We start from the raw sequence: 288,358 nt of genomic DNA, 5'->3' as shown, positions 1-288,358 counted from the left end.
AGTATCTTTAAAATTCCTACCAGCTAGTCAGTTTAAAATGACAGACTCCTCAATGAACACTGAGCAGAGAGAAAGGCACAGCCCCTACAGAGACTCCACAGAGAAGAGACCACATTTTTAATTCACTAAATGCACAGGAGACTCTGAGCGAGACTCAGGAGCAAAGGGAGCCAATGCATTCACCCAAATTAGCCAGATAGATGGGTTAGAGTCAACAGGCCATGATACAATATTGTGTAAACCAACTTAGCTATGGAATTGGACAGTATGATGTTTTGATTTTAGGAAAATTGGGGAAAATGGGATTTTGTTGGTTTGAAACAAGATTCTTTAGATTAATATTCCAAAGCCAATTCTGGAATAGACAGAGAGACCCAGTCAGGAGCAAGGGCAGCCAAGGTGACAGTCTTAGGGAGGCTCTGACCTGGACCCACATGTAATTAGGTGCCACGTTAGCACACCCTGCCCATAGCTTGTTGGGAGGGGCCGACCTCTCCCTCTCTGTCATAGTTAACGCTCATTCATTACACACACACACATATATATATTGATGTTTTACAGATAGGAAGAAAGGGACAGAAAGTCAGAAACATCGATGAGAGAGAAACAGTGACCAGCTGCCTTCTGCCCACCCCACACTGGGGATGTGCCCACAACCAAGGTACATGCCCTTGACCAGAATTGAACCTGGGACCTTTCAGTCCACAGGTTGGCGCTCTATCCACTGAGCCAAACTGGTTCTGGCGTCATTCATTACTTTGCCACAAGGGTCTTCAACCAAAAATCTTGCTGTCTCTTTTCCTTTTCAATAATCTGATTTGCCAAAAAGTAATAATTAATTTGTTGGTGTACTGGACAGTCCTACCTAAAGGAAAAATTGAGAAAAGATTTTGGATATATCAAGTTTTACTAGAGATATAGGATTTGTTTTAAAATTGTCAGACCCTGTTCAATTTGTATGTTAAATACACAACAGAGGACTGCACCTCCAAGTTTCACACCCAGAGTACACTGCAATGATTATTATGTTTTCAGGGCAACTAAAATTCAGGTTTATAGCTACAGATAATTAAGTAAACATGTGATGTCACTGACGATTTCATCAGCTCCTGTTCGTGGTGCTGTAACAATTTACCTTTCATCAGCACATACTGTCTTTATCACAAGGTCTTCTGAAAAGTGGGGCAGCTATTTGAGTCATACAAGATAAATATATCCTGAAATGACTATTGTTTTGAGTCCCTGAATCATTTCAAAGGACATTTCCAGTGCAAATAGATGATGTAACTCAGCGTGACCTCAGTAATACACCTGCAAGTCCTGTGATTTCCCAGGATCATATTAAGTCTGCAAATAGACTGTCACTCACAAACAGTATTGTAAATGAGATCCATACAGTTCATGTCTTGGGCAAAGAACACTCACCTGTGTTTCGAGCCACAACAATGTTCACTTTCTTAAGAGAACGTAATTTATTTTATTTCACAAAAGCTTTTATTACCACAACTTTCCACATATAAAATGCACTAGTAAAAGTTTTGGTATACCAGCAGTCTGCATTACACAAAACTGATAAAAAAATAGATTAAAAATTAAACATTTATAACCCATGGAACTGCTGAACAGACTTTGCTGTAAAGAACATCTGTAACCATAAAACTCAATCTTGAAATCTGAATTTGCCTGTTGTGCTTACTTAATTACTGTGCAGGGTAACTTGTTGGATTCTGCTAGGGCAATGACTGAGTAGTAGGAAATATTATTCCATCAGGGATTTTCTGTGCAAATTCTAGAGGGGAAAATTATCTTTCCAAGACCCAAGTGTAACTCCCATTACTATATTAATGTTAATCAGCTTAACAATAACCCACAACCTTCGGACCAACTTCCCATTACTATTAAATGGGGTCATATACATGAAGCACTGGAGATTGGACCCCAGAGTAGATGAAACAAAGCAATAGTACTAACCTCCTATGTCCATATCCATAGTATTCTTCAAATTCTAATTTCTTAACCTATGAAAAAAGAATAAAACTTGCTTTTACTCACTTAAATAAATAATTGAATTTTAAAGCACTTTTATTAATAGGAATGTAGACTTATATAACTTGATGGTAAGTTAGGATGGATTCCTTTCTCCCCAGGAACTATCTGGTCCATCCTGATTGCACATGTCTAGTCATTAGAAACTGTATTTTGGTCATTTTTATGTCCTCCATGGAGCCAGCACAGATTTTTAATATCTGCTTCCTAAGTGAGCTGAAAAATTACACAGGCAATCAAGCTTTTTGACTATAGTTCTATAGTATATTACTATAGCTATGATTTCAAATCCAAGTGGCAAATTCAACCTACATAAGATTTGAAACTACCAAATTTACCAAGTTTTTAATTTAGGAGCAATGTAAGTATCCACATATGAGTTTCCAGATGGCTGTGGTTTAGTGGATCTCTGGTCTCAGTAGGAAAAATAAACTGTGATCATCTTATCAAAAAAATAAGGAACAATGAACCAGAAAAGCAGGTTTCACTTTCAATCCTGGCACCAAGTATCTGTGTTATCTCGAGTTCTCTAGGTTGTAATTCATTATTAGTCGTCTTAGGATAAAAATATTTATCTCTGAAATAAGATAATAGGTGTAAAACTGTTTTTTAAAAATTCAATATCGGCCACATGTGTTTGTAACATCTTTGCTATTTGCATAAAGAAGTATTTTCATGTTGTTGAATTATTCATGAATTATAGTAAATGCATCTGACATAATAAATTGTTAGAAATGACAGTTAAATCGCTCTCCTAGATTTGTTTTCAGAAACAAACACAACTTTGCAAATATTAATACACTCAATAATAAGCTGCCATGTCAGAATAGGAATACAGGAACAGTAAAATGGATTAATCTCTAGTACAAAGATAATGAAGATCATCATGATATGACACATGTTTTAAGTTATTGGAACCACACATAGAGATGTATAAAGCACATTATTAATGCCTTTATATATATTCCCTCACTTCATCATGCAAACGACACTTATTTGTGCAAGGTATTATTTAGAGTTACATTGCTTTGTTTCCTTCTCAGTAATTGAAAAGTGACAATCTAATAGTGGTATTTGTAAAGTAATTCTTGATGAACCAGAGAATGTGGCATTGGTATGACTGGCTTATTTACCCATTATGTTCCATAACTAAGAAGTGCCTTTGAGAAAAGTTCCAGATGTGCTGTAGGCTGGGATAATTTAGATTTTGAGACTCATCCATACATTTGTATTTGAATCTCAGCTTGGGAAGTAATGTTGGGAGGTAGAGTTTCCTCTACCCTCCTCTAGGTATATAAAATACACCAACAACAAGCAGATTAACAGAAAAAATATAAAAACTACACATTTTTGCCGAAACCGGTTTGGCTCAGTGGATAGAATGTCAGTCTGGTCTGTGGACTGAAAGGTCCCAGATTCATTTCTAGTCAAGGGCATGTACATTGGTTGTGGGTACATCCCCAGTAGGGGGCATGCAAGAGGCAGCTGATCAATGACTCTCTCATTGATGTTTCTAACTCTCTATCTCTCTCCCTTCCTCTCTGTAAAAAAATCAATAAAATATATATTAAAAAAACACAACTACCCATTTTTAATATTACATGCTCTAGGACAGGGGTGGGAAAGTCGGGCCCGTGGGCTGTATAAGGTCAGCATGATTGGTCTGGCCCTGCCAAGGCATTAGGGGAGTTAATTACAGGTTTGACCAAATATGGCAGGCTAAATTTTAAGTTGATAATTTTGTATGGCTCATGAATGATGTTATAACTATCCAAAGTCCCCCATGCCTACTCTAGGCCATCACAGGAAAAAAAGTGAACACCCCAAAGTGCAGTGAGATTTGAGACTTTATATATTGTTTTAATGTGGAATGGGGGTGTGGGCATCTGAGAGAGAGTAAATAACTTTTAGGAAAGATAACTGGGCCCTTACAAGAACAGATAGTATGGTGCTAGTTGGTGCATGGTGGTGATTTCTAATCCCCTCTCTGGTGGTAAGAGTCAACCTTCCTGGGAGGTGAGACACCCTGGAGAGGACCTATGTCATCTGAGGTCCTTTTGAAGGATCCTAGTTTAGGCAGATGAGGGGAGCTCAGAGAAAGCCTCTCCCTGCATCTGCTGCCCTTCAAGTGCCTTCAGCTCAATACACCAAAGCAGCATATTTTGGAGATGTGTGTCCTAAACGTCTTCATTTACTTATCTTCTCAGTTCCCTCATCTCACCAATGACTATGGATTAAATGATCTGAAGTTCCTTTCCAGCTCTAAAATAAGTATTTATTATTTTTAAGTATAGATGGTATATAATACTATATTAGTCTTAGGTATACAATATAGTGATTTGATATTTTTATATCTTACAAGGTAAGCACCACACTAATCTTACTAATCATCTATCTCTATACTAACATATCAAAATATTACTACTATATTTCCTTTCTTGAGAGGGAGAAGAATGACAAATATCTGAAGGGCACCATTCAACCAAATACTAAGTTCAAAGCCTTTTAACTTGTCATAGATACAAACTGAACATAAGAAAACAACAACAACAGACACTAAAAACAAAACCTAATAGCAGTCACCGAAGATAAAAATTGTTTCCAGTGTCTTATTTTTTTAGAAGCAATATAAGTCAAAATAAAAGGAGTAACACAATTATCTTCCATATTTTTTTTCTATGAAATAGAGGGCAAATGTAAATAAAAGTTTTCTCAGTGTTTTAAGAGTAAATGGGAAAATATCTTTATAAAAAGAATATTCCCTCTTAGGTAGAAATCTTTTTATGTCAGTGTTGTCCCCAGCTGGTTCAATTTTTACTTCCCAGCTGGTCATTTATTAGGGGTTGGTAACAGGAATGCTGAAAAACCCATAAGGGCCATAATGCTGGTTGGATCTTTGAAATAACACAGCCTTTAATCATGACTTGTGGAGAGAGGGAGAGGAACACTTTGCTGGTATTTCAAACAGAAAGGTGATATGGAAATCTCTGGAGGACAAACAAGCATTTGGGGCATCTTAGCTAAGCATTTCGCCAGTGACCTTTAGCCAGTACAGCTATGTCCCCCAAAATAAGAGGCTCGCTGCCAGTGATGAATGGAGAGTGGTTCTACCCACATATGTCTGTCCCACAGCAATTATTCTGTGATGTTGTAGTTCACAAAGGTTAAGGTTATTAAGATAACAGTACTTTGTTACTCCGTATGGATTTTCCCAATTGCAAAACACCTTATGATTTATTATGCAGCCTGTGATTAGCTGAGGCTAGACCAATCGATATCCTATTAATTACTAGCCGCTGTTTTACACCCACTCTAAAACATCTGAATTCAGAACGTTGTGAAGTTATCTCAGCCAGCAGCCAAAATGATACACATTTTTCATAAACACAAAAGGCTCATTTCATCTAAAGAGGAAGCCATTATGCCAGGGAAAATGGAATGCCATTTCTATGGGAGCAGACAGATGACTCTGTGTTAAAGAGAAAGTCATCTAATTTGTGGATCATATCCTGTTCTTGAGTAGCTTTGCTTAGGATCTGTCTGTGAGACTAGCATTCTCCACCAGTAGATAATATTTAATAAAAATGAGCATGGCCCACTTTCCCCAAAGATGTCATTATTTAATCGAACACCAATATCTACCAACTGATAAAACCAAAATTCTAACACAGTGAGACTTGTGGTAACCAATATTAATATACCCCACAGAATTGGGTACACACGTTCAGGTGGTTGTTCCAATCATTTTCTTACTGGATAAAAGCAATTTGAGTCTTAGGACATTTTAAAGCAAATTGCTTTCAAAGATAATTTTCCCCCTAATGATGTTAATAAGATTGACGGGGATAAAGGCTTTGGTTGCTGCTAACTAATATTCCTCTTGTATTCCTTCAAGCTGAGTGTCCAGCCAGACAAGTGAGAGACAGTGTGTCTGGGAACATTTGCACAGGGCAGTTGGAGGTGGGACTTGAATCTCCCCAGGTTTGAGTGCTCTTCTCCAGGAAGGATGCACACAGTTTCTCAGTTGTATTCTCCTTATTCTCTAAACTATGAGACCACAGCAATGGACAGAGGCAAAGGAAGCAGGCATACCATGCTCCGGCTCCTATAACCTGCTGGAGAGAACCTGGGTTGACTGCAGAGCTGGGCCCCCTCATCTTAGTGCATTTCCTCTGACCCAAGTCATATCATTGGCCTACGACCCAGCTGCTGCAGTCAAGACTTTGGCTTCTCCCCTTAAGTCAATGGAGCCTGATGTGACACCCGTATTTTGGTAAATGATTATTGTGTTTTGGGCAACAGAGAATAGGAAGAATCCCCATGTTCCCGCAATAATTTTAGGGGTGAATCTCCCTGAGAAGGGGTAGCTCGTCATTGAACTTATGGGCCATAACAATAAAACAATTTTGTACCTTTGGTGTGTATTTACTGAGAGGTTTAAAAACATAACTGAACAATACTGGTAAGTCCTACCACCCAATGATGTAGGCATACATTCTAGTCTCTCCATTCCCTCTCTGACAGGCCCTGTCTGCCCTAGGCCTTACCTCTGGACACCAGCCCCACAACTAGAAACTGGGGCTTCCACCCAAGGCCCATCCTGGCCCATATTCTTCCAGAACATGCCCTGATGGGACCTGCACTCCATGTACCCTACGTGAAGATTGTCCTGAGGAGGGAGAGGTAAAACCATACACAAATTACCTCAAGGCCTTTGTTTTAGGCTTTAAAAAAATTAAGATAATGTCCCTCCTTAAAAAGATTACCTATCAACTTATCTCCCTGCCTTACAAACAAGGCAGAAGGAGGTCTTACTAGATTTTGGTCAGTACCCAGTGGACTTCCCCAGACTCCCCCTAGAAGAGTGAAAGAGGCAGCAGAAACCTTTATTCCCATCCTGGAAGTCCTACCGTCGCCCTCAGAAGGCCCACCATACTTAGGGACTCTAAAGCACAAGTGCTGTAGGCTTCTTAGGGAATAGAACACCAACTAAACTAGAACCTGTTCAAACAGTACAGGTAATGGACTGCCTCCAGAGAGATGATCCGGGAGCCAACTCCAAGGCAGGCTGACCCACAGTGCATGATAGCACCACAGCTCCCACGCCTCCATCTCTCTGCTCCACCAGGCTGACTTCCATCATAGGTTCTCTCTTTCAGGCCCCAAGACACCCTCATGTCATGCCAGTAGCAGCTTCAAGAGTCAAGAAATAGGAATGTCAAATAATTTATTAAGATTTAGTAACCACAGGTTTTTGGGCAAGAGGCTCTCTGCTTTTCAGATTTAATCACTATGCTATAAAATAGTTATTTTTCAGTTTGAATTTTCTTAGGAAAACAAAAAATTCAAACCTTTGAATTATATTTGTCTAACAGATTGGGTTGTGGTTGTGGGTGCCAAACAGAATCATCATTTTCTGTGAGAATGTGTTTTTTTAGAGAATATTCTAGGCACTGCCATTCTCCGACTCCTCATCCTCAGAACCTTGATATCCTTGTTTAAATAAAGCCCTATCTAGGGTGCCAATTTTGAGCTTAAAAAAGATTAGGGTAAATGAATCTTTCTTCTAAAAAGTTATGTAGTCTTATGGTGAGCTTGGTAATGGTTACTCTCCCCGGGAAACACCTGCAGTTCTGCTGGGAGACAAGTGCCAGACAAAGTGCAGACTCTTTCTAGGAAAGTCCCTAAAAACCCAGAAGTGTCACTGGCCACTCCCCATGAAGAATCGTGTCTGCTGTGGAACTCGGGTTAGGTCAGACTCAGGTTGCAAATTCTCCCAGAGATCCAGGGTGGGTTCTCGGTTAGCTGACTCCCAAGGTTTAGGCGACACTGTGGGAAAATCTGGCCCATCCATCAATGGGACTTGAATGGATACTTGTCAGGCCGAAAGGATCTCCTGTCAACCAGCTGTTGGGGTGGGGAGACTTGAGAGCAGCTTTGTCAACCATTTAGCTCTCATATATTTCTGGTGGGATATAAAATGGTGCAGGTGCTTTGAAAAGCAGTTTTGCATGCACACACTCTTTACATGCTGTTACACATGACTGGTGAATGCATAAAAACATTTGCAAATCCATCCCTATAATAAAATACTACTAGAAAAGAGCAAAATAGCAAAATAGCGATACCATCACAACATGGATGGATGTCAAAAGTATTTCACAAAGTTTAAAAGTCAAACAAAGCCTTGTCCTGGTGGCTCAGTTGATTGAAACATCCCATACACCAAAAAGCTTGTGGGCTTGATTCTCAGGGCACATACCTAGGTTGTGGGTTCCAGCCCTAGTCAGGGTGTGTATAGGAGGCAATCTATTGATGTTTCTCTCTCTTCTCTTCTTCTCTCTCTCTAAAAAAAATTAAAAAAATTTAATAACATCTTTGGTTGAGAATTTAAAAAAAAAGTCAAACCAAAAACTACATTATTTCATTCATATAATAAAATTTTATAAAGAGCAAGTGAGGAATGGGAACTGCTAGCAGCTAGAGTGACAGAATGCAGATCAGTACTGGTCTGGGATGGGATCAGGAAGAAAATTGACAGTAAAGTAAAATAGGAAACATTTCAGTGTCAGAACTGTTCTATGTCTTGACTGTGATAGTAGTTTTCCACGCATATACTATTACCAAAATATACTCAAGTATACACTTAAAATTCTAATTGATATCAAATCATTCAAAGATGTAATATCACAATTCAAAAACTATGCATAATAGTGAGACTGTCTTTGAATACTAGTGGTTTCCTGAACAATAGTCTCTATCTCTAGGGCAGCCTAAGACTCAATAATATCAGTAACATTATATTTTGGTTTAGAGAAGCACAGACTTTGGACAACAGCTCTAAATACACCAAATCTTGAATCACAAAATGCTGAGAAAGAATATTCCCTATTTACCATTGTCCTTTTGGGACGATTTACTCCAAAGAATTAGTCTGAATATTTTGAAACTATTTTTTGAAACTATTTTTAGGACTCTGAATACATTCTCCTAATCTGTCTCAATAATAGAAAGCCTATGTCTTGGAAATTGAGTTTCATTTTTGCAAATAGTTAATAGCTATTTGAAGCAAAGTCTTTTGAAATAAGTGGGCAACTGAGTATTTTAAAAGGTGGCCCTAATTTGGATGCTCAGGCTCCAACAGGCTTGTCCATCAGGAGCCTGGGACTTTTGTGTTCTTCCCCATATCCATGAGCTCCAGAATCAGGTCTCTTCAGATGCATGCAATAAGAATGGCATGCTGTACCTTAGTCAAGGTTTGTTTTGGCTTTATTCCTGGTGCATGTTTTTCCAGGATGTGCAAATAAGGGGCTGGTAGGGCAATGGTGAGCCACTAGTTGTGGTAAGGAAACATCATTTAAAGCTTTTCAGCCTTTAGAAGATGATGCCACTGATAAGCAGTGGGAATTTTAGGGTGAGAATCAGTTCCTGAAGATTGATCTTGAGCTTGACTGCAGTCACTTTCAGTTTCAATGGAAGAGTCAGGATGGTGTTCAGAAAGTGGACATAATCTGGAGTGAATTCAGTTCTGAAAATAAACACGTGCCACATAGAGCTGAAGTAGAATAGATATTCAAGGGGAAAGGCTGTATTAGAAAAAGAGGGTGCACAGCCGATTCTAGAGAGACCACACATCAATCAGCAGCCTCCAGCCCTAATCTGGAAGTTAGAATTTGAAATAAAAACACTTTGATTTTATTTACATATTTTAAAGGTTAAAACCGAGAAAGGATGATGCTTGTCTATTGCCCAAGTGAAAGTGCAGTAAGAAACAGAGATTATCTTCATAAGATAATCATAGCACACCCTCTGCTAAAATGTAGGTCAGATACAGCAGGTGCAATGTTGTTTATAAGTAGAAATGCTTAGCAGAGTTCTTACCATGGAGAAGCCAGCCTGTGATCAGATACTGGCCCACACTTGGACCTAGTTGGTTATGAAGTCACAGGAATACTATCAGCCAAACCCAGACTATGGGAAATTTTATAGCACAAATGAACTCGTTTCTTCAATGACCCAGCAAATAAATTCCATGAATAAAAGGTGAAGTAAGGAATGGGCACTGCTAGCAGCTAAAAGAGATGAAGAAAATCTACCAATGAAATGCAACACATGGTCCTTTGGATCATAATATAAACAAACCAATGGTAAAAAGATGTTTATTGTGTGACAATCAGTGAAAATTGAACACAGACTGGACATTAGATGTTACTAAGGAATTATTGCTGATTTTATTGGGAGTGATAATGGAATATAGTTAAGTGCAAAAATGTTTTTGGTACATAATAAAACATTTATGGTTGAAGTGATGCATTGAGATTGGCTTTGAGATTTTATAGTTAAAAAGTGGTAGGGATTGATGAAACTGGAAAGGAAACATTGAAAACTATCATAGACAGATTATGAGAGCATGGAAATCTACTATATTATTTTCCATCAAATATGTTTGTTTAAAGTTTTCTTTAAAATAGCAAGTAAGTTGAAACAGGTTTGCCTCAGTGGATAGTGTCAGCCTGTGGACTGAAAGGTCCTAGGTTCAATTCCGGTCAAGGGCATGTACCTTGTTTGTGGGCACATCCCCAGTAGGCGATGTGCAAGAGGCAGCTGATTGATGATTCTCTCTCATCAATGTTTCTAACTCTCTATTCCTATCTCTTCCTCTCTGTGAAAAAAAATCAATAAAATATATTTTAAAAAATAGCAAGTAAGTCAAATGATGTCTGTTTGGTAATCTTGGTTATATTGGCTTGGCTGAGATGTGGTAGAGGGAAGGAATAAAGGAAGAAGAGGAAGTTTGGGAAGGGGGTTAAGGGCACAATGCTGGTGTCAGATGGACAGGAGTTCAAATCCTGCTCTTCCAGGACAACTGTTGGATCTGGGTCACATTTCCTAATATCTCTGAGCTCCCCCCAGTGCCCAGAATACATAGGCACTCAGAATTTATTAAATGAATGCATGAATGAATAGTTGAAGCAAGAGATAAAGTTTTTAGCACAAATATTGACAACAGTAACCTTCATAAATATTTTATTTAAGCAATTAACAACAAAAGGTGTAGAGCTAAGCCATGACTGGTGTTGCTAAGTGGTTAGAGCATTTGCCTGAGCACCAAAGGGTTGAGAGTTCAATTTCTGGTCAAGGGAAGGTACCTGGGATGCAAGTTCAACCCCCAGCCCAAGTCTATCCCCAGCCTTGTGGATTCCAGGCTCTGGTCAGGGTGTGCATGTAGGAGGATATTCTCTCTCTCTCTCTCTCTCTCTCTCTCTCTCTCTCTCTCTCTCTCTCTCTCTCTCTCTCTTTTTCTTCTCCTTTCTCTCCCTCTCTCTCTCTCTCACTTTCACTCTATCTGAAAATATCAATGGTCAGACTACAGTGGGAATGCTGGGAGCGTTGGTGAGGGAGGTAAGAGATCAACCAAAGGACTTGTATGCATGCATATAAGCATAACCAATGGAGGCAAGACACTGAGGAGGGGGTGGTAAAGGCATGTGCCAGTGGGTAGGGGAGGCATGGGGAAGGTCAATGGGGGAAAAAAGAAGACATATGTACTACTATTTGTAATACTTTAAACAATAAAATTAAATTACGAAAAAGAGAAAAATCAATAGAAAAAATATCCTCAGGTGAGGATTTAAAAAAAGGTGTGGAGCTGGGCTGGCCCCCTGCACATCCTCCTCCAACCCTCAGAGGAAAACATTTACACGCACAGAGACTGGGGTGAGGGACAGGAATGGTTTATGCCATATTCAATGTTAGTCTGGTGGGGGGTGCATCATTGCCCCAAGATTGCCCCCACAGAGGGAGGCCCAGGCCACCCTCTGCAGGGCTATCAATGGAGAAGGGGGTCCATGATCCATATCCCCAAAGAGGGAGGTCCAGGCTACCTGGCCTGCCACCCTGCAGTGTGTGGGCAGGGCCTCCCTCTGCACAGCGATCCATTGCCAGGGCTCCCAGACTGAGACTGCAAAAGGGCACAGGCCAGGCTGAGGGCCACCCCTCCCCGCCAGTGCATAAATTTTCCTGCACTGGGCCTTTAGTAGTTAATAGTGCAGTATTGCTTATTTGAAACTTGCTAAGAGTATAGATCTTAAAAGCTCTCATCACAACAAAAAATACACTGTAACTACCTGTGGTATCTACTTTGGTAACTGTTCTTTAAAAATGTTGGGGAAGGAAGAGAGAGAAGGCAGGGAGGGAGGGAAGGAATAAGGGAAGAAGAGAAAGTTTGGGAAGGAGGAGAAAGAAGAAAATCAAAGCCAAGCCATTACCAGCTCCATATTGGGTCATCCTCTGGGAGCAGAGAGCATCTCCCCTGTGAATGCATTATGCGGAAGACACTATTCTCTCCAGTTTGTTATCAGACCATTCTGCAAAGCAGTCTTTAAAGCATTCAAAGGGAACAACTGGGTTCAATGATTCTTCCACTCTATATACAACAACAATGGAAACTGATGTCTACAAAGACGGAGATGGTAAACACTAAATATTGCTCATTAATCTAGAGATGTAGTGGGATACACACATAACAAACAATGAGGAGAAAGGCTGTTGGGTGGGTCTCATTCATTCTGCTCAATAATATATGAACAACAGGCAGGTGATTAAAGGAGAAGGTGGCTCATTTAAGGCAGACAAAAGGGATTGTTTACTCACCACATAATTATCTTGTAAAAGTCTTCACTAGGGGGGTATTATTGTGATAAATAGTTTCAACTGAGGATTAGGAATTTATAATAAGAATGTGTAGTCACAATGCTTAAACCACATTTAAGACACCTGTATAGCTGTATGCAGCATGGAGGGTGCTAAGTGAAACTGAGAATAGTGGAGAAACTTCCAGAAAATTAAAGGCTGCGACCCCCAGTTTCCCGAACACTCTTGGGTTAGACTCTGAATGAGAAAAATGTATTTTGCTTGTGGTGTTTTATTGTTTCTATGCTGGATTATTTTTTATTATTTTTTATTTTTCATTATGGGAAACACAGGATGCCATTCAACGTAGTTTCTCCCTAAGATTTTTGGCTAAATTAATTTATTGGTGGGAGAATCAGCATAGTACAGTAGGCATTAAAAGTAGTCAAACAGCCGAAACCAGTTTGGCTCAGTGGATAGAGCATCAGCCTGCGAACTGAAGGGTCCCGGGTTCGATTCAGGTCAAGGGCATGTACCTTGGTTCCAGGCACATCCCCAGTAGTGCAAGAGGCAGCTGATCGATGACTCTCATCGATGTTTCTAACTTTCTATCTCTCTCCCTTCCTCTCTGTAAAAAATCAATGAAATATATATATTTTTAAAAAGTAGTCAGACAGAGTTGTATTGGTCACAAAATTAGATTGCTGCATCTCCTAAGTACTTAGGTGGTGATAAATGTTCCAGATTGATTGCGAACATTGACAAAATGACTCTGATTGCTACTAAATGACTGTTTATCTTCTCATGTGGATGCAGCCAGTAGAATGGTATGCTTTCCTCTAAGACATCTGGATTTCAATTCTATTGGGGATATGATGAACCATGAGCCTGTGCTGGCTGACAGTTGGAATAAACATTTCTCCCTGTTTGGCTATAACTGATGCCAAAACAGTGACAACTTTAGTGAAACCAGGTGCTTGACATGAAAAACACAGCAGCCACAAGCACAATCCCAAATATTTGTTTTTGTAGAATTGAAGTCTGTTAGAACTGAAGTCAATTGAGTTTAAGCCCTTTGTATATGTAACTTCACTAAGCCTGGTGTTCCTGAACCTTAGTGTAAGTAGTACCGTAGTTTATTTGCCTTATATCAGGCAATAAAGTACCTCATTCTAAATGTTTTCATGTACTTGTGAATGGGAAATTTAATGTACATATACACATGTATTATGAGGTATGAATTTGCATGGTTAATCTAAATTTGCTTTTGATATTAATTAAATGAAAACATCATTTTAATTAGAAGGTTATAACACCTTTCTATTGCTACTTGCATTTGTTGTTTTCCACTGTTAAGTGGAATATAAACTAAGCCTAAATAGTCTCAGAAATAAATTGATTTTTAAAAAAGTAGCCCATTTTAATTTTGCTCTATTATCTTTAGGAATCAGCTTGGTTTTGTAAATGGATGGTTCATTATGAATACAAAGATTCTTTTTGTTTTTTAAGGAAAATGTTGAACAAGGATTGCATTTTCATGTAATGGTTCAATGAGTATTTGCTGTGTAGAAGCATTTCATTCTGCCAGTTTACCATTTCATCAAGAAACCACTGATACCACAAAGGAAACACACACACATATACACACACACACACACACACACACACACACACTCACACTTGTCACAATGTAGAAGGCCCCTGCATTCTACACAGCATTGCTTTTAGATCAATAGAGGTTTACTCTCAAAAGAAACCCTTATCTCCCATAGTCTACCCCCTCACTTAGTGTTGCTCCCTCTTTATCAAGTCCCTGGCACTGATTTCCAGGAGTTGTTGCTCATGCTTCTCTCCTTATTCTCAGGCTCAGGCTTATCCTACTTGGCCAATTAATGTTGACTCAATTTCCAAACTCAAATTTTCTCCAGTTTTGCTTCTAAAGAAATATGAATCCTACTCATGTTGGCAATCCACTTCTCTGGCATTGATTCCAACTATACTCTGTTTTGGCCTGTTCCAGCCAAGGCCAGGGGTGAATGTTCAAAGGGATTCTGGCCTGATTTGAGAAAATAAATTCTATATCTTATGGAAGAAAAAATTCATTATTAGCTGAAATAATCAGAGGGGTTCAAAGAGACCATAGACACTGTCTTGGGTATTTAAAATTAGTAGAATTGGACACTCAAAGCTGATGACAATTTTGGTGAAGGAAACAGTATGAGAATTAAAGTACCAATGTGATGTGTTCAAAGGCTGGCAAACAGACCAGATTTCTGGTCTATTAGTTAGCTCCTGCTGTGTAACAAATTTCTCCTAAATTTGGCAGGTTGAAACCATGCATACTGATTATTTCCTGGTTTCTGTGGTCCAGAGATTTCTGTGTGGCTGGCTGGTTCAGGGTCTCATGAAGACTGGCCAGGCGGGGTTCTCACCTCCAGGCTCAACTGGGGAGGGACCCAATTTCAAGCAAGATTGAAAAATTGACTTTGAAGAAGTAGCATGTTTTTTCTGTGCACAGACCAGGGCAGGGCATGAAGTGCTGGTGCAACTCTTTGACATTGCTGCTCAACTGCTGGCCCAAACGTTAAGAAAAGATGACAGGTGGGCCCACAGCTTTGCCAGCTCCCACGGAAAGTTCTGTATCAGCTTTTCAGCTGTAGGTCAGGTGGTGTGTTTTAACTCCATGTTGAAGGATACTTGCTTCTGCTGCAAGGACACCTCTCTTTTCTGCAGGTTGGAAGTAGTAGGGACCAAAGAGGAATCCAATCTGTCCTCAGAGGTTCCAACTTAGTCATAGAGGTCCCAGATCTCTTTGCTTCCCCAGCTCCTTGCCCTAGGCATTTCACTGATTCAGAAATAACAGTCTCACCCTGATTATTTAACCAGACTGCACAATGGCTTAAGCTAAACTCCTTTAAATATACACTTGTATATTTAGAGGATCTGCTTTTCCAATCAAAGGCCATGGCACCACCAGTCTGACTGTAACAAAGCATTGGGACCTGAAATGCAGATCTTTGAAGAGGCTTGATAGCAAATTAAAAAGACTGGCTAAGCTAAGAGAGGGTAGGTTATCTTCAATTCCTTATTCAAAAGATTACAATGTTAAGGTTCTCTCTGTCCCTTGGAGGCTGTGGAACATTTTACTATATTCTGGCCTAAGGAGGTAAAAGAAGTTTAGGAAGTGTTGCCATTGGTCTACTTAGCTGTGGGATCTCTGGAAGCACTCCATGGAAAATGACCATCTTTTGGATGATCTAGGATATTTGCCTTATCCCATCCTTTTTGATATATTTTCATTTTGTAATAAAGGCTAAAACCCCCACCCCTGTTGAACACTCCATGCTTCAGCCATAGCTCCCCTGCCCCACACAGCACCCAGGTATAAGCAGATCTAGCTTTTACTCTTATATGGGAAGTAAATGTGAGTAACGCAAGCCTTGTTCAAAATTTTAAAATCTAGCTTAATACTTGTACAGAATATGGAGAATATGGTTCAGGTTGATACTCTATGAACAAAAAGGTCCTAAAAAAACCACCACCATGTGGCCGTCACATGCCCAGAAGAGGGGACTTAACTCCCTTTGGAGCTATCTTTATTTCTGGTCAAAGAAATGTTAACAGAAAGCACTAGATAGGGCTTCTGGGAAAGTAATTTTAAAGAGGATTTTCATACATCCTTTTCTTTTTATTATTATTATTATTATTATTATTATTATTATTATTTCCTAGAATGGTCACTATAATTGTTGGTGCCCTGACAACTATCTTGGGGCCATAAAGACATTCTAAGACTGAAAATATGTGCTACTAGTAAGCATAGAAGAAGCCTGCATCCTAATGATGTCTTCTTTTCTTATTGGATAGAAAATCTGACCACCACTAGATAATGAGAGTCTTACATTAACTTGGAACATGGACTTCAGGGAGATAACCTACATCAGAAGTGCAAGAGATGACCTACTCAGAGGAAGGCTGCATTGGGAAATCTGGAAGGCCCTGATGGGGGTGTGGGTATTTCTCCTCAGCTGATCTACTTGAAGGGTGTCTGACTTGCCCATCAGGGGAGAGTCCCATGATGTGAGGGATACATGGGATTGTACTCAGAAACACCCACTCAGCTTCCTGCCTTCTGATATTTGTTGAGCTATTTTCCATACTACTCCTGGACTTGAGAAACAGAACCAGTCCCTCTGATCCCTGAAGGAAGCCTGCCTTCCTAGACTCAGCACCAGGCTGTCACAGTCCTTTGTGGGGGAAATGCTGGCAAAGGTAATTATACATGGCACATTTCAACCCATATGGCTGAGCCAGGTGGTGAGAGGCAACATTCCCAATTACCAGCCTCCAGGTGGATTCCCGGCCTCTGCCACTCACCGCTGGCTCAGTGTCAACACGGCATTGCTCCATCAATAAACTAAAGCAGTGCTTCCTTCTGGAGGAAGTGCTCAACTAGCTATTTCAGTTAGAATTCCTGACTGCCATCCCTATTACCTGGGGTTGTTCCTGCTGCTGTTAATTTGGTCCCAGTCCAGAGGAGAGAAGACCTAAGTGACACTAAAGCCATCAGGGCTTCTTATTTTAGAAACAATACCTTAGACTGGGTAGCTTGTGAATAACAAACATTTATTTCTCACAGCTCTGAAAATCAAGGCTCCAGCAGATTCAGTGTTAGGTGAGGACACACTTCCTGGTTTATAGATGGTGAGGAAGGGACTAGGGAGCTCTCTGGGGTCTCTTCTATCAGGATGCTAATCCCATCATGAGGGTTCTTCACTTCCTAAAGCCATCACTTTGGGGGTTAGGCTTCAACATATGATTGGGGGAGACACATTCAATCTATATATCAGTTACCTAACCTAAAGTGATATTAGAGAAAGACAGAAATAATCTGACTTGCCTAAATGGTTTATTTAAGTCCTTAACATTTTAAAAATATAATTGTAGAGTAGTGCAGAGGGAATCTACAACAGGTTTCCCAAACTCCATGGTTCTTTGCTTTCTGTCAATCTAATCCCCCGTTGATAGAATGGTGTGAGCAATTTGTACCTTTCAAGGTCATTGTGAGGACGGGATGAAATCCTTCAGATGAGATTTCCAATGCAGTGATGTCTTATCCTAGAAATAGGGACTCTTATACTATCATTCACTAGAGTTTTCATCAGTTGACTTAAAAAACGGGAGTTGGAAGTAAACATATTTCAGAAGTCCTAGATTCTTAGGTTTTGCTGGTGGGTAAATTTCCTCTAACATCTAGGTTCAGTGATGGGGGCCTGGAAATGAACTGACAATAGAGAGATAACAGGAGAAACACAAAGTTGATTTCCATGTGTATGTGTACAGTTGTGAGCACTCAGTAATGAGGTAAAGGTTGATATATCAACTAAAAGGGATGGTTTAGGACTTCAATGAAAACGTATGGATGGTTCTAGTGGGCTTTTAAAAACTGATAGGCAGCTGAATTCTCAATTCCAAATGTTAAGTTAGTCTTCTTCCAAATAGGAGAGCCCCAAAAAGATAGGGAATGACAGCTTTATTTTGAGGAGTATCTGCTTTAATTTAGATTACATTTCTTTCTGTGCCTGCTAGTTATTCAAATGATTTTGGTTTAATGTGATTTTAATCCCTTTATTCTCAAACTTGAGCATGCATCAGAATTGCCAAAAGGCATCATTAAAACACTAATTGCTGGCCCTACCCCCAGAGTTTTGGGTCTAGGGTGGGGATGACAAAATGACATTTGTATAATTTGAGAATCATTGACTGGTGATAACCATTGCCTGCTGCACAGAAGCCTGATGAATTAATAATTCATCTCTGCAATGTCTTCAGAGGAGCTGCTCTGTCACCACTTCAATTTCTGTGCATGGTGGGAAGGGCCCGAGGGAAGCCCAGCGAAGTGGCTGCTAGAGGCTGGTGCTGTCACCTGGCTTCTTGTGCCTGATGTGGAGGGACCACAGACACACTATGGTCATGGGCCTTAATGTAGTGTGTGTGTGTGTGTGTGTGTGTGTGTGTGTGTGTGTGTGTATGTACATGTGTGTTTGGGGTTGAAGACCCATGGATTAAATAATGCTTCTCTCAACAATGAGATCCTGGGATTGATTTCTGTGGGGGGAAAAATAGTCCAAGCTGCTCTAGTCTCTTCATTTCTGTATCTGGTACCATAGAATAATTGACGTCCATGCTGATACCCATAAGGAGTTTATTCAAATACCCTTCATTACATCATTTCCCAAACAATTTTGTCCAGTAAGTGAAGCCTTGGGACCATGAGACATTCTATGTTTTAAACAAAGTGATTTTGCTCAGAATTATGTGTGACCCCAAGACCCTTTCCCACTTCCAGAGCTCTATTCTCCTGAGAGGTGGGGAGAAGGAATGAAGGCAGGAGGGGCAGAAGCTCTGGCTACTATGGAATACTTGTCTCTCTTTATTCTTGGTTTTCTGCATTCAATTATTTTCAGAGTACAGTGAAATTGTTCTTAACCCATGATACCTAATTACACCCTTATCAGAACTAAATTACCTTCAACAGCTAATGTAACAGTATCTATCCAGTGCCCAGGAGACACTAAACTTATTGATCCCCAGATTTCATGCTGGCCATTGGCCTGTCAACATGGATCCTGCCTCTCAAAGGAGAGGCCATGGGGTAACTGTTCTTTGGGGTCATTTTAGTTCACAGTTACATCTCAGACAACTACTAGTAAGTGGACCCAACATTGTACTATCTACTCTTAAATTCCAACCAAAAAAGTCATAGTCATAACAAGAATGATTAAAAACTGGGATTTAGTGCATATCCATAAAGTGTCTAAGTTTATTAAGAAATATGAGCTAAGTAAAACTCATCTTTTGAAAAATATCTTCTGGGGAAAGGGTTAGATCAGCAAATGAAAATCTGTTTCTCACCCTTAGACCCTAGTTCTGTAATCTTAGGCCCACCCATTACTTGTACGTCTTCTTTTTCAGCTGTTGTAACCTTCATATCCTAATCTCTTCCTCTTTGCCTCACAAATCCTGCCTCAGGACCAATTGTGGTGACCTAGATCAGGAAGGTTGAATCTGAAATTGTGTCTGGAATTATTATTCTGTTATCCAAACAAAGATTATAAAGTTTGAGTACACAATTTTGAATTATTCTCATAGATCCAACAAAATTATGCAAAATAAAAAGAGCTACAGACTAGTGCAGTGTGCTGAGAGGTATCCATCTGAAAGGAGATTCCAGACTCTCTCCCAGTTCCCCACCCTTGTGAGAGCAACCACAGGAGGGCAGCTGAGCAGGGCAGGTAATCCCTTTGCTAATAATGGAAAGAAAGAGGGAAAAGAAATCCCTTATAAAGTATGCTATTTTCCAAAGGGATTTCCTTGGCTACAATTCCTGAGTCACATAATAATGGGATGATTCTGATTGGAGTTTAAAAAGAACCATCTGTGTGGGTGAGAAAAGTAGTTCAATGACCTTAACCGTTGCAGAAGGCAACAGCATTGGAGTTGGATTAAGTTGGCTTTCCTGGTTTATTTTGAGCTGTGCCCTTGGAAGGTCAGGTAGCTTATCAATGAGTGAGGTTAGCATATAAAGGCACATACCTCTTAGAATTATGAGAAAGCTAAATAATTTAGCATGTATAAAGTCCTAAGAGATGAAAGACACACTAGAAATGCAAATTATTATTTTATTAGGAGACACCATCAATCCAAGCAAAAGTAGAATGCTCTTTGATGGATGTCCATTCACTAGAGCATTGTGCTTCCATCTCAGGATCACTTAGATTTAACTGCCGCAGATAATTGCTTACCCCCCCCCCCCCTACTCTGTTTCATCTCTTCTGTTTAAGAATTATTTTTGGTAGTTTCTTTTCTGGGGCTACCCTGATCCTGGCATTCTGACATTCCTCAAAAAATTAAACAAAATAAGTTGGCATAAATCCCTAAAGAGAAGCCATGCATCATCATTATGGTGATTATGTTCTATGTGGAGGCTTTTTCATAAAAGGAAATAGGTATCAAAGTTTTAATTTAAGTTCAAAAGACAGTAAATTGCTAGTGGCAATAACTTTAGCTGAAGCCTACTTGTTTGAGGGAGAATTTGTCTTTTAACCTAGGAGAACTTTTTCAGTAGGTTGCCCTTTCTGGTAAAAAATAAAGGTGGCTCCAGTTTAACTTCAGTAAACAGGATCAGAACCCCAATCATCCCAACTAGAAAGAAGCAGCCACCCTCCTTGATGCACATAGTTAGTTGACTCCCTAACGAGGGGGTCTTAAGTGGAACCCTTTCCCCCATCTGGCTTCTTCATTTGGTCCTGGGCAAGGGTCTGGCCTCTTGACTACACTCCTCTATAAAGATGACTGGATGGACCTATGGTTCTTACCACAGCATCCAACCAGGACAAAGGCTCTGGTTAGTCAGTGACCAAAATAGGGAGAGAACCTAAGTATTTTTATTCTTTAGGAGCATAGGCCAAAGGGAAGGGATTGCACAACTTTTGTGGCTCAAAATTCACACATTTATCGTGAATCATAACATTTTCTTTAGCTAAAATCTGGAAGATGGCCCACCAAAAATATTTGGGATATCTCTTGAATTAAGTAGTCAAGAAAACACACACACACACACACACACACACACACACAAAAAAAAAAAAAACAACACACAAAAAAACAACACACAAAACATTGAATTTTAAAATGGTCGCTTCCCATTCATCACAGCCCGTATCAGTCTGTAGCAACCAGGCGTTTCTGAAGGTGCAGGTTTGCGGTCATTCAGAGGGACAGCTATTAAAGTAATTGCCAGAAAGGCTAGCTGTTGAACTTGTGTCATTTAGAATATGTGTGTAAAAGAGAAAGCCAAGGAATTAGAGTCTGGTTTTTGCTTTTTTTTTCTTCTTATAATATTAAACATATCTTTTATCTGAGTTCTTTATACCTGAAGAGTACACATGTACTTGAAAACAGCTTATATCTATACAGTTTTTATACTTTCAAAGTGCTTTGATGTATATTATTTTATTTTATCCAAACACCAAGGGATGTTTGGGAGGAGGGAACTCTTAAATTCAGGAAGGTTAATTGATATCCATGGATTGATAGATCATTAGGTTGGAAGCAGAACTGAACCAAAATCTGCTCTGGTTCACTCCACTGCTAGTTTTCCTTCTATTCTATCGTGGATTCCTGATTTAGAAAATTGAGAGCATGAAAAAGGTATGTTTTACTGTTGGCCAATTGCTAACTTCCATTGTGATTATGCTTCTAAAGAGACTCTAGGATATAATTGGCATTGATGGGTTTCATGTGGTGAATAGTTGTGTCTATGTACACATGTATATGCATGCATTTTATCCCCTGCTTCTTGATAAACTTGTTTTGAAATACATCATAATTAAAATAAGGACAATAAAGCTGTTAAGCTAGATGGACACAGGATATAAACTTGGTCCTTATTTAAAACAGACAGAATTATTAAGGTGGTTTGGGCTAGTAGGATTGTAATGATGACAAATATCTATTTTAGGTTAGCGGCATCATTGCTTCTACTTCTGATAGCTTGCAGTTAGGAGCTCTATGCCATGAGTTTTGATCATGCTTGTGGTTTAATAGACCATTTTATGATATTAGATTATGGTTGAATTTCCAAGTCACTTGTGTTTTGGATCCTATGGTATATGGCCAATTTGTTGAGCACCAAATTATTTTACAAACATCGTATTATTTATTTTCATCTTCATCGGTACCCTATGAATTAGGAATTATCATATTGGGCTTCATGATGGGGGCTCAGACGACAGACATTTATCTTCTCACAGTCCTGGAGGCAGAAAGTTGGCGATCAGGTATGAGTAGGGCTGGTTTCTCCTGAGGCTTCTCTCCTTTGAGTGTAGATAGATGACTGTCTTCTTCCTATGTCCTCACTTGGCCATCCCTCTGTGCATATTTGTTGCCTGATCTCTTCTTCTTATAAGAACATCAGTCAGCTGAAACCAGTTTGGCTCAGTGGATGGAGCACTGAGATGTGGACTGAAAGGTCCCAGGTTTCATTCCTGTGAAGGGCATGTACATTGGTTGTGGGCACATCCCCAATGGGGGGTGTGCAGGAGGCAGCTAGTCGATGTATCTCTTTCATCGATGTTTCTAGCTCTCTATCCCTCTTCCTTCCTCTCTGTGAAAAATCAATAAAATGTATTTTAAAAAAAGAACACCAGTCACATTAGATTAGAGCCTAACCCCAATGACCTAATTTTACCTTAATTTTCTCTTTAACTGCAGTCACATCCCAAGGTTCTGGGGATTGAGGATTCAATACATGACTTCTGGGAAAACACAATTCATCTCATAACAGCCTCTCTTCTGTCCTTCATTAAAAATTTTTAAAAATTTATTAATTTGAGAGAGAAACATCAATTTGCTGTTCCACTTATTTATGCATTCATTGTTGATTCTTTTTTTTTTTTTCTGACTGTCAGAGTTTATTTTTTTCCCCACTTTTTTTTTTCTTGATTGTTGAAAGTATTACAGATGTAACCCTTTGCTTGTTGTTTGTTTATTTCCATTGGCCCCTTTCACCCCGCACTTGCCCCTCCCAGGCCTTCACCACTTTATGGTAGATTTTTCTTTGTGCCCTGACTAAGAATCAGACCCACAACCTTGGTGTATTGGCATGATGCTCTAACCAACTGATCTTCCCAGTCAGGGCTGTCCTTCATTTTTAAAAAGAACATCTTTGAGAGTGACAAAGATAACATGAACACTCTGCTTTTACATCACCATCAGATGAGCTCTTCATAATCTCCCTCTTTTGGACCTTGGCTCACAACAGAGGTCAGCTGGGAGCAGGATGATTGGCATCTCTAGTAACTGCTCCTTGGTGGTGGAGTGAGGCTGCACCAAGGCCGCATCTTCCAGGGAAGCATCAAGGGCATTCTTGACACACCTACACAAGCTTTTCCTAGCATTGCACATCAGCATGGCATGAGACAAAGGCTGTTTATTCGTTTATTCTCTTTGTCTAATTTTGCTAGTGAATAAGGTTGTTCTGATGTTAGTTTCAGCATTCTGTGGTTATTACAGGGTGATTTCCTACACTCTGGTGTATAGTTCAGGAAAAACATTCATTTCAGAAGACCAAGTTTATCCTCTAATTTGCTGGGTGCTTGGAGCCCACATGACTCTGCTTCTGGAAGGTTCCCTTGAGTAGCAGTGGGAATTCAAAGTTGGGGGATATCCTAGAAGTGGGGCCATAGAGTTTGTGTAATCACCTTCTACTAGTACAAACTGAATTTTCTACTAAAACATCTCACCTATTTGCAAAAAGAAAATGAGTCAGCTCTAAGAAATAAAACTATACTGTTTTATGGTTTCCCAAATCTTCCCATTTTAATAGTTTAAGTTGGTCTATTGGGGTTGAATTAGCCAGTCAACTAGAAATAGAAGTGTGTGTGTGTGTGTGTGTGTGTGTGTGTGTGTGTGTGTGTGTGTGTACTGAAGGGTGAATTTGAAAAGGAGAGAGAAAGAAAGACCATACTCAGTCCTTACCCTTTAGGGATATTGCAAAATTAGATAGAAATGGTTCCATAGTCATGGTCTTGGCTCTGTCTCTCTTCCATGTGCATTTGCTAAAAGTGTGGCAGATGCTGGGATAAGTGAAGGGGTGAAAAAGGGCAGCACATTAATTGAGACCACCTTCTGCCCACAGGAGCACAGGACTCTTAAATATCACAGGACTCTGCACCAGACTCCGTTGGCCTCTGAGGAATTTTAGAATATTATGTTTTTAACTAAAGACCTCTGAAAAGTTCAAGACTAATGTAATATGTAGAATTACAGACTGCCTCCAGGGCTTGGCTCTGAGTTACACAGGAATACGGCCCCAGATCCCTTGGTATCTCTTGTTCCTGGTGGGGATGCCAATATCACCCTTGGATCTGATTCCACTACTTCAGCCTGAACTGAGAAATGTCTTTCTAATCTCCTATTAACCTTGACACTTATTTTGGGATGTCTTATATTAGAATTAGTTTTGTTTAGAATTAGAGTCCCATTTCCCCAATACAATGATTGCAAACTCCCAAAGGGACAGACACATCTTATATGCACAGCTCAAGAAAATCTCCCTCCACACCTAGAAGGAATGACTTAGTCACACACTTAATAGTTTTTAATAGATTTATTGTGTCTGCTAGTTTACTGATATATTTTTAATACTTTTTGAGGAAGAGGGTAATTGGATTTTCTTCATAAGCTTTACAAATTGTGTTAAGAATAACTTCCAGGGGACATAAGTGGAGGCAGGGACATGAACTGGATTTCTGATATTTAGATACTGAATAAGCTGGTCAAGGGATGAAGGGATGCAGTGCATGAGGAGAAACAGATGGACAGGAGAGAAGGTGGATCCAACAAGGCTTTGTGTAATGGAGGGAGAAAGAAAAATAAGAGGAATTGAGAAAGACGCCTATGCTCATGGTTTGAGCCACCAGGGTGATTGAAGATGAATTTTGTCATTAGAAACTCACATTTTCTATTTTTCAATTCAATTTTTTATCTACTCTATTGTCTATCCCAACAATTTTCAACCAGTGTGCCAAGATGTACTGATATGCCACAAGAATTTTTAAAACATGCAAAACCTGACTACTTACTAGGTGACCAGTTAGTAATGGTGGCATTTGTAATCAAAGAAAACATAATAATTTCAAGAGAAATATCAAAAGTGCTTTATTCAAAGTAATGTTCTTCGCTAGCTACACATTTCCTCCATCTTTCTGGTAATTTGTGGATGCTGTCCCAATAGAACTTTTCTTATTTTGAGGCAAAATATTCAGAGAACCAATTTTCCACTTCTTCGTATGTTTTGAAGTGCTGCCCAGAAAGTGTGTGTGCCATCGATTGGAACAAGTGGTAATCTGAAGGAGCAAGGTCTGGTGAACATGGCGGGTGGATTACTACTTCTCAGGCAAGGTATTTTAGCGTGTCTTTAACTGGTTTTGAAGTGTGTGATCATGAAGCAAAATTACTTTGCTGTGTCTTCTGGCACATTCTAGTCATTTCATGATCAAAACGTGGTTCAAATTGATTATTTGCTGCTGGTAGCAAGCAGTATTAATGGTTTTAGAAGCTCATAATACACCACACCTTCCTCATCCCACCAAATGCAGAGCATTGTCTTCTTTCCAAAGCGATTTGGCCTTGCAGTCAATGTTGATGGTTAACCTGGACCAACCCATGATTTTGTGCAATTGAGATTCTCAAAATAAATCCACTTTTCATCGCCAGTCACAATTCCATGCAAAAAAAGACTTCCTTTCATGCCATTGAAGCAACATTTTACTGATGACTCATTGTTTTTCCATTTGTCTTTCATTCAGTTGATATGGCACCCATTTTCTTTCCTTTAAAATCTTTCCCATTGCTTGTAAACAATCAGAAATTGTTTGCTGAGCAGCATTTAACCTGGACGTTCTTTGTCTTTCACATCGAAATCATCACTTTTACAGCATTTAAACCAGTGTTCACAAGTATCTTGAGATGGAGCATGTTCACCATAAGCTTCCCGTAATATACAATAACTTTTTCTTTAAAATAAAGTAATGAATTAAAACTTTTCCCAAATTCTCTCTCTTTTTTTTGGCACAGAATTTGACATTTTTAAGTGTAAAAATATCTATGATGTTAACACCTTCAGAAAATTTGACATATGAAGTTTTGAAGCTTGCTGTCAATACAATAAAATAGCATCCGTATCAAGTCGCATATATATATCATCATATGTGTAACTCCATCTATTGAAGAAAATCCACATTAGTCAGGGGCACTGACCTCTTTTTCCCTTAGATTGTCAAATAAAAAAATGACAAGTCAACACAACAATAGCCATCCAGTGTGAATGAATCAAAATTATACCTATTTTTTGTAAGGTTGGCAAAAATATAATTTTTTTTTGACATGCCACAGAACTTTAGTAATTAGTTTATATGTTCCATGAGATGAAAAAGATTAAAAATTGCTGGTCTATCCTTTGGAGCTGGGAGGTAGTGGTGGCAATGTCACAGTAAGAGTGACTGTTTTCTTAGAGAGGTTCTGAAGAATAGAAATTGAGATGGGAAGTGAATTGCTCAGATCTCCCCACCCTGTGAATTTCTGTTTCACACACAGAGAGTTTAACTTCTTCTATGTAGACTCTGAGTAGTTGGGCAGAGATACTGCTCACAGATAAATCTCTTCTGGAATCTCAGTTATTCTTATAGCCGTAAGCAATCATCAAGTTGGTAGTCCTTTTCCAGGAACTCATAAAGCAGTGGAATATTCCAGTGTGAAGAGCTCAAACCCTGGCAAGACTGGACTTGACTGATGGTTTGGGCATGATGGCATCAGGTTTTCCTTATAGTGAAGCTTTCCCCTCCTGCTCCACGGAAGCTAAAAAGCTAATAATTTACCACTGCACTGTCTTCTATTGTGAGAATACCACATTGGCCAAGCAGAAATTATGGCTGGACAGCCTGATGTGCAGATAAATAAAACGTTAAATTTTATTTTCACTTAAATTGAGAAGAACTTTGCAATGTGCTTTGTCTGTCTTCCTTTCTTTTTTTCTTTTTTTTGAAAAAAACACTAGACATTGTTGTTCAAAATGACTCCCATTTTTAAAAAGCAGATGCTATCATTATTTTACCTTGTTTTGTCTTATTTGTAGTATTTTTCAAGAATGTATCTAGATAACTCCTGATTTTTAACCCATGTCATAGCTTGCTAAAATTCAGGTGTTGGTTCAGTAGGGATAGAGTGAGGGCTGAGGGCCCTCTTTCTAACAAGCTCGCTGACAGTGTCCTGCTGCTGGTCCATGGGCAACACCTGGGGAAGGACACCTTTTCCCAGCTAAAAAATGTGCATTTGGGCTGCAGGCAATGTCAGGTGGCCATACAGTTGCCACAGCTCCCAGGGGAGTTTGGGCAGAGGGTGGTCCACACTGAGGTAAGGGGAGTGTTATACCTCACATCCAAGGGTGATCAGGGGTGCTCCTTGGAGCACAGCCATTTGGGTTGAGCATGGCATGGAGAGGCACTCAGCTGTGGCACTGTGTCAGGTCCTGAATAGTGACCACACAGCATAAGGCAGCAATGGACCAAGATCTAGAGGAGGCTGTCAGGTTGGTGTAAATTATAGCTGGAGCGTCTGGCTCCTCCAGCCAGAACCAGGCTGCAGGTTAGGAGAGCACTTCAGACCTGTTCATAGCAAGGCCTGCAGCATCAGTAGCATACCACCAGAACATAACATGTCCACAAAGGCGGTAGAAGCCATCACATGAAGATGAGATGGAGTGGAGCTTGAGGATGTTTATGTGGCTCTGGCCTTTGGTGTGGGGACAGAAAATTCCCTAATGGGGAATTCATGAGATTCCCTAACCAGTTGGCCCTTCTAGGAGCATGAGCCCTGCACAGAGTGCTGCATGTGGAATGACCCCTCCACCCCCTGTCCCCCATTGGACATGGGGGTTACCTAGTTCTGGGCCCAAAGCTTCACATTTTCACTTAGCTGTGCAGCTTTGTATCAATTCCTTAACCTCTCTGAGTCCCAATTCTCTAATTGTAAGCAAACATTGTTATAATAATAACTCTGGTCTCCCTGGTCATGGAAGGTTGAAATGAGATGTAGTCCCTAGAGTCACCAATGAGGCTTCCTTTTCTTTCGTTCCTTCCCTGGTTTCAGGGAGAAGGGGTCAGGCCTTCAGGAGGCAGTGAAATGCTGGCGGGGCCCACAGAAGTGTGCAGTATATAGAAGTGTCTGGTGTGGAACACACCTAGCAGGAGGAATGGAGGGGACATAGAAGTGTGTGGTGTGGAACACACCCAGCAGGCAGAACGGATGCTGCCACTGCCAAAAACAGGCCCTGCTGTTGTTGGCAGCGGCAGCATCAGGCTCTGGATGAGACCCTTAATCCCCGCCATTAGGGGAGCACTTTGTAAGGCAGAAGCATGGCAAGCCCTGCATTTGGGTTGGGGAGCAGGAGCCTACTCCTGGCCCAACCTGCCCTGTGAGGCCCTGAAGCCAGAGGCAGGATTCTCCTCCTGGGTATCATGCCTGTGGGCAAGGCACTGGCTCCAGGCTGGTGGATAACAAGACTAACCAAATCAACCGTACTCTCTCCTCCTGCTCAGCTTTCTGCCGCAAGTGTTTTGGGCAGGTATTATTTACAATGAAAAGATATGAAAAAGAATGACTTGGTTCTTAGTTCTAGAACAAACAAGATAATTTTCTTTTCTTTTTTTTATTCCTTTGGAATTGAAAGTAGTTTAATGGACAACTACTGCTTGGTGTTGTAAGGGTCATTCTTATCTGTCTGCCGCATTGATATGACCCCAGAAAATTGACCAAAGGATGTTTAGGATAGATGTTTTGTCTTAAAAGGCACTCATGTTGGTTGAGATAAAATTTTAAGTTTTAGAAAAGGGAGGAATGTAAAAGGGTAATATCAAAATAAGAATATAAAGAAAGCTTTAACCTGAACAAGACCAAAATATACAGGGTGTGATGTGTCAAAGTAGGGTTTACATATTCTACCAGGGCACCATTGGTGAGTTCTGCTGTGGGACTCTTCATTTCTGGTTTATCCTCCTTGCTGTTTATGTGACCTCATGTCCCCAAAGAAGCAGGGCTCACAGGCCCAGCCCTGCACATGTCACTGTTTGCACTGTGGCCTGAGATTATAGCAACTGGTTTTCAAATATGCTCTTTATACAAGGCTATATCTTTGGAAATCCCTATTGAGATATAACTCATAGTTGCTTAAATTCTCCTAAGAACTAAGTATGGTTTTCTATGTTCACTAGCAATAGCACAGTCCTTGTTTTTTATTTTAAATATTCTTGAGGTCACAGGTACATTTTGCAATTTACTGTATCTGAATTATTTATATTTTTAAATTACTTTATTGATTAAGGTATCACATATTTGTCCTCAGCCCCCCTATTCCCATCTCAAACCCCTCCCCAGGTATGCCTCCCCTCCCCATTGTTTGTGACCACTGATTAGGCTCATATGCATTCAAACAATCTCTCTCCCTTACCCCCACCCTCCCCTACCTTCCCTCTGAGGTCCAACAGTCTGATCGATGCTGTTCTTGTTCATCAGTCTATGTTGTCCATCATTTCCCCTAGATGAGTGAGCTCATGTGATACTAGAAATACACATATAAGAATCGAAATGAGACAAGCAATAATGGTTATGCTGAGAGGCAAAGGAATCAGTCTATATATAGTGAGTTTCTTTTTGAGCCAACAGTTCTTTTGAGTCCCAATTTCTATGTCAAACAGTTCCTTATGAGTACATGTTAGCAATGATATTTCAGTTCTGGATGGTGGAAAAATGGTGGTAATGGAGGTCTGACCCTCTCTGGTTTGGTCCTGGACAACTTGCAGCGATGCACAGCTGCTGACTGCTAGTATGGCAAGGCATTGTCAGCGTCTTCCATCTCTGGACTGTTTCTCTTTTGTCTTCATGGCTGGAGCAGTCCTGTCAATTTCTCTCTCTTGCAGGAATCCACATGGTCTCAGAGTTGTTTTCTGAAAATTGTATTTGAGTTATTTAATGATCCTAAATTGTTGATCCCTGGGTCTAATGTTAACTAGTACGTTTAGAAAAGGAACAATATAATAAATTCAGGCCAATGAAAGAACCTCTCTACTTTTTTTTTTTTTTTTTGGGAACTAAAAAAGAAACTTGTTTATTGCGGGGACAAGAGGATACAAGCAATATAAAAATCAAAAGCTTATCTGGTTTTATTGGCTTTTCTTTCTCTTGTTCAATGGGGGTGGGATTTTATTTGTACATTTTTTTTAAGGGTCCCCATCTGCTCATGAAATTCTTATACAGGGGGAAGCTGTAGGGCACATATTCCTTAAGGGACCCATTGGGAGAACTCTTACCAGGACAAAGCGACTACTCACTTCCTTCCCTTCTGCTTCATGTGTACTACGAAATAGTCATTGCATGCGATGGTGAGCCCAGCAATTAGCGAAAAGCAGCTCTGGAAGCCCACTCTGCCGTCTCGGCACTGGTCCAGGTCCTTCATTATTTTGTCTACAGCCAGAGGGTCTTTTTGATTTTCAAAAAATCCAGGGAACTCCTTTTCCATGAGTACTCGTAGGTCCTCCTTTGTCAAGTAGCCTTTATCCCCAGCGAACTTGTGAAACGTGAACATCATGGTTTCCATGGCGTGTTCCATTTGAGACGGCATTCTGGTGAGGTCGTGGCGGGATTGGCGGCTGCCGGGAGGCGGCAGGGACGTGGCCAGTCCCTCTCTACTTTTATTAACTTGAGAATCAACAAAGTATTTCAGTGCAAATACACAGAAGGAGAGTGCACTATGTTCACGAGAGAGAACAAGGGGCTACGCACTTTCAAATACGAGAGATGGACTCAGCCCTGGTCCGTGGGAACATAAAATGTCTCTGTGCACACAGAGATAGACTGCAAAATAATTCAGTACGTGGCAAGGGACTTTGGGAGTGACACAGATCATAAATTCTGCAGAGTCTCAGAGGAGAGAGAGATCGAGGGCTTTTGAGACAAGACTGGCTTCCGGAAGAAGTGTGAAAAAGCAGGAACATAAGAAAACTGGATGAGTTCAGATGGTTAAGAGGGCAGGGCAGGGCTCCAGGAGGAGAATGGGAGAGCCCCAGATGTGAGAGTGGCATGAGACTGTGTGTCCTGATATAGCCCTTTAGCCTGCTCATCTGGGCATCATGAGATTAGTATCTGTCATGGTTAAATTTGTGTGCCCACCAGGCTGAGCCATGGTACCAGGTATTTGGTCAAACATGCATTTAGGTGCTGATATAAAGGTATTATATTTAGTTGAGATGAACATTTAAATCAGTGGACTGTGAGTGTGGTGGATTGCTCTCCAATGGGGGTGAGCCTCATCCAATCAGGTGAAGGCCTTCATACTGACTGAAAAGGGGGGAACTCTGCCAGCAGATGGCCTTCAGACTAGAACTGCAATATCAGCTCATCCTGGGTCTCCAGTCTGCTGGTGTAGCCTGCAGATTTTGAACCCTGACTAACACAGCATCCAATAAAATAGATATCTGAGAACCTCCACTGGTCATGGCCCACGTTCTGGAACTCCTCACTTCTTTACTCCTTATCTGCCCCATTGACCCTGAGATTCAGTGGAACAGTGGGGGGTTAATAAGTCCTTTAGGGTATAGTTTTAGACACACCTCTGCCTCCTTTTACTCAATATTTCCTGGCACCCCATCCTGTCCTCAACCCCAGAGACTTATTCAGTTCTGAGAGTGTAGGGAAAAGGTGATAAAATTTGGTGAAAATTCAGTATGCAGCTGCTCTTTGAGGGGTCAGAGCCACTGGCCTGAAGATGCCACCTCAGGCTGTCTGCTTGGGAACACAAAGGAACATTGAGATGAATGGAGCTGTCAAGCATGAGCACTGCTTTGGGGGAGCCGCCAGCTCTTTTTGGGCAGAAGGAAGTGGGAGAAGTGGGTAGGCCCCAGGGAAAGAGGAAGGAGTCCAGAGGGGCAGAGTGAGTTGTGAGAACAAAACATTCCTCAGGCTTACCTCTTGCAGCCATGTTAAACACCTTGTTTAGCTCTTTCTGAAGCCATACCCACATCTCTCCCACCAAAGGTTTCCTGGGCACTCAATTAGAAGGTAGGGTATGGCAGGTGAGAGCCACCAGCTGGTGTGATATTCCACCTGTATGACCAGGCACATGCATTATCAAAGCTCCCTCCCCATGGACAGGAAAAGAGTGTTTTTGTGGTCCTAGCCAGCTGGGAATTGCTATCAATGCATCAAGATTGTGGCCAGTAGTCACACAGTGCATGAGCTTGAGTGCCAGCAAAGGAGAATTGACTGTGTGATGTGAGTGGCAGGGAGCCATGTAAGGTGTTTGAACAGAGCCGCCAGGAAGTGACTTGTTAGGAATGGGCATGTGAAGAGCTTCATCTGATGGGAAAGTGCAGGAGGGATGGGAACAGGCAGGAAGTGAGAAGTTAGGACAATTGCCACCTTAAGTTTTAAGGGCTACAAAGGTTGTGCCAGTGAATGGAAGGGGCAATTGATTTCAGAGAAAAGATCAAAAGAACACAGACTATGAACCACAACAAATCTGGAGTCCAGCATCTTAACAGGTGGTTTTGAGCAGCCATGGCTTCTGTAGATGAGAATGCTAAGCCCACAGAATGAAAGCACTTGGGGACAGCTCTGAAAGGAAAGGCAATCAGGGGTGGGAAGGGACTTTGCTGCAGGAAAAAAGTGGGAAAAGCTCAGGTGACACCCAAGGGCTAGCATTCTAGCTGCTGGTGTGAGGTCCACAGGAGAGCAGATGGTCAGCTCATGCTCCTCCAAGTGTGAGCTGCCCTGCACCAGTGGATGCCCAGCACCTGGAACTGATCACCTCTTTGCCTTGTCGGTTCTCATCCTGACTGTGACTATTCTCATCAGTTTTGTTATGTTTCCCCCAATACACTCCCACCCAAAACCCATAAGAAGTCAGCCCTACTGAGGAGATTGGGCTGCAATCTTGGATTTCATCACTGATTTTGGGGTGGGGGTGTCATTTAACCACTTGGGCCTCAGTGTTCCTATGCAAAATAAAAGTTGGGCTGGGTGATATTCATGACCTCATAATTCTCAACTAAATGCTTTCTAACTGCCCGAAAGCAAGCAATTTCCTCTGTCTTTAACAACATGTAGAAAGCAAACAAAAGCAGGGGTGGCTTTTGGAGGCACAGAAATCAGGTTCTAGTCCTGCTGGCTTCTTTCAGTTGTGCTACACCCTTCTCAGGAGGGAGGGATCAGGCTGTTGTCTGAAATACAGCAGCACAGACAGGCATCCTTCATTTCGGTACCTCTGGCTGTGGGCTGCCCTTTGCAAAACCACGTCCTCCTTGCCACAATGCAATCTATCCCCTGGTGTTGGCTGACATTTAGGGTTCACTCTTCCTTTACTAACTACCGCCCTAGGTTCACTCTAGTCTTCTTTCCCCTGTGTCACATGAAGTGTAACTGCTTCATGCCTCCAGACGAGCTTCCTAGTCCCAGATCATGACAAGATCTCTGCTTGGTTTGTTTGTTTGTTTGTTTGTTTGTTTATTTATTTATTTATTTTTCTTTTAAAAAGTATTTTATTGATTCTTTACAGAGAGGAAGAGAGAGGGACAGAGAGTTGAAACATCAATGAGAGAGAATCATCAACCACCTGCCTCTTACATATCCCCTACTGGGGATGTGCCCGCAACCAAGGTACATGCCTTTCACTGGAATCAAACCTGGGATCTTTTAGTCCGCAGGCCAATGCTCTATCCAGTGAGCCAAACCGGTTTCGGCTCTACTTGGTTTTTCATACAAGATTGAAGGAGATGGCGGAAACACTCTATTTTGATAATAAATAAAATTCATAGCTGCCTGTTTTCAGGAGGAAGTGCTCCTGGAGGCAGAGTGATGTGCTGGGTAGAGTGCTCCTGTCCTGGGAGTCATCAGCCCGCATCTCCCCAGAGACACACTCGGTGTGAGAGCCCCATCCATCCATTATCATCCATTATCAGGTGGAAGCAGCCCAGTCTTCAGCGAGCACTCAGGAGCATGGATGTCCACAGGGGCACAGAATTATTGAGCGTGCACTGAGGAAACGTATTTTCTTCTCCTTCCTCCTGTGATTGGAATTACTAATTAGGTGAACATAAAATTAAAATGATTCTAAGGCCGAAACACTTGGGGAAAGATCTCCGTTTTTCATCACTGAGCTGAGGCTAAATTATGCTGTCAAAATGCCATATTATTTCAAATTAGCCAAATTAATTAATCCAGCTCAGCTCTTGGCTGTGTGAATCATCTGTTTTAGAATTTTATGAGAGAAAGAGCGTGACTTCTCCAGCTCAGTGTGTGTGGATGAAGTTCCCTGACAGGTGGCTTTTCTTCTGTTCAAAGCCAGTGCTCTGGAATCTCAGCAGTAATAGGATTGCCTCAAATGCACTAATAGAAAGCTTCACAGTTTCTTAGTTTGTTTTTTGGCATTTGAAAATATCTACTTTCCTGCTCTTAATGTTGAAAAGAGTGTTGTTTTTTTCTTCTTGAGCACTCAAATGCATTAAAAAGATGGCCTTATATACAACCCATTTTTCATGATAGTTCTCTTTTCAGGGCTGGAAATACAAAAGTAAATGCTGAAGAAGAGATTTCATTCATGGCCCATGGGAATTCCAGATCCTCCAGAAAGTGCCCAAAGCTTTGAATAAAGGCAACATGAGTCACCACAACCTCTGACTGACTCCTCACCACTGTCTCCAATAAACCCAGGACAATGAACCCTTCCAGCTAATTTGGTAAGTAAGCATTGCTCACATGTATCAGCAAATGCTATCTATGGAAAAACACCAACCATGTCTAATACTAATTTAATGCTAGTGATTTAATACGAATGGTGATACATATAGGCACTGTGCTGAGCCACTTCACCAGCCCTCATTATCACCCTCTTATAGATTAGGAAACGGAAGCTACACGCCAAGTTCACGGTAGTGCCATCATGACTGAATGGCCTGGTAATCACAGGAAAACAGAGTCGTGTTCAAACATTTGCTGCTGCTCCCAAACTCTGAATTTCGAAGTGACCAGGTGGAATCAGGCCAGTAGGCTCAGTCTCTTGCCATATGTGGCGCAGATCCCGTCCAGGCTGGACATTTTTGGAGAGGGCTTTTAGGAGGGTGACGTGCAGTGGCTGCCATGGCAGCTGCAGGCTCCTCCTCCTCACTTGCATGGCCCCGGCGGCCTGAGCCAAGAACTAAGTAGGGGAATGGAGAACGGCCTGGATGCTAACAAGGAGCCCTGGCCTCTTTCCCTGGCCCAGCTTTGATCTCAGATCCACTTTTCTGGACCCCAGTTCTCTCCGAATGGTGGCTTAGATGTAGAAACCTGCAAAATCCATGGTTCTGATTACAAAGGATCCGAGGAGCATGAAGAAGAGGGACGTTTTCTCTGCCGTCACTTTCCCCAGCCATTCTGACTGAGGTGACACAGACCAGTTCTCCTCTAATCCTTGTTGCCAGTGAACTGGCGGGAACAGTTTGAATTCCTTTGACAGGTTTCCTGGAAAGGGCCCAGTTTTTATTATTATGGCTCATTTCTGCTCTGCTGTGTTCTGGCCGAGACCCGGCCAAGAAGTGGAAAAATACTGAGAGAAAGGCTGCACTTGTGGTATTTCTGGCTTCACTGGACACAGGAAATACAGAAATCTTAGGGAAAAACATGTTTACATATTTTTCTGAAACCGTATCTCTCTCTCTCTTAGAATTGGGAGGAATGATGTTTACTGAAAGATTTGAAACTAGCCTCAAATTACTGACCCACATTAGTTTTCTCAAAATTGGTTCAGCTACCTCCCAGGCAGTTTCTGTCACATTTCAGGGACCAGAGAAAGTGGCCTGCACTCCAGTCCTCAGAGGCCATGAGGAAGGCATTTCTGGGAGGCAATGGGCAAGAACAGGACTTTGCAAAGTCTCCTTGAGAAACGGCCCATATGGATGGTCAAAATTTGTCTGGGCAATGACTAGATTAGGAAATCTATAAATATCACAAACTACTTTGGGATTTTGTTTAAGTTGTGTCAGGAAGAGCCTGAGAAGGTGCCTTCTCACGGGCAGGTGGGATTTAGAATGGTAAAAAAATATGGAATTATTTTAACAAAGCCGTGACTCTCCCTGCCCTCAATTTTTATTTAATCAGTAACATGTTTTAGTATAATCTGGCTCAATATTTCTACAAGTCTTCTTGGACCAATCCCACATTTCCTTGGCTATTGCTCTGACTCTGACATATGAGTGACCTTCTGTACCATGTTCTCTGGTTCTTGTTTTCATCATGCATCAGGTATAGTTCTGTTGGAAGCATTGGTTACCAGATGTTGGTTTGGCATGAAGTTCCTGCTCTGATGATTCTGTAACCTAAGGCCAGCACTCCACGGTTGTGCACAAAATACATGCTTCCTAAATACACGCTGAAGCACATTCTTTTTTGGTGAGATAATGCTTTCACTGGAATAAAAATGTTAGCAGTATTTAAATTCCCATGTACTAGTAGACGACCAGCTCAGGCTAAGCTTGGCCATAATATCAAGACATAAAAGGGCCTACTAGGCTTTTTTTTAAAGACATATTAGGATCACAATAAATTGTGCTTCCTACAGTAACGTTACAAAAATGTAATATGACATTTATAAAGCATCCATAAAGTTGGCCCACACTTTTCACTGTCTAGTTCACATTTTATTAAATGATATTTCTTTACTCTATTTTAATAGCTGTATTACTTAGTGGCTTTAAAATCTTATTTGTGTGTATCTCACAGATTTTAGCAACTATCAGGGAAAGGCAATTCAGCCTCCAAATGTACACAGTAAACTTGTGTTGTTTAAGGTGCTCAGTCTATGGCTCTGTTTTGGCAGCCCTAGCAGAATAACAGGGCTAGTGATGCAAGGTGGAGACAGAGAAGGAATTTCAGTAGAAGCAGAAGTGATCATACTCAGTCCTGGGGCCACCGCAGCCCAGAAGCCTCCTGTGGGCAGTGCTAGACCTTAAGCATGGTGCCCAGGGGCTGGGGTGGGACATGTTTGTCAGAAGTGTCTCCTAAGACTTGTCTATGGGACATGTTTGGCTGTGACTCTGGCTGCTAAGCCTTGGTTGCCTTGGCCCATTTCCTAACCTCCCAATAGCCATTTAAAGTTTTATTTTCTTCTCACACTATTCAGAGTTACTATTGGTTGCAACAAACAATATTGATACAGAAATTTGTACCAGGCATAGCTGTTTTGTTATAAGACACAATAAATAATATTTGGCAATTCTATTATAGCACTTTACCAATTGGTTTACAAAGAATCCTCACAACTCTGGGAGGTAGGACTGAGATTGAGAAGTATCTCTTGTTTTTCCTTGTTCTGTTTTTCTCTGGAGTCTGTTAGAGAGAGAGGATGAGGCTAGCTAGTGAAAAAAGAGGTGCTATAGTAAACCCGAGCTAGAGCTGCCTGGCATGGATAGAAGCCTGAGAAGCCCTGGGCCAGAGAGAAGCTCATCTCCAGATCTATAGAACAACATCACTAGTGGAGGTGGGCTCTGTGGGTGCTCCATCACAGTCACTTTATGGGGCCATTTCCCCCTTTTATTTCTCAGGGTTTTACTGATATAATATTAGATCCTATTATACCTTGAAGTCTGGAACCAGTTTCAGTAAACAGGATTAGGCAGGAAAACTATGACAGTAGTTTTACACATACACTTTTAATGAATGAATGAGAAAAATATCATATCTCATCTTCATTGGATTTGTATCAGAAGCAATGGAGGCCACATTTAAGAGATAATTCCAGTGCTGTTCTTGGCACATGGTGGACCCCTACACTTAAAGATGCTCATGTTTGTGTCACATGTGAGTAACAATAAAAATTTAAAGACAAATGGCTATAGTTCATACACTGACAGAGCAGGGAGGGTTTTAGTTTGATTACTTGGACACAGTAGCTATTAGAAGATTTTGTCCTGGAAAATAGGATGAAATACATAAGACAACAATTCCAAGATGTTGTGTGCAATGGGTAGCCAAACAAGAGAGGAAATAGAAGCTGTTAGCACAGATGAAGTCAAGAAAACACTAGACAAAATGTTGGAAGGCTTATCAATGAGCATTCAAGGGTTATCTGCAATACCCTAAGAATGAAAAGAGAAGGAAAGAAGAAGAAAGCCAGAGGAATCATAATTCCAAAACAGCCTGGCACTGGCACAAGAAAAGGCATATAGATAAATGGAACAGAACAGATAATCCAGAAATCAACCCAAGTGATTATGTTCAATTAATATTTGACAAAGGAGGCAAGAGCATAGAATGGAGTAAAGATAGTTTCTTCAATAAATGGTATTGGAAAAATTGGACAGGTACATGAAAAAAATGAAACTAGACTACCAACTTACACTATATGTAAGAATAAACTAAAAATGGATACAATACTTGATGTGAATCCTAAAAACATAAAAATTTTAGAAGAAGCCATAGGCAGCAAAATTTCTGACATCTCTCATAGCAATGTGTTTACTGATACATCTCCTAGGGCAAAGGAAACTAAGAAGAAGATAAACAAATGGGACTACAACAAAATAAAAAAGCTTCTGCACAGCAAAAGAAACCATCAAGGGAATGAAAAGAGAACCCACTGCATGGGAGAACATATTTGTCAATGATACATCTAATAAGGAGTTAATTTCCAAAATATATAAGAACTCATACAATTTAACAAAAGGAAGACAAATAATTAAATTTAAAATGGGCAAATGACCTAAATAGACACTTCCCCAAAGTGAACATATAGAAAGCCAAAAGACATGAAAAAATGCTCAAAGCCACCAATCAACAGAGAGATGTAAATTAAAATGACAATGAGGAATGGCTATCAACAACAAATCAACAAATGACAAATGTTGGTGAGGATGTGGAACAAAGGGACTGATGCAGCCACTGTGGGGGGAAAAAATGGAGTTTCCTAAAAAAAATAAAAAATGGAACTCCCATTTAACCTATTGATTCCACTTCCAGGAATATATACTAATAAACCAGAAACACCAATTAGAAAGAATATACGCACTTTTATGTTCATAGCAGCACAATTCACAATAGCTAAGATTTGGAAACAACCCAAATGCCCATCAACAGATGAGTGGGTTAAAAAGCTGTGGAATACTATGCAGCTATAACAAAGAAAGAACTCTTACCATTTGCAATAGCATGGATGGACCTGGATAGCTTTATGCTAAGTGAAATAAGCCAGTCATAGAAAGATAAGTATCACATGATCTCACCCATATGTGGAATCTAATGAACAAAATAAACTGATGAACAAAATAGATCCAGAGACATAGAAGCATGACAAATTTCAGAGGGAAGGCAGGGGTGGGGCATTAACTGAGGAACTTATGTGCATATATGAACATAGACAATAGAGTGGTGAAGGCCTGGGAGGGTTAAGTACAGAGTGGAGGGGAGTAAATGGGAAAAACAAACAAAGGGACATCTGTAATACTTTTGACATTTTGTTAAAAAAATAGAGAGATATTATAATCTTGGTGCTTATTGCATCATGAAAATTAGAAGTGTTCTAGAGTTTAGGATTCCAGTAAAAAGTACTGAGAGTGTCGGGTGTAAATGGAGTTTTGGGCTTCAGATGAAGGAAGACCTGGGGTCTATTCTACATCTACACATTTTCTCCTAATCTCATGTCCTTAACAACTTCCTCTATATAGTGTCACAACACTGACAGTTCTGCTGAACTGTGGTTCTAGGATTCCAGTGTCACTCAACAGAGACTAGTGATTCACTAGGACCTTAAGTCTAAGAGCTCCAAACTAAACTCATGTCTCTCCCTGCTGTTTCAAACCCCAATTAATGGTGCCTTCCTTTATAAACTCAATGACACACTCAGTTTCTCATCAACTACCAATCTCAGGGCTTCTCTGGCTTTCCTACATCTTGTCTCCGCAAGTAAATCAACTGCTAAGCCCTGTGTACACAATAACTCCAACTTCTATCCCATTTATCTCTATTATTTTTTCCATCAATGCTCTCATAAGTAATGTCTTTTTCAGGTGGTGTTTTGTTTTGTTTTTTCTCTATTCTTTTCCTTCCTCAGTCTGATTTATATGTGTCATAAAATAATTTTTCCAGGAAAACAGCCCTAATAATTACCTTCAATTGCTGAAAATCTTTGAATGGCTCTTTGTTCTTAAAACTAAAGTATATACTCCTTTGCTTAGCATTTCAAAGTGCTTCAAGTTCACATCCATCTAACTCCCTAACAACTTCCCTTCATGTATTCCATAGACCATCTAAACTGAATTATCCTTTCTTTTTCATATATGCACAGTTGGTTTTCCCTGCTGTAAGCATTGTCACTCACCCAAATTGGGATATACTTCCTTTCCATCTCACTTTCCATATATCTGAAATTTTAATCTTTCTACAAATGGAGCCCAATTGCTGCCTCCTCTCTAAGCCTTCCTTGATACCTCTCTTCTATTAAGATAAAATAGAGATTTTTTTTTCCCTTTGAACTATCAAAACACATTATGAAATAATCTGTTATAGTCCTCAACATTCATGAACTGTTTATATTTTTATGTGGGTTATTGCCACACAATTCTCAATAGTTTAAGGATTTTTTAGAGTATGTGACAAGGCAACTAGTTCAACACATTTCACATAGAAGATGCTCATTTAATATTACAAGTATCCCAGTACATTTCACATAGTCAATGTTCATTCATATATAATCAAATTCATTTTCAAAGTCTGAAATATGAAATACCATTAACATAAAGCCTATTTAATATTATATAAATGTAACTGTATACATATTTCACCAAAGAAGATATAACATAACTAATAAGCACATATAAAGATGGCCAACATCCCTAGTCATCAAGGAAATGAGCATTAACAGCACAGTGAGATACCACTGCACTAGATATCACTCATTAGAATGACTACAATAAAAAAGGCAGATAATAACTAATTTCTGGAAGGATATGGAGAAACTTAAAACCTTTACTATATCATGGATTGGAATATAAATTGTGCTTCCATTTTGGAAAAAAGTTTTTCCAGGTTCTTAAAAAGTTAAATATAAATTTATCATGATATCTAGCAATTTTAACCCTAGGAATCTACCCAAGAGAAACAGAAATATGTATTCATACCAATATTTGGATGGGGATGTTCTTTGTGGTTTTCTTCATAATAGCCCCAAAGTGGAAATAATTCAAGTCTCCATCAACTAGTAATTGGATAAGCAAAATGTTTAATCCTACATAATCAAAGACTAATGTGCAAATTTACCGAAAGGCAGAACTACTGGTGAAATGACCAGTTACTATCACATGCACTGACCACCAGGGGCGGCAGATGCTCAATGCAGAAGCTGCTCCCAAACCCACAGGCCCCAGTGGGGGCCCGTGATCGCCCCACCAGTCACCCCACAGGTCGGCCCTGATTGTCAGCCAAGTCTAGGAACCCTACCCATGCACAAATTTTGTACACTGGGCCTCTAGTATTCATATAATGGAACATTATTTGGCAATTAAAAAATGAATTATTTAAACAGTCTCCAACTTGGGTAAACCCTGAAAACATGCTGAATGAAAAAAGCCAGGAACAAAAGACCACATAGTATATGATTCCTTTATGTAAAATTCCAAGAAAAGGCAAATCAGTGGAGACAGAAAATAGATTCCTGGTTGCATTCAGGGGGGTTGGTGTGGGAATGAGGAGTGACTGCAGATGGGCAATGGGGTCCTTTTGTGATTTTAAAATTGCATTATGGTGATAGTTTCAAAACTCTGTGAATTTACTGAAAATCATTGAATAGTACACCTAAAATAGGTGGATTTTATATTATGTAAATTAGACCTCCATAAAGCTGTTAAAAATTTGGACTTCCAGGTTATACAACCTTTATACACTGACAGAATAAAACAAAACTGAGCTTCTTTTAAAGAAATACCATAAAGGGGTAAGATACAGAATTTGTCTAATTCTAGTTTTTATGTTTTAATAGGACAGCTGTTTGGACTAATGTAATAATATAGAGGGGATATGTTATTCATATAAGCCATTACAATAGGGATACATTTTTAAAGAAAAAAAGTCACATTTATTTTTTAAACAATACTTTTGTAGCTCCCTAAAATCCTCAACAATTAGGTTAGAAAGAATTGCTTTACTAAGACTTTATTAGATCTGATCTATTAGTTGTCATATAAATGGTCAGTACATAGCAATCTTGTACTAATTAAGCATTCATCCCAAGTCTATTAGCAAATATTTACCACTTATAGCTCAATTAAAATTGAACCCAGACTGCTATCAAATACAGGTCATTCTAAAGCTCCTCTCAAGAGAAATATAGGCTTGTTAATAGAAGAATTGCCAAGAAAGTCCTACACAGAGGGAAGTTATTCAGAGACGATTAAGAAATTCAGGGACAAGGGCCACATTCAACACTCACAGGTCTATTATTGTTCATTTTAACCAATATCACATTCATTGAGGTTGGGTGATGACATAAATCTGGAAAGAGAAAGGTGGGTTTCCAGGCAGCAATGAGTAAATCGATACTCCCATCATAAAGCACCAAGACCATAAGTCTATAAGTGTACCTGGTGGCATTTGATTGGAAGAGGGAGTGATTCCCATTCCTCCCCTCTCTCCCATTAGCCAGTCTCCTTAAAAAATAATAGGCCAAGAGAGAGTGAAGTCTTTGTTCCTTGGAACTATAACTCAGGGGACTGTCCAGAGGAGACCATCACAGGCTGGCTGTCACCACGAGGGTGTGGGCATGGTTTCCCCTAGAACTCATCTCCACTGGGGTGCTGGAGGCTCCCCTGAGGCCACCTATAGTTGAACCAACAACTCACCCATCTTGCTCAGATTCTGTGTCCCCCAAACCATCAGGTGACTGTCAAGCAGGTATCTGTACACCAGCCCAGCTGGACTGATGTCTTGTGCCACATACGACATTTATGATAGTAGCAAGTATCCACCTCAACCCCTAAGAGTTTGGTTAACATGAGTCTTCCCTTGAAGAAAGATTCCTTCAGTTAGATTAGGCATTTGTTCCTGCATGACACAACAATAGCCCCAAGGGTGGACTGCCTGACTCAACAGCGCCTACGGGGGCTTTGGGGACTTGGCTGGGCCAATCTCCCCGCTACAGACCTGTTTCCATTTCCACTTCAACAGTTTCTATGTAGGAGTGGGATAGCAGGAGAGAGGGGGTGGATGTGCCTCTATTAGGAAAAAGGATGTAGATTGGTTTAATGTAGATTTTGAGGCTTCTGAGAGGAAAGGGTGGAAGCATAGGGGAGGCAAAATTTAACCTCTACTTTCATAGGGTTTTCACCTGGGCCTGAGAATTACATTGACACAAGACACAGGAGCAAAGCATACAGGTCTATGACATATATATTTTATGTGACACAGGAGCACTCATAAGTAAATTAAGACTCACTAAATGATTTTATAGTACATTGAACAAAAAGAGGTAAGTGTGCAACAGTAACTAGAATATTTGGGAGGTTGAAGATTAAAAAAATAATTTTAATAATGTCAGTTTGTACAGAATTTCTTAGATCTCAATCCCCCTCGAGCCCCTCCCCCCCATATTAAGAATGCTACCTTCCTCCTGGTACAGGGGAGTCTAATCTCCTCTTCCAGGAAGAAGAGTGAGGACTGAGCACCCTCCTTGCCCTAAGGTTTTGTTCAGTGCCTATAGATCAAAATAAATCTTAGGCTCAAGTGGCATATTTTGAGGTGGTATATTCTGTCCCCCTTCAGAATAAAGAACATAAAAAAATACTTGACATTTGTTTAATGGCTTATACTTTTCCAATATATATTTTAAATATACATCAATATACATTCTTGAATAGATATTTCTGCATTTGCCCATCACAAGTATCCTATAAGGTTGACCATTTCTATTATCCAGAGCAGAAAAATGAGGCTTGCCCAGGTCAGAAAATGGAGCTAAACTTGGAGCCCTAGAGCTTTCAATATTATTCCATGGCTTTCTACAATGCAGAATAACAATATGTCTTTTAAAACATGCTGGAAAAGAGCATAAAATGAGTACTTCAGGGGTGTCTCTCATGGCTCAGTGCCTTGCTCTGGCTGATCCACATAGATTGGAAACAAGATAGAGATGGCCACATGTTGTCCTTAGGTCTTTGGCACTGGGAAGCATGGCACAGCCATGCTAATGCAGCACTAGGATGTTGGCACTGCAGACTCCCCAGGAAGCCCTTCCCCAGTGGAAGGGTGAGTAGACTAAAGTCCAGGCACCTCCACTTCCCATACATGCCCCAAGACCAGTGTGTACTCCAAGGCTGACTCATTATGCAAAGATGACTATCTGTCTGAAAATTCCAGGCTTCCCTTGGCTCCTCACCCACATTCAGCAAGCTTGGGCTTTAATGACAGGAAGTGGCCACTTGGTACAAAGGGATGAGAGAAATGATGAAATCATGGATAGAGACTATGATTTCCACTTTCTCACCACCCCCTTCCTTCATTCATAAAGTGGAAGCAGTCATTCTTTTTAAGTAGCCAAAATATGTGAGACTGATTTTGTTCTAACACTAAATAAACATAAAGCTCCCCAAACTCACGATTTCCCTCATTGGTAAACAGGGCATGTCGGTTTTAAACATGCAAGGCCGCACTGTGGAGAATGTCAGGGAAGGTCCTAACAGCCCATTCCCATGCATGCCGGAGAGCGGCCATCTGCAGTTTATTAGTGATATTCCCATGAATGGCTGCTGTGGACAGGCCTCCAGCTGGCTGTGTGCTCTTGCATTATTAGAAGAGACTTTGAACACTCCACAACATTGTAAATAGCCTCAGTGTAACTGATTGTTGTTCATAATGGCATTATTAAAATGGGGGGAAAAAAACTTACTTTAATGAAGAATGCTAACAGACAGCATTCCATGGAAAATATTTACTTGCAGGTTTGTGTTCCAAACTGTATAATTGTCAATTTCAGACAGGAACAGCAGTCATCCCATGATGGCTTAGCATCCTGAATTGCAAGGGTTAACAGCTGTATGAAACTATCTGGGGGCGAGCTGCTGAGAAAAGCTACAGTCTGCATGGAGGTCAAATGATGTTTCAGTTTAAAAGGGAGAGTTCAGTTAACCATCCTCTACCCTGGAAGATAAAAAAAGTCACATCCAGTTCAACGAAAGGGTCGCAAAGACAACACCTAAGCTTTCTTTATGTGCAGCCACTCCAATTAATCCATTGCCTTAAGATACAGGCTGTCTTTCCTTGGGATTCTGTAGGACACTTTTGGCTGTACAGCTTAAGTGAGATGGCAGCTGGATACAGATAGGAGAAGCTATGCAGAAGGTCCCTCCCCACCCCATGTCTGTGCAGAGATCCCTCATGATGACAACCCAGAGTTGAGCAATTTGGAACACATCAGCCTCTTCCAGACAAGTAAAGGACCTGTACACCAATGAAGTCATTGTTTCAGAGTGTTAAAAAACAAACACACACACACACACACACACACACACACACAGACACACACATACACACACAAATGATAATAGAAAAAGAAAATAAGGAAAACAATAAAACTAGGTCTCTTCATTCTAGGAAAGCTTTACAGTGTAAGCTAAGATGACACATTGCTCCAAATATCTAAATCTCTACGTAGTTTTATCATTATCAATGAATGTATATAAAGCACTCACTGAATCATTGTCTGTTTTTGAATTTACAGGCATATGGAGTCTATGCAATATCTACCCATATCTCAGAATTACATTTTTGTCAACAACCTATTTCAGCTAACAAACAAACAAACAAACAAACATTTGGCTTAAGCTATTAATCACAGCATATTTTACTGGTTAATGTTATTTTCCTTTTTAGGGTTGATTTTATATATATCTAGGGTTGAGAAATGCTAAAAATAAATCTTCTTCCATCAAAATTCTTTCCCCATTTACCTGCCTTTCTGCTACTGCTGCACATCCATCTATAGACATCTGTTTCTTTTTAGCTGCTACAAGAGTATGCTCTTAAAATTATTCATCATGAAAATATCTAAGACACTACTAGTAATTATAATGTTTATTACTCTTGTTAATATAGGTAGAAACAATGGTTAAAATTGTGGTGTGCCAATCAGCAGGCTAAGAATTATATTATCTCATTTAATCTTTCACAAACATAATTAAAATGAAGCTACTGCTATATAACTTGGTAAAAATAGCTAGGATAGGATGTGATAGGCCCGTCCCATTGGGTGGGCACCTCCCTTCTTCCATTTACTTCTCATTCTTCCTTCCTCCAAGTTATTCTTTTTCCTTCATTTCCCCCTTGTGCCTCCCTCTCTTTCCCCATTTAAGGCAGAGAAAACTCAATGAACCATTCTTTTCTAAGTTGTGTCACTAGAACATATATTTAAAAATAGGATTCAAATACTTTTTTTCTCTTCAATCTACTGTTGTCCCCAGCTACTAAGGAACTGGACATTGACATCCCTTGTTCTTGCTGGTTTGTCGCTAAGGACTAAGTGCAAGTCATTAAGGTTCAGAGAGTTCAGGCTGATTGTGCCTCATTTATGCAATTGCCAAGGACACACAGTGGTATGGCTAATCATTGTTTAGAAGGTACTTGAAGTTCCTCAGATGAAAGTGGCCACGGAGGAGCACAGGGCCATTACCGTAATCACAGATGCAAAACAAACACTTCTTCGTGGAAGGTCACAAACATATGGACTGAGTCACATCGTGGAGGGTGGGATTAACCTTACAGAGCTGGATGTGATGACTGGCTGCATGGCTACATGCCCTAACTACCTGGTACATGAAAGAATGAAGGGCCCCGGGCAGGTTCTGCGAGGATCTCAGGGGAACAACTCTTCTTTCCTGCACCTTCATGCAGGGCCCACAAGGCTTTGAAGATGTATTGTTCTCCGCACAGAGGCTCAGCTCGATCCAGCCTGCTTGGAGTTGTGCAAAGGGTGAGACTGGTATTGATGGACCTATCAAACACTAGGAGATATCCCCAGCCCTATTCCTCTCCCTCCTTCTCTTTCCTCCAAATCCCATGTCCCTATTCTGCCATTTCTAGTTCAGAACTCCCCTCTATCCCAGGAGAAAAGGGCTTGTCTGCAGATCTCAATGAAGACCTTAGCACTTGAAGAAGCTGCACTGTGAAAAGCTATTATAATGATCAGCCTGCATTTCAACTGCCGTGGTTTGTTTGCCAGTGCTGTGTTTGATGGGTTGTAAACATAACGGAGTAACTCTCAATACACAGCATCTGTGATTTGCTAGTTAGGGGTTTGAACACACGGTAGCCACACTCACCACCACAGATAGCACAGCCATACAGCTGGTACCCTGACCATCTTCCCTAAACTTTTAGGGGAACCCACCCCTATACTACTCATCACCTTCCTCTGCCTGCTGTGCCCAGGTATAAATACAGGATCTCAAGAGATGAAAACCTGCCTTTCTCTTATCATCGAGGATGCTTAGCATACTTGATGTACAAGATTACATTGGAAGATGTCCAGTTTCTGCTTAATGGGCAAGTTCACAGTGAGGGGAGATCAAAGGCATGGAGCTTCCAAGCTGCGGTTACATTTAATATTGCAAGAGTCAGGAGGGCAGATTAAAAATAGGCTTTTCTTGCAATAAAATGTGGGGGTATGTTCCGCATTGCTGAGTGTTTAATCCAGCCAGGAAGCTGGGTTTCCACAGAGCTTCTGTGGGCCTTCAGCCCCCAGAGCCATCTCATGGGGCAGCGCCGCTTTCTCTTTGATGGAAGGTCTTGCCTAGAGACTGTCCTCCCTTCCCAACAGGGGACCCAGCTTTCTCCTCCATTGCAAAGGCAGTAGGACATTAAAAACACTCAGCTTTGGGAAAAGAATTTGTAAGCAAGTATAACAGGATATTCAGAAAGCTGGTGCAAAGTGCATCACCTTATTCAACACAAACTATGTGAGAGGTGTATTTGTATTGTGTTAGCAACTCCCTCCTATCACGTAGGTCTCCGGTTTCATTATTATGATTAGTATTATTATTGTTACTATCATCATCACCTTTATTTTATTTATTATTATTATTATTATTATCATTATTATTATTAATTTGCCACCTGCTACTGCAAAGGCCAGAAACCATAATTCTTAAAATCCCAGGGAAAGGAGTGGCCCTAATGTTATCATTTCTAATACCTGTTGCTGGGCAGAACACTCTAAACCAGAAAGGCCTTCTTCTTAAAAAAAAAAAAAAAAAAAAAAAAAAAATATATATATATATATATATATATATATATATATATATATATATATATAATTGAGAGTATTACAGATGTCTCCCTCCCCCCCCTCCATTTCCCCCTTCTATCTGGTTCCCATCCTGCCCCAGACCTTCCCACCCTATTGTTTGTGTCGATAGGTAATGCCTATCCTACCTTATAAAAGAGTAATATGCAAATTAACCATCACTCTGCTCAAGCCATGCCCATCAGCCAATCAGAGTATGTAAACCAACCCCAACAAAGATGGCTGCAGCCACAGAGAGCAGGTGAGAAAGGCTTGGGTTTCCCAGGCAATGGAAGCCAAGCTTTCAGTGTGCCCTGGCCAGCATAGGCCTCTACTCAAGGATACAAAGTTTCAATTATAGAAGGTACATCAATCTCAAGAGAAAGGGCTGCCAGCCACAGAGTGAGCAGGAGGCTTGGCTCCACTCCGGCTATGACGTTTCAATTGTAGAAGGTAAATAAATTCCAGATACCAAGGTCTCCACTTGGGTAACCAGGGAGCGTGGCCGGCCTCCAAACCACCACAGGCCCCTCACCCAGGCCACCCCACACCCCAAGGGAACGCCCATCCTGATCCAGGACACCCTTCAGGGCAAACCAACTGGCCCCCACCCATGTACCAGGCCTCTATCCTATCTAATAAAAGAGTAATATGCAGATTGATCATCACTCCAAGGCACAATATGGCTGCCCCCATGTGGTCAAAGATCCTGCCCCCATGTGGACCCAAGATGGCCACCACAAGATGGCCAGTGGGGGAGGGCAGTTGAGAGGGACCAGGTCTGCAAGGGAGGGCATTAGGAGGTGATCAACCCTGCAGGGGAGGGCAGTTACGGGTGGCCAGGCAGGCAGAGGAGAGAAGTTGGGGGCAAACAGGCTGGCAGGGGAGCAGTTAGACATCCATCAGGCTGGCATGAGAGTGATTATGGGGTGATCAGGCTGGCAGGCAGAAGTGATTAGGGGCAATCAGGAAGGTAGGCAGGCAAGCATTTGGGAGCCAGTAGTCCTGGGTTGTGAGAGAGATGTTGGACATCCCATGAGGGGTCCCAGATTGGAGAGGGTGCAGGCTGGGCTGAGGGACACCCCCTCAACCCATGCATGAATTTCATGCACCAGGCCTCTAGTATGCATATGAGATGAGAGGCCTTATTCTTAATGCATTATTGAGTGGATTCCAGGGCTTCCTTCCATACCTTGCAGATGCTCAGGGGGCTTTTCAATTCTGGACCAAATTTCTATTTCTTCCATGTAATTCAATTTCATTTAAGGAAATTAGAGTGTACAGTACTGAGTACAAACAAGAAGCATACAAATGTCACTTCTGAGTGCTCATAGTTCAGGAAGGTGTGCATCCTCTGGTGTACTGCCCTGCTTCCTTCTGAGGGTGCACACAGCACTTTTTCTTCCTGCCAGAGCTCTGGGCGTTTGTTGTCACCCAGGGGCACATCTTAGCCTCTTCTGGCCTGAACTTAACATCTCGAAGAGATATTTATTAGCAAGTCATATTTGCATGTGAGGAAAGTGTAGCTAAGCTTGCCCGAGGATACACAGACATTAGCTGGGGAGGCAAGAGTTAAGCTCTGGTAACATCTGATTCCAAACCCAAACCATGGCTGCTCACCAACCATCCTGAAATCAAAACACAGTTCTATTCATGTCCAAATTAAGTTGGCAGAAAAAACTAACCAAAATTTAGAACATATTTCTAGTAATCATTTAAATTCTTTATTCTAATGTGTATGCAATTAGATAAAGAAATATTAATGTGTTATGAATACAGAACACTGCTCAGCACCTGATGGTGATGTCATATAAAATATGGTGAACACACCATATTACCTCTTTAAAATTAGATGAGAAATGAACTCTAAAAGAAAAGAAAAAGAAACTCTGTAAAGTGTATGGGCTCAAGGGTTTTGCTTAGCAGACTATGGATCTGTATTATAACTTGTGACAATTCAACTTACAATTTTTTGACTTTACGATGGTGTAGAAGTAACATGCGTTCAGTAGGAACCATATTTTGAATTTTGAGCTTTGGTGTCCTGGGCTAGTGATATGTGGGACAATACTCTCTCCTGCTGCTGGACAGCAGCAGAGACCAGCAGCCCTCTTTCCCTCCTCCCCACCTCCCACCCACCCACACTAAGCTACACAATAACGTGGGTCAACAACTGATACTTTACAGTGGTCTGTGTTGCCAGCCTTTTTGTTTACTGGAGATTGTGTTTTCCCATCCCATAATGTCTACAAATGCCCATTTGGGTTTCCTGTTTCTGGTAAGAAGAAGAGGAAGGCAAATACTATTGAGATGAAACTCAAGATAATCTCCCAATTGTGGGCTAATATAAATGTTCTGAGCATGCTAAATGTGGGCAAGACTAAGTTATTATGTTCAGTAGATGAGGTATGTTAATGCATTTTTGACTTAATGATATGTTTATTGGAGCAGAACCCATGTTAAGTAGAGGAGCATCTGTATACACTCATTCCAGCAATGCTGCCCTATGCCAGCACCAGTCCTTCAAATGGCTGAAAGCAAAGAAAACCTCTGTTCCTCCCAAAGGAGAGGCCAAACATAGGCTTCGAAGCAAAGAAAGACTTGCTAAGAGACGTCCACAGCCACACACAAAAAGATCCCCACGACACCCACCTTCTGACAGCCCGACACTGCTGAGGCAGCCCAAATATGCTCAGAAGAGTGCCCCCAGGAGAAACAGACTTGAGCACTATGCCATCATCAAGTTCTCCCTGACTACTGAGTCAGCTGTGAAGAAGACAGAAAGCAACAAAGCACTGTGTTCATGGCAGATCTCAAGGCCAACAAGCACCAGATCAAACAGGCTGTGAGGAAGCTTTATGGCATTAACATGTCCAAGGTCATCACCCTGATCAGGCCTGATGGAGAGAAGAACGCATAGGTTTAACCGGTTCCCAACTATGATGCTTTGGATGTTGCCAACAAAATGGGATCATCTAGACTGAGTCCAGATGGCTAATTCTAAAGATAAAACAATTTTCATAATCATTTATTTAAACATTTTTAAATGACTTGAGATCTTTGAATCAAAGTTTTAACCCATAAATTATATATCATTCAATGGATACTTTTAGCTTGTTTTTTTGTTTTGTTTTTTTTTTTAGCTCTGATTCCTCCTTTCCCCATTTTATAGATGAAGCTTTAAAAATACTTCACACATTTAAAGGGAAAAAATAGTAGAGTAGATGCTGAATAAATTCCAGTGCATTTTCCTCCTTTATATCTGCTTTCAAAGGAAACTTAACTTCTCTGTTAGGGTATAGAGACTGCATCTTCTTCAGTCATCAGTTTGTGGTCTGGAAACTCAGAGGGGTGTAGTAGATTTGGCTACCAGCATGGAGAGGTATGTTTCTGAAATATTCTTGGAACTAATAAAGCTATTCACACCTGAACTGGACTTTAAAAAAAATAAATTTACAGAAACCAAGAGAACAAGATTAACAAAGGAACTGGAAAGGTTGATTATTATTTCCTGGCAGCACTGGATCATTGAAATGCTCCTAAAAGTTGAAAAAGCGTCTTAGATTGTGGGATGGTTCTTCGTACCCAGACGAGGAGAAGGTGCACACCAGCTGCAGTGCGGTTTGCCCTGGATCAATCCTGTGACTGACTGTGACACTGTCATTCCCAAATCATGGCTTATTCTGAGATTTGAAAATTCCAAGCAGGGAGCTAACTGCCTGCCTCTCTCTTGTCCCCCTGTCATGATGCAATATGCATGTTTATTTCCTGTGACTCCTGCCCTCACTGTCCTGCCTCAGATTCAAACCCCACAGCCCTTCCCAGACAGGAAGCTCACATTGTTCCCTGGGCAAATGTCCCTGCACCAGACACCAGGGTTGTCCCTCACCTCACTTTAACCTGGCTGTCATGGTGTTTGCTCTTTACTTCCAACCTGCAACCTTCCCGCATGGTATGCCACGCTCTAAATATGTGAAGGAGTTTTACTGATTAGCAGCCCCCTTTATTGTAATTTTTTTTTAAACACAAATCCTCCTACTTCATATATATATTGATTTCAGAGAGGAAGGGAGAAGGGATAGAAACATCATTGATGAGAGAGAATCATTGATCTGCTGCCTCCTGAACACCCCTCACTGGGGATTGAGCCCACAACCTGGGCTAGTGCCCTGACCAAAATCAAACCGCAACTTCCTGGTTTATAAATCAATGATCAACCACTGAGACATACTAGCTGGACTCCTCCTACTTCTTTAACCCTGAAGTACATACACACCAGGAGCTATTCCAGAGTTCTGGCTGACTCCTCTCTCCAGGTCCTCTGACCTTCTCTGACGGGTGGCCCTGGGATGCCCTGGGGGGTGAGACTCACCCTAAGCTGCTGCAGAGGTGAGGCTGAGGACACAGTGCTCTCTTCACTTCCAAACGAAATAGTCTTTGCCATCTCAGCCAGATGTATTCCAGACTGCACTTGTCCACATTTCATTCCCTGCTAAAGAATTTGCCCACGGTAATGCTGCTTTTCACTAAAGCAATGCCCAATAAATTCTCTAAGTGAGGCCCATTCCCTGGTAGCCCACTGACAGGAGTCCTGGCAGAAAAGAACATCTTGGTCTTTGGTGACCCACTGCTTTCTTCTCTTCTCACAGAGTGGCTATGTCAGCAGATCTGTCAACTTCAGAGATAGCAAGTAGATGTGAGTTTAAATTCCTAACTTTCCTCCATTTTCCTGTTATTCCTCTGTCATTGTCAGACCCTTCCCCTTGTAGAGTCCCAAGCTACTTAGGAGGTGAATTCACACAGATGTGAATCTTGTCTCTGACCCTGTTAATTGTTCTGTGCCTCAGTTTCCACTGGCAATGTGGGGCAATCTCAGGACTTATTTCAGACTTATGGGAGAATCTCAGGCTTATGGGAGAATCCCTCTGTCACAGAGATAGCCTACCTGATCAAATGGAGATGGTACGCTCACTCTGATAAAAATCAGGTATCAATAATAGACTTCGAAAAACTCTTCTCTCCGTTTATTCCCCATTCAAGGTGACATTGATGGAAAGCTGTCCTAGTGGATGCTCATTACTGCTGGAGACGCTGAGGGATTGTTCAGCAAGTGAGAGGGACAGGTATTAGTTACTCTCAGGACCAGAGGTCATAGCCTCAGAATTATCCACACACGGGTCCTGGCTCTGTTTTCTTAGCTGAAGACAAGCTCACAGTGGTCATATTGGTGATTACATACACTGAAAAGGGTCCATATGATGGTCAAATACACCAAGAGACAGGAGCCAAATGCAATTTTAATATGCTGGAACAATATACTATTTCTGACTTTGAAAAGTACCCTGCATGGTTAAATCTCTTCCTTTTCACTAAAGGGGGATAATTTGCTTCAGATTAAAGTCAAAACAATAAAGCCGCTGATGGAAAATGACCTTTCTTGTCCTTACACATATCAAGTAGCTGCCTGGAGTAGTGAGCGCAGCAGGAATTCCATTTAACTAACTGACTGAATCCACAGGACTCCACGAAGTCATTCCTTACTGCTGAGACGCTCAGCCAAATGATTCTGTAACCAGAAGCCCAGGAGTTCTCATGGCGACACTTTGGTGTGATGACAGTTTTTGTACCAGGCTGGGTGATATTAGCTTTGTAAATTTTAAAATATATATATATATATATATATATATATATATATATATATATATATATATATATATATATATTTTATTGATTTTTCTTACAGAGAGGAAGGGAGAGGGATAGAGAGCTAGAAACATCAATGAGAGAGAAACATTGACCAGCCGCCTCCTGCACACCCCCACCTCCTGCACACTCCTGCACACGCCCGCAACCAGTGTACATGCCCTTGACTGGAATCAAACCTGGGACCTTTCAGTCCACAGAACGACGCTCTACCGCTGAGCCAAACCGGTTTCGGCAGCTTTATAAAATTTTTAACTCCAAGTTTATATCTCCACTTTTAATATTTCACACGATCCTTGTTTTGAAGTGGTGTCATCAACATATGATACAATTTGACAATTTGGTTTAAAATCTAGTTCTCATGCCTCACATAAGGTTGAATATACACAGCAGGTGATGATATGTTTTGATCTGCCATTTGCTTCTTTCTATAAAGAGGCAGTCCTGCAGACATCCCAGACTTTAGTATCCCAGTGCATTTTTATACATTTTTAGGCAGGTCCATGCTTACAAAGCACCACGGGTAGCAGAGTTTCATTAACTTCTAAAGAATCATTTGGAATTCCTATGTGTAGCTAAAAGACATAAAACTGTAATAGAGAAATATAAAGATGAAAATACTAGCATTATTCTAGGTAAGTAATCTTGTATAATTGGCTGCCTCTAAAGTAAGAGCACGCAGCAAGGAACATGCTTGCAGCATTATTTGCTTCTGTGCCCTTATGCAAAGAAGGTGGATCCTGGCTCTTATACAAGTGTGCAGGTAAGATATGCATTAGAACATTTATCCTAAAATGGATATGTGGCCAGTCTGGCTCTAGATTAAAAAAAAATCCTTCTCTGTGTCACTTTTTTTCCCCCCTTCTATTTCTGTGATGATTCCTTCTTGTCAAGAGCTGTGAAGGGTCTGCTCTCTTATGCAACTTGCAAGCTAAAATGTTAGCTGCTGCAGCTTCACAGTTGCTGGCAGTAGATGTGACATTCTTGGGTCAAAGGTAAAGTAAGATTTATTACTCACAGAAATTGTGGTTGCTTGATATCATCATTTTTCTTGTGCAGTTTCCTCCAAGATCCAGTTCCCATGAGTAGCACAAACAGGGCCAGGCAATACCAGCACAGGCATTAGGCTGCTGATTAGTCCAGAGAGACGTAACCGATAAAACATGTCTCACAAGCTGCGCAGGGATTCAAGAGGTCCATGAAGAATTGTCTCCTAGCACTTTTTTTCTTCTCCTTTAAATCTACATCAAAACTGGAAGCTAAAATAAGGTATTTGTACCATAATGAGAATGCTTTTTCTTATAGTCGCTCCTCTTCAGGATCATTTATATTTTATAAACAGCATTGCTCATCATAGAACTGGAGATCAAACTTTATTGGGTAAGATGGAGATGGCTTTGGGAGCCTGCATGGTGGGCACAGTGGTAGACGCGAGGTAATAGCCCACCAGAATTCATGCTCTGAGTTGGATATTAGGACATTGTTCTCAGCTGAGATCACATTTTCTGGTCTGTCTTGCAGTTAGAGGTATCACACCAAAGAGTTTTAGGAACGAATGTGAGCAGAAGGGATGTGACCTGGCTCAAAAAGACTTCCATGAGCATTCTTCCACATTCTTTTTCCTCTTGGCTAGCAAGAGGCCATACAGAGATCTAGAAGCTAACAGGGAAGAAGGCTGAGACTCTTGTGGAAGGTAAACACCTATTAACTCATTCATTGACAATTCTGTTACATCACTTTATTGTGCTTAAGCTATTTTATATATTCTGGAGACTACCTATTATAGCAACTAGCCTACCCTAATTCATACTAATACATTTCATTGGTTAGTAGTGATCTTGTAGAAATGTGGAGTCATCTCTTGACTTCCCCCAAAGTCTGTTCTTCCTTATTGTAGAGATTTTAGAGACCTCTTTTCTTTTCCACAGGAAAATATAAAGTTGATTAAAATGAAGAACACAGCTGAAACCGGTTTGGCTCAGTGGTAGAGCGTTGGTCTGCGGACTGAAGGGTCCCGGGTTCGGTTCTGGTCAAGGCCATGTACGTTGGCTGTGGGCACATCCCCGATGGGGGTTGTGCAGGAGGCGGCTGGTCGATGTTCCTCTCTCATCGACGTTTCTGGCTCTCTATCTCTCTCCCTTCCTCTCTGTAAAAAATCAATAAATATATTTAAAAAAATAAATAAAATAAAATGAAGAACACAGGGAGATGAAGATAACACAGAAGTTTAGTGGCTCAAATACCTTCCATACATTTAAGGTCATAATTTATGCCATTTTAGGATTAATGGATTACCTAAATATGGCCTTTCGTAGTAGAGATCCCACAGTTGGCTGAATCTTCATAGATCTCAGGCAATAATATCTTTGTTTGCCAACTTGTTAATACTAAAACATTTAACAAAACCCCAAATAATAAAAAGGGTTGGTGGCAGCTGATTTTATGTAGTATTACATTGAATGATAATCACAAATGTTTGCCTTTCTGGAGACAAATGTCCACTAATAAATAAATAAATAAATAAATAAATAAATAAATAAATAAATAAAAAATAAATTGTCCTTGTGGGAATACTAGTGCCCTGCCTGCCTACTCTTTAACAGAGAAATAAGTCCATACTCAGCTCACTATGATTCAGAACTATATGTATTGATATAAAGCATTTCTACAAAGGGCCAAATATTTCAGCCTTGGGGAGCCAGATGGTTTCTGTAGATACTTTTCAACTGTGCTGTGACACTGAAAGCAGTCACAGATAGGACATAAATGAACATAGAAGTAGCTGTCTTAAAATAAAACCTTATTTACCCAAACAGACTCTAGGCTGATTTGTTTTGTTTGTTTGTTTGTTTTGTGTGTGTGTTCAGGTGCCCTACTTTGCTAATCCATGACCTACAGAATTTATATTCTGTCTGCATGAAGATATAATGACTATTGAGCTCTAGAGATGAGCTAGATTGGTTTGAATATCTGACTAGCATAGGATGCATTCAAAAGTTAATAAATTTTAATTTTTAAATTCAAACTTTGTGTCATCAGCGAGGTGAAGTCACAACGATTAATGTCTTATAGTTGATATGCATTTAAAAAAAAATGATCTTCTCAAGACAGACTTTTCTCCTGGCAGCACAGATATGTCAATCTGATACTTATAAAACAGAAGTCCAAAGAGAAAACAGGCCCCATGCGTAGAACTTGCAGCAAGAGCTGAGATTTAAGGCAGGAAGTCTTTTTCAATGTTGTTTATAAAAATTCAACTTCCGCATGAAGCAAACTTCAGGAATAAAAGCTCAACAGGAGTGATATGAGAGTATATAAATAGGGTACCTGCAAAAGCCAATTACAGCTTCCACTAGGATCCCACACAGGAGATAAGACTAATAGAATGCCAATGAGAGAATCCGGTGTCATTGCAGCTAACGGTGTTGTCATAGCGTGTTTGCATCTCCCGCTCCCCAGCAGGGAGGTAGGCAGCAGGTTACTACCAGCTCTCCTCGGGCAGTGCTGCTGTAACCATAGGTGACACGTCTGTGAATTTCCCGGAGTGATTAGAGTGTGATTTTTCAGGGAAAGTGTGCAGGGTTTCTATTTTAGACTGAGTGTGATGGAGGAAATTTAAAAATAGCCTTGCTCATAAGGCTACATTTCTGCTAAAATTAGTAATAAATTGGAGATTTGAAGGAAGGAGTAAGCAGATTGTAGACTTGAGACTGACTTCTTCTGAAGTTTTTCCAGAATTCAGTCTTATGTCTTTTGAAAGTTTGTGTTTGCCTTTGTTTCTCTATTCAGATAACTAAAAATATACTTGAAGCCATTAGACATTTTTTTTTCTCTAAAATGCAAAGATGCCTATAATGTTTGATGATTTTTCCTCTGTGAGTAATAAAGTGTTATATAGTATATATATATATATTCTAACACTCATACATGGCTAAAGAATATATTAAATGAAAACTATAATATTTCAGTTTCTACTGATTTAAGTAATTTTAAATATAAGCTATTTAGCATATCTTTTTAATTGTTCATAGACTATTACATGTCTGAAATTCTTTCCCTCTGTTTAAGGATAAAATGAAATTCTTTATAGCCTTGTTTGAGTTTTTTTTCTCTGTTATGATAAGCTGACAAACACTTAAGTGGAAATTAAATGCATATGGTTTCAGATCCACTGAGTCTGGCTCACAAAAAATTGTGTTAAAAAAAAACAAAAAACACTTTTGAACTTTTTATAAGAAGCCTTTGAATATCTTTCATGGATCCTTAGAGGAATCAGAAATAGAAAGTTCCAGAATCCTAGGAACAGAGAAAAGTTGACCCAAAAAGGTAAAGTTACACTAAGGCTTGGAAAACAGGAAATTCTAGATGGTTTTTGGCAAAACACGCTGTGCCCCACCTCCGCTCAGGCTCAGTGTGCGGTAAAGTTTCTCCCAGTCTGTGCATTCCTTCTAAGTCAGAAATTCCCATTCCATGACTAGGAATAGTAGCAGCGCAGTGGTAGCAATGCAACCTTCATGAGGATGAACAAAGAATACTGGCCCTGTGGTTCCTCAGCAAACTATCGCTCATTTCAAAACAGACCTGGGGATAGGCCATTTCCCAGACACTGGGGAATCACCTTCCTAGTGGGAGGGAGAAGGCCATTGTTCTGGAAAGGAAGTCCTGTGTGAAAGAACCTGTTTGTGTCTTCTGTTGAGTCAGCCACAGAACTGGGCTGGGCAGGGCTGTGCTTCTTGGAAATACATGTTCCCATGTGATGGTCATTCCCTGGAGATTGTGAGAGCTCAGAGCACCCTGCTCTTCAGCCCAGAGGGAAACACCCAGAGACAACACCAATAAGAAGGGTAGAAACAATGGGTGTGTTTGAAATTCCATTTGCATGAAGAATGCTGGGGAAAACCTCCAGTGACCCTCGCTGGTGGAAAACAGAATCCTCTGCTCATTGTTCTGCTCAGTGAGTGTGTGAGTTTGGAAGGACACTTACTTGAACGAAACGTGGGAATTGGCATTTTTCGTTGTCAGGGGGTTATATGTGCAGTGGTTATTTAGCTCCTAAAATAAAAAAAACAAAAAAATAAAAAAAATAAAAAACAAGCGTTTGTCCTCTATCCCCCAATGCTGTGGTCAGCAAACTGTGGCTTTCGAGCTCTTTGGCCCCTTGAGTGTGGCTCTTCCACAAAATACTACGGCCTGGGAGAGTCTATTTTGAAGCAATGGCGTTAGAAGAAGTTTAAGTTTAAAAAATTTGGCTCTCAAAAGAAATTTCAATTGTTATACTGTGGATATTTGGCTCTGTTGACTAATGAGTTTGCTGACCACTGTCCCAATGTATTTCAAAAAAAAAAAAAAAAAAAAAAGCCAAAAGTTACATCCTGGTGTGGTCAGCTGAGGCAGGGCAGGCTTCCTAAACCTTTACAAATATGTAGTGTCATGATCCTGAGGCCTATTAAAAATGTAGCCAACCCTCCCCCCATCTTTCATGGAAGCCCCCACAAGGAATGTGGGAGCAGGAGCCTGTGGATGTTAGAATTTCACTGCTGGGCCCCGGCCTCTCCTCCTCCACAGGTCACTGTGAATCACAGCTTGTGGTTATGCTATTCAAACAGGCAGGCACTTGGTGGTTTGTCTTTTGTTTAATTTACTACAAGATCACACAAGATATTTTCAACAGAGCTTCAGAAAGCATCTTGGGAAATCCACAAAAAAATGGGCTGAGTCATCTAACCCAAAACAGCCAGGCTACATCTGACTGAACTTTGCTCTTTTGTCTCTTGGGATAAAGTTCTCAAACTGCCAGATGTGAGGACAAGGATGCAGATATTGATTTGGGGTCAGACAGGAGAGCCCAAGCAGAACATGAGCACTGCGAACCCACGGGCTTTGTCATCGTGAGGGCAAAGCGCAAGAGATCCTACCCACCAATGGCTTTAGGAGCTCAAGACTCAAACCACAACGAAGATACTAAGGGAAAAGTGACTGTATTAGGAATCTGTTGCTAAAAACGACAATTTATGTGGAGGGAGCTGCATTCCATCCATCTCCATGTCATCATGTCACAAGGTACAGACCGAGCTAGTTTTTTGTCCTGTTTATTTTATTATTTTATTTTAAATTCAGGTTCAGCCCCTATCTAAACCATCAAGCAGTTTGTATTTCTTTTTTGGCCTGTGACCTGTTCCTTAGATTAGGGGAGGTGTTAATTTGTTTGCTTAAGCACAAGCCCAAAGAGAACTTGGCTTTTCTATTTGTAACAGGATTGGATTTCAGGCTTTCAACAGTTCAAACTAGCATTCAAAATAGAATCAGTCAGGAAAGGCGAAGGAACACAGTGAGTAGATGAGTTGTTTGGTGTTTGGACACTGTCTCTTTTCATAGGAGAGTCACATTTCAAGCTGGGAGGTGTTTCCCCTTTTCAAAAAATGCTTGTGAAATGCATGACTCATCATGCTATTGGGAACAGCCAAAAAAGTTCCACAGACTACAGGGCAGGACAAACCACAGCGAGTCTAACATTTCAGACACTTGCTGAGCCAGTTGTTCCCACTCGGGCCCCGAAGGGGTGGGAGTAGAGGGTCCCTGCTTCCACCCGCAAAAATTGTTTCCGTTTTCAACCGAAACGGGTGGAATAGGGAAAATTTCCTGACACATCCCATGACAGACTTTCATGTCCCGCCTCTAATTCTCCCAGTTGGCAGAGCTTTCTCTATTTGAAGAATTTGGCTCAGAGCATGAAATGGGCGAAGGAGGGAGAGGAATACTAATACTTCAGTTAGTGAGAGAAAAAGACAAATAGGGTTTTCTCTATAGCGTGAACCCCTAGTAAGGAAGTGCTTTGTATCTAGCTTTGAAAGAAAAACACCCAAAGGAGATCTTCCCTTCACACCCCCAGGGATGCCACCTTGAGAAATGGAAGTTGGCATAAGTGGATGTTTGGCCCCGTGCTGTCAGGGACCTGTGCTTTCCTCTTTGCCATTATGCCAGCACAAGCATGACAGCATCCCTCCTTGGGGTGGCTGATTTTAGCTTCAGGAACAATATTGAAATGTGTGACTGAAATGCCCCCAAGCCAAGCATCACATGCATGTAACCACATTCCTAATGGAGAGCTGGGTGCCCAAGGCCCTTAGTGCTGTGCTGTACGTGCCTGGGGACGGGTGCTGTGACAGCCTGGGCATCCCCACCACCAGGACTTATGTCCCAATAGTGTGTAAGGGTTTGCTCTGGGGGTTCTCAGACCTGCGGGAGAGTGAGGCCCAGAAAGGGCTCCTGTCCACAGCCCCAGGACCCGAACCCAGCCACCAGGATCTCTATGTATGTTTCCTTGTACAAAAGGGAATCATTACATTTATTTATTTATTTATTTATTTATTTATTTATTTATTTATTTTGCTTACCAACAAAAAGGTTAAAAAATTTGTGTATGTAGCCAAGACCGGTTTGGCTCAGTGGATAGAGGGTCAGCCTCTGGACTGAAGGGTCCCAGGTTCGATTCTGGTCAAGGGCATGTACCTTGGTTGCAGGTGCATCCCCGGTGGAGGGTGTGTAGGAGGCAGCTGGTCCATGTTTCTAGCTCTCTATCCCTCTCCCTTCCACTCTGTATAATATCAATAAAATATATATTTTTAAAAATTGTGTATGTAGTTAAATCTTCAGAATAGTAAACACACCCATTGTGGTAAACTTGTCTCTCAGAACCAGTGACAAAATAGCCTGATCCTGGCTCAGGACACCTCACCACTAAGTGCCACCACTGACCAAAACAACAGGGTCCAGGTTCCTTCCAACATATCATCCATCATCTGTTCTCGATATTTTTTGCATTGTACCCCTTGGACCATGATGCAATTTCCCCTATGCAAATGGATGCTCCACCAAGTCTCTCTCTCTCTCTCTCTCTCTCTCTCTCTCTCTCTCTCTCTCTCTCTCTCTCTCTCTCTCTTTTTGTGTGTGTATGTGTGTGTGTGTGTTTTGTTTGTTTTTTAAATACATTTTATTGATTTTTTTCACAGAGAAGAAGGGATAGGGATATATAGCTAGAAACATCAATGAGAGAGAATCATTGATCAGCTGCCTCCTGCTCACCCTCTACTGGGGCTATGCCTGCAATCAAGGTACATGCCCTTGACTGGAATTGAACCTGGGACCCCTCGGCTAGGTCTCTTATTTTGATCAAAACTTTTTTTTATTATGTTCAGTCATTTTTAAAAAATCCAAAAATGTTTTACATAAGCATCCTACAGTGTCTCAAATCTGTAAGGGAGCTGGAAGCTGGCTGTATTCACACAGACAACCCTTCAAAATGTGTCCAAGCTGCCACTTCCTTCCAAGACACACGCCAACACACACACCGATACCCTTTTCAAAACAAATGCTTTGCTATTCTTAGTTCCCATTAGTTATTGGAAATAATACATTTTCTTATCCATCGTAGACCCATTACTTCCAGGAGAGTGTTTTTAAGTCTCCGTAAATGGTTTAAAGAAGTAAGTTGTCGTTTTTATTTGGTATACTTCTTCTCTTCAGCCTGAAAGTTAAATCCTGAGCTCAACCCAGCAGGGCACCTCTGGAGAAAACATTACAGTTATTAGGAGATGGAGCTGGATTTTGGTTTTCAAGGCATTTACTAAAATCTGCTAAAATATACTGACTAACCCACAGCCAGAACTAAAAATCCTCAACAGCAAATTTTTGCTGGGGACATGGGAGGAGGAGGCAGGGCGGGACAGGACAGTCTGAATAAGGAAATCCTATGCACATTGGCTTGGCTGGAGGAAGGTTCTGGAAGCGAGAGCAGGCACATTGTGTTGAAATAGTGTTGGCGGCAAACAGAGACGCTCAGTTTGTGGTGCATTTACACTGTTACCAGGGATGGAAACAATGAGAGTTTTATGAGGCTTGTTTACATATCCAGAAAATACGTTTAGCTTTTAGAAGCAGGGTGCTGTGGCAAATGTCTGACATTCAGTTGCTATCCCCAAAATAGCTCCCTTCCCACTGGCTGAGGAGTTCTGAACGTCCTCCTCTGTCTCGAGGTACCAAGAGCCATAAATCCATATTTAATTAGCATTGAATGAAATGCTAAAGATGATAGGATCTTTGTGCTAAAAATGAAACCCAAATGAGTCTGGCTGATTTATGTCTAATTCAGAGTTGTGAGTTAATTAAAATGACATACTGAATTAAAAACACACACACACACACACACAAAAAAATCACGGGTGGATTCCTTTCCATGTGAAATTTAAATTCAGTGTCTTATGGTTTAGGTATCTCCATATTCCATTTCATTGTCACATTGCTTACTATGTTTATTCGCTCCTCTTCCAACAACGTACAGCTTATTCTCTGAACTGGCTTGTTTCTCATAAAATCATTGTATTTCTTAATGACTCAAAGTTAAAGTTTGCATACAAATACATTTTCACATATTCCTGGGTGATGTATCTGATGGCTCTGTGAGGATTAACACTCTTCCTTACCAGGCTTATATTTATGGGAGAAGGTTAGTGTGAACTTTAAGTATCGGGTATGGAGACAAAGTTCAAATGAAAAGAGAAATAAAATGATGTGGATTTTTAAACTGTCAGAGGGTGAAATCCAGACAGTAATATGAAAGTGAAATTTTAATAGTACATTTGAAAAATGAAAATTTTCCATCAAAACTCTAATTGTTATGCCATTTTTATATGAATAAGAATTTCTGTAAATTAAAGCTCCTATCTTCTTCCACTCTTAGAAGTAGAAAACATTTTAAGTTAAATTAAGCTATAAAATAACAACTTTAGGAGCAGTTAATGAATTATTATTAAACTAGAAGCCCAATGCATGAAAATTCATGCTAGAATGGGCTTTTCTTTCACTGGCTGCTGGCACTGCCTTTCCACTCTGGCCCAGCCCCTTTCCACTCTGGCCCTGGAGCCGCCTCTTTCAGCTCCAGTCCTGCCTTCCCATGCTGCCCAAAGGCCCTGAGAGACCAGGGGTGGGGCAGAATGCCTGTGTCCCACCCCAGTCACTCAGCGCCTGTGTATGCAAATTAACCACCATCTTTGTTGAGTTAATTTGATATCACTCATGATTAGCTGGTGGTGGAGCAGAGTTATGGTCAATTTACATATTTGTCTATTATTAGGTAAGGTAATTTGAAAAAATTTACTTGTACTTTTAGGATGCCTAAGCACTTCATTTTTATTGATATATAGGTTACAGACAATATAATGCTGTATCTCTACCTTTTGTGTAGCCATCATGCCAAACAACATTCTACCTAATAAAGAAGTAATATGCAAATTGAGCATCACACCATCACAAATATGGCAGCACCCATAGCCACAAGATGGCAGTGCCCAGTCCTCTCAGCCTTGCTGGTGTCCTTCAGTCCTTTCAGCCCAGCCAGGGGGGGAAGAAGGTGGGCGACAGGTGCACAGTGCAGTTGGACCTGTCCTCAGCCCCTCAGCCACTCAGGGCCAGCCCAAGGCACAGACAAGCCTCAGATGTTGGCTGCCCAGCTGCCTAAGGCGGGTGAGAGGCTTGTGCTGCCAGCAGTGGCAGCAGCAGAGGTGTGATGGAGGCATTGCCTTCCCCTGATTACTGGGTCCCCTCCCACCCCTGAGGGCTCCCGGATTGTGAGAGGGATCAGGCTGGGCTGACGGATCCCCTCTTCAGTATATGAATTTTCATGCACCAGGCCTCTAGTATTCTATATAATAAAAGCCTAATATGCAAATCAACCTAACAGCAGAAAAAATTCAGCAAAATGACTGGTTGCTATGATGTGCACTGACCACCAAGGGGAAGATGCTCAATACAGGAGCTTCCTCCAGCCACAGGCCCCAGACTAGCCAAGGCTGGTTCCCAGGGTGGGGGGAGGGGGTAGAGGGAGAAGGGGGAAAGCGTGATTTCCCCACTGGTCACCCTGCAGAGGGAGGCAACCAGTAGTGGTGGCAGGGGGTGGGGCAGGTGAGCAGGTGGTGCCAGGTCAGCCAAGGAAGGTGCCAGTGGGGGCCCCCTAATTTCCTCACAGAGGGAGGCAAACGACTGTGGTGGCAGAGGGCAGAGCTGACAAGTGGTTGGTGAGAGGAAGGCCAAGGCAGGTGTCACCAGGGATCTCCCAATCACCCCGCCAGTCACCCCACAGATTGGCCCTGATCACCGGCCAAGACTAGGGACCCTACCCATGCATGAATTTCATGCACTGTGCCTCTAGTAGAACATGTCTGTCACCTGCAAAAGTTCCTATGGGCTCTTTCCAGTGAATTCCCCAAAACATATTTTGGCCTTCTTCCCATTAGCTTTCCTTTGTTGGACACATGTGTTGCAGAGTCTGCAGACATGAGTGGTGCATTCCTTCTCACTGCTGTGTGCAGGCCCTGGGGCAGGGCCATGGGCGGTCCTGGGCCTCCCTGGCATTCTGCCCCATCTGGCCAGTCCACTTTGGCCACCAACCTCAGAGAAACCAGCTGGTAGCCCCTCCTTTACATCTAGATTGTTCCCCCTTCTTCTCCCTTCTCCGCAGGCATGAAATCAGGCAATATTTTCTCCTCAGGGAAGGGCTTCTCATTTCTCTCTCCTCAGTTCTCTAGATGGGTTTAAAACCCTTCGATTTTGCAGACTATCAGGCTTTGTTCCACTGTTAGGATAAGTGTGACTCTCCTACAGTTTTTTATACTATCCAGAAGGGACATCCCTCACGAAGTACATCTTCTATATTAAAAAAAAAAAATCAGTTTTTCTTTATTTTCCTCCCAAGCTGTGGAAACTGCAGCAATAGAAGTTACACAGGAACACAGGGAGTGTGGTGAGAAGAGGGTCCTTCAGGATACCTTTTCAAAGAGAGCTGTTACCTGCCCCCACAACACAGTCTCTCACATTGATGTGAGTTGCCCTCTGGAGATATTTTATCTCACCCTGGAATAGGTACTCTTATACTGTAGAATCAGGGAGATTTAGAGATAAATAGAGATTATCTACTTAGAATTTTTTAAAAAATTATTTTATAGGGGAGAAAACTCATAGGAAGGATCTTACATGTGCAGGCAGCATGGAGACTCTCATATATCAGAGTGTTGAATGGGTTTTGAGGAATGAGTAGGAGCTTGCCAGGTAAACAGAAGTGGAGGAGGGGATGAAGGTTCAGACAGAGGAAATGTGAATGGGATGGGGTCTTCAGCAGGATGTGGAGAGAAGGAGCTAAGATTAGTAGTAAGCGTTGCCGCCAACACCAAACAGGTAAGGACCACAGACAGGCAGGCCTCTAGAAACTGGTGCTGAGGAATGGCCAGCAAGCAGCTCATGCACTCAAAGCACCCTGATACCCTGTCCTTTCCTCTTCTCTTCTGACTTTACTACTCCACCACCTCTCTTCTTGTAGGAATCAGGGGACAGTTCAGCATCAAACCCTTATTTTTCCCACTACACCAGACTATATATATTTGAAAGGTCAGGCTGTGTGTTTTTCACAGTGGTACCCATTGCATTTAGGATGTCTCATGTGGAATAAACACTGGAGTCATTTTATTTGTGCAACAAATATTTATTGCTGAACTGTGATGAGGCAGGTGCTGCTCTAGTTATTTGGGATATATCATTACTCAAAAGAGTCAAATTCCCTGTCATCCCATAGCTTATGTTTTGTCAGGTGGAATGAGGAAGCAGTGGTGATAGAGGCAGAGATGACAATAAATGTAATATATGAGTAAGTTATATGAGGTACAGCACAAGAAAAATATCATCTATGTGTAACAGCAGCTAGTTTAAACAACATTTCAAAGGCTTGGTACAGAGGGAGGGAGGGAGGTATAAAGTTTAATCAGAAATTTTGTATGGAGTCTAAAGAAGCCAATATATATTTATGATATGCTTCTGTTCTTTTTGCAAAATATTCCTTGAAATCAACCAATTCTCAAATTCTAAATAGATATTCACCAACAGATCCCATATATGTAAGAAGAGTGGGGAATGAGTGCACATTCTGATTTAATGCTTGAAAATAGGAGGTAGGGAGTAGTTGAATGTCCTGACCCAGAAGAGAGGGATGAACCCCGATCTCAGAGGCAGTCTTGTCGTGTCACAAACTCCACCATTCACCTATATGAGTGGCCTTTACAAGTCTTGCTCACCCTGAATGCCTGCCTCTGCAGATGTGGGGAAGCATAAACACACCACCTCTCAGCATGTCATGTAACACACCAGCATGCCATCTACTCTGTCAACCACTGTCTGTTTCCTCAGGAAACCTCCACTGAACATTTCACATAAGATTTTTGACTAAAAGATATGTTAAATGTTTAATCAATTAACTAACCAATGAACTAAACCCCTGAGGTATGTCAGGCATTGTCACAGAAGAGGGAGACACATAAACAGATGCCAGTAGGAAATGTGTGTAAAGCCAGGTTTCTGCTACTTCAACTCAAGATTACGTAGTTTTCTCTCTTCATTGTCTCAAATTCTGCCAGTTGGTTGAGTTTAGAATTGGTTTTACAGGCTTTTCCCATTTGTCCCACCCCTGCTCCATCCTTTCTCCATGATCATGATACTCATCCTTGTCCTAAGAGGTTGATCCTTAAGGACATGGTGAGCCATCTCCCTTGCTGGATGGCTTTCTGATGGATCTGGCAAAGGAGACTCCTAGAGACACAAGATTGTGATACTTTTTTTCTAGGTTGTAAGCTCTTGCCAATTGGACTTTTCATGAAGATCTCTGAGTTGAATGATCTGAGTGAAATTCCAGTGGGGACTCAGACTAATGTTCCAATTTTGTACCAAGTTTAAGAATCCTGGTGAAGAGTGGAGAAGTAAACTTGTGTTTAAGATATGCTGATATATATCATATTGCCTGTTGAACATAGTAACAAGAACACATGTAAACTATTATACAGTGGTGGACAAAAATAGGTCTACAGTTGTATGTGAAACAGAGTTTACTCGTTATTAATTAATGTATTATTTTTTCTATACAAACAACTTTAAACCTACTTTTGCCCACCCCTGTATGCCATCATCAATCTGTTCAAGACTGGATCCACAGTGGATTGTGGGGGAAATTATGGGAACCATGTTTGTGTAAGGCACTCTGTTCTTTCAAGCAGCCTGAGAAAGCTTCAGGAAACAGGTGTGTAGAAACTAAAAGTTGGTTAAATAAAGTCAAGTGTTCAATATGCTAGTATTCCACTGAAATGATGAAAGTTCAGGGACAGAAAAGAATATTATAAGCCAAAGCTGAAAGTGGGCAAATTCCCCAGAGTGAAAATGAGTGGCTAACCTATAACCAGGAAAGAAAGATTAAGGCATGTCATTTTGGTGGCAGACATGAGTTGCTGCATATTTGGGCTTTATGGAGAGAACTGAATGATCTGAGTGGGATTTCAGTGGGAACACTGACTGATGTTTCCATTTTGTAACAAGTTTTGAAGACTCATTAAATGGCCAAAAAAGTGCTAAATTCTGTGGGTGTTATGGAAAACACCATTGTCTAATAGGAAAATGACTAGAAGGGAATCAGAACCATCTGCATGGACCTGGGACACACAGGCAGGCCTTGGAGGGTCCAGCATAACTTTCAATGTGAGGAATTGGACTTGAGAGACAGGTCAATCAAGCTTAGGTGTGGAGGCAGGAGCAGGGGAGAAAATCTCATTGTGGAGTCTGGAGTGTCTTGTTGGGGAGACTGTTTGCTGATCACATTAGTGGAGCATTGGATAAAGGTCCATCAAGGAAGGCAAGAGATGACCGCTGCCTCCAGCATGTTGTCTCTGGGACTGAAACATATTTCCAAGAAGCCTATGGTTAAGTAGCCAGAAAGAAAGGAGCTTTCCTAGTTGTGTGGCTCAGTTGGGTGCACCAAAAGATCATGGGTTCTATTCCCTGTCAGGGCACATGCCCAGGTTGTGGGTTTGAACCCCATTATGAGGCAGCTGATTGGTGTGACTTTCTCACATTGATGTTTCTCTTTTTCTCTCCCTCTCCCTTCTTTTCTCTCTAAAATCGATAAAAAACATATTAAGGAAAAAAAGTATATACTCTAATGTTTAAAAAAAAAAAAAAGCTTATGCAGCAGGTCCATTAATTGCACATCTATGTCTCTCTTTTTCTTTCTTTCTCTCCCCCTTCCTCTATCTCTAAAACCAATAAAATTATATCCTTGGGTGAGGACTTAAAAAAAGGAACATAGGAATTATGGCTTTGTCAAAATACCAACTCTGTAGACCTAGCTGGCTTCCCAAAAGGACTACATGATTATCCCATTTCATACATTTCACAAGTCAGTAATGACAGAAATGCTGTAATTATTCATCAGAATTGACAAGTAGAATGTGACTTTGTTTTCAAAATTTCTCTCATGGACTCTGTGAGTTATAAAATAAATACATCGGAGAGGGTGTCTTAGTCCATTGAAGCTGCCATAACCAGATACTATAGACTGGGTGATTTAAAAACAGATATTTATTTCTCACAGTTATGGAGACTGGAAAGATGTCAGCAGATTAAGGTCTCATGAAGCCTCTCTTCCTGGTTCATAGTCGGCATCTTCTCGCTGTGTACTCATGTGCAGGAAGGGATAAAAGAACATTTGTTATCTTGTTCACTGATGTACCTTCATAAGTTCTAACAATGTCTAGTATACCTTACGTGCTTATGTTAATTTATTCAGTCAGAAAGTGCTAAATTCTGTGATCATTGCTCTATAACAAATGTCCCAGGCTTGGTGGCTTTAACAATAGACATTTAATGTCTTATAGTCCTAGGCTGGAAGTCTGAGAACAAGGTGTGGGCAGGGCTGGTGTCTCCTGAGGCCTCTTGTGTCCCCAAATGGTTGTCCCTCTGTGTGTGTCTGTGTTCTGATCAGCTCCTTTTATGGGATTAGATGGTCTCCTTTTGACTTAATTACCACTTTAAAGACTCCATCTCCAAATACAGCCACATTCTGAGGTCCTAGGTTTAGGACTCAACATGTGAATTTAGGGAGGATGCAATATACAATGAATAAATGAATGCATCAAAGAAAATTTTCATAATGATGGAATTGGATAAGAATGTTAGAACATTCATTAGGATGCAGGATGCAGTGAGCACAATACCAGTTCCTTGGAGGTCGGGGAAAGCTGTGTTTACTCTTTATCCTCCACTTCCTGGGAGAAGAAAAACAGGTGTCCCCACAAAATGTATGCACACATTGAATGATTATAAAGTCACTGTTTATTAACATAGAGTTCATTTTCAAAATTTAAAAGAATCTACAGAAATGAATACATTTTTTGTCAGTGTCTGTTTTCAAACTGATGACAGCTCTGTCCAAGTGCTGCTGATAACATGAAGCAAGAGAATCACAAGAATCATTTCATTAGGGATTTGTGTGCCCTTAATTTGTTGACTATTGCAGTTTTACTGTAAGCTTTATCTTTTATGTTTCCCCATTAAAAAAAAGTCTAGTGGCACTTTAGGATAAATTTTTTTTTGTTCAAAGCTTAGTCTGGCTTCATCCATATGTCAAATCAGTTAAACCTGAAAAGGAGTGAAAATTGAGTTATCAGCTGTTAAGTATATATACATTTTTTTTTTGGATAACCTGAATATTAGCCATTCTTCTGAAGTATTTGACAGGAGAGAACATCAAGGGCAACTTCATCACCTCCCAAAGAACACAAAGGAGAAAGCAGCGGGCCATCTGCCCATGCTCACTAAGGAGGCCCCACCTCCCAGCAGCACAACCCCGAACAGCGGTGAGGGAAGAGAAGAGCCAGTGTCCTGGTGGCTCTGAGACATGGAAGAGTGCTGCACCTCTCAGTCAACTGCTGCTTCGTTGCTATCACACCTCAGTCAGAAGTGTGCACACATCTCATCTGTGTAATTTATAGCTTGTTGAAACCTGCCCTGTTTTTGCATTGAGTTTGTAATTAGATCAATGCCCTGAGGAACTTGAAAAACCTGCCATGAATGATCATGCATGGTTAAATAGAACTGATGTAAGAGAAATCTTACTAAAGTACACAGTGCAGAATTTGAGATCATTTAGTACATGCCACAGTCAAGAGGGGGGAAATGTTCTGTGAGTTGTGCTTCTTTCAAGCCTAAGCGACTAGGTATTTTAGGGTCCCATTTTACAGCAATTACATAACCTTTCAATGAACATGTATATGATCACATTTTGCTTTCCTGTGCCACTGGATAAACACCTGAGTAAGCACTAACCCAGGAAATACTCATAGGCTTTTCTTAATTGTGCTTTATTTATGTAGTAAATTTATGTGCAATTAACTCTGTTATATATAATAGATCCACTGAGGTCATTCAAGTATGTCCCAGGGTGAGGTGACTGAAGATGAAAGTTAAGGTTAATCTAGCAGCTCAGAAGCTTTCTTGGGTCATTTATGATGGGTGACCTAGATATTCCTTGCTTATGAGACCTGAAATTAGAAGGCAAATGGATTCTTATGCAATAACTAGTACATGCCACATTAATATATAGGATTAGTGGTTTCTTTTCTGAATTGGGGCGGGGGTGGTGCTCAGGAAAAGTCAGTATGAATTCTGTGCATGTAGGATGTGGAAGTGGGGGTTATAATAAAGTGCATGGCATTGCCAGGCCATGTTTGGGAGGTCCCTCATCAGAGAAGTCCATGGAAAGCTCCAGAGCTCCAGAGCACCTGTGAGCTGGGCACTGGGAGAGCCCGGGGAGGAGCCCCTGCCTAGCAGGATCTCACTGGGGTCACCTCCTTGCTAATAGCGGGCAGAAGGGGTGATTTTCTCCATTTAATCCCTGCATTCAGATCTTTCCTAAGAGTCTGTCATCTTCTCTGTATGACACAAGGAACCTCGTCAACCTGTGGCACCTGTGAATTGGAAGGTAAGGCTGTGTGTCCTGGAGAAATACTGATGTTCCACTTTCTCTATTGTGGCCACCAAAAATTCCTTCTGGCTGTCCTAGTCCTTACTATTATCCATCCTTTCTCCTCTATGCTCTGTCAGGAAAGGCACCAAAGGTTTATTAGAATCTATAACAATTAAGTACAACCAGTTGCTATTGGTTCATTATATCATCTGATCCTCACACCTGGTGGCTGGGGTTAAAATTCAATATTTCCTGACTCCAAACTCCAGGCTGTTTGAAGGTTAATCCTCACCCCTAGCTCAAATTTCCTTCACCTTCTGGTTTCAAATAAAATTAGTTCCAACCCTACTATCACTGCTGTCTATATGTGATGGAAACAGACTTACTAGTAGTGTCACCTTGCTTATATGTCCCATGGGTGCTCTTGGTTATTCTAATATTCCATAATTAAGGACAGAGGAACAACACTATGTACTTATTTTTATAAGGATTTGCCACTCAGAGGCTGGTGACTAAGCTTATACCCAAATCTAAACCTACAAAGCCATCTTCATGCAAGAAAACAACATGGAGGGGACTGTGGTTTCCAGGAGTTGCTCCAGGCCATGAGTTTATGCAAACTGGTAATCATAGTTTCAACCCCAGCATTTCCAGTGATCAAGCCTTTGGAATGTAATCTTCACAGGGGCCTCCTCCAAAGTCCAGGATAATAAACAATCATTTGTGATCATTGCAGATAACAGCCTCTCCTTGTCCCAGAGAGCTGTGTCCTAGACGTTCTGCATCTTTGCCTCCTGGAAGAGGGGGCCTTTGGCCAAATCCCTCTGTTCTGACCTCCATTTCTGCATCTGAGAAATGAGACGCTTCCACTCCACCGCCCACCGCTTTGCGCTGCTCAAAAGCCACCTTCTGGGACACACATACTTCAAGGCGGAGCAGTGTCTATTTCTGCTTTTTCTCTTCCTCTCAACACCCAGTCCATGTGACTCCACAAATATGGCTAACAGTTTGAAATAACTTAAAGAATTGAGCACTGAAGACAAACTCCAACGTTCCATATATATTTTGAGTATTTTGCCACAAATGTCAAGATTTTATGCATTACAGGATGCACATAAAATTTTTCCCCGTGTTTTATTTTGGGATTTTATAAAATTCATAGCAACTAGTTTCTCACAAGTCTATTTTGTGCTGAAGAGCATGTTTCATTTCTGTGGTTTCTTGGGGCCTACCTTTGCCATGACCGGCTTCATTCCCAGACTGATATTCCCACTTCTATTTGGCAGTTTCCCTTTGCTACTGTCTTTTGGGCTCTACTCAGTCCTTTTAAATGCTGTTTGGTAAGAAATCAAGGGCAATTTAGGAAGATATGTAGATTAGGAGCTATAAAAACAATTTAAATAGAAAAGTGTTTTTTACCTACAAGGAACCAGAGAATGTGTGTATAAGGATAATGTTAAGAATATAATTGCATATTTAAAAAATATGTTAATGATTTTTAGAGAGAGGAAGGGAGACAGAGACAGAGTTAGAAATATCAATGAGAGAAAGATTAGTGATCGGTTTCCTTCTGCACACCCCCTATTGGGGATTGAGCTTGTAACCCAGGCATGTTCCAAGACTAGTAATCAAACCAATGACCTCTTGGTGCTTGGGTCAACACTCAACCACTGAGTCACACCAGCCAGGCTAATTGCATTTTTAATAATGTTTAAAATGTGTGTATTGCTGTCATTGGGTTAGAGGTAGAAAAGAAATAGGTAGTGTGGGACCCCTTAAGTAAATCACTATTAGCAAAAAGAAAAAAAAAAGACAGAATTATTTGCATAAAAAGCCTAGAGGAAGTGGGCTGTTTCTCTCTGCTTCCTTGCTCTTGCCCCGGGAATTCTTATTTTTATTTCTTTCAACCACTTTGGAACCTTGGCCAAACTGTTAATAGAGATATGTCTCCCCTCTTAGGTATCTCTTATATAGGGTTACATAAAGGAAATAAAAAATTCTGTCCCTCTAAAATTAGAAAGAACACGAGGAAAATCAGGAGAGTTTTTGACAGACAATTTAATGTGTGTGAGAAAGCTTCCCTTAAAAAAAAATAGCATGCATTGATTAAAATTGTCATGTTCTGCAGAAACCGGTTTGGCTCAATGGATAGAGCTTTGGCTTGGGGACTGAAGAGTCCCAGGTTTGATTCCGGTCAAGGGCATGTACCTTGGTTGCTGGTATATCTGCAGTAGGGGGTGTGCAAGAGGCAGCTGATTGATGACTCTCTGTCATCGATGTTTCTAACTCTCTATCTCTCTCCCTTCCTCTCTGTACAAAATCAATAAAATATATTTTAAAAATTGTCGTGTTCTATTCCTTTAAAACTTTGTAAGTTTACTCAAATAGGAAAAGAAAGAATAAATTTGGAAAAGTAAAATCCAGTTGCTTGGAGTCACCTCCTCAGATACATCTTGGAGGTGTTGGTGGGAGGTTTTGTTTGCTGTAACTGGCAGGATATTATGACACAGACACTGGATAGAAATGTTTTTAGCGTAAATTATCTCCTTCTACTGGAGGCATGGCCAACTGGGCCCTGTGGTTTTGGTCTCATGAACCCGCCTGTGGGGCCAGGATATTGCTTCCAATGTTCTTTCTTCTCTGAGGAATCTTCCTGGCAGGCATCTCACAATGAGGCCTCCTGATCTGGAAGTACCTGCCCACATGGGAACTTGGGCAATGTTTTCATGCCTTCCAATTATCTGAGTTCCTATTGTTCTTATCATGAGGCCCCAATAATCTATTTCTGTGCACTTTCATGCCTATTTTATTTATTTTTTAATTTTCATATAAATGGCATTTTGTGCCCTCTTCTCTTTTAAGGTAGAGACCAGGTCCAGAAGTCACCTGATCATCTCCACATACTCCTGTGTTCACGTAGCAAAGACAAGAACCAAGGTGTGGTGTGTCCCCTTGTCACACAGATTGGAGGAGGCACACAGAGAGCTGGGGTCTTTCTCTCTGGGCACACTGAGTTCCCACCCTCTTGGCTTGAACACTTTTACTTTTGGTCAAAATTGAGATATTCAAAATGCCATTGAATATGTTCCAGGCTACAATGCACAAAAAAAAAAAAAAAAAAAGTTGCCATTTCGTTTACTTACAAACCAGAGCCATTACCTTTGTTAGTCCATTTGCATTCATCCTTTTCTACCCATTCTACGTTCTGAGGATTTTCATTGGCAAAAATGCAGCTGTCGGTGTCTGTGGGAACCTGGAAGAATCCCATCATGAGAAGTTGGGACCACTGTAATGACACCTATAGCCCATCTGCCTGTTTTGACATTGTTGCTTTAGTAGGGCAGCTTAGGTCTTTATAGCATCATAGCAGCTGTCATGATAAAACAGACTCAAAAGTGGACCTTGTGTGAGATTCTTAATGCTGCAGGCACAGTTCCTCATCAGGCTAGCATTGATTGTTGACCTCAATGGATAGCTGTGCAACTAAAGATAGGAACATTTTCAAATCATATTCTTAAAAAAATATTGCTTCCAATATTGTAAAAGAAAAAAAAATTCTCTTAATATAATATTTAGCAGAATTATCTGGTCATCAAAAGAGGACACTTTCTGCCCTAACTGGTTTGGCCCAGTGGATAGAGTGTTGATCTGGGGACTGAAAGGTCCCAGGTTTGATTCCGGTCAAGGGCATGTACCTTGGTTGTGGGCACATCCTCAGGGGGGAGTATGCAGGAGGCAACTGATCAATGTTTCTCTCTCATCTATGTTTCTAACTCTTTATCCCTCACCCTCTCCCTTTCTCTATGTAAAAATTCAATAAAATATATATTTTTTAAAAAGGACACTTTCTTACTTAAAATGCCCTATTATATTGATGTCAATTATCTGAGGATGTTATAAACACAGAAATTATAAGTAAATAGATGGGGTTATTTGATTAAAATGCAGAGTGATGCTGATATCCATAATGCCTTATGTTTTTATTTTTGGCAAGGAATACATTTTCCTTCCTACATGAGAGAGGTTTCTGACTGAGACTGTCAGATCAGAGCAGTAAGCTTAAGGATTGGAATCTCTTTGGAGGATTACAATTGATTAAAACGACTTCCATTCAGGTATATTTTGTTTGAGGAAAGGGGATGGGTAGATGGTAAAATCAAACCAAACCAACCAATCAACCAGCCAACCAACCAACCAACCAACCAAAGTATATGTGGAGCAACAAGACTCACATTCACTGTTGGTGGGAACACAAAATAGTGCAGCCACTTTGAAAGATAGTTTGGCAATTTCTTACAAAGCTAAACATTCTCTTATCATAGGATCCAGTAATGAAGCTCCTTGATATCTACTCAAATAAGCTGACTACTTGTGTGCACATAAAAGCCTGAGCAGAAATATTTATAACAATTTATTCATAATTGCCAGAACTTGGAAAAAAAACAAGGTACCTTTCAATAAGTGAATAAATAAACTGTGGTCCATCCAGAAATGGAATATTATTCAGTGCTATAAAGAAACCAGTGATCAAGCCATGAAAAGATATAGAGGAACCTTAAATGCATATCACAGAAGCCAATTTGAAAAGGCTACATATTACATGCATCCGCCACTATGATTTTCTGGAGAAGGCGAAACTACAGAGACAGTAAAAAGGTCTGTGGTTGCCAGAGGTTGGGAGGAGAAAGGGATGAAAGGCAGAGCCCAGACGATTTTTAGGGCAGTGAAAAATCTTTCTGTATATAAAAACCTAATATGCAAATTTTCCCCTCTGGAGTTCAACCAGGAGACCAGGAGTTTGATAGCTTGCTATAGATGTGCGCTGACCACTAGGGGGCAGCGCGGAATGAAGGAAGGCCCTAGCCAGCAGCCAGAAGGCCCCAAGGCCCTGATCTCTGGCCAGGCCTAGGGACCTTACCCATGCAAGAATTTCATGCACCAGGCCTCTAGTATTCCTTATGATATCATTCTGGGTACAGGTCATTATACACTTGTCCAAACCCACAGAATGTACAACACCAAGGGTGACCCTAATGTGAACAATGAGTTTCGGGTGATGATGATGTCACTGTAGGTTCATCACTTGTAACAAACCCACCATCTGGTGGGGACTGATGCGGATGGGGGTGCTGTATACTAGTAAGTGTGGAGGCAGAGGGCATAAGGGGAATCTCTTGCCCTTCACCCCCATTTTGCTGTGAACCTAAGACTGCTCTATCAACATAAAGCCTTTAAAAAACACACAATTGTGCTGGATGGTGCATGAGAGCGGGGGGCACTTGCTCCTGCATGGCTCCCCGAATTACCCTCAGCCTGGGTGCAGTTTCCCACCACACCATCTAACCACGGCTTAATGAGGCACTTGGGGGTGTTTTTTCCAGCTGTAGATGAGCAAAATAATTGATCACAGGTGTCTCTATAATTGGGCTGCTCTAGGCCAGTGTTTCCCAACCTTCTCTCATGATGAGAATCACCTGGTGGAGTTGTTAAAACACAGATTCCTGAATCCCAACTAAGAAGTGCTAAACTAGGATTTTTGGGAACATATAGGTAAAATTGTATACCTAACTAGTGCTCTAACACAGATGTTATATACAGAGCACTAAGTTAGGTATGCAATTTTACCTATATGTTCCAAAAAATCCTAGTTTAGCACTTCTTAGTTGGTATAACACAGATGTTATATACAGAGCACTAAGTTAGGTATGCAATTTTACCTATATGTTCCAAAAAATCCTAGTTTAGCACTTCTTAGTTGGTATTCAGGAATCTGTGTTTTAACAACTCCACCAGGTGATTCTCATCATGAGAGAAGGTTGGGAAACACTGCTCTAGGCAATATCACAGTATCCACAGCCTCCAAGGTCCACCCATCTGGGAAAGGGAGCCTCCACCAGCCACAGGGAAAGGCTGGACACCCTCTCTTAAATCTGTGAGCACTTGACCCACTGTATGTATCTCTGCTCATGGGTGTACTGTCTGCCTATAGCATGTTTATCCAGATGGGGGGCTTGTGCTAAGCATATATTTAAGGTCCCAGTAGTTTATAAAAAAGAAAGCAAAGCAAAAAAAAAAAAAAAAAAAAAGAAAGAAAAGCAAAACCCAAATGCTGCTGTCTGGGACCCAGGGCGGTGCCAGCCAAACACAAGTTTAAATCCTGTGGCCTGGAAAGGAGTCAGGAGCTGATGCAGAGGCCAGGGCTCTGGTTTCCATGGCAACAGAGGGCTTTTTCCAAAGGTTTCTCCCCGCCTTACTGTGAGAAGGACTGCAGATTGGGGGTTCAGGGTCTTTTTTTAAAATCTTTTTCTGACTCTGTGTTTGTGACAGTGGCATTGCTCCCCATGTTACCTGTTATTCCCCATGTTATTCGAGACACCCAAATTCCTGGGCTGGCCAGTTTATCCTAAGTTACTTAGAGAGAAAACCACCCACATATGTTTAAACATATATTGCCTGGTGTGAAGAGTGAGGTGTTAGAAGGGAGTTAGAGAGGGGAATTTGCTCTTCCCAAAGGATACCTTTGCAAGGACGTGGCAGAGGAGAGCACCTTGCGGAGAACAGGATGCAAATGCATCCCAAGGATCTGAAGGCCAGAGAAAGCAGGTGACAGGAGGTGGCTGCTGATCTGCAGGCTCCCCTGTTGACAGACCAGATCTTCTCCCAGGTTTGCCTCCCCTGTCCTTGCCCTGCTACAACCTTCTGGGTTCCGCCTTGACACTGTTATTGCTGCAGCTGCTGCAACCTGCAGATGGAAGATTTGCCTAGAAAGAGGGAAAAATGAGCCTTGCTGCCAGCAGCAGCTCTACCCTCATGACCCTTACAGCAAGGCCCCGGTAGACCCCATTTCCTTTGTGAAGTGTGAATATGATGGAGAAATTCTGGGATCAAATATACACAAGTTTGCTCTGTGAGGTGGAAATTTAATTCTGGCAGAACTCAGGGTGACAGGCTTGTATACTCAGTCATGACTTAAGGAAGCTGCCACAGTCCAGATGCCTCTAAGCCAGGAAAGAACCAAGTAAATCTGGGAAGGGTGAGGCAATTGGGACTGGTGAGGCTTGCGGCTAAGGGTATGTGCCCTCTAGACTAATGATAATAGCTGGCATTTATTGAATCTTTATTCTGTGTCAGGCACTTTTTAATAATTTCACTTTTTTAATCCTCACTCTAAGTCTATGAGGGAGGTGTTCTTACTAGCCCCATTTAAAGATAAAGAATGAGGTGTGAAGAAATTAAGTAATTTTCAGGGATCTAAGTTGCTGGTTAGTGCCAAAGCTGGGAGCCAGACAAGGTCTCTCTCTAGTGTCCACTGTCTTAGTCCATTCAGGCTGCTGTAATAGAACACCACAGACTGGGTTGCATAAACAACAGACATTCATTTCTCAGTCTGGAGGCTGGCAGTCTAAGATCAAGAAGCTGGCAGGTTAGGAGTCTTATGCGAGCTCGATTCCTGATTTACAGACAGTGTCTGCTGGCTGTATCCTCACATGGAGGAAGGGATAAAGGAGCTTTCTGAGGCCTCTCTGTAAGGACACTATCCCATCAGGAGAGCTGGATTGCCTGTAGGTTCTGCATCTGAGAGCACATGTTGAGTTGAGACAGTTGAACAATATGATCATGAAAGATCTTATTATTTTTAATTTATTTTTATTTTGTCATGAATTCTCACCCAAAGATATTTTCCCATTGATTTTTAAAGAAAGTGGAAAGGAGGGGGGAGACAGAGAAAAACATCGATGTAAGAAAGACATATCCATTTGTTGCCTCCCACATGCACCCAACCAGGGCTGAGGATTGAGCCTGCAATCAATGTACATGCTCTTGACCGGAATTGAACCCAAGATCCTTCAGTCCTTGGACTCACTCTCTATCCACTGAGCCAAACTGGCTAGGGCATGGGAGATTTTGATGAAGACAGATGAGGCAGTTATCTATAAGGACTAACATGGCTTCTCAAAGAACTCACTGATATGTGGCATTGATGGTGACAAGGAAGGTAAGAAGTTGGCACAAGACCAAGCTCAAAGGCTGGCACAATGACTAACCTTAAGAACAGAATCAAGAATACTGGACCCAGAGCAGGCCTGGGATTTCTACTATTTTCCGGGAAAGCAGAGGTGCTTTGTCACCTGTGTAGGAGAAAAAATAAAGTCATACTGCAGGCATACGGTGTGATGTTAAGAAAGGACTGAAAGAGAACAGATGACAGAAAGCAAAGCTATTCACCTCCTATTTTACTTGCCTTTTTTTGCATTAAAAAAATCCCCTTCGCTCTAAAAAGGGTGAAACTAATTCAGTGAGAGGAAATTGAAGCCCAGATAGGGCAGAAGATAACGAGCACATGGCCAACTTTTTTGAGTTCCAATCTCAGATGCTGAAAGATTGTGAAGAAATGCCAGTGACACCTTTCATATCAAATTCTGGGAATTAGGAGAAAAAGAGCAAGACTCTAGAAGCTTTGATTTTCTTTTGCTTTGAACAGCTAGAATCAGTGAGCATCCTCAAGCTGACCATGGAAGGAACAACTGGACTGTGTGGTTTAATCAGTATTAGGTTGAAGTATTTTTCCATTAATTCCGGGTTGAACAAGAGTAAGGCACATGAGAAAATATGCTGGGAGAACTGACTTTATCCACTGAGCCAACCTGGCGAGGGCATGGAGGGGGATGAAGTAGGGATCAATCACTTCATGGGACTGGAGCCAGCACGGTCCCACTGGGTCCTATGCCCAATAGGACCAAAAGTCCAGGAGGGTTCCTTATCCTGGAGAATCCCATTCCCAGGAGGGCCCCATTCCCTGCAGCCTCATCTTTATGATGACCCTGACCACAGAATGACCCTTTCCCAGAAGGGCCTCAACCTCTTACATGCTGGATCAAGGGAAAGGCCCATGAGAAGGGGAGGTTGACTTGACTCCTTGCTCCCAACCAGCTCCACACCTTCATTTTGCACCAAGCCCCAGTAAATGATGTCACCAGCCCTGGGGTGAGAGGAGAGGTGATAAGAACTTTATAGTGACTCAGTTTGATGGTCCATTAGGACCAAATTGTGTTCATGGCCAGGCTTACTTGAAGAAAGTATAAAATGTGAATTGCTGAGTCAGACAAGATACTGAGGTAGAAAACAATGAAAAATGAAGAATTGATGCAGAACAGTATGAAGAGAGCTCAAGGTGCATTTACCCTCAAAAATATTAGGTGATGAGGTGAGAACCTTTCTGAACAGCACACCAATACTAAATGTTTAAAGTATCCTTTGGTGCAATAAGTATGCATATGTTCAATGATAATAAAACAGGTCCAAATGGGTAATGTACAAGTCCACAGCCTGCAATTAGTCTGATTGCATTTAATGATTAAATCTAGACTAGAAGAATGTGTGAACTTCCTATCTTTTAGGCAATACTTTCAGAAATATTATTTCTCAGAATTAGGCTTTTGAAACAATTTGAAGGAGAAAATAGTTTAAGATTATTGTGTCAGCAATGTTGTATAAGCATATGAGCCAGAGATATCACCGATATCCCCTCATGGAATTTACGGACTGCCCAAGACTCCAACTTGAATGGAAACCACCTCTCACTTTACATGGAGGTGGGCAATAGAAGGCTATAGATAGCACATTTATCTTAAAAGATACTTATGGGTATGTATACCCCATAACACTAATAAATGAACAATGCAAGCTCACAAGTCTACATTACAAAATATAAAAATAGAGTTTTGATATTCTACAAACTGATTAAGAATCCACCTTATGTTCCTAAGCAAGTTACATGCCCAAGTCTCAACTATTGGTTGGGAAAAATATTAGTACTTAAATTTTTAGGGATGTTGTGAGACTTGAGTGAGAATATAAATAATTTAATTTTATCATAAATCAGGGCACATCATTTATGAATATATATATATGTGTATATATATATATATATATATATATATATATATATATATGAGTAAGACTGCAACCATTCAGTCTGGAACATTTAGAAAGTATCAATAGCAATTGTGTATGTGGGCACACACACAAAAAAATCCTCAAAATGATCTTCGTAATTATCAACTTTTAAGCAGTATGGCTTTCCAATATATTTCTGAGGATTAGTAAGTTGCCAGCATACCTCTATTTAATGAAATACATTGATCTGATTTATTGACAAAGACAATTCACTGTTGGTTTTAGAGCAATAAATTGATCACCACTTTTTTTCTAGCTGCTGCAGAGGAGAGAGCTTCATCTCTCCTCTGGATTCAGTAAGCCAGGGGAGGTTGGGGGAGCTTTAGTTCATTCAGGAGTCTTTTCAAATCAAGATACAAAATAAATAAATAAATAAAAATAAAAGGGCTGGAAGGTAGTTTTAGTGGCCAAATCTATCTGAACACGGTTCCAGTTGCCCTAACTCTCCCTTTAATAAAAGAAGACACAGCCGAAACCCATTTGGCTCAGTGGATAGAGCGCTGGCCTGCGGACTGAAAGGTCTTAGGTTCGATTCTGGTCAAGGGCATGTACCTTGGTTGTGGGCACACCGCCAGTGGGGGTGTGTGCAAAAGGCAGCTGATCGGTGATTCTCTCTCATCGATGTTTCTAACTCTCTATCCCTCTCTCTTCCTCTCTGTAAAAAATCAATAAAATAAATAAATAAATAAATAAATAAATAAATAAATAAAGACACCATTTCTTTGTAATCTAGTCCCAATAAGCTCCTCTTGGACACTACTGACTCATAGATGTTCCATGGAAGCAGATTATATGTCCACAAGTGGGGTGTGGCCCTAGATCTAGAACGGTTGTTTGTTTGCCTTGTCATTTATGCCTTACTTTGTAAGATGGTTTCTATTTAATAGGATTAGAAAGTTCTGCTTTATTGGGAGACTCAAAATTTGTAATGACTCTTGTTCAAGTCAAATGAAGCCATGCTTAAGGCTGCAAAACTTGAAGTTACATTTACCTAGATTAAAATTACAATCTGACAAATTCACAGCTGTAATTTTCTAGAGAAGTTACTTCATCCATCTGAAACTAAGCTTCCTTATCTATACAAAGAGTGTGACAGTATCTGTCAGTTTTTGTTGTGCAAGATAGCTGTATGCAAAACATTTAGCAAGTCTGGCACAAATTACACGCTAAAAAGGGGGAGGTGTTATTTTCATTTTGATCTTGACTTAGAGCTGCCATTTTGTATCCTGAGAGATGGAGGCAGTAGTGGACCAGATTATCTGATATCTACATTCTCACCGTAAAGAATTTCAACATCACCTGACACTAAAATGATATTGAAGCTTTACAATAAGTAGTCAATGAATGGGAACTGCTATCACTGTTATTATACTCATTACTATTATTACTACTTAGCCTAAAATGGAAATGTGTTTTCATTTCATTTTAAAGATTGGAATGAAAGTACAATACAAACATTAATTCTACAGCAAGAGGTTATGTTATTTTAATTGAATATAAAGAGGTACATTATTCTGGGAAAAGAATTTGCACTAGAAGCCAGAATTGGTTTTTATTCATTGTTATCATCTGGTCAACAGACACTTTGAGTAACTCTGTGCATTAAATGACCTAATAGTGAGTGACAGCATTATTTAGAATGTGTAAGAAGCACCATATAAATGACTGTACTAGTAATGATAAGAATGGAAAGGCTGCCCTTTTTAAAGCATAGATGCAATCAACTATGGGATTTACTCAATGACATTTAGGTTTAATTTTATAAATAAATAATAACTGAATCAGCTGACCATGAGAACACCCTCTAACAAAAAAAAATCTTTGCAACTATGAGTCTGATACAATCTAATCTCCACCCCCCACTTTCCCCACTCAAACAATCCTTTGTAAAAGAACCTTTAACAGAGTAAGCTTTCCTGGAAATACAATGCTCATAGGGCAGCCAGAGTGTTATCTCTGTTGTTTTGAAAATCAAACATTGTTTTTAGGAATATAATGGAAACAAACTCTACATAAATGAATTTTGAGTACTTCCACTTAGGTACTGGGAACAGAATAAAAACTCTGCATTTGTAGACTTCAAAGTTCTAATTTTTTTAGATTGGTTTCTTTTGGAATAGCTAATTTCTACACTGAACTTCATGAAGGGAAGTTACTGCAGTAGAGTTAAGTAGTATCTTACAGTTAGTTGTGAGATAGAATTTTCCAAGTGCTTTCACATAAAACATCTCATTTGGTCTTATAACAATGATGGTGTCAAGACAGGTATCATTATCCTCATTTTCAAGTGACTAAATTAGAGCTTGAAGAAGTTAAGTGCCTTGCCTAAGGTCACAGCATCTCTCTGGTGTCTCCACCCTTGGATACTTTTCCCTCTAAGCCTGTTATTAGTTTTCAGCTCCTTGCTTGTTTGTTTATATGAGGAGGATAACCTTTCTGGTCAATTTGAATGTCCATTGTCTTGCTAAGGGATAGATTTCTTTCAGAACACCTCAGTCATGGAAGAGATTATTAAAAGAGAACATAGTGTAATTCCTCTGCCTCAGGAAATAATCTACTCCAAAGTTCAAAACTTCCAAGAATCCAATTTATAGCTGAACGCATGGATGAAAACATAATGAATGGAAATGGTTGCACTGTTGCTGTTAATACTAGAAGATGAATCCAGAGTTGCCACCATGATTGTCTCCTGTCTAACACTGAACAAAACATTTAGTTGGGCTGAAACCGGTTTGGCTCGGTGGATAGAGCATGCATCTGTGGACTGAAGGGTCCCAGGTTCAAATCCTATCAAGGGCATGTACCTTGGTTGTGGGCACATCCCCAGTAGGAGGTGTGCAAGAGGCAGCTGATCGATGTTTCTCTCTCATCGATGTTTCTAACTCTCTATCCCTCTCTCTTCCTCTCTGCAAAAAATCACTAAGATATATTTAAAAACAAAACAAAACAAAACAAAACAAAACAAAAAAAAACCATTTAGTTGGCCTGCCCTTGGTTCTGTTTTCTGCAGTCCTGGTGCTTTTTCCTCTGCACCACTTGATCAAGAGTATTTTAACGAACTATGTCGAGTGTGAATTATTTTGTTCTTGTTAGACGTGTGCGACCATCACAGAGACTTTTTTAATCCTGGCAGGTTGCATTGTTCTCTCTTACCCTTGATTGACTCATTGCCATCATGTTCTGTTCTGTGAATTAAACATACATTCTAGGTACTTAACTCTGAGATTTATTGGGGTGTTTTCCAGGAAAAGGACATTTCAGTCCATGAGAAAGGAGGTCGTGGATGAAACCACACTCCTGTGGATGACTCTGACTCATGTAGTTTTTCCAGGTGGAGGAAACAGTGAAGGGGAATGTGGTCCGCTGTTCTCGGGGCAGCCCAGTGGAGTTGCACAGAGGCATTCAGCACAGGAGAAGGGGCTTCTCATGTGTTGTGGGCAGCAATGATTTCCTCAAGAAAGTAACTTTATCATGAGGAGAAAAGTAAGTAGTCTCAAAGTTAGCCATATAAGTATAAGCTGTGTAATACTGAAATCACAGCGGTCTTTGCAAATGAGTCACTAGGCTAGTTTGGCTTTAATTTTCTTTCTTTCCTACTTTAGGGGCTGAAGCCTAAGGGAAACAGTTGGGTGAGGGTAGGGGATATGGAAAAAGAAGGAAAGACCCTCACAGCTATGATAAGAGAAAGAAAAGACAGTGGATTCCACATACTGATCCTGAAACTATCAGCAAGTGACTTAATCTTTGCATCTTAATTTCCTTACCTGTGATATAAGAACACTGAAAACTAACTTGCAAAGGTGCACTTCACACTAGGTCAATGTTTAATAAATTTTTATTTTGTTATTAGGGCTATTAAAATTCCAAGAAATTTTTCAGTTGAACCTATGGAGTAACTGTCAATAGAATGGCCATTGAATGCCTTGCAAATTGCTCAAAATAACAGTATAGATGTGACTCACTTATGAACCCACATAAATAGATCTGTTTAGAATGAAAACATGTTCAGCCACATTTACTCTGCTATTTTGGGAAGTCAGTGGGGAGTTTGCCTAAGAAAGAGTTTACACCCTCTGGGCAGAAAGGCAACTGCATCCAACCCCATGCCCTTTAAATCAATTTGAAGTCTTGTGGGACATATACTAAACACACACACACACACACACACACACACACACACACACACACACACAACAAAACACAAACCTTCTCTTCCTAGAAATCAAGGAGAATTAAGGAAAGAACAACAAAGATTAATTGGTAGAAATGAGAACCCTTGATTTAGACCCAAGATTTAAAGAGAAGTTAGAAGTTTTGATTCTTCTGTCATTTTTACCCATGTGCAATAAATGTATAGATGTAATCTCATTTTTGTAAAACCCAGAGAGTAAAACTCTAACTAATGGAGTGTTTGGGGCCTGTATTATTCAGGCCTTCCAATGAGGCACAGGTGAATCACCCCTCGTTCATAAACAAGTTTCCATTGATCATACTCTACATCTTCTGTGTCTTTTGAATACTTCTTCTTAATTGTTGGTGTTGCTGCTTTCCTTATTATAAAAGTAATTGATCAATACAGTTCAAGTTGGATCAATATAATGAAGGAAACAAAATTTCTCCATCCTCAAACCCAGAAATAAACACCCTTAATGTTGTCTTATGACTTTGGTAAAGAGCATTCTGAACATCTGTTCCCAGATTCACTCTACACTGTCTCACTCTGGGTGAGGACAAAGGATGTGGTATTTGTGTGCATCCCAGCCGTGAATACAGACCATATGCCAGGAAATAGAAAATGCCAGTACTATTACCATGTGCAGTGAGTTAGGAGAAACATAGCCTTAGTGCTGAGATGAAGAATAATGGGCAGAGGAGGCAGGCATTCCTGGTGAGCCTTTCTGGGAAGTGGCTTTTATGCCAAGGCCTGGGGACTTAGAAATGGGGGAAGAGCTTTACAGGCAGAGGGAGTCATGCATCAAAGTCCAACCCAGGAGAGAGTATGGCTTATGTGGGGAGTAAAGAGGGGCACACGGTGCCTGTTGAATAAATGGAAAGTGGCAGGACATGAGTTGTGAGATGTGGATGGGTGTGGTTTTCATTTATCTTTTGGGATTTCTTTTATCTTTTTCCTTTTTTCTGGAATAACATGAAGTCTTTTAACAAAGGGGAAAATGAATCCAGGTTTGCTTAAGTAACTGGGTAGATGGTGATCTGGTTTACTGAGATAAAATGGTGGTGAAAGATAAAGAATGGCATAGATGCAAGGACTCAAAGGTTGGTTTCCCCACATTGGGCAGGTGTGACTTCTAGGACACCTGATTGGAGATGGCATGTATGTGTGAGGGATGGGGAACTTTGGAGTTGAGAGAAGAGGGTGGGACAAGACATACCTCTATGAGTCATTAACACACACCAGATTCTTAAAGTGATGAAGATGGGCACACTTAGGAACAGAGTGTAGACAAGAAACAGAGAAGAAACATAATTACCCTTTGAAAAGTCAACAACCAGAGCTCAAGTTGAGAAGAAGACACCGAAGAGACAGAGAAGGATGAACAGAGGAGTAGGTGGAAATCACGAGGGCTTGCTGTCCCTGCCGCTGAGGGAGAAGGTTCCATGAGGGACCTGCTAAGGGTGCGTAGTGACGTGAGAGGTGGAGGAAACTGAAGGTAGATGGACAGATGCTTGAGCCTCAGAGTGATCCCAGACTGTGGACATCACTCGCTCCATATTCAACCACAAACCACAGATGTTATCTCATTAGTATTGATATCATGATTCTGTTGCCAGTGCAGCAGCCTCCTAGGTTACTAATCAGCCTCCTCTTGGCTGAGATTCACCTAGTCTGGCTTCTCCAGGGCATCTCCAAACTGAGCCAGAGAGAAACTTTCAAAACCACCTGCATAGAATGTCATTTAAGTGGTCAAAACCTGTCAATGTTGTACCTACCCTATCCACTATCTTCTTTAGTTTAGTACACAAAATAGATACTTAGTTTAATATACAAGGCCATTGATGAGCATTTAGGTTATTTCCTGTTAGGGTCTATTGTACCATCATGACTATGAACATTCTTATGTGTATTGTTGGTACTTATGCATATCTGTTTCTGTTGGATGTATACATGGGCTGAAAATCTGAGATCTCAATAATTCATTTTAGATGACAAGAAAAGAAAATCTGACTAAAACCATAAAGATTAGAAGTGAGGTGTTAATAATGATCAGGTGTTATCAAAGAAATATGAAGTAGAGGAAATTAATAAATCCAAAATTTGGTTCTTTGAATTAACTGATAAAACAGACAAAAACCTTAGTGAACTGATTAATAAAAAAGAGGGGGTAAGCCCAGTTGCCTAATATTATAAATGAAAAGGAGGGGACATCACGACAGATCTTTTTTTTTTTAATATTTTTTTTATTGATTTTTTACAGAGAAGAAGGGAGAGGGATAGAGAGCTAGAAAAGTCGACGAGAGAGAAACATCGACCAGCTGCCTCTTGCACATCCCCTACCAGGGATGTGCCCGCAACCAACGTACATGCCCCTGATCGGAATGGAACCTGGGACCTTTCGGTCTGCAGACCAACGCTCTACCACTGAGCCAAACCGGTTTCGGCACGACAGATCTTAAAGACATTAAAAATAATGGTGGTTTTGTATCAGTGTCCTTGGGCAATGGAACAAATTGCCAAAAACTTGGTGGCTAAAAACAACACAGATTTATTATCTGTCAGTCCAGAAGATCACAAGTCTGAAATTGGTTTTATGGGGCTGAAATTAAGGTGTTGGCAGGCATGTGTTCCTTCTGGGGCCCTTGGAGAAAATTGGCTTCCTTGCCATATCCAGCTTCCAGAAGCACCCACATTTATTGGGCGCCTCTGTTTCTGTCTTCTCATCACCTTTCGGACTCAAACCCGCCAGCCTCCCTCTTTCACTTAAAGGATGCTTGTGATTATGTCAGATTCATGACATAATTCAGGATAATCTTCCTATCTGAAGATCCTTAACTTACATCTGAAAAGTTCCTTTTGCTATGTGAGATAACACAGTCACAACTTCTGGGGATTAAAAACCAGGATATTATGAACAATATTTTGCAAATCAATTTGAAATTTAAGATGAAAGGAACAAGATTCTTTAAAAAACAATTTTACTGAATGAAAACAAGAATAAATAGAAAATGTTTATAATCCTATTTCTGCAAGTGGAATTGAGTCTGGAATTTAAAACATTCCTGGTAAAAACAAACAAACAAACAAACAAACAAACAAAAACTCAAGTCCCAGGGGAGTACAGTATTGAATCACTAAAAATACCTAAGGAAGAACTCACACTAATCTTACATTAACTCAACCAGAAAATAGGAAAAGGAAAACTTCCAGATGCTTTCTATGAGGCCAGCATAACCTCAATGCCAAAACTTAAGAATGATGTCATAAGATAGGAAAATTACAGGTAAATCACTCTCATAAACATAATTATAAAAATCCTAGACAAAATATTAATAAAACAAAATGATGTGTAAAAAATAACACATTATGATGTTTGGTTTATTCTACGAATGCATGTTTAAAACTGAAAATTCAAATAATGTGATGAGAAAAATTACATGAGATTCTCAATAGATGCAAATCAAGTGCTTGATATTTTCAGAGCCCATTCATGATAAAACAAATGATGAATGGAGGGATATTTCCTTTATTTAATTAAGGGCTCCTAAAAATCCTACAGAAATATTATACTTAATATTACAACTTTAAAAGTTTTCTGCTTCAGAATGGAAGTCCACCCCAATAGTTTCTATTCAGGAACACACTGGAGCTCTTATCCAAGGCAATAGGCAAGCACAAAAAATAAAATTCATGAGAAGTGAAAGAAAGAACCCAAACTGTCATTTTTCATAGATAGCATGACTGTGTAAAAAGAATATTCATTAGAATATGCATCTAAACAACTAGAATAAATAAGTAAATATAACAATGTTAATGCAGAAAAAAAGTGATGATATCCACAAAAATACATTTTTTGAGAATGCTTGTAGTAGCTTTATTCATCACAACCCTAAATTGGAAACAGCTCAAGTGCCTATTAACAGTATAATGCTAAATAATTGGGGTATTATGCATACAATGGAATTCAGACAGCAATGAAAAAGGAGCAAACTGTGTATGCACACCCATCAGACATAGCACAGTTAATCACAAAGAGTACTCCGTGTAATACAGTATGATTCCATTTATATAAACTATAAAAACTGGCAAAAATAAGTGTATAATGGAAGCTGTCAGAAGCTTTAAAAGGCTCTGATTTGAAGGGACTGGTGTCGGTAATGCTTTATAATTTGATCTGGGTGGTAGTTAAATGAATGTGCTCATTAAAAAATATGTAATGGACCAAACACTTATGATTTCTACACTTACAATGTGACTGTTGTATGTAAGAAAAACATTAAACTATTTTAAGAATGAATTAGTACAAGAAATACAATAAATAAATACAGTATGTCTGTAAACAATTACATAAGATAACTTGTTTGATGTAATCACTGTAACTTCTATTACAACAATGTATTTTTTTATAATAAAGATGTTTAATTTTTCTGAATTTTTGATGAAGGTTGTCCAAACAGGTAAAACAGGTAAATGAATCTTGCTAAATGTCTCTGGGCAGGAATTAAGAAAGCTGGAGGACTACCTGATTGATTCTTCATCTATTTTAAAATTGGTCATGATGCCAGGCTAGTGTGGCTCAGAGGCTGAGCATTGATTTATGAACCAGGAGGTCACAGTTTGATTGCCAGTCAAGGGCACATGCCTGGATTGTAGGCTCTATTCCCGATAAGGGGCGTGCAGGAGGCAGTCAATCAATGATTCTCTCTCCTCATGAATATTTCTATCTCTCCCTCTCCCTTCCTCTATGAAATCAATAAAAATATATTGGGGGGAAAATTGGTCATATGGTATAAAGATTAAAACACACACACACACACACACACACACAAAAAAAAAAAAAAAAAAAAAAAAAAAAAACACAGCATAATCTGTTATCTCCGGGAAACAACTGTGACTTGGAGCTCAAAAGACAAAAGCTGTAATCCAGAATCCTACTCTTGCTTTGACAGGTGGTCATTCCCAACCCTGGAAGGTCTCATTTGTGTCCAGGCATGTGTCCCAAACCCCAGGTTGTTGTAGCAACATGTACTGTAAGAAACAGTTGCTGGGAAGAGAACTTGTAAAATATGAGGAGAATTTTGCTGATAACATTTAATATGCGGGTTACCACAACATTTACCAACAGGGAACCAAGCCTTCTCTGACATCTTCAAATGAAAATCACCCTTTGTTCCCTCAGGGACACACAAAGCCACTGTTCCTATAGCAACCCTGTCATGTGATGTCAGAAATTGGGGCTAGACCTTGAGTGATGAAACAAAAGAAAGCATTGGCTAGTTAGCAAGGGGAACATCGTGAAAAGATAATGCCAGGTCTCCAAGAAAAGAAAGAAGCAGTGCACACATATATACACATTGCATATTTCTTTGTGGTTCAGGATTGTAAATACATATTGAAAAATGTATTATTGTACAATCAGTTTTATGGATGTGTCAGATCAGTTAGAAAATAAGGTTTTCTTTTGGCATTTATGAACATCCATTTTTCTCTTGTATGTAGTCAAAAGGAAATTGTGGACAAAAGAGTTCATTTGCCCAAACCCTTGAGATCTTTGACACTTGCCCTGAGCAGGGAGTCAGTAATTCTGAAGGGAGAGGTGAGGAGTGAAGGACTGTTTTTTTAAAGATCTAAAGTGGCATGAACATGCATATTTTTATGACAGGCACTAGATTTCTTATGACTTTTTAAGAATTAAAAATATACAAGATATTATAGAAATATATTATGGATTTTTTTAAAAGAGAAAATTATGATAATTTAAAATATACAAGATATTATAGAAATGTATTATGGATATTTTTAAAAGAGAAAATTATGATAATTTAAAATATACAAGATATTATAGAAATATATTATGTATTTTTTTAAAGAGTAAATGTTTTATGAGAATTCTGACAGTTGTCAAATAAAGATTGATTTCTCTTCCCACAGCTCTGAGAGAGCACAAGAAGCCCAAAGGTCCACTGTGACCCTGTTCACACACCCAGTAACTGAATAACGTGTTAACATTAGACAGAGAAACTGATTCTTTGTTCTGCTTTTTAAAAAATAAGTTTCATAGAGAAGATGGAATATTGATATAACCCAGAAGGGATTGAAATTGCTGTTGAATTTGCAGATTCTCCAAACTAGTGCAATGACATGACTTTAACCTACAAAAGCAAGTTTTATCAGAAGTTCCACATTTGCTGAAATAATATCTTCTGGTAGTGTAGCTTTGTTTATATAATACTAGAGGCCCGTGCACAAAATTCTTGCACTGGGGAGGGAGGGTTTCCTCAACCCGGCCTGTGCCCTACTCAGTCTGGGACTCCTCAGGGAATGTATCAGTATACCAAGCAGCAGGCAGTCATGGAAAAACCCAAATCTGGGCTGGGAACCACTCGCACTCATCCAGGCCTGCTGTGCCTGCTGCTGTGAAATCCGGAAAGGCTCCCACCACCACTGTTGTGCTGGCCAGCTGTGAGCCTGGCTTCTGGCTGAGCTGCTCTCCCCCTATGGGAGCCCATTGACAACCAGGGGCAGCTCCTGCATTGAGTGTCTGCCCTTAGGTAGTCAGTACGCGTCATAGTGACTGATTGTTCTGCCGTCACTTAGGATTTTATTATATAGGCTAGAGGCCCGGTGCACCAGTGAGGTCCCTGGGCATGGCCTGTGGAATTGGGCTGAAATCAGCTCTCCAATATCCCCTGAGGGGTCCTGGATTGCAAGAGGGCACAGGTCAGGCCAAGGGGCCCCATGTGCACTATCAGGGGAGGGTCGTGGGAGGTTGGCCATCAGGGAAGAGACTGCAGGAGGGCTCTAGTCTGTCTGGCTCATTCCAGATCAGCCAGACCCCAGCAGCAAGCTCACCTACTGGGTGGAAAATCTGCCCCCTGGTGGTCAGTGCATGTCATGATGAGTGGTTGAGCAACCTTAGCATATCATTAGCATATTAAACTTTGATTGGTTGAATGGCTGGTCGACTGGACACTTAGCATATTAAGCTTTTATTATATAGGATAGTTGGAGAATCCAACATCAATGCATTTTGCCAAAATTTTTAAAATGACTAAACTTACCTATATATATGCACATGTGAACATATATGTATACGTACCAATGATATAATAATATTTAGTATTCTTATAATATATAAAAACTCAATAATAAATCTCATTCAACTTTAAAACCCATAAATTAATGTCTGCTTCAAGTTACATGAGCCCAGAGGAAATTGTAAAAATAATACATTCATATTTTGAATTTTAAAATGCTTTTTACCATCTGCTCACACATACTAAAAATGTAACATAGACAAAATCCAGAAATAATTAAGGTAAGTATGTGGCAATAATAGGGATAGATAAACTTATTGATTGCTTATGGTAGTTCAGGCAATGGGCTGGAGGCTTCTGAATTGTTAGCACCTTTAACTCCCCACTTATTGTGCCAGTCACAGCTACACTGAGTGGCCAGATTATATGATCTCTGAATGCATAATAGTCTGGCCACTCAGTGTATATCCTATATAGTAAAGGGCTAATTATGCTAATTATCCCCTCCACCAGGTGTTTGACCAGCAGGCAGGCCAGCCAACCGCCCATGTCCCTTCCCCCTGGCCAGGCTGGCCCGACCCCACCCATGCATGAATTCATACACACACACACACACACACACACACACACACACACAGAGTGGCCAGATTATTATGCATTCAGAGATCAAATCTGGCCACTCAGTGTAAATTGATGGCTGAAACTGATTGAACTGGGTGTCAAATTCAGGTTTTGCTAATCCCCAAAACAAAAAATTCCCCCCATATACTTCCTCTGGGACTAATGTTTTTCCAACAGGTCAAGAGAGCAAGAGACTTGCGGTATAATGCTTACATGGTGATGGCATGCATCTTATAGGCACATCAGATACAATGAATACCAGCATTTGTGACTTAAAGAACAGTAACTGCTCCAGGTGAAATCAGGTCATTACCCATGATTTCTCAGGTGACACAGCCTCTAAGCATAGCAGTGAATCCCCCCTAAGGCCCAGAAATTGTCTTGGAAAATATTTTTGTGACCTTTCTTTTGCTGCTGCAATGGAACCCTGGAAGGTTGATAATATTATTTAAATGGAATGAACAACAACCATCTATAGTGTTTGCAGTCTACTATTATTTCTTTGTGGGAGGTTTATTATAGGGTTTGGTATGTCATCTAAATTAGATGTCTGAGGAAGAGAAGGCTATTAAGTTTAGGAAATTTTAGAAACATCTTTGAGTGAGGTTCTTCTTTGAAAGTCCACAAATTTCCTATGGCCTTTGAAGATTTTTGTCTGAAATTTAGTCTTCTTTTCTCCTTTCTTTTAAGAAACTTTCTCTTTCAACCATGCACAACAAATTGGCTTTCTTTTATGTTTATACAAAGTTGGATGCAATTATTTTATACCATCCCATCTCTGTAAACAACCCTGTAATTTTTAGACTTTTAAATGTCATTATCACAAACACAGATCAGTGCTTGTTCTGCCCCTGGTTGGCTTTGAAATGGCATTTAGAATTTGCATGACTCTATATCCTCTGTCAACTGGATTATCCTGGTGAATAAAGTCAGCTAGCAAGTTACTACTGGTTCCACATTACAGCTTTCAAATTCTTGATGCTGCTGATATGTACCCGCAGCCTGCTCTGAAAAAAGAATGTGCCATTTCATGGTACTGGAGCATGGGTAGAGGGAGAGACATATTTCACTAAGGTTATTGGAGCAGGTGGGCTGGAGATAGCTGAAGAAGGTGGTCATTGTTACCTTTCCTGGCAGTTAGAGCTTTAAAGATGAAGGCTTATTAGGGAATAAGTCAGTCGAAGTGATAATTTCATCTAATACTTATTAGGTACTATCTTAATCTAAGGTATGTCATGGGTCATTTGGCCCTACATCCTGGTTTTGAACCTTAAAGATTAGATTACACGATGAGGGGTAAGTCCTTGAGCAACTCTCTGGACACCAGTGCTTGAAAATGAGTGAGCTCAAGCACATGGTCTTTAAAGTAGGATTATCTCTGGTTTGCTCTCATAGTATGGGCATATGTATATCTTGTTTCATCCAACAACTCTCAGGTATGAGATAGAAGTTCTATACCCAATTCCTCCCAAACCCTCTCTGCTGCATCTGGGGTCAGCCATTTGCTGTGCTTGTGCTTTTGAGAAAGTCACTTCCCTCTCTAAGCCCAACAAGTTACAAATAATGCTGGCATCCTTGCAGTCAACTGTAAGGGTTGAATGAGGTAATCTTTTTGAGGCATTTGGCACAATACACACAATATATGCCCAATACTAGAGGGACTCATGTTAGACCCTTGCAGGGCGGGAAATCACAGCACTTGTGCACCGGGCTGCTGTCTGCTTGTGATACACTGTGTGCGGTCTGATGCAGGCCGGGCTCAGCTGTCCAGCTGTCTGAGAGCTGCAGGGATCACATGCAGGTGGACCTTCCATCCATCTCCATGCCCCAGGCGCCCTAGTTGGAAGGCTCTGCCTTGGCAGGGAGAAGACCTGAGAGGCCCATATCTGGCCTTGCCCCAGGGCTGATCTTGGAGTACCTGCCTTCTACTTTTAAACACTCATTTCTGAATAAACAACATGGGGGATTTGCCAAGATGTGTTTCTGTATGTGTGTGTTTTTAGGAGATTTTAGAAAACATGACAATACCAATCCCTAACAAATGGACTACTCCACCATAGAGAAAATCATGTATAGAAGATGACTAGGACTAGCATTTTCTCCTTCATAAACATAGGCAGGGAAACAACATGCAGGCTGGACAAGAACTAAGTTCTGGTCCTTGTCAGGCCACAAATAGCTACCTAACTTTATGTATCATACATCTTTTTAATCTCCCTAAACCTCTGTTTTCTCTTCTGTGAAATTAGTGGATTACACCACATAATCTTTAAAACCCCCTTCACTGATCATATTTTGAGATTGTAAAAAAAAATCTTGTTATACTCAGAATGCCATCAGCATCTGTTGGATATGTTAAGGGCACTTTTCAAGAGCTTGCACCTGAGCAGTGAGTGTGACAAGAAGCCCAGCAAGCACTGTGGTTTCTCCCATGTTCTCCTACATATGGTGACTGAAATCAGTAGAGGTATATTCTAGAATGTGAGTAGAAAATCACAGAGGTGCAAAGGAGATCCTTACAGACACAGCCTTAAGGCCATAACTCAACATGTTATAGCTTTTATAGTCTCCTTTTTAAAATACAAAAATCATTCAGGAGTTTTCAGGTTCATTGCAAATGAACAAAATTAATTTTTCCGTGATTAAAATGGTGGATTAAACTATAAATTATATTTCTAGTTTGGCAATAATGCATATTCCTGGTTTTGCATCTTTTCATTCAGATATAAATGAGAAATTAATATTTTCTTACATGACTTATGTGAGGCCTAACATTCAAAACCAATGTAAAGTTAGAAAATGTGTTATGGTTTCTTAGTCTGAATTATTAGAACAGGTAGAAGTTTAATTTTCTTTTAGATGAATATAATGTATTCTCTGATATCTGGACATGGACTTTTTCACTTTTAGGAAAGTATCAAACTCTACATGACTATTCCTTAAATAATGGTTCTGTGCCAGTGTTTGTCTTTCTTTCACAGAAGACTTCGCCTTAACTGCCTTCCAGTCTTGATGAGATGGAACCTGAACTAAGAGCAGAACCACCTCCCCTCAGCCTTCTTAGCCTCTGAGACCTATACAGAATTCTCTCCATGCTATGTGGGGAACTTTGCCTTAGAATTGATCTTCTGAGTGTCCCTGATTTGGACTTTGATAACTGAGGTTTGACCCCAGTGTAGAAGGAGAAGATAAGACAATCCTTAGTGAGTAATATAAGAGAGATTTTCATACCATTTCTTCTTTGATTTTCATTCATTATTTCTTAGGAAGGTTGGCTCTGAGGGTAGAGCCTCAGGCCACATCCATCTCCATGCCCCAGGGTTATCCTCAGACCCTGAAACCTCACAGAGTTCGTCTAATGGATTTTGGAATTACTTAGGACTGGTGGGGACTCCTTTTTTCCTTTCTTGCCTACATTTTTTAATGTGTCTCTAATGGTTATCTTAGGCCCGCACCACTACTGTGTTTTGTAAGCAAATAACTTGTTTCTTGAATTTCACAGACTCATTATTGGAGAGAAATTTTGGCTGAGGATGGACCATACTCAGAGTCTCTTGGGACCTGATTTAAGATGATTCAGATGAGGAGTTTGGGGACTCCGGAACTGATAAGATTTAAATGAGATTTTAGATTTGAGTAGATGCTGAAATGGGTTGAAACTTTAGGGGACCTTGGGATGGGGTGAGCTTGTTCTGCACTTGTGAGATATGAATCTGTGGAAAACTGTGATGGCTGGATAATGACCACAAAGATGTCCATGTCCTGATTCCCAGAACCTGTGAATATGTCACTTTACAGGGCAAAAAGAACTTTACAGTGTGATTAAGTTAAGGATCTTGAGATGGGCAATCATCCTGGATTATCCCAGGGGGCCCAAAGTAATCACAAGGTTCTTATAATTGAAAGAGAGAAATTGAAGAGGAAGTAACGGAGAAATGCCAGCATGAGAGAGACTTAGCCTGGCATTGCTGCTGGCTTTGAAGATGGAGAAATGGGCCATGAGCTCAGAGATGCTGGTGACTCCTCAAAGCTGGAAAATGGTTTCTCCCCTGGAACCTCCAGACAGGAACACACCTTGCTGACATCTTAATTTTAGCTCAGTGAGACCCATTTTCTACTGCAGAATAATAAATCGGTGTTGCTTTAACCCATGAAGCATTTTTTACATCAACAATAGGAAAAAAATACAGAGTTATTGAAACCAGATTGCCAATAACCTTTAATGTGGGTCCTGATTGCCAAAACTGGTTTTGCTCAGTGGATAGAGCGTCAGCCTGCGGACTGAAAGGTCCTGGGTTTGATTCTGGTCATTGGCATGTACCTTGATTTATGTTTCCCTCACATCAATGTTTCTAGTTCTCTATCTCTCTCACACTCTGTAAAAAATCAATAAAATACATATTTTTTTAAAAATGTGGGTCCTGATTGCCCCACATTCTTCTGTAAAATAGATGTAGTACTAATTGTCAAAGTTTATAAACAAGAAGCAATTCCCCTTTATAAACAATTTTCTATCAACTAAAAGATTAGAAGGGATTTGAGTAGGTCAATGGCAGCCAAAGGTAGTAGCATTTTACAAAACATGAACAGGGAAAGGAAACCACTCTAGGTCAGTGTTGAGCTGCTCTGGGCACCTGCCAGTGACTCAGCAGGAGCCTGAGGGCTGTGAGACTTAGAGAACCAGGAACTAAAAAAGGTGAACCCAGTAGGAAGCCTGGATGAGTGACAGAAAACAAAGCAATCAGTACAAGAAGCTACAATCAGTACAATCACATTAGCATGATCCTCTCACATATTTAAAAAAGAAAATGCATTGAATGATTATTATACTTTGGGACAAACATCATGGAATGGTCTCTAAATCTATACACATCTAAAATACTTGCCTATATATACAAAATTCTTCTCAAGCTGAGAACATCATTTTTTATTTTTTTTTATTTTTTTTTGCCTGACACAGCATCAGTAGAAAACTGAGTGTACATAACATATTCTTGTTTGTAAAAGGACAGAATAAACCTGTGGAATTAAATTTGAAAAGGGAAGTAAGAAAAATAATGTGCACATTTCAGAGCCTAAGATATTTTAAGCAACGTGTGGGTCAGGAAATGATGATTTTAATGCAGCTATCAGTATGTGAGGCACTTATGCATAAGGGTAGCAGGTGGAATGGCCATAGGTTTTGGTTTAATGATGGAAAAAATGTAAGATAGTTCCTTTAGTGGAAACTAGAGAAGAGGGATCTCCAAAGCATCTGCTTGTGAAATTCTTCTGGAAAATGGCCAACAGCATAAGTGCCTCAAGGTAACCCTGTGTTTTCTGTTCTTGACCTTCATAGGAAGGCCCATCACATATGCCACATGGCAAAGGACATGCACGCAGCAAAACCTTCAGGAAAACCTTATTATAAATAGTCAGCTTTGGTTTTTGACTTAGTTATTTATCCCCCCCTTCAAATTAAGCTCACATAAAACAAGATGAAAAGGCAGAATCTATTCAGTTTTTCTTGTTAATAACTCAGAAAAGACCCAAAGAAAGAGTAAGGGACTCTGCCAAGCACTCATATCACAAGCTTGTAGCTGTGGTGAGTCATAGACGTGGTTGACAGTCCTCTGGATCTGTCTCCTTCCCATTGCTCCAAGGACCCAGCTGATAAAGATGACGGTTAGAAAGGGAAGATGTGGCAGCCTCTTTTGAAGGGGCGGCGGACATTGAACTACTCCATGAGACCCACTCTGTGATCTCAGGAGCACCTGGGGATCAAAGCTGGAAACTCACAAGGCCAAGTGCTTCCTGTGAATAGCTGTGGACTCTGGAGAACAGTAAGCATCAATTTTGGCCTCGCCATGGGACGTTAAGTTACTTAGCCCCTCTAAGCATCAACTTTTACATAGGTAAAATGAGTGTTAAAGTAACACCCATCTCATAAGAAGGGTTGTTATAGAGGCTAAATAAAATAATGCATAAGGTGCCTTCCTGTCATGTAGGAAGTGGTTGATAAACGCGTGATCACTCCTACGCGCAGAGTGTGATCCTATAGCAGCTCCCGGACTGCTCTCCAAAGCCAACTTTCTCAGGTAAAGACGGGAACAGCCTCTGAATTCTGTGCAGTATTTTTAGGCTGGGTTGAGGTCATCTCACTAAAGACTCCACATGGCTCCTCTTCCATTCTGGCACTCAGAGTCTTGTTTTAGGGGAGAACAGAGATTCCCACTGAACAGCTCCAGTGGCTCTGCTTCATGGGAACCAGGGGAGTTAACAAGTTACCTCCAATTTTTATAGGCTCATCTGACCTGTGATCCCCACACCATGAGCTGCAGTTGCCAGAGTTGACACACAGTTACGAGGAGATTCCTTCATCCACATCCTCTCCAGACAAACAGACAGTTTTGTTTCATCAAATCTCCCTGTACTGTTCACATGTCTACTTGTGCAACATGACTGATGAAGATACCAATTTTGGAGGGGACAGGCATACACATTTAGAGACAAGATGGCATGTGTTCAGGGCTATGCCTAAAGTTTAGGTTTGCTGAAGAGGGAAGACAGTGGGAGGAGCGAGGTAGGGTGAAGGGTGAAGAGTTGCCGCTGGAGGAGATGCTGCTGAGAGGTTCCTGCAGGATACAACCCTTACCCTAGGCAGGGCAGGTGAGGTTATTCAGGTCCAGGTAGCAGCCTGAGCAATTATTAAACATTAACTTTAGAGGTGGCTTTGCTTTACCAGAACTGGATTTAGAAACTGGTTGAACTGATTCAAATTCTATGATACCCCAGAATGGTAAAAATAAACAAATAAATAAAACTAGTGCAAGATTTCCCATTTTTCTATATCTGAAGGAACTACAAGGTAGATTTAAAAACTTAGATAAAAAAGTCCTATATTTCTGTGCAAGCTAAACTTGTCCCCCAAGTGAGCAAATAGCCACACCACTCCAAGGTGCCATTGTTACAATATCCCTTATTGGTTAAAAAAACAAACAACACCACTCCAAGGTGCCATTGTTAAAATATCCCTTACTGGTTAAAAAACAAACAAAAACTAGATGCTTGTCCTGTGAGAAGACTGCTTGCCTTATTGGCCTCTCACAATTGTAGGAAATGCCCCTGTGGAAATCTGACTCTCCTCAAAGCTTCTTAATTCAATTCAGCTTCATAAATGTCTGCAGACTAGAACTCGCATTTCACCCTGTCTTGAGACTCTCTTAGGGAGAGGGGAGGGGAGTTCTTGGCCCCCACTGTGGACATGGCACTTGCGTGGTTAAACTATTCTCAATCTCTACTCATGATGTATTTTTACCACACTTAAAACCCATACCTACCTGGCTGCACCTTATCAATTATTTCAATGTTATCATAGACTCAATGTGTCTAACACAACAACAGAATAATTCTCTTTATCATTACCATTACTACTTAGAAAAAAAAACCACTTTGACATTAGTTCATAGTTGGCTAGAAATTTGTAAGCATGAGACCAGAGCCTCTATTCCACAAGATCAGATGAGATTTCTGAAGGACAGACTACTGAAGAGGTGGCACGTTGACCTGATTCACCCACACAGAACATACATTCACATCCCAGTCCTTCCTCAGAGAAAATATTAATACATTAATACGATGTTAGGAGGGAAGGAACAAAGTGCTCTAAGAGAAAAATGAAAGATGCATTTTGAGCACTGGCCATCTATAATAAAATCCTGCTCAGAGTTCAGGCAGAAGGAAGCAGGGAGAACAAACACTGCTCTTGTCTGCTGCTCAGCAGCCACCAGCTGGCTCCCCATTCTCTACCAGCGAGGCCTCGGCCACCAAGAGGCATCCAATTACCAATTTACCTTCTGCCCTTAGACCTGGCCTCCTGAAAGGAGGTTTTTTTTGTGTGTGTGTGTCTTTGCCTGGACTGGAGTAGTAGCTAATTGAGATGAAAGGCAAGGGGAGCTACTTTTAAGACCAAAGCCATTATATTAAAGCTATCTTACCAACTGGCCAAAAAGGAATGTTCTCAACTGATTTCCTTCCCTAAATATACATATATATTGTCTGGGCCCCCATCAGGAGTGATTTTTTTGGAAAGCAGCTAGTTCTGCCAGCTGGGGCACCTCACAGTGATTTGCCATTATTCTTTCTTAGCTTCAGGAGCTGAAAGAAAACGCTCCCTGAAAACAGCTGTTTGTGCATTGTGTGAACCTCTAATAAGGAACCAACAGGCATAAGTTGCAGGGAGGTGATGGCTGAGGCTCAGTTGTTCTTTTTTCAATTAAAGGAAACATCCACCATGAGGTCATTCACAGGAAAAAGACTTCAAATGCAAAGTATAGGAGCATTAAAATGAAAAGCATTTTTTTTTTTAACAAAGAATAAAAAGATTAGGGGCCTAGCATTCAAAGGCATATTTATGGGCATATCTGTCTAAAGTCCTGAGCAGGAATGAGAAAAAAATACCATAATTGGTCAGTGTGGGGCCAGGTTGTGGAGGGCTAGCATCTGGGACAGGGGTCTGGGCTTTGATAGGAAATGTGAAGACACGGCTTCTTGTTGCCTCAGTGGGGGCATTGAGAAAGAAGAGAAATAGGTGCTGATATACTTCATGTTATGACACCTTTGCATGTGAGAGAGATTAGAGATGGGGGGCAAGAGTCAGGGAGACCAGTTGGAGGCCAAGTACATGTGTTTAGTGGGTACTGACAAGTGCCAGATGGAATCTTTAAGTGGAAAGGGAGAGATGCATTTCACCAACACTGAGGAAGAAGGATCTGTGGTGTGGAGGCCCATTGTACTGCTGCCTTCTACTTCCAAAATGTTTCCCATACTTTATCTGAAGATGAAACAGGAATTAATTTTGAGTGGTCATTTCATCCCTCTTTCTGACAGGTCCCAATCACAACGTCTTTACTTCATGTCATGACGCCTTTGCATGCGGTTGGGGAATTATTAAAAAGCCTCTGCTCATCACCCAGTACCTTTCCTCCTTTTTCAGTTAAGTACCAGAGCTGCCTCCCACTTCACTCCCATGCCACGCGACTTCAGAAGGTACAGTTAGGTAGGAGCTGGTGGCCACTTTTCAGATAGAGTGATTGAATGCCCATGTGCAGTTTCCACTAGACTTTGCTTCCTCCTTCTCCTCTACAGACTGAGGTCAGCACTTGGTACTGGAGCCAAATTCCACTCTGCAGACCAGAGAAACATCCTAGAGAAAGTGGGCTGAAAAGAGAGAAGGGACCTAGACCTTGAAGGAGCTCAAGGCACAGAGCTGCCCACACCCCCTGGACCTGCTAGCATCAGAACTGTTACATGATACTTTTGTCCCATAGGAGCCATGTGTCAACTTAGATAATGTCCACTCAAACATGGTGGTCATTTATGGGAGGCCTCTTTGACACGAGATTCTAAGGTAGCGAACTTACTGCATTTGACTAGAATATATGGCAGAGAACTTTCTATTACCCAGCCTGTGATCCCTGGGAATTCTTCCAGATTTAAATGTCTGTAACACTTATCTTCTACTTTAACATATCTGAGAGGAGGGAGTTGCAAGATTTTTGGTGTTATATCTTCTGCCACAGATTTTAAAAGATGAAGACAGGTTTTAAGATAAGTAGTTGTCATGGTTAATTTTATGTGTTATCTTAACTGGCCGTGGGGTACCCAGATTCAACATTATTTTGGGCATGTCTGTGAGGGTGTTTCTGGATGATCAGTGGGCTGAGTAAAGTAGATGGCTCTTCTTACTGTGGGTGGTCACCATCAATCTGTTGAGGTTCTGAATAGAACAAAAGTAGAAAAGTAAAGAATTTCCCCCTTTATTTCCTATGTCATGACTTGAATGAGTGCGACATCTCATCTTATCTCATCTCATGCCCTTGGACTGGGGCTTAAAGTATCATCTTCCCTCATTCACAGGACTTCAGACTTGGATTGAATTATACCACTGGCTTTCCTGAGTATCCAGCTCACAAACAGATCATGGACTTCTCAGCCTCCATACTGTGTGAGCCACTTCCTCTTTCCCCCTCCTCCTCTCTCCTCTCTCTCTCTCTCTCTCTCTTCATATATATATATATATGTGTGTGTGTGTGTGTGTGTGTGTGTGTGTGTGTGTGTGTATACACACACATATATACATACATACAAACACACATGTATACACACATATGTATAGTTATCACTTGAACGACACAAGTTTGAACTGCATATCCTCTGGTTTCATATCCATGAATTCAACCAACCTGTGATGGAAAACAGTACAGAAGTCCTAGGAATAAATTGTCATGGATATCAAGGAACAACTTGGGAGTGAAAAATTATTTGCATATTTTCAACTGAGGGGTGCAGGAGCTTTGGTGCCCTGACCCCCAATTGTTTAAGGATAAACTGATAAACTATATATAAATGTGTGTGTATACACACACACACACACACACACACACACACACACACACACATGTGTATGTATATACACATATAAATGTGTGTATATATATATACACATATATACATGTGTATGCATATGTACAAACATATAAATGTCTATATATGTATATGTACATGTGTATGTGTATGTATATTCACATATAAACAGAAAAAATTGGAATATGTTGCTCTTAGGTGTAGATAAATAGACAGATGATAGACAACCTAATCTCCTCGGGGCTCTGTTTCGCTGGAGAACCCGAATACTGTGAGCATATTTAAAGAACAAAAAAAGTAGGCATTTTTACAAATGAATCAATCAAATAACTTTGCCTCACAAAAATCCTTGACACATTAAAAAAAAGATAATGGTACTCTTTCCACTTATTCCACTTTCCAAAAAATCACTGAAGCTCAATAACAATTATTTTTATTCTTTATACAAGAGAATAGGAATCTTCAAATACATTTTTTATTAGAAAAAAGAAAAATAGTATTGAATGGACAGGGAAGAAATAAAACCAGTGGTAAAAGATAAAAAACAAAAACATCTACAATGTGTGGCCAGATAGGTCCTTAGAGATGGGGTGAAGATGTTGTAGTGGGCAGCCTGACACCTGTGTGGAATGCTCTTCTCAAAAGAGGCAACAGAACCACTGTCCAGAAACTAACAACTAGACTCAGCAATCTGCTACACTCCTACACTTTCAGTGTGCTTCTATTTTGGCAGGCACCTATCTTCTAATCTAGAACATTTGGGTTTGAACTCATTTTGTGAATTATTTCTGATAAAAAACATATAACCTTATGTTTTTTAAGGTTAATTCTAGTTTATCTGCCTTCCATTATATTTAAAACTAGAGGCCTGGTGCACAAAATTCTACATGGGTGAGGTCCCTAGACCTTGCTGGCTATCAGGGCCTATCAGGGCCTTCCTTTCCCCAACTGCTGGCTGGGGCCTTCCTTTGTTCTGAGTCACCCCCTGGTGGCCAGCACACATTGTTGGTTGAACTCCAGAAAAGGCAATTTGCATATTAGCTTTTTATAATATAGAGTCATTGTTCCAAAAAGTCACCTGGGCCTTCCTACGCCCTTTTCTTCAGAAAGTGTTAGGCATTCGGTGTTTAACCCTCTGGTCCTTACTGGAAGAAATATATTTCCATTGGATTTTTTCATCATTTTCCCTTATTTACCACAACTATTTTCAGACAAAAATGACAATCATTGTCAGCTACTTTCAGACATCAATGATGGTCACTGCTCCCAAGCCAGTTTGCATTTCTTCATAAAGGAAAATAGGCTATCAAGTATTATGCTAAAATAAACACATACGGCACCTACTGTGTTACCATTTCCACCAAACTTATATCAGGAAAAGAAGCCAAGTTTGTCTGATGAGATTTGTTCCCTCAGCGCCCATCCATGCCAGGGCTGGCTTCTCTAGCTGGTCTCTTGTTAAGGGATATTTTGTGCCCAGTTTGAAGCGGAGCACAATATAGAAAAAATTCACGTTAAATTGTCTCCAACACCACTGTGTCTGTAGGAGTGAATCTACAATAACATTTCTGGGAGGTTGTTTTAGAATTTTCATTTTGAGTTACCTGCTCTTATCTTAAGGGCAGGCATCATTTTTCTCTAAAGAAGTTAATAGGTGGTTCTCACCCTCAATTTCTATTTTGCATTTTGTGTTGATATAATTACTGCACTACTTCTATTACATGATCTTTTCCTGACCCATTCTGACTAAATCTGGATCTCTGAAAATCCTGCATTTATTAATCTGTATTAACCCACTTATGAACTATATAATTTTGAGAAGGTTATCTCATTTCTACAATGAAGAAAATACTATCTTTTTAAGGAGACCAAGTGAGATAATGCATATAAAGATACCTTCACCCTCATTAAGTACTATTTCTACCTTCATTAATATGGCTTATGTTTTCCATTGATAGCTTTGGTGAGTGATCCAATGAGGTGACATAATCAAGAAAGCTGAGTGTTGCTATTGGAGATCAACTGTACCAGATCTCTTATCACCAATATCTTGTATAAAACTGCTCTGTAGAAACAATTTATGCAAAACCCTTTTGTATCACCTGGCTCTCAACTAATGAAGCTATAACTTGCAGTTCCTAGCATGTCCCTCTAAGTCATCTAACTGTTTCCCTTCCTGAGATGTATTTGGAGCTAGAAATCTGTAATGTATAATACTATGTAAGTTATTCTTGATAAATTTCTAAAAACCAGACTGAATTAGGGAAAATTTACTATGGCAATCAATGCCAAGCCCAAGGAGGCCTCTTTCACTGAAAGGCTTATCTCTAACATTGTTGGTTCACCCTCCATGCCAGACTTCTGCATTTAATACTTTGACACTTATTCAACCAATGCTTGAGATCTATGGAGGCTTGGGGTGATGCTACATGGTAGATAAGATCACCACACCCTTTCTCACAGCCTACACTGAAAGGCTAAGCAAAGAACATGTAAACATACACAATAGCAGTAGCTACATAGAAGAAAACTTAGTGTGAGGAGGGGTTTTAGGTGGGAATGGGGGGAGGGGGATGAGGAGAATTATGAGATACCATAAACAATAAAAAAAGAAAGCTAACATGACAAAGGATCAGTTGTTATATTGAATACCAAAAGATCAGTGCATCAGTCTGATTTTATTAGAGAACTGAATAGTTATGGTGGAAGTGGACAAAGAAGGGTTTCTAAACTACCCAGGAAGTGAGTCTATCCAATAAGGATGCAGGATTTCCATAAGTGATTGTGTAGGCTACACATGGCACAATTCAGCAGGTGCCTTTGGCTGGAAGAGGAATAAAAAATAATACAATATCCAATCACTGAGAAAACACAAGAAATATAGGTTGAGTAATCAATGGACAAGTAAGAAAAAAAGGAAAAACATATTCTACAATGGATTTTGTAATTTTTTTTTTGTTGTTGTTGATAAGATACCCACGTTACACAAGACTTTTGCCCATTACAAGGATCTTTGTGAGTCTTAGAGCAGCTGTGTCTCAGAGATTAACTGAACTCTCACATATAACTGGTGAGGGAGCTGAGGCCCAAGGCCGCACACCCACTGCTGGTGAACAACAAAGGCTGGAGTACTAAGGATCATGAAAATCCCTAATAGTAAGAAGGGGCCCTGATGCCAACAAGATCTCTACCTAGCACAAACCAGCTGTGTACACTCAAGAAATCAATACCCAGAATGGGCTAACTGAATGAGGGACTTGAGGCAACTGGTTGCAAAATTTTGCTCATTCTATTCTAAGCAGGAGAGACAAACTCAAAAGTTTAGTATTATACCAGTGGCAAAATTATAGAGAAAACATTTATATCAAATCAAAATGAGCTTGCTTTTAATAATTCAATCAGTTTCACCCAATAATAATTTTTAATATGAATTACTCCTTAATTTTTCTATTAAAAGTGTCTCTGGCTCTAGCTGGCTTGGCTCAGTGGGTAGAGTGTCAGATTGCAGACCTAAGGGTACCAGGTTTGATTCCAGTCAAAGGCACATGCCCAAGTTGCTGGCTTGATTCCCAGTTGTGGGCCTGCAGGAGGCAGTTGATCAATGATTCGCTCTCATCAATGATCTTTCTATCACTCTATCCCTCTTTCCTCTTCTCTGAAATCAATAAAAAATACTTAAAAATGTCTCTGGAAGAGAATAGATATAGTCTTATTCTGAGCTATTCTGGGAATAGTATTTATCAATGAAACCATATAAATAGAGGTTATGACACCATTCCTGTAACTGCCTTCTAAATAAAATTAAACTCATCGTGTGTGATTTTCTTTGTGACTGAACTGTTTATTTTTTCTCACTGTTTATATTAGACACTTTGGATGCCTACATGATGAGATGTCTAACATATAGTGTTTACTGCAAAAGAACCATTTCCTCAAGCATAAAACTTCTGGACACTGTACTCACACAGGCTATATAGATACTGTGCATAGGTTGATCAGTGCTAAAACATCATTTCTGTTAAATATTATGACATGAGATGATTCTGTGCAACAAATAATAATACTTCAGTGCCCCAAGGAAATAGGTAAAAAGAAAGGGATGCTGCCCTGTAACCCATAAATAGCAATTTGTCATACTTCCATTGACTTTGAAACACAGTCAATTTGTTTTGATAATCTAAAATGGAAAGAATCATATCAAATAGCAGTATTTTATATGTCATAAAAGCATGTGAGTAATCTTTCTGTATCCTCCCTATAAAAAATTTTGCCATGCATGAGGAAATCAAGGAAGATGGGCTGTCACTCAAGGCTATCTTATCAGTGATGTCCCTTCAATTCTCATTTCCACAGAAAACCTTGAGAGTGTAGGAGACATATGAGCTGCTCATGGTCACCTGTCCTCTCCCCTTGACCACTTCCCATCTCAGTGAATGTATGTCTACTGGAGTTCATAGAATCCGTTCTCCACATGGGAAAGACTTACAACCTTCAATGTTCACAAGTGCTCATCTGGGGCATGAGATGACAGGCACCCTGATCTCCAGGACTATTTCTTTTAGAGCCCAGTCCTTGTCTTAAGCCCATGAGCATACATTTATTACAATAGCCCAAAGGGCCAAGAACTAAATTTAAAAAATCAATCAATTTGGACAAACTGCATTCTAGCTCTTATAGATTGTGTAGGCTGTTGGGTGGAAGAGTGTTGAATGTCAGGACATCTTAATCTGGGGGAGTATATAGTTCTGGGAGCTACACAGCATTCTCTTTGGAAGGTTACAAAAAATCTCACTAAAATGTGCCAATACTTAGTGCCTCTGATAACTAAATATAGCCAAAATACAGTGATAAGCTCATATCCTTTCTTGTGTAAAAACAGTTAGTGTGGGTAATGATTATAATTAAATAAGGGGGAAAATGGGGGGAAAGATGCTAAAATAGCAAGTTCAAGCCATCAGGCTGAGAGATGGTTGAGTCTTCCTTTAATGTGGTTTTGTGATTTGCTGGTTTGCCGGTGCTGGGTTGTTTTTTTAATGTACCTTATAAGAACTGCTTTCTTAAAGGCCAATTCATAGTGAGTGAAAGACTGACAAGAGAGATCGATTTAAAATAGGATTCTCTATTTATAAGAGAGAAAGATGAATTTTCTGCACATGGGCCTTGTTTGGTTTTCTCCTGCTTGCCCTCTCATGGCTGTGGTGAACTGGAGTCACTTGTCATATGACATGGTAAGTAAAGAGCTCTCGTGCCAGTGGGATCATGAGTCACAGGCAGTAGAGGGGCAAAGGTAAATTGTCCAGAGGAAGGTTGGGAGTATAAGAGAGTTCTCAGAAGGCTAAGGCCAGGTGGATGTTTGGCCAACGTGGTTTTTCCTTGGAAGGATGACACTTCTTTGCATCCAGTCCATGGAAAAAAAACTGTATTACTCAGACAGGGAAGACACAGATGACCAAGCAGCACACTTCTCAGGAAACCACAACCCAGCTTCAGCCAAGAGAATATTATTCTTGTAAAGTGAGAGTTTCCCCCTTCTGGCAACTTTCTGTGTTACTTCACTTCATCTGGTAAAAAATGAGAGGTAGACTGTTGGGGGGGAAGTGAGGGAGGTGTGTAGAAAGCTAGGTGTAAGCCTGCCAATGCTCTGGGCTGACTGGGGTGAGCTTATTGGATTCTGTGCCTGACTTTCCTCAGGATCAAGATGAGAATGGAGTATGATGGGATGCACCAGAAAGGCCTTCCTCAGTTTTGAAACTCTGACTCAGTGTTCTCCAGAGGAACCAAGTGTTTACTTGAGAATCTGAAAGAATTCAGAAGTGGGCTGCCTCATCCAGCCCCAGATCTTCTCTTACATCAACGGAGCCCCACCAGTGGGCCCGCCCAAGGTGGCCAGCAGCATGGAGCGTTAGCAGGCCAGGAGCTAATAATGCTTCTAGCCTAGGTGGTGCCACTGCTGTACATCTCTTAAAAATGTCATCTGCTAAAGACATTCAACATTTTAAAAATTCTATGAACTTTACTGTTTCTAAAAATATCATGCCAGCTTTGCCGCTAAATAAAACCTCTCTTCCAAGGATGAGTCAGACTCATTTTGCATCAATGGCTCCACATACTTGAGAAACTGTGTTGCTTTTCCAATGGACTTACTTGTGGTGAAGATGTTTTTCCATGTAGAGCTCCAGTAGAGCTCATTTCTAAGAAACTTCCAATTTTCCTGGAGTAAGATGAAGGCTTCGGTGTCCAAGAAGAAGGATGTCTTGCTCCAGGGTGACTTCTGAATCCTTGTCAAAGCTGACTTTGGCCTTTGAGATCAAACTTTGTTCTATCTAATCTCAAATATATTTCTTTTTTTTCTCCTCTCTCTCTACCCAGTTCTTATTAATTGATGCCAACATTGAGTATTAGTGCCCAGACTTTATCTTTAAGACACTTCTAAGTGGTATTATTTCCATTTCATCATCTCTATCGACTATAAGTTATATCAAAATGAGTTGGTCCGCCAAAACAGGTTTGGCTCAGTGGATAGAGCGTTGGCCTGTGGACTGAAAGATCCCAGGTTCGATTCCAGTCAAGGGCATGTACCTTGGTTGCGGGCATGTCCCCAGGAGGGGGTGTGCAAGAGGCAACTGATCAATGATTCTCTCTCATCAATGTTTCTAGCTTTCTATCCCTCTCTTCCTCTCTGTAAAAACTCAATAAAAATATATATATTAAAAAACAAAACAAAACAAAATGAGTTGGTCCTTTAACTCCACACAAAAACAAACATTGGTAACTTTATGATTATTATTAATTTCCTCCTTGCACTGATATGTTTCCCAGTGACTCTAGGGCTCCATAGCGGATGGCGGCTTTCCTGTCCGATGGTATGGGTGCCTGTTAAATGTTACATGTGTGGTTTCTGTCATCTGAGTCCAACATAATGTCACATGAATTAACTGTCAGTTGATAATATTTTGGGAAAACAAAGATGGTCATTGCTGTTATTTAGATCAAAATCTGAAATGTCATGAAAATTACTCAAAAGGAGCAAGTCATAGGAAAGGGAGAGATGAAAAACTTATTTTACTTTTCAAAGGATTATTTAATAATTTAATTCCCAGCTGGTCAACTCAACCAAGATCTTTAGGACTTCAAACCTATCTGAGAAGCAACTGGGGTCATAAATTGTAAATGGAAACAATAAAATGAATGATTTCATTTCCCTTCCCAGACCACTTTTTTTTTTTTTTTAACCATAACATAGGGGTACACAATGGTTCCAAACAAATGCAAAATAAATTAACTTTGACACACTCAGCAGCTCTTCCAGGGTCATCAGTTTATTCCAGTCTTACTATGACATCATACTAACTTCATCGTTCATTCCTACAGCCCAAGTTAACTAAAAGGAAGCAAGATGATTAAAATAATAATAATAATAATAATAATAATGAGGGCCGAAATTGGTTTGGCTCAGTGGATAGAGTGTCGGCTTGCAGACTGAAAGGTCCCAGGATTGATTCCGGTCAGGGGCATGTACCTTGGTTGCGGGCACATCCTTGGTAGGGGGTGTGCAGGAGGCAGCTGGTCAATGTCTCTCTCTCATCGATGTTTCTAGCTATCTCACTCCATTCCTCTTTGTAAAAAATCAAATATATATTCTATGAAAACCTCTCTAGTGAAGTGTGATTAGTGTGATAGTGTGTGGGCATGTGAGCAGTTCTGAGGTGCTTCCATGCCTGTAGGAGACTCTATGCCATAGAGTCTATGGTTTCCATTTAGAATTATTAAGACAGAGAACTATTACTTCACATCAGGTTTTCTGAAGTTTGGTTTTCCTATACTTAAAAATTTATATCCTATTATTTCTGACTTCTGGAATATTTTTAAATCCAAATGCAATTTCCCATTTAAAACCTGTTTTTCTTTAGTTTCTTCACCTGAAAATGTTGTTTCCCTAAATTTTTTCCTTTTTTTTTTTTTTTTTTGCATGTGCAAGTATATTGTCAGAACAAGCTAGTAAAATGTATGTTTTTCTTAATTTGTATGTTTTGTTGTATACTTTGTATGCAATATTTCTTTTGTTCTGAATAGAAATGATTTCTTCACATTTTGTGATCCAATTGATCACAACCAAATAAGGTTATTCTATCTATTTGTAGGCAGTTATAGGGAAAGACTCAATTGAAGATGTATGATTGATAGACTGGCAACTTATCTCCAAGAAGAGCCAGAAACACCAACACATTTAAGCAGAGCCCAGGCCATAAATGCAAATAATTGACATCTACTAATAATTTATGCAATGGTTACAGAAATCAGTTAACAGAAATTTTAAATGGTGACAATTTCTAAGCAATACCTCAAAAATAATGGCATGTGGTCATCAGAGATACCAGTTTGTCCTCAGAAGGAAAGCAAATGGGATAAGAACAGAGCAGCAGAAACATCCCCAAATCAATGGAAAGAGTAGAAAGATATTCCTCAGCCAGCTTTCAAGTTCATCTTTTACTCACTAATCCTTCTCACATATTTTCTCCTGAAATGTTATCATCTCAGAGGCTTCCTAACTTGCTTCTCCCTGTGGGTTCCAAGATAACAGCGGGATAAAAATAACCAACTGCTCCAGTAAAGCAATTAAAAACATCAGCAACACGAGCAGCCCTTCACAGATCTTTTCCAAGTTTTTCATGAAAGTCAATATGGACCCATGTTCTTGGGCCATAAGGAGGCCAGACAGCACATTCTCAAGTTTCCAGTGCTCCTGGGTGTTCTAAGGGCTTGCTCCTGCTCCTCTTTTCTTTGGCTGGCATGGCCTTCTGATCTTGTACCATAGTCCCCATCAACACAAAGGCTTTTCGTAGCTTCCCCCCTCTGGCTTTCTTCAGTATGCAGCATCTTCTGGTTCAGACAGAAAAATCTCAGCAGGGTTCTAAGATATATCTTCAAATGTTAATGAGCATTAAAAGCAAACACAACAGAAATCTTTACTACCTACGCTGTGTTTATATCAAACATAGCTGCATTCCTGAGATATGTGACTTTGCTATGGAGTAGAGTTTTTGTTAGAGATCGTTTTATTTGCTTGGTTACCTTACATTATTTATGACTAGGGCTCAGTGTTGGAGCTACTCCCTTATGAAAGCTGACTGAGCAGACAATTAGAAAAGTCAGCATTGGTCCAAGACATCATTGGCTTTTAGTTTTAATGATGTTTTAAGAGCCTATTGTTCCTAACAGGATTGTTTTGAGATTAGCAGTATCTGGTTTATTATAGAGTAGCAATTTGATCAGGCTTCTTTCAGAACAGAAATCATACCAGTCACACACTCTCTAGCCTGTTGTCTGACTCCAAAGTATTTTTGTGTCAAATCCAGTGTTTAGGGCAGACGCTGCCATCACACCATAGCTTCCATTCACACATGCCCTCACAGGAGAGAATGTGGTACGTCTAAATCCCATCCCAAGCACTTTAGTCCACCCTAGGACAACTAGATGGTTACGTAGTCAACAAGAATGTGGAGTGTGCTGTATAGATGACAGAGCCTTGAATCAGAGAGCAGAAGTGCTAGTTATCCATTAAGTGCTACTTACCCATTAATTACATGGCAAACTCTCTCAAGTTTTATAGTTGTAACTCAAGAGATCTACCTATTTTTTCTTAATTATCTGATAGAATAGATTAGCATAAGGTCAATTAGATTCACTTAATGTTCAGGCTATGTGACAACAATCAAATCACTTATTTGACTAAACTTTGATGCATTTATCAAATATGTATGTGTCATGCAAACACAATTCTTTAATAACCTTTCAAACAAGTTCTGTTGCTTGGGTCAGCATCTGAGAAGGTGTTACAGAGTTATTCATTTTCAGTTTAGAGATAAACAAAGACATATAGCTCACTGCTCCCAAAACACTGGGGGCACTTTGAAAATTGAAAGCTGGTTGGTTGATAGTTGCCACTGAGGACCTAGGATATACAGGATTCAATGCTTCCAGCAGCTGCAGATATATTTCTGTACATAAAATGTTTGTACTCATTCATTTACAAGAATCCCCAGTGCAAACACAGTGACCCTGAATTGTGAAGCAGATGGAAGACGGCTGCAGCTTGTCTATCTTCTGATGACCTGGTCACAGAGCTGACTCTTATTGGAGGCAACTTCACCTTCAAGCTTTGGTTTTGTTATATTTTATTACTGCAGATCTTTCCCACTCTGTCTTTTGCACTCAGATGGGAGAACAGGCAGCTATCTGTCCCAACTGTATAAATAGTACCTATAGTCCCTTTTGCTCTACTGTCCTCAGGGTGGCTGCCCTTGTCCCCTGTACTTAATCATATCCTTTTAATGAGGGAAGGATCTGCTTTCCAGGGACAGAGTTAACTTTGTACATGTGCGCATCTCACACCTTTTCTAAAGCTACTAGAGGCCCAGTGCATGAAATTCATGAACTCAGGGGGTCTCTCAGCTCGGTCTGTGCCCTCTTGCATGCTGGAAGCCCTTTGGGGATGTCCAATTGATGGTTTAGGCCCATTCCCTGTGGTGAGTCAGACGGAAATCCTTAGCACTTCCATGAAGGCAAGAGAGGCTTCTGCAACCACTGCTGTACTCGCCGCCATGAGCCTGGCTTCTGGCTGAGCACACTCCCCTCTGTGGGTGCACACTGACCACCAGGAGACAGGTCCTGCATTGAGCATCTGCCTTCTGGTGATCAGTGTGCATTATAGCAACTCATCATTTCTACCATTTGGCAAATTTGCATATTAGTCTTTTATTATATAGGATTTTGTCTTTCATTTGGAAAATTATTTTCTCAAATATCCTCAGGTCCACCATATTTCAGGATTATGAAACCATAAAGTAACAAGTTTCCCCCCAATCTGTACCAGTTCTGTGTGCATCCATATTTCCTCAGTTTAACATGGACCACTGTGTGTGTGTATGGGGAGGGGGTGAACTTCTTTAGTAAAAGTTTAAGACAGATAAATATTTTATATACATTGGCAAGCTATTCTATCTAATCTTTGTTGTGGCTATATGGACTGTCAACTCTTAATATCCACTTCTCTTAGAAATTGGTACAATTGATCTGGTAAAGATCTAAATAATTTCTAACTGGAATCAATTGATGCCTGCCTTTGTAAGGATACTCATAATAATATTGTTTCAGTAATAGCAGCAACTCATTTGCAATGTCAAAGATGTACAGTTTATTTTCACCAAGAGGTTTAAAATTCCAGTATGGGAAGTGTTGCTTTTTGTTCATTACTTCTAGCAGAAGTTCAAATGTTATATATTTAGAAAAGTGGCCGCATGTTCTAATTCCATACAAAACACTGTTCTGCTTATTTGTGTGATCTGAGCATGTAAGATTAAAATAGATCCTTACATGTCATTATACATTTTTGTCCAAATCTTTAAGGTGTATTACACTAAGAGGGAATGCTAATATGAACTATGGACTTTGGGTGATGAAGATGAATCCATGTAGGCTCACTAATTGTAATAAATGTACTACCATCTGATTTAGGATGTTGGTAATGGGGAAGCTGTGCATGGGGGAGGGAAACATATGGGAAATCTCTTACCTTTCCCTCAATTTTGCTATGAGTCTAAATCTTCTCTAAAAAAAATAAAAGTCTATTAAAAATAGAACTTTTAAATCAGCTGTTAGGATAATGCTGATGTTTTTGTTCCTACAACACCCTGCAGAGATAGTTGTAAGAATAAATGAAATGATTTTTGAGAAAAACACAGAAATCCTTGAACCAGAGGCATTCCCACAAAGGAAATAAAACATAAGAAATGCATAATTTCACAACAATGGAACAATAGCAATAAAAACAATAGCAGCATTTTGAGTCTGGAATTCTTAACCTTAATCTATGTATAATTGCATCTCTGTTACTTAATATGCTTTTTTGAGCTACTATCAAGATAATTTCAAATTGGTAATTCTCTTAGTATAAAAATATTGCATTCCTTGGTACAGGCATACAGGTATATCCTGTGGAAGAAGCATTGCTCAAAGAGTATATTAAGCACCAAATTGAATATTACTTCAGTATAGAAAATTTGGAACGGGACTTCTTTCTTAGGAGAAAGATGAATGAATAGGTTTCTTGCCTATTTCATTTCCCTGATTACTGGTTTCCACCATGTTCAGGCTCTCACTACAAACCTTAATCTCATTTTAAAGGCATTGAAAGATAGCAAAGAAGTGGAAATTATAATACGAGGAAATGAGAAAAAGGGTAGAACCACAAAAATGGCCAATTCTGTTTCATGTAGGGTGCTACAAACAGACTTCTCTCAACTGATCGACTGCCCAGAGTTTGGACCAGGCCATGCCTTTTATTCACATGGCAGATGTGCTTTAACTTTTCTTTCAGTCAGGGTGATGATCTACTGATGCTCTGGATGTCATTTGATCCAAATATGCAGAGAATAGGTGACTCACTGAAATGTCATTATAAATATTGGAACAAATCATGCTGCAGAAATGAAAACCACCAGAGTTACTTCTTTGCAAGAATGTCTACTCCCAACTCCTGTGGAGGACATTGCGTTAACACTACAGTGGAGATAAACACCCATGTGATGATGATGACGATGAGAGACAGACCAGAGGACTGCTGTTGTTTTTATAGGAACTGCCCGTTTGTGTGCAAATAACCTGGGCTGCATGTGCTACTTTTTATTCTAGAAATATTACAAGATTCTGTCTTTTCCATAAGTAGACTTCTGTACTTAGGTCCAGATCAATAAAGTAGAAATAGGCTTGCATGGCATTTCCCAGATTGTTAGGTCCTTTGCTATTTAATTTGCCCCTCTTTTATAGTATACTTTACCTCACATGTTGTCATACTTCACATGGATTTTAAGATTTATTGATGTGGAAAGAAATTTAAGAAATGAAAGTATTTTTTTCACTCTTTAAAATTTGTTGTTTTTTTTTTGTTTTTTGTTTTTTTTTTTTTTTTATACACTAGTGTGAGGCACCTGCCATCAAAAAAGCACAGATGGACAGTCTCACAGATAACTTTATTCATTGTTTCTTTAGCTGTCAGACCTCTGTGCCTCTAAACCTAGAAAGCAATGTGGGCAAGTGTTTTAAAATTTGAAGAAACATTTTTAAGGTTTTTAATATAAAGATTTGCTGTCTGTATAAGTTGGGTTAATATATTGTGTGAATGTGGGGGTCCAAGATGACATTTTTAACCTGCTCATGAACAAACATTAGTTGAGTTAGATAAAAATAAAAATAAAAAAATAAAAAAAAATAAAAAAACCCTTCTTCCACAGAGTAGGTAAGATAGGTGAGTCAAGTTAGTGATGCCTGTCCTTAAGCAATTTATGCATTAATAAAATTACAGGAATAAAATTAAAAGAATTCCAGTCTTAGTCAAAAAGTGTCAAATTTGTGTCAGTAATATAGTGGCCATTAGGGAGAAGAAAAGAACCATGGAAAATTAAAATTATTTTTAAAATAATACTTCAATGCTGTGCTTTAAAGTTTTTATTTCCAATACTGGATTATTTAACTAGATCCTTAATTTTGGAATTGCCACTACTTAGATAATTCTGTAATTAAAGTCCCAGGACTGCCTAGATTCAGCATTCTAATTTCTATTCAAATCGCTTTCTTCCACAATATTTTACATATATTCTAAGACCTCAGTAAAATTTACCTCTTCCAAAAAGACTTTCCTGACAGTGTTTCTATTGTATTTGTATCATGCCACCCAAAATATATCTGGTCCTTCCATCAGACAAGTGGGCTACTCTAAGGCAAAGTTATTCTATACAGAATAGCTGTGATCTCTTGAGCTACACCAAGGTAAAAATTATAATGATCCTGTATCCTCATCATACCTAGCACTTTGCTAGACACGGAACTTACCACTTGTTTGGATTCCAGAAATAGCACCCCAAAGATAGCACAGTTTATGAAAAAATCTATTATTTCCTTATACTCTACATACCTCCAGGTTGCCTCGCACACCGATATCTTCTATCCTTGGCTAATTGTCTCCAAGACTGCAGAAAACTCCATTTCTGTGAATTTTCTCCAATTTAAGGTTTACTAGATGTCAGGAAAAATACAGCCTTTTACATATCCTGTCTCATTAAATCCTTTCAACACCCCTATTATATAGTACTTGAGGCCCGATGCATGAAACTTATGCAAGGGGCTTGTCCCTAGCAGCCCCGGAAGGTCATCTGAAAGGATGTCCAGGCGGTCATTCTGATGTTCATTCTAATTAGCATATTAGCTCTTTATTATATAGGACAGATTATCCTATTAAAGATGAGGAAACTGAGGCATGTACAGTACAGGGCAATGGTTTCCCTAGACCAGTGGTCAGCAAACTCATTAGTCAACAGAGCTAAATATCAACAGTACAATGATTGAAATTTCTTTTGAGAGCCAAATTTTTTAAGGTTTTAAACTTAAACTTCTTTTAACGCCACTTCTTCAAAATAGGCTCACCCAGGCCGTGATATTTTGTGGAAGAGCCACACTCAAGGGGCCAAAGAACTACATGTGGCTCGAGAGCCGCAGTTTGCCGACCACGGGTCTAGACCACTGAGCTAGTTAGTGTAGAATGAGGATGGAACTCTGGAACTGCCAACTCCAAGTGCAGTGGCAGCCCCAGCTTATGTAAAAAAGTTTGTGTTTATTGTTGGCTGTTTGTTGGTGTCCTGTGTGTGTTCATGGGATGGCTCATACAATGAATGGGTGTCCGGCTCTGATTCTTAGGTCTATAACCTGAGTGGTCCTAGCATGTCTTTTAGGTCCTCTAAAGCTTAGTTCAGACTGAGTATGTGATTCCATCATCTAATTGGCACCACAAAGAGGGACACATACACACTTGTGTTATTATGATGATGATTATATGCTGATGCCAGAACAAGGACATTGATTTTTGCATTTATCAGTGCCTTATACCAAAGATACAGTGTTTTGTGCATATGTGTTCTTCTAGCTGTTCAATAAATGCTTGTTGATTAGGTCATTGGCTGGTCTGAGAAGTGGATTTTGATTAAACAAGACTGTATCATAAGATAAATGATATCATTTCTGAACATTATTTTCTCTTTATGAAAAAAATAAACAGAAGGGTTTGGAGGACAAATATAATAATATAGGATGTTTTTATTTTAGCAACTAAATTATACTTGAATTCATGTATGGGTGGGACCCCTCATTGTGGCCTGTGGGGATCAGGCCCTAGCTCGTGCTCCCAGGCTCTCAGCCCCATAGTCCTGCCTGGCACTCTGTCATGGCCTAGTGCCATCTTATCACCTGCTCCACCATCCCACCTGCAGGGTGATGGGTCTTGGCTGGGCCCCTCAACCCCCCTGCCACTTGTGGCCATCTGTGGGGTGATCAGCTGGGAGATTGGGCCCCCATCACACCTTCCTTGGACTGGCGCTGCCCACTCACCTGCTCAACCATCCTACCATCGGGGCCAGCATCGCCTCTACTGCTGCCACTGCCAGTGCTGCATCACCAACATCTCCCATGTTCTGAGCAGCCCCTTAGTGGTTAGCACATGTCATAGTGAGCAGTTGAACTCCCAGTTGAACAATTTGCATATCAGGCTTTTAGTATATAGGTTTATGAAATTTTCCAGGCATGACCAGTTAATGCAAAGACCATGAGTAAGAGTTTCACTCTTAACAATGCCCATCTCCTGTTCCTGTGACCCCAAAACACTAAGACTGTCTTGCTGTGGATTTTGCAGAAACTGGATTCCGGCACCTGTGTTCTCAGTCAATGAGGAGGTCAGGTCAGGACCCCATTCTATCAACAGCTGCTGTGAGTTCTACAGAAAATGCTGCACAGACTTTATAACCACGAGGTCACCTGGCCTCAGGGAATAATTTGTGACCAGGGTTTTACCACAGCCTGTCCATTCGCTGCTTTCCTTGTTTGCTTGCTTTCTGCTTCAGTCAGAGCTGTGTCCTACTATTATGACCTAATGGCATCACAATTTTTCCAAACTTGCCAGAACTTTCTGGAATATACTCAAAGAAAGCAGTCACTCTGCTTCTTGTTAGTTGGCCCTTATTTGCAGCGTCTGTGTCAGAGCTGGAATCAATGAGTCACACTGGCTGATCAAAGGGGTGATTTCAGTGGAGGAAGAGGATGTGGAAGGCCCCAAGCTCCCTTCCTAGAAAAAGCTTCAAGTCAAATGCAGATAACGGATGTTGGGTGACCAAAGGCTTAAACCACATTGACCATTTCTTATGACACTTTCATTTCCTTGGAAATCCTAAACTAGGCACATATGCAATGTAATTCAATTCTTCCAGCTCTAGAAGGTGGGGTTGAAGTAGACAAAAACAGAAAACAGTAGAAAGTGGAGCTTAAATGTATCACATTTAGAGATATGCACAAAGCTTCCTGGCAGTTTTCAGTGTTTGGGCGTTATAGGTCCTTTAATAATCTGAGGCATAGTTCCGTGTTCTCTACTGTCTTCCTCAACACAGCTTTCTGAACTTGCATTGGAGGATGCCCGACACATAGTGGGTCTGTTTCTGAGAAAACAGCCCAACTCTAACTGGGAGAGCTGGTCAAGAGGTCACAGCCCCAGGGCGTACCAGCCATGAAGAGATGGTATTTCTCTAACCTGGGCTCTGTTTCTTAAAGTCCTTGGTGTGGAATTTGAAATGTCTGAGGACAGAGATGGAAAGTCCTTTTAATTTTGACCCCCCAAAATATATGCTAAGCCCTAATAACACACATTCCATCATACAAATTAGACAGAAAAGTCATACTGTACTCAGTCAAAGGTTAGGTCAGATGTCAGAGTTGTCTTATTGGTAGTGTTGGCTGAGAAGGAAGGAGATGGAATTTGTATAGTAGAAAAGTTAAACTTCCATTTTGAGAGCAGTGCTAAATGACATGCTGGCTTTAAACAGGATAGATTACTTTCCTAGGGTGGCCATAACCAAAATGCCACAGTCTGGGTGTCTTAAACAACAGAAATCTCCTTTCCATTCCTGAGGCTGTAAGTCTGAGATCAAGTTGTGAGTAAGGCTGCTTTCCCTAGAGGCCACTCTGTTTGGCTTGTAGATGGCTATCTTCTAACTGTTTCTTCTAATGGTCTTCAATCTGTGTCTATCTGAGTCCTAATCTCCTCTTCTTATAAGGACACCAGTCACATGGGATTTGTGTCCATCTAATCCTATATAATAATGAGATAATATGCTAATTAAACTGACAGCAGAATGATCATCTGGACTACATTCAGGATGAGTGTACAGATGACCTTCTGGATGAAGCCAAGGCTGTGATGGCTGGCTGAGGCTGTGGGGGGCTGGGAGGGCTGGCCGAGGCTATGAGGGCCAAGCCCCTTGCATGAATTTCGTGCATTGGGCATCTAGTTAATAATGATAGTGATCTCATTTAACCTTAATTATCTCTTTAAAGATTCTATCTCCAAATATAGTCACATTCTGAGATTCTGAGGGCTAGGATTTAACATATAATTTGAGGAAGAAACTTAAATCAGCCCATAACAGATTATGTTCATGTCTGTATTTCCTTTCCAAATCTATAGGAATTAATATTCAGTTAAGAGTTTAGGAAATGCCCTTAAAGAGCCTTATGTAGTCCTATACTGTTATTTAGACATTTTGTGTTGGTCTTCAAATGTTTGCTCACTAGGTGATAAGAAGTTTGATAGCTAGTTGATATTTTTTTCTCTCATAGTTTCTAGCACAGAACTGAGCATATACTAGGTTCTCACTATACCCTTGGGATCCAAGGACTAATTATTCTAAATTTGGCACATTGTCATTTTCTAGATCTTCTGAGACCTTAATCTGTGCTCTGGCTTCTCTTTAACTAGTAAATATGAAATAGGCAAATGGACCTGACATCTGATACAAGACTTACAATGTATAAAAGGCATATAAGGAAGGTCTGTTGAATGACTTAATATGTTGAATAAATTATAGTCATTTTTCTAACTGACCTCTGCCTCTGCATTGAAATCTCTACAGAGTCAAAGTGATCCTGTGAAAGAAGAATAAAATTCTTCAATACTACAAAGCTATAGTGATCAAAACAACATGGTACTGGCATCATAACAGACTCATAGACACACAGAATAGAGAGCACAGAAATAAACCAACATATACATGATGAATTAATATAAGAAAAAGGACGCAAGAGTATATAGTGGGGAAAGGACAGCTTCTTCAATAAGTGGTATTGGCAAAACTGGATAGATAATTGCAAAAAATTAAAACTGAATCACTTTCTTACATCATATATAAAAATAAACACAAAAATAGATTAAAGGCTCAAATGTAAGACCAGAAGCCATAAGAAAACATAGGCAATACACTTTTTGATGTCAGGCTAAGAAATACTATTTTTATATGTCTCCTCATGTAAGGACAACAAAATAAAAAACAGGTGTGACTACATCAAACTGGAAAGTTTTTGCACAGCAAAGAAACCATCAACAAAACAAAAGGCAACCTATTGAGGGGAGAAGATACTTGCAAATGATCCTATTTAATAAAGAACTAATATGTTAATTAGACTGGACAGCAGAACGACCATCCAGTCATCCTTCTGGACGACTATCCGAATGACCTTCCAGATGAAGCTGAGGCTGTGAGGGTCAAGGCTGCGAGGACCAAGCCCCTTGCATAACTTTCATGCATCGGGCCTCTAGTATATTTCTCAACCTGTCATGACTTACAGGTTGAGAACCACTAGCAGGGTCACCTAAGACCATCAGGAAACACATTTATTTACATTATGATTCATAACAGTAGCAAAATTACAGTTATGAAGTAGCAATGAAAATAATTTCATGGTTGGGGGTCACCACAACATGAGGAACTGTATTAAAGGTTGAGAACCACTGACTTAGAGGGACAAATACCATATAATTTCACTTACATGGAGAATCTAAAAAACAAAAAAACAAACATACAAAAAACCCCTACACAAAACAGATTCAGATACAGATAATTGATGCTTACTGGAAGATAGGGGATTAGGGGTTGGGAGAAAAAGGTGACGGGGAATAAGAGGTACAAACTTCCAGTTATAAAATAAATAAGTCATGGGGATATAACCTACAGCATAGGGTTATATAGTCAATATATCCTAATAACTATGTACAGTAATAGATGGTTACTAGATTTATCAGAGTGATCACTTCATAAGGCATATAAATGTTAAATAACTATGTGGTACACCTGAAGCTCCTGTAATACTATATATCAACTATAGTTCAATTTTTTAAAAGTAAAATATAATCTTTTAAAAAATATATTTTATTGATTTTTTACAGAGAGGAAGAGAGAGGGATAGAGAGTTAGAAACATCAATCATAGAGAAACATCGATTAGCTGCCTCTTGCACACCCCCTACTGGGGATCTGCCTGCAACCAAGGTACATTCCCTTAACTGGAATCGAACTAGGGACCTTTCAGTCCGCAGGCCAATGCTCTATCCACTGAGCCAAACCGGTTTCAAAAAAAAAAAAAAAAAAAAAGAAAGAAAGAAAGAAAAAGTAAAAAATAATCTTGACAAATACCCCACAGGAGACCATACTTATCCCTGAGGGTATTCTTACAGACACCCACACTCTGACAAAGACCAGAATTTATGTCTTGCTTTCTGTCTTAGTGGAGACCACAGGATTCATTGTTTTCTCACATTGGGCAAAATGAGACATCCTTTGACTCCTTAGAGAAAGACAGAAATGAGATTGAGAGGATTGAGAGGGAGACTTCTATAGGCCCAAATGACTTCATCACTGAAATATCTTTTAAAAATCTGTATTATTGACATTTTTAGTGGAAATGATAAATGGTCCATTGAAAAAAAAGTTGGAAAAGAGGACAAATATATAGAAGGAAAATCAATCTTATTTATGTTTGCTAAACTTAGTAGTAACTAAGATTGTTACTTGGGGGTGGGGACCCCCTAGTATTTGTTGCTATGGCAAAATGAGTAGATAACCCCATTTATAGTAAAGTCAACCAACATATCATGGTGAGCAGCCTGCCTACTCAACATGACATCCTACTTTGTGTACTTAGCATTTCCAAGTAATTTAAAATTCTTTAAAACTATAATTTTCAGTGATTATGTGCTATTTTACCTTCATAATTTATCAGAAGTCTTTAGTCATTCTGAGTCTTGATCAATCTTAACAGTTCTGCATAACTAGAATGAAATCATTGCATATAGATCTTTATACATGTCATGTTAGCTATCAGGATATATTACTAGGAACAGAATTACCTTTTCAAGGGACATGGATGACTTAAAATCTGTTGCTATAAATTGAGAAACTTTTTCTGGGAATCCTATACCAATTTAGATTTCAGCCAAGAGTGACTAACCTTATCTGTCTACTAGGAATTCTAGCAAAAATGGGGGGTTTATTAAAAGAACAAGAAAGAAAGAAAGAAAAATGTTGCAAATTTGTTAGGGAAAAAATGATAATATTTTAAGAATTTGAATTTCTTTTCATTACCAGAGAGAGTTAGGGGGTTTTCCTTTGCTTTTCAGTCTCTGCATTTCTTGTTCTATGGTAAAATTTGGCAGTTTTCATGTAGGAAATAATTTTCCTATAATTCTTGTGGTATGTAGTTCCCCTCTTTCTTTTAGTTAGTTTACAATGACTGATGTTATTTTTTTACTTCCTGGATTTTTTCACTTTGTCAAGGCATATAAAAGCCCAGAATGGCACATGAACTCTGTGTTGCATGTGAGCACAGTGGGTCAGCAGTGGGCGTGTGGAACTGTCAGGATGGGTTGTACAACAAGCCAGGATCAGCACTCACAAAAATTAGTGACCTGAGGAAAAAGCCAGTGCTTTTGTGATGTTGTCAGTGATCCCAATTAGAAATCAAATTTGTCAATATCTTTCTGGTAATTTATTCCATTGACTGTCTTCTTGGAAAGCCTTTTTCTCTTGAGAAAATGTTCCTCAATTTTTTTAAGTGGTTATTTTTAGTGTTTCATCTTGCTTCATAATGCATTTAATTCTTCTTAAATCTATTTCTATACATGATATGAATTAAGAATTTAATTGATTTTTTCTCCCAAGTCTACAAATTTTTAAACATCATTTGTTGAATTAATTATCTCTCTTTGTCACCCACTAAATTTTTCTCTATTAGCATTTGCTTCTGGGAAAGCTAATCTTTTCCAATGATTAAAATATTTACTCTTCTGCCAGGACCTCAGAATTGTATTGCTATATATCTAGCAGGACTGGCTCTCCCTCTTTACTCACTCATAGTTTTCTTTTTTCTTTAATCTGCCTTGGAAATTTGTGTTTTCTCTATGAGTCACTCGATGGCTTATGAGGCTATGGCCTTGCTATCTGACAATAGATGAGAAAAACTGGCCAAAGGCTATCAGGACCTGGTGAAAAATGAGGTGGTCCTTGAGCAGAGGGAAGCTTCCTGGCCTGTTGGGAGATATGGCCACAGCCTCAGAGGAAGTGAAACCACTGCTCAGGGGCCCACCCTTTTTTAATTTTCTAATTCTGAGTACCCATGGCAATGGATCTCTACCTGAAACTTCATGTAACTAGCAGAGTTTCTGGCTTCTGTCTCAAAGCAGTTGTGCTCTGTTCCCTAAATTTTGTCTAATTACCGTTGGGTTGCATCACACTTCCTGTCCAGCACTGCCAGTAGAAGCATCCTGTCGTATACCTTGTACTGTCCCGCACAGAAACCACAGGCCACATGCAACCATAGAGCATCTGAAAAGTGGCTAATGCAACTGAGCAACTAAATTTTACTTACTTTAATTTTAGGTTGTTTTTTGTTTGTTTGTTTGTCTGTTTTTTAGTTTAAATTTAAGCTAGGCACATTATTAATGGGAATTACTATATAGACAGACATGGTAAGAAGTTCATCCCTATCTAGCCACACTATCTGATCTATGCAAAGAGCAAGCCTTTGACACATAATGACTTTCCGGGCATATAGAGGGCACTGATTGAAGAGGATATGGCACAAAAGAGACCACTTGTACCCAGGTTGATATTTAGGCACACATGAACCACAAATCCATCTCTAATACATTCCTTGGGGCCTAGATCATATTTCCATCCATTCTCCATTTCTTTCCCATCTCACAGCTCCAACCTCCCTAAGAAGTGACCCCCACCAAATAGGTTGATAAATCAAAAAGATTTCATTTTTACTTTGACCTCTAAACAATGTTGGACTTGCTGACCATTCCATCCTGAAATGCTATCTACCCAGATTGTTCTGACAAATGCTTTCCTGACCTCTGTCCTATCTCCCAGGCAGTCACTTTTCTCATCTATGAGCAGGTGTGTTCCTTAGAACTCTATCCTCATGTGTCCTCAACTCCCCCCACCTATGCCTTTCCCCACAGATCTCTCCTCTGAAATGTAGACCTAATGGCAACTATCTCCTAGCATCTCCAACCAGCAATCTCAGCACACAGTTCCAAGGACAAACTGTACCTGGATGTTCCCAACATTCAAGGGCCAGTGAGACTCACTGCAGAGAAGTACCCAGGAGGGCACTGGTAGGATCTGTTGAATGGAGAGCTGAGGGAGCTCCGTCAACTAATGCTGAGTCAGACAGCAAGTCCATTCAAGGAAGATTCTCTGAGCCACAATGGGCAGAAGACCCCCTCACCCCCTGTGGTCAGCACCCAAATCACCAAGGGAAGATGCATCCTGCGGTGGGTGTATCTCTCCCTCCTGGGCTTGCCTTCCTGTGCCTGTAGCTATGAAACTCCCATGTTGTCAGAGCCCTGCATGCCACATTCCTATTTATTGTGCAACTACACTAGTTTGGGCCTAAACATATTTTAAAATGTCAGCCTACTTATTTGGTCCCTGGGATGAGAAGTGCAAGAGTCTCAGAAAATGCCATGTTTGGTTTGGATGTTGTCCTGGAATGTAGAATGGGACAAACGCTAAATCCTCCTAGAGTATTACCAGGATTAAAAGAGAAAGCACCAAAAAAAAAAAAAAAAAAAAAAAAAAAAAAAAAAAAAAAAAAAAAAAAGCACTGGGTAAATCCTGATATGTGTATTTCACCACGTTTCACTCTTGTTTTTATTTATCATCACAGTCATTATTAGAACCATCAGATCGTATTGTTATAGAGGAATTAAAGAAACAGAAAGTGGACTCTGAAATAAGATCTTTCCCAAAATGTCAAAGCTGAGGAGTCCGCACAAATATCTTCCACCTATGAAAAAGAAAGAAATGAAGAAAGAATGAACTGTTCTTAATGCTATTGAATCACTTGAAGGGCAAAAGATGAAGGATCTTTAGAAGACAACCCACTTAGGTTATGCTGGCTGGACTGATAGTGGAGACCTCAGCTAAGTGCTCCCTCACCTGTCAACTGGGCTCCAGCCCCAGGGATGAGGACCCATGAGTGGGGACCGCTGATGCCTGGCTAAGTCCATTTGGAGCCACTGATTAAGCTGATAACAGAGTTCACCTGTTTACCTGCCTGTTCTGCCCACCTGGCACAGGTTGTGTGGTTACAGCAGATGCTGGTACCTTCCTATGTCTAGAGGCTGGCTCCACCATGCATCCTGGAGCCAGCAGTATCACCTTTCCTGAGAGCTGGTGAGAAAGGACATGCAGAGTCTAAGTCTGGCTCCTGACTGGCTCAATCAGCATGTGCTGTGACCTGACAGGAGTTGTGGGCTCTTCAATAAGTGAAATGCACTTAAAACCAGAATAAATAATCATTGTAGTGTCATCTTGCCCCCTTTAATTACTTCTGAAATTTTACAACAAAATTAAATCATAGGGACTTAATGTGATTGGAGTGCAAATTCTCTTTATGTCTCTCTCCTCATCTTTAAGGATGTACCTTCTTGGGCCAGGTCCCCACAAGCCCTCACTCCAACAACTGACCCCAGAAATATGATCATCTACCTACCTAGTCACAGATGGCCTGAGGGGTCTTGTGTGAATTATATGGTGGCACCTCTGGAGTCCTGCACCCCGTGGAGAGTATTCTCACCCCCTTTGTGGGGGAAATTCATAAACCGACCCACCTCCTCAGCCACTTTCTCCACCATCCCCATCAGCTCAACTATTAAGTTCTCATCCCTGTCGATGATGTGGACTTTCCAAATGGAGATTCAGCTATCACTGATTTGGTTCTGTTTGCTCGTTCACATGTCACTGAGTTATGGTGCCAGGAATGGGAATTAGCAGGAACAGAAGGATAGAGCTCAGCCATATTGCAGCTCAAGGACAATGTAAAAGCTTATGGAAACCTGAGAAAGAAGCAACGTTTTTGAATAGCATGGTGATGTCCCTACGTTTCAGCTTCATTCGCGATAAACACAATTGATATTTGCTCTTACTGAGACATGTGTCCCTTTCAGATGAGAAGCTACGAAGCTGCATGTGTTAGGACTCAGACAACTGATGCCATTTGAATGCATCTGTGCTATTTGACTTTCGGGTTAGTGAGCAAGAGGCTCTTGTGCTGGCCAGGGTTTCTGGATTCAGATGCTCTATAATGTTCCAGACCAACAGATTTTGCCAAAATAAAAACTGCTGTATTTCACCGTCCCATCAGCAGTTTCTTTCTCCTTTTTTTTTTTTTTTTTTTTTTTTTTTGCTCATTCATTCCCCTCCTGTTTATTTGCCATAGAAACAGCTCAACATTGTTGGTAAATTGACTGCTTGGAAGAAATATCACTTTAGAAATAAAAATTTATCTTATTTTATAATCACTTTATGCATGACTCATTGTGGTTTAACACCTTCACATGTTCACTTCCTACTGTGTTCCTCTATTCTGAAGACTTCCACTAAGACCTTCAGATCTTCTTTTATTGGGGAAAATTCTCCAATCACATTAAGTCCCTATGATTTAATTTTGTTGTAAAATTTCAGAAGTAATTAAAGGGGGCAAGAAGACACTACAATGATTATAAATTTATAATGGTGACCCTTCTTCCCCATTATCATTAGCACAATGTATTTTCTGTTTAGTTCCTTTTGAAACATATTTATTTTTTAAAATTCCAAATTTTAGTTAGATTCAACAGACTTAAAGTTTTCCTCTCAAATTGTTAAGGGTTTCTAAACCATTATTCTCAATTTCTGCATGTATCTCATCATGGGTTATAAACAGTTCACAGTTAAGCCCCTGTTCATAGATTTCACATTGTGTATCACTGCCTTAGAACAAGAAATGGAAGTTTAACACCTTCACATCTTCATTTCCTACTGTATTCCTCTATTCTGAAGACTTCCACTAAGACCTGCAGATCTTTTATTGGGGAAAATTCTCATTCATTCTCTTCCCTTTTCACTCATCATATTCCTTCACCAACTGGCTTTCTCCTAACTCACACAGATGTCTTAGTCATGACTGGAAATAAAGACATGGGGATGAGCCATTGAAATAAATGTAGTAGCTAAAATCTTTGGAAGGTGGGAGGAGGACAGTATCATGTACATTCTCATTCTTCTAGGGGATGGCTTTAGTAGGAAGCTGAATGGGGAAACATAAAAAGAAAGAAATAGTTATCATTATTACCACTGTGACTATACTGATTGATAACCAGGTAATAATAAGAGCATTTGGATATCAAAGGAGAATAGAATTTCAAAGAAGAGAAATCTGTGGTTATAGGAAGCAAAGAAATCCAAGAGGAGAAAACTGAGTACACTTTTTCTATCTTTAATTCATCAATCCATATAGTGTCTGAACTTGTATTTAAAAATGTTAAAGCAGCTCACATCCAAAAATGAACAGGGGTCTTGTCATGCAAAGCAGTCACATTTGTTTTCTCTTACCTAAAATAAGTACAACTTACACTACAGAAATATGCACAAAAAAGGTAACAAAATTACCAACTTTGTCTCTAAATTCTTGTTTATGAACTCACTATTTTAAATGCTTCTTTATTTTTTCTCTTAAAATGGAGAGAGGAGCCCAGCTGGCATGGCTCGGTGGTTGAGCCTCAACCTATGTTCCAGGAGGACATAAGTTGCTTTATCCTAAACATGCTCTAAAAAATGAAAATCCCTAACAGTTTGCTGCTAATCCCCTTTTATGGCAGTGGTTTATAATGGGAGATTCTTTCTTACTTTGTTAAAATGTTGTTGAATTTATTGGGGTGACATTGGTTAATAAAATTATATAGGTTTCAGGTGTGCATTTCTATAATACATGATCTGTTGTCTGTTATTGTATTGTGTTCATACCCCAAGTCACATCTGCTTCTATCACCATTTATCTCCTCTTTACTCTCTTCTACCTCCCCACCTCCCTTTCCTCTAGTAATCATTATATTATTGTCTATGAGTTTTTGTGATTTTTTTTCTTACATAATCCCTTCACCTTTTTCACCCAGCTCCCCAACCCTTCTCCCCTTTAACATTCACCAGTTTTTTCTCTGTATCTATGACTCTGTTTTTATGTCGTTTGTTATTTTTTTGTATTAGATTATACATATAAGTGAAATCATATTGTACTTGTCTTTCTGTACTGGCTTAACCCACTTAGCATAATATTCTCCAGGTTCATCCTTGCTGTCACAAAAGGTAAGATTTCCTTCCTTTTTCCAGCTGAGTAGTATTCCATTGTATAAATATACCACTACTTTTTATCTACTTATCTATTGATGGACACTTGGGCTGCTTTAAAATCTTGGCTACTGTAGAAATAAAGAAAAAGAGTATTCTTGTGTGAGCAATGGGTTGAATTTGCCTTCCCTGCCTTCTGTGACATGAAGCAGGTTTGTTTATGGAATATGATCTATTTAAGCCTTTTAAACTTGACAGAAAACTAAATTAGTACTATTTCCTATTTCCATCCAGCTGTGGGAGGATCTCTCTTCTTGATGAAATGAGAACAGAAATGATTAAATGATTTTGGAGACCCTGAATTTGGCTGAAAATAGTCCTTCGTGCACTGGCAACCCTGTGCAATTCCCCCACATGGGGCAGGAGAGGAGGAGGGCCAGATAACAGGGCCTGCCAGCCTGCCAGTGAGCCACACCAAGTAGCACAAGTCAAATTCAGAATATTCATGACTAAAATAAGGAAGGGCATGGGGAAGCTGGTGAAATTTGGTGAGATGCTAAGCAAAAAAAATGGGGCAAGACAAACCAAAGTGAACAAAGAAAAAATAGAGGAAGATACAATTGGTGGGGGCAGGGGCTATATGGGCTAATAGGTGACCTTTTAAGGTAGAACCTCTTGTTTGTGAGTCACTTCCTTGGTCAGCAAGAATGAATGAATAAATGGTGAATGAATGATGGAGTTCATCACCAGCATTAGAAGACATAACTGAATCTATCTCTAACACAAAACAGGTCTTCTAACCTGAACATTGCTCAAGCTCTGGCTTCTCAGATTCTCTCTCCTGCCCATCTTCTACACCCCATAGTATGTCTACCCAGAGTTGGAAAGCTGCTTGCATAAAAAGCACATGGGATTTTGGTCTTAAAATCTTGAGTTCAGGTTCTGGCTTCTGGTTTTCAAAAACTCAAGAGGTGTGTAAGCCACCCCTTAAGTTTTCAGAATGAGTTCCCTCACCAACAAAATGAATAATAATGGATGTCTTCTTAACTCATAGAGTGTTATGAGGATCACATAAAATCTTGTGAGTGAGAGTGTCTTACAAACTGCTAATGATGATCAATGATAGGTGGACTAGAAAAGGAGCCACTGTATCTTTAGGAGTGATCTGAGAGCCTGGGAGTTGTAGGGTTTCCCTAGTAAACTGGGGTCATAGAGAAAGATGCTATAAATAAGGGAGGGTTCACTCTATTGCAAAGGATGCCTGTGTAGGAATATAAGCTGTTGTTGATTTCATGATTCTTTAATTTCCAAACTTACTTATTTGGAGACATGAACCTGTGTGGCTGTGCTACTTTGTATTCATGGCCAGGCATGGAGGGTGGCTTTTACATTCCTGTTTATAATAATATCCAAGAACTCTGGCTGTCGGGGTGCCAAAATGTCTCATTGTTCCTGAGTACACAACCTAAAAAAGACGTCAGTTCCAGGAAAAAGCTATGCAAATAGCATTCATACTGTCTTCAAATTTATTCCCGATGAGCTAACTTCTTAAATATAGAAACAGTAGCCATACATGTCACATAAGTAAGACACACTAGTATTTCCCTTGTAATGCCAAATAGAATCTCACCATTGCAGCCACCAAGGCACGAGAGTAACAATTCAGCTTCCTGTGCCATTGTCAGAACCAAGTTCAATAACCGCCTGTTTTTGAGTCTTTCTTCTCTCACGTGCCCAGGCCCTACTGTGAGTGAGTGTGATCTTCCTAAAATAGAAGAATGAATCCCCTACCCCTTTCTCCTTCATATAATGGATGCGGGAGGGCTTTCCATTTGTTGAGGGAACTTTGCAAACTGGGAAGGTGTATACAGCCCACAGTGTGGCACATTTTTGCCCAGCCTGAAAAGGAGCCAATGTGAGGTAGGTGTCAACACATCACAGAAGTCCCTATTTGTCTGAAATGACAAAGGCCAGCTATAAACAGAAGTGCTCTGGCATTCCACCCAAACAGGCCAACTGCTCTAGTGAGTTTGCCAATAAATTTAGCTCTTTATGTGTTACAACGCTTTTTAATTATGAAGGACCCTGGGCATTATACATCCCGTTTACTTCAAGTGTGTGGCATACAATGAGACTTTAGATTGTAAAACAGGGATGGGCACTGTGCCTTCCAATCTCCTCATTTGAAGGGATCTCAGGTCCTGAACAAATGAGGCAAAGTCAGGATAACACAGGAAAACAGGATGAAGCAGGTTTGGAGGTGTTGAGCAAAAACCAAAAAGAGAAAGTGCCATCAACCCACGAAGTCCCAGATGTTTTGCTCCCTCTTGGGCTGTTCCATGAACAAAGTTTGGCTGGCCTCGTGGGTAATGGATCAGGAAAGACCTTCTGTGTGGCAATGAGGAGAAACCCAACTCTAACTGGACTAAACACTGATGGAACTCGTGGCCTCGCACAGGGATGGTGCAAGGTGGTTCCCCGGTGCCAGCTACTTACTGGCCTCTGCTTCCCAGTCCTGGATCCTTTCGTGCTTGACTCACACCTGGTTAGTCTCTCCGTCCCCTGTCTCCTTGGCTCTGTTGGGTGATGCCCCCATAACTGAGCCATCCCAGTGGGAGGGGGGATGTTATAAGAAGGAAGCACTGACCGATTCAATCCAAGCCACACTCATCCTTGGTCAGGGCAGCTTCAAAGTGGTGAGAGCAGAAAGGGAAACCATGTTTTATAAACAAGCTCCTCCACCAGAATCTTCCATCCACTTTCAGGCCACAAGGTCTATACTAAAGTGAGGTGTGAGCCACAGCCAAAATGGTACATTGGAGGGGACCTTTGGAAAGTCTCCCCTGCCCTCAATTTTCTCCCTTCTTGGCCTATTATGATCTTTGTCCAAAATATCCACAATTGGGGTAACAGCGCTCTGTTAAAAGGAGAAACTTGTTAAAACATGCAGAAGCCCCTTGTCAATATGGGTGTCCCATTTTGAATTAGCTTCACAGATCGAACCCTTATCTCACAGAGACTCAGAACAAGACTTGAAGGGAGAAACAGAAGGAAGGATCACCTGAGGTGGGGGGAATCTATGTGGTACAACTGCTTCCAAAGCTGGTGCATTGGAGTAGCGTGTCAGTCTTGTGATGAGGTCTCAGACTTACTGGTAAGTGGCTTGCTGTCTTGTATGAGTGGCAAAATCACAGAAAAAGACTGGAAGTCAGTTCTTGTGCTTTCAACTTACTGCCTTTCAGAGAGCACTAGCTCTAAGGAGAATTTCAGGACCCAGAAAGGTGAGGTTAAGAAATGCAAATATACCCATGTGTCTCTCTCTCCTTTTCCCAGGACCACACTGGGAGGCAGACTGGAACCTGGCCAGATTTCTCGCCAGCTTTCCCATCCAGAGGGACAGCCCCACACCCACTAGGAAGAAAAGATCGAATTTTAGCAGGAGGAGGAAAGACTTGTCACTAAAGAACCTGTGTCTGGGGGATTTTCACTCTGCAGTGGTAGTTGTAGTTTTCAATTTGTCTGCATTAAAACATCTCAAACCTAAACTATAAATCCTTCACACGGTGCATTTATGTAACCACTTCTAGCTTAAGTTTCACCCTGCCACACGCAAGGAGCTACACACATTGCTATAAGAAATAGCCGTTGGTGTCTCATTCTGGCAACAAAGATAGATAGTTAAATTATGAATACCTGCTCGTTGGAAACATCTGTTGTGCCCAGTGGAAAAAGTGCATATTTTTGTTCTAATCAACGTCAGCTGCCGGCCCATAAAAAGTCACAATACATAAAAATGTGTCATAGATTTGGTTCTAGCAATTTAATTAATTTAGCCCATTTGGGAGCAGATGACAGGGCTTCTTTTTCTTTATAAACCTTCATGAATCAGCTTTAAAGAGCGCTGAATACCAAGTGGCAGGGATTCAAATTGATAGCAGGTAAAGTTGCCGTTCGGGTCAAGATTTTTGAAAGAATCCAGGCAGTAGTCAGCATTAATCCACTGGGATTTAATGCTCTTCACATGTAATAACAATAAACAAATCCAGGCATTGGCTTTTATTGGGGGATTAAATGAAGAGCCTAAACTTTTCAAACCATTTATCTTAGCCCAAACCCTGGAATGCTGGGCTGGGCTCAACCATGAATGCTCACAGGCTAGAGTCTGAGAGAGGCAGCTTAGGTTTTTGGAAAACAAAACTAAAAAACAAAGCACTGAGACTTGACCCCTAGTGAAAAATGGAAAAGTCGGTGCTATTTCTCCCTAAGACTCTCCTTCTGAGGTCTGAGGACTCTCCTAGTCCTGAGGCTACCTGGGAGGCTGGCCATGGTCCAGATACTGGGTTAGGGGAGGGGGAGTAGTGCTGGTTACTGCCTCTTGTGTCAGGCTCAGAAATGCCCCAATGTGTCCCTCCTTCCTCCACTCCCAACCCCAATATTTTTTTCTGAAATATTTTAAGCTAAATAAAAGACTTCATAAAACCTTTTTTTTTTTAAGTGTCATCACACACCATTAATATATTTGAAGGAATTTCTTCATATTCTCTGACATGCTGTAAATTCATTAGTAAGACTCCTAAGTCCCCATCAACCAGATTCAACCATTAGGAACACAGGGTCAACTGTTTCACATAAATAGCCCATACAATAACTTTTTCTACATCTAGGATTATTTTTAAGGAAATCTTAGACTTCATTTGTAAACACTTCAGCCTTCTCTCTCTTAAGATAACCATAGTACCCTAATTAAGAACAATAATGATTGGTAATAACCCCATTCTATTAAATACATATTACATGTAAATATATAATTCAAACTACTTTATTTTAAATATACATGTATATATGTGCATATGTTTATATCTAGTTGTCTTCTTTAAGCCAGATTCCTAAACATTGCATCTGGTTGACAAATCTCTTAAATCTTTTAACCTGCAGCTTTGTCTTTTATTTATTTTAACTTGCAATTCACCAGATTCCTTATCCTGTAGCATTTCCCCCACCCTGGACTGTGGCGCTTGCATGCCTCTGATGCCTTCTCTGGTCCCTGAGTATTCCTGTAATCTGGCAAAAAGATCACAGCTGTGCTGTTCAGTGGAGTTTCCACCAACTCATGTGGGTTGTTGAGCACTTAAAATGTGGCTTCTGTGACTTAAGAAAATAAATATTTATGTTAATGTAATCTGATAACATACATAGATAAAACTGACACTTGGTTCAGTTAATAGAAAGCTTGCAAGTATGACTGGAATGGTTTTTTTAAAAATTATTTTTAATTAAATTTATTGGGGTGACATAGGTCAGCATGATAATATAGGTTGCAGGTGTGAGTTTCTATGTTCGAGATCTGTATATTGCACCATGTGCCCATCACCCAAAGTCAGATTTTCTCCTATCACCCTATATTAGCACCTCCTTTCCACCACCACCTTCTTCCCTCTGGCAAACACCACACTGCTATTTGTGTTCATGAATTTCAGTTTTATATTCCACATATGAATGAAACCATGGGGTTCTTAGATTTTTCTGACTGACTTATTTCAGTTAGTATCATATTCTCAGTGTCCATCCCTGTTGTTGCAAATAGCGCTAGTTCCTCCTTTCTTGTGGCTGAGTAGTATTCCATTGTGTATATGTACCACACCTTCTATACCAGTCCTATGTTGCAGGACACTTTGTTTCCATGTCTCGGCTATGTGAATAAAGTTGCAATGAACATACATCTTTGTGAATATGTAATTTCAAGCTTTTCAGGTAAATACTCAGGATAGGGAACAGCTTTGGTATCCAAACCTACTTTGTTTAACTACAAATTTTATGAAATGTAAGTACAGGTAATTTTTCCAATGAAGATGTTGCAACCAAAGTATCCTGTAAGTGTAAAATACGTATCTTTGAAAACAGGAATTCAAAGATTTCATATTGAAAATATTTAAAAATATATCATCAATTATTTTTACAGTATTATAATAAAATTATATTTTTGGTTACAATTAATTAAATAATATACACTGTTAAAATTAACTCTGAAAATTTTCTTTTTTATCTTTTTATGTTTTATTAGAAAATGTAAAATTCCTATCTGGCTTTCATGATATTGAACAGCACTCACTGATGCAGAGATTTTATCAGACTGGTGTTCTTCTGGTGAAGAGAAAAGTCTGTGGGAGACATGTATACACACTTACCACATCTGACACCCAGGACAGTACTGTTTTTCTCTGGTGCTGTGACGGGTGAGGCCTCAGCTCATCCTTATCAAGTTCTCTATCAGATCTTTGCCTGATGGTTTTGGCATCACTGATGACTATTACTTTGATTTTTGTGTCATGGGAGATTAGATAAACCTGATAAATTTATCTCTAGAATTCTTTCTTTTATTGCTCAAATTTCTTATATAAAAAACTTCTTAACTTTTTTAAACCCAGAAACACAAATCAAATACAGCGAAATAAACTCATGTTTCCCCCCAACTCTATTTCAGAATAATAGTTTATTTTTCTTTCCATTTTGTTTCTATTCTGTTTTTAGTTTTAGTATCTCCATGCTCTAATGGATTCTGGCAATTTGATGTGCTGCAAGCCATTGCAATAACTATGTTTTTTTATACTTAAATTGCTGTAATGTGGCTTCTGATTCTCAGTCACAACTTAGCAGACCAGGAAGCATCTCCCTCTCTGGAACAGAAGCTGCTCCAGGATGAGCTTACATTTTCTGCCCAGTCCTTGGAGCAGCATTTTCTCCAGGAAACATTGGCTGCTTTTAATGGGAAATGGTTTTTAGCACTAATAAGGATGCTCACAGTACTGACTATTTATGGGTGAGACAGTATTTCTTTCAGTGGGCAGAGCTAAGAAATGCTTTTTTCTTTTTCTTTTTCTTTTTTCTTTTTTTTTTAAATATATTTTATTGATTTTTCACAGAGAGGAAGAGAGAGGGATAGAGAGTTAGAAACATTGATGAGAGAGAATCATCGATCAGCTGCCTCTTGCACACCCCCTCCTGGGGATGTGCCCGCAACCAAGGTATATGCCCTTGACCGGAATCGAACCCAGGACCCTTCAGTCCGCAGGCTGACGCTCTATCCACTGAGCCAAACCAGTCCCGGCAAATGCTTTTTTCTTTAAAAAAAATAAAAAGATGCATCATAAGTACATAGTGATATGTTTAATTTAAATTTATAATTACAGAGCTTTTGCTTAACTTTAAAACTGCATCATCCTTTTATCTGTAGTACTCTTTCCTCTCTTGTCCTAAGATTCTTGGTTTCTAAAGACGTTAAGATTATTGATTCTAACTATCTAAAAATACATAATAGTTTAAAAAGAACAGTACCAATATTATTGCTGATGGTGTAATTACTAAAAAGAATTTTAAAATTTCTTTGTGTCTTTTGTCCATAGTACATATCCCATTTGTTATGTGCAGTTACATCATATATTTAAGTTATTTAAGGTAATATTTTATTTATAGGTTAGCTATCACTTTATGGCATTGGATTATTTGTTTTGATTTTGTTTTTCACATTCGGGGATTGCCTTTTAAATTTTGGTTTAATTTTGTCTCATATAAAATTAAGTTGCAGGGTTCAACAGAGGTGGGGCACAGACCCTCACACCCCCAACATTGCAAGGGCCTGAACCTTCATCCCTTCTGAGGGATGTCTCCTGCCCCCAAGGATGTTTAACTTCCCATGCCCAGCTCAAATCGCGACCCGGGTAACAGACAGAGACTGGGCCAACAGCAGCTGCCCTCTCACTACAACAGGACTTATTTGAGTTGTCCTGTACCCATGGTGTGGAGAAGTGGGTTTTTGATATCTAATCTAGCCTACCACCAGGATGCTCAGGGCCTATCCAAGAAAGCAAATAATCTTTTCCACTAATATTTACAAGGTAAAATAAGATTGTTGTTAGAGTATTAAATTTGACAGTAAAATAGTAGTCAAGTTTTCAGGCTAATTTAAACTGGCTAATTGAAATAAGCGAATATTCTAGAAAAATTAATTGTACTGGACAAAAAAGCTGTTCCTAAAGTGTTAACTATAATTTTTATTGGTAATTCATCTCATGATAAAATTGCATATCATGTAATGAACCAAAGCAGTCATATTATAGTGCAAAAAATTAAAATTTAAAAGGTATCAAGACTACATTATAAAATTTTCAAAAGCCTCCTAATATTTATCAAAAAGGGGATAGTAGAAGAATGTCATGTAAAAAAATATCCTGTAAGTAAATTACATTTAGAAAATTTGTACTTTAGAAAATTAATTAATTGTCTTGATGTAATGCTAACATCAAGACACCCATGAAAAACACACATGGTGTCAAAACAGCCAGAGGAAAATCATTTGGGCAAAAAATGAAAAAGGATCCTAAGTCAAATTTTTAGAAAATATTCTTTTATTAACTTTTGGTCGAGAATATGCTTGTATATTTTTAGAAAACAACTCTGAGATCATGTGGATTCCAGCAACAGAGAGGAATTGACAGGACTACTCCAGCCATGAAGACAGAAGAGAAGCAGTCCAGAGATGGAAGAAGCTGATGTTGCCTTGCCATACTAGCAGTCAGCATCTGTATGTCCCTACAGGTTTCCCAAAACCAAAGGGTCGGACCTACATTATCACCATTCAGAATTGTAATATCATTGCTGACATGTACACATAAGGAGCTGTTTGACATTGAAATTGGGTCTCAAAAGAACTGTTGGCCCAGAAAGAAACTCACTAGAGACTGATTCATTTGCCTTTCAGCATAACCATTATTGCTTGTCTCATTTTAGGTTCTTATAGGTGTATTTCTAGTAGCACATGATCTTACTCATCTAGGGGAAATGATGAACAACATAAACTGATGAACAAGAACAGACCCAGAGACAATGAGGCATGGATCAGACTGTCAGACCTCAGAAGGAGGGGAGAGGGTGAACATAAAGGGGAGAGATCAACCAAATGACTTGTGTGCATCCATATGAGCCTAACCAGTGGTCAAGGACAACAGAGGGTGGGGTGGGGGACATGCATGGGGAGGGGTTTGAGATGGGAATGGGGAATGAGGACAAATATGTGATACCTTAATCAATAAAGAAATTTAAACATACAAACAAAAAAAGTTGCAAAATCAAGTCTATAAGCCAAGATCTATCCAGAAAAATCTAACTTTCTTCCCTGACCCCTACAGCAGTTTCTTACCTCCACCATAATATTCTTCATCTTCAATATTTGATTTACCTTTCAATTCTAGAACAAGGTTTCATTGCCTCATTTCTTCAGTGTTGCCTATTAGCTAAGCTGTTGACTTTAGACTGTAGATTTCTGAGGCTGCAAAGCTCACCTGACCTACCTGCAATTACAGCTTCATGCTCTTCAAACATCTAGGAATCTAGAAAAAGTTGATCCTACTCATATGCTTATTCTAGGTGTTTTATTCCTTTCTTTCTGTCATGTTATAAGCATTGAAGTAAAGAGAACTCGAGAAGACAAAGAACGATGCTGTATGGTCATCTACAACCTCTCCTGTCTTGAGCTTGTTGAGTTCTGATATGCACTAACAACAAGAAGCAATCCTGGTTATCTCTAAGGAAGGACTTGTGGGCATCAAAGAAATTTGTTGATTTTCTCAAGGACTCACTCTTTAGCACAGAAGCCACGTAGAGTTCTTGGGCCCCAGGGCTCTCTTTCTTTGAATAATGGGACTATCTCTAAGAAGGATCCAGTTATTGTCACAAGTCTACAGAATAAGGGCAGCAGCAGTGTGGAACTGACACAGAGAAGAGGAACCTAGTTGTGAAACCTACGGATCTCTTGAAAGGAGAGAAGCAGCTATATGGGGCTCCTGACTGTGGGGTGCTTTACCAAGTGCTTTGCATATATGATATCATTTCACTCTTATATGACTCACAGCCAACTTTGAGGCTTACAGAATCATTCTTTTGTTATAGATGAAAACCAAACTGATGTTTAAAAACCTTCTCTTTAAAAAATCATTTAATGGAAAATGTTATAAAATTGTTATTTACTGACAGACACAATGAGCATTGCAGTTATATTGAAAACCCCAGAAATGCACCTAAGGTAACCAAATGGCCAAGGAGTAATGTGCTCTGATTAACCGAATGGATCATCTTACTTTAAATTAATAACTTTATACTCTATATTTGTATTGGCAACATTGTGCTTAAAAATAGTGCAAAGTACTCTGATTTCAGAAATAACTTTTAAATTAGTGTATGTCCTTCATAAATCATTTTAATGATGAGAATTTTGAAGGCTATGATTTCATCTCATTGATAATATAAGTATTTTATATGTTATCTCAAATCACGTCATGATTGAATATTGCCCTGTGAGTTTCCACCGTACATTTTTGCTTAACATTTTAATCAAATGGCTGTAATCAGTAGTAATTTAGTGGTTGTAACCTAAACCTAATGCATAAATGTTTACATGAAGTGAAATCTAAATGACATTACAATGCTGTGTCAACTAAGGAACTAAGGTATTGTAGAAGTTTGAATATAGAAAAGCAGTGGAGAATTAAAGCAACCTATAGCAACTCAAGTAGTCATGCTGAATTCAGAAGACTGTCTCATAAGTAGAGTTATCATACTTATGTCTCAAATGGCAGTTTTTTAATAGTAAAACCTCTGTCATATTATGTAATGTTAATTTGAATTTTATTGATTTTAAATCTTATATTTATGTATAAATTTATGTGATTTTTTTTTGTTTTATTGGATTATAAATATGAAATATTTACACCTAGCTTAGAGTTTGTATATAGCTATATAATCCTATAAATTGTTTAAATCAGCACTGTCGGTCCATGACAATGCTTATTTCTCTTTAAATGCAAATGAGTATGAGCCAAACAAAATGTAGACAGCACCTTGTGACTTATGCAAGCAGAAAACACAAATACATTTGAATCAATCTTCATTCTCTTTACCAAAAACCCCACAGCACAGAAAGAAGAAAAGCTGCTTATGTCCTTGAGAAATAATATTTCAAAATTTTAGAAGACTGAGCTGAAATATTAGATTCTGGGATTATATTTAAATAATAACTGCTCAGTGGAAGGGGACTTTTAAAATTGCTAATAAATATGTAAATATTCATTTGGTTCTGGATGTTACAAGCATTAGAACAAGTCTAGACTTGAAGCTATTGAAATATGTTAATTGCATGGATTCCAATGAAATGGAATTAATTAATCCACATGCATATACAGTCAGTCTGGTATTATGAAGAGTGTTTACATCACAAAATTATCTATTTATATAAAGAGGTAATATGCAAATTACACCAGGACTCCATAACAGGTCATGACCAGACAGGAGGAGGTTCACAGGAAGGTGAGGCCCTGCGCAGAGATGGAGACAGAAGCAGGGGGGCCTGCCCGAGCAGGCACAGTGGCTCTGGTGGCCCCAGAGTGGACACAGACAGGGAGGCTGGGGGACGCTGCTAGTCAGGCACGGGTCCTCGCTGCCGCCCCCCCTCGCCCCAGCACTGGTCCTGCCTACTGTAGTGCAAGTCGGGCCTGACTCCCGTGGCTGCCAGTGCTGCATGAGTCAAATGTGGGTCCCAGCCTCCTGCTGGGTGCCTCCTCACACAGCAGGAGGCAGAGTGCTGGGCCTCTAGTGTAGTTATATAGACCAATGGAACAGAACAGGGAATCCAGGAATAGACCCAAGCCATTATGTTCAATTAATATTTGACAAAGGAGGCAAGAGAATAAAATGGAGTCAAGATAGTCTCTTCAATAAATGGTGTTGGGAAAATTGGACAGATACATGTATAAAAATAAAATTAGACCAACTTATACCATACACAAAAATAAACTCAAAATATTAGATAAAGGACTTAAATGTAAGATGGGAAACCATAAAAATCTTAGAAGAATCCATAGGCAGCAACATATTAGACATATGTCATAAGGCAATGGAAACTAAGGAGAAAGTAAACAAATGGGACTACAGAAAAACAAACAAACAAACTTCTTCACAGCAAAAGAAAGTATCAACAAACAACAAGAAAGCCCACTGCATGAAAGAGCATATTTGCCAATGTTATATCCAATAAGGGCCTAATACCCAAAATTTACAAGCAGCTCATAGGTACATCTTAACAAAAGGAAGATAATAGTTAACAATCCAATTGAAAAATGTGCAAAGAATTTAAATAGACCCTTTTCAAAAGTGGACATACAGAAGGCCAAGAGACATATGAAAACATGCTCAAAGTCACTAATTATCTGAGAGATACAAATCAAAATGACAATGCGATGCCATCTCAGAACAGATTTTATCAACAATCAATAAACCACAAGTGCTGGTGAGGATGTGGAGAAAAAGGAACCCTCATGCACTGCTGCTGGAATTGCAGACCAGTGCAGCCACTGAAGAAAACAGTGTGGAGTTTCCTCAAAAAAATAAAAATGGAACTGCCATTTGATCCAGTGATTCCACTTCTAGGAAAATATCCCAAGAAATTAGAAACATTAACCAGAAAGGACATATGCACCCCTATGTTTATAGCAGCACAATTTATAAGAGCCAAGATTTGGAAACAGCCTAAATGCCCATCAGCAGATGAATAGATTAAAAACTCTGGTACATCTACACAATGGAATACTGTAAAAAAGAACTCTTACCATTCCCAACAGCATAGATGGACATGGAGAGAATTATGAAATAAGCCAGTAGGACACAGATAAATGTCACAGGATCTCACTCATTTGTGGAATATAATGAACAACATAAACTGATGAACAATAATAGTTCCAGAGACAGAGAAGCTTCGAACAGACCATCAAACTTAAGAGTGACGGTAGGGGAGGGTGGGAGTGGGGTGGAAGTAGATAAGGGATCAACCAAAGAACTCTTATGCATGCATATAAGCATAACTAATGGACACAAACACTAAGGGGGTGGGGGCATGTGCTGGGGGTGGGGGTGGCCAGGGAGAGATCAATGGGGGGTGAGGGAAGAAGACATACGTAATACTATATGTAATACCTTATACAACAAATAATTTAAAAATATATATAAATAATAAATTATGTATTGATAGTTAGTAGTGAACATCCCCAGTTTGGAGTTATCCACACACAGGAAAGCAATATGGTTATTGTCCTCAACAGAACATCGGTTGGATGACACTCAGATTAAAAATATTCTAACACTAAAATTATTTATAATATAGTCTCAAAACAAATGTAGTGGTCTGATAAAACAGATCTATTTTATCAATGGGAAAAATCTCCCTATTATTTTTTTCCATTTGGAGATTAAATTATCTTTAGCATATTAAGGCACAGAAAGGAAATCTATTTAATTTTGCTAAATTCAGGCTTTCTTACACTTTTAGACCACTGACCCTCATCATCATCATTATTCTGATTATGATTTTAAACACCTTCATCTTTAGGAAGTGTAGACCTAATATATAATTTGATGTCTAAAGAGAGGTACCAATAAAACACTACAGGATATATCAATGTGTAAGATGACTTGCTTAGAATATATATCTTGCTGAGTAAATTTCTCTTTGTTGAATTACATTATTCAGATAATGTATTAATAAATCTTCATAGTAACAGCAAAGTAATCTCACCACAGGAAAAAAATCTTCTTAAATTACTTTGCTGTTCTTCATGCATTTATGTATAACTATATCCATACAGTATCTACACATTTGAGTTTTACACACACACACACACACACACACACACACACACACACATAAATAAATAATATATATATATATATATATATATGTTTGTTAATGTATATGCAATATGGAATAAATTTAGAATATTCTAAAAGATTTAAAGTAACTTTATTAAATTTAACAGTTATATTTCTGTTGTAAAATGTTACTTTTTTGTTGTTTTAAGAAAAAAAATACCTGTGTTACATATATAAAATCATAGACAGAGCAAAATTAGGCTATCCCAATTACAAATTTCTTGAGAAGTTTTAGTGCTTCTTGTAAAAACATTTCACTTATAATTAAAAATATCCAGTGCTTGAAGGGAGTGAAGAAATCAGAACTTTCATGCAGTATTGGCAGGACTAAAAACAAGTAAAAACTTTTTATGAGAGCAATTTGGAAATAGTATTAAATTTTGAAATACATATAAACCTCTGGTCCAAATACCCCATTTCTAGACCTGTGCCTGTGGATAATCTTGCACAAGGCAGAGAAGATCCATGGACAGAAGGAGGAGCATCTGTCTTTTCCTTCCACTGTGGCCAGAGTGGCCTTTGATATCCCTTCCTCCATTTGGTGAAACACTCAATGTCAAAGTCTTGGTGGGGCTGACCCCACAATTACTATAAAGACTGGAGATGGCAGGTGTCCCTTGCCAGTGGTCACACCCCAACTTTTACTTGGGCCCCTGGAGTCACTGCCTAAGACTGATCCCAGCTGTGATGGTTAATTTTACTAGTATGTGTCACCTTGACTGGGCTTTGATGGTTAATTTTATGTGTCATCTTGACTGGGCTAAGGGTGTCCGGAGAGCTGGTATGACATGATTTATGGGTGTATCTTTAAGGGTGTTTCTGGAAAATATTAGAATAAACAGATTGAATAAAGAAGATCTACCCTCACCAATGTGGGTGGGCATCTAATCTACACAGGGACTGAATGGAACCAAAAGCAGAAGAAAGGGGATTTTCTCACTCTGCTTCAGCATCCATCTTTTCCTGATCTCTGACATCATCCTGGTTCTTGAGACTTAAACTGAATTACACCACTGGCTTTCCTCATTTTCCAGCTTGCAGATGAAAAACTGGCCTTCATGACTATGTGAGAATTCCTATAATATATATCTCTTCCCTTATTTTCTTTCCTTTTCTCTTCCCCATCCCTTTCCTTTCCCTGCCGCCCTCCCTCCTTCCCTCCCTCCCTCTCTCTCTCCCTCCCTCCCTCCCTCCCTCCCTCCCTCCCTCCCTCCCTCCCTCCCTCCCTCCCTCCCTCCTTCCCTTTCTTTTTCTACCTCCCCTATTGGTCCTGTTTCTCTGAAGAACCCTGACTAATACATTAGCCTATATTTATTTCCATGGAAGTGAGCAGAAAAGTTACAAACCTGGCTGAAATATCACACATGGGGATGGAAACATCAGTAGAGGTTCAGTGCAAGTGAAGAGTGCAGTTCTTTTTCTCATTACGTCCTGCTGAGTCTGGTTTCCAGTTAACAGATTTGGTCTTTTCAGAGAATTCCCCTGTGGGAGTGCCTTCCATCCACCTGAGATGTAATTAAGACTTCTGTGGAAGGTTAACCTACAGTCTGTGTGCTATGGAAACAAGGTAAGGAAAGACCTCAAGAGACCTGTCGCCCAACAGCTGATTGCATTCATTTGCTTTAAGTAAAACCAGAGCACATCTCCTTCTTAAGCCCTCTACTCCCCACTCCATACACACAGATATGCACATCTCAGCAAGGATTATGAATGAATAAACACTGTTATCCATTTACGTCTTTGCATGGACTTTTTAAGCTCCTTTCCTAATCTTTGGAAAATGAAGAGCAAGTCTTTCCTCTGCTTGCCCCTCGCAGGACCAAGTTGACTACCAAGAGTGAGGATTGAGTTTATACAAAGGACGTGTATGGGCCAGGGGTTCCCAAACCATTGCCCCTTCCTGTTTTGTGTGTGTGTATATATTTTTCCCCATTGGGAAACGAGCATCTGTTTACATATTGCCTGTGGCTGCTTCTGCCCCATAAATGAAGAGCTGAGTAGTTGTAACAGATACATTAAGGCCCTCAAAGCCTAAGCTATCTACTGTCTTGCCCTTTGCAGAAAAATATTTGCTAACTGCTATCATAGAAAGCTGCAAACTAGACCTTAGAACTGCTGGACAAACATTAAGGAGATCAAGTTCCTAATTTCCTTAGAGAGTAGTATGTTGCTCAACTCTCTAGATGTATAACTGTTAGAGAAGTTTACTCTCCTACCCTCTTTCTCATTCTAGTTATATGTAGCCATTCAGTGATTTATATGTGTTCCAAGAGCTATAGTGTGCATTATAATTGGAAGCCAAAGTAAAATAAGCAATCTCCTAAAACTAAACTAAAATGTCAATGGCTCAGTACAAGATTTCATTTTTTTTAAAGGATTCATTTAAAGTAAATTTACCAAATCTTACAATTTGTAGAAATGTGGGCATTTGATTATGGGTACTAGAAATTAGAAATGTGATATTAATATTAGCAAAACACTCTCAATTCCAATATGAAACAGCTAAACTATAGGGGTTCCCCACTCTATCATGAGCCTATTAAACTAAAGCATGATCCAAGGACATTACATCCTAGATGAAGGTGACAGATATTAAATTATATCAGAGAAGAGGAAACAAATACGCCTATTAGTGGATGTGAAATTGATTTAGGAAATCTATTTTCCTCAAGAGAAAAAAATCCTACTTCTAATTCAAAATACAATTGTAAGAGTTTTTCTCTAATTCACATATACCTGTTTAAACACAGAAACACACACACATACACATACACACACACACATACACAAACACTCATATCTTCATATTTTAAGTAAAGAACAAAGTGATCCTCTATAACCATGGGGATTTTGAGAATTCAGTGACGATCTTAGTAGGCAAGAAATCACTGATGGGCCCAGTCAGCTATTTAATCTGTGGGATCCAGAGCAAAATGGAAATGTGGGGCTCTCGCTAAGAAACTATTAAGAAGATCAAGTTGGTGACAGCAGAGCAATAAACTTAGTTTACCAGTACGTCAGAAACCCATGAAGTAATGGTGTCCCTCTCCTCTGCTACCCCCTCCCAAACACAGAGCAGAGAAAACTTCAGGGAATAGCTGTGCAGTTAATCATTGTCATGCCTGCATCATGACATATGTTATATGACCCAACAAAGAAAGTTTTAAAGCAAGCTCCTCCCTCTTGTTAGGCAAAACATTTCTTTTGGTAAATTCTGCCAGGAACCTTAACTGTAAAGACCTTTCAGTTGCACCAATTACCCATTTCTTCTCATCTGGCTTAAATGCTTTCTCCTTCAGTTAAAAAATTATTTTTTAAATCATTTTTTTTTGCCCACATGAGCAGAGCTATAGATAAATACTTGAAACCTTACAAATGGACACTTGCAAGACTAGAGTCCTAAGAATACAACAGCCTGGGGTGGCCCCTGGTGCTTTGTCAATGGGCAGCAGATCACCCCTGTAAGTGGTTCCCAGCCACACCAGGCAGCACCTCTGTGGAAACTGGAACAAACTCCAAACCAGAGACCAGGGATGCGGGTGGGGGTAGACATTTCAGCAAAAAACAAAAGCAATGGGGCCTCAGACATTTTCTTTTGCTTAAAAAAAAAAAAGGCCCTCCAGCTTAAAAATGGCATTCTTGTTCTGCTCCTAATGACAGGGCCATGAGCTGTGGCTGCTTGAGCAGTGACATCACAGCTGGGTCATGGTCCCTAATTCACCCCAGGCAGAGGCAGGGGAGAGGGGACAACGGGAAAGGGTCAAGGCAGAGAAGAAACCATCCTTCAACACAAAAAGCTCCGTTGCAGTGAGTGCCAAAATGCCTCATTTCATAGGAGTGGGTGCCTTTATTTGGAAGTGTGTGTGAGTATTGTCTGCCCCTAAAACCCCTCCCACTGCTCAGCCATCGCCGCTCATCTATCAGGCCAGCCAAGGCCAGTCCAAGGTCATCAAGAGAAATTCATCTTTATTTAACTGAAAAGCATAAGTTGGCCATGATTTCCTTTTGAGGCTGGAGAATCTGTCCTTTCCTCCTCTTCCAAGGCAATGACAGGGACCAAGGGACTGAGTTCTCAGATGGACAACATGAGGGTGAGTTATCATTAGTGGAGGAAGGATGTAAAGTCAGAAGCCTGAATTTGTCAGCTTGTCTCAGCCACTCCCTAGCTCTGTCTCTCTACAGATACTTGCTCTAAGGTCCTGAATGCCACTCTCTTCATGTGCAAAATTGGGATCAAAGTCCATTTCTCTAGTACCAGCTACATAATACCCTGGGCTCATTCCAACATAAAACACAGGGCCTGTGTACAAATACAGCTGAGAACATCAATGCCCTTCTAAGCTCAGGGCAGTGGGACAGCCCACGTGGCCTAATCTTGAAGTCCACCTGTGTACCTTCTTCCAGTGGTGAAGAGGAGGGATCAAAAGATGCTCCTGGCTGTGGATGGAGCATCAGTGAGTGCTTGCTCAGTTCAGACAGATGGCAAAGGAAGGAAATTACCTAAGTCAGGATGCAAAGTCTACATGTGAAAAGAATGGATAGCTAAGAAGCAGTTATATAATGCAATTGAATTGTAATATTTAAAAAAAATGAAATAAACATGGGCTTTGTTGCCTCCACCCCTCAACTTCAAGGCAAAGGAGAAGTTTGATTATGTCAGTTTCCAAGGTTAGTAGTATGTTTATACTAAACTAGAGACCCAATGTACGAAATCTGTGCAAGGGGCTCAGCCCTGGCAGCCCTGGCTTCGTCCAGAAGTTCGATTGGCTGTCCAGTCTAATTAGCATATTGCACTTTTATTATTATAGATGTGTACATGAAAATCCATTAATGACTATGATTATCTTCAAATAGATTTTTCTCCCTATATAAAATGTCCCAAAAATATATATATATATACATACTTTAGCTCAATTGATGTTTCTTTTCAGCCAGATTAAGCTTTGAATAAAATAAATTCATGCAAAAATGCTACTGGAAACTTGAAAATGCAGTTGAAGTACAAACACTACCTTTATAATTATTCAAAGTGTGTATATATTTTGGGGGACACACTGATAACTCAATTTTGACACATTTTCAGGTTTAACTGATTTGACGTAATGGGTGAGGCCAGGGACACACACACAAAAAATCTGTCCAATAAACTTTTTTATGGGGATGTGTAAATTATTGATATAAAAGTTTATGGTAAAACCAGCAACAGTTGACTAATTGAAGGTGCACACATACCAAACAAAATGATTCTTGATGTTTTTTATTCCATTGCTTTGTGTTATCAGCAGTGCCTGGACCACAACAGGCATCAGTATGAAAAGAGGCATTGACAAAAAAACAAAAACAAAAACAAAAACAAACAAACAAAAAAACACAACACATACTTATTTCTGTAGATTCTTTAAAAATTTGAAACTGAACTATATATTAATAAACAATGACTTTGTAGTCATTCAAAGTGTGTATACATTTTTGTACACTAGAGACCCAATGTATGGGATCTATCATTCCCCCTAAAAATGTTTATACAGTAATTTTAGCCTGTAACTTCCTTCTTTCTATATAAAACTATTTTCTCTCATTACCCTGAAGCCACCCTGTTGTCAAAGACAACTCTATTATAGTTCAGATATTTAGGAATTTGGCTAACATGTTCATGAAAAAGTTAGCAATGCCTTTCATGAACTTAATACACTTCGAGCTTATCTTCACCAGAGCCTTCATCTTCTTTTAAACAAAAGAGCAATATATTTTAGTGAGATTTTACAAGTCCTTCCATCCATTTCATCATGATACCTGCTCCCCCATACCTTTAATATTGCAATAATATGTATACTGTCTACCTATTTATCTATATAGCCAACAGTAGAGCTCCAGCCAGTTTTTCTCAGTGGTTAGAGTGATATCCCATGGACTGATGAATTGCGGGTTCAATTCTGGTCAAGGGCATGCACCTAGATTGCAGGCTTGCAGGCTTGATCCCCAGCCCTGTTCAGGAAATGGGAGGGTGGTAACCTGTCAATGTATTTCTCACATGAATGCTTATCTCTCTGTGTTTTTCCCTCTCCCTTCTACTCTAAAAAAAAAAAAAAAAAAAAAAAAATCAATGGAAAAAATATCCTTGGGTAAGGATTAACAAAAAGAGAGAGAGAGAGAGAGAGAGAGAGAGAGAGAGAGAGAGAGAGAGAGAGAGAGAGAGGATAAGAATCATGCATACACACAATAATTGGTATACACATTCCATTCTTTTTTTGAAGAATAAAAGCTATGTCATTTATATTTCTAAAACACCAAATTTCATCAGCCTAAGATCTGCTAATGTTTTGTCCTGCAGTAGGAATACATTAGACTGATTTCCTGAGAGCATGTGGTACAAGTCCATGACTGATAATTACTTACAGTCTGGGGAACATCTGGCCTGCGGACCTTGTAAGGTATTTGGTGTGGCCCTTAGGTGTGAATTAATAAAATGTCCAAACATAGCAGGCTAATTTTTAAGTTGATAATTTTGTATGGCCCCTGAATTATGTTATAAATACCCAAATGGCTCTTAGCAGGAAAAAGGATCCCCATCCCTGCTACAATAACATTTTGCATTACTTTTTCCAAGAACCTTCCCTCTACCTGCCACACAAAAGATATCGTTCATATTTCCTAATTGTTCTCCTGATAACTTGCAATAGTTCATGATAGCTTTATCCCTAAAATTAAAATATATACATTTACAATCATAGAGTTAGAATAAACACTATTTTATTTTAAAACTGAGCATCTACTGTATGCAAATAACACAATTCTAGGCTTTGAGAGTTAATGTGAGTAATGGAAATAAACATTAATATAAAACATGTGTTTTAGCTGGCCTTGGGTCTTTACATTGAATGTTGCTAATAATATTCCAAATTCCTACCTGTTCACACAGTAATTTTAGTATCTTGGGTATTTTATAGGGACCTCAAGAACTAACTCCTTTATGAGCACAAAGAAATCTTCTCCCATTAGCTGATATTGTTATTTGGTAAAATATTACATATCTGAAAAAGCCAAATTCAATGTCAACAGTTGATCTAATAGAGGGGAAAAGTCTTTCACCTTCATGTAATAATTTTGAAGGTCTCCCAATCACAGTTACTTGTGCCCCACTGTTTTGTAGAGTCGTTATTTAATAAACCCCCTTCACTTTTCATTCATAGACTAGGACTTTCATGCAATTCAGGAAAGAAGTCCTCAGAATGATCACCAAACCCTTAATGGAAAGCATCTTGGTGACTGGCTCATGCATCTTTCCATGCTGAAGAGGGCCCTTTCTTACCATCCCTGCTCTGGTCCCACCAGTGGTGGGATATGTTCAGATGCACTGGAACACCAGCAATTTATACCCAATCACCTGAGCTCAACTCCTGTTTTCAGTGCTTACAGCCAGAAGTGGACAGGTCGGGTATGAAAGAGTAATACTCAAAAATAGTTTTTCAATAAGCAAGGAAAGAGTGGGAGCTAGTTGTGAATGTGTTAGAGATGGTGTGGGATTTATTTCCACTGATGGGATGTCAAGGATGTTAAAATTCTGGGTCATCAAGGAATTGAGGGGAGGCCCACCTCACAGCCATGCTAATGCTAATTTTCCAAATTATAACATTCAGTCCCAGTTGGGTTAATTGTCTTCACTGACTTTACACAGACTGTTGGTAGAATATGAACTAGAAAGAAGTTATCTTATGCCAGATAATTCACAAAATGTATTTAAATTATCGATGCTCTGATGGACTCCTAGGAAACTCTTTATAGATTAACCAGAAAGGAGCTCATTTTCCTCTCTCTCTTCCACCCTTTGCTTCAGCCCAAATTGGTGCACTTGGCACTAAGTCTATAACAAAATATCCCCTCTAACCTATAATGAATTATTTGAAAATATAATTTACCATAAAACTTTAATTTAAAAAAAAATATTTACTAAGCACATACTGTGTACAAAGTAAAATGTATGTTCTGTGGAGAATACAGCAGTGAAATATTTTGTTTGAAGGTCAAAATAGATTATATAAAGATGGGAGGAAATTATGTCCTTTCCTTTGACTGCATATTTATGTAAAGCTCCCCCCCCCTCAATTTTTTATTAGTTATGCAAGATTTTCCATTATAAAAACCATTTGCCTTTTACCACTAATTAGGCTTTATATTTCTCCTCAATTAGCCTAATTTATATCTTTTAATCAGTTTCACATGGATGGAACTTAAATTTATTAATTTGTAGTTATAAGAGGTTTTTCACAATTGTTTTTTTTTTCAGTAATGTGCTCATTTAAGCAAACCATTATTCCTTTGAATATCAGATATTTAGACTTTCAAAGTACACGTTTTGACTGGCAATCACAACTTCATCTCTTTAGTGTGTCCATCTGCAGCTAGTGGTGTATTTATGCCATTTGTCCTGGGCATTTTGTGAGTGATGGTCTAACACATCTGCTAAATGGAAAGTCATGGTTCTAAGAGAGTTATTTCCATTTCATTTCTCATTTTCCAGGTGTAGGAGTGAAGCCCTGACAAAAGTTCCAGACACTGATGAAAGTACTTAGTCACCTGGTTGACAGTTTTGTTTTGTTTTTTCTCTCCTAAAATATTGACCACTTCTTGCTTACAGACTCAACTTGGGCACAGTTACTGGAAGGGAAAGTATCTGGGCCTCATGTTCAGGAGACGGGCTGGTTCTGAATTATCAACTTTTTTTTAAAGTATATTTTTATTGACTTCAGAGAGGAAAGGAGAGGGGAAGAAGGATTGAAAACATCAATGATGAGAGAGAATCATTGATTGGCCACCTCCAGCCCACCCCTTACTGGAGATCAAGCCTGCAAGCTGGGCATGTGCCTTTGACCATAATTTAACCTGGGACCCTTCAATCCTCAATCATTCATTCTATCCACTGAGCCAAACCAGCTGGGGCCTGAATTATCAACTTTCTAACACTTCCTTAATAACTCTCCACGTCCCCATTGGCAAAATTGGGTACTAACTCCTGTCTTCCCAGCCTTGTCACCAAGTTTTGGAGAAAACAGGATGAAATAATAAATCTGCAAATATTTTATGAACTGTGAAACCTCATGTAGGCACCATTCTTAATGTTTCAGAACTGACTACAACCACTAAATTGTACAATTGTATGGTTCTTCCATAGCACACATTGGTACAAATATGACAGCTTTAGGTGTCTTTCCTGCTTTGCTCTTGACAAAATTTGCAAACCAATTATATTTATAATTTACTTGAACCCTCTTTGTTTCCTAAGTTGTCTTTAAAAATAGCACGTTAATTGTCACTCTTAAGTTGCAAGTGTCAAAGACCATTTCTACCCAGAGCTATGTTTAACAAAAAGGCTTGCACTGGGAAAAGTACTAGATATCTCACAGAGTCCAAATCAAAATTGAACAGCCCTAGTCCAACCAAATGAGGTTAAGCTAAGCTTCAAAACCAAGTGAACCTGGGACTTAAATGCCATCTGGATTTCTTTCCCATCCTCATGTTTTTCAGCCCAGTGTTTTGGATTTATCCTTTGCATGGCAGGAAGCATGGCTGCTGACAAATTTTGATAGTTGCTATGTTGCTCTTCTGTCACCATTGTAGTGTATATTGTTACTAAGACTGTGAGGCACTTATGTTGCTATTCTAGTGTTACTATTGCTCATACCATTCTGTTACTATTAGTATTACTTGAGTTATATAATTATGAATTCAACCTTTGGTGAGACACCTTCCCAAGTCCAAAAACTTGTTGGAAAAGACTTCTTGGCCCAGTTCTGAAATAAGTATTCGGCCCGCTCAGCTGTGGGTCAGCATCAGTTAAGTGTAGAATATGGAAGTTTCCAGTGAAATAAATAAATAGAGTGGGGTGAAAGTACTACCATAGAGAAATGTGGATGGATGTACTGAGATAGATGTTAGCTAGATGGATAACTGATAGATGATAAATTGGTAGATACATAGATGAATAGATAGATACAGAAATATGATATATAAAATTAAATAGGTAGGTGTTAGCTTGATAAATAAATGATATATGATAAATAGGCAATAGGTAAATATAAGAATGATAGATGGATAGATAGATGATAGATAGATAGATAGATAGATAGATAGATAGATAATACAATCTCCACCTTAAATAGAAGTAGAAAAACAAGATAAAGTAAAAATTAAATAACTATTAAGGAAATTTCTATGGAAAAGTGAGTCTAGAAAAGATAAGTTATAGCCAAGAGTGAGTTTAACAGAAAGTGCTGCCTTAATGACCTACCCATTCATTAGCAGAAGTGGGATTATGACTCTGGCTATCAGCTTTTTGGCTGCCTTTGCAAGATGTAAGTAGGATAGAAAATAATTCAGTCTCCTGATTGACCACTCTGGAGAAGCTCAGTTATTTCAATAGCAAGAAGAGGGACAATCTCTCCCCTGGCTCCAGAAGGAGTCAGGGTAGAATGTATCAAACAGCACTAACAACATCCTAACTGTGAGCATAATAATAAAGGTTGATGAAGTTGGTCAGCCAGTGACCTGAAGTTCTGGGGCCGAGGCTTTGTTTCCATTAAGCCTGGCTTCTATGCAGACATACATTTGGAACACCTAAAGCAGAAATACCTTCAGAGATGGCAGGCCATAGAAGCAGAGGTCCTGGATGAAGGCAATGGGCTGTGGAGCATGGATAGAACATGTTTTGCACAAAGATATACTGTTGTGTTTGAGTTTTTGTTTACATACTGGGATGTCCAAGCAGATGTCACCTGCAAGGATACATTTGGATCAAAAGATAATCTCTGAGTGGTCAAAATAATTAATGCTAGTACTTCAGGAAATTCTCCAGATATGCATCTTCTCTCAAAAAGGATTTTGACAAGTGAGCAGTCATGAGTTTGGCACATGATAGTCAAGCTTCTAAAGAGTGTTCTAAAAATGCTTTTTTGGATCTATTAATCTCAGGGCTTCTCATGAATCAAGAGTCCAAGTGTAGTAGCATTTGTGCACAAGCACCATCTATATAATTCTACACTTAAGCACCTAACATAAGATAATGTTAAATGTCTGACCCATTATATTATATTTAAGTCTAGAGCTGCACTGTTCAAAATGGTGGCCACCTGCTTCACGAGGCTGTTGAGCACTTGCCTGAAATGAGCTATCAGTTTGGCGCAGTGGATAGAACGTTGGCCTGCTGACCAAAGGGTTCTGGATTCTATTCTGGTCAAGGGCATGTACCTTGGTTTCAGGCTCCTCCCTGGCCTGGGCCCTGGTAATAGCACATGCAAGAGGCAACCAATCAATGTGCTTCTTTTACATAGATGTTTCTCTCTGTCTTTCCCTCTCCCTTCCACTCTCCCTAAAAATCAATGGAAAAATATCCTCAGATGAAGATTAACAAAAACAATCAAACAAAAAATTGAAATGCATGCTGGATTTCAAAGATTGTATGAAAAAAGGAATGTAAGCTATCTCATTAATAACTATTTATATTGACTTCATGTTAAATGGCAGCATTTTGTATATACTCAGTTAAATAAAATGTTAACCAAAATTTGCATTTCTCTTTTCTTGTGTGATTACTAGAAAATTTTAAATAGCATATTTTCCTCACATATATCTCTTGGGCCCTGCTGGACTAGATTACAAGACAAGATGGAAATGCTGGCCAGAAGATTCTGATCCTCTCATCCATAGTAGCTACTTCTCTGAGATCAGAACTCAGAATCCATGTGCTTCTTTTTCTCCTTCTTTTATCTCCTACAGTTTAGTTTCTAAGTCCCTATATCTCATCATTCAAAATTCTTCCCTCTGTGTCTATTCTAACCCCAAGAGGAGGTCAGAACTCCTTGACGTGTGTCTGGTGTACTAATCGGTCTGTATATATCTAGTCTCTCCTCACTCATTCTCTCCTCATAAGGGACCAGATCAGTGTGTTTTTTTGTTTTTTTAAACCATGTTTCTCCAGATTACAAATTTAAGACAAGGAATGAACAGCAGTGAAATTGGCAAATAAATAAATAGAAAATAGCCCCCCTAAAATTTTTAAGAATGATTTCTCAGAGCTTTCTACTGCTAATGGAACATTTCCAAATTCCTTGGTTTAGTCATCAAAGCCCTTTACAATTGGGTCTCTGTCCAGGCATCTGATTTCCAGCTAACACCCCACAGTTCCTTAGTGGCCTTGCTCATTCATCCTCAGAGATACACAACTTGCTTTCTTGTTTTTCTCTCCATCAACCTCCCCAAATTCTGACTAACCCCCAAAGACCATCCATATCCAACCTCTCCTTTCACCTGGTTTTCATCACAGCTCTGGCAGGGAGCCCCACCTGAGTTTCTTATTATCTTCTCGACTACATCTATCAGCACTTCTTCAGCGACTATTTTGCATTATTATTTATTTCATATATGTCATATATTTCTAATTAGCTTGAAATGTATTTATAGCCCAGATTTCCATTTTCCCTCCTGACTGTCTTCATTGTAACCAGGACAATGCTGGGTTCTGTGGAGTTCTCAACCTCCCCATCAATGAACTGGGTCTGCACAATGCAGAGATGATGCTGGCTCTGGGGCATGAAATCAGTGGGTTCCTCATTCTCTGCATACAGCAGGTCTGAACCCCATTAGAAGGACCTGCTTGTAGGAAGCATTCAGCTTTTCTCCTCCATGTGAGCACAACATGTGGGTACAGATGTCTGTGGTCAGAGCACCTCAGTGAGATTTAACTTCTACCCCTCAAACTTTCTCTAACTCTATAAAAACACTTCTAATGCAGAGGTCTGCTGCCACCATGAAGCCAAGACAGTTCCCAAAAGTATCTTCAATGAGCAGACATTACTGTCTTAGGTCTTTTTTTATTTTTTAATTTTTTTTTAATTTTATTGTTTTTTTACAGAGAGGAAGGGAGAGAGATAGAGAGCCAGAAACGTCAATGAGAGAGAAACACTGACCAGCTGCCTCCTACACACCCCACACTGGGGATGTGCCCGCAACCAATGTGCATGCTCTTGACCTAAATCGAACCTGGGACCTTTCAGTCCACAGACCGACGCTCTACCACTGAGCCAAACTGGTTTCGGCCCGTCTTAGGTCTTAATATGGTTGAATCACCAATGGATGATTCTGTGAAAGTTCAAGAAATAATTGTCCTAAAAGTAGAACAAAGAATTGCCACTTTATTGGGTGTGTGTGTGTGTGTGTGTGTGTGTGTGTGTGACAATGTTGCATAATCAGATTAAAAGATATTTCTAAGAGAAATGATAGCTGAATTATTTTGTCTGAAGTAATATGTTTTGACTTTCTAATTCTGACATCTGTGTTTCTCTCCCTCTCCTTCTCTTCCATTATTCCTCATGTATTTTCATACCTTCTACATAATAATGTTAAAGTGGAATAAAGCATTCTTTTAATTTTATAATAATTTATATATATGGTATAATTTTCTTTAAAATTCACTCAAAAAGCTATCCATCTATATCCTAAAAAACATAATTCTGAAACTTGGCTTTATCACTTCAATGATATAATCTTAAGTTCTTCAATAATAAAAAGATTTTCTCAATTAAAAGTAGATTTGACAAAATAAAATAAAAAACACAGGTCAGCTAGAAGTTCAGTCTGCATAAAATACTCAAAATAGAAGACATCAACAGTTGGAGAAAATTGATGATCTTCTAGGGAATCTGGAGAACACATTTATCACATAACATTTCCAAGCTATATTTATGTACATTAACTACCATGTGAGATCTTCTATTTATTGAGGATAGAGTATAGTGTTTAACATGATTTTCTCTAGTTTCTAGCAATCTCAGATTCCTTTATCTAAACCAAGCATTCAGTTATCATTTGAAGAAAGGAAAAGAAAAAAAAAAAAAAAAGGAATAAGCTACAGAGACTATAGTTGGTCTCTACCCTTAAAAAAAAAAAATCCATTTTGGATTGGTACAGTAAGAGTATAGGGAGACAGTGCCCCCAAATCCCCAGAAGAATGGCTGCTTCAGAAGGAACTTTAAGATAAGCTTATCAGGTTGGACCAAATCACTGGGAGGTAATTGACAAAAAAGACAAGGAGTGGCATCTCAGAGGGAAGTCAGAAGATAAGCAGAAACATAGGGTGTGGGGGAGGAAAGACATTCCAATACCCTTCCTAGGTTCTTCTGGCTGATCTAATAATCAAATAGACATGACAAGAGAAAATGACCAAATTTAATTACAGACTTACGCCTGGAAACCCCACACACATGAAAGGGTGCGACACCCCTCCCCCTCCACCCCCCCACCAGACACACACACACACTTGAGAAGTTCAGGGACAGAGGGGCTAATGAGCTGTGTATGACATTATGAGCTTGGAATGAGGTAAGACAGCTTGGTTGGGGTTCAGGAGGAAGGAAGGTCAGTGCAGAACGATAAGAAGAGTGGTTAAAATTTTGTCCTCCTATTGATAGGTCATAAAAAGTTATTTCTGATGATAACTCTTACTATGGGCAAGGCCTCAATTTAAAGTCTTTAAGAAAGATATAAAAGTTTCTCCTGAGACTGCATGGTCTTAACTGCCTTCAACCCAAAATAATTCATACACCAAAGTGGTACATCTTAGGGGGCACCTATTGTGAATCTCTTTAGGAGAAATGAAAGAAACATAAAATGATGCTAAGTCAAATGTACTAATTTTCAGGAGCTTTTCACCTGCTGAATAAGGAAACCCAATGTCATAGGATGGGTAACACAAGCTTTCCAGGTCCAGCTTTACTGGTATCAGTAGGAAACCTTAAGTTATAGAAGAGCTCTCTTCAACACATTGCAAATGGCCTTTTAGTTATTTACATGAACAGGGTGACATTATGAAGAAGATGCTCAAAATAGGGGGAGGGCATGTTTAGAACAAGAAAAGCAAAGATGAGATGTTTAGAAGCCTGAGGTCTCCTGGGCCCCACAGTGCCTGGCTATGGGTGTGCAGTGCTATCTGCTATTTGGGAGGAACTATGAAAGGGGAGGGGGAGTGTAAGAGGAGAAGAATGCTCTCTACAGGGCTGGCCCTACGAGGTCCTGCCACTGTGTCGTTCAGGTTCAGTGGTCTGCCCACCATATTGCTCACAGATTTCTGTTAATAGCCACAGCCTCTATGAATCAGTTTCCAAATTCTTGTGATTTATAGTGAGGTTGGTGCTCCATACTGAGGTTAACTCGATGATGGTAAAGGGATTATGGGCTGTCAGCAGAGCACATCACATCCCTGGAGCTAAATGCCATCATTTTTCACCCTGCCTTTTTCCCTGTCCTCCTGTCACCTCAGCCTGCTCTGTCTGGGTCTTATTTCTGTTTTCGTCACTTCTCTGCAGCCAATGCATGCCTGTCAACTGACTCCAGACTCTCCAGTACTTGTCCATGACCGACCCTGTTGTCCCTCTGCCATATTTTTGATGTGGGCATATTTCCTTCCAACAGTTAGGCAGTAAACACAACCAAGTCTCAGTCTACTCTTCCATTTTTACCACCTCTCATAGCAGCTAGTAGGATGCTCCACACCCAGTAAGAAGAAAAACAGAGTAGAATCAGTGAAAGGAAAAGAGTCATCATTTAATGCCATTCCTGTCACTTTATCCACAAGGGAAGCTGGGCTTGGAAATTCTGTGTCCTTCAGTGGGTCATTCATAAAGTTAATAGCAAAAGACTTATGACTGGAGCCAATTTTCATGATTCCCAGCCAGTGGTTATTTTTACTCTATACAATCCATCTAGAGGTGTAGGTATCCACTTTATAAAACGAATGCTGGAAGCCACTCAGCACATTTGTCTTCTCCACTGTTTCAAAGCAAAGTTATAGCATGAAGCCAAATAATTAAATGTGTGGTGAGATGTTTATCTTCCTGATGGGATGGATAAAATAAAGTTGTAGTCATTTTTATTATAATTCAGCATAATAATTATAATTATTTATAATAATTATAAAATGTATTTTCTTTCCTTTTAGGGTCTCTGGGCTAAAGATCCCTCAGACATTTGATTCTGAAAAGTGTCAGTGAGGTGGAAAATTTCACGAAGAGTAGTGACTGAGGGGAGGCACCTGGCCACTGTCAGAGGTGGCTGGAGACAAGCTGAGCATGGAGGTGGAGCCTCTGAAAGCAGCAGAATATGAAGAGCAAAGGTGTACTGGCCAAGCAGCAGAAGGGCTAACACAATCTGCACACCACAGCCTGTGGTCATGATAAGCAGAGTTACCATCAGAATTAAGGAGCACCAGCACACCTTATTCTAATGTTGAAGTCCAAGGGAGTGTCTTCTCCCTGTGATGAGCTGAAGTGTAAGTTAGGCTCCTTTGTGCAGCTCCCAGTGGCCTACCATGGGTTAGCACGAGACTAAAACAATCTTGTTTGAATCATCCTATCCTATTTAATAAAAGGCTAATATACAAATCACTAAATGGCGGAATGACCAGTAGCTATGACGTGCACTGACCACCAGGGGGCAGATGTTCAATGCAGGAGTTCCCAGGGAAACTAGGGAACTCTTCTCAGCCAGAAGCCGGGCTCACAGCTGGCGAGCTCAGGGGCAGCGGCAAGATCCTCTTCTACTTCTGCAGCAGTCGGACATCCCCAAAGGGCTCCTGGACTGCAAGAGGGTGCAGGCCAGGCTGAGGGACCTCTCTCCTATCTTCCCCCCAGTGCATGAATTTCATTCACTGACCTCTAGTTATAAATAAGAACACTATAAAGAACCCTTCAAAAATCCTAACCACTGGAAATATTTACACTCTGGCTGATTGACCACCAATTGCAACACAATGAAGAGAGAAAGAAGACAGGACTTTTGGAGATATTTATTATTCTGACATCCTCTGACTCTGAACAAGACTGACTATAAACTCCTTTTTTAAAACCACCAAAGTCCCTATCATACTTTAGAATATAAAATGCCTTCTGTGGAGCCCAAGATAGCCTCACCATTTATCATTGCAGGCGATGATCTAGCAAAGTTCCAGTGTTGATGCCAAAAATTATAGACATGAAAATAGTGACTCAAATGCCTCTAGACAGCTCATTTTCCATTTTCTATTCAAGTCATTTTTATAAGGAACGTTGAAATTTCTTTTAATTGCCTCTGAGTTCATTTTTGTGCTATGTGTCAAATCCAGCTAAGGCCAATTTTTATTTCAATATTTGAAAATATACATAATTGCACTATCACATGGACTCCCCTTTTCTTAGAGGAAAAAAATGAAAGCAAAAAGTAATGATATAGAAACTGACATTTATTTAAACTCAGTCATGGAACACCTTAATTAGAACGCTTGCTGCTGTAGTATCTAGCATATTATGTTTCTGACTTTATGGCAACTATACAAACCATTTATAGCAGCATAAAAATCAACTTCTGAGTCTTCTTAGATAAACTTGACAGATTGGAATGCTCCTTTGAAAACAATAGGATCTTTTGAAAGATGATGAATTGAAATATTTAATTTGTGTGTCTTGCTGGCAGCCCACGTTGCAGCATAATTACACTTCATCATATGCTCAGAGTTACTAATATTATGATATATTAATCTGTGACATTTCTAAGCCTTACTGCTTCCTCCTTCGACAGGTAGTTGTCAATGAGAATTACTGAAGCCTGTTGCTTTTTAGTGGAAACATTGCTTTATCTTTTTGGCACATCACCCTTCATAAGCCACAAATTTTTGCCATAAAATGCATGCATTTGTGTCATTTTGATCTAAATCAAGACCATGACATTGAATATGTGCTTATTTTCATTGTGAAGAGGAGTTCAAAGAAAATTCTCAAGAAAAAAAGGACAAATTCTACTTTTCTTTGTCGAGTCTTAGGAAATACATGCTAGCTTTCTCTCTGATGAATCAGATATAAAAGAGGAAGGCACTAGCTTACTATTTTGGAGTTAATTTTATTTCTGATAATAATGTATGCCATTGCCAATTGACTGATTTTTTTTAATTTATTTTTTTTTAAAGAGAGTGAAAGAGGAAGCAAGAAAAAGAAAGAAACATCAATTTGTTGGTCTACACATTTATGCATTCTTTGCTTGATTCTTGTATGTGTCCTGATTAGAGATGGAACCTGCAACGGTGACAATGCTCCAACCAACTGAGCTAACTGGCCAGGGCCACCAGTGCCAGTTTTAGAGGAGCAGAAGGTTTAACTTCTGGTGTGATTTTTTTTGTTTGTTTCTTGTTTTTTTGTTTCTTTTTTTGTTAAGTAGCCTTTTAGTGGGCCAACAGAAAGGGACCATGGAGGGAAAGGAAAAGATGCTGGTTGACATAAAAAAAAAACAAAACCTCAGGGTGAAACCAGTGATATGTAACTTATGATTTATTGTTTTAAATATGTAGTTTCATGCATATAAAATATGCCTCATTAATAACATACTTTGTATCATAATTATAGTGACCACCATGACTCTGGGGTCAAATTTATTCAATGATTTGCCACTAACTCACAGCTAAGTGGACAGGATTTTTCCATCCCCTCTTGGTTCTAGCTCTCCAGGTGCAATTGAGCAAAGATATATCAGCTCTGGAAGTTCCAGGGCATCACAGACAAATCAGTTTGGTGCTCGTTTTGCGAGGACTCCCATAACTCGTCCTTTGATCAGCTTGGCTCCATAACTCCTCTAGTAAATTACAGGTGGGCCAAAAGGTGTGCAAGACATCCCCAGAGGCCAGAGGGTCCTGGTTTCCTCCTGACCTTGAACTGTGGTGGTTTCGATTTGATATCATTGATACTCCTCCAGGGCTTCTAAGTCCTTCCATCTTGGCTCTTGGTTCCCACTCTGCTCTTCCCATTGCTGCCCCGTGGGAAGGGTCACTCTTTCTGCTCTCCCCTGGGAGAGTACCAGGAGAGGGGAAGTCTTGCAAGTAAAGTGTAAGTGGTCCTTTTCCATCCTGCATTGTCTGCAAGAGACCCAGGCTCTTTCTGAGATTTGTCACCTTTAACATTCCATTCTCTGGCCAAGGTCTCACCATTTCCCCAGGCTCTACTTTTAAGCATTAGACACTCCTTTGCGACTTTTAAAAATATTTATATTTATTGTTGAGCATATTTCAGATGTCTCCCTTTTAATTTCCCTCCCATTGACCCCCTCCATCCTGTACCCACCCCTCCCAGACCTTCACCAGACTGACTATGTCCATGGACTATGATTTTTTTTTTAAATCCTCACTGAGGATATTGTTTTCCATTGACTTTTGGAGAAAGTGGGAGGGAGAGGAAGAGACAGAGAAAAACACCCTGGTGTGACAGAGACACATCGATTAGTTGCCTTCTGCATGTCCCAACAAGGACTGGAAGCCTGAAACCAAGATACATGCACTTGACCAGAATTGAACCTGGGACCCTTTTAGTCCACAGGCCACACTCTATCCATTGAGCCAAACCAGATAGGGCAGGTGGTGGTCTTTTACATAGATTTTAATGGACATAAGTAGTACAAAAAGAAGAAATGTTGCATCTACTGAATGGCTACATTTCAAATAGCATCGATTGCCATAGAAACTCAGTACTCTGGAGCTAAAATACACAGAAATATGGTCAGTTAACATCAAGGGGAGATGGTGTGCCAATCCAAGTCTGTAAGACAGAAAAGGCTTGGGAGGAATGTGAGCCTGTAGTTAGGATCAGCTGTAGACTTACAGTGAGGAAAATCAAGTGAGTCTCCACTCCTGTGCCTGCCTTCTTTTCTCTAAGCAATGCCCATCCCCTCCCCCCCCCCCATTGTCAGTCCTCCCACTTATCCTGCAGGTAATTTGGCCTTTGGTTGACTATCTTCTGGCAAATGTTATCTATCAGTGAAAATATTACTGGGGGGAAAAAGCATGTTAAAAATAAATTTTATCACTACCATTTTCTCATAAAATTCTTATAGATTTACTGTAGAAATTTTAAAAATTAAGAGAAAATGAAATAAAAAAATAAACAAACTTATATTCCCACTACTCAGAATGACTTTCTTTGCACACATTCGTCTCCACCTTGTATGCATTTGTGAGCAGTAGGAGACAGTCCAATATTGTGGTAAGAGGACAAACTATCCCTGAGCAGGTTATGTCAATGCTCCACTTCCATTTTCTCATTTGTAAAATAGAGGTAATATTAGTACACAACCCAAGAAATCAAGATAATTGAATAAATTTATTTACATAAAGTATTTAGATGATAGCTCAATACAATAACTGCTTAATAAATGTTAACTTTTATTACTATTTTATTACTTTTTTTGTCTTTCACTTAATTTAATATATCTTAACATTTTTCATAACTTTTTGTAATTATAAAATATATACTACTTATAGACTTTGCCTGTGTGTACAACCATGGTAGGTAATTTTTAGAAAGAGAGCTATACTAAAAAAATAAGAGAACAATGTCTTTGGAGTAGAAAGAAAGGGACATGTTGCATAACTCATGGCCCAGGTGAAATGGAACCATAGATGAGCAGTAGGGACAGAGGTCAATTCCTCCAAGAATGCCCAGGCTGGTGAGGAGCTAGAATTGAACTTCTAGAAAGAAACTAGTGGTTGAGATCTTAATCTTTGCTGTGATAGAAGCTGAGATATCTCTGCACAACTATCTGAGGCTGTGGCTCAAAACATGTGCTTTTGGAGAAAGGCAGAAGCAGAGGCATGTGGGGATGTGGAAGTTGGAAATGCAGCCGCTGTGCATGCTGTATCCCTGAGCTGCTAACAGAACTGATGCTGGGCCATATTCCCAAGGAGGTTGAAAACATCACACCTGCCTAGGAAGGAGGCTCACTAGTGTGAGAAAGTGTATTCACCCAAGATGGCTTTCAGCTGACAAAGTTAAAGCAAATGAGTTTCACAGCTATGAACAGAAACAGAGTAACATAATTAATTGATTAATTAGCAGATTAACTGGGGGAGGGGGGGAGAAAAAAGAACTGAGTATTTTGAAAGAGAAATTCACACAAACATATATAAAATATTTAGTTGATGACTGATATTCATAAGAAATACCAAGAAATGGCAACAATAAAAAAGAATGAAATGCAAATTCTGAAATTAGTGCTATAATGGTTTGTTAAGAAAATTCAATAGATGTGAAAATATAGTCTGCTGGACACAATTGGGAATGTAGGCCAAGGAGATGAAAAGATGAAAAATACACACAAATGTTAAAGATAAATTGAGAAGCTTTTAATTGAAGAAAACACAAAAAAGGGGAAGGGACAATACTAAATAGATGATAGCTCAAGATTTTTCAGGATTGAAGACACTTGTGAGCATTGAAATGGAAACAACATACAAGCACTCAGCACTTACAAAGCCATAAAATCTGTACTGGTATCATCATTGTGAGCCTACAAAGGCTAGCAATTAGGTTATAAAATATATATGGAAAAAAGGAAAGGTTATCTACCAAAAAATAAAACCACTGCAATAGTTGATCCCTGATTTCTTATCAGTAATAAAGAATGCATAAATCATAGGAGAAATATATCTCAAGGAAAGTGGGAACAATAACTGGAAAGTTGGGCACCCAGGAGACTCCACTCTTCCATCCTATAATAGAGCAGCAGAGTTGAGCTGAGGACAGATGATTGTAACATTTTTAACTGCCTATTTTTCCTTTTGAGGAGATTGTGCTCTTAATTTTATCTCAGTGACAGGAATTTGTATGGAAGGAAGGAAGAGAAAAAAAGAAAGGGAGTGAGTGAGTGAGGGAAGATGAGAGAGAGAAAAAAAGATATTATCTATCTATCTATCTATCTATCTATCTATCATCTATAGCTAGATCAATATATCATTATTTATTATCTACCATTATTTATTATCTACCTATCTATCATTATTTATCATTATTTATTACCTACCTATCCATTCACCCATCCACCTCATTTATCCATCTATCTACCATCTTTCCAACCATCCCTCCATGCCTCTTTCCATCCATGCATCCACATGTCCACCCACTCTATTGTCTATCTATCAATAATCTATTGATATTTGAATTCTCAAAAGATATACAGTCTTTGTAGAAAGTTTAGAAAAAATAACATCATAGAGAAAAGCAAGTCATCTATCTACCACAATTTAGAGATATTAGTGGTCATTATTATGCATATATCCATCCAGTCTTTTTAATAAATGCAGGGTGTTTCCAAAAATGCATATACTCTTTAAGAGCTGATAGTTCAATTTTCAAAGTGAAATGTATTTTAATAAACACTGCCCTTATAATTATTCAGTATGTGTAAACATTTTGGGGGGAATATCTATCTATCTATCTATCTATCTATCTATCTATCTATCTATCTATCATCTATCTATCTATTTGAATTAGAGAGTTTTTCCAACTGTTTCCATATAAAAATTTAAAGATGTACAAAGGGTTAGAGAGGATATCTCACTGATTTTAAAAACAGAGGAAGGGGCCAGGAGCCAAGGAATGTGGTGACTTGTAGAAACTGAAAAAGTCTAGGATATAGGCTCTCCCAAAGAGCCTTCAGGAAGGACACAGCCCTGTTGACACCATTTTAGCCTGATAAGAACCTTAATAGACTTCTAACCTACTGGACTGTAAGATGATAGATATGTGTTGTCTTAAGTCACCTTTCATATTTTGTGTTCTTAGGACCAATACTATCCTATATAATAAAAGAGTAATATGCAAATTAACCATCACTCTGCTACATCCACAAGCCATGCCCACAAGCCAATCAAGAGATCATATGCAAATTAACCCTAACCAAGATGGCTTTAGCCTTGGAGTGAGCAGGAGGGAGGCTTGGGTTTCCCTGGCAATGGAGGAAGCAAAACTTTCTACACACCCTGGCGGGCCCAGGCATCCACTCAAGACTACAAAGTTTTCATTATAGATGATAAATAAATCCCAACAGAAATGGCTGCCACCATGGAGTGAGCAGGAGGCTTGGCTCCACTCCAGACTACAAAGTTTCAATTGTAGAAGATAAATAAACCCCAGATACCAGGGCCTCTGCTTAAATTGCCAGGAAGCTGTGGTCATCCTGCAAACCACCATAGGCCCCTCACCCAGGCCATCCCACGGCCCAAGGGAACCCCCACCCATGCACCAGCACACCCTTCAGGGCAAACCATCCAGCCCCCACCTATGCACCAGGACTCTATCCTATCTAATAAAAGACTAATATGCAGATTGACCATCACTCCAACACACAAGATGCTGTCCCTAGGTGGTCAAAGATCCTGCCCCCACATAGACACAAGGTGGCCACCACAAAATGGCCAGCTGGGGAGGGCAATTGGGAGGGACCTGGCTTGCAAGGGAGGGCAGTTGGGGGCAGTCAAGCCTGCAGGAGAGGGCAGTTAGGGTTGACCAGGCTGGCAGAGGAGGGAAGTTGGGGGTGATAGGGCCTGCAGGGAAGGGCAGTTGGGGGGGACCCAGGCCTGCAGGAGAGAGCTGTTAGGGGTAATCAGGCCTGAAGGGGAAGGCAGTTAGGGGCAAACAGGCTGGCAGGGGTGCAGTTAGGAATCAATCAGGCTAGCAGGGTAGTGGTTAGGGGATGATCAGGCTGGCAGGCAGAAGCAGTTAGAGGTAATCAGGAAGGAAAGCAGGTGAGCAGTTGAGAGCCAGCAGTCCTGAATTGTGTGAGGGCAGTCAGACATACCTCAAGGGGTCCCAGATTGGAAAGGGTGCAGGCTGGGCTGAGAGACACCCCTCCCCCCCGCACAAATGTCATGCACTGGGCCTCAGTGAGTAAATAAAAAAGTCCTTAAATATATTTATTTGCCTGTTTTGTTTTCTGGTTTTCTAAAAATGAAGTGGAAATTGTAGTTTAAAGAGTATCAAGCTTTATTATTTAAGAGTTTAATACTTACTGAGTGAGTTTACCTGGATTGAGTCTATTGACATTGGAAAACTTCTACCAGTTTTCACTAATTTTAGTGATTGTTATCTTTGGTAGAGAGGGAAAAGGAAAGAAAGAGGGAAGCCAGTGGTAAGGAAGAAAGAAGGTCCTGGCATTTCTTTTGCTCCGTATCCCTCCTTCTGACTTCTTGTACTTTGGCTGCTGAAGCTGGATCTGGGTGTGATTCCAGGAGGCTGTCCTGGGTCATAAGGTGACACCCCCTACCCTAATCAACCTGCTGCTCTGCGGGGGGGGGGGGGGGGGAAGAAAGGTCTAAGACTGCTGATTGCCCCAATCAAAATCTCTATGGAAAGAATTCATATCTCCATGGAAACAAAACAAAAAGGAGCAAGTAAGCAGATAAATAATGAATTTGATCTCTTTTTATTCAAATAATAATTTACCATTTGCCCTAAAAATAATATCACTTAAGCATCATAGGTGAATCTGTATTTTTAACTAGAATCTTCTGCAAAATGGCTTTATTTCTAAGAATTTCAATCTCACTTTTATTATCTGTAAAATGCAGATTTGTAAAAAAGACACATGTAAAATTTTTGTAATGGTAAATGATCATGTCTGCAAAGAATTGATCACAGGCAGGGCTTGGACACATTGTAGGCAATCAGTAAATTCTGGTTATTATTGATAGTATTATACAAAATTGCCTGTGGGAAGAACTGTCTCTGCTTTTGGCAATCCCTTGCCCTCCCCCCAAAACCTTAGTAACCACATAGGTTTGGATGTAGCTTAGCAGTGGTTCCCATCTTAGGGGGTCTTAAGGACCATCCCCTTCGTTCCTGTGATGGGTTCAGTGTCCCGAGTGGGGAGCCTGCCCTTGAAGATCAGTTACTGAATAGCTGCTAGCTGGCAACCTTGGTCTCAGCTATCTGGGCATTGAGCCATGCCCACCTTCTCATCAAATGATAACAATTACCTTTTAAGGTCAGCACTAACAGTAGTCTCTGCAAACATTAAAGGGTTCTTTGAGGTCAGTCAGGCCTCTTACTGGAAACACATGGAAGTCCAACTAAAGAAAAAGACTTGTCAGGGGAAAATTTAAATCCTACCTTGGCATTTCCAGGTCACCTGATTTATTCATAAACAATGCTCAACACAGGCAGCATCTTCTTCACATCTCTTTACAAGAGAGATGTTTTATAGTAAAACACATGGAGAGATATGTATAGCCAAAGATAAGAAACTTCTTACAGAATTGTCTTCTTCTATTTGGGGCATTTGAGTCCTTTGCATAGGTTGTGTTTTTTCCATCCTGCTGTGCGTGTTTTCCTATTGTTCTCATTTTGGATTGAGAAAATGAGGGCCAGAGAGGCCAAGCACCTGGTGGAGTCACCCATTTGTAAATTCGATGGAGCTAGAATGAGGTGAACAATGGCTGTGGCCATGTGAATGGATGTAAGGGAATGCCTCACTTCCTTCTCATCCAGCCCTTAAGAGAAATGAGATTTCTAACATATCCAAGCAGGAAACTGAGCCTTTAAAAAAGAATGCAAACCTCATGCCCTCAAATATTAAGACCCCACAAAACAAAATCAATGGCCAGCATGTTGCCAGGACCTTCACTCATTACCAAGTGTTTTAATGTGTAGGGAAGTAGTTTGGACACAATTAAAATGACAAGTTGGTCACTAAGGTACTTTAAGATGTCTCAAAGCAGTGCTATTTCTGTATTGATACAAATTCTGAATTTCAAGTCAGGGAGCTTATATAATTGTTCCCTTTGATGCTGGAGACCTGCCATGAGCAGTATTAGCTCTGTGGGCCTGTGTGCGTGAGCATGTGTGTGTGTGTGTGTGTGTGTGTGTGTGTCAGGGGGGGAAGGGATTCCCTGAACTTACAAAGCAAAATAATGTTTTCCCAGAATAAAAACTTAAGTTTGCCAAAACCCATTTGACTCAGTAAATAGAGAGTCAGCCTGTGGACTCAAGGGTCCAAGGTTTGATTCCAGTCGGGGGCATGTACCTTGGTTGTGGGCATGTCCCCAGTAAGGGGGTGTGCAGGAGGCAGCTGGTCGATGTTCTAGCTCTCTAACCGTCTCTTTTCCTCTCTGTTAAAAAAAAAAAAAAAACAATAAAAAACAACAACAAAAAACAAAACTTAAGGTAGCTCTAATATAGATTGTGAGGGGGAGGGTCAAGTGGGTGGGTCTAAGAAATCCCCAGCAGTGAGGGCTGGGACTGAAGACTCCAGATTCCCACTAGGAGGGTAGAGAGCTCAGGCTCTGTTGGAAGATTGAGATGCTGGAGGCAGAGAGGCCCCCCAGAGGCTGGGGTCCTGAGTCAAGAATAGGCCCTTGCACACAGGAACCTGTATGATTTTCTCTGAGTAAAACTAACACCAAGCCAATATTTTAATATATGAAGACTGATAATTTTTTCAATCTTTGTCCCACAAAATAAATGTTTCAGTTTTACAAAAATAAAAATTGGCCTTTCAGAGAGGTTTTGAAGATGGGATAATTGTCTATCGACATTTCAACTAAGATGTCAACATTAGAGTGGATTTCATTAAATGTGATTTGCACTGACATTTTTGCAAAAACAGTATTTTATTCTGCTAGTAACATAAAAAGAGCAAATATGGTTGAAATTCATATTCTCATTTTCTTACTTTGCTTAATCTTACCCTTTACCTCACTGAAATCAGACACCTAAAAGGTCATGAATGTGATAGATTTCTATCATTTCTCTTTACCAAAATCTCTTATGAAAAGTGTTTATTATATTTGCCAAATTGGCTAAGTGAGGTCAGGAATACATCAATATTGAAACATAAATGCCGTTAATGTCACTGATGCTGGGGTTGCTTCTTAATGAGAGTTAGGCTGTAGTAAAATAATCTGAGATTCCTTAGAAACAGAGATGTACATAGTCAAAAAGAAGCAGGCACTTCTTTTTTGAGAGAAATATTCACATTTTCGTGAGAATTAAAGAAACATATAAAAATAATCCTCAAAAGAGTTAACACTTCTTTCTTTTCTAGGGAGAATCATAATTATAGCCCCATTCTCAACTAGCTGGAAAGAGCACAGTAATTATAAATTATAAATTCTCTACTATCAACCAACCTTGCTAATTAAAAGCTTTACAATTTAGTCAACCTATCAATTATTTGCCTTTAATGTGGTAGCAATCAAATGCCTTGGGAATTTTATATGTGTGATATTCATTTTTACATAATACTGTTATTCTAAAATAAATAATGCTTTTATTCTTGGAATCAATCCAGGTGTATTTCCTTAGAGTAATTCTAGAAGAGCACTGGGAAAGCAGTCTGAACATTTGAAGATTTTGATATAATTTTGAAACTTGCAGTCAGAATCTTGGAAAGGATATCTATCTGGCACATTGTAAGTGCTTAATAAATGTTCAATAAATCAATAAATTTACCTGAGTCTGTCTGGAAAACAATCACAGTATCTTCTCTCTGATAGTAATACAGCGCTATGGAATAGATCTTTAATGCCTTTAATTTAAGGCAGTGTAAGCACAAAGACTGCAACAGAATTCTCAAATAGACATTAACATAAACAAATAGACAGATCCCAAGCACAGTGCTGAGCCCAGTGCATAGCATCAGACTCTACCCTCAACTTCTGTGCAAGGAAACTTGGAATAATGGCAAAGCACATTGTTTGAGTGTGCTGCTTTGTGTTTTAATTACCACTTTCAGTATTCCTGTCATCAGAACCTGAGCATGGGAAACCTGATGTTTTCACAGCTTCAGGAGTTTGCAGTTTGATTAAATACCTAATTCTAATGGGTCGGGGGCCTTATAGACCTCATTGCAGAGTGCTCCAAACTAAGAGACTCTTCTTATGTGATGGCCCCTTGCCTGTAAATTTATGTATATTTTAGTCCCTGGTACAAAGTAAAAATAACCTCAGAAACTTTCCCAGGACATCTCAGGACTCAATTTTATTGGATGCATCAGTTTCTGACTTTTCCAGCTCTGGCTTGAGAACACATGTTTTCATAGCAGAAAGTGAGGATTGCACAAGATGGCCACTAGGTCCCTGAGATGCACTCGGTGATGGGAATTCTAGTGGTGATTGTAAAAGCTCTTGTAGGATCCCTGAATGCTCATTTTTATACATGTATAAGTATTTGTTTATTGTGAGTTTATTATGATGAGCATAGTGACTGAAAACACTGGTTTTGGAGCCCAGAACATGTTCATTGTACGACTGTATACAAGCTCTATGACTTGGGTAACCCTGAGCTTCTTCATCTGAAAATGGGAAGAATAATCCCTAGTTTCCAAAAGCCTTCTACAGCTTGTATGTGGAAAGCACGAGGCGCTATTCTAACAGTGAACATTCCATAAAGAGAAATTGTGAGTCATAAAGTGAGTCATATAACTGCTGCACAGTGCACATTTCTGTAAATCCTGAAAGCTTCTACTGAGGGCCCAGGTCCTGCTGGCATTCAGAGTCACATCTGTGAGCTTGCTGCACTGAATGAAACCTGAGTGTCCTTCATAATGGAGAAGAAACCCTTTGGTTTTGTTTCTAAAGTACAACTCACTGGAATTCGTTCAGTAATTACAAGCTAGGGAATAGGGGATGAGAACATTCTTAGTGCTAAATAGCTTTTTGTTTATTGTGGGTTGTTTTTTTTTAATCCTATTTCTTGCTCTTGGCTGAGAGGATCCCTCCAGAACAGGGATTCACTTGGAAAGCAAAGGAAGACAGCCAATACCATGATGGATTTTGCCTTTTTGATGCAAGAAGGGGAATTACTGTGTGCTATTTGGTCTTCTTACAACATTTCTGTTGAATCAACCTGATATTCTATGACTCCCATGCTGAATATTCACAGAAGAAGCATGCTCTTTACTGAATTACTAATTAAAAGGCATACTAACATAGTTACAGTAACAGGATTTATGACCAAGCATAGTCTTGCTTTTCTCAGAGATTTGATGGTTTGAAGACTATATCATCACAAGCCTGTTTGCTGATAACATTAAAATAGCCTGTAATTCTTTTCTATCAGGGAATTTAAGCATCCTTCTTTCACATCTGCCTGAACTTACAAAAATTCTAAAGGATGGTGGCTATCGACTTTAATCAGCCATCCTGGCTTAACCTAATAAAAACTGGCCTCCAGGCCATGCATAATTAAATGGACATATTTAGAAGCCAACAATGCTTGTGTTTTTCCTGGTAAAATGATGTTATTATAATGGTAAAAATGTAAAATCCTTAATTCTGTAGCTCAAAGATACTCAATAATGTATGTGCCTTGTAAGTAAGCAAATGGGGCCAGAGTTATTTTTTAAATATCTTAAAAAGATTGACATGTCAAACACATCTAAAATGAATTCAAATCTTCACAAAAAAAAATACAAAATGTTATTTTTCATTAATAGGAGTAGGTGCATACACTATTTTTTTATTTTTACATGTCTGGCTAAAATCACATAGAAATGAATAGCCAGAAACCATGATGAATAAAAATGCAATCTGAATAAAAACATATTACTTTTTATTTTTACCTCCCATAGAGTTAAATTTGAAAGTAAATAGACTGCCATGTAATTTCATCTGGGGTAAATATGTTCCTTGTCCCAGCACACAGGCACACACAACGTATTTATGAACCGGCTCAGCACTAAACCCTAGATGACTGTGCTCAGGGGATATTGATAGTGTAGCACAGGAATGTCTCCTGCTGGGAGAGAAGACATTCTTAGGAGTACTCAACCCAAATGCCCAAAGGGGAAAACTTGATGCCATGGTCAACTAAGGATGACAAGCAAAGTGTTGTGGGGTCGATCCCTGGGTTCAAAATAAGACCACTGGAGGCTGATGATTAATTAAAAAAGCAGGCAAGGATTTATTATAATATCTGGCCAGGACCACACGCAGGTGGTCTCACATGACTGCACTGTTCCAGGTGTAGACAAGTCTTTTAAAGTCCTAAATTGCAAGAATTTTCCTTTGTTCCTAAATCTTAAAGACTAAATTCTAAAGGATGGGGACAGCCTGCAGGGTTGGTTCCCAGTCACATCCTGCTGGACATTGGAATGAGGCCCTATCTTGTGAAAGCCGATAACACAGAAGCAGAGCTCAGCGGTTAGTCTCTAAGGTTATCTACAGTTTCTATCCCTGAAGCTACTGAGTCAGTGGGAATCAATCTCCTGTGGTCCTGGTCCCAGGCAAGGGAAAATTGCCTTAGCCTCCAGGTCTCCACCTGGAAGCTGAGGTAAGTATTTCGTGTTTAATCAGGCAGGAGCCAGACTTAGCAGGGTTAAAATTCAAACAGCAGTTTTTACCAAAGTATGGTTGCCACTATATTTCACAAAGCAGCTGTTATATGGCACAAAGACTGAAGGAGGTGGCCCTTTCTAAGAACAAGCACTTTGCAGGACAAGTATGAGCAGAGCTGGAGAAATGGAGGAGGAGCCCTGTGACTGTCTATCATTCATGGCTCAGCAATGGAACAGGAGACACTGGGACAGAAAACTATGCAGGAGCCAAAATTCACAGATTGAAATGCCAACAGGTGTCAGGAAGAAGCTGAAAACTAGAATCATGGCCTGTCGTCTTGGGGGCAAGCCCGGACCCCATGCCTATAGAAAGAGGAGAGGTGCTGTTTAACGCCTGTCAATGATTGCTCTGGAAACACTGGCCCATATTTCCAGGTTGTTCAAAAGAAACTGAAATTTTTCATCTTAGGTGAAATGCTTTGCTTTTTAACTGTTAGCAAATAAATCACATTTTAAAAATAAAGTATGTGTGGAATCAAAAAAAAAAATGTGTTCAGGTATATTTAGCTCATCTCCCACTTCTGATCTCTGGCTTCAAGGTATCTATGCTAATAAAAGGGGAATATGCTAATTAGACTGGGTCAACTGGACGTTTTCCAGATGTCCACCTTCCTTCTCGACAAAGGTATGGTGGCAGGGGCTGATCTCAAACCAGCAGTGGGACATCTCTAAAGAGGTCCTGGTTGGAGAGAGTGCAGGCCAGGCTGAGGGATAACTCCCCCCCCCCCCACCATTGCATGAATTTCATGCACCAGGACTCTATTGAAATATAAAGACCTATAGTCAGAAGAGCAATAAGTGTCTGCAATTAACATAAAAGGCCCTGAAACAAGGAGGGATACTTCTGCAAAAATAGACCAAAACAGGGCCAGAGGACACAGAGCAAGCATGACAAAAAATAAGGAACCAACAGGCAAAGATGCACACACTTCCCATAGCCACATCTGAGCATGGTAGTGACTAGCATGGCAGTGAAAGATGTGTGTTACTACTATGAGATATAATGTTTACTTGTTAAATATGTATAAAATAGAGGCCTGGTGCACAGATTTATACAATTTGAACGTAAATCAATTAAAAGGTGGCTGGCAGGGCAGGGCTAAGTGAGAGGAGCCACACATGCCCTGGAACCAACCTCCTGCGGTCCCTCCCCAGCCAGCTGATCCTGGGCATCGCAGGGGCTCAAAGGGCATCTGTGGGGTGAGCCGGGTCCTTTTTGCAGGTGAGATCCTTCAGCCTGGTCTGTTGGGATCAGGTTGAAACTGGCAGTCCAATAACCCCCAAGAGGTCCTGGAATGTGAGGACACTTTGTAAAGTTGCTGTCGCTAGGCAGCTCCTCCATTGAGTGTCTGCCCCCTGGTGGTCAGTGTGTGTCATAGCTACCGACTTGTTGGTCAGCCAGTCGCTTAGGCTTTTATATATAGATATATATAGATATATATATAAACCATATTAGAGGCCCAGTGCACAAAATTGTGCATGGGGGGTGTGTCCCTCAGCCCAGCCTGCACCTTCTTCAATCTGGGACACCTCAAGGGATGTCCAACTGCCTGTTTAGGCCAGATCTCCCAGGGGATCTGGCCTAAACAGGCAGTCGGACATCCCTCTCATAATCCAGGACTACTGGGTTCCAACTGCTCCCCTGCCTTACTGATTATCCCTAACTGCTTCTATCTGCCATCCTGATCATCCTCTAACCATTCCCCTGTCAGCCTGATTGATTCCTAACTGCTCCCCTGCCAGCCTGTTTGCCCCTAACTGCCCTCTCCTACAGGGCTGGTCACTCCTAACTGCCCTCTCCTGCATGCCTGGTTCCCAACTGCTCTCCCCTACAGGCCTGTGTCTCTCCCAACTTCCCTTCCCTGCAGACCCAGTCACTGCTAACTTTCTTCCTCTGCCAGCCTGGTCACCCCTATCTGTCCTCCCTTGTAGCCTTGATCACCCCCAACTGCCCTCCCTTGCAGGCCTGGTCCCTCCCAACTGCCCTCTCTGCTGGCCATCTTGTGGTGGGCATCTTGTGTCCACATGGGGGCAGCCATCTTGTGTGTTTTGGAATGATGGTTAATCTGCATATTATTCTTTTATTAGATAGGATAGAGGCCTGGTGCATGGGTGGGGGCCAGCTGTTCTGCCTGAAGGGTGTCCCGGATCAGGGTGGGAGTTCCCTTAGGGTGAGGGGTGGCCTGGGTGAGGGTCCTGTGGTGGTTTGCAGGCCTGCCATGTCCCCTGGCTACCCAAGCAAAGGCCCTGGTATCTGGGGTTTATCTTCCACAATTTTAACTTTGTAGCCTAAAATAGAGCCAAGCCTTCTGCATGCTGTGTGGCAGCAGCCATTTCTGTTGAGACTTATGTATCTTCTATAAATGAAACCTTGTAGCCTTAAGTGGAAGCCTGGGCCAGCCAAGATGTACAGAAAGCTTGGCTTCCTCCATTTCTGTGGGGAACCCCAGCCTCCTGCTCTTTCCAGCTCCATGGCTGCTGCCATTTCTGTTTGACTTTATGTATCTTCTATCATTGAAACTTTGCAGTCATGAGTGGAGGCCTAGGCAGAACGCTTGGCTTCCTCCATTGCCAGGGAAACTCATACCTCCCTCCTGCTCTCTGTGGCTGTAGCCATCTTGGTTGGGTTTATTTGGATATTCACTCCTGATTGGTGTGTGGGCATTGCTTGTATGTGTAGCAGAGAGAAGGTTAATTTGCATATTACTCTTTTATTAGATAGGATAGATACATAATTGTAAGCTATTTACACTCCACTGCATAATTTTAGATTTGTAAATCCCAACTAATCCTTTCTGCTGTCCACATTAAACCATGAATTAATAGCAAAAGCAGCTTTGTATATTTTTAAAGACAGGAATACGATCCAATTAAAAACCCAATAAATAACTGTACCCAAGTTTGAGTGTCTGGAAGTGGCTGATCAAATAAGAACACTCCACAGAGAATCCTGGGTAAATAAGACTAGATTTGTTTAGTTGTCCAAACACTTCACACTCAAGGTAGACATTACTAAATTTAGGCACAATGGGAAAAGACAAATTACTTTGATATCTTAAGTAATTTTTCATAAATTTAAGACAAGAATCTAGTAAACAAACAAAAAAAGGCATCCCACATCATTAGCCATTAGAGAAATGCACAATGAAAATATAATGAGTTAGAGCTCACTGACATAAATAAGACTGATAATATGATATTCAAGACAATTTTACATGTCTGGGTAAAAGTTATCTTTTTTAAAGAGTGCTGATATTTGCTTTTATTTTAATAAAGATGTGCTGGGCTTTCATTTTAAGCAGTGTATACAGGTAGATAATGTGAAGATATAAATGTGCAAGACTGTGGGTATATAAGAAAAATGTAAAATAATATAAGAGAGTCTAGAAATGGATGCTCACAAAGGCACCTGGACATTGCACCATGGAAAGGACAGCCTTTTAACAAACCGTGCTAAAGAACTGAATCAATATGATTCATGAACCGTGAATGCCACAAAAATCGTGGAAAAGAACATACGAGCTAAAATCATAACATTTCTGGAAAATAATTAAGAAAGTATCTTCACAACTTAGGCAAATATTTCTTGAAACACAAAAAGCACCAGCTGTAAAGGAAAAGAAAACAATAAATTTTATCAGAATTAAGTCTTCTATGCAGCAAAAGTTAAGAAAATGAAAAATACACACACTTGGAGAATATTTCACAATACATATATCTGAGAAAATACTTAAATACAGAATATATTAAAAATGTGTACATACCAGTAATAAAAGTAGCAAAAAAATTGAAAAATGGCAAAGTCCTGAAAAATTGAAGACAAATATTTAGTAAACAAACAAACAAGCAAAAGGCATCCTACATCATTACCCATCAGAGAAACTCCCAATGAAAACAATGAGTTAGAGCTCACTGACATAAATAAGACTGACAATTTTGAATATCAATGATATGTGGAATAGGAACTTCCTTATGCTAATGCTAATGGTGAGTATGTAAAATGGTACTACCCCTCTAGAAAACTGGCAGCTTTTACAAAGTTAAACCCAATCCTACCTTATGACCCTGGAATTTTATTTCTAGGTATTTATTCAAGAATAAATGTCAACAAAACACGTGTACAAGACAGTTGACAGCATTTTTATTCCCAAGAGCTCTTAACTGAGAACAATTCAACTTTCCATCAGCAAGCCAACAGATGAGCTGTTTGTAATCATATCATGGACACTGATCAGCCATAAAAAGAAGGAACTGCTGATACATGCAGCAACACGGTGAGTCACAGAGACATGTTGATCTAAGAAGCTGGGCAAAAGTGGGAATGTATGATCTCATTTATAGGAACTTCAAAAACAGACAAAACAAACTCTGATATAAATCAAAATAGCTGTTGCCAATAGGGGGTGGGGACAGTGAAAGGGAACATGGGATGGTTTCTCAGAGGACTTGATTGGGTTCCTGGTCAACAGCATACATATTCACCAAAATGCACAGAATTATACATTGAAGATCTGGGCATTTCTTTCTATTTTTTAAATATTTTTATCGATTTTTTACAGAGAGGAAGGGAGAGGGATAGAGAGCTAGAAACATCAATGAGAGAGAAACATCGACCAGCTGCCTCCTGCATACCCCCCACCAGAGATGTGCCCGTAACCAATACTTGACCAGAATCAAACCTGGGATATTTCAGTCCATATGCCGACACTCTATCCACTGAGCCAAACCAATTTTGGCAGATCTGTGCATTTCTTTGCATGTCAACTTTAACTTCTATTAAAAAAAAAAATCAGACCAAGCTTTCCATATTAAGACAAACACATCAACCTCACTGGTCAAAGCACTTTCTAACATTAATAACCAGAAGTGGAATTAAAAACAAAATTGTAAGAATTTTCTCCAAATCAGATTCTATGAGTTTCTACATTATAGTCCATGTGATCCTTTTAGAGACTATGATGGTTTCTGATTCATTTTGTTTACAGGTACTTCATCTCATTTAATAAATCTGACTTGGCTTCAGCAAGGTTCTAGAAGATTAGTTCAATTGTACATTAGTGTCATACTTAGAGAAATGTCATACTTAGAAAAAAAAAAGGGAAAGAATAGATACAGCACAACAAAATTAATTAAATAAGTCAGAACCCCATGTAAAAGCTTTTGGGGGAGAATGGCTGCTGGCACTCATTTGTGCTAAATTTTTCAGGGCAGAGATTATTTAAATTCAGGTGGTTGAGATGAGGAAATGTGTACGAGACCAAGAGAACATTAATAAAAATGAGGACAAAATAGAAACTGCCAAGTCAGGGCCAGCTGCTTGCCAACATGAATGAAATTATAGGAATCATTTGGATTACTTAGAAGTCAAAAATAAAAACACAATAAATTCCCAGATAACTAGATTACAGAGATAACTATTAAAAATGAAAAAGTTATATAAATCACAAATTTGGAAAAAAGGGTATTTTTTTTTAGTTAAACATATACTGTTCTTTTTCAATTAATTTAAGGCCACTGCTTTTAAGATAAGGAAGTATGTATGTATACACACACACACACACACACACACAAGTCATCCTAAAATTACTCTCAACCTCTGATTTTTCCAAGCATTTTCTCTTCCAGTGAACTTAGTATTTTTGTTACCATGACAACATGTTGTATTATAATTCCTTTTTTTCCTTTTTTTTTTTTTTTTTTTTTTTTTTTAACAGTGCGTACTAACGGTTGGTTGAAAAACAGTAAAAACATTTTTCATTTGATTATGTACATCCATCTTCTTTAAGATGTAAGAGATTTTTAAAACCTATCACAGGTCACCCAGATTGCAAAGATAAGGACCTCACAGTGGGGTGATAGCTTTCTGAATGCGGGACTTCTACTCTGACATACTTTCTGAGTGAATGGGTAACAAGTGCTGGGATTTAAAAAGAAAATACTGTACCTATCTTCTTAAGACAGAATTGTACCAGAAGGAAAGGAACACTTTCTGTTCAGATGAGCCAGCACATTGGCATCTGGTACAAATTGAGGAAGTTTTTAAAAATTCTGTTATCCCTGTGGATGACAAAGACAGCAGTTTAATAAAAAGAGAGAATTATCATATGCTTACATCTTGATATCTTCATTCTGCATCTGAAGTATGATTCAATAAAGGAGAGATGGAAACAGATTATTAAGCAGGACAGAGCTCTTTGCCAGTCCATCCTAAAAAAAAAAAAAAAAAAAAAAAAAAAAAAAAAAGCATTTCTGTGCCTAATGCTATCATTTTTTATAAGCACCAACAATAAGTCAGAAAGCTGCAGCTGTATTTCCTATATAACTGACCAGTGATTATAACATCAAGATGGCTAACCTTGAGTTGTTTTATGTCTTCTTATAGAAAAACCTTTGAAAAATAGTAAATGAAACATTAAGATGTTACCACAACTACAACAATTAGTATGGCCATGAAATGTCCAGTAGAAATACAAACATCATTTACCCTGGGCTTTCTCATGCTTTGTATTAGGATCATAAAAATATCTTAAGAAATTAGAAACATTAAAAATTTGCCTTTGGTAAAGCGTAGTATAAGAGGAGTCATAACCATGTGCATTGAAGTATTTTTTCAAACTTGAAAATGCAGATTGCTTTATTATAAAAAAGAAGATATCACAGTTTATACTACATCTCCTTTCCTAAAATTATGCTCCATGTTAATGAATCAAAATATACTCCAATCTGTTTTGAAATGGAAAGTGCCAAGTTGCTATGTAATATTCCCAAGTTACAGAGGGAGGGAAAAAAAGGTAAAAACTATATTCTAATGTACAGGACTTGTTTTCAACATCTTATTGACAGTGTTGAATAAATCAGATCTGATGGATAACACATATGACTATATAAAATATTTTCATATTTTCATAGATTTGTTTTCAGTAGAAAATGAAATCATTAAATGACAACAGTAAGAGAAAGAGCCAGGCATAGACCCATATAATAATGATGTTCGAGAAGTCCAAGCACTGTTCATTGGGTCATCCGTCTCCCTATGAACATACGACACAGGAAGGAGGAGAAGGAGGAAGAAGACAGTGCAATCTCAGTGGGTACCCAAGAAAGAAAACGTTAACACAGGAGAAAAAGCCTTCTATGACAACTGCCTGCTTTTCTTCATATTTAGGACCATACTTGCCTTTGGATGACATTAAGAAACAATCATCCCTTTTGAGCAATTATTTTGGTAACTTTGAGGTACCATAAATTACTATAAATTGATGATCTTAAAATCCAGCCAACCATTCAGGAATCTTGCTTAAAATTCCCATCTTCTTTCTGCTCCCATTTCTTCTAATCCAAAATACTCAAACAAGTGATTCTTAAGCAAGTTTTAAGGAAAGTGATTGCATTCGTTAGACATAACTTAAACCCTTCAGGATCCAAGAGCCCTGAAGTAGTTACTCCTTCCTCAGCTAGACTTTCCTGTGTATGGATTTTCAAACACAAACTTGTGATCCTCATTTTAATTCATTTCTAATGATAGAAACTTAATATTGGCCAATTCAGGAGTATCTCAGCCAATTATAGATGGGCTTGTGTGAACGTTGCAGAGAGGCGTGAAGAACAAAACTCTGCGGTGGGTAGGAGGAATCTAGTCCTTGGACAAGGTTTGCTATCCATGCTAACACCACACTCCACTGTGTCTCCCTCCACTAGGTCCCATAGACAGTTGTCCTCATCATTGAAAATGCAATATTTCCTTTACAAATATGAGCCTGTCCCTCTTGGACACCAAGAAACACTGGTTGCTCCCTGCATGTTGCAGGATACCACCACATAATCTCAGGTTGCTCAATTCCTTTCCTTAGATGACGGCAGCCACCATGGGTGTTAAGGAGCTATTTCTGAACACAGGCCATCTAACTTAATTATCATTTCCTCTTCCCACTCCTCTCTTTTCTTTTTATTCTTTCATTTTCTCCAGGGAAAGGAGTTTTTAGCTCCTCTGCTGAAGGGAAACCAGCTCTTAATAATCAAATACTCATGTGTATTTTATTTAAATGTCATGGACCTTGACTTTTTAAAGAATATTTTCTTACTTTATTAAATATTACCAATATTTAAGAGATAAACACACAGATGAGTAGACTAAAGGGAAGAAATCTGACTTTTATAAGAGAACTGAAAAGCTGCTAAGACGCTTCCAGATATTATCTTCAGTGATGCGCCTCATCTTTATCCCAGAACTCCAGCTAACAGGCAGCCCCAACTGCTACCACAAAGGTAGGAAACCCCCAAAGAATCCTTTTATTAAAGCAAAACCACTCAGGCATCCAGGCTTGCTGATGTCCCAGGGTGCCCTTCTGAACAGTTTCTAATGGTGCACTTTCTGCCTTCTATAGTATATAATCTGGAAGCCCCGTTTTACTGTGGTCATGTTCACATCCAGGGCCCATGTCTGACCACAGTCTGATCTCTCAGGACCAGATCTTGACTTTTTAAAATCAGAGATCAAGATCTTGCTTCCATGAAGTCAGTGACCAGTGAGTGCCCAGCTCTAACCTAACCAGATCCAAATTTCCTCCCCATAAATCTTTGTGTCCCTTAAATCTGTGTTCACTCAAGAAGGTGGGAAGCAGGCCTCTGAACACAGTGGGTTCTCTGAGAGGTAACCCCAACATACAAATAGCATAAGGCCATGAGGGTAATATTTCTGTCAGGAGCTCCAGGCCTTGATGGATGACTTAGGCACCTGAAGTTCCCCCATCTCTATGCCATGCTCATCATCCTTCTCTCCCAAAGCTTAGCCCTTTATACAAACATTGAGCCCCAGCCCACAAAGTGCTCAGGAATGAGTCAAATCTTCTGTGTTTGAAGTCAGTAATGACATACGTTGTGTTATTTCCTTGATTTCTAGGCCTCCTCACTGTTATAGTGACATCCTCACCACTGGGTCTTGACTGAGTCATCTGAGAAAGGAGAGCCTCCTAGCTGAGGCCCAGGTCAGTGAGCATCTGCTGGTCTTTCCCACACTTTGGGGTTCTCCAAGCCCTCTTTCTCATATTTGGGGTCTCTCAGTGGGTAACATTCTCCTGGGAAACAGATGGCTTCTTTCTGAACAACATAAAAGAGGGCTCTGTGTCTAAGTCTAGTGTCATCTGCTAGGCACTCATTGTCTTCCCCTAAGCCCAAGCTCCTTGTAGGCACCTGGGCCTCCCCTTCTAGGACAGTTCAGGGTGCACTAACAGATCCAGGTAACAGCTAACTGCAGATCCCTCTGCTGCAGCAGGCTCAGCAGCCATGTTCTTCTCGAGGAAATCTTTTTGTAACAAAAACTGCAACACAGATTATCCCCCCAGTGCAAACTCTAAGAAGATGACCATGCCTTCTTATTCTCATTCCTCTGCAACACATCCTTCAAGTCACCTAGAAATGTAATAGAATGTTTAAACTCAGATTATGGTGGTTCCCCAGTCTTTATTCTATGTCTTTGGCTGCACCTGGGCATAGGCCCTAATTCTAGCATAAACTTTTGTCTAGCTAGGTACAAGCATGTGTCCCACAAAGAATCTGAGAGGTCCCAGGTGGCCCATAGCCCAGAAAGCACAAATATCAGCGATAAAATTCAGGAGCGGAATTTTATTTCTCTACAATTAAGTTTAATTTCTATTTAGAGCCCTCATCCCTCCAGTGGTAGAACCACCCATTACCCCTCATCATGCCATTTCTTAAGACTCCTATAATAGACACAGCATAATGGAAGGTATTTGGCTCCAACCTCCACTATCTTTATACAGAATAGATAAAACTCTATGGGGAAGAAGAGCAGGAAAATAATCTGTTTCATTTTATTGACATGGTGTGGGATATTTTAAATAAAAATAAAATTGGAATTGGGGGTGAGGGTGAGGGGGTACTGTAAACATTAACTAATTTCCATGTATACAGAAAAAACTTGAAAGCTATGTGTCGAGAAATCACAGACTATATTAAATATATAAGCTATGTGGAATATTTTAACTTCCTGGGTGAGTGGTTACTAATAGGAAAATAGTAAATCATGACAGAAATAATTAGAATAGATCACTCCTGTAATGTGGATTGTTATTGCATCAACAAACTCATAACTCAGATCAAACCGTGGAGTCTGAAGGGTAACGACTGTGAATAGAAAGAACCACATGTAACTTTGTAAAGTTATCAAACGACATTCCACAACCACAGTGCTGTAATTGTCTTCCCAACCTGCATTGCCAAAGGGACTGAGCTAGGAAACTGGAGAGATTAGCTGAACATGGCCAGCACCTACCTGAAGTCTGTAAACCTATGTGCCATCTTGACCCAGATGAAAAGAGCTGGAAATGGTAACATTTTGAGAAGGTCTGACCAGTGGGATGCTGAGAGCTACAACAGATACTAAACCTGGGACTACCCACTGATCACACTCCATACTTCTTCTCAAAGACTTTTCTGTGGAAAACTAAGCCCCATGAGATTCTCCTTGAAAAGCTTATGTTGCCAAACCTGTCTAGGGAGCACTGATGACAACAAACCTGTAGGACTTGGCAGAACTGCTGTGATATAAAACTTGACCTACATCATCCAACCCAGTGCCTGCCAGACAGATGGGAGCACACAGTCCAGTATTACTCTTTCTTGTTCCTCTTATTAACATCCTGTAGAAGTGATATCTTGAGCACTACAATGGGAATGCAGGTTAAATCTACATCTCAAGTTCTAGAGACAAATCTTTCTCCTTTTTCTAGTCATTTTTTTTTTTACATATTTGACCTGTAATCATTATATAATCATTGTATAACTTTGAGCAGAGGGAGGTCCAGTGATTGGATTAATATGAAGGACATCTTGGTGGCTTCCCAGTTGGGGCAGTTAGGAGTAAAGCTGCTATAAATATCTATGTGCAGGTTTTTGTGTGGACATAAGTTTTTAACTCCTTTGGGATAAATACTAAGGAGTGTCGCTGCTAGTTCATGTGATTATGATTATGATTAGTTTTGTAAGAAACCCACCAAACTGTCTTCCAAAATGATTGTAGCATTTTGCATTGCTACCAGAAACGAAGAAGGGTTTCTGTTGCTTCACATCCTTGCCAGCATTTGGTCTTGTCAGTAGTATGAATTTTGGCCATTCTAATGGGTATGTAAAAGAACATATCTAATAAAAATATCTAGGAAGGGTGCTAGCAGGGAAACAACCTTTTCCCATTTAGCGAGAAAAAAATGCTATTTGATGCAGCCTTTGTATAAAAAACATGGCCACGTGTATTGAAAGACTTAACATATTCATAGGTATTGACTCAGGAATTCTACCTCTAGGAAATTAGCTACAGGAACAGGAATTTACTCATACTCACACACACACACACACACACACACACACAAAATGTACACATATCTTTTACATAATTATTTATAAAAACAAATAGGCAAAAAGGACCTAATTGAACCTAATCAAAATGTTAAAATAAGAAGATTAACTAAGATATTATATAATAATAAAATAAAATCTGGACCACCACTACAAGGCATATTTTGGAAGAACATTTTTGTTAAATTAAAAGGATAGGTTATATTTCAGAATGACTTGTGATTTATTATAGAACATTATTATCTCCAGATGATGGGATTGTAAATGATTTGTGTTTTTCTTGTCTTTTTTCCTCCATTTTTTTTTTTAACATTTCAACATTAAACATGTGTTACCTTTCCATTTATTAAATTAAACAAGTACATCAGATTCAGATACCAAAGAGGATTTAGAACACTAATGTTGATGTTGCATTTTTTGGCTTTTAAAATAACTCTTGCAATGTTTTGGTCATGTTTAAAGGTCTATTTTTAAGTTTCTTTTTGGAGAATTGGGTTATAAAGCTTGCAAGAGAAATGAAGTTTTGGGGACCAATATGAGATTGACTCAACCCCAGATTTTTAGGTGGTATATATTTTAGGACAGTTTACAGTTTTAGAAAAAGCAATATGAGACTAATATAAGAGAAATTCATTACAGCAGACATACTTTCTCTTCCAAACATAACATGTTTTAACCACACTAGCAGGCTACGTCAAAATAAATATTTTTATATAAAGTAATTTTTTTTCAATGAAAATGATCTCCATTTCATTTCAGTCTATTGTAACCCTCAATTACCACATATAGCTTCTTAAGGAAACCCTGAAAAAAGGAGGAGAGACGGGAAGAGAAGAAACAACAGCTGCGTTGGGATTAAAGAGCAAAGAAAATAAAAACCTGAGCCTCTTCTTACACAGCAAGCATTTCCTTCAGCCTTCAACTAATGTCTAAATACAAGTGCTTCAAGGCAGTCGATCTTCGTTTATTCTCTCTTCTCTGTAAAACCGTTTTTCTTCTGGAATCTCATTAAATCACATGAACAGCTGCACTGAGTTGTTATGGCAACAGGAATTTTAAAAGTAAATTAATTTTCTACAAGGAGTTATGAAGACCAGGTGAGGGTGGCCTTGAATCACAATGGTTCCTCTCTGCACCAAGAGCACTATGGCCCCCATTGACTTATAAGAGCCCCAAGGGAAGGAAGCATCCTTAATTAATGATCACCTCTTAACAATTGTTATAGAAAAAGTGACCATAAAATGTGGTGTCTTTATTGCAAATTTATATATTCCATTTTAATCCTCCATAAAATCATACCTGAAGAGTTATGCAGCTCCTGGGTCCATTCATCTCTGATGATCTTCTACAATAAAAGAAGTTGTAGTCCTGATAGCTTCTCTGTGGGATGACAATAAATTCCTCAAGAGCTTTACATTATGGGAAATGTTAAGCTTTTAATTTCATAAAAAGGAGTTAGAAAAAGTTTCAACATAAACTGACATTAGAACTGAGCCATCACACAGATGAACAAATAATGAGGTGCTGGGCTTCTTGGGCACAGAGAAGGGAAGGTTATGCTATTCCACTCTACAGTCCATTCAAATTCTTGGTAGTTTTGGATTCTTCAGGCACATATTTCTCAGGATGGCCTTAAAAGCAAACAACAACAAAAACAAACATAAAAAAACAAAACAAAACAAAAAAACACCATTCCACCCAGCTGGCATGGCTCAATAGTTGAGCATTTATCTATGAACCAGGAAGTCACGGTTCAATTCCTGGTAAAGGGCACATGCTCCTTAGGCAGCTTGATCCCCAGAAAAGGGCATGCAGAAGACAGCTGATCAATGACTCTCATCATTGATGTTTCAATTTCTCTCTCCCACTCCCTTCTTTTCTGACATCAATAAAAATATATAAAAATAAAAACACCATTTCTAGAAAAGTATTCTGTGGTCAAATAAATATGGGCTATGGTCTATAATACAGGCCCCTCCCTTAGAATCACACACAGAGCAATTCAGCAGGTTAAAAGCACTGTCAAACCCAGCTGGAAAGAATTTATTTAAATTGTGTTTAACCCAGTGTTTCACAGCATTTTTTAATTATTGAATCTATTTTTAAAAATCTTCTTAGTTTTTATAATACTTATTAAATACACTTTGAGAAATACTCCTTAGATTGAAATTTTGAGGTCAAAATTAGTGATAACTAAATATGGTACTATATTCAAAAGATCATTTCAAATTTAGGAATATTTGTTTCCTTTATACTAAATTCTAGTGCTAATAGAACCATTACCTCTTCTCCCTCCTTTATCTAAAAATACTTATTATGTGTCATACACTGACCTCAAAGCTTTGCACATGTCAGACCATAGAATCTGGCTCCTCCTCTTTACTGGTACAGAATACACATGTGTGTGCTTGTACATATAGGGCAGGGGTCGGCAACCTTTAAGACATAAAGAGCCACTTGGATCCGTTTCCGAAGAAAAAAAAAACCTGGGAGCCGCAAAACCATTGCAACATTTAAAACAAATATAACACTGTATATATTGTTTCTTACCTTAATGCTACATACCGGATCGTGCAGTTAGCTGTCAATCTGAAGAAGAAAAGGATTTTTTCACTTAACAAAAAGAGCCGCATGCGGCTCCAGAGCCGCAGGTTGCCGACACCTGATAGGGACACACACATGTACATGCATATGTACACACATGAAAGAACACACACTCACACACACATACTCCAGGAGATGGGAGAGTGATGAAGGCAATGTTTATGTCCAAGCAGCACAAGTCAGGACAGAGAGAGTCCTCACTAATCTTAGAAGACAGAATGCAATCTGGGATTTCTGGAAATGAAACTGAAGCAGCAAAGACAGCTACAGCAGAGCAAATGAGATGGTTAAAATGCAAAGCAGAGTCCCAGGAAGAGGAGAAAGGGATAAAAGGAGGCTCCCCACTTCTGCCAGGAATCCACAAATCATTTAGAACTGGTTGGGTGACAGATCACCTTTATGGGTTTGTAAGCTGCCATAGAGGTGTTAGCAGAAGGAAACTAGCCAAAATAATAAATAAATAAATAAATAAATAAATAGTAAATAAATAAATTTTAAAAAAATTTAAAAAAAAGATAAAAGGACCAGTGGGCCATTTTACTCCACATAAGAACATGTAACTTCAGGATTTCTACAATGTTTTTCTTAGAATTAACCCTGGTCATATGTCCTTGTTTAAATTTATATCCAGCAGGTAGTGACTTTCAAAGAAAGCTAATATGAAATAACTTGGATAAGCACCAAACTACTACTGGTAGTAGAAAGAGTTATTTCCCACAAATAACTCATAACAATTAAAATGGATAAATAAAATGTTACTAATAACCCTCACACACACACACTTTTTGAGGCAACTGGGCAAAAATATTAAAAAATAGGTGGTGTAAAGAAGAATAGATCAGAGGACAGCCTGGCACCCAGCCTGCACTGTCCTGGAGCTGCACAGTGGGCTGGGCGTGCTGGATTGAAGAAGCGCGAAGAAGCGGATGGGGATGTGGGAAGCACCCTTCGAGGTGAGGAGCAGAAGGCAGCATGTCAGGGGTTCACATCAGGTGAAGAGGAGCAGAGTCAGCCAGGCCAGTCCCTGTGAGCTGGGAGCAGAAGCAGACATAGGCAGACAGGGCACTGTGCCAGCCTAGACAGCATGAGAAGTTACAGAACAACATTATCAGGAGGCTTGGCTTGCTGTCCACAGGGCACTCTGCTAGGGGGAAGGAAGAAATGCCTAACTCACAAAAAGAAGTGAGTCGAGCCTCACAGATCACTTAACCGTACAGAGCAGTGGGGACGATGACATGATATGGACAGAGCTCCATGGCTCGTGTGATTTGGGAAAATGCTGCTGTGGGACTGAGTCTCAAACACTCTCGTGACATCTGCAGCAACACATCTCAGAAAGAGATGAATTACATTCTGTAGCACAGATACATTTTCCATTCTCTGGTTATTCATTAGCCAACAAAATGGAATTTAGAACTTAATCTCATGGGTATGTATTGAGTACGTTGCTTATGGTGGTGGCACACGAGTCTCTGTGTTCAGGGTTAGCCGACCCAGCAGCATGTGAGAAGGGGCTGTGAAGAGCTGGTATCAAAGGAGGGGTGGTTCCCAAAGCTGGAGACATAAAGGTGTGCTGGGACATTCTTGGTGGAAGACTTGGTCTTTGTGGGGCTGTTGGTGGGAGGAGAGAAAGGCTGGGGGAAGTGCCCCAAATATAGGAAACACAGCAGTAGAGCCTGAGACCAGGAAGTAGGGTGTGGGGTGCAGCAATGAGCTCTTGCACAAAATAGAAGGGGGAACCAGATGAGGAACCAGGCTACAGGAAAGCCCCACACCAGATAAGAGTTAGCATATCTTCAAAAGGCAAAACAGATTGTTGGGAAATTTGTGAGTCAGAAAGGGGCAGCATCAGTTGTATCAGAACCCAAAGGCTTTTAATTTAGTCCCAGGCACCTAAATTAAACCAGAAGCCAGGTACCTGGCATCAGAGGGAACAGCCAGAAAGGTGGGGGAGAGGTGCACAATCCCACACAGTGAGAGTGGAAATGGCTCCTTCATCCTTGTTTATTTTACTCATAAAATAAAGTTATTGTTATTACCACTTCCTACACGCTAATTTTTCTTTTAAATCTCTGCTTGGGTTAGGCATTGCGTGGCTTGTAATGAGCATGGTGAAATGCCTTGCTCTTATTATGGTAATCTGAAATAACAAATATGGAACAACAAAACAGCCCAGACAATAAAAAATAATGGTTAACCCACCTAACTAGCTCTGTGGCCAAATTATATTTTTATAAATTACAGTTCTGATGGAGGTAGACATGCTCACAGGTTCCTTGCTAACAAGGTCACCGGTTTTAATGTGAATATTTTCCGCAGCTGTTGCTCTCACACCTAGAGAGGGAAGCAGCTCCAGCTATGTAGGGCAAGGCTGGGAATGCTAATGAGTCAAACAGATTGATCCAAAATAGAAACATAAACCTCCAATTCATAAGGACATGACGGTTACGAAATAAGCACTGAGGAGAAAGGATCTGTGTTCAGGAATTCAACACTGCAACATTGCCTGAATTTTTGACATAGTTCTTGACCAAGGCTTGGCAAACCCCTGTTTGCTGTAAATAGAGGGACAGGGGGAAAGGTTACAAGAGACCATTCCATAAACATGAATTGCACTATTAGAAGACCCAACAAAGAATGCATTGAAAGCATGCTTAATTTCCTCTTTACTAGAATTATTATACAGAGATCCTATTGGCAGCCACATGATGTGCTATAGGACAAAGTGAAATTTAGAATTCAGTGGTACAAGTTGTACTAAGTAAGGAATACAACAGAAATTTCATTTGAGGATAAAATTAAGTCATCCTTTACTATTTTCTGTTCAAGCAGAGATGAGGTAAACTCTAATAACATTCCTAAATGATAAATCTTTATTTCTTTCATGTGCTTCCCCATTTCCTGTGCGCTGGGATCCTAGAATTGGAATTCACTGTAGGGTATAAAGAAAGTACGAAGTGCAATCACAAGGGCCACAGAGGGAAAGGGGCTGTACACCGGACAAAGGAAAACGGTTTGTCCAAGGACAGTTTCCATGGAGGTCCAGGCATGGCATGAAAGGTCAGGAGCTTTCAGACTATAACTTCAAATGACACTGTGACATAATGAGAGTGTCACCAAACTCCTACAAAGGTGCAGTTTCAATATTTCCGTTATACTAACGGAGGTAATGAATAGAGGGCCAGGGCTCATAGGAGCTGCTCAGCTCCATCCAAGTCTTTCCTGGGGAATGTCATTGAGATACACTAGTTCTCCCACCAATTCTGTAGTATTCACAGGGAAAAGTTCAAAAAAAAATCATAGAAACAAAAACCAATGCTTTTACATATCCAGGTAATGGATGTGAGATGGTTATTTCTAGGAGCCACGCTTAATCCTTTGGTGTGTTTTACATGGTACAAAGTCTATTTACTTATACAAAGTCTCTATAAATGGTCCCAAATCTATTGAAAGAAAGGTATGCACATGGAGAGACCAGCAACTCCTTCAGACATTAGGTTTGCATTTTAAAATAATTAGCTTAAAGACTTGTGAAAGAACTAAAAAACAAACAAATGAAGATGATCACAATAATCTGAGGGAAGAATAAAGAGAGGAATGATTCTAAAATGCTAGCAATGATTTACCTAATTAGTCTTTGACAGCTTGAAATGTGTCCTAAAGGAAAAGGTACTGAAGGTACTATAGCAATCTGGGAGCTGTGTGTGCACAAGAAAAGCTAGATTAATGAGCTGTAGGCACAAAAGCAGCATCTATCTGGATTATATAATTAGAATTAAAACTACTTGGTATTTCAGGACCTTCAATAGGTTTCTTAGAACTAAATTTTATTACTAAAGCCTATTCTGAGTTTTGCATCTCACTAATTATTTTACTTATAGGGGTCTTTTAAAAAATATAAGGCTTTTTTTTAAAAAAAAAATCTGATTTGGTAACAGAAGCAAAGTAAGCTAAAGGAACGTTAAAAAAAAAGTCAACAATCTGTTTCAACTTAACATTCACAAGGGAGAGATTTGTGTCCTCTGCAGATTTTAAGAGATTTAAATAGGGCCATTGATGTTCAGCTCAATTAAGCTGCTGATCATTACATTCTTATAGCAGTAAAGTGTCCTCAAACCATTATTACTTTAGAGCATAAAATAGCCTGGGCAGTCCAGGCTTTTATTCTGAGCCTTGCATGGCCCATGCAGAGATTATTAACCTGGGACCTGTTCTTCTTCTATTAGATAAGTGGGCTTGATGCTCTAGATGCTTCTACATAAAGCAAAAAGAGAAAGCTAGATTGTTCACAGAAAAAAAAATATTTAAAAAAAGGGAACTTCATAGTCTTGGGACATTTAGAAGGAGAAAAATAAAAAGCATAGTGCTCAAAGCCATCCCAAAAGAATTCTTATGTTGAATTTAAGAGAGTAATTGATGACCCTCACTGGTCAAAATTAGTCATGCCATTGCTATAACACCAAGGTAAGTGGTGATGTGAGACTGATGTGAATATTAGTATAAAGCCAATGTTTGTTTCCATCTAACCAGTATTTACCCTGGATTCTCAGCATGTCAGACATTAAGGAAACCAAGGTGAAAAAAGGCATGTCCAGTCTTCCAGGAACTCTTAGGCCAGCTTAAAACTTCTGTCAAAACAGTGAGAGGAAAATTTTCTTTCTAGCACTGCCCAACTCAAAACAATGAGACACAATACGAATTAAATATATAAAAAACATATATACTAAATAAAAATTTGTTAGAAAACATTGTAGACCTACTGAGGTTGAATTGCTTGATTTCACAAATGAAAATACAGGAGATCCATTTGAGTTTCAGATAAACAACAAACAATTTTTAATATATGTCTCATGCAATACTGGGGACATACTTATACTAAAAGTTATTTATTGCTTATCTGGCATTAAAATGTGATTAGGCATCCTATAATATTATATATCTACTAGAGTCCCAATGAACAAAATTCGTGTAAGGGGGGTTCCTCAGTCCAACCTGCACCCTCTCCAATCCAGAAACCTTCAGGAGATAGGAGATGTCCTGCTAACAGCTTAGGCCCACTCCCCATGGTTCTCTGCTCTCTGTGGGGCTTGGTGGTTCACCGCCACCCCAATGTGCCAACAAAGCTGCCACTCCCTGCTGTCTGCTTTGTGTCTAGTAGGCCTGGGGGCTTTGCCATAGCCACGGCAATGAAGCCCCCACACCCTGCTGTCAGCTCTCAGTGGTGGGGCTGAAATAACTGGGGGACTCCAGTGAGGCTGAGGGGACTGAGTGCCGCTATCTTTGTGTTGGAGTGAGCATTAATTTGCATATTTCCTCTTTACTAGATAGGGTATTTGTACAAGAATGCCTTTCATTAAATGCTTTAACTATAATAGGTGTTGGCCAGAGCAAGCAGCTGGAACTCTGCCTTTCAGAGTGTGACTTGGTACAAGTGCTGTGGAAAACTCATTGGCACTATCTGCAAAGTTCTAACATACTCATATCCTATGGCTCAGCAATTCCACATCTGGTTATATACCCAGCAGAAATGTGCATGAATGTCACCAAAAGGCAAGATATGTTCAGAGCATCAACCTATGAACCAAGTGGTCATAGTAGGTCCCTGGTCAGGGTACATGCCTGGTTGTGGGCTTGATCCCCAATAGGGGCAGCTGATCAGTGATTTTCTCTCATCATTGATTGATGTTCCTATCTCTCTATCCCTCTCCTTTCCCCTCTGAAATCAATAATACACACACACACACACATACACACACACATGAATGTGCATAGCTACTTTTTTCAAAACTCCAAAATGCACACAATGCAAATGTTCATTAACAGAAGACACGTAGAACTATATACAGCAACAAGCAAACACATTATAAATACATACAGTAACACAGGTTACTCAAGAAGTCAGAAAGAATGGCTTATATACCACATTGTTCTATGTATACAAGTGCAAGGTGATATAAATAAATCAGGGTGTTAGAGATCTGGAATAGAAGTCACCTTTTGGGAGGAAAGTGAGCTTAATGACAAGAAGGGGTCATTTCTCTCTGTGGTTAGGTTCTCTGTCTGCAGCCAGAAGAGAGTCATACTGGTGTACTTACATTGTGATAATTCATCAAGATGTACACTTAGGATTTGGGCATTTTTTCTGTATGTTTTTATATTTACCATTTTGAAGTGCTTAAAAATGAGTACTTTAAAAATCCAATTAGAAATGAAGAAATTATGAAGTGATATAGCTATATCAATTAGGTTTCCACCAACAAACAGAACCAAGAGGATCAATAGGACATATATATGCTGACACACACATACAGGGTGGGGCAAAAGTAGGTGGGATCGGGCCTAAACCTGCAGACAGACATTTCTCTCACAATCTGGGAGCACTGGCTCCTAACCGATTGCCTGCCTAATTGCCTGGTCACCCCTAACCCCTCTGCCTGTCTGATCACCCCTACCTTGCCCCCCTGCCAACCTGATTGTCCCTACCTTGCCCCTCTGCTGACCTGAATGCCCCTAACCTCCTTTGCCTCAACCCCCAACCTAAGCTGCAGTCTGACCTCCCTCTGCCAGAGGCGACCTGGCCAATCAGGGGAAGGTACCACCACCATCACCCTGCTGCTGCTGCCACTGGTGGCCACCATAGCCATCTGAGTCGTGGGCTGGCCCTCCCAGCAGCAGCTGCCATCCACGGCTTGCCTGAGCCTCAGACAGCTGCTGCAGCTTTGTCCTGAAGGACATCCAATGGTCATCCAGAAGTCATCTGCCCTAATTAGCATATTACCCTTCTATTAGTATACATACTCCCTCATCACAGACACATTCCCTATAGCCACCAGGAGTTGGGGCTTGAGATCACTGTCTCCTCCTCTATGCCAAAATGTGCCTATTTCCAAGTCTCTCCTCCCTTCCTCTGCCATTATCCTATCATCTTTGAATGTAATTTATGGAGCCATAAAAGGCAACCCTCATTGTTATTTTATCCTGCATTTATAATGAGAGGGGCAAAGGTATGTGAAGCAAGATTATTAACGAAAAACATTGACCCAGTGGCATCACAAAATCTCCAGGAAGAAACTTAATTATATCCCATTAAAAAGCTGAATGCTCTCCTGTGATTTGAACATATTAACGCAATTTAAGGTTCAGCTCAAGGTTCTTGTCTTTATGCAAAACTCACCTCTCGAAACCTAAATGGCCCATGTGGTAAGGTTTCTCCACTTGGAATGTCCAACTGACATAGGTAATCACTTCTGTTATTTTTGGATGTGGGCTACCACTGCAGAAGTTTTACTCTTCTAATTGATACAAATTGTTTGCATTATGCCTTTTCCACTGCAATTACCATATATAGTTATTTTTTTTTTTTAGTTTTCTGTAATTCTAACTTAGATGAACACACAAATTGTCTAAGAATTCTAACACTTTTATATTAAAAGTGTATATATATATATTTTTTCTTTTTTTCTTTTCATCTTAAAATGTATTTGATGGTTTTGATGGTTTAAAAAGGAGGTAAAAGCCGAAACCGGTTTGGCTCAATGGATAGAGCATCGGCTTGGGGACTGAGAGGTCCCGGGTTCGATTCTGGTCAAGGGCATGTACCTTGGTTGTGGGCATATCCCCGGTAGGGGGTGTGCAAGAGGCAGCTGATCGATGACTCTCTCTCATCGATGTTTCTAGCTCTCTATCTCTCTCCCTTCCTCTCTGTACAAAATTAATAAAAATATATTTTTAAAAAGGAGGTAAAAGTGGGGAAAACCATGGAGATGATTTTGGGGAGGGGAGAAACTATAAGCTCTGTTTTGGTATATAATTTCTGAGACAGGAAGTCAGGGGTGCCTAGGCTGAAGATAGAGACCTCAAGTGCATCCACATAAAGAGACTAAGATTAAATAATTAAGAGAAAAGATGAAGCAAGGAAACACAGGAGGGTCAAGACTATGCTCTGGGGCTGATAGAGAAGAAAGAGTCTGAGAGAAAGAGGCAAATCAGCTGAGGCAGCAGAGCCAGGTTTCAGGGGATTTGAGATGGGGAGTTGGTGAGAGGATGGTCAGTTATGTGAGAACAGGATAGGGAATGGCCCATGAGAGTGGGGAGTTCTCAGTGGTAATAGGAATTCAGGTCAGAATGAACGGGACAGTGGAGAAATTGGAGACAGCAAGATTAGACAAGTCATTCCAAAATAATGGAGTGATGAGGTGGGGGAAAGGGATGGGCAGGAAGGAAGAGGCACTTGAGGAAGGGCCATGTGATTTGTAAGATCTTACAGATAATGCAGACAAACAATAGGAAGGCACAGGAGGACTGCTGGGTGGTTAGATATGACTACTATCAATTTGGGGGTATACATTTACATGGAAGCCTTTGGATGATTTTATCCATAAGTAAATAGATGCTTGCAGGGCAGTAAGAGAAATGAGATAGTTGGGCAAACCAGAAATAGGGTTTTCCAGGTAAGGAGCCAGTTTTCAGTGAAAGAGAAAGATTCTAGGAAGTGTGGGAAATGGGATCATGGACTTCAGCAAAGCAGAGGGTTTTGAGGGAGAAAAAAAAGAGAAATTATTTAGGAATTCGGTCTCATATATTCCTCTTTCCTAGAAACAGGAAGGTGACTTAATAAGTCTATAGTTAGATATTAGATAATCTTATTCTGCACACCTCGGAGTGGTTTACTAGATGTCTTTTAAGTTTACATATTCACTAAAAAGTGTCAATCCTGCCTCTTTTGATAGTCTCTTAAGTGTGAGAGACATAGAGACTTTATTGCAACATGAAGATAAAGTGGCAAATTCTGTAACCCAGCTAATAGTAAAACTTTCCTTCCTGAGTTGTCTGGACTAATTGTAAATTACTAATTGTAATTTGGGAATTAGAATAAGATCACCTTACATAAATTTCCTATTAATTCAGAATAATATCATTTTCATGTTTGAACTGTGATATATTATTCAAATAAGTAAGGCATAGGGTAGGCATTGGTCGGATTACCTTCTGAGATTTTGATATATGAAGTAACTGATTTACCTGATAACTCAGCACACTTTATAAATGAGCAGTTGAACTCTCTGACAAATTTCAATCTTAAATCATGATCCAATGATTCAATAGTGCATGTATAAAAGTGAATGGAGAAGTCATGATCTATTGGAGCTAACAGCCTATTTACTGTCAAGGTATTAGAAGATGGGAAGGCAGACACTGGCTAATTGGTTAGAGCATTGTCCCAATACCCTAAGGCTGTGGGTTCCATTTAATTATGCATTCAGTGGTTGATTCTTATATGTCCTGGGCACATAAAGAATCAACCACAGAGTGTATAAGTAAGTGGAACAACAAATTGATGGTTTGTTATCTCTCTCTCAAAATTAAAAAAAAAAAAAAGAATTTAATCCCCATACTACCCAAAAAAGAATGTGGAGGCCATAGAAAAGAAGAAGGAACGCTATCAAGATACTGGGAAGTATTCAAGCTATAGGCATCAGTTCAAATATGTTTGCTATAAAGAAAAACAAACCAAGTCATAGGACATCTAAATCACATTTTATTTATTTGTGACCTTTTTTTCCTCTTTCCAGAGAGCCTTGCCTCCTGAATTCTGACCCACCCTGAGCAGGATATTCTCAAAAGTTTTAGCCAATGTTTCTCATATCCTGGCCCAAGGAATAATGCCAGGTTTGACTGCCTTAAAGTGTCCTCAAAAGCTTTGCAAAAATGAAGATTTTTAAGGCCTTATCCTAGAAATCCTCATTCAATAACGGTTAGGTTTGGCCCAGGAGTCCAGTGAAAAATAGGTTTTCCCAACAAATTATGATACCCAGGCTGAGTGGAAAATTACTACTGTACACTATGCAATATGGCAGAATCAATGAATATTTTAAAATTATTTGTATAATGAAATACATCAAATAGTAGTGGCCCGATGTACAAATTCATGCACACTGAAAAGAAATGAATTCAAAGAAATATTTAATATCACTATTTGTCTTTTCTCTGCAATATCAGTGTCAACCAAATTCACTATCAACCATGACAGATCAAAACACATGCGTACAACTGGTGCCAGCAAGAGCTTTATATGTATCCCTCATGTGTGAGTCAACTTTGCCATATATATATATATATATATATATATATATATATATATATATAATAAACTTGTTTAGTTAAACCTGCTTTTAATTTAGCTAAACTTTTTCCAGCCCAGTAAAGCACCCCAACTTATCTTTCAGGTAACTGTCAGCAACACAGCAGTAAATATCAACATGAAGTAGATTATTACTGTAGATCACACAGGGAGAAAATAGGGTGAAATATTTAATTGCAGCAGTATTTGACTATATTCTGTGCAGTGAGAAAATCTGAAGTAATCTTTAAGGTCCACCATTTCTTACTTCTTTTCAATAGGGTCAAGTTTCTAAGTTTTCTAAATCTGTTTTCCAGCTAATGAAAAGAAAGTAGGATTCCACCAAGTCTCCTGTCTATCCCTGGACTTCTGTGAGGATCAAATGAGATGAAGCATGGGGAAATGCTTTGCAGACAATTAGTTACAGTATAAAGTGTTTCCACCTGGCTATAAAGCAAGTCGTGTTGCTGGGCTGAAGAAACAGCAAGGAGGCTAGACGCTAGGGAGAGGAAGCTGGGAGTTGCTACATGACATCATTATCAAGACAGTTGGACACTTAGCATTTATATATATATATATATATATATATTTGATTATATATATTTGATTATATATATATATATATATATATATATATATATATATATATATATAATTAGGAATATTAACATTAAGTGCCAATGCTCCCTTGAGCTCTAATATTTGAAGGATGATTCCATCAAAAGCAATTGCTATGATAAGCTCTACCATTCCTGACAGCATCATGAGGGCAGAACACACTGTCTTGGTGTGCCTTTCCTTATAGCATGATGAAATACACCATTAGAATTCTTTCTTGCAGAGTGATCATTGTCCATGGCTACTTAAACAAACTGATATGTTTTTTTTTAATTTCTTTATTTAGGTATCACATATTTGTCCTCAACCTTCCATTCCAATCCCATACCCCTCCCCACTCATGCCCCCTACCCCTCTATTGTCCTTGACCACTGGTTTGGCTCGTATGTATGCACTCAAGTCCTTTGGTTGATCTCCAGTGACTCTTGTTCACTTAGCAAGATTAAGAATTCATGTGGCAGTTCATCATCTGAACCACACAGAATCTAAGTAAATATAATCACATTGATTGTGGTGGTTGAGTGAGGTAATGACTCAAATAACAATCAACAATGGCAATTCCATTGATAACTCAAAGGTTTCTAATTTGTTAATTTGACTTAGTATAGATAGATATCAAGTATACTTTTGTGCAGTTTGATTATAATTGTCGTATAAAATACTAGAGGCCCGATGCACAAAAATTCATGCAAGAGCAGGCCTTCCTTCCACCAGATGCTGGCACCAGCTTTCCTCTGGCACCCGAGACCCAGGCTTCCCTCCTCTGGCTGCTGGCAGGCACCTGGGACCTGGGCTGGCTTCCCTCAGGCCACCTGTTGTCACCTGGGACCCAGGGTGGCTTCCCTCCAGCCCTGGCTTTGTCAGGAAGGATGTCTGGAATGGCATCTGGTCTAATTAGCATATTACCCTTTTATTATTATAGGTAAGTGGAAAATAAAAGTTCTAAAGTTAATAAGTTACCTTATCTAATAACTAATTTTAAATATTTATATATTAGTAATTGAATTCATTAACAAATGGTTATAAGTATATATTTGTGTTATCATCTAAAGCTCTAAAAGTTTATAGTTTTCATCTCTTGCAGAGAAAATGAATGAGTCCCCTCACATTAGGGATTGTGTTATATGCAGGCCCCTACAATCAATGAGTAATCATCATGGGCACAAGCTAATAAGTGCCTAGACTCAATTGATTTGGGGAGGTTTCAGAGTCTGAAACAGTAGAAGATAGTTAGTTGCTTCTCAATATATGTACTCCTAAAAATAGAGCTCATGACTTCAATTAATCACAGAGTAATTCAGAATAAAGACCCTATTCATCACCTTCCTTCTAGCCAGGTGTAACCAAGTGACTAAGTCCTACTCCACGGGATGAGTGCATGAGTGGGTGCAGCTTCTGGTATCTTCCCTAAATGGAGTGGACAAGGAAAATCCCTTCCTTTTTCTCATCCTCCTAGCTGAAAGAGTGTGGGTATGAGAACTGCAGGGAGCTGCAGCAGTCTTCCTGATGAATGAGAGCTGCTTGCTAGATTTAGCAAGACTACAAGATAGGAGAATCATGGCAACCCCTTTTCAACCCTGAAAATACCATCTCTAGTTCATCTATATAAGACATAAATGAACCCTGCCTCACTGAAATCACTACTATTTGGGGTTTTGTTGTTTTCCATCAAACCTAATATGTACTGACTTTGATCTCTTATTGGTTGACCCTCAAGGCAGTTGATACTTAATATGGCACCCTTCATATTACTGCCCTCAACTTTACCCAACTCAAAAACAGAAAGAAAGAAAAAAACAGAAAAAAAACAAACAAAAAACTAAGGGCAGGTTGCCATCAGACCAATAACTCTTTTGTCCTCTATCTCCATTCAGGGCCAGAAACAAAGTAAAAAGTAAGTGGTAAGCCAGGTGTTCACCTAGCATAGCAGGGTGGCAGGCTGGGGAATCCTGGTGTCCTAGAAATCATCCTATATAATAAAAGCCTAATATGAAAATTGACTGAATGGGGGAACGACTGGTCACTATAATGTGCACCGACCACCAGGGGCAGACGCTCAATGCAGGAGCTTCCCCCAGCATGGAGGCCCCAGGCCAGTCAAGGTGGATGAGGGGGTTGGGGGGAGATAATTGCTCTGCTAGTCACCCCACAGAGGGAGGCAACTGGTGGCAGCAGCAGGGGGGCAGGGCCTGTGAGAGGGCAGCACCAGACCAACCAAGGCATGTGCCAGTGGGGGCTCCCTGATCACCCCAGCTGTTGCCCAACAGATCAGTCTTGATTGCCGGCCAAACCTAGGGACTTTACCTGTGCACAAGTTTCATGCACCGGGCCTCTAGTCTTTAGATAGTTAACAACTGACTTGAACAGTTAATCAAAGATGACCGCTTTTGCCGAAACCATTTGGCTCAGTGGATAGAGCATCAGCCTGCGGACTGAAAGGTCCTGGGTTCCATTCCAGTCAAGGGCATGTACCTTGGTTGCGGGCACATCCCCAGTAGGGGGTGTGCAGGAGGCAGCTGATTGATGTTTCTCTCTCATTGATGTTTCTAACTCTCTATCCCTTTCTCTTTCTCTCTGTAAAAAATAAATAAAATATATTTTTTTAAAAAAGATGACTGCTTTTAATAAGGCCAAATGTGAATTATTTCCATGGTGAATGTCTGCTGAACAATGAGACTGAGTGTGGAAACCCTGATGTCTTTGGTGAAAGGCACTTCATGGATATAAAATATTGTTGTACACCATTACTCATGGAAATGGTTTGTGGCAAAGACAGATTCTTAGAGGCAACTGGCTATAGACTCTCTTGTTTTTTAATAACATATGTGTCAGCCAAACAGACAAATGCTGTAACAGCTTTTAATTATTTCTACTGTTTGCTTATTTCTTTGCGTTAAACATGACTTTAGTAGTTTGCATGTTCATCTGAAATCTCCATTCCCTTATCCTAAGTAATCACTTCTTAGATAATTGCTGCCAGGTCGGTGGGGATTTTTTTTAAAAAAAAAACAATCAGCCTTTCTTCAGGCTGAAACCATTCCATTTACCTTGAAGTTCTTTTTTTTTTTTTTTTTCCTATTCATAGTTTCTGCTGATCTTTCCTGGCAGGAGGGAAGTTTCGATTACGCCTGCAGTAACTTGTTCTCTTGTCTGCGGTTCAAGTATTACCCTGTTTTAGTCATTCCCCTGGCAGGTACATGGAGGGAGGCGTGGCTCTGGGCAGAGGAAGTCATCCCTCTACTTAGCCCTGACTCCGTTAATTCCACAGGGGATTTTGAAAAGGGCTTGTGGCACATTACTATGACGATGCTGGTTTGGATTTCATGGAAAGCATGTGTCACTGGGGAAGAACAAAGAGGTTTTTATGTGCTCTCCCCTTGAGCTCCATTAGGGTAACCCAAATGACCCTTTCTGAAGCCACTCCACAGCATCTACAGCTCAGCCTGGGACATGCACTGATTTGAACAACAAAGGAAAAATGTGGTAGTATCACCTCATCTGTGAAATACTATGTACACAATTTACGAATGCTCCATAAATAATCCAGACTACGATGAGATGTATAATGCAGAGACCTGGTAAGATGGGTCCCAGGACAAAAGAAAAGCCAAGGTGATGGATGATGGGTTCCACTGAGAGCTCTATCTTTCACGATACCTGAGAGAACCATGACAATAGCCACCTGGATGGGAATTAACAATCAGTTGCACATTCTTTGGAGTATGTCAAATGGTCTTCCTACTCGGGCACATCAGCAGAGGGGCCTCATATTTTCATAGTGTTTCAATGAGCAATCTGAAGTTCTGTGAGCTCAAGAAAGAGGTGCTTGAGTACATACATCTGGGTCTCTCTGTTCTCCTGGCTGGAACCCACTGTTCTGACTTTCCATCACCTTCCTTCTCTAGACGAGTATAATCAATGGGATAATCCTAATCTCTAATTCAGAAGATTTTTGTCCAAATTATTGCTATCAGATAAAAGACAGGTTCCCTAGTAGAAAGGTGAATTTCAGAGAGATAACAGGTTTTTAGTGTTATGTCACAAATATTAATTCTTTCTTATTTACCTGAAGTCCAAATTTAACTGGGCATCCTGTATATTTATTTATTTGGTAAATCTGACAACCTTAATCCAAATTCAATTTCTGCCACTAACTCCAACACACCATTTAGTGTTGAGGATTCTCAAACTTATTTATGCTCAAAAAGAAGAGCGTGCAATTTCAGGGAGAAGGGAAAGAGATTAATTCTATTACTTATCTCCTGATATCTAACTCTGTGCTATAATGTGTGTTATTAATTTGAAAGATCCTTATTGAAAATCTCCTGTGGGCCAAGCAATATTTTCTGAATAAGTCATCAAATATGAATAAGATGTGAGACTCAGAAATTAATGCCAGTGGTTCTGTTTTACTTTTATAGCAATCCTATGGCAAAATAATTATTTCTATTTTATACGTAAGAATATGAAGCACAGAGAATTTGTCACAGGACCAGTCACCAAGGGAGATGGATACTGATGTGTTTCTGAGGATGAACTTTCCTATACGTCATTCTGCTTCAAACATTTCTCCAATGACAAGGCAGAACAAAATCTTGGCATCAAAAGAACTACAAATGTGTTACTGGTAAACTTCCTGTATATCATTTTCCCCTGTGCATGCTTTAAGACTCTTAGTACCCCAGAATAACTAATGGTGCTGTTCACCAGGCCAGTTCTTATAACATGGTCAATTGGACATGTTTCCTAATGGGGCCACTTTGAGATAGCTCTTTTTCTAGATGCCTGTCCAAATTCCAATTACTAATGTCAACACAGAATATGTCACTAATGAGACAACTGGATCTTTTTTTCTATCACTGACCTTCCTTCTGCAATCATCCTTAGATGGGACTCAGAGAGCTTTAGAAAGGGTTGAGGCCCTGGGAAAAGGGGAGGATACTTGTTGAACACATTACTTGGAATAAAAATAGCAAAAAGCTTAATATCTTCTTAGGTCATGTCAAAATTTCCCTGGGGTCAAAACAGTGGTAGCAAAAGAACTACATGAAACATCATGTTTGTGCAGCTGCAGAGATGGCAGGATTATTCCTTATTATTCATGTACCACTTTCTGAAGAAACACTGCTCCCTTTGCAGGATGTAACCAGGAGCAACAAAAGGTGTGTGAGCTCCCTACAGAATGAGCTGACCTGTAGCTCACTGAAGGGACTTCTGTGATTGCCTGAAGTCTTCAAAGTTGTCCATATAATGCAATTGTGTTTTTGATTTGCTGGATTTTATATATATACACTAGAGGCCTGGTGTATGAAATTTGTGCACTGCAGGAGACAGGGTATCTGGCAACCCAACTTGCTCCCTCTCTGACCTGGCAAACTTCTCACAATCTAGGACTGCTGGCTCCCAACTGCTTGCCTGCCTGATTGCCCCTAACCACTTCTGCCTGCCAGCCTGATCACCGCCTAACCACTCCTCTGTTAGGCTGACACCTAACTGCTTCCCTGTGGGACCAATTGTCCCCAACTGCCCAACCCTGCCAGCCCAGGCACCCAAAATGCCCTTCTCTGCAGGCCTGGTCACCCCAACTGCCCTCTCATGCTGGCCTGATTGCCCACAACTGCCTTCTCCTGTTGGCCATCTTGTGGCAGCCATCTTGTGATCACATGGGGGCAGCCATCTTGTGCAAGGGTGTGATGGTTAATTTGCATATTGCCTCTTTATTATATATGATATAATATATGCATACTGTTTATATACATATACATATATATGGTAACATATATTATAATATTTTTCTAATACAGTTTATATTCAGTATCCCATCTAATAAAAGAGTAATATGCAAATTAACCATCACTCCGCTACACTAACAAGCCATTCCCACTAGCCACTCAGGAACAAGTATGCAAATTAACCCAACCAAGATGGCTGAGAACAGGAGGCTTGGGTTGCCCCTGGTGATGGAGGAAACCAAACTTTCCATACACCCTGGCCAGCCCAGACCTCCACTCAAGGCTACAAAGTTTCAATTATAGAAGATAAATAAATCCCAGATACCAGGGCCTCCACTTGGTTTGCCTGGAGGTGTGGCTAGCCTGAAAACAACCACATGCCCCTCGCCCAGGCTATCCCATGCCCCATGGGAACACCCACCCTGATTGGGGACACCCTTCAGGACAAACCACCCAGCCCCCACCTGTACAGCAGGCCTCTATCCTATCTAATAAAAGAGTAATGTGCAAATTGACTCACTCCAACACACAATATGGCTGCCCCCATATGGTCAAAGATGGCTGTTCCCATGTGAACACAAGATAACCACTGCAAGATGGCCAACAGGGGTGGCAGTTGGGAGGTACCAGGCCTAGAAGGGGAGACAGTTGGGGGCAATCAAGCCTGCAGGGGAGAACAGTTGGGGGTGACCAGGCCAGCAGAGGAGGGAAGTTGAGGGTGACCGGGTCTGTAGGGAAGGACAGTTGGGAGGGTGGTCCCAGACCTGCAGGAGAGAGCAGCTGGGGGAGACCAGGCCTATAGGGGAGGGCAGTTTGGGGTGACCAGGCCAGCAGAGGAGGGAAGTTGGGGGAGACCAGGCCTGCAGGAAAGGACAGTTGCGGGGAGGGGGGGGCAGGCCTGCAGGGGAGGGCAGTTAGGCATCAATCAGGCTGGCAGGTAGAAGCAGTTAAGGGCAATAAGGAAGGCAGGCAGGTGAGCAGTTGTGAGCCAGCAGTCCTGGATTGTAAGACCTAAATGGGCAGTTGGACATTCCTTGAGGGTTCCCATGTGAGACAAGAAACATAATATATGACTTGTTCTTTCTTGTACATCTCATCCCATCCTATATAATAAAAGGATAATAAGCAAATTGACTGTCACTCCAGCACACAAGATGACTGCCCCCCCAAAATAGGACAGAGTCCAGGCAGTGCTTGAACCTCAAAAAGGGACAATGTCATGAGAATTAGTTGCTTCCTAATGCACACATGTTTTGTAGATGTAGACAAATACTGTAGAGGACCAACTGGTAATCTTCAAGTATGTCAAACATGTGGCCCCTCTGGCCGCAAATTTGACATGCTTGAGAGATCTTTCATTCTTATAGTTGCATACTTTGTGTCTGCAAAGACCATTTCCTGCTAAACACATAGACTTGAATTTAGAAAATGACAAAATTGGAATTGGGAAATACTGATAAACTATGCCAGCCATGAAGCAATCCTTGGCAAGCAAATTATGACAAGATAGTTTCCCAATATCAAGGCAGAAATGATACAGAAAAACAATAGTTGCCCTTACTGTACAACCACAAACTAAGACCTAAGTTTGATACTGATGAGGGAAAATGTAAAATAGGATCAAATTCTGGACAGTTGCTTCTCTTTATCAGTAGTTTTTGGATACTTATTTCCAGAGTTAAATATAATTTTCAATAATAACCAGGAAAGCTTCTTCTTCATTACTTCATAATTAGAATAAGGTTCTGTAGATGCTAAGAGGAACCAAAGTCACAAACACCTAGTCACAAGGACAGTCATGTCAGTGTTCATTTCCAAAGCTTCCAGACATTAATAAACCAGTGAAGGAAGGAATGTCAAAACAGTTACCATTTCCCCAAAAATAAGATAGTGTCTTATATTAATTTTTGCTCCCAAAGATGCACTAGGTCTTATTTTCAGGGCATGTCTTATTTTTCCATGAAGAAGAATACGGTACACATTTATTGTTAAATGAAAATAAATGAAATTTATTACCTGTATACAGTACCGTAGTAAGGTAGTTGTCAACACAAGCCAGACAAACTGTGAATCCTACAGTATCAAGAATTTACTCATTTATTCAATGACAATCATGTCATCATCTTCTGGAACATCACCATAACAATCCAATTCTTGAATTTCCTGGTGAATTTCTTATGACTCCATTTCTTTCAGAATCAGTGGACCAAATCTCTCATGTTTAGCCTAAGGGGGCCTTATTTTCGGGGGATGCTTTATATTTCACTCAGAAGGAAACCTGTAAGTAGGTCTTATTTTCAAAAGATGTCTTATTTTTGGGGAAACACAGTAGTCCACATGTGGATCATCAGCTTGTCTGCCAGTTAAAAACATGAGACAAGATTGGGAAAAGAGAAAATTCAGAATTAATGTGATGGGAAAAGAATTAGCCATGGTAATAAAAGTGCAGAAAGAGGAAAACCTGGAGTTAACTGAGACATTCAACCTTTTCCTGGGATGAGGGCAGTGCACAGTCCAGCATCAGAAGGGGCCAGGAATCCAGACAATTTGTGTGCCTCAGGTTTTTACTAGTAAGGCTATTCAGAGGGTCACACCCATCTGAATCTCAGAAGGGGTTTATTTAGGAACAGAAACACCTGGGCCCTATCCCAGACATACTCTAACAGAAATCTGCATTTTAATAAGCTGCTCAGTGAGTCAAGTGTGCCCAAAAGTTTGATAATTGCTGCTTGAACTTTGACCTAGGGAGCAGAGACTCCAATACACTAGCTGCTTGGAAGGGAAAGCAAGAGAGGGAGTTTCCATACTGTGTTTATGGCTCATATTCAAACAAGGTTAATGATTAATATCTTGTTTTTTTATTTCTTGTCTCTTATCTCTCCCTGTCCACAGGTAGACTTTAGGATGACATGCTATCATTTCTTCCCTATTTAAGGCTGTTCTTGAAATTTATTTTAATCTGCTTCTACTGTTATAAAGTTAAAGTGTGTATGCATGTAAGTTTCTTTGCATGTCTGGATGTGTGTATGTTTGGTGGGGCACTAAAATAACTGGGAGAAAATATTCTTATAGATTTTGGTGAATAAGAAGAGGGGTTTTACTTAACGACGGGAGGTACATTTATAGCTTTCTATTAATTTTAATAAGTAATTATAAAACTTGAAAGATTTGACCTGGAGTTGGGATGGTGGGACAGTGTTGACCTACAACCATTTAATAAGTTTTACAATTTTATACATCATGCAAATATATAAGCACAATTAAACACAATTTTACTAATGATAAGAAATCCACACGAGCCCTTGCTGATTTGGCTAAGTGGATAGAGCATTGGACTGCAAACTGAAGGATCCCAGGTTTGATTCCAATCAAGGGCACATGACCAAGTTGCTGGCTCAATTCCTAGTAGGAGCCATGCAGGAGGCAGCCAATCAATGATTCTCTCTCATCATTGATGTTTCTCTCTCTCTCCCTTCCTCCCTCTTCCTCTTTTAAATCAATAAAAATAATTTAAAAAATCCAAAGGGATTCTATGAGATGATGCTAAGACAAGACTAACCTCTTTAAAGCTGCATTGCAATTGGTCACATTGTTCTATTGTCCTAAAAAACTGTTACCTATCTTAGGCATAATGCTGATTAAAAAAAAAAAAATGGGAGAAAGCTCTAACAGTGGTATAGCACAAAGAAATGGGGAAGAGGCCCAGGACCCAGACTGTCAGAGATGAATGGAGCCCTAGATCCAGGCTTGATCCTCAAGGATTACAGAGCCACTCAGCCAGGACAGAATGGGAAAATAAGAATGAGGCACCTCAGGGTTTGCCATTCAGGTCATTTCACAGAAGCTGCCTCATCTGATGCTGACATGCAGGTCAGCCAGATAGAGAACACATGTGCAGGATCCAGAAGCTCTGCAGCTGCCAACCACAGGGCAGCCCATTTCCATGAAAGCCAAGTTCTTCCTGATTAGCTTTCCTCCGTCTGTGCACATCCTCCAGAACACAAGCCCAGTAACAGGACAGTGAGTAGGTGCTCAGCAGCTGAGCGCCTCCCTATTCATGATGCAGTCCCCATTCTTCCTCCTCTGAGGGTCAACCCTGCAGAGTCAACCATGGTGCTCCTGACTCCGTCATTCTTGGTTCCTGGTCTGCTGCCAGCCTCTCCCACCTGATTGTCTCCCTAAGAGACAATTCTCATCCCCTAAATTTACTGTTTTATTCCTACTAACGTCTTTCTCCCATAAAATAGAGCTCTTTCTGAATTCCCTTTTGGATCAATATAATCCAGACAACAACAAACGTATTTATTGTTAGGGCAAAGAGCCCTGTGTGAGAATCTGACTGAGAGAATAGCCAAGGACAATAAGACTGATTTGAATTAAGTGGCTCTACAAATCTGTTAAAGTCACACCACCTTGCAAAAAAAAAAAAAAAAAAAAAAAAAAAAAAAAAAAAAAAGACTGACCCTCCATTGCTATTTGATACTTAGGATGTTTTAGGGCCACCCTCTTTGCAGTCACTGGTAACACAAAGTGCTGGACTCCTCTTGAGCCATTGACTCCCCACAGCAGAATCACCTGGGGACAGGTCCACCTTGAACACTCCCAGGGTTTTTTGTGGGTATGCTGTATAGATGCTGGCATGGAGGTAGGAGAACATTAGACTCTAAAGAAAGCGTGGGGTCCTGGAAAACATTTCAGGGGATGATGACACAAAAGAAGAAGTAAGCTGTGTGCAGGTTGTGTGTGTGTGTGGGGGGGGGGTTGTTCATGTAAAGAAAAGTCCCTATCACAGCTTCCAGGGCTCACAGACCACTTCTGGGGTATCAGACAAGCAGCATGTGTGCCATGAGGATAAAAGAATACATACAACTGAGCAATTCTTCACACCAACCCATTCATCCTGGCTGCTGGCCAGCCACTTTTCAACTACCTCTGTTCTTTTCATCCTGTTGGAAGAGCAATCAGCCCCATCATTGCTAAAAGCTTCTGTTTTGTACTGACAAGTACTCTATGCTCGTGCACCAATAATATTGACAGGGACGCTGGACATATGATAGTTGAGTGAGGTTATGACATTTATCTTCCTAAGCATGGAAATGTGCTAAGTTATGATATAAAAGTGAGGAGTGAATTACTGGCTATATTTATGTAAGAACAAAGTCATAAAATAATCTGCTGTGTAAAAAAATATATATATATTTTTTTTCTAGCATGGTGTTTTGAAGACTCCCCAAATGGTCAACAATAAGGGTGGAAATGGAGAGTTCACAATACAAAGGTTTGCTGATATATGCACTTTTTTTTGTAAGTTATGCTGTATCTCAATAAAACGTTTACATAAAACATTATTGAGATGTCACATAATCCTGGTATGAATCACTAACACTTTGCTACAAGACAAGAAAATTCTCGCTGAGACATAAGCAGCTCACAGAGTGAACTATTTTAGGGAATCCCTAATTCAGACATGAAGCTGAGGCATAGGTAAAAATAACCTTAGCAAATATAATTTTACTAAATGATTTTTCTGTGCTACAAGATATATCTGTTCCTTCAAGTTGTCAGTTCATAAGAAGGCATCTAAGTAAACCTCAGGTTTCCCTTGAAATAGCACATCCTGTGGAGAGCCATTATCTGCAAGTCTGGGAGAATACCCTCCCAGCTTGAGGCCTGTGTCCTACTTAATCACCCTATTTCAGATGTGATTAAACAGGAATCAGTTGCTGCTACGCCCAGCCAAGAAGAAAGGCACAGGAGAGTTCTGAGAAGGTCTTAAGAAAACATGCAATCCTTTGGCTGAAAACTCAGAGCCAAGAGGTGGTGTCAGTTTCGATTGTAATTTAGAGAAGTCAATCTCTGAGATTAAAGCCGACTTGTGGAACCAGCCACAGCAAGCACACACACAAAAACACATCCACATGTATACATGCACACTACGCAAATGTGCACTCATGTGTACACACACATGAGCACACATATACAAGCATGCATATGCACATGTGCATACACACATAAGCATACAAACATGCGCACCATACACAAGCACACACATGCACAATCACAGATGTATTCATTATCTACTCAAGATATTGCATGATGCCAGATATGCCACTCACTACTAATATCAGAATTGTGAACTTCAGGTGTAACTAGGCTACATTGTTCTTATGGAGTCAACACTGAATCTTTATAAAAATGTCGCCAGAATGAAATTAAGATACAATATTATAGCCATTCAGGATTCTCTCTCTGATCTGATTATTTTATTTGCTATAACTTATCACTTTTATGAATAATTTGTGTATTTCTATATATAACTTTTTTTTAATTTTGTGTAAGGCAAATTTTATTCTACATCATACATTTAACTATTATAAAACCCAAAATCAATGGTCTTAAGTCCTAGGTTGAAGTTTAAGTAAAAGAGCAGTTTGTGAAAGAAACTGGTTCCTTTTCATACTTTTTATCTTATTTTCCCCACCTTAAATTTTGCAAACTAGCCTTCTCCCATTTTGTTTTATTCAAATATATTTTATCCCTGAGTGCTGAATGATGTGTGTCTCCCCCCACACACACACCCCTCATCCCACACACACACACATTTATCTTCCCTTCTCAAATGTGTATACATTTCGGGGACACCCTATATATTTAGTCTTTGTCCCAGTTCCTGGCATTCAACCCCTAAAACCCTTAGAATCTCAGGGATGATGTGGATCTTTTATAGGCTAATGAGACGACTGCAGGGTGGAAATCCCTAGATAACTTCAAGGATGGGGGTGGTGGTCAGGAAGACCAAGCCATGATAAGACAGTTGGAAATTTTAGCCCCGCAAGGAGAGGAGAGGAGCTGAAGTCTGAGTTCAATCACCATTTATCAGTGATTTAACCAATCATGCCTACGTAATTAAATCTCTATTATAAAACCCCATACCAGGAGATTCAGAGAGCTCCCAGGTTAGTGAATACACTGAGGTCTCCAGAGGGTGGGAAGCAGGGGAAGGGCATGGAAGCTCTGTACCCCTTTCCCCATACCACTTGCCCTAAGCTTCTTTTCCATTTGGCTGTTCCTGAGTTATATCCTTTCTAACAAACCAGAAATAGTAAGCAAAGAGCTTTCCTGAGTTCTATTTCCTAGCAACTTATCAATCCTGAAAGAGGGGGCATTTTGGAGAATCCCCCAATTAGGAACCAAGTCAGAGAGCAATGTGGGTACCTTGAGCCCAATGTTTAGGACTGGTGTCTGGAGTGAGGGTAGTCTTGTGGAACTAAACCCTTAATCTATAGAGTCTGACACTAACTCTGGTTAAAATTAAATTGAGTTGCCAGATACCCAGTTGGTGTAGAGAAAGCAGGAGGCTTACTTGGTGTGGAAAACCCACACAGTTGATGTCAGAAGTGATAGGACTAAAACTTTTTTTAACTCCTTCATTATGTGGCCATCACAACAGTCGGCCCAGCTACTTGGTAATGTACATCTTTTCTGCTGCTCACATATTCTCCCTTTTATACAGCATCATGATTTTTTATTGTTGATTTTATTAATAAATAAAATTATAGGGATAGAAAACAACAACAACAACAAAAATCAAAGAAATAAAAATTTGTAACTAATCACATACCAGGCACTATATTATGTGCTTTATAAAAAACACACAAAAAAAAAACACAAAAAACAACTATTTTCAATTAAGCCTCCCAAATCCTTTGAAGTGGGTATAACTCCCAACAAATATAAAAATTGCTATTTTATTGTTAAAGTAATGCCTGAGTCTTTCTTTTTACAAACTGTTTTAAAGGGTAGAATCTTGTTCGCTCTCTTTGTTCACCTTCCATTCACTTCTCAGTCCCAACCATTTGGTTGAGTCTTCTTTCATAAAAGATCTAATCATCAGTTCCATAACTTCTCTCTGGCTATCATCCTTTACAACTTTTTATTCTGCTTTGAATTGTAACCCCTTTCACCTTCTTGACACTCTTTTACTCCTGCCCTGGATACTCCACTTTCTGCTGGTTTCCTCTCTGATTTTTCCTCCAATTCTTAAAGTTATCTTCTTCAATCTCCTCCTTAAAGCTCTGCATCTCCCAAGACTCTTCCTTTCTTTTGTCTTTTATTCAATCTTTTCTAAACATTCCCATCAACACCACAGGGCTCTGAGAAGCATGTATACAGCTAGCTGTAACGGCTCTTCTGAAATCCAGACCATATTTCCATCTCCCTCCAAAATATGGCAAAATGGGTATTCTGCAGGCACATCAGATTCCACATGTGCAAACTACCCCTTCCAGGCTGGTTTGAACAGGGAATTTCTGATGTGGTTAATAAGAGTATATATATATATATATATATATATATATATATATATATATATATATATATATGAATATGAATATATATGAATATATATGTATATAAATATACATGTACACATAAATATAATATACTAGAGGCTCAGTGCACAAAATTTGTGCACAGGGGTAGGGGAGTGTCTCTCAGCCCGGCCAGCACCCTCTCCAATCTGGGACTCCTCAAATGATGTCCTACTGCTGGTTTACAGGGATCAGGCCTAAACCAGCAGTCTGACATCCCTCTCAGAATTCGGGACTGCTGGCTCCTAATTGCTCACCCGCCTGCCTGCCTGCCTTATTGCCCCTAACCACTCTGTCTGCCGGCCTGCTCATCCCCAACTGCCCCCCACTGCTGGTCTGCTCACTCCCAAATGCTCCCTCACCAGCCTAATCACCCTTAATTGCTCTCCATGCCAGTGTGCTTGCCCCCAACTGCCCCTCCCCCCCACCAGCCTGATCACCTCCACCTTCCCTCCCCACTGGCCTGCTCACTCCAAAGTGTCCATTGCCCCTCTGTCCTGATCATCCCCAAATGACCCCCCACTGACGACCTGCTCACCCCCAACTGCCCCCCCACCAGCCTGATCACCCCCAATACTCCCCACCCCCCACCAGCCAGATCATCCACAATTGCCCTCTCCTTTTGGTCTCCAACCACCTCTATCTTGGCCCCACAACCATGGCTTTGTCCAGAAGAATGTCCGGAAGGTCTCCTGGAAGGTCTCCCAGTCTAATTAGTATATTACCCTCTTATTAATATAGATAGAAACCTGGTACACCAGTGGGGGCCAGCTGGTTTGCCCTGAAGGGAGTCCAGGATCAGGGTAGGGGTTCCCTTGGAATGTGGGGCAGCCTGGTGGTTTGTAGGCCGGCCATGTCCCCATTGGTTGAGGTTCCCCACTGGGGGGCCATGGCCAGCGTGGGTTAGGAGCTGAGGGCTGTTTTCAAGCTGGTAATAGCTCCTTTAGGGTGATGTCCCTACTGGGTTGCCTGGTCAGCTTAGATGAGGGGCTAATGGCTGTTTGCAGGCTGGCCAAGCCCCCCAGCAGGGCCCTCACCCAATTGGGTGTGACCAGCCTGGGTAAGGGGCTGTTTTTTTGTGTGTGTTTTTTTCATCGCCTACTTGAGCAGAGGCCAGGGCCAGCTGGAAGCAGGTATCTGGGATTTATTTATCTTCTATAATGGAAACACTGTAGCTTCTAATGGAGTCCAGGGCAGGCCAGGGTGGGAAGGAAGCTTCTTCCATCACCAGGGGCAACCCCAAGCCTCCTGCATGCTCCAGCTTCATGGCCACCACCATCTTTGTTGGGTTAATTTGCATACTCACTCCTGATTGGCTGGTGGGTGTAGCAGAGTGATGGTTAATTTGCATGTTCCTCTTTTATTAGTGTAGATTTATATATATTATAGGTAGACATGATGTTTATCATCTCCTGGCTGTTTCTCTAGAGAGCCCTAATATACCTCCCACCTCCATTTTTATTTGTTTTCTCACAAGAAAACTCAGAACTTTGATGGCAAGGAAGGCCCATCATTCTAACCATATAATATTATTGACTTTAAGCACTTTCTCCTATTATAATTTTGAATTGTATACAAAGACATTGTTAAGGTCATAAATGTGGTTTGTTTCATTAATCTGTTATAAATGCCACCATTTACCACTTCGGGGATGCTTTGTAAGTAGCACTTACCTCCTGTCACTTAGAAGCAAGGAGACAATCCTTTTCAGATAAGTGACCTGAAGTACGACAAACATTGTTTTTCTTCTATTAGGTGAGAATCTAGAATCCACTCAACTGACTACAGATAGAGTTCTGAGACAAGAGTCCCTCAAAATTATACTTTAATTCCAAACCTAATTAAGTGACTTGTGGATATCAGCGTCATTTTATTTCTTTCTACAGCCTAGAAGAAACCAAAAGAAAATGTTTTGTTTTGTTTTTTAATATATTTTATTGATTTTTTTTCTTTTTTTTTACAGAGAGAAAGAGAGAGGGGTAGAAAGTTAGAAACATAGATGAGAGAATAAAAATAATCAGCTGCCTCCTGCACACCCCCTTTTGGAGATGTGCCCAAACCAAGGTACATGTCCTTGACTGGAATCGAACCTGGGACCCTTCAATCTGCAGGCCTACGTTCTATCCACTGAGCCAAACTGGTTAGGGCAGAAAACGTTTTGCGTTTTTTTGTTTTGTTTTGTTTTTGTTTTTTGTGTGTTTTTTTCATTTTAGTGGATTTATTTTTTATTAATTTTATTTTATTGTTTAAAGTATTACATATAGAGTACACATATCTTTCTCCCCCCCCCCCCCATTGACCTTCCCCTAGCCTCCCTTAACCACTATCGCTTGCCCTCATCCCACCCTTCAATGTCTCATGTCCATTGGTTGTGCTTATATGCATGAATACAACTCCTTTGGTTGATCTCTCCCCCCCCCCCACTCACCCCCACCAACGCTCCCAGCCTTCCTGCTGTAATTTGACAGTCTATTCAGTGCTTTACTGCCTCTGTGTCTCTTTTCATTCATCAGGTTATAATGTTCTTTATTTTCCATAAATGAGTGAAATCATGTGGTATTTTTCTTTCACTGACTGACTTATTTCACTTAGCATAATGCTCTCTAGTTCCATCCATGATGCTGTAAATGGTAAAAAGACCTTCTTTTTTATAGCAGCGTACTATTCCAAGGTGTAGATGTACCATAGTTTTCTAATCCAATCATCAGCTGTGAAGCACCTAGGCTGTTTCCAAATCTTAGCTATGGTGAATTGGGCTGCTATGAACATAGGGGTCCATATATCCTTTCTGATGGGTGTTTCTAGTTTCTTGGGATATATTCCTTAGAAGTGGGATTACTAGATCAAATGGAAGCTCCATTTTAGTTGTGTGAGGAAACTCCATACTATTGTCCACAGTGGCTGCACTAGTCTGCAGTATCGATGAAAAAATTGCTTCAGCATATGTCTGAGATTTCTCTGCCTATGAATTCCTCTAGTATTTTTATGGTTTCCAATCTCAAGTTTAGTCCTTTATACAGATTGAGTTTATTTTTGTGTATGGTGTAATTTGCTGGTCTAGTTTCATTTTTTTGCATGTATCTGTCCAATTTTCCCAACACCATATATTGAAGAGAATGTCGTGACTCCATTGTATGTTTATGACTCCTTTGTCAAATATTAATTAAGCATAGTAGTTTGGGTCGATATCTGAGTTCTCTATTCTATTCCACTGGTCTATATGTCTGTTCTTGTGCCAGTACCATGTTGTTTTTATAACAGTGACTTTGTAATACAGCATGAAATATGGTATTAAGATCCCACCTATTTTGTTCTTCTTTCGCAGTATTGCTGTGGCTACTTGGGGTCTTTTTTATTCCAGATGAATTTTTGGAGATTTTTTTCTAGGTCTGTAAAATATTCCTTTGGTATTTTAATGGGGAGTGCATTGAATCTATAGATTGCTTTGGGTAGTATGGACATTTTAATGATGTTGATTCTACCAATCCATGAACATGGTATGTTCTTCCATCTGTTTACATCATCTTCTATATCTTTTTTCAGCTTCCTGTAGTTTTCCACACATAGGTTTTTTACCTCCTTAGTTAAGTTTATTCCTAGGTATCTTAATTTTTTTGGTGCAATGGTAAATGGGATTGCTTTTTTAGTCTCTCTATCAGTTCACTATTGGTGTATAGAAATGCCATTGATTTCCTGGTGTTAATGTTGTATCCTGCTACATTGCCGAATTCATTTATTAAGTCGAATAGTTTTTTGATGGAGTCTTTGGTTTTTTTTTATGTACTATATCATGTCATCTGCAAATAAGGACAGCTTTACTTCTTTTCCAATTTGGATGCTTTTTATTTCTTCTTTTCTAATTGCAATGGCTAAAACTATGTCAAACAGTAGTGGTGAGAGTGGGCATTTCTGTCTGTTCCAGTTCTTACAGGAAATTGTTTTAGTTTTTGCCCATTGAGTATGATATTGGCTGTGAGTTTATCATATATGGCTTTTATTATGTTGAGGTATAATCCTTCTATTCCCAACTTGCTGAGAATTCAACAAAACCAAGAGCTGGTTCCCTGAAAGGATAAACAAGATTGATGAACCTCTAGCTATGCTCACCAGGAAGCAAAGAGAGAGGACCCAAATAAACAAAATGAGAAATGAAAGAGGAGAAATAACAACAGCCGCCACTGAAATACAAAGGATTATTAAAACATATTATGAACAATTTTATTCCAACAAACGGGATAACCTTGAGAAAATAGATATATTCCTAGAAAAATACAACCTTCCAAAACTCAATCAGGAAGAATCTAAACAGCTCAATAGGCCAATAACTATGGAAGAAATTGAAGCAGTCATCAAAAAGCTTCTAGTAAACAAAAGCCTGGGGCCAGACGGCTTCACAGGGGAGTTTTACCAAACATTCAAGGAAGATCTAAAACCTATCCTTCTCAGACTATTCCAAAAAACTTAAGAGCAAGGAACACTTCCCAGCTCCTTCTATGAAGCCAGCATCACCCTAATACCAAAACCAGATAAAGACAACATAATGAAAGAGAATTACAGGCCAATATCCCTCATGAACATAGATGCCAAAATCCTCAACAAAATTCTAGAAAATCGAATCCAGCAGTACATCAAAAAGATCATACACCATGACCAAGTAGGATTTATCTCAGGGATGCAAGGATGGTACAATATCCGCAAATTAATAAATGTGATACAATACATAAACAAATTAAGAGATAAAAATCACAGTCATATCAATTGATGCAGAAAAAGCATTGGATAAAATCCAACACCCATTTTTGATAAAAACTCTCAGGAAAAGTCTTTTAAAATGTATAGGTACTTTCTACTATGTAATCCACCTATATTTGATATCACATCTTATTTTTATTTGGGTAAATATGCAGACTTTATGGAATGTGTGTTTTTTCATTTGCTATAATAAACTGTACTCCAGACATTGTTTGGAGCCATTATATTATTCCTTTTCCAGGCATCATCCAAATCCTGCTGGAATAATAGAGCTACAGAATGAGTTACGTTTTCCTGTAAAATATTACTTCACAACTACAATGATGTTTTCTGGGAATAATGCAAAGAAATATCTATGTTTTATTTTCCAACTAGGATTTCTTTCCCACTCTCACTTCAATGTTTCCAAATGTAGCATTTGTTAAGGATAATATTTTGCCATAAAGACTAACCCTTGAATTATAAGGGAAAATGAAGGAAATGGAATATATATTTTCTTCCACCTGCTTATTACTAATGTTTGCTTATTCAAGTACTTCTCTTTGCTATGAATGGAGTGATATCTTCCATTGCAGCATAAGGACCCCTCCTTTTAGAGCCCCAAATCTAATTGTTATAGATTTTTCTTTTTTTATGACTGTTGAATGTTATTCTTCCATTTTTCTTGCTGACCATTTCATAGTTAAACAGTCCATCTAGAATTCTCTCCCCTATACCTATGTGGCATGTATTATGTTCAGATTATTTTCCTTTGCTGCTAATATTGCCAAATGCTAGGTAAACATATATATGTTTTGGCAATGATAGAGGAGGCTGAAACCACCATTGTTTTGCCCTAACTGGCCTGAGTCAGCCAATGGAATTGTGATTATATGCTGCTCTTAGGCCAGAATGTGAAGCTGGTTTGGAAAAGTTTTGGAAACATCAATCCAAGATTCCTTTCCTATTTATGTATATCAGTCATTTTGTTTCCTACTGAGAATTATTTATATCATTCATAGTTTCCAAGTATAAAACATGACCTTGAAATACCAAGGTTTCTGGAAGTTATTCAAAACAGAAAAGGAAATGAAATGAAACTGGTGATCAGGCAGACAAATTTCATTCTTTGCTCTTTAAAAAGCAAGCACTTTCTGTCTTTTTTTTTTTCACTTATAACCCTCCCTTTTCTCTGTAACCTGTTGATATTTCTTATAATATGATTCTTTTTTCATAAGTTTATTAATTATTAGAACATTGTTTAAAAGACATGTTTAACATGCTATGTACTTAATACAACACAAAAAGTTATAAAAAAAAATATAGACACACATATATATGTGTATCTCTATATATAAAAGCCTAAATGACCAGAATACTGGAATGTCCAGAATGACCAGTCACTATGACATGCACTGACCACCGGGGAGCACAGGCTCAACATAGGAGCATCAGTATGCTCCCTTAGCCAACCTTCCACTGCCAGCCAACCTCCCATGGTGGCCTTAGCTGGCAGGCCCCAGCCAGCAGTCTTCAGGAAGGTCCCAGCTGGCAGCCAGAAGGCCCTGATCGGCCCTGCTCACCAGCCAGGCCTGGGGACCCCACCCATGCACGAATTTTGTTCACCAGGCCTCTAGTGTGTATATAAAAAGAGAGTGTGAAGGAGAGATAGAGATATTAAAATATTATTGAGCTAAGAATTAAATGTCCCTCATACAAAAGCAGAACATTAGTGGGGTATGTTTGTTTCATTTTATAAACTGTGTGATATTAAAGCACATTTATTTATATGCTTCACCAGTAAACTTTTTTCATATCATGTTTGAATCTCTGTTTGTAAATTCAAATAGCCATAAAATAAAGTGGTGGTGATAAAATGCGTATTTTAATGTGTAATGAAAACAGAAAGCAGAGATTGCAGTCCAATCAAAAAGGAAACAGATTTCAAACAAATCATAGTATTTTCTAAACACTTGAAAGTGGTTAAAATTAATCACCTCTTCTTTTTGGCCTGGGGCATATCTGATTTTGTCTGTCTGTCTGTTTGTTTGTTTTTGGCAAGGTAGACAAAAAGTACATCAATTAAGATAGTGCAATAATATTTTTATAAACTATTGGTGGAATTGACTTTACTTGTTTTATAGTGAGCTAGCACTTTTTCTTGTACTTAAGTTTAAAAATGTCTTGCTAGGAATGCAAAAGTTGCAAATCCTGCAACCTGGGGGTGGCAGGATGGGACAAATGGAGGAGGAGGCCTGAGAGGGGTAAGAAATGAGCTGGTCAGCATGCTCCTTCCAGTAGTACACACTGGACAAGTAGATGTTGAATTTACTCCTCTCTTATTTCCTATTTAAAATCCTGACAGTAAATGAAAAATACAGTAGAAATTTAGAGAAAAAGAGTGGATCACTTTGATTTTGTAGTCAGCAAGGAGAATATGTCTTCTTTTCCATGAAAGAAATCAACCTCAGACCCACTAAGCTAGGATTTAAACAACAGTCACTAATTATATACATGCTTCTGTTAATTTTATTGCAGTACAAAATTTTGGTTTTAAAAAATCTGAATTATTATTTATTTATTTATTTATTTATTTATTTATTTATTTATTTATTTTTGCAGACTTGACCTTATGACTGCATTAGTGCAAAAGATCAAGCTGGTTGAGAATGGGAAGATCCTAAGATACTACTTCTCAAGGCCTGGTCCCCATGTAGGTCTGTGGTTTATATGTTGAGGAGATTCTTTGATTCATAGCTTAGCTTCCTGGTGTTTTCTGAAGATATTAAGTGAGCATGACTGTGCAGGCAGCGTTGGCTGTGGCATGGGAGTCAATGTCTAACAACCAGATCTGGTGGGGTAGAGGGGTCTTGATTTGAAGTTTGCTAATTTCCACAATGTACAACTCCTACCATAGCCAATTTCAGGCTCTAGGTTTCACAGGATGCACATAACAGTAGATTTGGTCATAAATGTCCAAAGTCCACATGAGGCATTGTGTGGGGCTACAGGCTGAATGGACAGGAGTAGTCACCAAAGAAGTGGTATCCTGGTTTTGGGTGCCCAGCAAAGTTAAGAATCTCTTACTGAGTAAGAGATAAGGGTGCCCTATTGCCTTTGAAAAGCAGGGTTTTCATAAGACTTGTATGAAAAGAATAGATAAACCAAAGAACTTATATACTTATAGGCACAGTCTGTGGACATAGGCAATGGGGTAGTGAAGACATGGGGGGGGGGGTATTAAAAAAAAAAAGACTGGTACACTTACAGAAGAGACAATAGAGGAAACAATATTAGCCAACACAGGAATGCACTTTTATATAGGAAAAAAAAGCCTAGTTTGGGTTCTTTTTAAATATATATTTTATTGATTTTGTACAGAGAGGAAGGGAGAGAGATAGAAAGTTAGAAACATCGATGAGAGAGAGTCATCGATCAGCTGCCTCTTGTACACCCCCTATTGGGGATATGCCCGCAACCAAGGTATATGCCCTTGACAGGAATCGAACCTGGGACCTTTAAGTCCCCAAGCCGACGCTCTATCCATTGAGCCAAACCTGTTTTGGCTAGTTTGGGTTCTTTTTAGGGGAATGCAGCATTAAATCCCTTGATAGTTCCTAGAATACTTATTTTTGTTATTACACTTAGACATGAACCTGCTGCTGTATCCCTTTCTCTGGCAGAAGATAATTACAATACAACCTCACTGCTTCTCTCTTCAAAAAAAAAAAATGATTATAATAAAACTACAAACATGAAGTGTATTGGCCAGTAAAGTGTCCTTAAAAGATTTTTTTTTTAACCTTTGCCTCCAGGACACAAAAATCTACATGGCCAGACAAATATAAATAGGACTTATTTGCAAAGGCTTTCAGGGATCATGACCAACCCCCAAACCCCCATGGAGATTTGAGTGGCAATCCACATTTACAGAGAGGAAATCTTTTTCTATATCTAACCTCTGTCTCATGTTTAATTAATTTTGTATCACCCTAAATGAGAGAATTATCTTGTTACCCTTATATATAATTAAAGATACTGAAAACCCTTATTACTTTAGACCCCACTAATTCACAAATTGTGGTCATTTCAAAACAAGGCCTGGACTGCAAAAATAATTAGATGAGCAAATGATTAGAGTAAACAGAATTATAGGTGTATTATTTAACCTGCTTAGGAAAAATCAATTGATTCTAAGCACTTTAGAAGCCTTCATTATAAACCTGACTGAAGTGATAGGTTTCTACAAAACAAGCCTGAAGTACAACCTGTGGCCAAATGTGTCTGAATGACTCAGACCCTTAACATCACAGAGAGAGAGCAGGGTTCTTTGAAAAACTCAGGAGAACATTCCTCAGGAATCTGCGGCAGGGTTGGGGATTGAGGGCTAGGAGGCACTGGAGGCAATCGAAGGCATTTACTGAAACTTTATAAATCAGGCCTTCTATGACTCATGCAACGACTTCTCTTTTTGGATATTTTCATCCATATTTTGCCAACTTCCTTCATTTCCCTAGCAATTATCCACTGACTTCCTACTCTGGGCTAGACCATGAGGATAGGGTATAGAGATAAAGCATATAGAGTTCTTTGCATTTAATTTTAACAAATCATGTTTACCACTTGCAGGCAGCATACTACACACTTTAAAAGGAGTGACTCATTTAATTTACATTCCTCAGTGAAATCATAGTAGAGGAGATAGTCTATAATCAAAAAAAATCATGACAATACTTATGAGGGGGAGCTAATGCAGCTTGGAGAGGTAGGGGTCTGTCCTAAAGGATAGGAGGTCCTTCTATGGTAAAGAACTGAGGCCATTTGCAAAAGTACGTATAGATGTAACTGAAGGTTTTCCTTGGACCAGAGATGACTAAGTTCTAGGTCCCAGGCACCTGTTCCTCAGTAGTAACTGAAATATACTGGGGAAGAGGTCAGATATCATCCAAGTCTTTACATCTATGTAAAGGTGCACATTCTATGATGAGGAAACTGAGATATGAAGGTTTTCCAACTGCTCAGTGGTGACGGCAAATTTGAACCCAGCTGGCTGACTCCTCCAAATTAGGCCTGAGTCAAAGTAAGGAAACTGAGTACTGAGTTTATTTGCCCAGGCCAGTCCTGGTCTCCTCTGAATTTATTGTCAGAGCATCCCAGCCCCACACATCCCATCAGCTCAGAAGACATCCAAGGAGGTGCCCCAGGGCTGGTGAGCACACACGGCACAGGAGTCTGGAGCAGCAAAGTCCCCAGGACAGCACCACCTCAACATTTGCAAAGCTTCCATGTAGACCAGCTGGCTTTCTATAGCTGCACATAACAGTGGAGCGGCTTTGGAGCTCTGAGTGCAGGTGGCTGAGGGGCACATGTGCAGGTAGGTGAGGAGTACTCCCTCTCTGCATGGTCCCCAATGCACCATGTGGGAGACTGGGGGTTGTCCCCTAACCTTATTTACTAACCAGATGGTCTGTTGGCAAGGCTTTTGTGTCAAAGGGAGCAGATGCTATCCCTCAACTCCTCATTACATGGGCTTGTTTCTGATGATGTGAGTGGGCAGCAAGACACCAGGGAAATCCAGCTGAAGTGTATTTTTAACCACACTAGCCTGCTGGCTATTTTTAAAAAAGAGAAATGGATCAAACATTCTTCCTCTTTCCGCTCTTCCGCTCAAAAACATCTGGAGGATATACTACATCTATTCTGGTGCTCCCTCTTGGGGAAAACATTCTTAATTTTCACCTTTTGCAATGGGAAAACTAAGCTGGACCCTCAGTGCCTCATGTGCATTTGCTCACGAGCTGGTGTCTTCCTGATAGGAGCAGCAGCAGTGGGGCAGTTGCCATGTATCTTAAGTGACTCCTCAGGGGAGCTACTTAAGTTCCGCTAGTCAAGGTTGTGATGTCCCTTCAGTGGGAGGGACTATTCAATCCTGTCTAATCACTAGCTCCTCAGAGGGCCTCTCCCACCACCATCCTTGCTTCTTCCCCAGACTTCATATCTGGAACCCTGACTCTGCAAGCACAGGAGACATTTACCTTCCATAGCATCCATATATTTTATCCTATGTTCGTGGCTTCTGGGCATCCAATTCAAATTGGACCTGTGTTACAGAGTGTAGTGGCCACATGGAACCCAGAAAAATTGATTTTTCTGTCTTTAATGATGTTGAGGGAGAAAAATTGCAATGATTACTAATTTATGTGAGAGATAACAGCTTTTCTTTGATATGCTGGAGATTATAAGATTTGACTGTGCTAGGTGCTAGCAATAATGGAGGATCTGTTCATACTGAGAACATAGACAATAAGCCACAATAGAAGAGTCATAGTCTACGTGTCCTCAAAAAAGAGTAGTCAAGGCAGTGCCTAACGCGTACAACAAATCACATTAGAGCAGAACTTGATTCCTCTGTTTTCGAATGCTCCCTGATCCTGACCACACTCAGGGAGGCTTTGCATGTAAGATTAACAGGGCTGAGCAAGCCATTGAGCAAGTGTTTTAAATTACTTTTTTTCCTTATCTATTTTTCCCACTGTCTAACTATTGTGGCCACCTCTCCAACTCCAGTTTCCATGAAGTGATCAAGCAAATTAGATCTTGAGCTGTTTTTCTGGAAGTTGGAGAACTGGAAAATCAGATGAAAGTGGACAGACATATTGCCCTGGTGACTGGCTTCCAGATCAGAGGGCTGAAATTGGCTAGAATATTATGCAACCCTCTTCCCCATTCTTGGGCTGGCAAACAGATAAGGCTGAGTCAGACAAGTGCTCCCATGTGTCCATTCTATGAGAAATTTTAGAGTAGTTCAGGCAATTAGGGAAGAAAATATTTTTACACAGTAAAAAACTTATATTTGTATCTTGTGAGGCCTGTTGAATGCATGTTTCTCAGTTTCTCGGTAAGCTGCACATCACATGGAGAGATGCACTGTTTGGCATTTAGATAATATGTGGACAGGGCCTTCATGCTTCGCAAGTGCTCTGCAAACCTACACCCTTGAGTGTTCTGGATTTTGGAAACAAACAGATCTTCCGAAGGCACAAGAGCAAGGAAGTGACATGCTTTATATGGCTGTATGTAGCAAGCTCAGAGGTTCAGTGTAAGCCACAGGGACACCAGGATTGATTTCAAGTAATCTGATTCTCAGGTCACAGGCCATTGTCCAACTACAGCCTAGAAAAATAGTATATTGATTTTCTAAGTCAAAGAAGGTAATGTCAATGTAGAATTAAATAGATAGGCACATATTTATAACATCTCCAAAGATGGAAATCATGATTTTTTTTTTTTCCGTGTAGATATAGCAGATGTACCTGTGGTCTGTTTCCCATCTGCTCCTTCTGATTCTTACCACTATCAGCAAAACACATATGATATTACTAAAATATACCTTGAGAATCTACTGTGTTTTATAAATAACTCACTTGTGAAGTAATACATAGAATAGTCCCCCCTTATATGTGGGGGATATGTTCCAAGACCCCCAGTGAATGCCTGAAACTGCACATACTACCAAACCCTATATATTGTATATTTTTTTCCCTTATCATATGTACATATGGTGAAGTTTACTTTATAAATTAATAAAAAATAGGATAATTATAACAACATATCATAATAAAAGTTATATGAATGTGGTCTCTCTCAAAAATATCTTACTGTAGTGTACAAACCCTTCTAATGATGTGAGATTATGTAATGCCTACATGGTGAAATGAAGTAAATGAGACATTATTAAGTAAAATAAGGATTACCTGAACACTGTAATACCTTGTCAATCTGATAACTGAAACAGCTACTAAGTGACTAACTCATGGGGAGCGTGTACATCATGGATGCGCTGGACAAAGGGATGATTAACACACCAGGCAGGACCAAGGGAGATTTCATAAGAATGGCATACAATTTGTAACATGAATTGTTTATTTCTGGAAATTTTCCATTTAATATTTTCAGACCCCAGTTGACTATGAGTAACTGAAACCATGGAAAGCAAAGCCATGGATAAGTGGGGACTACTGCACTGTCAAGCCCTTTAAGTCCTTGTGTCCTTTGTTAGCTGGCACACAACTTTCAAGGTAGAGTTCCAATCCTGTCTTGATCACATTCTAATAATGTGACTTGGGGCAAATTACTTCATCTCTCTGTGACTTTTTTTTCATCTCTAAATTGGAAAAATAATTTGAGATGCCTCAAAAAATTACAGAGAGAAATAAATTAGGTAGCATGTATAGCACTAAGAATCATATTCAGTCAACAGGTAGTTCTATATACATGCTTGCTATTATCATCATTACTAAATAGGTAAAGACACAGAGTTGCTCCCAAGTCCATTTAGATTCTTAAATGTTTACCTCTGTTGCAGAGAGGCGATATGGTCCGGTCATGGTCACAAAGTCTGTCAGTTTGACAAACTGCACTCCAGATGATGTAATTGTTTACATAGACAATTCTTAAGAATTCCTTTTTATTTTTATTTTTTAAATTTTTTTATTGTTTGAAGTATTACAAATAGTAGTACTTATGTCTCCTTTTTTTCCCCATTGACCTCTTCCCTATCTCCAATACATGCCCTCACCTGCCCCCTCCCCCAGTGTCTTGTATCCATTGGTTATGTTTATATGCATGAGTACAAGTCCTTCAGTTAATCTCTTCAGTTTATCCCCCCTGCCTCTCCAGCCTCCCCTGTCTTCCTGCTGTAGTTTGACAATCTGTTCAATGCTTCTTTTTTTCAAGGTGACAGGACAGAAAGCTAATATTCAAAAAATTATCTGTATATTTATATACTTAGCAATTGACAATTGGAATAAAGTTGTTTTAAGTTGTTTTAATGGCATTAACAATAATGTCAAAAAGTGAAATGTTTTAAAATACATATAACAAAAATGTACAAGTACACATTGAAGGCCATAAAAGATTTCCTTAGAAAAATTAAGGGGGACTTAAATAAATGAAGAGCAATGCCAGTTCATAAATTGCAGAACTCATTATTTCAATGATTTCAATTCTCCCCCAAATTAATTTATACATTCAAAGCATTTCTAATCAAACTCTCACCAGAAAATTTTGTATAAATGGAGAGTTCATCTAAAAATGTATAGATAAACAAAAAGATTCTGGAATAGTCCAAATTTTAAAATAAAAACAAAGTTAAAGGACCTCCCCTGACTGATTTAAGACTTATTATAAAGATATAATAATCAAGGCAGTGTGATACTAATATAAAGGGAGAAATGAATAATAAATGATGAAACAAAATGTAGAGGTTATTGACTTCTGACAAAAGTACTGAATTAATTTAATGAGGAAAGATTATATTTTCAATAAGTTGTGCTAGTACAACTGTATAATCACATAGAAAAAAACAAAACTTCAACTCTTACCTCACATTATAAATAAATAAACCCTAAGACTAAATATAAAATCTAAAGTTATTAAACTTCAAAAAGCAAACATAGAAGAAAATCTTTGTTCTGATTACATTTTGCTTAATCATAGGCAAAGATACTATATGTAGAATATGAGAATAAAGCATAAAATTTAAAAATTGGTAAGTTGGATTTCATAAAAATTTAAAACCTTTGCATTATCAAGACAATGAAACCACAAGCACAGATTAGGAGAAAATATTTATAATATAGATATCTGACTTTTAGAAAAGGCAAGAGATTTGATCTAATACTTTATACCAAGAAGACACAGGAGTGGCATGAAGCACATAAATATGCTGTGTATCATCAGTTATTAATTAAACCCAATGGGATACTAATCACGTATAAGAATATCTATCAAATGAACAAACAATAAAAAACCTGAGGATACAAGTGCAGATGGGAGCGGGTGGGCAGCTGGACCTCTCCCACATTTGGGCACAAATGGCACAGCCACTTTGGAAAAACAGTTTAGGAGTTTCTTACAAAACTAAGAGTGTTTTGTATTTTTCAAACTAAGGTCCAATAAAGCCCACTCTTTGACTGGTTGATGTGGTTTGTTTCTTTCACCTAGGTCAATGTCCTTCCTCTCCCCTTCCTTCTTTTCATGGAGTGGACATGTTGAGGAAACCAGGTGAGCTGTCATAGAAAAGCTCTGCTTGCTCCATCTGACTGCCTGTTTACTTGTGGTGGATTTTATTGTCCCTTCTCCCAGTACTCCCATAATCTGTAAGCCATGTTAAGATTCAGGTTCACTATCTTGTCCAATGTATTTTTTTTAAAAAGGTCTTATTGATGTTTTAGAGAGGGAATGGGAAATAGAGAGAGAGAAACACTGATGAGAAACATTGATTGGCTGCCTTGTGCATGCCCCATTCTGGGGGTCAAGCTTGCAACCTGGGCATGTACCCTGAATCACCCTGGCTGGCTGCTGGGTGCTGAGTGCTAGGTGCTTTGTACTGACCTCATCAAGAGCTCTTAGGGCCTGATTGTCCCTAATCTGCCATTTAAATACTGATTTAGTTAAAACAATGCTCCTCTTCAGAGGGAGAAGCTGGACTTCTGAGAGTTTAGTTCTTACAATGTCTCCTCTCTGCTCTCAGCAGGACTGCCAGTCTTGGGAGCCGAGAATTCCCCAAGATCCTGAGTGCTCTCCTTGGCCAAGATGCGCTTTATATGCTGCCTTTCATGCTTTTTAAACTGAGCTGTCCCCTCGGGAGGGCACTCACTCTAATGAGCAGGCGAAAAGACAAGGTGGATAATCATCATTTCTAATTGGATATAGATCCAGCAGACTGATTCATTATTTCTAATATGGCTGTCAATGTTCTGCATGATTCCTATTAGACTAATATCCTAAATGTCTGTACTGCTGCAACTGTCAGATTAACTTAGTCCCAAATTGGCAGCCTCAGCCTTCTCCCTAGAACATCATCTGGGAGGTTTGTAAATAGATTCCACTGCCCATCCTTTCCTCTGTTAGTACATACCTTGCCAAGGCCTCCTCCTACCCACACTGTGAATGTGCAACAAAGGAAATTCCCAGCCTCTCTGATTGCGGTAAGCCCTATGCTTTCAGGATGGTCTCATGCCTGCTAACAGTGCGAAGACAATGCTCTGCCCCAATCATTAAGACTAAACTCTTACGGAATGACTATGCTGTCTCCTTAACAGGAAAATAGAGAAGGTACAAATTAAAGATATTAAGTAGCTGACTTCCAGTCATCAGTAGGAAAGACATTACTGGATGTGGGCTTTGTGGCAGGACTGTCAGTCACCCATCCCATGGCTATTTTACTCATAAAGCATCGTTTATTGGGGTGACAAAGCACTCAACTCTAACACTACCATTTCCCACCTTTCTAGGGGTGGTGTTAGCCATAGTGTCTGGCTTGTCTACAATAGTACCTTTTTCAGTTTGAGGAGCTGTCATAATTATCAGTAATATCCTCCTCCTTTTCAAAAGTGTCCCAATTCAAGCAAAGTGTACAGTCACCCTAAGTAGCCGTGACTCAAGAGATGTAAGATAAAGTCATTTGGGGGCAGCTTCTGGAAATCTCATTTAAGATGTCCCATTCAACTGGGATGGGCACATTTCTGCGTGCCCTACCCCCTTCCTCCTACATCCTGTAGGAATGTAGAAGAGGGTTGATGTTCTAGCAGCCTTTTCAGACCATGTTTGGTAACAGTAAATAGTAAGCTCTATTTACTAAGTAGGGCTGAGCAGCAAGCTTGGAGGTGTGCTCTGATGGTCCTAGGCTACCAATTAGCTTAGGGCTGGTTTTTCCTTAACTGCTTTTCATCCTTGCTCCCTTTCTCCTTTCATGAGTAGATCACAGTCAACTATGTTTGCTTTCTGAAGTGCCCACTAGTCTAGTTTCAGCTACACTCCCTAGATTTCCCTTCCCTGTCTGTTTCTGTTTAGGGCAGGCACCTAGGAGACTCCTGTGTGGGATCCAGAGGGAGGAAAGCAGTAGCCAGTTCAGAGCTCCCACACATTGACCCTGATTTGCAGGCTCAACTTCATGGCATGGGACAACCCCACCTTCCCCCATTTATCCTCTGTTCCTCTCACTCCTGGGTCAGGTGTATATTCAGCTTCAGGTGGAAGGCTCCAGGTTTCACAGGACACAGCTTTCACATCAGGCACAAGGATGGGCATTGGTTTCAGTTCTCCCTTTAGTTCCAGCTCATCCTTATGGTGATCTTCTCCACTTCCCCACTTAACTCTATCTTTTCCACTTTTCCTCCACCTCCTCCTTTGGTCTTCTTCTTCCCCAGTTTCCCTTCATCTTTCTTTCCTGATGCCTGAGCTGTGTCCAAGCCTCATTATCAGATGTGAACATGATACCCTTACAGAGACTGCTTAACCAGCTCCCACAAGGTGAAAGGTGGAAATCTTATAACAACTACATAAATTAGTAAATACTTCTGTCCATATTTGCTTACATTTTATATTCTCATGATCCTGCTTCTCTGATTGAACCCCAACTGAATCCCCTCCTATAAGACTTCCCCTTCCTCACCACGCTGCTTTCTCTGTAACTTAATCAAATACTGTGGGAATGAGGCCAACAGGTCAATGACCTCCAATAATTCCCCTACCCCTTTGGGCAGCACGTTTTTCTCAGTAGTCAAGACTAAAAAAGTGAAGACTGCACTTCAAAAACTCCATCCAGACATGTACACACGGTCTGTTTCCCACAAATGTACCCACAGGATATTCTGAAGGTGGGAGAGAAGCTGTGGTGTTTCTGCAGCAAAGCCTGTGAAATAGACACCATGCTCAAGCTGAGTGTGGCAGGCCAGGGTGTCTGAATGCTAGTGTGGATTTTAACAGAGATCCTGGGGCCTTGGGCTGGGGTCCATCTACTCTCTGGTTATGGGTAAGATAATAGCTCTCCTGGCGGACAGGTTCTACAGGTGGTACTCTAGTGATCATTCCTAGAAGCTCAGCCTAAAGTCTCCTCCTCCGTCCTGCCAACTATCCAGCAGGTCTGCTAATTCCTCACTGCTTCACTCTCTCTGCATAAACCAGACAGGGTGTCATTTGCCACTGAGTCCTAACTAAAAGGGGTCAGCTTGAATTAAAAAGAAGAGTATTCCACTACACATTGTTATTACTAGTTCTCAGAATGGGCTCTAATACATGCTTTTGGAGCTTTTGTTTTCTCATATATAAAGTGAGACTAATATCATCTAACCTGGAAATGTGTTAGGAGGGTTTAATGAGGTAGCTTATTTTCAAAACAAAATGCAGTCCTTAGCAAATAGTAGATGGACTAATGTGAGTCTATCTACCATCTCCTTCACCTTTCCCCTCCCCTCAGAAAAAAAAAAACACTGTTTTTTTTCATTTAAAAAATATATATTTTATTGAATTTCTTGCAAAGAGGAAGGGAGAAGGATAGTTAGAAACATAGATGAGAAAGAAACATCCATCAGTTGCTTCCAGCACACCCCCTACTAGGGATGTTCCAGCAACCAAGGTACATGCCCTAGACCAGAATTGAGCCTGGGACCCTTCAATCTGCTGACTCTCTATCTACTGAGCCAAACTGGTTAGGGTGAGAGACAACACTTTCAACTTTTTATTTTGAAATTTTCAAACCTATGAATAAACTGAAGGAATACATAATGAAAACCCATTCATTAGGGTCAGCAATAGCTAACATTTCCCACATGTGATTTATCTCTCTCTATAGAGATACAATACTTATTTTTCTCCTGCTGGAATATTCATTCCACCATGCAATAGCATTCTCTCACCTCACCAGAGGGTATTTCCACAATTTAGCAGCAACACAGTGACAGTACCTAGTATATGGTTCATGTTCCAATTTCCCAGTTATTCCAGTCTTGGCCTTGAAGGCTGTTTTCCCCTCCACCCAGCATCCACTCAGTCCACTGTGTCTCTTTAGTCTCCTTTAATGTAGACTTTTTTTTTCCTCCCTGAACAAGACAGTTGTTTTGTAAGATGTCCCATGGAATGAACTTTTCTATTTTCTCATAACCAGATTCAGGTTAAATGTTTTTGGGAAGAATAGTCTATAGTGTTTTCTCCTCAGTTCCTCCACTCGGAGGAGCATGCCAGTTTGTTGCACTCTTGGTAATGTCAGGGATGGGGACAGGGCAGTAGCTGTCCATTCCTGCATCCTAAGGGTTCTTTGATCTGCCATTTGCAAGTAAAAAAAGTGGTGACAGTTTTTCAGACCATGTTGATATTTTGTTTCACCCATGGTTTTAGCATCCATGATGATCATTGCCTGAATCATTATTACATCAGTAGCTACAAAATATTTTGCCAAGGTTCTTGATTCTGCCTTAACTCAAACATTGTTCCTCATTTGCACCCTGGCCTCTTTCTCTCTCTGACATCCTTTATCTCTACCTTTCTTCTGACAAGTTCACTTCGGATGTTCTTGAATTCCCCAGGTCCGCTTCCAATGCTCAGCTAATGCCTGCTGCATTCCTTCCTTTTCACCATAGAATTTCTTGTAAGAGTCACCTCTGTGCTGTACCTCCCTCCCCTCCCCTGCAGGTCTCATATCCATCCTCTGGCAGCCTGTCTGTTGCCCCCTATACACTCATGAAGTGCTCTCTGTTCTTGTACCAAAGGAAATAAATTACCATTTTCATCTTACTTCTTGGTTTAAACTTTTTGTAATGAGAAGGCATTATTTTTATTGGCAAAAAATATGCATATATAAAATATGATGTATATGAATTTTACTAAATATATAACATGTATCAAATAACCCATTCTTTCCTAAGAGATCTTTTTAACTTGTTTTCTCTTCAAACTGCCTCCTTTTTTGAAACTTCTTTAGCAATTTTGGTCAACATTTTGGTGTGAGCATCTCCCCATTTTCACTAATTACAAAGCTTCTGGACACAGTTTCCCTCGGTCTTTTTAAAATCGGGATTGTGTCCTTCTTATATCCCTTTACTTTTACACTTTGATAGTTGATGCTGATCTCCTTGTTCATTTGAGAACACGCATTTCTTTATCTGGCATCCGCCTCTGTCTGGTCTCAGGGCCACAGTGCCCAGTAGACCAAACTATTTCACCCACTGTGGCTTTGTTTTGGTTTTTATTGTTTTGGTTTTTGTTTGTGTGTATGTATGTGTGTGTGTTTAATCTGGCTCTGTGTAAATGGATGGATTCTTTCCAGCCTATCCCTCCCTGTCATCCTGCACCTGCAGGCCTGAAGATCCAACTTGCCTGCGGGCCCTGTGTGCTGGGCGGGGCAAAGCAGCTGCCAGGCAGGCCCTAATACAGCCAGTGTGAAAGTGCTGTGCCAAAAACATGAGCCTGCGTGACATGCTGGGGAGGAAAGCTTCCTAGAAGAAGTGACAATTAGCTGAGGACTGAGGTGTAAAGAAGGGAAAATGACTTTCATCAGGGAACTGTAGTCCCTGCCAGCTGAGACACTGGAGAGGGTGAATGAGTCAGCATGGTAGAAACTCAGGGATTGAGGAAGCCAACAGTGGGAGATTCAGTTAGGGAGTGATGGAGAGCCTGTGATGGCTTTTACCAGGAAGACACATCATCAGATGATGTAGAGAAATAATTTTGGTAGCAAAGGGGAGAATGGTTACAGGGAGGGTAAGACTGGAGGCAGAGAGAAAACATATGCATCTGTTATAGAAGTCCAGAGGGAAAGAATGAGGCTTTGAACCAGATGGTACTGGTCATAGAGAGGTCAAGTGGGGTGCATGATGAATGGTAACCATTTGGAAACAGGAACACCTGGATGGTGAGTCCACCAAGTCTTCAGACTTCAGTCTGCAGACAGGTGTCAAGTCTATGCAACAGACACTAGCCTCTCTTGAGAGATTCAAGCCTAAATTTCCAGAAGCGTCCTAAATGCAATCTACCTGAAATTAAATTAATATAGCCATGCAGCCCTGGTCCACTGCTCAGCATTCCAATTTGTGCCAATGTGACCAATATCATTTTGATTCTCCAGGCTCAGTGACAAGATTATGTCAGGATTAGTTAAACAAAAACAGCAGAGGATTTTGCCAGAACCCAGACAGTTGCACTGGCTGAGAGCACCTAGTTTTAGGCAGTTTGAGTGGGCATGACCTTGTCAAAGTGAGTGACTACAATGGCTCCCATCTCCTTTATCTGGTGAGAGGTCACATCATGTAAATGTTTCCTTCTTTCACTCCTCCTCCCTCCCAACTTTATCATCCCCTCCTGGACTGCACATGGGTATCTCACCTCTTAACCTCTTAGCAATTCAAAAGATCTCCTTTTCACCTCTCAGTTTAGTAGTTCCTGTATCATAGATTAAGTGCCTGGCTCTCTGCAGTAACACCAGCACAGCCCTGAGTTGTCCAATCCATTTGTTGTACAAATGCCCATTTGGAGGCCATTTTGATGTTGACAAAGTAATCCCAATAGTGAGCCCAGCTAGACTCTATTAGTGTCGCTCAGAATTGTGAATAGATGCCCTGGCATCCCAGAACATATATTCACATGCTGTATGATTTCACATCGCATGTGCTTCCTTTACATCCAAACTATTAGCATTTCCATCACCATCATGTTAATGTAACATTTACATACTCCATGGTACAGAACCTCCCAGAGCACCCAATGTCTGACAATAGGTCCCAGATATCTCACTCTGCTAGTCAAGTCCACAAGCTCCCCACACCCCCCAACATGACATGTGGGCATGTATGGGCCTATCTGAACATGTTTGCTTTTCCTAAGTGTCCTAAGTGAAATCTTTATGTCTGTACTTTTGCTGAGGTCCTGTACTCTGCCTGGGACAGACTCTGAGTCCAATCCTACTCCCGCCTCACAGGTCCATCAAATCCTTTCTTCCTGGTCTTCTGCCTCACCTGAGTAAACTCCTCATCTGCCCCACCATGTGGACTGTCCCCAAATGAGCTTCTCCTGACCCCATGTCTGTTGGGTTCTTTTTTATTGGGGGGGGGGGGGAGTAGGGGGAACACAGAAATGTGATCTCTAGGTATCTTTCCAGAAAGGAGTAGGTCTGCAGGCAGCTCTTGCTGCCCATTCTGTCCCAAAGCAGGACATGTGGCAGTTTGACTCCTTGTCCCACTCGTCCCTTCATAGGTATTGAGACTTAACACTCACCCTGCACTCAGAATGTTGCTCAGTGTTGGCTTCCATGGAACCCAGCCTGGGACAGTCAGGAATAGTTCATGCCAAGGGCAGGCATACAGAGCTGAACAGCTCCTCACCTGACATGTCACTCACTATATGTGCTCAATATATATTCTGAATGACGAAGTTCTATAACTAAAGTTCAAAATAGATACACCTTCTACTAACATCTATTCTTTAGTGAGTGTATTAGTGTTATGGACTACATGTTTGTATTCTCCGAAATCCCCATGTTGATGACACCTCACCCCCAATTTATGATGTAATGAGGTGGACCTTTAAGAGATCATGAGGACATGAGGGAGGAGCCCTCATGACAGGATTAGAGCCCTTATAAAAGAGACCCCAGCGAGCTCCCTTACCCACCCCCACCCCCCACCCCAACAAGTGAAGAAACAAGGAGAAGACACTGTCTGTAAACCAGGAAGCAGGCAGTCAATACTTGATCTTAAGACTCCCAGCCTCCAGATTGGGAGAAATAAATGTCTTTTGTTTATAAGCCACCCAGTTTGTGGTGTTCGGTTATGGCTGCCCAAATGGACCAGGACAATAAGTAAGTAAATCTGAGTAATAGTTTATGATTAGCCATTCAATGCCCTGCCTTACAGAGTCAGCTCTATTTCAGGGGTAACCAGTGTAGAAGCATCATAAAATATCCTCAACTGCCCATCATATGTGCATCCTACACTGAGTGGCCAGATTATTATGGCCACCTGACATTTGTAGGCAAATTAGCCTTACATTGCACCGTATGGGATATGAAAGCCTAAAGCCTGTTCGAACACATTTGCTGTCTGCATTTACCAAGATAAAAAACATCTCCAATTCCCTCAAGAACTCAAGGATTGGACAGTCAAGCATTGGAAAAAAAAGTCATGTGGTCTGATGAGTCATGTTTCCAGTTGCATCATGCAGATGGCAGAGTGAGAATTTTGCAGAAACACTATGAAAGCATGCACTCCACATGCATGAGTACAACCCTTCAAGCTGGTGGGGGCAATGTTATGGTTTAGGGCATGTTATCCTGGCATGATTTGGGCCCTTTAATTCATATGGAACAATGTCTGAATAGCACAGCATACCTAAGTATTGTTACTGATTAAGTTCATCCTATCATGTTGATGGTGTATCCCAATGCAGATGGCTTCTTCCAACAAGACAATGCACCATGCCATGGTGCACATGTTGTGCAGGAGTGCTTTCAATAACATGAGGGAGACTTTACCTTGCTTAGTGGTCCCCACAATCACCAGATCTCAATCCAATAGACCATTTGTGGGACAAAGTTAAAAGATCCATTAGCAGCTGGTTCTACAACCATCAAATCTCACAAAACTGGACAGTGCTAAGCATCAGGCATGTTGTCAGATTCCTCGCATCACCTTTCAACATCTCGTGGAGTCAATACCAAGAAGAATCACTGCAGTTTTGAAGGCAAAAGGTGGCCTAATGAATTTCAGATGGGGTGGTCATAATAATCTGGCCACTCAGTGTATATTTAGGAATAAATTACAGTAATATGAAATGCCCTGTTTTTCACACCCAAAGCGAAATCTAAAATGTGTTATAAAGCCCTGTGCTCCTGCCACAGCCACCCTTCTAGAATTGCTATCTGAAGTTAACTGGAAATGTAAGTACTTTAGGACTAAATTCTAGAAGCCTGGGGGATTTATCTATAGGCAGAATTTAGAAACCACTTACTGGTTTCCCTGAATGCATTACAGTGCTCAGGCTTTGAACACAGTTTTCAATTTGTTTGCCAAGAATTCTGAGTTAGCTCCCAAGTATGTATCACTGTCATAATCAATGGCAACTTTGCTGTTGCATGATCCAGCCCGTGTTAACATTTGAAAGCCATGATAATGCCAAGTACTTGGCTGTCTGGCAACCGGGGTGCTTTTGACACAACAATATCCTGAACCAGAATTATAATTGTGAGAATACAGTTCCCTATGAATGTCCCTGGAGACAGTGCACTGAAAGCTGCCACTCACTTGTGATGATCCTCTTCCCACACCGTCAAAGTCACTTTGGATGTGGAAAGAGAATGTTTTGAAGGCACATTTCCATTTCCTGTTTTTATTTTAAAAGAAAAGCAAATATAGCAGCATCCCCAAACTTTTTTATGATACACACAATGAATCTGGTCAGGTTATGTCACAAGCAGGCACCAGCACTCCCCATGGAAATTTCAATGAAGGCCCCGGGAATGGAGAAGGAAAGGCTGGGTGCCACAGGCCTCCACGTACTATTGTCATCCTGATTTATCTCCTCTAAACTTTAAATCAGGATGATCACTCTCAGGAGAAAAATAGCAAAAATGGTTTCCACTTGTAACCTTTCCATAAGAAGGATCTTAACGTGCAGAAAGTTTTAGGAAAACTGTAATTAAGGAGGCCTGGCCTCGCAGAGGAGGAGAAATAAAGAGCACCCTGTCAGTGGTAAAATGTCAAGCGCGTTGGTTCTGCAGTGAAATGGGCTTTTGTCTCAGAAAGGCTGGGTGTATAATTAAGAGACTGGGTACCAGCTGAGGCCACTGCTGTTAGCAAGCCCACATCCCCACTGTTATTACCTTGAACATCTAAACAAAGTACAGAGGGCTAATCACATTATGAATAATAATAGTGATGGAGCTGAGGGGATACCAGGAAGAAACAGACTAAGATAAATGGTTCCTTCCTCCCCTCCTCACAGAGTCCTTCCTTTTCCTTCTTGTGGGCCTCAGGTTGTAACTTAAGACTCAATACTTATCTGCTGAGAGGCCATGAGCTGAGCATTTGTGCTTGGTATTCCACCTGCATCAGCCATTCTGCAAGTAGTGGTCTCAAACACTGAAGCATCCCAATCTTTACCACTTCTTTCTTTTGCAAAAGGAGCAGGGAAAAACAAAAGGAGAAGTGCACCTTACAGCATGAGGCACCTTCACAGGGACTGACTAAGCAGCCAGTGGTCACGCAGCAGGAGGGGCTGCAGACTTCCTCTAGGCTGGCGGGGCCAGGGCAGTCACACATAAAGACATATCGATCCTTGCTGGCCTATCTCGTGAGCAAAGGGGTAATGGTCTGCATATTAACACACAGCCCAAGACACTGCTGCAGACAGAGTGGACAGCAGCATCTGGGTCCACGGATGCAGAGAGCAAGTGTTAGAAGAAAGCTACATGGAATGCAAAATGATGCAGTCACTGATGAAGATAATTTGGTAGTTTAATATTATACTAACTTAGACATACTATTACCAACAACTGCATTCCTTGATAGGTACACAAAGGAGCTGAAAATGTATGTCCACACAAAAACCTGCACACGATGTTTATAGCAGCTTTAGTCATAATTGCCATATATTGGAAGCAACCAAGATGTCCTTCATTAAGTGAATGAATAAACTGCAGTCCACCTAGACAATGGAATATTATTCAATGCAAAAAAAAGACATAGATGAAATGTATTTACATATTACTAAATTTAAAAAGTCCATCTGAAAAGGCTACATACTGTATGATTCCAACTGTAAGACATTCTGGAAAATGCATAAGTAGGAGATAATGAAAAGGTCAGTGATTGGCAGGGGGTAGACAGAAGCAGAAGTGAATAGGCAGAACACAGAGGCATTTTAGGGAAGTGAAAATACATGGCACTATATTGATGGATACAAGTCACTATTCATTTGTTTAGACATAGAATATACAACACCAAGAGTGAATACTGATGTAAGCTATGAATATGGGGTGATTCTGATGTCTCCATATAGGCTCATGAATTGTAACAAAGGTACCATCTGGTGGGTGATGTTAATAATGAGGGAGGTTGTGCATGTGTAGAAGCAAAGGGTACTTTCCCCTCAATTTTGTTATGAACCTAAAATGGGTAGAAAAAATAGTATTTAAGAAAAAAAAAGAAAAGGAAAACTACCTTGGACCCAATCATACTGAGCAAAGATTGGGAGCAAAGTTTCTGACACTTTACCAATTTATAAGAAACTAAAATAAAGACAATTATAACCAAAATCTGTAAATAGACTTAACAACAATGTTCCAATATGTTAGCAATTTTTAAAACTTTTTTTGCATTTCTTTTTAGAAACAGGAACTGCTGTATTAAAATTATACCTTGATTTCGAAGAGAGCATCTTGTGGATTCTTCTACTTTATAGAGATATTTACTCATAGCTCACTCACACAGTATGTTTTCCTAAAAAATATGGTTTGTATGAAGTCATTTCTAGTTTTAGTTTTAACTAGTAATGTTGATTCCACAATTATATGTTTCAACAGGTCTTTGACAACTTAAAATAATTCGGTAGGTCTGTACCAAATGTTTACCTTACAGACCTCAATTGCTCTCCTAAAGACATTAATTGGTATTCCTTTGGGATCTGTTCCTATGCATTCAGAAACAACAATTTTACCTGTGGAAACCTGAGATATTCTTGGCACAGGGTCATCTGACAACAGAAGGCTTACATGACATGATTTTAACGAGTTTTCCTTTGGACAACTGTTGGATTGACATTTCATATTGGTTTGTCACTGAGATACAAGCAAATTCCTTGAGAAAAATTAATGTAAATTCAAACCTTCTAGGTTATAAGAAAAAATACTATAACATCACTCCTAGTAATTAATAATAAGGGCTGATAACTAAGCAGGGTTAGGGTGATAACATGGAACACCCTCATTTATTGCATTTTACACTTATATGTGGTTTGCAGTACTTAGTTGTAAACTGAAATTGTTCATCTATGCTGGACCAGCTCTTAGTGGTGGTACACTACTGTGTGTGCGTGTGTTTGGTTGTATGCTGGGTGAGTGGTGAATAAATGAAAAATATCACTCAGCAGAAATCTAGATATAAAAAAATATAGAAACCAGAGATGCTATCTTCAAAGGAAGAAGTCACTCATTCCTGCCCAGTGCCAATTCAAACACTTATTTAACTACAGTTGCAAGGCTCCAGTATGTAGGAAACCATAATCTTAGGAATTGAGCCCAAAGCTGCATTGTTCACTAGAAGCCATAGCAAACTTTTCATGCATCATCCAAGTTTAAATTTCTGTGTTTATCTCTACCATGAGTGATCTGAAGGCAAAGCTTGGGCTCAGGGGACATTTTCGGATTTCATTGTGTTCAACCTCCAATCATCTAATTAGTTTACAAACTGTTTTCCAGGGATCTCTGTTGTCCCAAGGTGATGCCCGGGAGATTATTTGGAAGAAGGGGACAGGTAGGGTGAAAGGCACCCTCATTTCAATCAGTGTTAATTCTTCCTCTTTGTAATTTATTGATATATAATTCGGGGTAATATTTATTTCTAAGAAAGAGTTTTATAGCTTTGAAAAACATCTGAAAACTGTTCTAATTTCAACAAGTGTTTTCTTTAGATATACTGGGTTCCAATTCAGATTATTTTAGGAGACATTTTAATAATCTGATAAATTGTATTTACCCTTTCCATTAAATTGATTATGCTGCTGGGGGTTAATAAAAGTGGCCAGCCTGAGCTTATTTATATAAAATTGTTACCATTTTCAGACATATATAGTAAATGGAACCAATCAAGGAAGAGATGGTGGTGATTTTAATGAACTTGTTCATCCTGAAAACCCTAACCCACAAAAGAGAAATTAGCAAAGATACAAACACATGCACCTTTTTTTAAACCACACTTAAATATTAAATTAAACTGAAGTTTAAAATAAAAGCAGATGATATAAAATGTATCCAATACATATAATAGGTATTATATTCACTCTGCTCCATATTATCTTAAAAGCTACTAGGGAGGGTAGAAGAAACGAATTGAATACAGATGCAGGGGTGAGAGGGAGAGTTAAGATAAAAAGAGAGAAGAGACAGAAAGTCTATGGAAGATCAGAGAAGAATGGTATTCTCACTACTCTGCTGTCTCCTTGGGCAATAGCACGAAAATAACTTATCAACAATACTGTGGACTTCTAACAGATCCATTAATCACCATCTAACAAGCTCACCAAGTCCTACCCTATAAACTTTGGGAAGTTCTGCTATGAGTGGTGCAGCCCCATCAGTAGGAAAATTATATTCTCAGAAGCTGCTTGGATGAAAATTCTGTCAACATCAGGTAAGAAAGGACTAAAGATGAATTTTCATACCTTGGGATAAGGAGATTTCTTACTCACATTTTTTTTAAAGAGCTTATTCCTATATAACTTTTCAATTATTTCTAAATGGGTAATCTATAGCATTGTTTGATAGGAAACAGTTTATTCTCTACATAGTTAAATATTTTACTAGCTTAATTTTTTTAAGTTATTTAACAAATCCTTTCATTGTAGGTCATAGACAAGTAAAATCAATTTAGCCTCAATCTCTGTTATTTCAAATTTTGAATTAACATATTGAGTATTTTTCATATTTTGAAATGTGGGAAAGACCCACTATGGCTCAGTTTTGTAGATCTGCCTATAATATTTGTATGCTCACTCACTGTCTTCCTGTGGACTTTTGGTAAATAGATGTTGGTATACGGGTATGTTTCATTTTCCTTTTTGTATTCATGTCTACTCTACCTGAAAATAAAACCAAGAATGATACACATAGGCTGAAAGTTAACTTTTCCATAATGCCTTGCATGGATAAGACCATTGGAAATAATCATGTCCTCCAAAGTAAAGGGGAAAGAAAACTAAAGAACACAGAGCCCAAGAAAGAAGGAAAACATTAAAAACTAAATACGTATCTGGCTGGTGTTGCTCAGTGGTTGAGTGTCGACCCATGAACCAAAAGGTTACCAGTTCAATTCCTGGTCAAGGCACATGCCTGGGTTGCAGGCTCTATCCCCAGTAGAGGGCATGCAAGAGACAGCCAATCTTTGATGTTTCTCTCATCTATGTTTCTATCTCTCTATCCTTCTCCCTTCCTCTCTTTCTTTCTCTAAAAAAATAAAAATTAAAAATAAAGAAATCAATAAAAAATATTTTAAATAAAAAATAAATCAGCAAAAAATATGTAACTAGATATTATAAATTATAAGATAATGATAGGACTGTGATTTCAAATATTTAAAATATTTTTAAGTAAGATGTGGTTAAAGATAGAGATTGCCAAATGCCAGAATATATAAAACTCATCCTTTTAAAGCCTCTAAGGTAGGATTAAAAATATTACACAGGGACATAGATGAAAACAACCACTCATGTCCCTTCCATTTTCACCATTTTTCTTATTTACTAGAGTCCTGGCACACAAATTTGTGCACCAGTGGGATCCCTTGGCCTGGCCTGTGGGATCAGGCCAAAACTGGCTCTCCAAAATTCCCTAAGGGGTTCCAGATTGCAAGAGTGTGCAAGCTAGGCTGAGAGACTCCACTGATGCACAATCAGGGCTGGGGAGGGATGTGGAAGGTTAACCATCCAGGGAGGAACCAAGGGAGGGGTCCAGGGTATGCCCAGCCTATTTCGTTCAGTTCCAAAGGGCCAGACCCCAGCAGCAAGCTAACCTATTGGGCAGAGTATCTTCCCTCTGGTGGTCAGTGGATGTCATAGTGAGCCGTTGAGCAGCCTTAGCATTCCATTTGCATATCATGCTTTGATTGGTTGAACAGATGACCGGATGCGTAGTATATTAGGCTTTTATTATATAAGATTAGTTGTGTATAATTCTTTCCAAAGGAATAAAAGAGATTAGTTCTTTGTGGAGATAGTACTTTTCATGACTAAATGGTGATTGGGATTAGTGGAGTTCAAATTCTGAGGGAGTACCACCATGCTGAGTGTCACTTATACCTCTCTGTTGTATACTTGTCAAGGTAGATATCCAGATATGAGGTCAGACTTTCAATAGCTGTGTTTGGTGGACATTTGTTACTTTTGCCTTTTTTGCATTCATCAACCCTTCTCTGGCACTCAGAACTTCTCCTTCTTAACTTTCACTCTACGTGCTTTGGGAGGAATTCATTCCAACTCATTTCCAAGAATAGGCATTTGACTCAGCCCTCATTCTCTTGAGCAAATGACCCAATCCACTGCAATTCAGCTAAATCCCAGGACCTTTGCTGGAACTCTCAGGGGTGGACTCTCTCCTGAGGCTGCCAAATGTCTGTCTGAACCGCCATCATTTTACTACTTGGAGGTAGCCTGCTTGAGACTCAATATACTCAGAAGAAGGAAACACAAAGTTGATCAATTTCTGTTGACATCATCTGTAACACTTAGATTTATTCATGGCTATTTCGTTCTTGGACTCTGTAGCTTCATAAATCAATGCAACTCCCACCTGATTTTTGTTTGGTTTTTCTTTACTTTTATCAATTTGAACTGGGTTAATTACATTTAATATTCTTAATTAAGAGATTACACTTAAGAAAAATATTAGTAACAAAATACGTAATAATACTAGAATGACTAAAGGGACCTGGGGATCCTTGGTTTGGGAAAGAAAAAGTGAGAGGAAATATATTCCTCAACATTTTGAAGGATATCTAGAAGAGGGAGTGGATGCTCTGTGGGCCTCCAGAGGCATGTGATACCATCAGCAGAGTTATTCAGGTAGTATTGCTACAGAAAAGATTCTTTCTCAGGGCAGCATTGAAGTCTCAATGGCTCTAAAGTGTTTTGAACTTATGGAGTCTATGAAAATTATTGGAAATGGGGATTTCACCCCTCAATTCCAGGATGCCATGCCAAGAAAACTAAAACTCACTCCACAGATGTCCTGATTGGGTGGGAGGAGAGAAAGGGCCAAGTGAGGACACACGTGTTTTGAATGGTTTTCTGGAATACTACCAAAAACTATAAGATACATCTGGAAGTCATATACATTCAACCCTGTTTCCTCTTGGTTTAAAATGATTTAAGGAGGTACACATACCTGTTGCACAAATAGTGGCACAATAACATCATAGAGGTTGCTTGTTGAGAATCCCAAAAATACATCAGCAGCTATGTAAAACCAGGTAACATCACTGTTGGCACCCATTGGAGAGTTTATTATTTTAGGAAAACAAAATTTGGGATAGAATTTTATCCAGATTGAGTAAAAGTCCCAATAATTTGATGCATATTTTATTGGCTACCAGCTCATAGTGGGTGCTAAAGAGTGTTGGCTGAGAGACTGACCAGTTATGTCTACAGTAATCTCAAGATATTTTAGCTATGAAAAATATGATAGATTTTATTATTTAAGTGGGTGTTAAGACATCTGGAATCATTTCCATAAAAAGTAAGGATCACACAGTAAAACATTTATTTAATTATTCTAGCTTCTGGTATTTGCTACCAAATTGGCTAGTGATTGAGATTCACAACAGATATAAAAAACACCAATTACTTTATTAAAAATGAAGGATGTAATATATGAGTTTTATAAATAACATATAAGTATAAATAAAATGTAAATATATTCTGTAATGTAGATATTATAGAATCTGATAGTTGAAGGAAGCTTAAAGATTATTGAGGAATGTGCAGTTGACATTCCCAAGGTTATAAAGTTAATATCGATAGATGGAGTAGTTTTCAAAAAGATTTGTCCTTTTTAATTAAAATGAAAATTGAATTTTTGATGTTGTTTTCAGACTGTCTTCTCCATTTCTGTTTTGACTACCTAAATATAACATAACATAGCTTTGTATTATTCTGCTTGGACTGCTGTAAAAAAAAAAAAATCACAGGCTTGATGACTTAACAAAAATTTATTTCTCACATTCTGGAAGTCTAAGATAAAGGTGCTCTCAGGTTTGGTTTTTGGTGAGGCCTCTCTTTCTTGCTCACAGACCTGATCTTTCCCCTGTATACATATATAGAGAAAGAGATCGTGGGTGTCTATTCCTCTTTTCCTAACGGCACTGGTCCAATTGATCAGGGGGCCTCACTCTTATGACCTCATTTATCACCTTAGAAGCCACATCTCCAAATACAGCTACACTGGGGATTTTAGCTTTAACACCTAAATTTTGGGGCTCCATAATAAGCACTTACATGTGCCATCCATTGCTCTCTGTGTTTTATGTACTTAACTATAAACTATTTAGAAAAGCTGTCTATTTACTAATTGAGCTATTCTGATACCTGTTACTCTATATTATAGGTGGGGACACTGAGGCATGATATGTGAATGACTTGCTCACAGTCATGTGGAGGAACTGAGCCAGACTTTGATAGGGAGTGGCCTGGCTCTGGAGGCTGTGTGAGCTCATCCCTGATCATACACTCTCTCTTCACCTCTTCACCCCTCTTCATGATACATTACGTCAGGGGCTACAATAACAGTTCCTGGCTCTACTCATTTGTCACTTAGTCTATTTGTCAGACTCCAGTAGGGGTTAATTTCCTACAAGGTCTTATTGTGTTGAAATCCACCCACTTGTGGCTCCATTTCCCCTACAGTGTAGGATCTACTGTAGGACAAGGACAAAGTTCCCAGTCCTTTACAATGCACAGAAAGCCTCTTCTGTGACCTGACCATGCTTCCCTCCCTGGCCACATGGCCCACTGAGTCTTCCAAATTTGTATCATTCTATGAATGTGTCCCCTCATTCTTCCTCAGTCTACAATGAACTCCTTTTTCTTCCTTTCTAGGTAAGGTCCTGTGTCTTCCCTGACAAATTTCATCAGGACTCAGGGTGCAGCAGTGGCACTGTCCTTACTGTTCCCACACACATTCTCTCCATCAGGTGTCCACTGCACCATGGCATTCTTATTTGTTTACATGTTACTCATTCACTTTTCTCTGGTACACAGAGTTTTCCTGGAGGGAAAAGGCTGTGTGTATGTTATTTTTCAATGCCTAGTTTTTAAATTCAAACCAGAATATATGTGACAACCAATGTTAGCTGAATGGATAGAAACTTAAGTATCAGGGGTCCTCAAACTTTTTAAAGTGGGGGCCAGATCACGGTCCCTCAGAGAGCTGGAGGGCCAGACTATATGAACTACTAATTCCTACTGTAACACCTTGGCTGCGCTCACTGCCCAAAAAACCTGGCGGGCAGGATCAGACTCCCCTGGGGGCTGCATGTGGCCCTCGGGCCGTAGTTTGAAGACCCCTGAAGGTCAAATGCTTCCGTTTGTAGCTAACTATAGCAAAGCCCACTGGATTTCAATTTTTGACACCCTCCTACTAGCCAGAAGTGGGAATAGGCACCCTCTATCTTGTGGACCCCAAATGGAATGCAGATCACTCCTTGTGGGCATGTAGTTTTTACTAGTTAGACCTAAATAGAACTCTACTAAACAATTTGCACATCTAAAGAAATGAAAATAGTTGCTCAGTTGTTCTAAAAATACTCTGTTTCCTTTATTAATGTTGCCTTTGGGATATATTTGTTCTGTTAATTATCTCATAATTAATTCAATTGCTGGAAATATACAAATATACTGAGCTTTACAACATTGTTTCATAACAGAAATAATGATAGTCAATCACAAGGTCACATTTATGTATAGAAAACTAAAATCTGTACTTATGGCATATAACTGATGAATGTCCCTGGTGAGGGATTTTTTTTGGCTAATGATAATAATTTATAGCTAGGCAGTTTTTTAGAGTTTTCAAAATATTTGCACATATTTTTTTATTTGATTCTCATAGAAATTATGTGAAGTTACTGAACGGGAGTGGGTTTTCTTCCACTTTACCTCTAAAGAAGCTAAGATTTAAAGGGATCATAGGTGATGGAGTAAGGCTAATAGTGAATTTTCGAGCTGCAGTCCATTTCCATTTTCTCTATCTAATGCTGCTTTAATCATATGCAAGAATTGCAAAGCAGATGATAAAATTCCCTTGCTTTAGGAATATGTTAAGCTCTCAAAGATAACATTTATATACAGAAAATATGTATGTTTAGGGTGATCAAAAATAAATAGATACCACGTAATTGAGGTGAACAAAGTCACTCCCTTGTTCAGAAAATAGACACCTAAAATTAGTTTTAATTAAATGAAGTCACTGTATTTAAAGGTGGTCAACCATTCATTCATTCATTCATCAAACTTGGCATGCAGTGAACAAGGGCACCTCACAGATGGTTTAAATGTTTCAGGATCTGCCTGTTACCAAAGTACAGCAATGTGATATGAGCAGTCTATAAGGGAAAATAAAGATAAAGAGGCCATATAATTTGCAAACAAGGCCAGGCTTGGTTCCTACACCTGATTTAAATGAATTCTAAGGAAAGATGATACCTTTTAGGCAGAAGATAAAGCAGGATGTAGAATCAGGTGAATTGCTGGGCGCCAACTTCCTCCTTTGCCTATTTGTATCATCTTTTGCCTAAATATCTCTCCCACTGGACCCTGAACTGTTGTGGCAGCACAGCAAACATACACAGAAAGGCACATAATGTGAGTTAGCTACCCTGTTTTCAAAAAATAAGACAGTATCGTATTAATTTTTGCTCCCAAAGATGCGTTAGATCTTATTTTCAGAGGATGTCTTATTTTTCCATGCACTAGGTCTTATTTTCGGAGGATTTCTTATTTTCGGGGAAACACGGTAAATGACATACCTTATGATTGCAATGATTTATCTCATAGAAATATTAAGCTGATGTGCCAGAAGAAAAAGAAAATAACACTTGTGGAGTACAAACTTCACATTAAAGGCTACCCAAAATGCTTTATATGTGCTGCTTCGCATTTTGTTTTGTTTTTTATTATTATTAAATAAAACTCCATGAGGCTAGGGTAAATGATCAGGTATGAATACAGCTCAGAGCTCACCTGCCCTGCTATCCTATCCTACCAAGGAGAGCTATAAAGTAACTCACTAGAGTACATAGCACTCTGAGTGAGTTACTTTACAGGAGTCACTATTGGAACTAAAATCTCCTAATTCCAGCATCATGCTGCTCCCATGATAGAGCACACATGATTCCATGTGGTTCTTCTAGGGATACCATAAAGACAAGTGCTTATGCTCCCAAAAGATTGTGGGGGCTGTGGTGTTGTCCTTTGCAGACAGGTGCTATATATGGTTTCACTAGAGCAGAAAAAAAGTGGTGGCGAGACAATTAGAGTCAACATGGTTTTCACCATCTGGTGACCAAAGATGAAAATGTTCAGAGTTTAATAGCAATACTCTCCTTCTCCTTCTTCCAAACTCAGGTAATTTGACTACAATGATAAAATAAACAGGTGATTTTGTAGGATGGTTTTCTAGACAATTGGAACAGCAGCCCCAAAGCTCTCCACTCTTCAATCCCAAACTACTCAAAGAAATGCTTTGACATTTTACTGATCTGGACAGACCCAGCCAAATGGATGGGTGAAGCCAGCTCACTCTAGCTAATGCCCTCTCCCCTTTTTCTCAAAGTCAGAGTTTTGGTCTGAGTAGCCTGTGTTTTGAGGACATTGGGGTAATGGTCTACATAACTAATAAAGCTTATTTTCAGTTTAGAAAACAGAAAATAAATAAGGGGCATAGAAATAAAAGGTGGCCAAATCTTAGTCATGCAAATTATTAATGGAGGAAGATTGAAGCTGCTTTGAGTGTCTCAGTGAGGCCAGAATATACTGTTCAGAGCTCTCAGTGTTTTCTTAAAACTGAAGATAAATATTCACAAGGGGCAAGGGTGATGAGAAATGCCACAGCAGCCATTGTCTTCAAGGGAGTTGCAAAACAAGCCAGAGACAAATAATTCTCTCAAATGGTGCAGAAAAGAGCTTGTCTCACTTTAAAAGGAGCTTTCTGAACAACAGAAGTTTTAGCTTCAAGGAAGCCCTGATAGGTCAGAATACTTTCTGATTTCACAGGTGATGGAACCTATAGACTATGATGAAGACAGACTTAAGTAGGTACATCTCTCAATAGTTCATTATTATCTCAAATCAATAAATTTACTTTTTATAATGCCCATTCTTAAAGTAATTTGAGTACATGCAAGCAATGGCAAATTTGAGTGACCAGAAATCTAATGGTCTTGGTGACCTCTAGCACATATGTAAGAAGTTCATCACATTTCTCTGATTCTTATTATATTATTTGAGTCAAAATGATTAAATAAATGTTTCTTAACTTTAATGAGATGGATAAGGAATCAAGTCTTTTCCTTTAATAATATGTTCCAATGTGCCAGGCTTATTGAAATATAAAATGCATTAACTATGAAGAATGGAGGCTTTACATATTCTCTCATTTAATCAAATTGTATTTAACATTCCATATGGGTCCCCTATACAGTTATAATGATTCTGATGATTTCCAGCTGATAGGAACTCATGGGGACAGATTCAGAACCTAAAACCCCCTAACACTGTTGCTTACAAGATTTGCCTCCAGCTCACTGGGAATTTATATCTCAATTCTAAAAATCACTGCATTTTCCTTCTACACAACAGGTGACCATACCTGCTTTGTGCTTGCAGCTATGCTGCAGTACACCTATATGGTATCTCCTCTTCTACAGGCAGTATCTTGCTGTCCTGCCTGCTTTATCCATCCTGACTGATAAATGCAGTCCCTCAGAAGACAGCTGAGAATGGCCACTCATCCCCTGGCCCACTACTTTCAATGATTCTGTAGTGCTCACTGGCAAGCTGATTCTTACTTCTATAAAATAAGCACACTCTATTTAGATGCAGAATAGATTGGCAGATTGGTTCTTGATGGTGAACATGCTGGCTTTACCACCACCCAAACTCATTTAATATTTTAACCCATGGTCACCGAAGCCTCATTCATCAGAAACCTCAATTAGGAAATATCAGGCTGATAGGTTTTCAGTGCAATGACATCCTTACCTATCTATATACAGAGCACAGAAAATGAAAAAGGGGCAGCTTCCAGGATAAGAGGCCATCTTAACCCATCAGTTTTATTGGTTTTGTTTTTTAAAGAGGATAAATTAAGTATTATTGCATTTTGAATTCATTCTTAGTTTATTCTTCCTTCCCGTTTTATTTTCCTTTTCACAAATGGACACATGGAAAAGACTGTCCTGGTTTCTGAGAAGTTTCTTAAAAACTTGAGCTAGCCTGCCCTGACCAGTTGGCTCAGTGAATAGAGCATCGGCCTGGGGACTAAAGGGTCCCAGGTTAGATTCTAGTCAAGGGCATGTACCTTGGTTGTAGGGGGTATGCTGGAGGCAGCTGATGGATGTTTCTCTCTCATCTATGTTTCTAATTCTCTATCCCACTCCCTTCCTCTCTGTAAAAAAAATCAATAAAATATATTTAAAAAAAAACAACAAACAAACACTTGAGCTAGTCTGAATACTACACAGCCAGCCTATGCACACCAGCTAATCTCCAGGACTTACAGCTGAGTTTACTTTAAAACTTCATCTAAGAATATGGTGGCACTTCTAGACTTTAGATTAATGATTCCCAAATTTAATTGCTTTTCACAATTCCTGGAGAACTTTAATGTGTTTATTATTGCTGAAGTGAATGAAAAGAATATTTACATTTAGAAAGTAGTTATGACCCTTTGGCTTGAAGTAGGTTTTGCCAGAACTTGGCTAACTGTCCACAAACACAGCCAAAGGCATGGCCCAGCAGAGGGGAATGGTGCAGAGGACTCTACCCTTTTCCCTTTTATGCTTCTTTGGTTGCATTCATCAAGGAGGCCAAGAAGACCATACAGCACCATCCACTGAGGTAAGCAAGCACCGGCAAACTCATTTCCCAGCAACCACTCTCTCCTTATAAAATGATGTCAACGTAATCATATTTCCACTAAAAACCAAAATAATATATTATCCATCTCGAGGGACCTTCATGTAAAGTAGCAGGGAAAAAGGCATAGGGCAGTGGTCGGCAAACTGTAGCTTGTGAGCCACATGTGGCTCTTCCACAAAATACCACAGCCTGGTGAGTCTACTTTGAAGAAGTGGTGTTAGAAGAAGTTTAAGTTTATAAGGTTTGGCTCTCAAAAGAAATTTCAATCGTTGTACTGTTGATATTTGGCTCTACTGACTAATGAGTTTGCCGACCACTGGCTTAGGGAATAGAAAAGAGGATAAACATACAACACAGATGTTACAGCTCTTCTTTTATGAAGCCTAAACTCACCATCCTAGCTTCTTCATTCCCTAACCAAAACAGGCACTCACGCAGTATATTGGCTCACAAAACCTGTTTGCTTATTTGATTAGTTTTGCCTAAATCCTACCAATGAAGGATGCAAATATTCAGTGGTCCTGCATTTGTTGAGTACTATTGTTTCCCATTAACCATTATGAAGGGACACAGAAGTAGTAGGTGGAAACTCAGTGAATTCATAGATTTTTGAGATAATCTTCCAGCCCTCATTGTGTAAAATCAACCCTATTTTCCCTTAATAATTGATATTAATCACACTGAGTCACACAGTGACCTCCTGCATCCCTCAGTCCATGAAATGAGAAGTCCACAAAGGCTAAGGGCATCCTTAGCTCTATAACCCAATAAAACCAGGTGGTGGTCCCAGAAGTATTTTTCCTTTGGTCACTAGGTCCCCAGATTCTGCAATCCCAAGACCCAGAGATGAGAAGCAAATTTCTGTAAGCAGGTTATTAAATGTGATAGTAAAACAGAATTCTTAAATCTTCCCCTTAGCTCACATATGTCAAACACAAGGCCCGCGGGCCAAATCCAGCCCGCCAGGCCTTGCAATGTGGCCCACACCGCGCTGTCATCACTGCACTCCGCTGTCAGTTTATGACATTGTCAGTTTATGACTGTTCAGTAAACCATTCGGCCCGCGATTTAGGCTGGATTTTAGATTTTGGCCCCTTCTCTGATTGAGTTCGACACCCCTGCTTAGCTCCTGCACCCACAGGGTTTAGCTATTGGAGAAAAGAATATATACTTTGACCATTGGGTTAGGGCATGTACAATGACTTGTAGGATAGTGGCTTAACCTTGTAGAGTATTGTCTCCTAATTGGTGGAATGACTGACCCTTCTTCATATGTACTATACTTAGCAAAGTATAATGCCAGCTGTTCTGAGTAATAGAGAGACCAATAAATTCATTTCCAAAGCCTATTTATAAAAAAAAGTGAGTTCCTTAGTTTGAAGCAATTGTCTCTGTGATAATCTAGGCCTTCTGTAAATCCCCAAAATAAAGATGTTGGCACAAGTTTTATGGGTATGGTTGGCAGACACGGATTTGGAATATCTGTGAGGACAAACCACTGCCCCTTCATGATAAAACAGTTTTCATATAATTAATATCAAATATGTGACGAAGTCTCCCCTCTGAAAAGTGGTACCATTATAAGGATTCAAGATTGGCCTCTTGTGTTAGCAGGTCGGGCACTCAGATTGAGTGGTGAAGCCAGATTAGCCCTGGTGCAAAAAAGCCCTTGTTGTTAGTCTCTCACATGATCCATTGCTGCTGTCAGGGCCACTTGTGCAAGGTGCCCTAGGCAAGCATGGAGTATTTGAAGGGAAGGACCAATAATGCTGTATACCATTTTGTAATTTTGTTCATCTATAAGGGCTTCCTCTGAAGTGAACGTCCTCTGGTTGGCATTTATATGACATATAATATCTTCATTCTCCATAATTATTCTGAAATGTCCATTCCCAGGTCTCCTGGTCACCAATCTTCCAAATAGCCACTGTCTAAGAATCAGATCTGAACATTAGGCCCTCTCCCCTTCCATGAACCAGACAACCAGACACAAACTCCTGGGATTTGCATGCATGATCTTCCTGGACCACTCCAAGGGGGATGGGGTATAGCAGCCAGCAACTCTTGGCTGGTGTAGATATTTTGTGACAATTTACCTGTGAACCAGACCCATATATCCTCCTCCTCTGTTAACTCATTATAGGGAACTGCCTACGGGGCTTTTTAATCTGTTCTGAGAGAGAGAGGGAGCAAAGCTACAGGATCAGGTTCTGTGGGGATCTGAGCAAAGCCACATGAGAGGTCCTTAAGAGAATGGATCCTTGAAAATTTACCTGTGCCTGGTGTACCTGCTCAGGCCAGTCTTATGCATACAATTTTCATGTTATAATGATATATTGTTGTGTATATTCATAATCAAATTTTATGCTCCAATGCTTCCTGTAAACTCAAATTTCAACAGATTGTGTCTCATAATTCTGGAATCCCATTGCCAAAAGTTCCGTCTCTACCAGGGTCTAGAAACAAACCAAGGGCGCTTTTCAAATGCAGAATATTGTCCTCAGGAGCAGGCATGATCTTCTCAAGACTCTTGGGCTTGTGTGTGATTCTCCTATCTGAGCTGGTGAGAGCCTCTGAGAAGCCCTTCCCTATGCCACAGGCTCTTCTGAGTACTACTGAGTCTACTGGAAAGAAAGGTCCTTATTGGCAGATAGTCTCCACCATAGCTGGTGTCTGTGCAGAGCCTTCTCTTGCTCCAGATGAATCTCAAAGCTTGGGAATTGAGGGCTAATTGGGGTTAAGATAACAAAACCAACATTATATATATTGCACCCAAATCCAGAGAGACTCTCAGTAGATCTATGCTCTTCAACTGGCCTCTTACTTTAAAGGAGACAACCCCACATTCAAGATGGGTAGACTCCGAGGAACTTCCCAAACCTGGTAGACATCTGGATGTCAGCAGTGATTATCCCCATGCTAACATCAGGCTGCTGGTAAACACCATCTCCCAAGTCCATTCACTATAAGTTACTGGTAAATAGTCAGTGTTTTGTTCTATGTGTAGTCAAGTCTTCTCCAGGCTCATGTCAAAAAGCAGTAGGTTGGGCACAGTCCTATGGTATTGCAATAAAGGTTTATAGCTCCCCTGGCAGATGAAGGTAAGTTTTGTGGGATTATCTTTATTGATGAGCATTGCAAAGAAAGTGTTTACTCAACCAATGGGTGCAGAACGTTTATCAGTGACCAGAAGCTATGTTAATTTATTCTAAGAAAGATACCACATCTGGTACAGCATCTGTGATTATCATCACTGCTGATTACCTTTTGATAATCCAAGTAATTCTGCAAGATCCATCTGGCTTTTTTTTACCAGGCAAACAGATGAGTTAGATTGAGGAGTGATAGAAATCTCACCTCTGCGTGTGTCAAATCTCTGTGACTCCCCTAGATGATTTTATTTACTCTTTTAAATATGAAGGCATTTCCAGGAACATCCATTTGGTTCTTTCCTACCATAACAGTCCTTATTCCAATGGTCAGAAGACCCATATGGAAGCCTGATGGGTAGTAAATATGTTTGTAGCCTCCAGGACATTGGAAATAGTCCCCAAGAGAAGCCCATGGCCTACCTGAATCCTCCGTGAAACAAACCTGTGTTACAAGCCTATCCATCATCTGCTACCTTAAGCCCCCTTTTGGCCAACAGACCACAGTGATAATGTTTGTCTCTAGGCATTAACATCTTAGCAGATATTAGTTTTCTATAATCCCTAGAAAACCCAGGTAGTTCCCATATTCCCCAGTGCATAGTTGTCCTGTAGATAGATCACAGGTCTTTTTGGTGGAGTCTGGGAGACACCCATGGTCTGCCTTGATTATGAATGCCAAGGTCTTCCCAAATGTATCTGTTGAGATAGCTAGATCCTGTGGCCTTTACTAGTAAATTGGTGCCAGGACTGGTGCAGTGAGTGGTGCAGGGGCAAGGGGGCAGGGAAAAATCCAGAGCCCCATTTTTGACATGTGGGATTTAAGATGCTTTGAAACATTAAAGTGGAAATGTCTAATAAACACTTGGTTACTTGAGTCTGAGCCAGAAATCGAAATGGGAAGGCATTAGCAATTAGGTGGTAACTGAAACCATCAATCCGGATATGAACCTAGTGAAAAGACAACAGTTAAGATTTATGTAAAAAAAAAAAAAAAAAAGAGGACCCAGCAAGGAAGTCTAAGAAGATCACCAGAAAAGTTTAAGAAAAAAAACAAGAAAGGTGGATATTGTACAGACCATGGGAGAAAGGTATTTCAGAAAGGAGGATGTGGTCCACTGCATCAAATGCTGCTAGAAATAAAAAAAAAAAAAAGAAGAAGGACAAAAAAAAAATAGACTCTTTGATTTGGTGACGTGGAGATAAGTAGTGACCTTTGGAAGAGCTGTTTATGTGGAGCTCTGAGGGCAGAAGCCAGACTGGGTGTGCACTGTGTGCAACAAAACACTGCTTTATGTCACATAATTCTATCCTTCAAAAACCAAATCGCTTAACATTACTTTGAGCTTATTTTATGTGTTGATTCTGACTCCTCCTTTATCATATTTTTATGATCCACATGCCAGTGACCTTTTGTCACTGACAATCCTTTTGTTTAGTTTGCTCCAACATAAATTTGCCTCAAGCTTCATCAATATACCTGTGTGGCCATTCCAGTTCCAAAAGGGTTAAGCTTCCAGAGTAATTTATTTGTCTCCTATGCTTCTGTGATGATAAAAGACGGTAGCAGGAAATCAGTTGTGAGGCTCCTAGCATCCAAAAAAAGGATGCTTAGTCATTAACATCCACCATCTAGCACAAAGAATAACCAGCCTGGAATTCTTCTTGCCAAACCTCACAGACTTTAACTCCTCCCACAAACTATAGTCAGAAATTCAGAAATGTGCACATTTTGTTATATTTAGCTTCCTAGGCCTTTTCTTCCTCCCTCTCTCCCTCCCTCTCTCGCTCCCTCTCTCCCTCCCTCCCTTCCCTCCTCCTTCCCTCCCTGTCTCCCTGTCTCCCTCCCTCCCTCTCCCTCTCTCTTTCTTTCTTTCTCTTTCTTTTTTTCTTTCTTTCTTTTTTCTTTCTTCCTTCCTTTCTTCCTTCCTTTCTTCCTTCCTTCCTTCCTTCCTTCCTTCCTTCCTTTCTTTCTTTCTTTTTTTCTTTCTTTCTTTCTTTCTTTCTTTCTTTCTTTCTTTCTTTCTTTCTTTCTTTCTTTCTTTCTTTCTTTCTTTCTTTCTGTCTTTCTTCTTTCATCAGAAATAGTCATCCATGCAGAGTATTTCTCTCTTCTGTGAGTTTTGCAGTCATGATCTCTATACCTGCTGACTTTTACACTGTGATTCATAGTTGAATTATAGCACATGTGAACACCAAATCAATGTTCCTTTGAGAGTTTAATTAGTCCAAAAAGATAGACAAATTTAAGTATACATGAGGTTGAGTAACACAGGATTCCAAAGTGAATAGGGCTATAGTTTTAACTTATAAAGACCATTAATGTCTAAGTGGAGTTTGGCTAGCCAAGGGTAAAACAGGACTTAGTTACCCGTAACTCTGGGATCAAGGTGAACCAAAAACAGCACCCAGCTAAGAAAACTAGAGACTGACTGACAGGACCCAGAGTCTATTAAAATTGTTTTCCACAAAATGACTCAGGAAGCTTTATAAAGTGATTCATTCCCATAGCTTTAGTCATTTGTTTGGACATACACAGCATTCTTTTGGTTTCTACATCTCACATTTCATTACAGAAGTGCTTTGGTTTTCTGTAAACCAGAATTGTTTTCATGTGATAAGAACTGACATGTGGTACAAATTCCCTTGACTCCCGGAATGCAGATCAGTTGGTAGCCAGAATACAAATCCATCAAATTGTTACTTCTCTTGAGACATAGCTCTTAAGTGGGAAACAAAAGTACCCTTTTCATGTAGAAGACAGAAGTCTGAAGAGAACTCATCAAACAGATTTAAAGATGATAATGAATTATAAATTGGATAGAATACCATGGTAGATTGGTCAGTAAACAATGACCTGAGGTTATGACTCCTCACAAGACTACATTTAAAGACACAGAAGAAGCCGAAGTCGGTTTGGCTCAGTGGTAGAGCGTCGGTCTGCGGACTGAAAGGTCCCAAGTTCGATTCCGGTCAAGGGCATGTACATTGGTTGTGGGCACATCCTCGGTAGGAGGTGTGCAAGAGGCAGCTGGCCCATATTTCTCTCTCATCGATGTTTCTAAGTCTCTATCTCTCTCTCTTCCTCTCTGTTAAAAATCAATAAAATATATTAAAAAAATAAAAATAAAATTAAAAATTAAAAAATTAAAAAATAAAGACACAGAAGGATTCACTGGGACATCTTTGCCCCATGTCCTACATGACACCCTCTAAAGAGTGGATGCAAATACAGTGTAGCCATTACAGGAGAAGGATAATAATTTAATTATTGTTTTAAATAATATGTAATTATTAATAATAATTAAAAATAACTTGCTTTATGATTGCCATTCTTTCAAATTATATGCAAGATCTATAAAAATAATTTTTATGTTGAGTGAGGCAAAAGTTTAACCTACATTTTTTCCTTTCTTAATAAAATTATTTTGGTATTCTCAGAATATTTATGTATTTTTCTATATTAAAAGGGAGGCACAGCTTTATATAAAGAACACCCTTATGAAACCAAAATGTCCCTTTAAGAAGTTAATTTTGAATTCCAATGGAGACAAACTTGAGTAGATTCAGAGAAGCAGCAGCATAAATATTGACAGAGACAAGCGGTGTGTGATTTGGCCAGCTGCCTGAAATTCTTTCTCAAGGTGAGCATGGAGGTGTCAGGCTAAGACAACTATACAGAACAGAGCACACCAAGAGGAAGGCTCTATGGGAAAGACAAAATGATTTACCCTAGTAAATAAGCTGTAACTAGGGAAGAGAGAAAAAGCTTTTAAAACTACAATGTCAGGAAATTTCCCATCATTGGAAGAGATACAAACAAGTAAGGATGATGTGAGAGTGGATGATGTGTGCATTTTTTCTTTTTATGTATTTCTGAAAGTGTTAAATATGCATGGATTTTTAAGAACATTTTAATTCAGTCAGTCATTCAATTTGCTAAACGTTAAAATTAATGTGTGGCCCAGCTGATGTGGGTCAGTGGCTGAACCAAGAGGTTTGATTCTGGTCAGGGCACATGCCCAGCTTACGGGCTTGATCCCTAGTAGGGATTGTGCAGGAAGCAGGTGATTGGTGATGTTTCTATCTCTTTATCCCTCTCCCTTATTTTCTCTCTCAAATCAATAAAAGCATCTTTAAAATTTTTTTTTTAAATAAAATTATTGTGTGGAAAAGAACTGGACTATTATGGTCCTATGAGCTTACAAACAGCCTTACCCTGACTCAGTGATAGAGCATCGGTGTTTGGATTGAAGTGTCCTGGGTTTGACTCTGATCAAGGGCACATGCCTGGGTTGCAGGCTCAATCCCCAGTGGGGGGCATGCTGGAGGCAGCCATCAATGATTCTCTCTCATCATTGAAGTTCTATTTCTCTTCTCCCTCTCCCTTCCTCTCTGAAACCAATAAAAATATATATATTTTTAAAAACTAACAACACCTGAAAACATGTGATCTTACTCAAAATCATAGTATTTCTACTAAAAGGACTAGCAATTTCACAGGGACTGATCTCACAGGAACATGTAAGCCACTAATATGCATTGTCTTTCACATGTATTCTCCTGTCTGTGTTCAGAGAAGCCCCATGAAACAAGTATTATTGTTCTCCCAGATGAAGTTGCTGAAAATTCTGATCATCAAAAATATATAACTGTGTTTGGGCAGGAACAAGCCCCCTAGACAACAACTGAGAGCTCAGCTTTAACCATTGTACAGAATGCCTCCTTCAAGCTACTGGAAAACTTTCATTATAAGTCAGTCAGTGATAATAATCTTTAATAGTATTGTAATTAGGGAAGAGAGAAACTAAAGTGTTTCAAACATGCAACAAAGCAGTTCTGTGTCATTGCTTTAGCAAATTCTGGATTACAAATAAAATATGGATTTCTCTTTGCTGTTTTCATGTTAAAGTTTGGTAGAAATGTTTAATGATTGTTGACTCCAGTTTGCATGGGGATATTACTTAAACAGGACCAAATACTTTTTTCTTTACTTCCTTTTCAATATGTTGCCTTGTCTTAAACTGGCCTATTAAACACGTCAGTAATCCTTTAACAGTCTAAACCAGTGGTCGGCAAACTCATTAGTCAAAAGAGCCAAATATCAACAGTACAATGATTGAAATTTCTTTTGAGAGCCAAATATTTTAAAATTAAACTTCTTCTAAGGCCACTTCTTAAAAATAGACTCGCCCAGGCCATGGTATTTTGTGAAAGAGCCACAATCAAGGGACCAAAGAGCCACATGTTTCATGTGCTTTTTAAATGATATTAGACAATGTCATTAAACAAATTAGTCATTGGCTAAAGCTTACTGTTAAAATTCTAGGATTTAGTTGGGGAGATGTTTTGTGCACAATACAGGTAAATAATAAGCATATATCAGGGTCTAAAAACAGGAGAGTGATGCATTTCTTTCTTTGGGGTGTATTTTACAAGACAGGAAGAGAGAGACATAAATCGGCAGTGAAGAATTCTTGGTCTGGAGCCAGCACTGACCTGTAAGATCTGATGATGATAATAGTGATGCTCTCCTCAGAGGTTTGTCACAAGGGAGAAATAGAGAATGTACTTAAAGGGCATGTAGTCAGTGCTCAGTAAATGTCACCATGTGAGTAGTGAAGAACTTTGGAAAGAAAGAGTGACAACCACGTGAGTTTCAAAGGGTACCATGGCCTGCAATATAAAATGCCATATTTTAAACAGATCATGTTTAAAATATCTAGATATTCATTCTTAAAAAAAACTACAAATATTAGTGTTCATTGGAAGAGCTGTTTCACTGGGTAATTATATGATTTCTGTTTAGCACTTAAAAGTAAATTACGAATGCACTTTCCATGTTCTCAGAGAGCTAATGGTTCTTTTCACTGTCCCCTCATTTCCTCCCAGAAATCTCCTAGTACATCCTATAATTCAAAAGCAAATGGAACCACAAGGAGGATAAAACCATATTTTGCTCTCTGGTGACACAAACGATTAGTCATAACTCCATAAAACTGCACCTGACATTTAACCCTTTAGGTGGTCTCTTACTAAGCTAAATGAGAAATATATCACTTTCATTTTTAATTGAAGGTGCTTTGATTTTCAGCATCTTCCCCAAATAGATTTCATTGGAAAGGACCAAGCTGTCACACTCTGTGAAGCAGGACTGAAATCATCTTCCCTTGGCTCTAACTGATCAGGGAATTTCTCAGTGTGAGAAGCCCGAGGGAGGCCCTCTAGTTTAGCTTCTGCCACAGGAAAACCCACCCTCACTTGTTTAACTGATAATGGATTTTATTAAAATGTTCTCATGGCTATTTCTTTCAGCCTGTTGGTTCTACATTATTTCCATTTTGTAACCTCCCCAATACCTCAAGAAACCTAATCAGTCCTCTGCCTTATCCTCCTCAAACAGAACCTCCAAATTGTGTTGACTATTCACATTATCTGAACATATTCAAGACTGAGAAAAAGGGCATATATGACAAAAGCATTCTGAATACTTCATATTTTAGCTACTTTTTTATGTCATCAAACTTCCAAATTCTGAATATGGCCTCCCCAGTCTTTAGAACTTCTAAATGTTTCTCATGAGGATTTATAAATGACTAAAGGCCCGGTGCACAAAATCCGTGCACAGGGGTGGGGAGGATGTTCCTAAGCCCAGCCCGAACCCTTTCCAATCTGGAACCCCTCAAGGGATGTCTGACTGCCCAGTGGAATCGGGCCTAAATGGATAGTCGGACATTTCTCTCACAATCCAGAATTGTTGGCTCCCAACTGCTCGCCTGCTTGTCTGCCTGATTACCCCTATCCACTTCTGCCTGCCAGCCCGATCACCCGCTAGCCACTGCCCTGCCAGCAAGATTGATGCCTTACTGCTCCCCTGTCAGCCCAATTGCCCCAACTGCCCTCCCTTGCCAGCCTATTCACCCCTAAGTGCCCCTAACTGCTCTCACCTGCTGGCCTAATCATCCACAACTGCTCTCCCCTGCTGGCCTGGTTGCCCCTAACTGCTCTCCCATGCTGGCCTGGTTTACCCTAACTGCCTTTCCCTGTAGGTCTGGTCCCCCCAACTGCCCTCCCCTGCTGTCTGGTCCCCCCATCTGCCCTCCCCTGCAATCCTGGTCCCGCCCAACTGCCCTACACTGGAGGTCTGGTCCCCCCCAACTGTCCTCCCCCACAGGCGTGGTCCCTCCTAACTGCCCTCCCCTGTTGGCCATCTTGTGGTGGCCATCTTGTGTTCAGATGGAGGCGGCCATCTTAGACCACATAGGGGCAGCCATCTCGTGTGTTGGAGTGATGGTTAATTAACATATTACTCTTTTATTAGATAGGATAATAACATGATACACATTTAATTTATATTTCCCAGACTGTAATCTATAGATCTCATGCTTAGGTAGGCCTCCCCAAAATGATTCCATGGTCATATAACTGTTTAAAATGCTGGACCAAATCATGATAAACAATCTGTCTTTACAGAAGGATTTATCAGACTCTTAAACACATCAATATGCATTATAAATACTCAAGAAGGAAGAGGATATGCAGCTATCCCAAACACTTTACTTAGTGTGTTGGAAAGAGAGAATATATTAAGCTTTTGTAAAATTTAGGGTTCCAAGGATTCTATTTCAGAAAACATTGGCCCAAAGTGTGGAATTTTTTTCTAGAACAGAGCTAAATTAAAGGGTGTATTCAGGGAGTTCCTTAGGGAGCCAATACAAGGAGTGAGAAAAGTGTAGGGGCAGTGGGTCTGCCCTAGGACTATAATGAGAGAATAGTATCACATTCACTGAAACTCCTCTGGAAACATTTTGTAGACTGGGAAGAACTTCCTGAGACACTCAAGGTGGGATGTGAGACTTATTCCCTAATAAGTCCCAAGTGGAGCCTGATTAACAGCAAAAGGTCTTTGGATTGAGGACAGACTAATTCCACCACACCTTCCTCCTGCAGAGGCCTCTCCTGTACATAGATATTGACCAGAAGGTTAAGCAGGAGACCCAGTGACTATTGATCTCTGTATCTACAATGTTGGGTACATTAATGTTTTTCCATGTTAAGGTCTAAGTGGCTCTTGTATTTTCTACTTTTCTCTATCCTACTTCTAGTTGACAGTCTCTTCAGGGATGTATTTTATATAAAAAGAGTAAAACATTTCACTCTTTTCCTAACACATGACTGGAGGCTGTAATCTACTAATCTACTAAGTCATGTACTGGCTCCCAGATGTCCCCTTATCCTACTGTACTTCTATGGAGAAAACATTAATCTTCCCATGTATTCTTAACTTCACAGTTACTTTAAAAGTTAGTACTATTAAATATATATATATGGCCAGCCAACCATTCAACCAGCCAACTGGTAGCTATGATGTGCACTGACCACCAGGGGGCAGACACTCAACATAGGAACAGAAACCACAAGCATGGAAATATGGAACAGACTGATGAATCTCAGAGGGAATGGGAGAAGGGGATGGGTGGGAAGATATTAACAAATTTGTGCACTGGTGGTGTCCCTCAGCCTTGCCTGAGCCCTCTCACAATCTAGGACCCTTCAGGAGATGTTGGAGAGCGGATTTCAGCCCAATCCCTGCAGGCCTCTAGTCTTACATATAATCCCATTAAGAAAAAATAAAATTAAATAATATACTTACAGCCTAACCACAGGAAAAAATTTAAATGCCAGCACTGTCTGTAAGCAAGCATTAATCTTCTTTCATAACATTATATAACCAATCATATATAGCAAACCATCTTCCACTGCACACTTGCACACTTGCTGTTTTTAGTTGGATTAGAGCACCCTGATCACAATGACTTTTGTCTTATTTTTACTTTTTTTTATTCAGTGCCAAATTCTTAATCTGCACTCAGTGAGGATCCCCCTATACAACAAAAGGCTAATATGAAAATTGTCCCCTCCACCGGGAATTCTACTGGGAGTTTAAACAGAGGGTGGGACAGCCAGCAAACCACCCCAACACCTCTCCCTGGCTGGCCCACCTTATCAGCCCCAATAGGGGTGGGCCAGCAGGATCACGTCCATACCTGGATTTGTGCACCAGGCCTCTATAGTTTCATAATAAAGACAGAAACAGCAGTGATTTAAAATATACAAAATCTATCTAAAATTCTAAGAAATATTTCCATTTTCCTAAATGTTTTTTTTACTTCTGTTAGTAACTCAGGAAACATCAATAAAATGAGTAACATAGAGAATTTTTCCCTAATTTATACTATTTGATTAACTCATCACAAACACAGGGAAGCTCCTCTGCAAAACACAGATTTTTATTTGTTCATCACAATTGGAAAATTATTTCTTCTTATTCTTATGAACCATACAGAAGATGTATTGGTGAGGGTTTTCTTTCAGTCTTGGGAAGCTCACTGTTTTGTTTTTCACTTGAGTGGTTTTGTTTTGTTTTAATTTGGGGGCCAATATTCCTTTTATTTAAACATATTTTATTTTTTGTAATTAAAATATGTTTTGTTTTTCAATTACATTTGATGTTCAATAGTATATTATTTTCAGACATACAGCATAGGTTATACATTTATATAACTTACAAAGTGATTCCCCAATAATCCCCCAATGACTGGCTAGGTTCTTTGTATTTATAAGTTTGTTTCTATTTTGTTTTGTTCATTCATTTATTTTGTTTTTTAGATTACACATATAAGTAAAATTATATGATATTTGTCTTTCTTTTTCTGATATGTTTATCTTAGCATAACACCCTTTAGATCCATCATTGTTATTACAAATGATTAAATTTCATTATTTTTATGGCCAAGTAATACTCCACATCTTCTTTATCCAATATTCTATCCATGGGTCTTGTTTTCCTATTCATTCATCCACTCTATGTCTTTTGCATAAGCATTTAATCCATTTTACACTAAAAGTAATTATTGGTAAGTATGTAGTTATTGCCATTTTATTATTCACATTTTTATATGTCTTTTCTTCTTCTTAAATAATTCATTTTAACATTTATTATAATACAGATTCAGCGCTTTGCCTTGACTGGAAATACTGTTTTAGAATTTTGAAGACATAGCCAATGTCACTCATGTAAAACTGACTGGGTTTTGCCATAGTTCTTATTGTTTTTTGGAAATAATTTGTTTGTAATTTTGTTTTCATGGTGACTATTTTACCATAAAAGTAGAATTGTCTATTTCCTCATCTTTAACTTGCTGGTGGTGAATTTATTAAGACAACAATAAATGCCATTAAAAAACACAGATAACACATCTCTCAAAATAAGAACCTGAGATGCTGTTATCAAACTGCCCCCTGAAAAGTCCTTTTTTAAAAATATGGTTTTATTGGTTTTTTAAAAGAGAAGAAGGGAGAGGGATAAGGAGGTAAAAACATGGATGAGAAACATCATCGATTGGCTGCATTCTATACCATTTCTACTGGGAATTGAGTTCTTGACCCAGGCATGTGCCCTGACCAGGACTGGAACCAGTGATCTTTTGGTTCGTGTGTAGATGCTCAACCACTGAGATACACTGGCTAGGCTGAAGAATTCTTAAAAATTCTTTCAGTCATTATTGTCATCATGGTTAGACATTATAAAATAGATAAAATAGTAGTTTATTCACCCTAAGATTGTTAGTGGGATTAATAGGCATGGTAAGATGGATAACAGTATGGTAAACAATAAATAAGAACTATTACTTTTTGTTTAAAGGCATTAGTACATGTGATATATCAATGTGTGCAATTTCACTATATTAGTAGGTCACAAGAATCTCTTTTATATTATATGGCTAACCTAAACTCTATAAAACATAGCAAGAAGAAGAAATCAAGAAGAAATCCTATCTAATAAAAGAGTAATGTGCAAGCTGGCTGTCACTCCAACACACAAGATGGCTGCCCCCCATGTGGTCAAAGATGGCTGTAAACACAAGATGGCCACCACAAGATGGCCTGCAGGGGAGGGCACTTGTGGGCAATCAGGATAGCAGGGGAGGGCATTAGGGGTAACTGGACCAGCAGAGGAGGACAGTTGTGGAAAATCAGGACTCCAGTGTAGGGCAGTTAGGAGGGACCATGCCTGCAGGGGAGGGCAGCTTAGGGGGGATCAGGCCTACAGGGGAGAGCAATTAGGAATAACCAGCTGGCAGGAGAGGACAGCTGAGGGTGATGAGGCCTGCAGGGGAGGACAGTTAGGGGTAACCAGGCATGCAGGAGAGAGCAGTTGGGGATGTCCAGGCCAGCAGGGGAGGGCAGTTAGGGGCAACCAGGCCTGCAGGGGAGGGCAGTTGGGGCCGACCAGGCCAGCAGGGAAGGGCAGTTAGGGGCAATCAGGAAGGCAGGCAGGCAGGCAAGCTGTTGGGAGCTGGCAGTCCTGGATTGTGACAGGGATGTCCGATTGCCCAACTGGGATCAGGCCTAAACAGGCAGTCATACATCCCTCGAGGGGTCCCTGATTGGAGAGGGTGCAGGATGGGCTGAGGGATACACACACCTGTGCAAGAATTTCATGCACCGGGCCTCTAGTTATTTAAATAAAATTATATTTTAAATATTTCAAAATATATTGAGTCTAACAGATAATTGGCCAGATTTGGAAATACAGTTCCTTGAAGCTCTGTGCCTTCATTGTTATAAGAAGTTATATCTCATAACCTACTTACTGCTTCTTAAAGGACATTTTATCTATCACTGCCTTCACTCATTCTGAAGTTTCTGTCTTTTTTTATATCATTATTTAAGTTCTTTCAGATCCTTTATTCCATTTCCACATTCATATCCTGTAAGAAAATCTATGATGGGCTTCCTGACTCACATGCTGTATAACTATCCCTCACATTTAGAATGCCCTTATATAATTTAAATCTTGGTATTTTTTTAAATGCCATGTTGCATGCTGTTGGTGTGCTGTTATTTCTATGTATTTAAGTTTTTGTGTTTTTTTTTCCTTAGTAATACACCCTGATCATAAAATAAGAAATGTCCCTATAGAAAACATAGGCTAGATGTATACAGGTGGGGCAATAGATAAATTAGATTTATTAAGTACAAAATAACTAACAGTGGGAATGCCATATTAGAAGTCATATTCAAGGAAATTAAAAACTTCCTCAAATTCTTTATATCCTTTTGGATCAGAGCTTTTTAGTGATGATGTTTCTCTTTGCAAATCTCTCTTCCTCTTCTAAAAATGTCTCTAAATTGTACTATCCTTTCTCCCTTCATATACTTTCTTTACACTTGAAAAGATCCCAACATGACTCTGCTGTTTCTAATAAACCTTGACTGGGTTTTTGAACATAAAATAAAATGCAACCTTTGGAAGGCTATTTATCTGTCTTCAAAAAAGGTCATGGGAAGAATGCCATAGAATTTTCAAATGGTCCATCCATCAAAAATGCAGCTTGCCATTGATTCTTCCTGAATTGTCAATTCCCAAAGAGACTCAGGGACAAGCCTCATTCTGTGAGTAGAAATCCTTGGTAAGGAATAGGATGAATTGATGAATACTTTTTCTGGTATTTTCCTTTGGATAAAAATAGTAAACTTGCTCTTAGCCTCAAGCAATAGCGTTTCATGAACAGCATAGACAAAAGGAGTTTGTGGTGATAATGATAATGTGAAGTTGGCAATAATGGTTTAAGAAAAACAAATCACTGATTAAATATGAGGTCCTTACAAATGACCTGTATTGGAGAAAACTAGCAAAGCCCAGAAGTAAACTAATCTAATGCAAAGTAAGATTGTCAAACACAGTATCGTATGTTGGTTGAATAAAGTATTTTTCAAAAGGAGCTGGAAATATTACAGCAAAATAAAACTTCCATTTGAGTCCATGATCCACAGACATAGAACAAAGTCTTCTAAAATTCATCTAGAATAAAAAAAGAGCCCTGAATAGCCGCAGCAATCCTGAGGAAGAAGAACAAAGTAGGAGGGATCTCAATACCAGATATCAAGCTATATTACATAGCTACTGTCCTGAAAACTTCCTGTTACTGGCACAAGAACAGACATATAGACCAATGGAACAGAACAGAGAACCCAGATATTGAACCAAGTCATGATGCTCAATTAATATTTGACAAAGGAGGCGAGAGCATACAATGGAATCAAGACAGTTCTTCAATAAATGGTATTGGGAAAATTGGACAGATACATGCAAAAAAATGAAACTAGATCACCAACTTACACCATGCACAAAAATAAACTCAAACATAGATAAAGGACTTAAACATAAGACAGGAAACTATAAAAATCTTACAGAAATCTAAAGGCAGCAAAATCTTAGACATGTGTCATAGCAACAATTTTACTGAGACAGCTCCTAGGGCAATGGAAACGAAGGAGAAAATAAATCAATGGGACTATATCAAAATGAAAAGCTTCTGCACAGCAAAAGAAGCCATCAACAACACAACATGCCCACTGAATTGGAGAATATATTTGCCAATATTATCTCCAATAAGGGTTTAATCTCAAAAAATTACAGTAAACTCATGCAACTTAACAAAAGGAAAATAAAAAATCCAAACAAAAACTGAACAAAAGACCTAAATAGATGCTTTTCTAAAGAGGACATATAAAAGGCCAAGAGACATATGAAAACATGTTCAAAGTCACTAATCATCAAAAAGATGCAAATCAAAATGACAATGAGGTACCACCTCACACCTGTCAGAATGGCCATCATCAACAAATCAACAAATGACAAGTGCTAGTGAGGATGTGAAGAAAAAGGAACCCTCTTGCGATGCTGGTTGGAATGCAGACTGGTACAACCACTGTAGAAAACAGTATGGAGTTTCCTCAAAAAAACTAAAAATTGCCGAAACTAGTTTGGCTCAGTGGATAGAGTGTCTGCCTGCAGACTGGAAGGTCCTGGGTTCAATTCCAGTCAGGGGCATGTAACTTGGTTGTGGGCACAGCCCCAGTAGGGGGTGTACAGGAGGCAGCTGATCGATGATTCTCTCTCATCGATGTTTCTAACTCTCTATCCCTCTCTCTTCCTCTCTGTAAAAAATCAATAAAATATATTTTTTTAAAAACCCAAAACTAAAAATGGATCTCTCATTTGACCCAGTAATCTCATTTCTAGGAATATATCCCAAGAAAACAGAATCACCAATCAGAAAGGATTTATGCACCCCTATGTTCATAGCAACAAAATTTACAATAGCTAAGATCTGGAAACAGCCAAAGTGTCTATCAGAAGATGAATGGATTAAAAGACTGTGGCACATCTACACAATGGAATACTACGCTGCTGTAAAAAAGAAGGAACTCTTACCACTTGTCACAGCATGGATGGCCCTGGAAAGTATTATGCTAAGCAAAATAAGCCAGTTGAAGAAAGATAAATATCACATGATCTCATTCATTTGTGGAATATAATGAACAACATAAACTGATGAACAATAATAGATCCAGAGACAGAGAAGCATCAAACAGACCATCAAACTTCAGAGAAAAGGCAGGGGAGGGGGGAGAGTGAGATAAGAGATCAACCAAAGGAACTCTTATCCTATCTAATAAGAGTTAATATGCAAATAATTGTCATGCCCTCACATCCTCGTGCTAGGCTAGGGGTCCTGAGGCTGCCCCCGCTCCCTAGCTGGTTTGACAGGGAGCCTGAGGCTATACTCCCCCACCTGGCGCGGCATGACAGGGGATCTGAGGCTTTGCCTCCATGGGCCAGGGGAAATGAGACACACCCTCCACCCTGCAGTGCTTGATGGGTTGGGGCCAGCTGGGTCTGGGACTTGAGAGATTTTGAAGCACAAACAGGTGGATGGGGCCTTGACTCTGGGTCCCCCAGCACCAGACTCTGACAGGAGAGATATTTTCATATGCATCTTACTAATTTTCTTTCACTTATATTATAGAGAAAGGGCAAATAGAAATATTAAAATATTTCTTCTAATTAATTCTCTTTTAATGTGCATGAATTTCATGAATCTGGCCACTAGTGCATCCATATAAGCATAACCAATGGACCCAGACACTAGGGGCTGAGGGCATGTGCTGGTGGGGTGGGAATGGCGGGGGAGAGGTCAATGGAGGAAAAAGGAGACATATGTAATACTTTAACCAATAAAGAATTAAAAAAAAAAAAGCAAAGAGAATAATTACTCTAAATGCATTTATGGTTTCAGTTTTAGATGAAGTACACAGTAAGGTACTGCACAGTAACTTGTGAATTATATCATATCAGAACCATTTCTTGAGGTTCCATAGAAAATAAGTACCAGAGTAGCTGTTATCATCAAATATGATCTCAAAAGAAAAAAATAAAAAGAAATAAACTAAAAGAGTCACTATCCACAAAATATAATTGAACATTATTGCAGCTACTCATCACACCGAAATGTTTTGGTAAATACCACTCTGCTCCCTGTTTCACTCCCTAATTTTGACATCCCCATTCAAGAGAGTATCAAGATGACTTATTTTCATACTTCACTTATCTTTGTTATTCTTTAATGACAAATGACTAACAATGAAGTGCTGCTGATCCTTGGTTAATCGGAATGAGGAACAGAGTAGCTAACAATCCAGCTTGGCTGAACCATACTTTTTGAGAAGGAAAATAAATAAATAAAAGGTCAAAGAATACATCTAGGATAATAGAATTTTTAGAGACCAACCTCCGCCAATGTGGTGGTTTTATCAATAGCAGGATTTTTAGTCCTGATGTTATAAAGATGTAGAAGTAAGATCTTCCACCCTCAGCAACTGTTTTCTAAAGGTTGCATTTTTTTTCATATTTGAAAATACCAACTTTTCACATCTTCCATCTCTCTCTTCATTATATGCATGTCTTCTTTTACATAATTTAGCAAATTTTCAAGATTAATAATAACTGTATTAATGTTTCTCTGATACTTCCATCATCTCTACCATTTTTAGGTCTTTTTATGGTTAACTTTTATCCTACAATGACCTATTTTCCTTTTTCTGTCCTTGCCTGATAAGCTTTGATTGGCTGCTGGGCACTGAGAACTTTGCATTGCCGAGCAGTGGATTCTCCAGGATTCCTTTAAATAGTATGGGCCTCTGCTCTGGCATGCAGTTATTTCAGGTTATTTTCATTTTGATACAATTGATTTAGGCTTTGGTGGACAAAGTCAACAGAACCCTTTCCTCCAGGGTTACTTTAGCCCCACAACTCAGGTGAGACCCTTTGGAGGACACCAGCCGAGATCCTATCCCTTATGGTGCTCTCCATTCTGACTGGTGGAGCACAGGCTCTTTCCAGTTCTGAGCAGGGCCCAGGGGTGTTGGGTCTGCTGTTTCCTGGATGGACATGGTTTCCCCCTATTCAGCATGTGCAGGTTGGTTTTTAGGCCAAGGCAAGAGGAGACCTCTGGTGATCTCAGCGATGCCCTCTCTGCAACTCCTCTATAGAGCTCTGCCCCGCATTATGTTGGCACCTGAGTCTCCCAAATTCTACTCTTAACCTCCTCACAGTTCAGCAAAACCTCCAGTCTTTGCTTCAATTTCCTCCCTCTGCATGGTAGTCTGGAAACTCCTCCAAGCAGTAAGCTGAGGCCATTTTAGGGCTTACTTCTTTTCTCAAGAACCTATAGTTTAGGCCACCCCTTATTTAATATCTGAAAGTATTTTTTTTTCTATTTTTATTCCAGGGAGGCATTCCTATAGCCTAGAAGCTTTATCATTTTAAAGAATGTGAATTTTAGACTAATTCCTCCAAGAAAAATAGGTAATATAGATATAGATATACAGATATAAATACACACAGAGAGACATACTACCCTGTTTCCCCCAAAATAAGACAGTGTCTTATATTAATTTTTTCTCCAAAAGTTGCGCTAGGTCTTATTTTCAGGGGATGTCTTATCTTTCCATGTTCTAGGTTTTATTTTTGGAGGATATCTTATTTTCGGGGAAACACGGTAGCAAGCAGACCCAAAGCCATACAAAGTGTCCAAGGTTCTAAAGAATTCATTCCTACCGACTTCAATGCCTAACTAGCAGCATGTATAGAAAGAAGTCTTTCCTCACAGAGGGCATTACAGGTTCTTACAACTAGCTCCAAAGGAGGCAGGATCATTCAAGAAATGCAGAGAGATAAGACCAAAGGTCTCCTGATCTCAGTGGGTGGCTGAGTTTTACACCTTATTTGTGAAAGGACCATGTTCCTATACAACATTCTTTATTAATAACATATCTAAAACTCCACAGACTTCATTAACCAAAAGTTTCTTCTGTCACTTCTTATGTTAATAAAGCAATGCTAAATTGTTAGAACCAGTTAGGATTATTGTGTTTATATTATACAAGAGGCCCAGTCCACAGAATTTGTGCCTGGAGAGGGGAAGGAGAGAAGAAGGGGGTCCCCTCAGCCCAGCCTGTACCCTCTCTAATCTGGGACCCCTCTGGGGATGTTCCACTGCTAGTTTAGGCCAGATTTTAGGGATGGGGAATAAACCAGCAGTCGGACATCCCTCTCACAATCTGGGACCACTGGCTCCTAAAAGCTCACCTGTCTGATTGCCCCTAACTGCCTCCCTTGCTGGCCTGGTCACCCCCAATTGCTGCCCCCCCCCCCAGCCAGATTACCCCCAACTGCCCCTCCCCAACAGCCTGGTCATCCCTAACTGCCTCCCCCACTGGCCTGATCATCTCTTACTGCCCCGCCTGCCAGCCTGGTGGCCACTCACTGCCTCCCTCTGCCATTCTGGTCATCCCTCACTGCCAGCCCCTGCCAGCCTGGTCACCCCCAACTGCCCCCCCCCCCTGCTGGCCTGGTTGCCCCTCACAGCCTACTGTTCAGTTGTGTGGTCGCCCCTGACTGTCCCTCCCACCACCACCAGCCTGGTAGCCCCACGCAGCCTGCTGCTCATTCATTTGGTCATCCCTCACTAACCCCCATGCCAGCCTGGTCACCCCACACAGCCTGTTCGGTTGTCCATTCAGTTGTTTTGGTTGCAACAGTCACTTAGGCTATTATATATTTAGACTAGAGGCCCGGTGCATAAAAATTCTTGCACTCAGGGGGGTCCCTCAGTTAGACCTGAATCCTCTCATAATTTGAGAGCCCTTGGGTAGGGTCCCTAGGCCTGGCCTGAGATCAGGGCCTATCAAGATTTTCCTTCCCCTGGCTGCAGGCAACTGGCCCCATCCCTACCTCTGCTACTGCTAGCCATCTGTGCAGCACTGTCCCCCCTCCCCTGCCACCAGTGGCCTTCCTCTGCAGGCAACATGTTGGAATACAGTGGCTTGGCTGGCCTGGGGGCAGGGCCAATCCTATGAGGGGTCAGGCCAGCCCTGCAAGGGGCCATCTGCCTATCTGATCGTCCCTATCCACTTGCCTACCTATCTGATCACCCCTAACTTCTGGTCTGCCTACCTGATTATCCCTAACCACTCTGCCTGCCTGCCTGATTGGCCTTAACCACTTTCTTGGGGGTGGGACCAGCCCAGTGAGGGGCCCTCTGCTTACCCGATCACCCCTAATTGCTGGACTGCATACCTGATATCCCCTAACTGCTTGCCTCCCTACCTGATCACCCCTTACCACAGGTCTGCCTACCTGATCACCCCAATCACTCTGAGTGCCTGCCTGATTGTCCCTAGCCACTCTCTTGGGGGTGGTGCCAGCCCAGCGAGGAACTGTCTGTCTATCTAATTGCCCCTAATTATTGGCCTGCCCACCTGATCACCTCTAATCACTGGTCTACATACCTGATCACCCTTAAACCCTCTGCCTGCCTGCCTGATTGCCCCTTACTGCTTGCTTGGGGGTGGGGCCAGCACTGACTTCCAGTTGATCAACCTCCAGTCATTACTGGTCGTTATGGCCCAGGGTTTTTATATATTAGGACTAGAAGTCCAGTGCACGAATTTTGTGCAGTCAGACATTCTTCTTGCAATCTGGGACCTCTGGCTCCTAACCACTAGCATGCCTGCCTGCCTGCCTGCCTGATTGCCCCTAACCACTCTGCCTGCCTGTTTCATTGCCCCTAACTGCTCACCTGCCTGCCCACCTGATCTCCCCTAACTGCTCACCTGCCTGCCTAATCATCCCTCACAAGTCACCTGCCTGCTTGATTGGCCTTAACCACCTCTACCTCAGCCCCCGCCACTGTGGCTTTGTCCAGAATGACGTCAGGAAGGTAGTTTGGCTGTTCAGTCTAATTAGCATATTACATTTTTATTATTATAGATACTGATTTGCTAACCTTACCATATTTATGAACATAAAAAATATAAGTAGTAAGGAAGGAAATATCTAATATATGGCAAAAATATAATAAGAGGAATGAATGAGCCCTAGCCGGTTTGTCTCAGTGGATAGAACTTGTGGACTCAAGGGTCCCAGTCAAGGGCATGTACCTTGGTTGTGGACACATCCCCAGTAGGGGGTGTGTAAGAGGCAGCTGATTGATGTTTCTTTCTCACTGATGTTCCTCTCTCTCTCTCTCTCTCCCCCCACCTCCCCTTCCTCTGTAAAAAATCAATAAAATATATTAAAAAAAAAAAAGGAATGAATGAAACGGTACCTATAGGTATTTTCCCCTAAGGTAAAGGAAAATAAATTTGTGAGAAGTATAGACTAATCATTTTGCAATTTTTTTCTCTAATAACATTTAGCACTAGCTATCTTTCTTCAGATTCTGAGGCAGTAACTCTTGAATGGTATTTCAAACACAAACTATACAAAGTCTAGGATAGGTGCTAAGCTCAGAAGTTGTGAGGGACCTTCCAGGGGTGACTAATTTAAATAGAAATACATTGGCCAGTGCAACTGGGTAGATGGAGAGATACACTAGCTACTCAAGGGCCACCAGACCTCTAGCCATTTCAGAGGCTGTTTTTCCCAAGGTGCAGATGTGTCTTCAGAACTGGATAAAAACGTCAGCGTCTCCTTTACTTGGAGTTTCACCAAATGAAACCACCAACTGTGGTGAAATTTGAAGCAATTTGAAGCATGGAAGAATTTACATTCAAAATGTAGAGCTGTTTCACTTTTCTGCCCCCCACCCCAGCCCCAAGAATAAAAGAGCAATTCATCTAAGAACTAAGAAAGACAACTGGATTTTCTGTGAGCCAGTTATAGAACTCTGGACAGCATAACAGGAACTCATAGGATCAGTTTGATCTTGATTTTCTTCTCAGAAAACAAGATTAACTTAAGCAATGGTTTTGCTGCTTTGATAAAGTTGTGAGTTTTTTTCCAAAATGAAAATTGGTCTTAGCTAAAAAAATATATTCCAAAGAAACTCCCAAAATAAGTATGACTGAAAAAAAGTTTTGAGATGGTCAAATCTGCTGTTGACCTGAAGAGATAAAAAAGAGGGAGGGAGGGACAGGGGAGGGAGGGAAGAAGGGATGAAGGGGATGAAGGGGATGACAATGCACGGTTTGTACTTCTGAGTTTTCCCTACAGCTACTTTCTTTTGGACAAACTGTGTATCCTACTTTTAATCAAACCATATTTAAAAAAGTCTCACCAGAAAACTTTTGAGGATTAGGAAGCAGAGCCTAGAAATGCCTGTTAGCAGACTCTGAAGTGTCCAGAGAGAGAATGCATATATACCATATCTTAAAACAAAACAAAACAAAACAAAAACACCCTGAATGTGTATTTTTTTTTAATTCAACAACACAGAATACAATTGGAATACACATTTATGTCTACTCACAGGTAAAAATTCAAATATAAATGTAGTCAGCTTCTAAAAGAGGGTATGGAGACCTTTAGATCAATATTTAATTAGTGTGTCTTATTTTACGAACATATGAAATACATTCTATGCTTCAAATTTGTTCAAATGTTTATTTTTCAATTAGAGTATTGCTAGTTTCAGAACATTTGCATTTCTTTCACCTCAGATAGGCTATTAATAGCACCTACTGAGATTGTGTTATCACTATAATTAATAATAGTCTTGTTAGTTATATAGTATAATAGCATTATATAATAGCAATATTAATTAAAATTGATTACTTCATAATATCCACTGAGCTATTATTATAATTATTATAATAAATAATAGTTTTACTATCATTAATAATGGTATTATTAGTTCTACAATATAATTAGCATGTAAAAGTAAATATAAATTGATAATATCCACTGAGATTGTGGTGTCACCACAATTAATAATTGTGTTATTGGCTATCTAAGTAGTATTATATTATTAATATTCACTGTGGTTGAGGTGTTACTAACTTCCCTTCCACACTCCCTCAGAGGAAGAAAGGCAAATGAGAGATTATTAAACCTATCTTCCAATTAACCAGTTATCTAAAAATGTTTAGATGATGCTGACAATTTATAGTTTTGTCAGAAATCTAAAGTTTTCCAGATTGATAGCTTTTCTTTGCAGCTTCAGGGAGGGGAGCTACATCTCTTTTAGGAAACTAAGCAACTGTTTTCATGAAGATAATACAAATAATTTATACTATAAGCATGATGTACCTGACTAAGTGCCAAGGATACAAAAGACAGCATGACCCTTGTTGAACAAATATTTAAAAGTGTTGAAATAGTCATTAAATAAGAGCAGGGAAATAAGTTATTGATAATTTTTTAACCTATATTCTCTTTTAAATTTTTACAATGAGCATATGTCTATGGTTTTATATTTTTAAAAGAAGAGACATTCTTGGTATGGGAAAGTGAAAAACAAAGAACACTCATATTTCATAGAATCAAAATAGATAATGAGCCTAGCCAGTATTGCCCAGTGGTTGAGCATCGACCTATGAATCAGGAAGTCATGATTTGATTCCAGATCAGGGCATGTGCCTGGATTTCCGGTTCTATCCCCAGTAGGACACGTGCAGGAGGCAGCTGATCAATGATCCTCTCTTATGCCTGTTTTTTTTTATGTTGAACAAATATGTTTTTATTTTTTTATTAAATTATTATCTGTGTATATATTTTAACATTGCCTCCCCCTCCCATACATACCCTCCCTCCCCAGAATTTTATGTGCATTGGTTGTACTTATATGCATGTATACAAGTCCTTCAGTTGATCTATTATCTCCCCCAGATCTCCCTACCCTACCTGCTGTAATTTGACAGCCTGCTTGTTGCTTTACTGTCTCTATATCTATCTTTTGGTTCATCAGTTTATAATGTTCTTTATTATCTATAAATGAGTGAGGTCATATGGTGTTTCTCTTTCATTGATTGGCTTATTTCACTCAGCATGACGTTCTCCAATTCCATTGGTTGCTGCAAATGATGAGAATTCCTTCTTTTTTTATGGCAGCATAGTATTCCATTGTGTAGATGTACCATGGTTTTTTGATATGCTGACGAGCACCTAGGCTGTTTCCAGATTCAATCATCTGCTGACGAGCACCTAGGCTGTTTCCAGATTCTAGCTATTGTAGATTGTGCTGCTATGAACATAGGGATGCATATATCCTTTCTGATTGGTGTTTCTAGTTTCTTGGGATATATTCCTAGGAGTGGGATTACTGGGTCAAATGGGAGTTCCATTTTCAGTTTTTTGAGGAAACTCCACACTGTTCTCCACAGTGATTGCACCAGTCTGCATTCCCACCAGCAGTGCACGAGGGTTCCTTTTTCTCTGCAACATCGCCAACACTTGTCGTTTGTTGATTTGTTGATGTTGGCCATTCTGACTGGTGTGAGATGGTACCACATTGTTGTTTTGATTTGCACCTCTCGGATAATTAGTGACTTAGAGCATGTTTTCATGTGCCTATTGGCCTTCCTTTTGTCTTCTTTTGAAAATATTCTATTTGGGACCATTGCCCATTTTTTAATTGGATCATTCATCTTCCTTTTATTTAGTTGTATAAGCTGTCTGTAGATGTTGGAGGTTAAACCTTTATCAGTGGTAACATTTGCAAATATGTTCTCCCACACAGTGGGCTTTCTTATTGTTTTGTTGACGGTTTCTTTTCCTGTAAAAAAGCTTTTTATTTTGATGTAGTCCCATTTGTTTATTTTCTCTTTAGCTTCCATTGCCCTAGGGGCAGTATCAGTGAAGAAGTTCTTTTGGCATATGTCTGAGATTTTTCTGCCTGTGGATGCTTCTAGTATTTTTATGGTTTCCCATCTGATGTTTAAGTCCTGTATCCATTTTGAGTTTATTTTTGTGTATAGTGTAAGGTGGTGATCTAGTTTCATTCTTTTGCATGTATCTGTCCAATTTTCCCAACACCATTTATTGAAGAGACTGTCTTGACTTCATTGTATATTCGTGCCTCCTTTGTCAAATATTAATTGAGCATAGTGATTTGGGTTGATATCTGGGTTCTCAATTCGATTCCATTGATCTATATATCTGTTCTTGTGCTAGTACCAGGCTGTTTTGAGAACAGTGGCTTTGTAATACAGTCTGAAGTCTGGTATTGAGATCCCTCCTACTTTACTCTTCTTTCTCAGGATTGCTGTGGCTATTCGGGGTCTTTTATTGTTCCAAATGAACTTTTGGAGATTTCTTTCTAGGTCAGTGAAATATGCAGTTGGTATTTTAATGGGGAGTGCATTGAACCTATAGATTGCTTTAGGAAGTATGGACAGTTTGATGATGTTGATTCTACCAATCCATGAACATGGTATGTTCTTCCATCTCTTTACATCTTCCTCTATCTCTTTTTTCAGTGTCGTGTAGTTTTCCGCATATAGGTCCTTTACTTCCTTAGTTAAATTTATTCCTAGGTATCTTAATTTTTTTGGTGCGATGGTAAATGGAATTGCTTTTTTAGTCTCTCTTTCTGTAATTTCACTCTTGGTGTATAGAAATGCCATGGATTTCTTGGTGTTAATTTTGTATCCTGTTACATTGCCAAATTCATTTATTAAGTCAATTAGTTTTTTAATGGAGTCTTTTGGGTTTTTTATGTACAATATCATGTCATCTGCAAATAAGGATAACTTTACTTCTTTTCCAATTTGGATGCCTTTTATTTCCTCTTCTTGTCTAATTGCAATGGCTAGTACTTCCAGTACTATGTCAAACAGGAGTGGCGAGAGTGGGCATCCCTGTCTTTTTCCTGTTCTTAGAGGGAATGGTTTTAGTTTTTGCCCATTGAATATGATGTTGGCTGAGGGTTTATCATATATAGCTTTTATTATGTTGAGGTATGATCCTTGTACTCCCATTTTGTTCTGAGTTTTTATCAGGAAAGGGTGTTGGATTTTATCAAATGCTTTTTCTGCATCAATTGATATGACTTTATGATTTTTATCTTTCAATTTGTTTATGTGATGTATCATGTTTATTGATTTGCGGATATTGTACCATCCTTGCATTCCTGGAATAAATCCTATTTGGTCATGATGTATGATCTTTGTGATGTTCTGCTGGAGCTGATTTGCTAGAATTTTGTTGAGGATTTTAGTATCTATGTTCATGAGGAATATTGGCCTGTAATTCTTTTTCATTGAGTTGTCTTTATCTGGTTTTGGTATTAGGGTGATGCTGGCTTCATAGAAGGAGTTTGGAAATGTTCCTTCCTCTTGAAATTTTTGGAATAGTCTGAGGAGGATAGGTTTTAGTTCTTCCTTGAATGTTTGGTAAAACTGTCCTGTGAAGCCATCTGGCCCTGGGCTTTTGTTTGCTGGAAGCTTTTTGATGACTGTTTCAATTTCTTCCCAAGTCACTGCTCTATTGAGATTTTTAGATTCTTCCTGATTGAGCTTTGGAAGTTTGTATTTTTCTAGGAATATGTCCATTTCCTAGGTTGTTCAGTTTGTTGGAATAGAGTTGTTCGTAGTATTTTGTAGCAATCCGTTGTATTTCGGTGGGGTCTGTTGTTATTTCACCTCTTTCATTTCTGATTTTGTTTATTTGAGTCCTCTCTCTTTGTTTCTTGGTTAGCCTGGCTAGAGGTTCATCTATCTTGTTTATCCTTTCAAAAAACCAGCTCTTGGTTTTGTTGATCTTGTGTGTTGTTTCTTTGGTCTCTAAGTGGTTTATCTCTGCTCTGATTTTTGTTATTTCCTTCTTTCTGCTTACACTGGGCTTTTCTTGTTGCTCTTTTTCTAACTCTTTGAGTTTTAGAGTTAGATAATTTGTTACCATTTTTTCTTGTCTTTTGCAATAGGCTTGTAGGGATATGAACTTCCCTCTCAAAACTGCTTTTGCTGTGTCCCATAGATTTTGGATGGTTGTGTTTTCATTGTCATTTGTTTCCAGGATGTTTTTAATTTCTTCCTTGATTTCCCTGGTAACACAGTTCTTGTCTAATAACATGCTATTTAGTCTCCATGTGTTTGATTTCTTTGGGTTATTTTTATTGTAGTTAATTTCTAGTTTTATGCCACTATGATCTGAGAAGATGCTTGATATGATTTCTATCTTCATGAACTTGAAGAGACTTTGCCTATGTCCCAAAATGTGGTCTATCTTTGAGAATGTCCCATGTGCACTTGAGAAGAATGTATATTCTGTGGCTTTGGGGTGGAATGTTCTGAAGATGTCGATTAATTCCATCTGGTCTAGTGAGTCATTTAGGATTGATATTTCTTTGCTGATTTTTTGTTTAGATGATTTGTCCAAGGGTGACAGTGTGGTATTAAAATCTCCTACTATTATTGTATTGCTATTAATCTCTCCCTTAATGTCCTACAGCAGTTTTTTTTTTTTTTTTATGTATTTGGGTGTTCCCGTATTGGGTGCATATATATTTACCAGTTATTTCTTCTTGTTGGATTGTTCCCTTTAGTATTATGAAATGGCCTTCATTATCTCTTGTTATGTCCTTAACTCTGAGATCTAATTTGTCAGATATAAGTATTGCTACCCCAGCTTTTTTTTCATTTCCAATCGCCTGGAAAACATTTTTCCAGCCCTTCACCCTTAGTCTGTGTGAGTCTTTTTTTTTTTGAGGTGGGTTTCTTGTAGACAACAGATGTATGGGTCTTGTTTTCTTATCCAATCTGTTACCCTATGTCTTTTGATTGGAGCATTTAATCCATTTACATTTAAGGTTATTATTGATAGGTACTCATTTGACGCCATTTTTATTTTATACCCGTGTTCATTCTTCGCTTCCTATTAATTTATTTTTACAGTAGACCCTTTAGCATTTCTTGCATTGCTGGTTTGGTGGAGATAAACTCCTTCAGTCTTTTTTTGTCTGTGAAGCTCCTGATTTCCCCTTCAATTTTGATTGATAGCTTTGCTGGGTATAGTATTCTTGGATTCAGACCCTTCCTTTGCATGGCTTTGTATATTTCATCCCATTCCCTTCTGGCCTGGTAAGTTTCTGTTGAGAAATCAGTTGCTAGTCTGATGGGGGTTCCTTTGTAAGTAACTTTCTGTCTCTCCCTGGCTGCTTTTAAGATTCTTACTTTGTCGTTGGTGTTTGCCAATTTAATTATAATGTGCCTTGGAGTCAGTCTTCTGGGATTCATTTTGCTTGGGACTTTGTGAGCATCTTGGATTTGTGTGGGTTTTTTCTTCTCTATCTCAGGAAAGTTTTCTGTCATTATTTCTTGAAATACTTTTTCCATGTCTACCTAGGTTTCCTTTCCTTCTGGAACCCCTATTATTCGAATATTGTTTTGTTTTGTATTGTCCCAAAGCTCCCGAAGGCCCTCCTGCTTTTTAATTTTTTTTTTTTCTAGAAGCTGCTCTAATTGGGTATTTTTTTCCATCTTGTCTTATAGCTCACTGATGCTGTCCTCTGCTTCATCTAGTCTACCCTTGATGCTTTCTATTGAGTTCTTCATGGTGGCGATGTCATTTTTCATATCTTCTTGGTTCTTCTTCAGTTCCTCTTGGTTCTTCCTCATTTCTTCTTGGTTATTGTCAAATTTCTCTTCCATTCTTTTTAGCCATCCTATGATCATTACTCTGAATTCTTGCTCTGGTAGGTTGCTTGCCTCTAACTCATTTACTTCCTTTTCTGGTGATGCCTGCTTTTCTTTCTTATGCGGGCTATTTCTTTGTCTCCCCATGTTCTCTCTTTTCAGGATGTCTAGTTATGTGGTGTTCTTTCCATGGGTGATCGAAGAACTCCCTTGAATCCACGTGTTTGCTCAGATTGGGGCTTCACAGCTGCTGGATGGTCTCCTCTGCTGTGGGTTTTCCAGGCCTCCGAGAAGATCCTCCTTCTATTATGCTTGATGTTTATATCCGTCTCTCCCTTGTCCTTCTTCTCCCTGAAATCAATAAAAACACTAAAAAAAAAAAACGAACAAAAACGGACAATGAATGCAATCTAAGAACAGCCATGACTGTGGTGAGTGAGCACCAAAAAACCCAATGGGCAGATACAAGCCAGAGGCCTGCAAAGCTGGCTGTGACCTACAAGAGTACTTGGCAAATTTTCTTTTTAAAAAACTGAAGATACTTTCAACTTGTAAATTTGCATAAGCAAATAACTTATTTTCTAAACAAATAGACATATACACACTAATGTGGGTTACTAGAGCTCTAGTAGAGTGGGGTCTGAAGCATGGAGGGAAATGGCCAGAGTTTGGGGAAAGGACCCTGCCCCACTGGAAAGGCGGCAAAGAGGAAAGGGCCAGCCTAGCTCAGATACACATGCACATCCTCAAGCTCCCTATAGAGACCACCAGGCCTCCCAGATGGCCCAGGTGCCAGACTCCTCCAATCCTGGTCAGCCAAGTCCCCTCACTCTCCTCCTGAGTGCAGTAGGTCTTCCAGCTGTAGTCACATCTGTAGAAAGTTGACAAATGACACTTGTGTATTGAATGCCTACAGGCAAGCCCTTGAGGGGGCAGCCACCACAAATCATCCTTCTGCTCCCTTAGTTTATAGGCAACCTCGTTTGGGCCTCCACCTATCCCTAGGGGCATCCCTGACACACACAGGCTAGGACCAGGGTGTAGAAGGTGCTGTGAGCATATCTCCAGAGGGGCCCAGCAATAACCAGGAGCCTCTGAGAAGAACCCCAACCTCCTACACAACCACTCTCATTTAACAAGCACCTTGCCTAGTACTTTTTCTTATTATACTTCTTTTAATAATGCTTGAAACCCAAGAGCTGGCATTTCCAGGCAGAATTGGAGATGGGGAGGGACTTCAAGAATTAAATGCTCCTGGCTCTGGCAAGGTGGCTCAGTGGGATAAGTATAGGAGTCAATCAATCGATGTCTCTCTCTCTCTCTCTCTCTCTCTCTCTCTCTCTCTCTCTCTCTCTCTCTTTCTCAAATCAATAAAAAAAACCACATATCCATGGGTGAGGATTAAAAAATTAAAAAAAATAAAAACATTAAATGCCACCTGCATTTAACTGCAATGATTTTTTTTTCAAATGCAGAAGACATTTACAGCAGCTTTATTCATAATTGCCAAAGCTTGGAGGCACCCAAGATGTTCTTCAGTAGGTGAATGGATAAATCCAGAGAATGGAATATGATCTAGTGGAATAACTGGGAGCCTAAAGCTGTGCAGACCCATGAAGCTGGGGTGTGCAGTAAGGGCAGGCACCACCAGGAGGCAAAAAGAAGTAAAGTCAGCTGATGGTCACTTACCCTGTTGGAGGTGCTCTCAGAACCCCCTTTGGCCTTTGCAACAAATAGTCTTTGTTGGGCCCAGTTTGCAGGTGAGATGATGCTCAGTAAAAGCGGGGCCCACTCATGAAAAGTGTGGTTGCAATCAGAACTCCGATCCTCAGTCATGAGAGAGAAAAAAAGAAGCTGACCCTCAAGTTTGATTCCAGACTTGACCACAAGGCAGTTGCAGCAGGGAAAGGGGAGGAAGCTGCACTGGAGGACAGAGGTTTGGGGTGGCTGTAAGCTCAATGTGAAAGGACCTCAGGCAGTGCAAATCAAGGGACTACAAAGAAGGGTCCAACCCAGACACAACAGGCCACTTTTATCTCAGATACCCCCTTCCTTCTGGGCAGCAGCCTCAGCTAGAGAATGAAATGGCTGGATTCTGCTTCCAGATCTGCCCACAGGTTAGCTCCATCATACATTTGTTTCTTATCTGTTCCCTGCAGGTGTGATGAGGTACAATTGGAAATTAATCTAGTTATTATCTGGGGTATGATCATGCCCAGGAAACAGTAAAGGGATGTCAGATGGAGGCCTACAACCTGGGCAAGCCCACATGGGAAATGAGAGCTGTGAGGACTCCCCAAGAAGCAACCTCAGTGAACATATCAGAGTGCCACAGGGTAGGTGGAGATCTAATAAAAATGAATTTTAAGAAGGAGGAGATAATAAATCCAAAGAGAGGTAGGAAAATCTAAAGAGAGGTAGAAAAATCCAAAACCAATAGATAGAGGTGCCCCACCAATGAGAACAGATCTGAACTAGAAGGATCAGTCTCACCAGCCAGAATAAGTATAGCAGACCAGTGTTTATAATCGGGAACAGAAGAGATTGAGGTATTTCATCTGAAATTAAGAATTCCAAGCATTTATGTAGTGAGTTTAAAAAAAAAAAAAAAAAAAAAAAAAGAGAAAAGGTATAATAATGATTAAAATGATTACTCATCCCCCCAAATCAATTTATTGTTCTTGTCATTAAAAAAAAAATGACTGGAGTAGGATGGTATTCTGTGATTAGCTCAGGGTAGTAGGCATAATTAGAAAGGGGATTCCCTTTTTAAGATCTTTTGGATAAAAAGGTTAACTCCCAATTATAGCTAAACAAGCCGAATGTTTATTCCTGTCCAGTAAAAGCATACTCTGAACTGTATTTATTTATTTCATGCTAATCTGCTATTATATTCAACATTCTAGGGTGAAAGGAATCCTTTACTTGATTCAGGCATGAGATACAGAGCACAGATAAGAGTTATTAATACCACTTACCATTCCAAGTTCCCAGCTTGAGAAATATGTGAATCATATTACCACAGGATTATGAGGGCACAGTTTTGAAATGCCCAGGGCTGACTCTCCAAATGCAGTCACATATTCTGCAGGAGATTCTGGAAGAGGAGTTAAGTTCTATTCCAGGAAGTAGAGGAAGTGTCACAAGATAGACACATGCCAATTTAAAGGACCCGGTGTATGTCTTTCCATTTTATATATCCATTAGTTTCTATTTCTTTTTTAATCTTTATTGACTTTTTTGAGAGAGAGGAAGGGAGAGGGAGAGAGACAATGAAACATAAATGTGAGCATGAAATATGGGTCAGCTGCTTCCTGCATGCCCCCTAATTGGGATCAAACTCACAACCCAGGCATGTGGCCAGAATGGAAATCAAACCAGCAACCTTTTGGTGCGTAGGATGATACTCAACCAAATGAGCCATACTGGCGAGGGCTCCAGTGGTTTCTAAATAATGCATATGTAGGCTACACAGATATACTGATGCCTTTATAAGTTCAGCCGGTTGCCCTAAACCCCATCATGAGCATGGTCCACATCTCCCCTGAAATTTAAGGTAGCACGGATTACTGATGGGGATAGAGTAGGAAAGTGAATTTTGGAACATTAAAAGTGTGAGAGACTGGGTTATACTGAGAGAATCCTGGAAATCATTTCAAAAACATACAGGATGCATGGTAGGATGAGTCAGCATTCCAAGTGGGACAAAGACAGATGCAATATGGCACTCGTAGAATGGCTGAACCCATCCATGTAAATTGTTGATGTAGATTGTTCATATGCTAAAGGGAGAAAATCTGGTCTCCCAGGAAAGAAGGAGCACTGTTTGGGAGCCTCACCTAGACCAAAAATAAACAAAGTAAATAGAATAGAAGATGAATTCACGAGAGCATATCCCTGAAGCACTAATGCCAGCCTCAGCTTTTCCTGGAGGAGTAAATCATCCGCACGTGCTGCTGCTTCCATTTCTGCTGGCTCATCGCACCGCTTTTGTAAGACACAGAACACAGCCAGTTCCTGAAATCTCTAACCTGGACATTCTGTACCCCAAAAACACTTACCCCAGCGTTCAATGTGCCACCATAGCATCACTGAGAATAGTCTGAATTCACAACTATTCTAGCCCACACTTCTTATTCAACTAATGGGTTTGGTATGTCTGTGCAGCAGTACAGATTGACTGATTAAAACTGTTCATCTCTACTGACTGTGAGTCATGTAAAGAAACAATGGCTTGACAGTTAACCAAATTTATGGCCACAGTGGTTTGGAAGGTGTTTGTTATGGATGGAATGTATGTGTTCCCCAAAATTCATGCCAAAACCACCAACTGAATGGTATTAGGAGGTGGTATATTTGTGGGGAATTAGGATTTGATGAAGTCATGAGGGTGAAGCCTTCTGAATTAGATTAGCACACTTATCAGAGTCACAAGAGAACTTGCCTCTTCTCTCTGGTCTCCATCATGTGAGGACACAACAAGAAGTTGGCCTGGAAGAGGGTTCCCACCAGAACCCTTCTATAAAGGCTCTGTGATCTTGGAATTCTAGCCTCCAGACCCTGAGGGGGAAAAAATGTCTGTCTTGTTAAGCTGCCCAGTTTATGGTATTTTTGTTATACCAGCCCAAGCAGTATGAGAATTTCTATCTCCAGACATAAGACCTTGGAAAAAAACAGACCAATCACATTGAAGGCATCAATTGCATACTAAGGGAGTGTATATAGTGTAAGCAATCAGGCTCAGATTCAGTATAAAGAACAAATTATAATTTTAAATAACAAGTAACTAGAAGCTGCAGCTGATCTAGATGCTATGTTATGTCAGAAACACATGACTAGACATATGAACATCAGAAGAATTTCCTCTTATGCAAGTGATAACTCACTTGATCAAAATCACATTGCAGAACTTTACTTAGGAATTGGAAGAGAGAAAATAAAATTAGTAAATAGAATAACAGATTTTCTGTAGTCTACTTCCATCATTGACTCTTGGGAAGGCTTACATTTTGCTATTTTTGGACTTGCTGGAAAATAATCAGAGTGGTATTAAATTTGGACTTATTTTTAAGTTTTTAAAAGTGGACATTATGCAGCATTTCCAATATGTTTATAGTGTATTTTGCAAAACATTTTCAAATTAATAAAATATTTAACTAAATGTAGATTTATTTTACAATCGCACATATTTAATCAAGAAAGACCATTAATTAGCCTTGATAGTTAAAGCATATTTATAATTTCATCAAATAAGTGATATGTGCCAGGGTGCCATGAAGGGACTGAACACTATGACCTGTGCTAACTGTTTAGCAAATAACTAAACATTTGTTGTGCCTGGGGATTCATTAGTAATTTAATTGCAGACCAATTAAAGAGAGAATTTACCAGTCAAATTAACCTAATAATCAAGAATCCCCACATAACAGAGATCTCATTTAAGAATTTTCTAAATGTGGGTAGCCACTTTAACCAGTATCTTGAAAAGGAGTTCAGAAATCTAAATCAATTAAATCGGTGGTAATATTTATATCTAGAAACGTATACCATTTTTAAATCTTTTATGCAGTGTAAATGTTCAGTAAATGGACAATTATTGAAGTATTTTATTGATATTCCTATAGACAGGAAGAATTTACTGAGCTCCTAAAGCATGTGTTAGGAAAGGTTCTTCACATGTGTGAGTTTTCTAGTTTACTCCTCACAAAAACCCTCTAAAGTGAGGTCTTATTATCCCCATAATCATCATGGAACCTGAGACCCCAAGTGCTCAATTAATTGTCCAGAATGAGTAGTGGGACCAGGATGCCCTCTGTAGCCTGAAACCATAGCCTGGCTCCTTCCACCATCCTCACTAAAGGGTCATAAGCAAAAAATCACTTATTTACTCAAAATATATTTTAAAGTAGTTCCAAATAAATTTAACAGAGTGGACATTTTTAACAATGTTGATTCGCAGGTGCTGAATGAATTCACGTTCCAAATTGGAACATATTCATTGCCCTTGATGCTCTCCCAAAGGCTCTTTAGATTTAAAATTAAAAAGAACTAGAAATCCAGTGCACAAAATTTATGCATGGATAGGTTTCCCTAGGCCTGGCAGGCAATCAGGGCTGATCAGAGCCTTCTAGCTGCCAGCTGGGGCTGTCCTTCATTCCGCACCGCACCCTGGTGGTTAGTGAATGTCATAGCGAGCAATCAAATTCTGGGTCTCCTGGTCAAACTCCTGAGGGGACACTTTGCATATTAGCCTTTTACATATATAGATATTAAAATAGACAAATCTGATAAAACTGGTTGTCAAGTTGTAAAATATTCCTCTCTGGGTGTACACAATCACACAGGTAAGTGTCTCTGAAATATGCTACGTGGATTTGTAGTTCTGGAGGGGAGGAGGCAGAGATGGTTTCACACTTACACCTTCACAGCTGCATCTACACGGACAGGAATACCCAATTCATCTTAAGTATGTTAACCACATAAGCAGAAACTGTAAATGGTCAACTCACTCATTCAAAACTCTAGAGCTGCTTCCTTAACATAGATTCCTGCAAAGAATGGGGTTTGGCTAAATTCAGTTTATATAAACAAAGGAAAATAATTCTAAGTAGTAAGATACTTAGAAGAAATTCTAAGTATCAATATAACTTATTTAGAATTTTAAAATTTTTACTTAAGGCTTAAATGCCATTTTGATATACATGACATAAGCTTTTAATTTTTGTCAAGTGCACGATAAACTACTCTAGGGTACAGATTGTTTTCTGTTAAACAGATCACTAGCTGAATGTTTTTAATGCTTTGGAAAAAAGTTTCCACATTTTACAGGTGTATGTCAAACAATAATACCTCTCCAGAATCCCTTTGAGGATTTCTGAGAGTGAATGCCAATATTAACATTTCACACAAATCTACTCATGCTTAAGTTAGGATATTAAACATATGGTTTGTGGAAATATTTGATGCATTTGCATAAGGCAGACAAGCTTTGGAAGAATGGGCATTTTAATCAGGCTGACTGAGATGAGAACAAGGAGGTGCAACCATCTGTTAAACTTTATCTTAAATTTATTTATTTATTTTTTAATATATTTTTTATTGATTTTTTACAGGGAGGAAGAGAGAAAGATAGAGAGCTAGAAACGTCGATGAGAGAGAAACATCGACGAGCTGCCTCTTGCACATCCTCCACTGGGGATGTGCCCGCAACCAATGTACATGCCCTTGACCGTAATCGAACCTGGGACCTTTCAGTCCACAGACCGACGCTCTACCACTGAGCCAAACTGGTTTCAGCTATCTTGAATTTATTTAGCACCTGAAAAAAAAATTAGATTTGAGCCAATTCTGAACCAAAGAAACAAATAACCTATCTAGGAATACCTCCCACATCCTTCTTCAATGAAAGGACAGTCACAAACATACTACACATGTATTCATGTACACACACACACACACACA

The 288,358-nt window shown here is 39.8% G+C and overlaps 1 protein-coding gene across 1 annotated transcript; it reads right to left on the bottom strand.

Annotated features, from left to right (window-relative positions):
* Nucleotides 1–30,434: 30,434 nt before the first annotated feature.
* Nucleotides 30,435–30,938, bottom strand: LOC311631619 (protein S100-A10-like). The gene has a single exon (XM_084901901.1). The coding sequence runs from the start codon at nt 30,914–30,916 to the stop codon at nt 30,623–30,625; it is 294 nt and encodes a 97-aa protein (XP_084758027.1). The 5' UTR covers nt 30,917–30,938; the 3' UTR covers nt 30,435–30,622.
* Between the last annotated feature and the right edge of the window lie 257,420 nt (nt 30,939–288,358).

This window comes from Pipistrellus hanaki (genome assembly GCF_964339955.1).
Source record: "Pipistrellus hanaki genome assembly, chromosome: 1".
NCBI classification, from domain to species: domain Eukaryota; kingdom Metazoa; phylum Chordata; class Mammalia; order Chiroptera; family Vespertilionidae; genus Pipistrellus; species Pipistrellus hanaki.
Note: the sequence above shows the minus strand (reverse complement) of the source record. Positions and strands in the feature narration are given on the sequence as shown.

What these genes read in the sequence shown, in the direction of transcription:
- LOC311631619 (XM_084901901.1), bottom strand. Translation starts at nt 30,916, where the DNA reads ATGCCGTCTCAAATGGAACACGCCATGGAAACCATGATGTTCACGTTT.